This window comes from Apostichopus japonicus, chromosome 6 (assembly GCF_037975245.1).
Source record: "Apostichopus japonicus isolate 1M-3 chromosome 6, ASM3797524v1, whole genome shotgun sequence".
Lineage (NCBI taxonomy): Eukaryota > Metazoa > Echinodermata > Holothuroidea > Aspidochirotida > Stichopodidae > Apostichopus > Apostichopus japonicus.
The window spans coordinates 3,238,606-3,471,264 of record NC_092566.1 but is presented as its reverse complement, the minus strand read 5'-3'; the positions used below and the strand labels follow the sequence as shown (position 1 = coordinate 3,471,264).

Genomic DNA, 232,659 nt, shown 5'->3' with positions numbered 1-232,659 from the left:
AACCCCAGCGGTTTGATGACTTCATGAATATTCATTTACCATAATTGTAAGCGTTTCATCATACTTGATCTTACCCCCTGAAGTTGTTTTCTTTTCTCTTTCTCCCTTGTCAAGTTTGCAAAGAATAAGACAAGAACGTCTTCATAAGATACTCTTTCCACTGATTAAGATTACCGCGGCAGAAATACAATCTTCTAAAAAGTAAGGTCACTACTACGTGATAATTCACGGTAAACGTAACAATACGGTATACTCTACTGACTTAATTAGTGAATCTTACGAAATTATCTCATTTCTCGAGGGAAATATTACCTCTTTTTTCGCTCCGTCAACTTTAATACCTTTGTGGAGGTTGTTTTCATTGTGTATAATGCCGTGATTTGATCAAGGTTTGTTTTTGTCAATTTTATCTGCACAAAGACAAGCGCCAAATGTTGAATTAAAAGATTTTGGCAATACAAAGAATTAGTTATATCGTCCTGCGGTGTGTTGTCTGGAGCAGGGTTGCCAGTTGTTTTTCTGTAACGAACCCATTTGAATTAGCGGCCAAATCGTGTGAAAGAACGCCAAATACAAATTTGCTGTTTTTTCATGACGATTAAATCGATATTCGCTGCAATCGTCTCTTCGCCGATCATTAGAGAGGGGAATTGTTTGTTTCTCTCTTAAAATGGTAGGACTTGAAATAAACGAAAACAATCATTTTAATTTTCGTCCATTTCAAGCTTTTTTTTTTTTTTTTTTGTGTGTGTTTAAAACGCCATACTGACAACGTACCAGTATTGCATATATTGCGCATGCACAAGATGAGGTGATGTTCATAACCAAGTATTCGACAACTACTGGACGCCATTTTTGCAACATTTTTTGTACTCATTTATTTTTCTATAATATATAGCAAACATAATTCTAGCATTGGTCTAATTAAACGTCTGAAACTTGCAGGGGGAGATATAATCAAGGGAGAAAAGAAGGGGGAAAAACACAAAAAGGGGAAAACGGGGGGGGGGGGGGGTAATGATGGGACAGTAAAGTACACATTTAGTTCCTATGACTCAGCGCAAAAGTGTGACTCACGTCATTGTCAACGCAAGCAAATTTTTATGTATTTTTTAAATCCTATTCATGAAAATTTGCTATAGAAAATTAATATATGAAACAATTTTACACCAAACAATGGTTTCAATAGATAATGGGTGATAGATATGTATTTCCCCTAACTATCCTTCATTCAACATTTGTTAACGATATTTTCGCAGCTTTCAGAGGAATTTGTTTGGAGGGTGTTCAGCAGGGGTCTTTGTAACAATACTACGATACTTTCGTAGAAACCGTTTGCGGTGGTATTTTACACTTATTGCCCCACAGACTGTAAAGACTATTCGTGAAAGAAATGAAATGATTACGAAACAATTACTTGGTCCAATGATTTGCATTCCAAAATCGTCACTTTGCTAGACAGCATCCCTTCAAACAATGTTGGTACTTACCACCATGTTTTTTGTGATGTTCCGCTGTTTTGTTGGGGCAGGGGGAATGAGTTGTTTCTAAGGGTCGGGAGAGACAAGGGCAGTGGGAGGGTGAGGAGGACGGAGAAAGAAAAGGGAAACAGAAAGGAGTGGAGTGAGGGGGGGGGGGGGATAAAACAGATTAAGAGTGGTGTTGGTGTTCCAGCTTCTTTCAGTGGTTTTAGTTTTCCCAAAAGGGAGTTAACTCACTCTTACCGACTTTGCAAAATTGTCAGGGGGAACCACGGGTTGCAAAGTCGACAATGACTATAACGTGGATCGCATTACGAGTAGAATCCCTGTGACAGATCTGGCCGCGGTACAGGTAGGACCCCTGCAATGCCATCTACGAATTAATCAAAGTTCCTCAATACCGCAATCATTCCTGTCGGGAAACATTTTATACTGTACTTTTTAAATGATTATCGATGATCATCCGTTTGTCATAAGTTGTGTGAAATTCATTTAAAAAAAAGTTCAAGCAATAAAACACTACATTACGCGAGTTTAAACAAAACGAAGAAAGCCGGAATATTCTTAGCATTACCTATGTACTTGATAACCATCGTGGTTCTTGTCAATGTAGGTTTATAGTTATTTAACTCTTAACCCACGTAATTATGTGTTTTACTAAAGACCTATTCGTCACCATTTATGCACCCACCTTCACACAGTTATATATTGAGTTGTTTTTCAAGGCTACCGTTTTGCTCTGTTTTGGGAATTTCCAAATTCTAATTCGCGCACGAATGAACTCATACCAGAACCGGAACTTTTTATTCATTCAACTGTCATAACTTTGAATACGATGCCAAAAGGTTGACTTCCGTTAGCTGCATTTTTTAATACAAATACCCTATGGGGGGAGGGGCGGGGAGGGGCGGGGGAGGGGCGGGATCGCTTTTCGACCTTTTGGCTAAGATCAGGTGTAGCATTATGTTCCACTTGTACGATAGTTCCCATTGTATGGTTTTTCCGTGTCCAGATGTTTTCTTGGGGGACTATTCTTTAAAAAGTACCGTATGGAGGGCGGGGGGTCACAGGGTTGAGACGTATAGAGGGGGGGTGGGACAATGTGGCCTTGAAGGTTTTATACCGGCAAAGAGGTGCAATGATAATTGAAGGGCCGGATAAAAGTAGGTTCACAAATCTTACTTGTGTGTGTGTGTAGGGGGAGGGGGAGTGGGGAGGTGGAAGGGCAGGGAGAGAAAGTCATGGCGAGGGGAAAGAGCCATAATTATATACCACCGAGATAAAATGTCCATCTTATCACCATTCCAACCTTCATTACAGCAAAATCTAAAATATATGATGAAAAAAAAGAAGCAGCCTACAACTTTTTGTTCAGATTGACTGGCAAATTTACATTTATTTTGCACAATATCCCAACATAGGCTCTCACACAAGGAGACTATAGGGTACAGCAAGATTTTATTATTTACAATACTTGACCATAAATCTTAATTCCAATTGCTAACTTTCTTTTATTCACAAAGAGTTACCATGACGATACCACTATCAATGCATGCTTGCTACACAATAGACTCGGGATAATAATTCTATCATTCCCAAAACATACATAAAAGGAAAAAAGTATTATTCCATAAAAGCGTAATCATTCATTATTTCTATTAATTCATAAGTTTTAATGTTAAATGTATAATTTGTGTATTGTTTTTACAGAAATGTTAAAGAATGTCTTTATTTTCAACACCCTGATAACAGAATTTGGCATGTAAACGAACTGCTACTTTTAAAACTTTTAAAACAATAATACACAGTTATTAAACGTCATGTCATGTCATGCATATTCATTTGTCTTTCATGAATCAATTTCTACAAACACAAATTCTCAAGACTTCTCAATTTTAATTGGAGGAGGTCTTAAATATCGTCTTGAATATTCAACAAGAGTATCTTGAATATTCAACATGTAATGATAAAACATATGCACACAGAAATGTTTATCCAGATTTACATAAAGATGCAAATATCATATTCAGTTGTGGGAGAGTTCCCATAGTCTCTTAATATTCAACATGTAATGATAGCGCAAAATGCACAAAGAAATGTTTATTCAGATAACATGAATATGCAAATAGACACCAGAACACATTATTTGAAAAAAGGGGATATAGTTTCTTGCATATATTAAATGCCACACAAAATTGTATTATTACAACAACCCATATCATAATGAAATCCTTCTTTTCCCTTATCCATACTTTCCCCAAAAATATGTCAATCTTTTCATAAACTTTAAAATAGTGTATCTTTATGTTCACCACAAGATATATAAATGTTTCATTCAACACGTCCAGGCCTGTAGACAGCAATTGGAGGCGCAACAATACTCACAGTGTCCTGTAACTTGGTGATGCCAGGTACTTAGCATGGGGGGGCACCTGTGCTCTGGCTACAGGCCCAAACACATCTCCTAATCAATTCAGCCATTCCCTATTCATAATATTCTCGTAGCACTGCTCACACCTTAACTTGATCCCAATCATGTGCCAAATGAATAAAACCATCTATACTCCCTCCACTTAAAATAAGACATTCAATAGACGGAACATAATCAATATTTTAACTTGTAATCGTTATGGAATGATGAATCTTAATAATCAACTACACAAGTACTAAACCGTTCTTTTGTTTAAGCACAGCAGTCCTAAATTAATCGATGTGTGTTTCGCATTTTGTCATCTTTGAAGAGCATTTCTGCCGTTTTCAAGACGAATAAATGTCATACTTATTTTGTCCAATGTTAAGGTATCTTTTGAAGAACTGTCACAACATTGATACCACCTGGTGGTATCAGAAATCCCTTCGAAAGGGAATGGAAAGAGAAGAAAAACAGCACATGATTGGCCACATAAACACTCCATATATATCAACACACACTTTATATATTGATATATATATATATATATAGACACTATATGTATTTATATATATATAGTGTCTATATATATAGACACTATATAGAGTGTCTGTATAGATAGTGTCTGTATAGATAGTGTCTGTATAGATAGTGTCTGTATAGATAGTGTCTGTATAGATAGTGTCTGTATAGATAGTGTCTGTATAGATAGTGTCTGTATAGATAGTGTCTGTATAGATAGTGTCTGTATAGATAGTGTCTGTATAGATAGTGTCTGTATAGATAGTGTCTGTATAGATAGTGTCTGTATAGATAGTGTCTGTATAGATAGTGTCTGTATAGATAGTGTCTGTATAGATAGTGTCTGTATAGATAGTGTCTGTATAGATAGTGTCTGTATAGATAGTGTCTGTATAGATAGTGTCTGTATAGATAGTGTCTGTATAGATAGTGTCTGTATAGATAGTGTCTGTATAGATAGTGTCTGTATAGATAGTGTCTGTATAGATAGTGTCTGTATAGATAGTGTCTGTATAGATAGTGTCTGTATAGATAGTGTCTGTATAGATAGTGTCTGTATAGATAGTGTCTGTATAGATAGTGTCTGTATAGATAGTGTCTGTATAGATAGTGTCTATAGATAGTGTATATATATATATATATATATATAGTGTCTAACAAAAATAAGTTCCTCGTAATCCATGATAGAAGTGAGGAGAGACTTGTATGTGAAAAGACCAGGAAAATCTACTACTAAAATTGAAGAAATCAAAATAAGAAAATATAGAGAAATTACCCAAGAACTTTTCCTTCCGCAGGTATAAGCAATGAAAGCTTAGTAGTAAATATTACAAAAATGAAATATATCTATATCATAAAAACAAGAAAAATTGCACTATGCCACAAAAAGTCCTCTGCCTTCGGCCTTGCATTGTTTACATAGTAGTCTCCTCTCATATGTAAACCTTCCTCCCCACGGCTAGATTAGCATCTTGAGGAGATGATAAGATAAACACAAACCAGAGGCTTACTTTCAATCACAGTTACTAAGAAGTGACTAAGAAAAACTACAAATAGATGGCGCTATTTGCAAATAGACAATTTTCATACGCTATGGGTGTTTACCAAAATAACGAGGAAATCCTAGAAGACTGTGCAGGCAGGGATTTAGCGTATCACTACGGTAGCCCCATGATGCCATCATTGTAAACTGCACACATTTGTGTGTTATCATGGAGGTGACAAGTAGCAACAGGTATGGCTTGACTGACTACCATGTGTACATTTGTATGTTAGGCTTAATTACATATAAATATCTATAAACAGAAAATCCTTGCATAGCTTTTCAGATGGCATACTAAGTAACAAGCTCCCTCCTCTTAAATGTAACTAATGAAATGTTTTCAAATTCATCTGCTCAGCCTGATTATTCACATTCACATTGAGTTGCCCATCGTACATAAATTAACATAATGACTGATTCCGATGATGCAAGACGGTAACGCAAGAAAGACTAACCCTCTTATTCCAAATACTGATTTTTAAATCTTCAAAGTTGATTCTTTTCACAAAATGAGCAATAACCATTAATTCTGCATATAACTAATTCATTGTTTTTTTGGCTCACTGTTTACGGATAAATTTTATTCCTATATTTTATCATTTACCTTCCTTTTCATAAGCCAACGCCCCTAACTTCTTTAAGTACTGCATACTGATCACCCTTACGGCACGTTAAGTTTGGATGTTCTCTTGAAAAGCCACGAGACTGCCAATGTTTTTACGATTTTTACCATTTATCACAATCGACTCAAATAGCACGTTGCAACAAACATGGATATAATCATAACTGTACAATAAGTAAGCTTTTTATTGCCATAGCACTGCGTCCTCATAATCGTCGTAGTCTACTCGGCCGGCGTTGTTAAATCCTGGGGCCCACAATAAGGCAGGTGCAGCTCAACGTCTTAACTTCATACGGCCGCCGGGAGACTGTTCAACGAGATGAAACAGCTCTGGCAGACTCGGCTCGGTTTATTGGACTTGTACCTTGGAACTTCGGCTTCAAAGTTGCTGCATCTGTTTGTGAAAGAATTAGAACATGTTTATCATTCTTTCTAAGGGCAGTTAAGGTCTGCAATGATCTCTGGAGGTGGGGAGGGGAATGGTTTTCAATGTCAAGGGGTCACCTTCGTTAAAACAGTGGAGGAAGGAACGACTTGGAGCACATAGTCAAATAGCGAAAAAAACAAAAAAAACAACAGACATTTAGACCGTCAGTGCCTATTGTGTGAAAATATGGAGGGGGATGAATTATGTCCTGTGCAGCCTCGCAGCAGGAGCCCACTTCAACTTTCTAACTTACATCATGGCTTTTGGGTACTACCCCAGACCATAAAACGACCAAAATGAGAACAATAAACGCATTAAAAATGACAGGATAAAACATGGACAGGGAAAATGATCCCCTATCAGGTTTTGGTAGCTGCCACATTGGTTTTAATCCCTTCTTACTCTGCCACATTGTTTAAATCCCTCCTTACTTGGCCACATTGTTTTAATCCCTCCTTACTTGGCCACATTGTTTTAATCCCTTCTAACTTGGCCACATTGTTTTTTAATCCCTTCTTACTTGGCCACATTGTTTTTAATCCCTTCTTGCCACATTGTTTTAATCCCTTCTTGCCACCTTGTTTTAATCCCTTCTTACTTGGCACAGAAGAGCTTTCCGCAGCTCCTACAGTGGTGTCTCCTCTCGGTCATGGTAAACTTGGTCTTGCAGGCGGTACAGTTCTCTCCGCTCTCGTCTCTCACCCAGATATCGCTCCTACCTGGCTGGTAGCTGACTGACCAGCTGAAGATGCGCCCTCTGTCGTCACCCACATACACCCTCATGTGATCCCTGAGATGCGGGGGAAGAAGTTTCAAACACAGTGTGGGTTCAAGGTAAATTTAAAAAAGAAACATTAAAAAAAATATATATAAATATATTATTTCTTTTTTTTTAATTATAGAATTAAAAAAAAAACACACATTTAGATCACTGGAATGAATCTAAATTTAAAAAATTTAGAATATAACTTTTTTTTTTTTTAAAAAGTAAAAAAAAAGCTGATATGGAGAAAAGATGTATTGTTTGATAGAAACTTTCAACAAATGACATATCTTATTAATAATAATTCTGGCATAGGGCTGCCTTACTTTGAGATTGCCAGTGCTGTAACTGCAGAAGGGTTGGGGTTGTCCTTCCTCTCATATGCCGTGTGCATAGTCAGTTTGCTACGGAAAACCAACTGCCTCTGCCACTTGAATCCTGAAATAGTAGACAAACGTTGAAAATTAGGAATTTCTCGCTTGTTTTGTGATGCAAGTCGCCGTATACAATGTGGCGGAAGGGGGGGGGGTGGAGGGGGGTCAAGTTTGTTTAAGCTTTTGAGCTTACACTTTGACAATGGTGATTTTTGAACGATGACAACGATACAATCGACATATATATATTTGGAAATATGATGACAATTTTTGTTATAAAATGGAACCATTTTTGCTGACCTGGCTTGAGTTTATTCCTGTGCGCTGCTGATCTAGTTTCCTGATTCACCTGCTCTTCGTCGTAAGCCTTTAGGTCTTTGTCCGAGATGATGATGTAATCGTCGCTCTTCACTGATCCCTTGGATGATCTCAATCCGAGGGCCTCCGGCGAGAACTCTGATGCGGATTCCGAAGTGTTACTGTCGCCATTGCTGTGGGCAAAGACTGGACTCTGTTGCGCTTTGCCTAAATCTGGTTGGCTGATGCTGTGGCCGCTGATAGAGGGCGGTACATTATTCCTCCACTGCCTATCCTCTTCATCCAGTCGGGATTGCAACGCCGAGTCGGACTTGACGCTGCTCCGTCTCTCGTCCGAGACACCTTCGTCTCCGTCTCCTCCTCCTCTTCCTTGACTATTGCACTTGACCCCCAGCTCAGAGAGGCTGGAGTTTATCGGCAGGGAGGTGGGAGGGCTTATCTTCTCCTCCCGTCTGACCGGTATATCAAGCCCTTCTGAAGAATCGCCGATTTGGGTTCTCGATCGGCCTTCCGAGATGGAACTGTCTTCGATGGATTCCTTGCTTTTCTTCAAGTCCTCTGAAACAGTCTCTGAGAAGCTGCTCCTCTCGGACTGCTCTTTCTTTGGTGTCAACATCCCTGCACTGCCTAAGCTATTGGTATCTTCCTCTGAAGGGGTGCCCTCTGATTGGTTGGTTTTGTACTGAGACTGGTTGACTCTGCTCAGTAGGGGGGATGGTTCTGCACTTGGGTTATTTGATGTGCTTGGACTCTTGGCAAAAGCCTGTTCCTCATCAGGTACTTGTACATACTCAACACTCCACATCTGCATAAATAAATCATAAATTTAAGAGACAGTGAAACAAAACTCCAAAGTCTTTATGTCTGTATGTCTGAAGAGTCAAGTTCTTCTCACAGGAATGACATACTAAAACAAATGTTCTTCCACAGAGAGCCTATCTACAGTTAGGGCTGGAAACCTAGAATTTCAAACACAAAGATATGTCTCACCATTTTCAATGATAAGAAACATTTGTTTAGGTTTGTTAGCTAAGGATTCTACTCACCACAGATGGAAAAACGAGTTACACCTTTGGTGAGTAAAATAACATGGATTGATTTTAGTAAACAATATCAGTCTAAAACTTACCCTTACAACACCATCAGTTGACCCAGTCAGAACAACATTCTGGAGGTCCCACTCCACCAGCTAGGGAAAAAAGGATGCAACATTATATTATTATATTATCAAAGGAATAAAACATTAAGACACACCCTTTCAATTTATTTCATATTTCAAGAAACCAAAGAAGAAAATCCTCTGCTAGGTAGGGTTAGTTTATACAGCTGCAGGGTCTAAAATGCAAGGCAGTGACAATGGTATGAAACAACCTTTTAGAAAGTGAGGCTTAAAGGGTGTGAGGACTCGCGCAAAAAGAAACATTTAATACCGGTTATTTGACCTAGTTTCAAATGAGGTGTAACAGAAGTGCAAAACACCACCATCGATCCCAGAAAATACACACACAGCTTGCTACCGTCAGTAATTAGACACTATAGTGTACAGTCAGTACATACAGCTGCGGTCAATACCCACGGCACAGTATAAAAAACGATACAGCGATGGGCATCTCAGGTCCAGCTAAAGATAACAATTAAGGTATCACGTTTCATTACTGTCTGCATTTTGTAGCGACACAAACAAAACGTCACTTGCAAGCAACAGAAAGTTAACTTTTTCAGATGGCAGCACGCGGTTTGGGGCAAGTCTTCAATGCCTTTTAAGAACACTTGAGTTTTCTTGGTTGCTGCAAAGTTTTGACAAGTTTCTGAGTCATGTACTCCTCACAAAATACTACCACTTCCAAGCTTGTTCAAGGTTTAGAAATTGTTGTCGATAAATGGTTACCTCAGACATGGCGCAACATAGTATCTGTTGATCCCTTCCTGTTGACGTGTTGACGTTGGCTATCCTATCCCCGTTGATGCTCCACAGATGCAGGTGTACTCCAGCGCAGGTTGCAATGTCTCCCTGTTCATGAAGATGAAAATTTTCAGTAGTTTTTTGTTGTTGTAAAGGTGAAAGTAAAGTTTTTTAGGGAGATGGGGATAGGGGTACTGATGGGTGCTTCTACTGTTTCTGAGGGGGGTGGGGATGGGGGTACTGCTCGGTGCTTCTACTGTGTCTGAGGGGGATAAGGGATAGGGGTACTGATGGGTGCTTCTACTGTTTCTGAGGGGGATGGGGATAGGGGTACTGATGGGTGCTTCTACTGTTTCTGAGGGGGATACAGGTACTGATCAGTGCTTCTACTGTTTCTGAGGGGAATGGGGTAATGATCGGTGCTTCTACTGTTTCTGAGGGGGATACAGGTACTGATCAGTGCTTCTACTGTTTCTGAGGGGAATGGGGTAATGATCGGTGCTTCTACTGTTTCTGAGGGGGATTCGGGTACTGATCGGTGCTTCTACTGTTTCTGAGGGGGAATGGGGTACTGATCGGTGCTTCTACTGTTTCTGAGGGGGATGGGAATAGGGGTCTGATCGGTGCTTCTACTGTTTCTGAGGGGGATACAGGTACTGATCGGTGCTTCTACTGTTTCTGAGGGGGAATGGGGTAATGATCGGTGCTTCTACTGTTTCTGAGGGGGATTCGGGTACTGATCGGTGCTTCTACTGTTTCTGAGGGGGAATGGGGTAATGATCGGTGCTTCTACTGTTTCTGAGGGGGGTGGGGATGGGGGTACTGCTCGGTGCTTCTACTGTGTCTGAGGGGGATAAGGGATAGGGGTACTGATCGGTGCTTCTACTGTTTCTGAGGGGGATAAGAGATAGGGGTACTGATCGGTGCTCCTACTGTTTCTAAGGGGGATAGGGGTACTGATCGGTGCTTCTACTGTTTCTGGAGGGGATAGGAATAGGGGTACTGATCGGTGCTTCTACTGTTTCTGAGGGGGGTGGGGATAAGGGTATTGATCGGTGCTTCTACTGTTTCTGAGGGGGGGTGGGGATGGGGGTACTGATCGGTGCTTCTACTGTTTCTGAGGGGGATGGGGATAGGGGTCTGATCGGTGCTTCTACTGTTTCTGAGGGGGAATGGGGTAATGATCGGTGCTTCTACTGTTTCTGAGGGGGATTCGGGTACTGATCGGTGCTTCTACTGTTTCTGAGGGGGAATGGGGTAATGATCGGTGCTTCTACTGTTTCTGAGGGGGGTGGGGATGGGGGTACTGCTCGGTGCTTCTACTGTGTCTGAGGGGGATAAGGGATAGGGGTACTGATCGGTGCTTCTACTGTTTCTGAGGGGGATAAGGGATAGGGGTACTGATCGGTGCTCCTACTGTTTCTAAGGGGGATAGGGGTACTGATCGGTGCTTCTACTGTTTCTGGAGGGGATAGGAATAGGGGTACTGATCGGTGCTTCTACTGTTTCTGAGGGGGGTGGGGATAAGGGTATTGATCGGTGCTTCTACTGTTTCTGAGGGGGGTGGGGATGGGGGTACTGATCGGTGCTTCTACTGTGTCTGAGGGGGAGGGGGTGGGGGAGGCATTGCATGACTTACAGTAAGGTCATTTATGGCAATGGCAGTGACAGCGTCCTTTAGTCCTTTCAGCTGACGAATGAATACAAGTTGATTGAGGTCCCACACGATGCAGGTTTGGTCCTTGGAACCACTCACGATGAAGCTATACGTAGTGGAGATCGCCAAACAACCAACAGCTTTGGTGTGACCATAGAGTGACTGCAAAAAGTAGCCAGAGAATGAAGACACTTTCAGTAAAAAAAAAATGCTAGATTTTTACACGTATAGAGGAGAAAATGATTTTGGGAAGAGTAATGCTTTATGTAAACATGAAGAAAAGGAACCCAAAAAAGAACAAAATTAGAAGAAATCACGATATAGATGCTGAATTCACTCAATTTACCTAATTAAAAGAGCAATTTAATTTGTCCAGGCATAAACTAAGATTTTGATTGATAAAATCCTCTTGTATATAAACAATTTCTCAATATTGAGCATGAAAAATTCTTTGTGTGGAATAGTCACATAAATGCACTTTCAAGCCATGGACATTTAGTCACTGCCATAGCACACACTACTGTAATTCCAACAGGATAATATGCACAACACACTGAACTCTGAAGAGTAAACTGTTTCATTTCATGAGTAAACTAATAAGAAGATAGACAGACAGACACAAGCCTGGCTGGTTTAACTACAATCAAAACACTGACTGAGTCGGTTACAAAATATTATTATCATTTATTAAAAATTATTATTAAGTTTTAAAATTTTGTGTGTAACAAAAACAAGTGATTTTAGTATTGAAATGCTTTGAAAGTGCTGGATTATTCCTAGGTGTAAGGAAACGGTGACCTACAACTGTTGATAAATGAAGTGATTTTACTGAAATCTATTTTAGCCTCAAAACAACAACAACAAACAAGATAACAAAGGACACTAACCTGCTTTAGAGTTAGTTGTTTACAGCCATCTTTGCCAGATTCCAGATGCCAAACATGGACAACCTTTAAAGAAGATGAAAGATTAAAAGACTTTAAAAAATTAAGAGATTGGACATTAAAGATTAAAACTTGAACTGAAATTAAGAAAATTACACAATACTCATTTTGAATCACCCATGTTCAAACACTGCAGCAACTGCTATGCCCCTCAAATCAAGGCTGAATCAATATGAAACAATAAAAGTGATCTGAGCAGATCAGCAATACACATAAAAGTTGGCATCCTATGCAGCCTAGCTGCAGCCCCTCAGCCCTACTTTTGCCACAGTGCCTGAGGCACTCGAGATACAAAGCTGGAGTAGATGACAATAGAGATTACTAAAAACAGTTTCTATTCTGTGAAACTGCATACACATGTGATAACATCCTACGCAGCCTAGCTGCAGCCCCCTCAGCCCTACTTTTGCCACAGTGCCTGAGGCACTCGAGATACAAAGCTGGAGTATTTTTCAACAGAGATGACTAAATCGAAACCACTAGGAAGGTCGAGACTGTTACTTTAATTACACACTTCGAAGCATCTCCAATAGTCGTGTAATATGCATCATATGAAATATTATAAATTTTCCCACAATGCATTGCTGCTAATAACTTCCCACTGTGGATACACAAAAGACGGAGCAGTACTTACTGTACTGGTCCCACCAGTGATAATGGTCTTTGAGTTAGGACAGGCAGCGCAGAGAATCTCCCCGTAGGTCTTGCCCTCAAAGACGGTCACGGCCCTCTCGGTATCGCAGCTTCCGAGCCTTAGACTGCTGTCTGCGTATCCGAAAGCTAAGTATCGTTGGTACGACGGTGGGAAGAGGACCTTGTTCTTCTCCACGGCCATGATGGTGGACCTCTCCAGGGGATGGATCTGACCTACTCCTCCCTTGAGTTCTACAGATCAAAAAAAGAAAGAAAGTTTCTCCATCTCTCTGAAAACAGCATACTCATAAAATATGACATTTTTTTTTTTTCCATCATTTATTCACATGATTTGCATTTATAGTACAGTATGGTGGTAATGACCTCATGTCATATCGTAATATAATTATATCGTAATATAATGAAAGCATAACATTTTAAACAATTATAATCAATTAATGGTATGACAACATAGATTAGGCATACTCGGGGATAATTTAATGACCGAAGCCAACAAAAGACAGTGTATAACTTTAATTATCAGCCACTGGCATGCATAGAGTATGATAAACATGTTCTGAGTTTCCTATATCTTAGTTGTTTATTTCGTGAGCTGTTCCTTTTTGACGCAATGTAATATTTTCCAAAATAAAATATAATATGACGATAGACTTTACGACACACAAACCTTTGACCTTCCCCCCTCTCCTCCCCTCTCCTCCCCTTTCCCCTCCCCTCTCTCCTTTCGGATATCCAGGTCAAGATTTACCTCTTATCGGGGTTAAGGAGGGCTTCAAGGTTTCAAGGTTGTGGAAGAAGAGCTTGTTGATGGGTATCACATTCCCGTTACTGTCGCCTGTTCTGTTGCTCGATTTCCTTTGTGGATGTGGCCTCTTGAAAAGCTGCAAAGAAACAAATAAATCTGATTTATGAGCGGGATGAACACAAAAGAGAAAGATGTAAGAGGCTTGGTAGACAATCCATCTTTCTCTTTAGTGTTCACCCTGCTCATTAACCTGTCTGTATTCTGTGTGTATTTGTCCCTTCTGTTACTGTTACTTGTCATTCAGCCTCCGAAAAAGATCCTGCTAGGATCGAAACGTCAGGCCCTCTTACTTTTACACATTCTCTTACACAGGCTGTTTAGCGATTAAGCAGTTTAATAACAGTTTTGTTTTATTTTAATTTATAAGAGAAACAGACTTCAGAGCCGTTATTCAGAACTGCTACAAAGTTTAAACACTAAATTATTTCTCTGCATGAGACTTAACACCTATGATTGTAGTTGGCAGAACAAGGTGCAGACATCACGTAAATGGTTTACCTGGGATGGCGTTTGTCCGAAGTTATCGATAAAACCTATGATGGCGCTGAGTTTCAAGGGATCTTTGACGTTGTAGATGTCGACGTATCCCTCGTAGAAGTAGTGGTGGAATACGTTGTGTGACCTCTCGGCTTCTTTGCCCTGCTGTTTGTAGCCAAAGATGAGATCGATCCATTCGTGCAGATGACTGCTGACGTAGTCGCACTCTAGAGCCTGTTACGAAGACACACAAACAATAAACTGAGCTTCCATCTGGGATTTATAATTTTCATTCTGTAAATATCTACCATTATCATCTAGCAGAGGAGGTTAAGTAAGAATATAGCAACACATGTGGGAGGAACATAAAAATGTAAGAAAATAATAATGTTAAATATTACCAGGTAATATCGTAATACAATAACAATGACAAGTACAAACAAACGCTAGTTACTGATGAACTAATCCAATGCAGGGCACAGACAAAGACTACATTCAAATTAACCCGCCACCACACCCCCCCCCACTCATCCCCAACAATAACTACAATGTGCAGGGAATAATTTAACTGGTATATTTAATTTAATTTTTTTAATTATTATTCATTTATCTGGGGGGAATGCGCAAATATTTGTTTACTTTACCAGTGACCTACCTCTCTATGCATTCTGATGAATTCTTTGGGGTCGCCTTTAGCCCAGGGGGGTAAGACGCAGTCTCCGAGGGTCACACCGCTCTGCTTCACTCCCAGGTCAAAGTTATTCTGATTGAGCAGAATCTCTGGCAGGTAAAAGAACTCTGGAATGAGTTCCTTGACATCGGACATGTTCTGTTTGGACGCGGAGAGCCACGCGTCCTTGATACTGTGGAACATCCTGTCAGCGAGGTCAAAGCTTCCTCCCTGAGAGAGCAAAATACATGAATATTCATTAGTAAGGAGACCAATCACAACCAGTCTAATGGTAGTACCACTGTGTTTTGTCCTGTCATATTACACTCCAAAGCACTCACCCCGACGAATTCCAAACCTGTATCTGATAGAAACACAATATTCATACTGCTTCTTTGTGTCAGTATAGAGTGCTCTGAAGTAACCAAATACTACAATGTTATACTTATTCAAATCTATTCAAAAGTATGTTGTACCGGTGCTGTTGCCAGGTGGATAAAGACGGCGGCATTTGAAGCAATGAGGCTTAGCAATCGGGAGGTTCGGGTTGGATTCCCGGCCGGGTCATAGTAAGGTGGGTTTTCCATACAAGATCAATCTACAGTTTTCCCATCTGGAATGAATTTCTATATTGGAAAGATTCCAAATTTGAGTTAAATTTTATTGAATTGGAGGCCACCCGATGTGAAAGTTGTAATCCATATGGCCCTCCCGGGATTCTTCCACATTCGTGGTCGTAAACGTCGTTAAAATAACTGCCTGATGATTATTACAAGTAAGTACATAAATTTGAAGAGTAATTCTCATAACAACAAACTAAATGATATACAAGAAACAGTCTTACCTGTAATCTGAGGAAGTGATGTGTGAATGGTTCCATTCGGATGAGATACGAGACCACAATCATCGCTGAAGAGTAATGGGTGCTATAGTAGTACGGTGGGTGCTCTGCAATCGAGGACAAAATATTTTCTACAAAAGACTGTGCACAGAAACAAATTCTTATATATATTTTTTCTTAAATTCTTTAAATAGATTCGAAAAACCAAACTAAGTACAGGTGGTGACAAAAGTGGTAGCCACACTAGTCATGGGTTTTCAATGTTTAGAGAGATTGTTGTTGTTGGCTCAGAATATGGCTTCATTTTTCATTGATAACATTCTTCTTGCTACATTTTGTGTCCTATGTACCTCATTCGGAGAGAATCTTTTAAGCTGAATGGGAGCCCGAAGGCTTTTGACATCAAACCTTGCTATAGTAAGGGACAATTTGCATTTGTGTTTCCTAACGAGGCGAGAAATGTCAAATATATGAAAACTTACCAGCATCCTCCCACTCTTTGTATCTCTTGCAGAAGTCCAGGAGCCTCTTTTCAGTCTGGGCTCCCATTGGCTTAGAGAGATCTCTGAATGTGTTTGGATTGGTCAGATCAAGCTCCTGATAAATTCAATTGTGAATATTCATTCAGAGTTCATTTGTTCATATGAGATGATGACTTTTCCTCATATGGCATCCTTGACTGAATATAAAGAGTGCACATCAACATTTCTGCCACCCAACCTTCTCCCCTGTCTTAACCCACTCCCCTCCCCCCAACAAACCCCCCTCCCTTCACTCACCTTCTCACTTCATTTCATCATCACACAGCCCCCTGGTTTGGGCACGTGTCCGGGGGAAAGAGGTCAAATAGGGAACCGCATGAAATATGCGATGAAGAATTATGTATCTCCATTTCAAAATATGTGTATAAATAAGCATATTATTCAGGAGTAATGAAGACCTCAAAACTGGGGGCCTGGGTAACAAAAATTGTCCCGGGGCTCAGTTTGGCCCTTGACCCCTCTCGTCTTACCTCTGAGTCATAATCTGCTAGAATCCATGGAAAGACTGGGTACTGCATCAGGTCGTTGTAGGAGCGACCTGCGAGGCTATTCAATGACATCAGATACTGAAAGTTGCTGATCTCACGACGCTAGAGATGGACAGAGTAATAGCAAGGAGAATGTTAATGGGAATAAATAATAATAATAATATTTGCTTTTTATATAGCGCTTTATACCAGCGATAGGCCTCAAAGTGCTTTACACACGTTATATTACCCCTGGTCAATGATAACCTGTCCCAGAGACAATCCCTCCAGTCGGCAACAGTTATCTACTGCGCCCAGTGACAAGTTACCTCACAGGTACCCATTTAACCCCTGGGTGGTGAGAGGCAAGTGAGATAAAGCATCTTGCCCAAGGACACAACGTTATGAACTAGGCAGGAATCGAACCAGCAATTCTTGGATCACGAGTCCGACGCCTTAGCCAATTGGCCACCAGGCTCTTTAAAATAAATGACGAACAGCTGTAACAATTACGACAGACTTGATGGTTGAAATGGAACCATACCTTTCTATCTGGAATGCACACAATTCATTCTTAACATATTACCCAACTGTACATTTATACACCACTGCTTGTTTAAAGACCACTGAAAGAAAGCTTTGAATTGTAGCTGAGCACTAGGTCTGCTGTATGCATATGCTGTAGCCATCCCTTTGTTGTTGTAATCTTTTCCCCCCTAACGTATATGTCTATACATGATTGTTTTTGTGTTTGTGTAAGTACGAATACATGTTTATATTAACACGGGTGTATATATATGTATGTATATGCATATACTTATATATATATGTATATATGCATGTGTGTATTTGTATTTGTATTCAATTGTGTATGTATACATAAGTGTATATATATGTATTGTGGGTGGTGGGGTGGGGTGGGTGGGTTCTACGTATTTGGTTGGTGTGTGGGTGGATATAAGTGTTACTGTTTTCTTGTATTGTTCTCTCTATTTACTAATGGGAGCGATCTACTAGACAAGCCCTCTGGGTTTTTTGGAGTGCTTCCTTACACAAGTTTCCCTGTTGTCGATATGTTTCGTCACTTAGTTAACTTCTCTGTATTTATATTGTGAAGAAACAAATAAATGAAGTGAAATAAATGAAATATGTGGAATCAAACCTCATCAAACCTACCTCCCACCTCTGAGTGACAGATTTTTCTCCAATTAAGTTTCCCAGGAAGTTGGCTCTGAAAGAAGACAGAATTATTTTTACTAAACTTGTAAATCATTCATCTCATACAAATTAAACCATATCATATCTTAGATAAAAAAACCAAGCAATTTCACACAATAATGATGAAAAATAAGAATTGAATTGATAATACCAAACAAAAGACTTGTAATTAACTTAGAATAAATCTTTTGTGATGAAAACACTCACAAAACTAAGACAAAAGTACTCTCAAGCAAGGACATGATAGTTTGCATTTATTAGAATTAAGAACACATCTACAACCATGTTAGTCAATGCAACTCTCAACACTCAACTTATGATGCAACCAGAGTCCCAACCATAATTTTTTATTACATAATTTTTTATTGATTTGACTGCCGCAGCATAACATACAGTATGCATGATGTAAATCGATTGATCTGGTTTCAACTTCATCATATCCCCAAAAGGGTTAATATGATACCTGTGTTACAATACTTAAAACAACCCTGGTTCGACTGAAAACTACCCTGCAAGTCGGGTGGTGCCATAACATACTTTGAAGAGGTTTTAAGACCTGTCAGCTGAGACTGACTTCGGTCAGCTTGCGGCTTTGATAAGCCAATGATGGCTCCTTCGGGAGTTCCTGCTTGCAGGAGGATCTAAAATACATACATGTATACACACATACTTACATAAATACATACATACATGCATACATACATACACGCATACATACATACATACATACTTACCCTCCTTCAACCTGCATGTTTCTTCTGTGGCCCGTGACGGACTCACTCGCGCTGTCTGTCAACCTCGACGCTTCGGCTGTGAACCTGATGACGAAATGACACGAACATCAATTAAAACAGAGACCTTTAGACTGCTTCTGTTTCGTTTCTTCTAATGTTTTACTGGTCTTAATTTTGCACCCTGTCTTGACAATACATCAATGACTAAATGTGGCCATTATAACAATGGCTAAAACATTGTGGAGAGTATTTTATGGAAAATTAAACAATTTTAACAAAGTTGGGGGGCAAAGCTGATGGCCTTCATGTGGTATTTTGATGCGCTATCATCTGTGTGAAACACAACATGCACCGATTCTGATCAAAACATTTTCTTACTTGAAGACGTATGCTAAATTTACACTGTCACTTAAGAGATTAAGACCTACTGTAAACATAAACAAATACACTGGGGCATTTGATGTGGATATAGGACTTGCTAAAAATGATGAAAAAGACAGGAATAGCCGAAGATTGTACCTTCTGAAGACCTTGTTATGGACTTTCCTTGGGAATGCTAACAAGCAGTTTCTTCCATCAGCTGAAAATACCTCAATGGCTATGGGCTGTTGATGAATATGCATATTAGACAATTAATATGTGCATATTAAGTATGTATAGTAGCATTACTCCCATTCAATACACAGGGTACACAATGTTAGTACATACTACAGAACATATGAACATGCAAGAGCAGAAAAAAAAAATTCAAGTTCTAATTGAAACTAAAAATATCATAATTCAGTAAGATTGATAGGGTTTTTTCCAGGTTTGAATCAGGAGAAGGAAGAAAAAAAAAATCTGTTCTTAATGAAACTACAATATCATAATAAAGTAAGATTGATAGGGTTTTTCCAGGTTTGAATCAGGAGGAGAAGGGGAAAAAAAAAAAAAAAAAAAATTCCTAAATTCTATATGAAGAGACATGATAATGCATATCCAAATAAATGATGGATACACATAGAACAAGAAAAACAAGAAAAACAGATGAAAGGGTTTGTTTAAGATAAGGTATTAATTGTTGGTCAAATGGCCATATTGAGATCCTCACCTGTAGAAGGTAACGTCTCTTGAGGACCTCTCTGATGTCATCGTAGGCATACTTGGATGACATCCTCTTGAGACCAGATGAAGAGGAGGAAGAGGATGCCGAGCCTTGGCTGGATGTCCTCGGAATGATTGGATCTTGATGTCTACAGAGAGGAGAAAGGTTTTACTTTTTCATGTCATGTAAAACAAACAGACTTTTAAGCGAGATGGGTCACATCTTTAGGGCTGGGAAAAGCTTGATCTGTATTAGAAATGGTTTTAATCTTGTCATCCTTTTTAAAATTTTAATCCCGTTCTAGTTTTATGAGATAGATGAGTAGACGAATGTTTCAGAATAAACAAATCCACATGAAAGAAGACACCCATTTGTTAAAAATATAGAGACAATATTCACTTGAAGTGTTCAACGATTTCTATTTTATGTCACCAAAATATTCCATCTTTTCTATCGATGGCACTGGAGAGGTTATGGTCGATATCCCGCTAATATCGAGTGATGATTTACAGAGTAAAAACTCACTGTGCGGGAACGGAATCGATGTCACAAATCTCTCTCGAGCTGAGGAGTGTGAAACCATCCACGACATAGAAATGATCCTTGCAGAATAGTAGCAATCCTTCCACCGTGTCCAATCCCTGGATCCTCGTACAGCGGAATATGTGTCGAATCTGAAACGATACCCAAGCTTTGAAAACTAGTTTCGTTTCCACGAGGTGAGAGAGAGAGGGAGGGAGGGACGGAGGAGAGGGGATGGGGAGGTAGGGGTGTAGAATAGGCTAAGGAGGTGCCTGAGCAATGGTGGTGCTACAGTAGCCATGGTCCTGTAAAAAGTCATGCAAGAGAATATTGTCATGTCCTTTGGCGAGAAGAAATTTGAAGGTCTTTTACTGATAATGACAAACTTAATTTCTTGCTCCTCCTAAACATGAATACATGTTTTCCATAATCTTATAGCTCCCCTTCCGTGAATACCAAGTTATTAACTGCTCCAGTCTGTCTTTATCCTGCTGCTCCAGTCTGTCTCTCTATCTTAGCAGATGTCACTCACCTTCTCCCCTTCCTCCAGCAGCCTGAGGACCATCTGGTGGTCGGTCTTGGGTTCCAGGGGTCGGTCCACCTGGGTCTCATTATCCGGTGTTTCCATGTCGTCATCGTCATCGTTGTCAAGGTTACTCTGGCTATCTGTAAGAAGATAAGACACACATCTTGTATGTACTGAATCAGGGATCAATCATATCCTCTAAAAATGAATACAATCCCACCAGCCAACCCCCCCCCCCCTCTAGTATGTTATCCCCTTTGGAGGTGATAAAAACAGCCTATTAGATCAAATGAACATCTATAAAGAAAAGCAATATAATTATCTGTTGTATCCATATCCCCCCCCCCTCTCCCATCAAAAATATCCTGCTCCATAAGTCCCTAAATCCATAATAATCCTCTAGTAGCCTAAATTTCCTTATCCCATAAATTCCACAATTTCCCTGAATCCAACTATCCCCTAAGGCCACTCTAAATAATAATAATGATTTATTCATATATAGCGCTCTACATCAAAGAATGATCTCAGAGCACTTCACAAAATCGCATAAAATATTACAACTTAAAAATATTACAGCCTAAAATGAAAATTACAAAAATAAACAAAAATCCTAACAAAAGTTATTAAAGCAATAAAATTCAGAAATTCAAGACAAAAGCAATAAAATATGGCAGCATACTCTATCCACTAATTCCATTTGTCCCCTTAAGTTCAACCAAACCATTACGTCCTCTTACCTGCGTCCACCTCCTCGTCCTGTTGAGCATACACTCCGTCCACTTGTTGCTCGTCCACCAGTTCTGGAGACACCATGTCCACCTTCAGAGAATGTAGAAGTGATTTGGTTCTTGGGAACCGAGCGTATATCCTGCTGTCAAAGCTGGAGACTGGTTTGTGTTTGTTAGATTTCTGAAAATATTTGAGAAAAAAAAGTAAAATCGTTTTGTTGGTTTTGCTGGCTCCAAATATGAACCAGAAAAATAGATAGGTTAAAAGTTACCTTATCAAATGTTTGAAGTCTTTCATAATTTACAACAACATGTTTAAAAAAATATAGTAATCTGTGTTCTAACTCAAGCAATATCGTAATCTGGCAATCACCCCACCCCCCAGCCCCCCGTCCCCACTGCCAAAGAAGAGTTGTAAATCTTGATTACACTTTGACCTATATCTTTACACCATTAGACACTGTACCATTTAAGTCCCACCCATAAATATCTTCTGCTATCCTCTCCCCCCTAAACCTCCACCTCCCTCCTCCACATCCCCCTTCATCACCGTCTTCTTCAATTTATACAAATGAAATGAAAACATGTCCTAGTTTCACTCTCAACATGCTACGTGCCAAGGAGAGCTTCCTAAAACAGCTGCCAATAATGGCACGTTGTTGTTGTTGGTGCATTGGATAGGTCAAAGGTCATTTGTACTCACAGGAAACTCTGCTTTGTCCTCCTCTGCACAAACATAAGTTGAGTAGAACATGTCATTCTTGACCATCTTCTTCCTCATTCGGCTGGGCCCCTCCGTCATGTCCAGCATCCATTTGTCGAGAGTGGACCCCTCCTCGGGACCCCAAATGCCCCTCTCCCTCAATAGCTCATACTCCATATGTTCCCACTGTTCTGAGATGAATCGATGTAAGTACCTTTGGCTCTGTGGAAAGGAAGAATAAGTATTTGGACGGTCGAGCGTAAAGCGAGATCAGTTTCCAGCAAAGCTATACAGGAAGACATGACACCGTTATGGTCAAACATATCATGTTAATACAATACATTACAAATTGACCAAAAAAAAAAGGGCAAATGGTGTAGAATGATTGTCAGGGGGTGTAATTTATTTTCTCTTATTGTAGCGTACTGTGCATGTCGCACGGTATATGGTCGTTGAGGATAAGTTCTTATTATGAGTGGTCAAGGAGGCCACTCATTTAAGCCGGGGGTCAGCAACCACCGGCTTAAAGGGACTGTACATGGGCATGAAAGGTTAATAATATGAAAAGCGGTCTTTTAGCATTCCAAACACCAAACTTTGGGTGGATTTAGGGATTTGTGATTTTGGGCGGCAGTTGACCATCAGAACTCAGGCGGTATGGTTGTATACAATTTCCAAGGGCCGAGAATCTGGCTAGGATGATTTTACCTTGTCGAAGAGGAAAATTGTGGAAATGTTTCAATGATAAATTTAACTGGATAGTTAGTGTGCCAGGAAATGTGTCTTATTGACGACCATTATCTGTGAGTATTTAGGATCCTCTTTGGTTTGTAACAAGTTAACCAACATGTTTTGGTCGAGTTATCAGAATTGATAAAACAATAAATCAACATTTAACATTAAGACCTGCACCAAGTATCTAAAGTCATCGTTAATTTAGCCTTCAAGGAGCATACCAGAGATTTAGCATATATTAAAGGCAGATCATCTTGAAAATTAGCATAGCTATGGAAATATGCTAGCACTCAAATTATTTTTATTTTCTTGGGACTAAAACATAACAGAACTTAACTAAAATTCTGCCGAAAGTCTTTCTTTAATGATTCCATTTGATCCCAAACTCTTTCCTTTTTTCAGACACTTTTTGCCATGTTGCTACTTCTCCTTCTAATCATGTGCTGTCTAATGTCTATTAATATTTTCAATTTTTACGATTCTCCTTTTCATTACTTGAGACGACGAAGTAACTTAGCTTAGGAGGTTACGTGGGGACTTCATTCAGGTTTTCAAGATAGTCTTTGGTTTTGACAATTTATCCTTTACCGACTTTTTCATGTTTGCTAATAGTAGTTGTAAGAGATCATTGTCTTAAACTCCAAAAGTCACAAAGTAGGATTAATATTCGGCATAACTTTTTTCTAATAGGGTTGTGAATGAGTGGAACGGTTTGCCTGAGAAAGTTGTACTTGCAAGTAGTGTGAATGGGTTTAAGAATGTTTTGGACAAGCACTTTAAGCATTGTTATCGGGTCTGAGTGTTTGTGTCTTCAGTTTTTTTTTCTCTCTCCTATAGGGTCCTTGATGGGGACTTGAGTGTCCCTCCTGATCCTTGTTTACTACTAAACTAAACTAAACTAACTTGAGTACCTGTTTGTACTGATTATGCTGCAGCTCTACCAAGTCCCTGACGATGAAGATGTGGGTGTTGGTCCAGATGTTGACATCATTCAGGGAGCTCACCGATGCTTTAATGGAAGCACTCTCTCTTTTACTCTTACGAGAGGACAGCAGGTTGAAACCCGACGTCACTTTACTGGCAAGATGCTACGGAAAGAAACAACATGAGAATGAAATGGAACTGAAGATGCAAGTAGACATGGGGTGATAAAGGGGAGGGGGAGGGGGGATGGGGGAGGAGGGAAGAAGAGATTACTGAACCTGGGGCTTGATTTGAAACGAACGGTTCCCAACATGTCAATCACCTACATTAGCAAAGGGATATTGCGTGTTTGATATGAACATAGGTGTAGATATTTTCAGCACCTCTCGGGCTTCTACTTTGCTACAGATCAGTTACAGAGTGATGCAACTACAGAGTGATGCAACTACAGAGAACTGAACAGGTGAATAACAAATTTAATCTACAGGAGAAAGAAAGCAAGAAACTTACAGACTGTGTCTGTTTTGCTTGGTCCCTGGCAGAATTCTTCTTTTCACCGGTGATGTACACTTGCCAACTTCTCGCAGCACTCTCACCCAGAGCAGCCCTAAAAAATTCAAATGAACAATAAGCAACATTTTTAGATAACTGAGTGTAGCTCTATCAAAGAAAGCAACAGTACCAAAACTTTATGGGACAAAGAGAAGAAGATTCTTTAAAACTTTCCTCAAAATATCAGAAGATGGAGAGTTTCTTATATCATCATGTGAAGAAACTTAGTTAAAATATGTAAATGAATGATGGGAAGATCGAACTAAAATGGGGGGTGATTCATGCTGACACGGTATGCAAGGTACTGTGGTTTCTGACTGGCCCTCCCCCTCACCCCAACACCCCCCCCCAGGAAAGAAATGGCTATATAGAGATCTGCACCAACTAAGGGCTGCATAGTTCAAGTGGTAGAGTGCTGGGTTTGTAACCAGGTCAGAGGTCACTGGCATGAATCCCATTCTAGCCAGAAATGTCTTTGCTCTTTGCCAAGAATATTAGTTTTAATATTTTTTATATATTTATATTAATATATTTATATTATTTTATATTATTTATATAATATATATTTATATTAACATATATATATATTTAATATTAGAATATTAGTTTTAAAAGACAACTGAAAACTGAACAGGAAATTAACAACTGATTAGAAAAGAGCAAAGAATTGTGTGGCCTTAGGACTCAAAAATATTTGTGTTTAGTGGAATTTTTTCCTTCTCTCTTACACTTCATGGTTTGAAGATTTCCAGCAGTTGAAATCTTTGTTCTTAAGAGTTTTACAATTCTTCACTTGCCAAAGTCATAAAAATATTGCCATAAAACTGAGAAGAATAACCTACTTTGCAATTTTTAGATCAACCTTCACTGCGTTCCTCTGACCAGCAGAGCTGTAAAATGAGAAGTGAATGATAAAAATAATGACAATAGAGAAAAGATTTTATTTGTCTTAACAGGACTTTTCATAGACACATTTCTGTTATCACACTATGGAGATTTCCTAGCCAAATAGTCCACTACACAAAATAAAGAAATCTCTTATTTTAGTCCATAGTCAAGAATTGAAAAAAAAAAACCTTTTGTGCTTTTATATGCTGCCAAATTGTGATAAAACATTCAATTAATGTTATTGATTTCCACGCAAACAAATCAATTGAGATGAAATGAGGGGTACAAAGGTTGCTTGCCAAATGAGATCTTACGAAAAATACCACTTTTATTTGGGAGATTTTATCTTGCATGAAGCCTTAATAGATAGAGTTTTTTTAAATACAGGTGGAGTAATGGAGATATTTTTATTTTGAAAATCAAAAACATGCTACTCTTTTGTAGAAAATGTGGGTAACAAAAAATCTTGCTGGAACTTTTTTTTTCCTCTTCATACCAACATTCAAAGGAAACCTAAACAGGCTTCCAGTGCAACTAAATAAAAAAAAAATAAAAAAATAAAAAAAAATAATTTGTTATACATTCATGTCAAAATATTTTTAATCCTTGAAGTTACAAGTCATTTTATTTCTTGTTATCATTCACATCATTTGTGTATTGAACTTATTCCAGTTCAAATTTCTGGAAAAATTTATACAACGGCCAAAATTTAACGTGATAGATCATTAACTAAATTTGAATTAAAACATTCACACAAACTTTCAATTAGCAAAATCCATTGATTATGACACCTGTTAAACAAATCAATCCCCTTGGGGTTGACAGGCTTCCCGCCAATCATCAGTAACATGGTCACCACTGATTTAAAGGAACTCCTCGAAAGTGATAGAAGACTCACGCATTAGGCAAGGTAACCTTGAAGAGATCCTCGATTTGGTTTTTCTTGCTAGAGATGAGGTCGTCCCAGACCCTCCTGGCTGCATTTCGCACCATCAATTGACCCTCTGCTTTCTCCATGCTGCTGGTGTGCTCGCATTTCTCGGCACCCATGGTAGAGTCGACGTGCCACGTGGTGGTCCTGTTGAAGTCGATGGTCTGGCAGTTCAGACATGGCCCCATGGCCCTACATCGACAACACAAAAGGAAACAAATGAGTGAGTGAGAGTGGAAATAATGTCAACCACGGTGGTTGTAATGAAAATCAATTCCATCGAAGCAAAGAGTGCTTTCTAATGTTGATGAATTTACAAAAATTGTTAAATCGGTTGGATATACCTTGTTTCGATTGGACTCAATATGATATATCTGTGAATGGGACAACTATAAATATGACTGTTCCAGTACTTTTGATGGAGGTGAAATGAGGCAGCAAAATGTTTTAACAAATATTGTCCCCCCCCACCACCCCACCCCCTCTTTCTGACACATCTCTCTTTAAAAGAATAAAAAAATATTAAGGAGATGGAGAAATCAGATATGCAGAACTAGAATAGCAAAAACAAATATTAATTTCACCATTCATTGATAAAGAGAAATCCTAAATATATTTAAATTGTCAGATTAGTATTGCCCAAAAATATGTGAGATATATAAAAAAAAAATAAAGTAACACTTGGTCAAACTATCTTTAACATCATTATTCTTCACAGAAACAATTCATTGCCTCAGTTTACCCTCCTTAAAATGTCTGGAAATATACATCAGGACATCAACACTCTGTGAAAAGTACTTTTGGAAGAAAGCAACTAACAAAAGGTTGGGTGTGAGATTGATTTCAAGTATAAAGGGTGAAGGAATGAAAGCTGTCAAAAATGGTGGAAGAAGATTTTGCTGTCACCGAGATTTTGAGAATTATACAATTTCATCACATAAATAATAATAAAAAAAACAGTTCTTATATAGCGCAACTTACAATAAAGTCTCACCGCGCTGTACTTAACCCTTGTCATTGGTAACTTGTCACACCTACACACCAAAGTGTGCACAATTCAAATAATCTCTCCTGGGGCACCACAGTGCACCACAGCCACATGTCCTCTGGGGGACTTCCCATAGGGTGCAGCCACAAACCGGCACACGCAACTATATTTACAAGTCACCTCGCAAGTCCCCATTTATACACCTGGGTGGAGAGAGGCAATGGAGATAAAGTGCATTGCCCAAGGACACAACACAATGATCTGGCCAGGGCTCAAACCTGTAATCCTTAGATCATAAGTCCACTGCCTTAACCACTTGACCACAGACGTATGGAGACCTACAACATGTCTTCAAGTTTACACAAGATTGTATAGAGGACTGGTGAGACTTACGTAATGTCATCTGTGAGGCAGAACAAGCAATGACAGAGACATGAGACAAATTCCTGCTCGTAGTTGCCAGCTCCAAATATAAGCGACCTATACTCTGTGACATTTCTCAAGGTTGCTAACAATGTCATTTGATCTAAAAGAGGAAAGAAAACCAGATATTTACGATTTGACTGATGATGAGAAAACAAGTGAATCTCCCATTTATTTCCCAAATAGTGACAATGTATTGATTATACCGTCATAGTAAGATGTCGTGGGAAATGAGTCAGGAGTACACTTAAATTCCATCCGGTGTTAGAATTCACTCATGGGTACAATGTTGGGTGTTTTGTTTAGTCCAAAATTAGCATTCATCCATCTTCATGAAGGCTTTAGTTGTTATTGAACAAACAATTGGATGAACAAACATGTGGATGAACGACCAGAAACATACACTAAATAATGAATGAAAGAATGAACATGTCAATGAATAAACAGCTTGATAAATGAGTGAATGAATCAGTGAATGAATGAAAGAATGAAAATGTCAATGAATAAACAGCTTGATACATGGATGAATGAATGAATGAATGAATGTATGAATGAAAAATTGAACATGTCGATGAATAAACAGCTTGATACATGAATGAATGAACATGTCAATGAATAAACACCTTGATACATGAATGAATGGATGAAAGAATGAACATGTCAATGAATGAACAGCTTGATACATGGATGAATGAATGAATGAATGTATGAATGAAAAATTGAACATGTCGATGAATAAACAGCTTGATACATGAATGAATGAATGAAAGAATGAACATGTCAATGAATAAACAGCTTGATACATGGATGAATGAATGAATGAATGTATGAATGAAAAATTGAACATGTCGATGAATAAACAGCTTGATACATGAATGAATGAATGAACATGTCAATGAATAAACACCTTGATACATGAATGAATGAAAGAATGAACATGTCAATGAATGAACAGCTTGATACATGGATGAATGAATGAATGTATGAATGAAAAATTGAACATGTCGATGAATAAACAGCTTGATAAATGAGTGAATGAATGAGTGAATGAATGAAAGAAAGAACATGTCGATGAATAAACAGCTTGATACATGGATGAATGAATGAATGAATGAATGTATGAATGAAAAATTGAACATGTCGATGAATAAACAGCTTGATACATGAATGAATGAACATGTCAATGAATAAACACCTTGATACATGAATGAATGAAAGAATGAACATGTCAATGAATGAACAGCTTGATACATGGATGAATGAATGAATGTATGAATGAAAAATTGAACATGTCGATGAATAAACAGCTTGATAAATGAGTGAATGAATGAGTGAATGAATGAAAGAAAGAACATGTCGATGAATAAACAGCTTGATACATGGATGAATGAATGAATGAATGAATGTATGAATGAAAAATTGAACATGTCGATGAATAAACAGCTTGATACATGAATGAATGAACATGTCAATGAATAAACACCTTGATACATGAATGAATGAAAGAATGAACATGTCAATGAATGAACAGCTTGATACATGGATGAATGAATGAATGTATGAATGAAAAATTGAACATGTCGATGAATAAACAGCTTGATAAATGAGTGAATGAATGAGTGAATGAATGAGTGAATGAATGAAAGAAAGAACATGTCGATGAATAAACAGCTTGATACATGAATGAATGAGTGAATGAACGAATGAATGGACACTTCTAAATAAGCACAAAAACTCATGACAAAGTTTTTTTTCATGAAATAGCTTAGAAAATGAAAACTACCTACCAGCAAGAGAACAACAGGGTCTTGATAGCTGGTAAAGTACCGTCCTGTTCAAGCAATGGTAGATGTCATCTAACGTCATACCGTGAGCTGGAATAAGGAGAACAAATCAATTTATCATCAGAATACAATCAAACAATACTGACTATCACACATCTACAAGTGTGTCTTATACAGGGAAGAGCCTGGGGTAAAAATAAATCACGGAACTTTGCCAAAATTACGGTATAGGCTCCAGTTTGCATATGCTACAGTGTGTCAGGATAAGTTTTTGTCCCCCAGGTAGAAAAAAAAATCACGGATATTCCACGAATTTGCGGAAAAATCTCATGCCTGCTTATAACCACATGGGCGTCGTTGGTTTGTCCCTTAGACAAATGTCAGCTGAACGCAAAGATCGATGTGAAAGTGTGACCTTTGTGTCACTTATCGCCATGTAAATATACGTGTCACAGAGTCACAATGTGACACCGGCTGCCCGTTCATCTGGCAACATTAAACGATAATTTCTTTAACCATCAGATCAGATACCCCCAACTAAAAAGTTAATGTAGATAAAAATTACTTATGGTTAATTATGCAAAAAGGTGGTGATAATAGGACACAAAATCTGAAAGTCCTTCAATCACAAACCTTCAACTTCCTATCGTTTTCATATCAATATCATAATATTTGATTTTTATATAAGCGCTTTACACCAGCGATAGGTCTCGAAGCGCTTTACAGACGTTATATTACCCCTGGTCAATGATAACCTGTCCCAGAGACAATCCCATTTAACCCCTGGGTGGAGAGAGGCAAGTGAGATATAGCATCTTGCCCAAGGACACAACGCAATGAACTAGGCATGAATCGAACCAGCAATCCTTGGATCGCGAGTCCGACACCTCAGCCAATTGGCCATCACGCTCTCAAAGAAGCTATTCTTATACACCTGTGTACTTCACTTTGAGATCCCACATCCTGAATTTTGCCGGCACTCTTCCAGTGAAGTTTAATTAAAACGCTGTATCACGTTTTTCTATACTACATGGAAATTTTTTCTTTTTTCTTAACAGAGTGTACCATGGAGACATTTATCGAGCAACTTTTATTGAATAAAGCCATAAGGATGAATGATGATTTAAATTTTCAACTGAATTGACCAAAAAATCTTACATTTTCTCTTCGATTGTGCAATGAGAAGAGCAATGAATTCAAATACATCCTTTGGCTTCTTGTTGAAGACACCTGCGAATAGACGGAAATGGATCGGATTATAGAAAATCATGATTCATCCACAATAATTCTGACTTTTCTCCACAACGGTAATACGATTCAAAATATATCTATGCTCAGTTCATGCCTCTTTAAAGAACATATGATGGTAACGGCAATGGCAAGGGTAATAGCCATCGGGGGGGGGGGGGGGAAGGGGACAAATTAAGGGCAATATATCCTTGAACCAGGGGTGCTCAATTGTGTAAATAAACAAGTTAGTCAGACAATGGAAACTATGGAACTTATCTTTGTCTAACAAAGTACGATGGAAAGTAACATCAGATAAATACTATAACAGTAAAAGTAGTTGCTTTAATAATCGCAGACAAGATGAGCCTACGAACCTTGCCAGAGTTTATCCACCAATCGGGAACAGAAGTAAAACACGCTCTGGACTAGGTTGTTGTAGCTGCCTCCATCTGATATCGGGAGGGCACAGTCTTTACCCAACAGAGCATCTCCTCCGAGAATACGATTCATCACTAAGGTAAGTAACTCCGTCTGGAATTCATCGATTTGACCTTGCGATGCCCTCTCAGGACAAGCCTAGAAATTTGAAAAGATATTTCATGAGTCCATCGATCGATGGTATCATTTTTATTATTATTGGAGCAGACGAACTAAAATTTTCACTTGGAAAAAAAAAAATTCTGAATGAGGGACGTTAAAACAAGTGGGGGCATTTGACATCTCAAAAATTATTAGCAGCACCAGATCCAAGCCAGTTAACTTATAATCTGCCCATGACCTCTGATACAAGGCCAACATTCTCAACTAGTTTGTTGGGAGTAATAAGCCTTACCTCTAACAGCATGTCCAGGACACACGGTGCCCCTTTACTGGGCATGGGCAGAGAGAGACTGTCAATCACTATGATCCGGATCAGGTCCATGACATTAGTTTTGGCAGGGTGGGTCGTCAAATTAGCTGGGACATTCTTCTCTTGAAATCTGGCACCAATGATGGGAATATCCAATCCAGGTATCATCTAAAAAACAAGGAAATATAAGCGACATATTATGCTGATGTGTAAACAATTCTGATGAAAATCATTAAATACGAATTTTTCAGATCAATAATATTTTAACTTCCTCCTATAAAATTCTGGCTACAGGGTGTGGTAGGGGGAGGGGAGGGATGGGGGGAGAAACAAGGATTACATAGAATAGCTGGTTGATGTGGATTGAAGGGTATTTCCCAGCAGGACATATATCTAAGGGTTATGCCTGCTTGTCTCCTGGACAACCAGGCATAACATTTCAGTTGTCCGAATATCAAATTTGGTATTGGCAAAAATAAACTATGACCAATATCTACACTGTAGGAGAGATGTGTAGGTTTGGTTAATAGAACAGCAATATATACACTGTAGGAGAGATGTGTAGGTGTAGTGAATAGAATATCAATATGTACACTGTAGGAGAGATGTGTAGGTTTGGTGAATAGAACAACAATATGTACACTGTAGGAGAGATGTGTAGGTTTGGCGACTAGAACAAGAATATGTACACTGTAGGATATATGTGTAGGTTTGGTGACTAGAACAACAATATGTACACTGTATGAGAGATGTGTAAGTTTGGTGAATAGAACAGCAATATGTACACTGTAGGAGAGATGTGCAGGTTTGGTGAATAGAATATCAATATATACACTGTAGGATAGATGTGTAGGTTTGGTGACTAGAACAACAATATGTACACTGTAGGAGAGATGTGTAGGATTGGTGAATAGAACAGCAATATGTACGCTGTAGGAGAGATGTGTAGGTTCGGTGAATAGAATATCAATATATACACCGTAGGAGAGATGTGTAGGTTCGGTGAATAGCAAGGAAACTTGGTGGTGATACCAGTCAATCAATTTACCTATTTATTTACAATGCAATTTGAATTTGATGTAAACAACTGGCCGGACAACCTCCACAGAAGCTTTTGTTTGTCTAAACAGAAACCTGATCTTCTCTGTTGACCGGACTACCATTAAAAATTTGCCCCAACCCTGGCAAAATCTACAGGCGCAAAACTCCTGAAATAAAAATTGATCTTTTGGCTTGATATTCTTGCGAACGAATTTGTGAAATATTTGTAAAGGGAAGTGAAATCCATCAATTTATGTGTTATCAAAAAGTGTTTACACAAGGTTCACAAGAACCTCAGAGCTTTCATGGGGTGGAGGGGGGGTGAGGTGGGAGGGGAGGGGGCAATAAGATGAAGTGAGAAAGTGAGGCATTAGCAATATTTTTTTGACAAAAAGTTAAAGGAAGAATGCCAGATGTCACAATCTTCTCATTATCTAATAAAAGAATGAGGTCAATGAGACAAAAAAATGGTGAACCCTATAAAGCTATAAAAAAAGAAACTTCTCTGATTAATTTGAGTTCAACTGTCTTTCTCATTGCATATCTCCACAAGGATAAGGCAGCAATAAAAATAAAAAAGTAAAGTAAAAAGGGGCAAAATTGCAGTATCTATCAATCCATCTCATCATCCTCCTTTCTCTTAGTCATCATCCGCATCTGTTAATCTTACCTTGGCATGGTCTCCAGGAGACAACAGTTCGTTGCTTTCATCGGGCAGCTGCAAAATTAAGAGAGAGAGAGAGATAAAAAAGTCATTAACTTGCCGACTTTTAATTGTAATGATTACGACATGATAACATTTAAAGAACACAGGATAAACTGCTTCCAAACGATGTTAAAACAAAACATCATCGGTTCACATTACGTAAGTACGTTTCCTTCAACTGTCCTGACTGCATTAAATATTGTTAACTTTTTTCCGAATGAAATCCAGAGCCAAGAAATTCAAAACAATTTACAATAAATCTCCACAAAACCAAACTGAATAGGGGGGGGGGGGGAGGGGTGTGTGGGGAGGAATACAGAATCTCAGCTGGAAGGAAAAGTGCAGGTAGCAGATGGGGTAGGATTAGCTTTGAAGAATTAGGCTTTGACTAAAACGGCCACTATTATCTAATTGAGACATAAAATGAGGCTCATTGGACTACATATTAAACAGCCAGCAATATGGTGCAGAGAAATGCTATATGCACAGATAATTTATGGCCAATTACACATTGATGCATATTCATGAAGATCATCAGAGCTTAAATAATATTTAAGTCCAAAATAGGAAACAAATAAACTAACTTTATCAACACTACTTGTAGAGAAAAGACACACCAAACAATATATCAATCACCAGGCATGAGCCTTGGATAAAAAAAAAATCACGGAACTTTGCAAAAATTGCGGTATAGGCTCCAGTTTGCATATGCTACAGTGTGTTAGGATAATAGTTTTTGTCCCCGAGGTAGAAAAGAAATCACGGATATTCCACGAATTCGTGGAAAAAGCTCATGCCTGAATCACACAAGATAAAATCAATCAACTTGGAAAATTCAAATAGGAAAAAAGTCACATAATGTGACTGTCGTATGTTAACACTGTAAGAACTGAGTCTACCATTCATTAGATATTTTCATTTAATACATGTATTTGATAACATTTGTGGTGTTGCATGTGGTATTCATTTTTTAATTCCCCTTAATGTTGCTCAGTACCCAATGAGTATTCATGAAATGTATATTCATAAATATGTATATAGAAACACATGTATGCTATAATGTTGAATATGCATATATAAGTGAGTTGCTATCTACATTGCTAATAGTATGTAAGTCAGATATATATGGAGATTTTAGTACTTGTTCTGATATATGTTGAATATGCATATCAAGTGAGGGTTATTCTTTATGGTCTTCAGTGTTCTATATTTAAGTATGTATTCCAAGTTTTTTGGGGGATACTCAACTTTTTAAAGAGTATATATTAAATTGACCACTAAGCATTGCTTTGGTGGTATGAAGGTATATGATACATGTGTTATATTCCATACATAAAATCAATTTACTTTTTCCCACAGAAGAAAACCCAGATGATAAATAGCTATGGAGAGGAAGTAGCTGTTTTGAGGGAAAAAATTATGACTGAATGGATCAGATGGAAATTATCCAAAATGTAAAGCCAAAGCTACAAGATGAGAACCTATGTATGGGAATGGGATGACTGTTCAATAAAAAATGATGATAATAAATGTTGTGAAATGCAGAAATAGATCAGCTCTTCACTATCAATAAAGAATATAATTAATAACTAAGAACATTATACTGCTTTTAGTGGTTCAGTGTTACTGTTACATATATACTGTGTTATTATACGTTTAATACACGATTTATGTAGATTAGGTTAAGGTAACACACAGTTAGTAAGCTACCATTATGCGCCCATAAGCTTTAACATGGTTCCTCTTTGGGAGCATTGCAGTTTAAGCATTGTAGACATGCATACCACTTTTCTTTTTTTTTACACAAAAGGTTGAACTAAAGAGAGATGTTTTGGTTTATGTCTGTATAAAAGAAATTGATTCGTGAAGGAATACTGTCAATTCTGGCAAATATTTAATCGAGCGTGTAAATACTTTTGCGGAGTACAAATCGCGAGGGCAAAGAAGTAGATCTAACATAAAACTAGCTACAAACCACTGCACCTCCCCCGCCTCCCCACCACCCCCCCCCCAAAAAGAATCAAAGAAATAGAACTACAGTTAATTACGCAGCCCTTGAACATACCAAAATGACTTCATCTTCTGGGGAACTCTGTATGAAAGGAGTCATGCAATGAGAGACAAAGAGAGAATCAAGGATAACCAAAAAACAAAAAAATAATGAGAGGAGGATTGAAATAATAACAATAAAAAAAAGTAAATGATAAAGACAAAGGATGTTTGATATTGATTCACAGATAATGTGGAAGAAAAAAACGAATTAAAGAAACAGGAAAATGTATTATGAAATGATAGAAAGCAACTGATCAATGTAACTCACACATTCTTAAATTCTCTGTTTTCATTTTGAAGGGAAAGAGAGAAGGGTCTTGGGGGGGGGGGGGTGGGATTGTTTAAGCCATAAAAGGAGGGGCTTGGGAGGAGGATAGAGGAGGATGAGGGGAGTGGGGTGGGAGGAAATTTGCATCCAATTCTGCAATTGTAAATGTAAGTTTTCGATGTTACTAATTTTAACCATCAAAGCTTAGGGACAAACACTTAGCTATTAATAGACAGCAAATTATAAATTAACAGCTTGTTAATTTGGGACTTTTATATAGTTGTTTGTTAAATTCTCTAGTAATTTCGTTCACCCAAAAAAAACAAATAAAATGATAAGAGCAGACACAGTTAATTAACGATAGTTGGACACGTAGGACACTTGTTACAACACATCGATGGCAAACTAAGAAGACAAAACAAGGTTCGCAAAGTTAACTGACGTTTAACAATAATTATTCATGCAATTCTGTTATGATGAACAGAGAGGGTTAATGTCAAAACCGGACTTTACCTCAAACCGATCATAAGACATGAGAGAAATACCACATCTGATATCTTGTATGAATTTCCAACATGATTTCATTATGTCAAAAAAATAGCTGCATTTATGGAAGATGAAATAAACCTTTCTTCTTGCAGTATGAAAAAATATTCAAATGTCTACCTAACACTTGTGGCAGTTTTCAGCATCATCCTCATTTCAAATGTCAGGCTATCAGAAAATTTGATGAAAAAGGGGATATGTTTTTTATTTTATTTTTCAAATATTTTGATGATCTAAATCTGGCAAGATCTTATAGATAAATTGGTCAAGCTTAGCATAAACAAACACATTATGTTCATACTTTATGCAACTGTGAACATGAGATATGGACCAAGCTATTCAAAGTTGCACTATTCAATGCACTATTCAAAGTTTTCTGATTTTTCGTTGAAATTTACAAGAAATTTATAATCTCCGCCTTGAAATAATTGAGCAATTGATCAGCACTGATCAAACTCCTGAACTTTTCTTCTTAACAGAACCGTGTTTTAATTTTGACAAGGTCAAAGGTTAACGCATGACGATGCAATGGGAAAGGAAACTGACAAGATGACTCATATTCGGAGAAAGCTAATAAAACTGATGAGATACGGGAGGAGATTATCTCTTGACTCACCGGTTCGTTGAGCGGGATGTATGGAAAGAGGCTGGCAGCTAGGGCAGTGAGAAAGTTTGTGCTCATACAAACTGGTTTGAATACTTTCAAGTTGTGATAGAGGTACATCAAAAACTGTATAAGATTGAGGGGGTAAGAAGAGGACCAGTCCGGAGGGGGGTCATCGTAGGGCTAAGGGGGAGACAAAGAGAAAGCTTGTGAATATAAATACGTACAGAAACAAATATACACACTTATATCTATAAATATATATATATATATGTATTTCATCTCATTTATTTTTGTTTTCTTCGTAACATACAATAATGACAATATACAGAAATTATGTGTCAATCTTGAAAGTTAAAATCTTACTAAAGGAAGTGATCTAAAAATATATTGACACAGTAAATTCAGTTGACCAAATTAATTTAAGATTTCTAACACTATAATAAAATACATCATGAACACAATACCAGCCAAGATCTGCATATTCTATTAACGGGTTGCATCAAAGACGTTTTATATATTTAGCGAAGAATGCCAGGATTGTTGTCTTTTCCTCAATGAAAAGCTAACTAACTACCAGCTAATTAAAAAATAGAAAATTTCATCAATTTGACAAGGAAACACTGCTTAAGTCACCGGTGAAAAATTAAATATGGCCACAGAAGACAACGATCGGCTGTTAAATTTTCTAGAATTAGGGCGGGACATACCTGGTTTAGAATCTCCCTGATCAAAGCTAGGATTGTGATGGCTGCATCCGCCAGGAGATTGATTTTCAAATCATGTGGAGATGATCCTTCAAAGAGGAACTTCCAGAGAGAATCAAGATCCAACTAAACCAAAAAGGAAAAGATGCAACAACAGTGATGAGTGACATGGGTAGGGGAGGGAGAGGGGAGGGGAGGATGTGGCCAGGGATGAGCCTGGGGTATAAAAAATCATGACTCTTTGCAAAAATTGCGGTATAGGCTCCAGTTTACGTATGCTACAGTGTGTTAGGATAACAGTTTTTGTCCCCGAGGAAGAAAAGAATCACAGATATTCCGCGAATTCACAGAAAAAGCTCATGCCTGGATGAGGCTGATCGAGCTCCTGCAGATAAGCAAAATATTAAGCACACTAGAAAGTGAAAAATGTAGGTGTAAAGTAGATGAACAAGTCTTTGTCAGTTTGGAAGCATAAATCAAAATGAAAAAAACACAACCCAGAGCCAGCCAGAGGAAGGGGAAAGCTGACATTACTGAGGGAGTTGTCACAGCCCTGGCTAAACCACCCTCACAGGAGTATCTCCCCATAAACAATGAAGAGAAAATTCAAAATATAACAATGAAGTCATCTTTAAGTAGTAAAACAGACTACTCAGAATATTCTAGAAACCAAAGGTTACAACTTTTACGCCCTTGCTCAAGGGACATCCAAGCTAGACAAGTATACTCGCTAGCTGATGCAAGAAACAGTACAGCAAACCAAGGCCTGAGAAAACTTGCAAAACTTTATTACTGAGAGCCATTAAACCGAAGCAGATTGGTATAAGACCTAGTCTTCACAACTTGTTCCACTGCCGAGACATAATATTTCAAATCCAATCATTTCATTTCAGAAAGTACATTTTGTGGTATATCAATATTTTCATACATGAACAGAAGGTATGAAACCGCCTTTTTTTTTTTCACTGATGCAAGTAGGACATCTCAAGTACTGCAAAACACTCATTTTTTATCAAGTCACTTGACCAAAACTTACCAAAGGTAAAATAATACATTTTCTTGCAAACTCTCTGTTCACACAGCTTCTTTTTTTTAAAACCTTGGCAACCTTTAGCCAAATGAGAGTTTCTTACATTAAAATCAAGAGCATACCTCGAAGTTTGGTGGTATATCGTTGACAGATTTGCCTAGCGTTAAGGCTAGCATCATCAGGTAAACTTCTGGTACATCTGTATGTTGTCGTAGTAACCATTGCAACATGGTGAAACCTGGTAGACGGCTAGCCTCTACAATGATTTCTCGGTTTTGGTTGTGCTTGGATCCTTTCCCAACATTAAAACCTTTCAGAATGAAAATAAAATACCTTCCTTGTATTTTCTTTGCTGAGAGGGTGGGTGGGGGAAGGAAGGTGGGGGCCAGGGTATGTCTTGATCATGGGGTAGTTGTTACAGTAGGAAAGGTGTTCCCAACCTTGAATCAGATAAAGATCTTGATGCAAACTTTATGAATATCATAAGAAGGATGCACCTTCAAATCAAGTACATTTAAACTAAGGAATTCTGTTCTACACAAGTAACATCTTCAATCCATCTGTTAATTACAAAGATGAATAAAATACAATAGAAGAAATCATCAAAAACCAAAACAGGATGAAAACGTTATAATAAACCTAAAATCTGTGATCGTTTTCCACATGTCTAATGTAAATGTATTACAACGAATAAAAGTATTTTAGGGAGCAAGACAAAGCATGGACGGAGGAGCTGTGTGGAGGTTTATGGTTTCAATGTAGTCCGTACCGAGCACGACTCCCATCCGGTTGTGCAGCACAGGTTCTGTATTGTCCAACCAGCCCCCACCGATGGTGCCCTCTCTGAATTTGTTGACACAAGACGGATTCGAGATGAAGGTCTTGATCAGTATTTTAAGAGAGAGGATGACGGTGGTAGAGTGAATGTGACCTTGCAAGAAGAGCAGGAACCAATCAAAGCCAAGAATCCTTTGAATTTCTTCCGAAAAGCTGCAAGTGAAGAGAGAAACAGAAAATTTTCTGATTGATATTGTGCAGAAGGTATGAAAGTATAACCGTTAAATCACCGCAGGCTGCTAGCGATGAAGGTTTAACTGTTACATCGCTGCAGGCAGCTTGTGATGAAGGTATAAAGGTTATATTGCCAGGGGCTGCTAGCAATGAAGGTATAACCGTTAAATCCCCGCAGGCTGCTAGCGATGAAGGTATAACCGTTATATCACCGCAGGCTGAAAGCGATGAAGGTATAACCTTTAAATCGCTGCAGGCTGCTAGGGATGAAGGTATAACCATTAAATCGCCGCAGGCAGCTTGAGATGAAGGTATAAAGGTTATATTGCCGCAAGCTGCTAGCAATGAAGGTATAACCGTTAAATCGCCGCAGGCTGAAAGCGATGAAGATGTAACCGTTAAATTGCCGCAGGCAGCTAGCGATGAAGGTATAACCGTTAAATCGTTGCAGGTAGCTCCTGGTGAATGCAGTTGTTTTCAATGCCAATGAGAGAACAGGAAAAAAAGCCCATCTACAAATAGACAAAACTGCAAATAACTTCAAAATCTTTTCTGAAAAGGCTAGGAGGCTCATATTCTTGGCGAGTTTTTGTACATTGAACTTAGTGCATGCCGGAGAGAGAGCGAAACTTATGCATGACACCGTCACAGGGAGTGAGGAGGGGGAACAAGGGTGGGGTGAGGGGTGAGCAAGGGAAACAGGGGTGGGAGGAGGGGGAGGGGGAGTAGAGCAAAAGAAAGTAATCTCACCTGATGTTAAGTGCTGGGCTTCCTTTCTTCAACATGATCTTCAACAGTAGCTCAAGGAATGTGTTACGGATATAAATATGGTAAGGGGAGATGTTGTCATTGAAGTTATCCCAAATGTTTTGAGTATCTGCGAAAGAAATGTGATTGAAATGTAATATTTAACATGATTAAAATGTAACGCAATATATACAAAGCAGGGAACTCTCCACATACTATAACACCCTTCTTTCGATAATTAATTAATTTATAATTTATCAAATTCGATCATCTTTAATACCTTTGTATTAAACATTCTGTAACTTTGAAATTTTCTTTTAGCTTTGTTATTCCCTTTTATCAAAATATGTTTACGGTTAGCGAGTAAGATTATCTTGAGACTTCTTCCACAATAATCGGAACATTTTGACGAATAGGTTGAAGAGGAAGAACCTGAAGGGCAGTAATTGCAATCTCCGTCTTTGGGTGCAAATAAAAACAGAAGTTGAATGTATCACTGCCATACTTCCTGGGTTTATGGACCAGAAAATAAACTCAATCGATTACAACCAAACACCGAACAAAATACAGGAGATAAACAAACATTTATCAATATCAATATTGGAATAGTAAATAATTAATTCATTAATAGAGTAAATATAGTACCTGGTGTCTTGCCCTGATTGTCATTCTCTGAAGTCGCTGAAGCTATTTCTTCGCACGTAAACTTGGCTTCGCTTACAGTCCACAGGGGTAGAGTAGCTGCCAGAAATTGGCCAAAACTGATACAAAAACAGGTAATAAATGACATGGAAAAAACAGGTTTTAAAAAAAAAAAAACAGATGAAAGGGAGCAGAAGGAGGTGTGTCGACAGGGTGTAAGAAAACAACTTTTCAGAATAACTGCAACTGCAAGTACTTATTTGGAGCAAGTATGTTATGTTTCAACTCTCGCAATCGCTAACAGACCTTTAATCAGATGACAGAGGTTACAAGGGATGTCTAACATGAATTGGTACCTACCACAAGATGTCTCTCTGCCTGGGCTCATTCTGTAGGAGGACCAGAAGCAGATTGGTGATTGCGACTATGGTGGTTTGGTTCAGGGGCGACCCCCTGATCACGTGCAGTAACCGTTTGACCATCCCGAGCTGTAGCATCAGTCTCTGGTTTTTGTCCGCCTCCACCGAATCTGTCACCAGTTCCAGAAAGTGTTCGCAGAGCGACTTTAGCAGGTCGAAAGGAGCGTTATGCCATACCTGAAATGTCAAATCAAAATTGTTTTTTCAAAACTGAAAACGTCATAACTTAATTCAGTTGTCGCTTAAATATGCACGTGACAACTACCTTTGAGTACCTTGAGCATTAATGCAAGGATATGGCTCGATTGCATACGCAAGTGTTGTTTCACTCGACACGTATGAAGTCTAACATGTTGATCAAATTGAAAGAAAATGTGAAGCAGGAATCTGCAACTTCCACAGATTTTAAAATGAGAGATACAACATGCCCAATTGAGAGAAAGCTGGAGACAACTTCCTTTAATGAACACCATAACCTATATAGTACAGCATAGTACAATAAAACAAAAGGTCTGTGACAAAGTGATGACTCTCACACCTTGCCATGTGAATCAGAAAGTTTTGCACCAGTGACTTAAATTTAAAAAATTGTGATTTACATACTGTAAGAAATATGTAGCCTACCAAACTACATCACACAATACTTATAGCCTAGCTCAATTTTAAAGCCTAACTTCTTAATGTGTACTACAACTGAGAACTAATAGACCAGTGTTACAGAAACTTAATAAAGGCGACTTGATCCCTCATGATGTTCTAGTTATAGCTCAAACCATCACAAGTCCGGAGGGATTGTGTTACAAGCACCGTGGACTCATTATATCTACGCACATTTTCCAGGCTCTTTATACCGTTTTTAACTTTTTTTCTAAATTTTCACTTTCCTTACTCTGAAGATTAAATGAAACATTTTTGAATGTCTGGTCTTGATACCAGAATCATCATTTTAGTTTTCATCCTTTGTTCTGCAGACAAATATTTAATTTTAATTTTATTTAAATTTAATTAATATTTTAATTTACAGGGTCATTCACAGGGCTCTTACCTCGAGATCGCAGAGTAAATCTTCAAAGGCGATGGAATGAGGGATGATAGTGGATTCTCTATCACTGTCAATGGTACCGACCAAGGCATATGTCAAATGTAAGATGTTACTGTTTAGATGGTGTTTCTTCTTTCTAAATAAATATGCTAAAATCTGTGCACAAAAAAAACAAAAACAGAAACAAATTATCAAAAAATTAAAGCACCAAAACTACAGGCATTCAAGATAAATTTAAGAGGACATGAGAGAGATATTGTCAAAAACTACTCATGAACACGGAAGATGGTGATGAGATGGGGAAGGGATGAGAATGGGACAACCTTCACACCCATCAGTTCAAATTAATCCTCACGCTTTAATAGGAGAGGAAATTTCTGAGAATTATATTACATCACAATTTTTAGTTAGAGTGTTGTGTTAGAGCTGAACTTACATCTAGTGAAATCTATCATCAGAATAAAAACAGAAAACTGTAGCAAGAAACAGGGAGTAATATGCCTGCATTAAAATTTCAACCACAAATGTACCCTCCCCTTATTTTATCGGGGGGAGGGGGGGTGGGGTGGGGATGAAAAACATATAAATGCTAAACCTGGAATCCCCTTCGTCTTTGCATTTCGTCTATCATCGGTGCGTTGTTTTTGGTCACACAGACCAGGGCCTTGACTGCGGCGTAGAGACCTTCAAAATCGTTCGCCATGGCGATGAGACCCAGGAGGACCCCGCATCCTCCGACGTTACAGAGAGAGGCAGACACTGGTTTTGGGCAAAATGTTCTCACTCCTGTAAGACGATCAAGTTGGAGAATAGAAAAAAAAGGATTTGATAAATATCATCTGCATAACAGGTTAAATTAACACATGATGGATGATAGAATTTTTTGGGGTTCAATTTAATTTCTCTAAAATTTGGAATTGGTCTGAAATGTAAGATCTGTGAAAGATAAATATTTTCCTGCACCTATGAACTAAGACAAGCTTAAATTCTTGTTTTATTCTTTCAAATTGTAAACTGTGAATCTACAAGGACATTTTGACAAAGGTATTATCAAGCATATTCCAGCCAATATTGCATAACGGGGAATCTTCTTTTGCTGCTATTCTGAGAAGATTTTGCCGAAGTGACAGACTTATATGGTTATCAGAGAATTGAACCCTGCTTGGACACTTACCATTTCCACCAATGAGGATAGCACCAAACGATCTCGCCGGGCCAGCCAAGTGTGCGACTGAGTTGTGTATCAAACGTATAGGTGTGGTGTTGTCATGGTAACTCAAATTAAGCTACATGAAAAAAGACAGATAGGAGATAAATATAGTTGTTTAAACAGTTCTGAAAATGTCATAATTTTATAGACAAACATGAAGTATACGTAACTGGTAAAAGTTATATGAACACACATAACCGTTCTATCAGCAATGAACTGGACATAACTGTTTAAATATACATGATATATAGATGTAACTGGTAATACATATATACATATACAACTCATAACTGTTATGACATACATGAAATACATGTAATTGTCTAGTAATTTTATATGTCTAATTGTCTAGACATACATGAAATAAATGTAACTGATAAAACATGTATGAAATCAATTAACTGTTCTAACATGTGTGAAATATATATAATTGTTTATATATAAATAAAGTTAAAATAACTGGTAAATCAAATATGAACTCACATGTAACTGTTTTAACATATATGAAATACAAATAATTGTTTAGACAGAAATGAAGTTTAATATAACTGGTAAACTCACATATATAACTGTTTTAACATACATGAAATAAACACAATTTGTTTAAACATGCAACAGATAAATGCAACTTGTAAAACAAATATGAATTCATATAAATGTTTTACCATACATGAAAACAAATGTTAAAGGTAGAATACACATGAACCCCCTAATTATACTAAAATACCTATTTATACTAAAATATATTAAGAAAATGTAATTGTTTGGACATAAACAGAAATGCTTAAACACATAGGAATACACTTTTTCTAACAGATACAAAGAAGATTTAATTTTTTTAAATATAAAAAAATAAGCTGTTGTTTTAATTAAAATAAAGTGTCGCAGTAAAGATACTGACCAGCTTTGCGACCGCACGGCTGTCCACTTTATTGAAAACCTTCTTGATCCTGTGTACGGTCAGGACTGACTGAGCGTTGCTATGCAGTCCAAAAATGATCTTCTCCTCTTGCATTTGGACACTGCTGACATCAATCTGCTCTGGAGAACTAACATCTGTAAATAACAGGTAAAACAAGAATGAGATAAAGGGATAAAATAAAAGGGGAGGGTTGGGGGAGGGGTAGGCGGAGGGGAAATTTTTTAAGTTGAAAGCACTGTTTAACAATGTTGGCTATGTTTCATTCATACTAAACAAATAAATATCAAGTATTTGATGAATATTAATGAGCCTTGTAAAAAAGGGACAGAAATAAACCAAAATACTGCACAGCACAAGAAATTTAATATTATTTATTTATTAATGTCATTTATCAGTGGCGAAAAGCAACAACAACAACACAAGTTTGGAGGTCTGCATCTGTCACTAACGTGCACTTGCTAGTTATTATTTGCTTGTTGACAATCGTTTAGTTTCTGAACGAAATGTTTGGCTAACACTGACGGTTGCATGGTTTTAGCGAGCCTTCGTTTCGATGCTGGTCATCTGATAGAGGGAGCACCGTCTTTTTCCACAATACAAATGCTAATGCAGATCACCAAAGGGCAAGGCCAAATACTGATACCGTATTTTAAGTACCACAAATATGGGAAAGCACATCCATCCAAGCAGGGCATGGGCAATGAACAGAAATTGTTCATCTTATGTCCCCATTTTGCTTCTTTAAATTTTTTTTTTGTAATTCTTTTTTTGGTTGTTCTGTGCTTGTAGCCAGAAATCATGCATATCAGGTGAGATATCCTTTGCAGGTATCATTTTTACTGGAGGGTTGCTGAGAGGCCACCAACCATTTAGGAGAATGAAACAAAAGACACTCACCATCCTGTTTTGGAGCCAGGAAGCTACCGACGTAGCTCGGTCCAAGCTGGTAGATGGTCGCAATAGTACTGGAGGAGAGGGGATCTTCCATCAGGTGGGTAGGCCCAAGCCTCCACTTGAGCTGGGAGGGAGCATGTAGGGCTGGAGGGGTGCCAATGTAGGCATGGATGGATACGATGTGATTGTTGGAAGAGGCGTTATTCCCGCTGCTGTTAGGACTGCTGTTTATGTACGAAATCTGATCCAAAGACAAACCAAAAATAACAGCGGTAAACGTATCATACTTTCATACGATTACACAATTGTTCTGCAGAATAACTATGTCTGACATGACATATTCTTCATAGATTCTTACAGGTTCAAATCCCTTTTACTACAAATTGTTACTGTAAGGAGAAGACCAAAGAATATCATAAATTATAATAAAAACAACATTTTGCTTGGTGGGGAGGGGGGGGGGAGGGTTTAAACACTAGTTACATCAACTTTTAATCAGTTATTTCTTCCTAAGACATTTCCTTTGACCTTTTTTTATGAAAAGACTATAAGCCATTTTAAGTGGCTTTAAGCTACCCCACTGTTCACACTCAGACTATAGTAAGAAATAAAATCATATTAATTTAAACAAATCATCTGCTACCACTGAACAATCACGTTTACGTTTCTATATTAGCAGTCGTTAGAATTTGTTCCAAAATATTGATACAATTGACCTCGAGAAGGGTGAACAGACGGTTCCAAAAAGAGCACCATACCTTGTTGGTGTGAAGTAGCTGGCCGTCCACAAAGATCGCAGCTGTGGTGTTATTTTTAATCACCGTCTTGTTGAAGACTACGGCCAAGTGGTGCCATCGACCCTCTTGACCTAGATCCTGACGAAAGAACTTGAAAGTGGAGCTGTTCTCCGCCTTGTGGTTACTCTTTCTTTTAGGAGCTGAAACGACAACTAACACAAGTTATATCACGGCAGCAATTTACTTCCACTTGAAAGGACACCAAATGTTATACCATATTCGAAGAAAAGTCCATAGGTAAATTCATGTTTCATTTTGTCAAAGAGCAATTTATTCTAAGAATCACAAGGAAATTTTGTCTCTCTTCCTACATGCCTTTTTTTCCCCCAAGACTGATAAATAAATCTAAAATGTCACCACATTTTGTATCAAAATTGAACTTTGAGTATGATTTGATAAAAGAAGTTTCCTTTAAAGAAACCGTTCATCTATGAAATCAGACATATCAAAATCAAAAGTCTGGCATCAGGAAGATGGCATGTAGGTATAGAATGAAAATTGATCCACTTTGCTCGATTTATATAATATTCCTCTTTTAAAAAGTCAGCAATAAATTAATACCCTAAACTATTCTCTTTAATACAAGAAGGACAAATGTGCAAGTGATTGAAACTGATAAACAGTTCCTTTAACCCCAACCACTTTGTCCTGTCCCTCTCCCTCATACAGCAAGAAAACTGGATAAGTACCGAACATTATATTGAAGAATAAACATAAATGGAGCCTGGAGAAGAAAGAGAAAACATCTCACAAAAACACATGACCTTTTAAAAATATTCATATATATTTACCTGTTCTTCCAAGGGGCTCCTCTAAAGTGCTTAAAATCAATTTTCTTTCCTTTGAAGAGAGCATCAAGGAGAAACAAGATATCTCAGGTCCAGAGCTGGATGCTGTCCTGACTATCGTCAGGAGCCTCACGGCATGGTCCCTGTTTTCTGACATGGACCCAAATTGGTCGACACAGAACCAAACAGAGAATGAGATGCCCGACTGCGGAGGAAATGTCCTGTCACCTGCAGACCAGAAATATAAACCCCAGAAAAAATTACTAATGCAAATTTTTTTTTTTTAAAAGTAGGACTCTGACGAGAAAAAGGTGAAACAAAAACATAGTCAAATATCCTTAATCCAAAACCAGAAATTCTCAAAGGCATAGACTGAACCATCTCTTATAACAGCAGCAGCAGCTTGGTAAGTTTAGAGAATCTGGTTGTTGGGCTTGAAATGCATGATGGGAAAAATTTCTCTACAAGAACAGGTAGCTATTGAAAGATCCCAAAAGCAAAGAAAAGTATAATTCTTCTAAAATATTGAAGCAAAAGGACAAACCTGTTCCTATCCCTCCGTGCGTCTCTCCACTGTTACCGGTATTCATACCCACCGTTACCACCGCTTGAGAGGTGGTCGCCTGTGGGGCTATCGAGGGCAAGTAGAGGCATCCGTACCCTTCCACGTTCATGTCAAACTCTACGAATGCTGGCAAGCTTGTTGCATCCGTCAGTCTGGTATCTCTTGGCGTTGTCATGGAGACCACACATTTCACCCTTGTCAATGGCACCGTGGGGCATTCTTCCGATTCACTCAACGCAGCCGTGGAGTTTGACTTTTTCAGACCATCGTTTTCTTTAACGATGTTTGCAGAGTTCAAAAGGTCAACTTCCTCTGAGTTCTTAGATGGCAACGCCAAATAAAGAGAGTTACCTCTCGCAGGATCGCTTTGAACTATCGTGTCTTCAGCAGCCGATTCCTCGTGGTGTGAAATAGACTTGCAGTTAAGAGGATTTCCCAACCTCAGGAAATCCCTGTGTAGGAGGAAGCAAACAAAGTCAAGAGTTGAAAATAACCAAACGTCCACCAAGAGGATAACAAGGTACCATCGGTTATGTACATAGCTATACAAACTCTACATACATAATTTCATTCCCATTTCAGTTATTTTTGTTCTTTCACAGCAGTGTTACATATACACATACATTTGGATCATATGTTAGTGCAACATTGTCGAGATAGGAAAGTGTTCTAGCGAGTGTTCTAGGAAGCCTTCACGCTTAGTCCTCTATGCATGAAAGAAACGACAACAACATCCAAATTAAGACATCTGTTCATGTCGAAAATCATTTACCTCAAAATGCATTTGTCTTTTTACGTACAAAGATTACAAATATGAATTGAACACTATATATTCCCAATATGTTGCAAAATAGTCTAGCTAAAACAAAGTGTGCAATGATCACTTTGACACTACTGTTGAATCTCTTTGCAAAGAAAGTCCTTCAAACTACACATAACATTGCTTAAAGTAACCCCCTTTTCAAACCAAACATAAAAGATCACTTCCAGACATCACTGTAGCTACTACGATGTAAGACATACTTGCATGGTAGGGTGGACGTATCATTAATAGTTATGCCGATCCTGTTTGCTCGGTGCTCATCACCCCGCACACACCCACTAATTACCCTTTGCCTAACTTTTACAAACATACCGATTTCACATATCACTTTAAATGTTTTAATCGGTTTGCGTAACATGTACGTATCTGGCATGAACAAACCTTCCTCCTGCAATACGTGTTGGCATAATACTAACTAAATCCTAACGATGTCTTGGTTTGTACAGCTGAATCCACTAAACTCACATTAATGGAGCGGTAGCAAAGCCTCCCTCAAATATATCCAAAATATTCTCACAATTTTTGAGATTTCAGACTACTATACCCAATAAAAGACCATTAAAGACCATAAAGACACCATATATGCTTAATGTATGCTATTAAACAGGTGTACTTTAGGTTGGGTCTGAGAAAGATTGTGTCCAATTTGTTTGCTACCACTCAGGGACGAGCCTGGGTTAAAAAAAATTCACAAAACTTTGCAAAAATTGTGGTATAGGCTCCAGTTTACATATGCTACAGTGTGTTAGGATCATACTTTTTGTCCCTGAGGTAGAAAAGAAATCACGGATATTCCGCGAATTCGCGGAAAAAGCTCATGCCTGACCACTAGGTGATATTTACCTCAATTCTTTGGGTTCAAAGGCTTGGGACGCCAACTTCTCGAGCATGTGCTGCATGGTGACGTGTAGTGGATGTTCCTCGTTGGCCAGAGGCAGGGAACCAATCTCTAGGAGCTTCTGGGGTAATCCTGCCTCGCATAAAATTTGTTGGTTTCGTTCTGAGCTGAGCAGTTCGTGAATGACTTGGAAGATATGCATTCTCAGGGAGAGCGACTCCTAAGACATTGGAAAAAATATTTCCAGCAAATGGTTCATAAACTTAATCATATGCTACAAAATTTAGGGATGCGTTCTCATTTTAAACAGTTTAACCCTTTTTCCTGATTTCTCTTCATTTTCTAAAATTACCCTGTAACCATAGCAACCAAGCCCACGCTTATGCATCCTTTTTATTATGTTTAATGTGACATAAACAATCAGTGAAAGTGAAGAAAAACCAGAAAGACTAAATTTGAAGTCATCCAGAAATAATTCATGGAAATGTCTAGCAAAATCCCACACCTGTGGTACAACAATTATCAATTTGAGCAAGAAATGTAATTTACAAAACAGCTCATTTGACCGTGACTAAAATGTTGCCAGACGCAAAATTATACACCTGTGACATTTGTAAATTATTCATGATGTTACACTTTAATCTGGTCTCTGGCTTGGCTGGGACTCAGTGGCACCAGACTTGGTCTTGGTTCAAACACAAAGGGGTTCTGGCTCGAACTTTGACCTAGTGGACTCCGACTTGACTTGGAGTCACAATAAAATGGACTCAACCACAGCTCTGCAAGAAACTCACTGGTCTAACTAACAAAACTCTGACCTAACTTTTAAAAATAAATGGATGTAATCATTCTAAAGATGGCTACCTACCTTTTCAAAGCCTTTACACATGGGTATCCCTGGAAGGAGGTCTACCATTGTAAGTACTGCTCCGGGATGGACGATCATCGGTATGTCACTGAGGATGAGGGACCTGCTTGAGATGGGGGACCCTAACATGAGGGAACCCCTGGGCGATGCCAGGGAATGCCGGCTACTGGCAGCATGTTGAGGGGAAGATGAGCCGTTTCTGGCAGAGGATAAGCTAGGGTGCGATCTGGAAGTACCCAAGGTGCCCGACGGTGATGGCAAGGGCGAGGAAGAGGATGAAGACGACTTTGATTCTCTGTGAATATTAGGAGAGAAATGAATAAAAAAGAGTCAATAAAGCAAAATTTAAACAAAACCCCAACCCACACATAATGAAAAGTAAAACATAAATATAATGAGAGAACTATAAACTGGCAGTTTTTATCCTTGCATGTATTTTACAAACCCTGAATCTTTCTAGAAAGCTCACTTTGTGTTGGAAAACCTTAGTTTAACTTGGCCTCCTCCCTCCTTCTCCACCCCCTTTATTTTTGTTTTCTTATTTATATATTGAATGGAACTGGACATGATCCCCAGGTCAATCCATTAAACAAGATTCTGATTATCATCCTAAACAAATATTTCACACAGAGTAGCTGTAGGTCTCATCCATTATCACAAGATATTGCAGGAAAAACGATCCTTTCTCTACAAACTGTCAAAAATTGGGCTTATAAACTTGGGATTTTGAATTACTGATGATGGGCTTTTAAGCCCCTACCACTGCTGCAAGTTTCGCTGAATGGAATGAAGATCACAATTAGCTGATTATATTTTCCTAAGCAATTACAAAGTAAGGAAATATTTAGTTTGAAATACTCACTTGTAGTCATCAATGGACAACTTGCAAAGTAAATGGAGCAGTCGGCAGCAAAATTTCAGTTGACTGGGAATTTTCCCGTAGTCCCTTGAAAGTTAAAAAACGGAAAAACATCATTTAACAATCAAATTCTAAAATCATTTGGGAAGTTCAAACCCATACATCAGTTTTTAATTTGATACAACTTTTGATCAAATTTTCCTGTTATTATGTTAAAAGTGAAAAGAAGATTTTGTCACGGTTGAACCACCTTTAAAATGAAGACCAATTTTTCCATTTTTCTCCCAGGTGCAAACAGTTTGAAATATTGTTGTGGTCCGTCCACATACCTCTTTTATCATGAGAGAAAAGTCTGTAAGAAAAAAAAACCTTGAAACACTGGAACTATAATGTCTATATGGTGCAGTATCACATGAAGAGGGGGGGGGGGGGTTGTAGGGGGGAATAAGACAGAGACATGAATATCTAAGTACCAGGTTTTTTTTTGAGAGAGAGAAGTTTCACGTTAAGATATTCCAATAGTTCCATGAATTCAAAACTCCTATTTTAAAAGTTTCGGAGTCCCAATGATAGCTTGTGATGCCCGTTAGGGTTGGGCGATATATCGAAAATTATTATTATCGCGATAATTTTTTTTCAAGACGATATTTTTTGAGGATTGAACAAATGACACTAGTTTCTTGTTTCACATGTCAGACAACTGGGACTTCTTCCAGTGAGCATGTACTGAATCAGTACATGTATTTAAGAAAGTTGCTTTTGTTCCAGAGTCGGGAATGTCAATATTACAAATTTGTTGACGCAAATGATATAATAAATTCCCCCCCCCCCCAAAAAAAATTTCCATGGTTATTTATTTAGTTATTTTGAAGGGAACAGTTCATAACAAACTCAGATATTCTCTTTGAATGTCCCCTCCATATATCTCTCTTTCGCCGTCCACTCAAAGCTCGACATTTATGCTAATTCTGTTAGAGGAAAAATTATCGTAATTATCAAAATATTGCGATAATTTTTTAACTATTTATCGTGACGGTAAAAAGGATAAATGTTACTCTCAAACTCACTCATCGATCTCAAAGTTGTTGAAGAATGGAGCTGTGTCTACACCGGAAATATCATCAGATTTCTCCACTATCTCAATTGGCAATGTTTTTGGCATGATACACTCCTCTGTGAAACATCCTAGAAACTTGTAAGCTCTCATGATGTTTTCATACTTCACCTGAAAAGGCCAAAAAAAAAAAAGTTGAGAACTTTTGTTCATTCTGACAAGGAAGTGGGAGAGGGGGAAAGGGAAAGGGTACGGTGCCTTTTTTCTTTTCTGCTGGAAAACTAAACATCTAACTGGACTTCTTTATAACAAACATAATTTGTGTTTAGTTTCAATTTAAAAGTAGTCAAAATTTTAAATTTAATCATAACTAGCGTTAGAGTTTTTCCTTTATGAAAGTTTCAAACTTGCTAATTAAAAAAGTATAAAGACGGAGAAGAGGAGAGAGTGTTCCTCTTTCTTGAAACTTGCTTGGAGAGACGCTCAATTCAATTCTTGAGCTCTTTTTTTTTCTAAATTTAGATGCAAAGCTGTCTCACAAGGTTTATCAGGAAAGAAGGAACTAATAGAAATACAATAATCAAAAATAGAATTTGTTAAACTTTACCTCAGATGAGAAGAATTTTGAATTTGCTGGCTCTTTCCTCATCGAAACAGATAAGAGTTGATTGATGGACTCGAGTAAATGAAAAATCTGATCTCTTGTGACTGCAGAGAGACATAAATCAAAAAGAAGAAAATATCAAAATAATTCTGTTTTCAACAACCATGCCCTCTCCGACTACCATTATCCTTAATACTCCGAGATGGTTTGTACACCTTACTGCTCCATCTCTCAACCCCCCCCCCACCCTCCCATGGCCTCCTCCCTCTCTTCCCAATTTGTCACCTCCTATAATCAATACTCCAATACCATTATAGTTAGTTCCTACTTTTTGCACTGCCACCTAGTAAATCCTAAATACTCAAATATGATTATCAGAAACTCAAACATTTATCGATTACACAATTCAAATCAAAATGTAACTTATATTAAAACTGAAAAACTGTTGATACAAATGTTTGAGCAGCAGTTTGTAAGGTATCATCTCTCTCACTGAGTGATTCAACTATACGACCACCATAAATTCACTGTGGAGTCCACATATGTACTTAAAATTCACAGGAATAAACACAATCCAAACTTTGACACATTTCTCTATTGACCTAGACCTAAATGACTCTTAGTGTCCTAAAAAAGTACTTTATTGACCTAAAGTAACCCTTAATGACCTAAACTGACCCTTAGTGACCATTAGTGACCTAAGGTAATCCTTAATGACCTAAAGTAACCCTTAGTGACCTAAACTGACCCTTAGTGACCTACAGTTACCCTTAGTGACCTACAGTGACCTTTGGTAACCTTAATTGACCCCTAGTGACCTACAGTGACCATTAGGTAATCCTTAATGGCCTAAAGTAACCCTTAGTGACCTTAATTGACCCTTAAATAGTGAACTACAGGAACCCTTCAGTAAGTGACTTACAGTGACCTAAGGTAACCCTTTATGACCCTTAAGGACCTACAATCATGCTAACTAACCTACATTTACTCTTACAGACCTAAGGTGATGCTTAGTGACCTTCAGTGACCCTTAAACAAAAACAGTTGGGACGCTTACCATGCTTCCATTGCTCTTCCTCTGGGTCACAGAGAGAAGCCTCCAGTCCTATTAGCACTGAGAGAACAGATACGAATCCCTGGGCTTCTCTGAACACAGACCTTGATCGATGGTTGATGAGTAAAACGTGCTGCAGGGCCTGAACAAGAAGAAAAGTGGAAAACACTTCATCACTCAGCTTCCTTAAATATGGTAACATTAAATATGATTTATATTCTGTTGTGTTATTCATCACTGCGATGAATGACACATACAGCTGGTGCAAAGTAAAGGCTTTTGGGGTGAGGGTAGGGAGGGGTGGGTCTTTCAGGAATTCTACACAATGGGAATGTCTTCTTGAAAGAAATGTTGATACTGATATTCATTTCATTTTCAGTGAGGCAGTCCGAAGAAAAAAACTTCAATTAAAAGTTATTTTTACTATCCACTTGCATGTAGTTAATTTTCACTTATGGCACCATATTGATTTGACCGCTACCTGTAAGCCCCATTGTTGTTATTCACTGTAATGTGAAACATCTCTGGAAATCAGCGTTTCACTTTCACTAGACAAATATAAATATATATATATATATATATAAATTCAGTCATATGAATGTTTATATTTAGTTCTTAGTTTAGACTACAGGAAAAAGTTGAACAAACTTAACCACAGAAAATATAGTTGAGACAACTTTGTTTTGCTTTCACACAATGGTTTTAAAACAAATTGATTACGATTGAATTGAGTTGAACAGTTTGCCAAAGAGACACATGTTTAAAAGAAGTCAAGTGTTAAACAAACTTTACAAACCACCATTAAAGTACTTCAATTTTTAGTAATTGATTTCACACGGTCGCGTGCACAGTTGTGCATTTGTAGCTACAGTTTTGAGGACATGAGGACTGTTGTTAAAGAACCTACTGAATAGATGACTGATAATGGATTTAACAATGTGTAGGTAACAACACATGCAGAAACTAGTATATTCCACAGGAAGGATAAAATTAGGCAAAAGGCTTGAGAATGAAGCCCAAAACAAACAAACAAACAACAAAATTAAAAGCCATAATAACTCGGTAACTAGAAGTCTTTTCTACTAAGGATATCCAATTATGCTCGAATAATAATAACTGCATTGTCAGAATGACCAACGGTACAACTAGTGAGCCAGCAGTAAGAGTCACAGAGAGTGCATTGCTAAAATATCATCCAACTTTAATAGGTTACAGAGATATAAAAGTGCAAATATTGATTGAGACAAGTACATTTTGTTAGTTAACTATTACAAAATTAAAGAAAACAGTTTCTGGACCTGTTGATTTTTTGTGTGTACAAGTTTCACCAAAATTTACTGGTTTGTGTATATTAAAGAGCAACAATACTTACTGTCACCAAATTTTATTGGCTTATGATATCTAAACAATGTTTATAATAATTTGTTACATTCATCAGTTGTTAGGAATAAGGCTTTATCAAAATGGTGTGAGAAATTGAATATTATGATTTTTGATAAAGATTGGTCATTATATTGTCTCATTCCATTTAAATGTTCCAATGATGTTAATATAAGATGGTTTAAATATAGAAATATTCATCGGCTCATTCCTTGCAATTATTATTTGCGTATTATTAATGTAGTAGATTCTGATCAATGTGACTTTTGTCACAATACTGTTGGGACAATTAAACATTTATTTTTTTACTGTCCTTTTGTTCGTATACTGTGGGAGTTTCTCAATAATATTTTGACCAATGCTAGTATTGATTTAAGTATTAATAAGGTAGAAAGGGTATTACTTTGTTGTAATCATGACTGTTTGTTTAATTTGATTGTTATTCTAGTGAAATATTATATTTTAATTGCAAACAGAAAAAACAAATTCCATCTGTTTTTGGATTGCTTGACTTTTTGAAAGGTTACTTTAGCTTACAGAAATGCATTTTTAGATCTAATATGAAAAATGATTGGGACCGATATTGGGAGCCTTGGGTAAACTTATTGGGGATTAACATTGAACATTACTAAAAGATATACTTTCCCATTGCATGGGGTTATATGTATTTGAATTATTTTTGTGTTTAGAAGCAAGATGATACATGTTGATTGTCGTTTTTGTTTGTACTAAAATGAGAGTTGAATATAAAAAAATTTAAAAAAAATAAAAATGCTTACTGAGAGTAGGTTACTAGGTGCACAAAGGATGGGGGTGGGGGAGGGGGCGAGGTTGGGCAGAGATAAAATGTTATCAATGAAGTGCATTTCTTGATTGGAGACAGGTAAGAGAATAAGAAGCAAAGTAAATAAAACCAGTTTTTTTTAATATCTAATCAGTGATTATTACCTGAATGATATCAATCTTCAGCTGTAGGTCTTGGAATTCCGCAGACTGCATAATGATCACCAGCGTCTCCATGTCATCCCCACCGTCCTTGCTGTAGATTAGCTGCTGTACAATCTCAAGAGCCTGATGCCTGCACTGGAAGTAGGGCACCAAGTTATGGGCACAGCGGGCACCCCCGCACTCTCGGAATATTGCTGAAAAGGTGACAGGGAGAATAATTGACTAGCAACAACACTCTTTAACCGGTCGCATTTTTGTCTTGCCCAGCGATATAAGCTAAATCGCCGAAGGCGGTGAACACGAAACTTAAATGAAGTTAGTTCTACACGTACGTACAATATGAAAGTATGATACGTCTGTAAGATTAACGTTAATATCGCTTTTGGAGAGGGTACAGACTCGGGGGGGGAGGCGGGGGGGTACAAACACTCCACTGTGACCTCATGACATGTTTTAGATGACCTACATCATGCTTGTGTAGATCCTGATTAAAGGAATGACATTTCAAAAAGCAAAGGGCTGCTAAGAAGAAATCAACAAGCTTTAAAGCACAAATCACCAAAAGAGAAAGTAAGACCGATACCTTCTGGTGAAGTATAACATTTTCTTCATGGGGGGTGGGGGATATGGAGGGGGAAACTTACTGGCATTCTGCTCATTCTCTTTCAACAACTCTGTCAGTATGTCCATCACGCCAAAGGCTAAGTTCTGTTGTCTTTCTGGTACGTAAATTTCAGCTTCTACTCCGGTCACTGAGAGAGAATCAAAAATGACGAAAGAAAAAGGATATTATTACAGCAATAATCATTATCATTCTTTTATTGAATTAAGTGAGCAGCTTTCAGGATCTTTGAGTATCTCAGCTGGTGGTTATCATAGATGCATCTTCAAAGTAAGAAGCACTAGACGGAATTGTTCCACAGCCTTCAAGCATCCTCTTCATTTTTGAGGTGAATTCAGGTGTTTGAACCAAACTTATATGTGTACTTCGAAGATAAAAGCCATTCGTTGAGGGATAAACATATAACAACAGATAGAAGACTGGCAGATTGTAACTCACTTTTAAGCTGCATTTTCTGTTGAAGTTTTGTAACTCTTATGTCACTATGATCGAACCACGTGATATTTATAGATAATAGTTGGATATTCCTCCATCCAAAGCTACAATTTGTTTTGAAGACAGGTCACCATAACCTTTAGCAACCCTGCCTCACCTTACCTTCATCACCACATAATCCCAATAAGTGTCTAAACTTACCTCTGCCAGGAGTATTCTCTGACTGTTTGGTCTTCAGCATGGCTGCATACTGGTGAAGACAGCTCACCATAACCTCCAACAAGCCCACCCTCACCTTACCTTCTTCACCACATAATCCCAATAAGTGTCTAAACTTACCTCTGCCAGGAGTATTCTCTGACTGTTTGGTCTTCAGCATGGCTGCATACTGGTGTAGACAGCTCACCATAACCTCCAACAAGCCCACCTCTCGGAAGACATCACGGTAAATTGGGCTCCACTTGAGTATGTTCAAGAGACATTGCACTGCTAATATGTTGCACTCGATTGAGCTAACGAGGGGAGGGGGAAAAAAGAAGAAAAAAAAGTTGATCCTTCAAATTCTCACTCAAGACTAAATTATGTTCTTGGAGTTCCTGTTTTCAAAAGTGCCTAACATGTGTGGCTTGACTTTTTAACACTTCTCAACTCTATTCAATTTTTTCTTCTCTTTTCATTCTTTCATTAATTATTAAGGTTATTATGATTATATTTTTGCATTTGTATTATTTTGCTTTGTGCTTGCTAACTTTTTATCACCATATAATAAATAATTAGACCTTAAAGGTGCTGCAGCCAAAATGAAATACATGTTTTTTATTGATTAAACTATTGCAGGAAAGCTTGAAAATTCCACAATTTGCATTAATCTTTTGAAGCTTTGGTAAATACACAGAAATACTATACACCTTAACTTGACCCAGTATAGAGTGAGGTACATGCTGCTGTCGATGAAATTATTTTAATAAACCTTTTAGAAATTACATTCAGTTTCTGATAGATACTAATTTATTACAAAACTTAAAATAGCATTAAAATATCGATGAAAGAAAAAAAAACCCTCATAATTCATATTTTTGATGTGTAATTACAAATAATTTAAAATTGTGTTCTAGCATAGCTGATGGGTATAACATCATTCCATGATTCATACTTGCATGCTAACTTCAGAAATTGATTACAAAGTAGAAAATTTATATACTTGGAAGAATGGATAATTATAAGAAATGTTAAAACTATATGCAAAATGTAGCAAAAAATCCAAAAAACACCCAAAAGCCTGGTAGGATTTTTAAAGTTAGGTACAGTACTTCAAAATATGTGCTATAAGTTGCTATGAAATCTATCTCCGTGACAACAACGCATATGAAATTTTACTTACACATGCATGACCTTTTACCAGATGATGTTCTTTGAGAATGTTCATTCATTATCAAGATGGAAATATAATCTTACATTTAATAGAGACGTTTTGTGAAATTTGTGGCGAGTTAGCGAGGTACTCATCAATCCTCACTTCTTCTTGGGAAACTGGTAATTCTAATTACGATGTTGTGGTGCAGGGGTACATAAGTGCGACAAATTTCACAAAAAGTCTCTAAACTCTGTTCTGTTGGTATTCCAGATAGCAGGGGGAAGATAATATTGAGTCTGTTAAGAAAAATTACTGATGAATCAGACAAATATAAACATTCTTCGGAAAAGTCTGTAATAGCGGGAGTTGATCGTCCAATGACGTTAGTTAACGATTTTGAAGCTAACAAGTGCTTGAAGTTTAATCAAACAGGTTGTATCTCAGAGAGCCTCTGAAAATAGTTTGACATGGCTGCCCAACAAGACCCTACAAAATACCGGAACAAAATTAGTCTTGACAAATTGTGTCACCAACGGGTACTTCTCTGTAGTTTCACATAAACTGAATATGTTCACTTTAGACAAATGTGACTTCATTTAGCAACGACAAACACATCTGTCCTGTTATATACACATATACTGTATTAACTATTATTATTATTCAATAAATGCCACAACAAGGAGCTGTTTGGTTCCGAGACTAAAAGGATCTTGGTAAATAAAACTTTTTTTTACCAAACTGACTATGAAGAGTTGAAAATAAAATGTCATCTAACACCAGAGCAGAGACAGAGACAAAAACAAGTTTAATTTTATCAAATTAAAAGTAAGGAGTTGAACTGGAGTTTAGCGAAGGGAAGTGGGATGTGGGTAATGTGGGAGGGTTAATGAACAAGACAATGGGCGAGGTGGTAAGGATGGTAAAATATCCTGATTTAACAATAATTCTTCTATTTTAAGATGTGAAATTCGAAAGGTTGGTAAAATATCCTGATTTAACAATAATTCTTCTATTTTAAGATGTAAAATTCATTTGCATGGTCTTAAAGCATCCCAATAGTATGTTTTGATGAGGTAAACACAATTCCCAAAAAGGTTCATGTTAGTTGAAAAGTGGTAGGTCTCCCCCTTTCTAGCATCTACTTTAAGAAAAACATTTTTTTAATCCATAAAAACAGAGAAGAATATTTGGCTAAATGGTATATTAGCGGTAACAAGCAACTGTCATATTTTGCAGGTTGCTAGAGAAACAGCCAGTGTTTTTATTGCAATTAGGACAACCTTTAGCTTTCGAGTTTCCAAAGATATACTTTCACTTAACCATTACAAGGATACGACATTCGTGTGACTATATACATGCTGGAGCTTCAAAACAGATAGCTGTGATTGTAATGTTGTCTCCCACCTCCCAAATACTTCTGAAATTCCCTTTTTTTCCCCCTATTTTTGGGGGTTGCATTTAGTAACAACAGATGTTGACAACCATGTAAAAGCCTTTGTCACCTCCAACACAATTATTATCATTCAGATTCACCCTACAAAAAATTTCATCAGATACAAACCTTGATGTGAGCTAAATTGCATGGAAAATGTTGGGTGAAAGTCATTGGTGTTGTGACAAGCCTTACAAAAATTTTTTTTTTTAATAAAGATGACAAAAAATGTTTCAGAATATTTTATAGCATATCCGATTGGAGCCATTGATCATTACTAATACCACTTTCCTAAATCTTTGGGTAATCTCTAAAGCTCAAATAGTTACAAATAAGCAATAAAATATGAACATTTCAATTTAGAATGTTGAACATATTTCATAGTGTGACATGTTTACACATCTCCATTCAGCCCTTTTGCCGAACGAATTACCTTTTCAACTGTCACTGTGCAAAATTACTAACAGGAAGTAAAAAATTTCATCAATCATAATTTACCAGTTAAAAGCAAAGGCCCACTAAAAAGGGTAGGTGGGTAGGGAGGGGGAGTACTTCTTTGGCAAGATTGAGTCACTTTCATTAGTCATAAATATTGCTAGTTTTCATAAAGTAAGTGTACGAGCCTGCATGACCAGTGTTGTCAGCAGCTTGTAATGTGATAATCACCCCGACAAATAACATGTCGATATTTCAGTCACTCTACAATATTTTTGAACAAAATAAAACTGGCAAAATGCAGATTGGAAAAAAAAAAATTGAGAGATCAAACCAGCCAACTGAATCAAAGCTTGCAAAGGGTTAAATGTGAAAGCAAAATGACCAATTCTATCATTCATCATGCTATTCGTAATCAGGAGTACCCTTACACCAAGTGAATTCCTTTTTATGAGGAAAAAAAAACTTCCAATTTTTGCATGCTCTAATACTCAAAGAAACAGATTTCAGAGTAAAAGCACTGCCAATCGTAAGATAAGTAGGAGTGAAGTGGAAAATGACTTCCAAAAGCGGGCAAAAATGAACGAGAAGTAAAAAAAAGTTGACGTGATTTACGAGTGGAATTGTTCGACCGACAGAAAGTCATTTGGGTGAGTCAGTAGAAGAACAACACTGCGAGGGTCCTTTCGATAGTTTTCCCTGAACATAAACCTGTTGGGAAGGAGGATAGCCATGTTTGTTGATAAGAGGTTTTATGCAGAATCAAATCAATTTTTTGTTTGGTAAGGCTTTAGGGCTGAAAAGTCAAGGGTTTTTTATTTACAATTCTGAGCCGTGTTTGTAAAATCATTGCACCAACGACCATATTCAAACTTTCTCACAGGTATCTTCTTTTTATCCCTTTTTTTTTTTTGGACAAATTTAAAACGTAGATCTGATTCATCATTTGTAGCCAGATAGCAAATGTTATTTTTTTGTTTACTATTCTCAAAATGAAAAGATCGTTAAGCAACTAGTAGATAACAGTTCCATGAAATTCTGAACATGAAAATGACACGAAGGGCTATCAATTGGAAGAAAATATCTTATTTAAACAAGAAACTGGAATAGCTAGCAAAAGGTGTTCCTTCCATGGCACTAATGGAAAAGGGGAAGGGAATTGGGTGGGGAGGGGAGGTTAGGAGGGGATTGCAAAGTCAATGCAAAAGGCTACTTTGAACATCAAACTATAAGTGATTCCTGTTAACTGAGATCTTCAATTTATTTCAATGACCAATTTTAGAGTCCCAAATTTCCTTCAGATGTATTATACACTTTCATTAAATTCGTCCATGTGTTTGAGAAAGGAGTGTGATATAAAAATGACATCTATGTGTCAATACAGTGTTTTCTTTCAATTTTCACTTTTTTTCCACAAGAATTAATATCACTTCAGCATAAAATAACTATTTCTTGTCATTCCCAATCTTGTTTTTGTCTCTTATCCCTAAACAAATGGAATTGTCACAGATCTTCACTTTTCAACATGTCACTTTAAAGGAGTTGGGTTTTCCCCTTTACAGAGTTAAAAACAGCTTAAAGGGTCTCCATTGAAACAAGCCTCTTGTACTGCTTGCAAGGCTCAAAGTAAACTTCTTAGGAATGGTAAACTCTTCTGTCAAGTTATCAATAAATTAAAACATGTTCAAAGCAGACAACATTTAAATTTCTTGCGAAGAATTATCAAAACATTTCAACACAACCGTTGTAATTGTGGGGAATTCTTCTATGAGAAATAAGCTCAGCATAAAAGGGATAACATCACACCAAGAATAGTATAAACACTGAAGAGGAACACAAAGCTGAAAAATGAAAACTGTAGCTAAGCTGCATTTCAAAGAGAGGAGCATATCCAACAGTAGTACACGACACTGCATTACTGCCAAGGATGCCCGATTATGTCTTTTTACCCAGATACGTGGTTTAAAAAAAATGTAACACAGAGAAGAGTTCAACATGAAGACGAAAATAAATCGTAAATTATCTACCATGTTTGAAAAGGTTCTGTTCCCCCTTCGGCTATTTCTCACCACAAAAGTTACTGAAGCTTGTCAATGATTTAGATTGTGTCAGAGCGGGAAAGGTCCCAGTGAGATTCAACATTTCAAACGTATTTGTCAATTATGTGCTTGTTACTCTTCAAGTTTATGTTTACTTTTCGGACTCTTAATGTAATTATCTTTACTGGTTAAAGAACACATGGACACCAATTATGTCTTTTTTGTTACATATTTTGGGAGCATCTGTCATCTCTAATGTCTGTATATGTTTTAATGGCAGATAGCTCTTGGATTTTGTCAGAAAGGAAAACTTTTGAACATCTCAAGGGATGAGGAACAGAGGAGGAGCAAATCAGGAACAAGAAACAACAGTATTCATTCTTCTCATCTTTTCCATCAACACAAAATTACGTCGAGAAATTCTGCAGACTTAACGCTCGATGGTAATTAAGTTTTCTCTTAATCTTATTCTTTTCTGCTTTGTTGAGAAAACGAGACAATGCCTTACAACCACAACGGGATACATTGCTGAAGAACTTCTAAAGGCATTCCATGAGAAGTGTCTGAAAGAAGGACACCCAACATTTAGTGAATGCGTAACAGTGCACTTGCAGAACCAAACTCTATTAAATAGTGCTACAAATGCTTTCGCTGCATAAATGTAACTTTGGTATGTTTCATGTGTATTTCTAATTGTCTCTGGCATTTACATACTTGCACAACTGTCAAGTAGGTGGGTTTACATTAGTAACTCATTTATGCCAAGAAGACACTCAAACAGGCTGGCAGTTGTTAGTTTTACCAAGCAAAACATTACAGGAAAAGAGAAAAAACCATTTGCCAGAGCCATTGTACGATGACATCACAGAATCTAACTGGGGCCACTCCTGTAGGAATGTAGGATTTATCTGTTGAACAGGACTACCCTGGGAAAACTGGACTAATCTAGTCCCTTGACAGACAGATCTCAAAAAACTTACCAAGTTCTAAAACAACATCTCTTTGGAGCACTGCAATTAGATGAAATTTGCAAAACACCTGCGTAGAATATCTGAATATTTTCAGATTTTAACATTGTCTTCACAAGACCAACTCTACGATTTCAATCGAGACCATTATATTATTCTGGCCTCTGTTTTCTATTTTTATTACTTTTTTTGCATAAGAGCCATGGAAACATACCTCCCAGCTTTCAGCAGCAAGCTCAGGCTGATCAGTTCCTTGTAAGGTACAAAGTTTAGCCTCTCCACGACAAACTCCAATAATTCCAAGATCATCCTCTGTATGGGGGGTGGCTTCTCCGACATTTGGTCAATGAATTGTGAAATGGTGTGAAGGGGTTCCAAGACAAAATAGTTGGCGCTGTCTGAATTATAAATGTTGTTTATGACCTCCAGAATCACCTTGCAAAGTTGCTCTGTTCGAGCCTGTTTAAGAAAATGAATTGCAAATAAATCGTTCACTCATAACTACATTTTTTGTTCATATCTATCACACAATATGTATCACACAAAATATCTATCACACAATATCACACAAACTGTGGAGTGTTAGCTCAGTGGTTAACGCCGGTGCCTTCCAGTTCTAAGGTCCCCCGGTTCAAGTCACTCTAAGATTAATGTATGTTATCCAGTTACAGTGTTGTTAACAATTGAAAATCATGGACGTTAAATATGAATCTAAGAGACTGATTTCGGTCAGCTTGCAGCTTTGATAAGCCAATGAGGCTTCTCCGTGAGTTCCTGCTAGCAGGAGGATCTAAAATACATAAATACATACATACAATATAGGTTTTTACATACAGCATAAAAGCTGGAGGTTGGGTTGGGATTTGTACAGCCCAAGCTTTCAGTGGTTTGGAAATAAATTTACAAATGACTATACTTACCTGTCTCCATTCAACATGTGCACTCCAATGTACCTAGCCTAGTAACAAAAGTTGGTAACATTTTAGCACTGTGCCCCCCCCCCCTGCTGATTCACCTCAAGGTCAAAACCCACTTCCTCTTCTTTTCAAATTGCACAATTTTAAAGTTTTACCACTACAAATGCTTATGTGATTTTCATCTGCTGGAATCTGGTTTGTTTCTTAAGAGAAAGGCATATAGACAGTATAGCAGATGTGTATGGGATGCAGTCCTGTTCAGTCGCTTTAGGTTTTGAAACTTTTTTGGGACGAACCTTATAATTATAACGATGAAACTGGAAAAAAAACGTTAAAGGGGTAAGCAAAAATATAGACAGTAGTCAACTTTCAACAGTTGGAACCAGTAATCAACAAGCAATATAAGAAATGATACAAAGGAGGGGATCGCTTGACTTCAGTGGGGGTGGGGGGGTACCCCTAGTTGTATAGGAGACAAGGACAGATACTCTGTTTAAATGTTTAGGTAGGCAGAACACATAACAGTAGACTAGGTACACATATTGTTCTTAAAATGTTACATGTCTAAAGTATGCAAACACAAATTAAAGGATAATTGGAGATTAAGTGAGATTTAATTTCATAACTCACACCCTAATATTCATAACTCACACCCTTATATTCATTTATGAGCGTGGTCATTCCTTGAACAGTCAAAACTAATAACCAAAGTGTCAGACAAATTAAACCTCGGCATGAAAAAGATTGTAGAGACTTAAATGAAAGACCAGCTTCCGATGGACGTTTACACAAAACAAAAACAGATTTAAGTCATAGCACTATACCTTGAGGAAGACAGTCTGCAAAACTTGGAAAGCCTGAAGATTTCTAACACTCTGACCTACAAAAAAAAAAAAAAAAAGTGAAGTGTTAAATCAATGATATTGGTAAGCTCATTAAGAGGGTAATGAGCTCCTGAAATTGAAATGGACATCAAGGTGAGATAAGTTGGTCACAAAAAGATATAACACCTGTCACCTCAGTTTTATGATATACTCATAGGATCTTTCTGCTATCTCTCCACCCTCCTCTCCCCTCCACCCTCCCCTCTCCCCTCCCTCTCTCCCCTTCCCCTTCCCCCTCTCCCCTCACCCCAATGGTATGTTGATAACCCTGTAAAATTCTACACTGTTATAAAACAAACATCAAACCATCTTTATTATTTTAGCATAATATGAAGAAAACTTGTACAAAAATGAAACAATATTATACGATCTGTTTTATAAGATCTGTTTTTATGACATTTTCCAGATAATAACCTTATTTTTTGTAATCCTTTGGGAATTTGTCTATCATAGGTTATGTGTTAAATTAGATCCAAGTAATGCAAGTAATTAATTTAAGTTATTAATAATTTGCGTTCATCAGTGAGGCAGTTTGTTGTCTAGACGACTGAGTACTTGAGGAAAACAATTTTACGAGTTAACATTTTCCAACTCATCCCTAAAGCATAGTTTGATATTTAAACAGGGCAATTTTTTTTAAGTGCCCTAAGACAACCAAATTTTTCTGTCTGGACAACCAAAATCAGCTTTGGAGGTTGTCCCATGGGAAATTAGTTGTTAACATCAAATTCAAGATGAATTGTGAACTAAATATCCCAAAATAGGTTTACAAAGTAATAAATTGGTATCACCCACAAAGAAGTATTTCATTCACCAACCTACACATCTCTCCTAAAGTGTACATATAGGTGTTCTATTGACCAAACCTACACATCCCTCGTACAGTGTACATATTGGTCATTGTTAGTTTGCAGAGTTTCTCCACACAACTTGCTGTCCCGGCAACCAAGAAGCAAAAGATCCTAAAAAATTTGCCTTGCTTAAATGTAATCATAAATGATCTTTAAATCATAGTGCACCAACCAAGAAATTTGAATTGGACTGGGGAGGGGGGTGGTGTGGTTCTCGATATTTAAATGATTTGAAAAGAGCCAAGAAAATTTTGCTTAAAACATGATTCAAACCAGAATTTCAAGTCCAATGCTCTATCAACTGAGTAGTCCAACCATATATTGAGGGTTTCTTCGTAGAAATCTATTTCTCCGCAGGGGGTGGGGGTGGGGTCAGACACCAAAGTGACTTGCATACAGTGTTACCAGGAGTCATATGCCAATTGGAATATATATTTTTCTCTTGAAATCCATTCCCTTTTGCTTTCTGGGTTACATCCCAATGAAATGGGTTTTTTGGTGGGGGGGGGAGGGGGGTTCTTTTGGTCAGTTATTAACATCAACAATTGAGAACTAATGCGACATACCTTTACCAGATGGTACTGGGAATGTAAATCCCGGCAGTTGGAAGGGAGCCTCGAGAACAGCGGAGTTGGGCCTGAGTTCTCGGAATCCGCATGACGTCAATGATGCCATGAGAAACATTAAATGCCGCATGGAATGTTTCGATTCTTCTGTTGTCATTTCTTCCAATCTGGGAATATGGAAATATACTAAATATTAAAATCATCTCTTTTGCAGTGACCACTGTCAAATGGTCTGTGTGTTAAACTAGCAATCCAGTCACTTTTATTATTGAGCCTCCAAATGTCTGAAAGATGAATTCATGAGTGTTTAATATGGTAATGAAAAGACCGTGTAATTCTATGGTAGCAAAAGTTGTAGAGAAAGAAAGAAAAGGTGTAGAATGATACATTTGGACCAAACATTGGCACGTCAACAAAATGTACGTTGGAACCATTTTTTCATTTGAGGAATCTGGTGAATACTAAGCCACTAAAATTTGCCAGTGACTTTCTACTACAGTGTACAGTGCTACAAAGTAGAAGAGATACCCAGTTTAGTCTACTGTAGGTACGATAAGACAAGCCTGCTGAGGTTGTGAGAAGACAGGTAAGTGAGCTAAGCATGCTATGTGATCTTCAAATAAAGTCTCCTGAAGCAACAGGATAGCAAGTTTTTAATCATTGAATATCTTTACTCCTTTAGCTGTGCTAGATAATTCTGAAGAAAACTACTCAATGATTGGCATGAAGTATGGACATGTGTATAAAAATTCATTTAAACACATGTATACAGTAATTAATGCAACGTTGGTCAAATAAAATAGTTAAGTCCCTTCTATACCCACTTATTATACCTCGAGGCACTCTCTACTGACATTACGAAACAGTTCCTAACCTTAAGATGATACAAGCATGACATTGCTGAACCAGTCATTACAAGGGCTTTTCAAGTCAGATATGAAATTAATAAATAGAGAAAATTGTCTTGTCCAGGTGATCATCTTCAGTGGTCATTTTGGTTAGGATAACAGGAAGCAAACTAATACGGATCACCACTGACCCGCAAAGCTAAGCTGGCACAGCTAATTGACTTGTTAGCCTCAAGGTCATAGGCGTAGAAGGCGGGGGGATTGGGGGGGGGCTGCAGCCCCCAACCAAATATTTTTGAAAAAATTTGGGCAATATGCTGAGAATTGTTCGGGCACCTACTGAAAGAAATATAATTTGCAATGTGTTTTTCAATGGTAAAACTTATATTACTTTATCATTATTATTGTACCTCCAATAAATCTAATTATTGTACTGTATGTTATTGGCATGTGATGTAATAACTGATTCATGCCTATATGATGTGCACAAAATGTTGGATATATTTTTGGGGCAAGTCGTTACAGCCCCCCCCCCCCCTAATCAAATTGGTCTCCTACGCCGATGCTCAAGGTCATTGGTTCAAATTCAAATTTCTAGCTGTATCTTTGCTTTCTCAAGCATCATTATTCCGATATGTCAGTTTCATTGACAAATAAATTATTTGAAAAGAAAACCCTATCATAACACTACTATTCTGTCCCTTCAAAAATTCATGTAAACCTTAATTCCTCATTTTGGGTAAATTTTATTCACGTTTTCCTCTTTGCCATTGGGACACGATTTATCCATAAAGTGCACAAAGTTGCCCCCCATCTACAGTTGACAACACTGCAACAGCAATTTGCAGAAGATTAATTCAAATTGACGTTCTTAATTGCTACAGGGTCACTGTAATGAGATCAGGATTATGTTGGTGGCACTGTGATGGGCAAATGTTACATTGTCTTCTTTGCTTACACCCAGCTGTAAAATTAATAATGATTGATGTAAGTTTCTAGGAATTGAAACTTAATCACTAATTTCCTCCTCTACCTTTCAATTTCCAGGTCTGATAAACTATTTCATTTCTTTGCACAAAGATCTGGAGTAAAATTCAACAGAAACCTATACATCTATGAAATACCTAGTCAGCTAAAAAAAAAAAAAATTATTTGCAAATAACCAGTGTGGATAACAGAGTTTATACAATTTTTTTGGGAATATGAAGCACAAATTTAAATTTTTGGGTTTCCTTGCCTTGAAAGTTTATACTGTTATGGAATCACCTAATTGAAAGAGCAAACTGAGGAAATGGGTCCTGAAGTCAAGTACCAGAACATCAGACAAGAGTTCTAGATAACTTGATCATTGCAAAGGTAGTACCATTCTGAAAGTTGATGACAGATAACAGTCATTAGTGAAAGTGGAAAGTGAAAGTGGAAAACCATCTCAGCCACTTAAAAGAGAGGAAAGGTCAAATCCTGACACAGAAAAGTTATTCATCAGGAATGGTTGAGATTTCAAATGACAGTCCATCAGCTTCATATCTGGGCAAATATTTGGACAATATCTGTCACTAAATGTCCTTTTGGAATACCAAGCACTAGTAAGGGCAAATGTACTGGCTTACAGTCAAGTGTTCTGTTACATAAATCCCTGAGGTCTTAATATTGAGAATTCAGAGCTGTTTAAGATATTGTGCAGTAATTTCCGACTTAGATAGAAATGACATCTTAAACAACATCTTAAACCTGTTCCAATAAAGTATCAAGTTTGTACTTCCTGCAACTTCCACTTCTTGAGATATTGTGTGACCAATGTTTTCAAACTTTTTACCCATGCTGACCTCAAATGACAATTGGCCAATATCAACAACAAGTCCAAATCATTTCTACGTAAGGGGAGGTCTACATACCAAATATGAAATGTACCCCAGTTATCCTTGGTTACGAGGAAGTGTCAAATACACACACACACATGCATTCTCTCACACGACCGCACACACCATCACCATCACATAGTTCCCTTCAGCCTCCGGCAAGGAATCAAAAACCTCAAACCATAAATCACTTATAAGCTACAGAGAAAAATCTGTTGACACCAAAATAAACTAACATAAAAAATATAAAAAAATTAAAAATCAAAGAGTGTTAGGGTAAAAACCTTCAGAAAAACACTTCAGGTGTGAAATAAACTGATTGGATGAAAGAGAAACCAGCAAAGCAGTTTGTTTCGTTTTGTCAAGCATCCAGTTTAGGTGAGATTTTCCGTGTGTGTATGTATGTAACCTGTACAGCTTTACTATGTACATTATCGAACAATATTAACATATTCTATACATGCACAGTATGAGGACATCAGGAGAAAACAGAGAAATGAGGAAAATAGAAGCAGAGAAATGAGGAGGAAAGGGGGAAACAGGGAAATGAGGAGAAAAGGGGGAAGCAGAGAAATGAGAACAGAAGCAGAGAAATGAGGAGGAAAGGGGGGAAGCAGAGAAATGAGGAGAAAAGACCAAAGCAGAGAAATGAGGAGAAGAGGGGGGTACAGAGAAATGAGGAGAAAAGGGGAGAACAGGGAAATGGGGAGAATAGGAGAAAGCAAAGAAATGAGGAGAAAAGGGGGAAGCAGAGAAATGAGGAGAACAGAAACAGAGAAATGAGGAGGAAAGGGGGAAACAGGGAAATGAGGAGAAAAGGGGGAAGCAGAGAAATGAGAACAGAAACAGAGAAATGAGGAGAACAGGAGAAAGCAGAGAAATGAGGAGAATAGGTGACAGCAGAGAAATGAGGAGAAGAGGGGAAGCAGAGAGATGAGGAGTCAAGGAGAAAGCAGGGAAATTAGGAGAAAAGGGGAAAGAGAGAAATAAAGAGAACAGCAAAAAGCAGAAAAATGAGAACTGAAACAGAGAAATGAGGAGGAAAGGGGGGAACAGGGAAATGAGGAGAAAAGGGGGAAGCAGAGAAATGAGAACAGAAACAAAGAAATGAGGAGAACAGGAGAAAGCAGAGAAATGAGGAGAACAGGTGACAGCAGAGAAATGAGGAGTTTACATTTTTCTCCCATTTGTATTATAGAACTTTCCCAGCCATCAAGTGTATCTAAATTTGAACTACTTCCACTGCTAACAAACAAACATATAAGACAACCAAAATAAAACAAAAACAATTCTTCAAAAAAAAAAAAAATATGAACAAGCCAGGAGATAAACACTTTCCTTGCATTTTGGAACTTTATAACACTGCTGAGTTATGGGTATAAATACAATACATAAGACACTTAATGAACTGAGGCTCTGTATAGTGTGGGTTAGTATGCAACTAATTCACACTTACAAGGGTATAATTATATTGTAAAAATATTGAAAAGATTATTCTCCTGGTGATTAAATTATGATAGATTATTGACCAGACTTTATTACCTTTTGATGACCAAAATTGTGTTTTAACAATAGTGGATGTACCATTTCTTAATTGCATTTTGTGTCGTTTTATATTTCACTGTAAAGATATCGTTATAGATGAGTACAGAATTATTTATTCTCTTCCGCTGTTCAGTAAGCACGAAAATAATCAATGAAGGGTACTGTTTTAATTATATGTTCTATACAGTTCACCGATGGGCAGGGTAGCAAATATATATATATATATATATATATATATATACTGAGTGATAGCTGAAGTAGAAAATCAAAATTCTTTCCCATATTAATTGTTCTGTTACTTTTGTATTATGAAAAGGGGAGAATAAATGGCTTTGATTGTGACTTATGAATCTATATTACTGCTAATGGAGTAAACAATGAGGTCCCCATGGAATAATTTCTTGTTTTATAAATGTATCAAGTTAGTCGACTAGTAGAAAATCTTGCAAAATATCAGCTACAGTATCAGAAGAGAGGTGGAGAGAAAGAGATGGTTGTGTGACTAGCTGGTCTATTTTGATACATTCAAAATTGAGAATGCATAATAGGAGATTAGCAATGGGATTAATGTAATACAATGATATTTAACAATATGGTACTTGTGTGTGAGAATAGTTTGGTGCTTCCATAAGGTACTATTCCTGAAGTATTACTCCCAGTCAAACAATTCCTGCAATGGTAGAGTGAGTTTTGTTGATCAGACAGTTATTGAGTAGACTTAAAGTGGCTCTTTGCTTGTTTTTCATGGTCTAGCATAGTCACCTGTACTTGTACTGCCACTCTTGTACTCCCCCTCATACCCCTGTACTTGTGGCATATAGGAATCTAGTATTGATACTGGTAAAAGATTAAGAACCAGCACAAGATTAAGTACTCATACTTGGGTCTTCCAGCCTTGTACTCATAAATGTACTCATAACAGGGGAAATAGTAATTGTACTCATATCCATGAACTTGTACTTTTGGATTGTAGGGAAATTTAGTATTGATAATGGTAAAAGATTAAGTACCAGCACAAGATTAAGTACTCATACTTGGGTCTTCCAGCCTTGTACTCATAAATGTACTCATAACAGGGAGAATAATAACTGTACTCATACCCATGTACTTGTGGCATGTAGGAATCTAGTATTGATACTAGTACAAGATTAAGTACTCGTATTTGTGCTTCCAACATTGTACTCATACTAATACTCAGAACAGAGAGAATATAACTGTACTCAAACCAATGTGCTTGTACTTGTGGAATGTAGGAAATCTGATATTAATACTAGTACAAGATTAGGTACTCGTACTTGGGTCTTCCAGCCTTGTACTCATAAATGTACTCACAAGGGGGGGGGAGGGGATTATACTTGTACTCATGCTTTTGAAGTCGTACTACATATCTTGTTATGAGTATTGTATTATTTAGCATGATCAGGCTGTGATCATATCCATTCCAAAGTTGTGATCAAGAAGCCTCTGCTGTATTTATTGTTCTTTTATTTCTCTCTACTTGACCATGCGCTTTATTAACTTCTTGCACTTGGGATAAAAACTCTCTTCACATAGGCTAAAAAAAAACTTTTTGAACATTGGCTGAAACTCATCACTGCACATGAGCTCTTTGCAAATGGGCCGAAAATTTACTGTTCTAATGACAGTGGTCTTCCCTTTTGCTGTGACATGCAGCTTCAAATAAAGACACTAAATTATTATCTTTTCTGATATGAATTACATAACTCCTAACACCAAAATTCCCCGGTTTTAGAAATTTTTCTTTTTCTTTTTGAATTTGATTTTTTCTGACTTCTAGTCTTCAAGAGAGTCAGCTGTTCCTAACCTTTGACCTACCGACCATAATCTCTATACATTTACTCTTTCTGAATGGATCACTCTCTCTCTCATGTACTTACTTTAGTGCAAAGTCAGTCAGAAAGACGTAACCCTCGCTAGTTCTGAAGTCGTCCACTAAGATCGCTGTCTTGTCACTCGAGTCTTTGAGAAGACTGTAGACGGTGAAGCACATCTCCACTATTTCCATTATGGTGAGGCCTTGAACACGATGATTCATATTCCAGATACAAGCAGAAAGACAACCTTTACCTAAAAGAGTATTCCAAGAGACAAAAATTAATAATAGTTGAGAAAAAAGTACAAAATTTAAAAGATAAATCATACAGCGAAAGAGCTTGCCATATTTATTTCTGTTGATGATCCTTGGATACACGTTTCCTATTTGCAAATAGGTGACATCACTTACCGAATCCAGCCTTACGTAAAAAGAAACAAGTCAATTTCCGTAGGATCACTGAATACTGTTGTATTATAGTGATTTAAAACACAACTGTAATATAGCAATTTTGTCATGATTATTTGTAGGCTGTATCAAATCAGTAATAAAGGAAGATCAAACCTTGCAATGGAACATTCAACTTAATTTCCAACCTACCCTCATCTTGGCTACCCTCATCTTTAGCGCTGTGAATATGTACATTTCCCAGCCTAGAATTTCACAACTTTAGTCAGTTTTTGTTAAAATGTGAAAGTTTGTAAAAACTCAAGTGACTAAAGACAAATTCTTAGTGGTATCTACCAGAATTATGGCACATGTAATACTCGACAAGCTTATTGGAGCAGCCTAGTCATATTTGCTGATAATGAGTAGTATTACAGGGCTTAAATATGTTAGGTACACAATATCATGCCTATTGTTTCACTGTCGATTGTTAGCAGACTCTACCGGCAGAAAAATGAAAGTGCATTTTTTTCTACTGGCAAACAGCAAAATCCACTGGCATTTAGCCAGTAGATAGCCTTAATTTTGAGGCCTGATGACCTGATGTAAAACAACATGAGCAATCCTCTTTAGTAAAATTCCACATACGAGACAAGATTATTACTTTTATCCCGTTATGAATTAACCCCATATCTGAGACTATATTATATAGACCAATTAGGTACCACTCCAACAGTAGAACAGTGAGGGAACTGCACAGGGAATAATTTATCCCAGTATCGCATCGCAAAATGCTGCTATGCAAAATGGTCAATTTGCTATGCAAGTACAAAGATGTATAGCAGTGTCTTTACACAGGAACACATAGTATTTTATAAGGGACGAAATTCAAAGAAATGCTATGCAAAATGGTCAATTTGCTATACAAGTCCAAAATTCAGAGAAATACTATGCAAAATACACAAGTACAACGATGTATAGCAGTGTCTTTACACAGAAACACATAGTACTTTATGAGACAAATTCAGAGCCTTCAAACTGCTACACAGACTTTGAATGCTGAAGTATTCCCTGCTGCAGCATTACTTAGCCAGGCTGCATTGGATCCAATCTCTTGTGCTCCAGTTTTACACAATGAGCACTTCTGGTCTGGCAGAGAAAAATTCTTGTTTCTTTTATTAGTTCATCCTAGATGAGCAAGATTTTGCAGCTGCTGCCAATTTTTTTTGGGGTGGGGAGGGTAGGGGGGGAACATGGTGCCTATTTGATACAGCGGCACTTACGATGAACATATTGCACAACTTCCTCTGTGAGACCATGCCTGGATATAGTGGTCAATACATCAGCTGCTCCTTTTCTCCATTGAATATTGTGAGTCGGGCACCAACTGCTAATGGCACTAAACAACAAGTTCAGGTCATCCTCTTTGGCCAATTCTTCCGCCGAGGCTGGATATTGACACAATCTCTTCAGTAACTGAAACAAAATTAAAGAAAATTGAAAGGGAAAATCACAAAATAACATAGTTTTGCACACACAAATGACTGGAGAGTCTGGGAATGACACTGAGCTGACTGGTGGATTTGGGTGACATTGGCAAAGTTGTTCTTTTTGTATTTAACTTTACAAGGCTGTTCTTAATGTGGAACAGCAAGATGGCAATGGTTGTGTCGGGCAAGATTGTGTAAAGATGTATCCATCCTGATACCTACATCATAACCAGCGATCCTGAAGAAAAATACAAGTGACAAAGCGTGGAAACTTTTTGGGAAATCAGGGAAAATTCAAGAATACTTCTGCAGGATTCTTTGTGGATTAAAAAAAGACAATACAAACTGTCCTAGTGTCGAAAAACTTCCACAAAACTTTAAATACCGGGGGATTCAGACTGATGAAAATCCAATTAGGCTTAAAATGCATGAATTGTAGAACTTCTGAATGGTAGATTTGGGAGGAAGATGACCATAGAGAAAATCTTTGGGGGGGGGGGAGGTACAGTGCCAGAATATAAGCAGTTTCTAGGCTTGGCAGAAAGGGGTAAGCACACAGGATGTACAAGAGACAGGGTTAGAGAGAGGAATGAAGGAAATGCAGAGAATTAATAATTTAGACAACTATTCTTCAGAAGCGATCAAGTTTTTTGTCAAGCTTTGTACAAAACTAATTCCAAATTCTTGCCGCGCATTCAAGAACGGGTCTAAACCCCTAAAAGACGCAACCTTGTTAGAAAATATCCTCTCAGGAAATGTCCTTGTGTTTTGGTTTCATGGAACTGTACTTCCTATATGATATATCCTTACAATTAAGGCCTCAGAAGTAACGGATAATGACGGTGGATGGGTCCTTGACTTATGAATAAACATGAGATTCTTTTTTTTACCTGTATAATCACCCTGTGTAGTTCCTTCTGCTTGTTTTCTATTGCATCTTTGTTCGGGCTGTCTATCTCCGGTAGGTCAAAGAACAGGTAGAGACATTTCACAAGGGTAGAGGGGAGGGCTGCTATGGTCATCGGTTGGACGATACTCGGACCGCCGCTGGCAAGCAGATTCAACGTGGAGAGTAACATCCAGCCTTTACTGTTTTCCTCACTTGCTTGCACCTCTAAATACTTTATTATTGCACATGCTGCATCCTCTGTTGATGATGATGATGATAAAAAAGAAGAGAAAATATTAAAACAAATTTTTAACTTTGACACCTGTTTTTTGGACAGTTTGGTGATGATGATGATGATAAAAAAGAAGAGAAAATTTTAAAACAAATTTTTAACTTTGACACCTGTTTTTTGGACAGTTTGGATGCTTTTATAAAACACACGCCTTACTGTAGTCCCTGAAAATAGATGACATGCAATGAACTTAAAAGTGATCTCAAAGGGATACATACATAGCGATTAAAAAGAGCAAATGTAAAAAACCAACAATACAGTTTGTAAATTTTAAAAGAAACAAACTAACCCATACTCTGGGGACAGATGAGTGACCAGTGAAATTACATAATGACCTACTGTACTGAATTATCATGTTTATTAAAATCCGTCATAACCTCATAGAAACAAAGGATGATTTCACAAATTGTGGCTAAAGATTCCTCCATCGTACAAAACAGGGAATAATTTAGCATTTACAATATCCATAACAATTATTAAATTTAGTATTAATAAATACCAAAATAATATAATCTCTGTGAAGAAACAGGACACATTGTACCATTTGTTTTTCACTTGTGTAGTGATTAAAAGTCATTTGTACAAAATATTACTATGCTAGCCTGTACTGTATAAGTTATTTTCCTGCTTGTCAATGTTGCATTAGACATTTGTCTGCGCAGCTCCGATATACGGTATATTGAAACAACTACAACACTTTTACTCTTTAAATATCCCCAGCCAAGGTTGCTTACTACATATTCTCATGATACATTCATGCATCTTGATTGACAACACCTGGAGGATTTTGAGGGTATTAGCAACATTTGAGAAATTATTGTAGAGTTATTACGAATACGAGAGTAAGACGGGAGCGAAGAATATTTTTATGGATTACGGCGCCGCGTCAAACGACTAAGAATGAGCGAGGGAATAATTTACCTGGAGGTTATCGCTATTCATCTCTCATGTTATGCAATAAGTTACTACACAAGTTTATGTAAATCTATACATACAAGTTTTTGGGTAGGCAAAATGCTAATATTTGTTTTTAATTTCATGGTTAACTAAATGTGAAAATTTTAAGGCAAGAAACTAACAAGAAACCCATGGAAACACAGAGGCTCCAACAAACGCCTAAAACAAAAGGCACTTATCCAATCTCTGTTTGGTAAGGAACTTTGGATAGAAGAGATTGTGTGGATCCTTGGATAGAATCCAAAAGATTATTTCCAAGGTGTAAATTTGTGACTCAAAAACTATGTCATTCCAGAGCTTCTGACACTTTGGACGGGTAGAATACAAAGGAGGGCGGTAGACCAGAATGGGCCGGTCACTGGTAGAGGGCGGCGCTAAAAGGTTATCGGCGGCTCTTGACACGGTACAGCAAGAGTGTATTTGTTGTGGGGAGACAGGTAAGTGTGTAAGTGAAGTAAATTTTTAAACTGCTGTTGAAGCTATTATACTTGCTCATAAAACTTCTGTATTTCTCGCAAACTTTTGCAATTTAAATTTTTAAAGTGTATTTAACTGAATTTGGTAGTGACTAATCTTAAACAACACCTACAGAATACATCTACCTTCTAATAAAATGTCACAAGGTTAGTGAACATTTCAATGAGCTGTCTGTGCAGAACATGAGGATGACGTTAAAGTTCTGTGTAAGACTAAGTCTGAAGTAAGGACAGTTGTTTTGAAGGCCCAGGTGGTTAAAAGTACCCTCATCTCGCTAAACAATGATATGAACCGAACCACCTACACACGTTTGTGAGATATATAAAATATTTTATTACTGTGCACTATACCACACGCAAGTAGATACTACTGTAAGAAATTAGAAGTGAAATAAAAGATGTTTACATAGATTAATACCATATTGGCTGATAATTTATAGGTTTCTTTTATTGTTCTATAATTCCATTTATGTAAATAATGACATATATATATATAACCATATATGCAGGTATTAATATACATTGCATATATAATGATCTTCATTCATCCATTTGTAACACATTCCCATATGTAACAGTCCAAATTCAAATAAAAGGGTGGAAACAAGCAGGCATCCCCAACTTTAATACCAAAGAGCGTCCAAAAGTTCCGAAACAATTTTCTAGAAACCATTTTTGTCAGCATATTGGTGGCATCCAGCAATCAACCATTCTCTGATGCAGTCTTTTCCAAAGTAGAAATAAAACGAACCCAGTTAAAACACATGTATTTTTTTAATACTTCCTTAAAGTTTTTTTCAAAATAACAGCATAATATTGTACAGGTGTTTAAAAACATGACATCAGGGCATTGCCATAAAACGGTAACATACATTAATCAAGACATTTCTCTGGTGCTTCTAGAGGCTGACCCGAAGCTGTATGGGTTCAGCAGTTATGAGGACATAGGTACATGAGGAGCCATGTTGACCAGAGGTGACCAGTCACAGCCTGAGGTCGTGTCAAAGGTTGCCAGGTCACTGGCAATAGTAGAGCGAGTGTGCAGCAGAAGTGAGGAGACAGGTAGGTGAAGAGCAACTTTACAATAAGGTCACCATCGGCAACCAGTGTCAAAAGGTTACCAGATCAATCTAGACACAATAGAACAAGTGTGCAGTAGTTGTGAAAAGACAGGTAGGGGAAGAGCAAAGTTGACCTGAGGTGACCGATCACCATGGAAGGTCAGTGTCAAAAAGTTACCAGGTCACTCTAGACACAATAGAACAAGTGTGCAGTAGTTGTGAAAAGACAGGTAGGTGAAGAGCAAAGTTGACCTGAGGTGACCGATCACCATGGAAGGTCAGTGTCAAAAGGTTACCAGGTCACTCTAGACACAATAGATCAAGAGTGCAGCAGTTGTGAAGAGACCGGTAGGTGAAGAGCAAAGTTGACCTGAGGTGACCGATCACCATGGAAGGTCAGTGTCAAAAGGTTACCAGGTCACTCTAGACACAATAGATCAAGAGTGCAGTAGTTGTGAAAAGACAGGTAGGTGAAGAGCAAAGTTGACCTGAGGTGACCGATCACCATGGAAGGTCAGTGTCAAAAGGTTACCAGGTCAATCTAGACACAATAGAACAAGTGTGCAGTAGTTGTGAAAAGACAGGTAGGTGAAGAGCAAAGTTGACCTGAGGTGACCGATCACCATGGAAGGTCAGTGTCAAAAGTTACCAGGTCACTCTAGACACAATAGAACAAGTGTGCAGTAGTTGTGAAAAGACAGGTAGGTGAAGAGCAAAGTTGACCTGAGGTGACCGATCACCATGGAAGGTCAGTGTCAAAAGGTTACCAGGTCACTCTAGACACAATAGAACAAGTGTGCAGTAGTTGTGAAAAGACAGGTAGGTGAAGAGCAAAGTTGACCTGAGGTGACCGATCACCATGGAAGGTCAGTGTCAAAAGGTTACCAGGTCACTCTAGACACAATAGAACAAGTGTGCAGTAGTTGTGAAAAGACAGGTAGGTGAAGAGCAAAGTTGACCTGAGGTGACCGATCACCATGGAAGGTGTGTCAAAAGGTTACCAGGTCACTCTAGACACAATAGAGCAAGTTTGCAGCCGTTGTGAAAAGACAGGTAGGTGAAGAGCAAAGTTGACCTGAGGTGACCGATCACCATGGAAGGTCAGTGTCAAAAGGTTACCAGGTCACTCTAGACACAATAGAGCAAGTTTGCAGCAGTTGTGAAAAGACATGTAAGTAATTAAAAGAAGTCAGCACTGGAACGGACAATGAGAGAACTTTCAGGATCGTCTCCTGAAGTGTGTTTGTTGTTGTTACATCTGGATAGTGGTTAAAATCATTTATAAACTGTTCAAACTTTCATTTCTAAGTTATCGAGAAACCTTATGAAGAAAAATTAGGATATAAATCACTGTACTATAGGTCTGAATTATTATTCAAACTAGAGCACCAATGGTGCAGAAGCTCATACCTTTTTGAGCTCAAAAATGTAGGGCCCACAAAACTTTATGGCCCGCCAAATTTCAGGCCATTTTTCAGATTCCACCAATTTTGGGCCCATGAGGCCAAACATTTTAGGTTCAAAGACAAATTTATACCCCTAGCTCAAAACTGCAATAACCCCCCCCCCCCCCCTACTCCGTTAGCAGAATCCTGGCCACACCACTGGCTATAATTCCTATTTTCCCCCTTTAAATCCTGTTTTACCCACTCTCTCAAACAATACCACTGACCTACCCTATTAAACTTTCTCCCCTCTACCTGAGCAGACATAAGTTGTTCACAAGCACACCTTCCAAAACTTTTGGCTGGCTGCCTACATAGCTCAGGCTCAAAGACTTCTAAGAATCGGCAAGTGCTGATTGGCTATAGGGCTCTCATGCTTACAGTTCAACAGTTAATAACAACTCCCAATCCTGCTTTAATTCCACTAACAGCCTCTGCAGAGCTTAACCACAAATGTAAACAAACACTGCAGAGACTGGGAGACAAATTAAAGGAGCTTTGGCAAAAAGGTGAAGGCTCAGATTTTTTTAAACAATGGGGATTAATTGTAATTAATTAACTTTTGACCAAAAATTATTAGGCATCACCTTATTCATACACAATCCAACTATCATCAGTTCAACTTTGAATATGATCCATCAAAATCTTGAGGAGATTGAGATATTTGAAAATATTACAAAGAATGACCCCCGATGACCCCCTAAATGACATTTGACCTCAATTTTCCGAACACCCCTCGTAACCCTTATCCCGAGGAACGTTGTGACCAAGTTTCATTATAACTGGCCATACACTGTACGAACGGAAGCAATTTGAAAATAAAGGGCCGCGACCCGGGCCACAAAAGACCCCTTGTTGATCTCTGATCTCAAATTCATGAACACCCTGAAGGTAAAACTTCTATAGTACTATCGTGACAAACCCTCAACATTGTACCATGGAATCTGTAGGAGAAGAAGCATTTTGCGTATTTCCACAAAATGGCCCATTACGGCCCACAGGTGACCTTTGACCCCAAATTTCGGACCATCTCTGAATGCCCTGTACCCAATGGTCCTTGTGTCCAAGTTTCATGAAATTCCATTAAACACTATGCGAGTGGGAGCGGTTTTACCAATTGTTGACGGATAGAGTGATAGAGTGATAGAATGATAGAGTGATAGACGCCGCACTGTAACAATAGCTCACACCAGCATGCTGGTATGAGCTAACAAAAACTGTCAAAAAAGTGGCTGAGCTTATCAATTTGACAGAATTGACTTGAATAGTTTATTTCTAGTGGTAGTCATACTTGGATCCATACTTGGTGCCTTTGATAAAATTGATACAAACTTTGATAAAACCAAGTGCAAAATGTTACTACTTTACATATTAAAAATTAGTTTCCTGCCTAAATGTCATTCTCTAAAGTGGAAGGAACTTGTTCTTGTTTGTTTTTTAATATATTTTTTTTTACATTGCTTCAGGCATTAAAACAGATTGTCAATATCTTATGTAGAATGAAAAACACCAACGATGGCCTTCACTTGAGCCATTTATAATGGACTGACTTCAACCAAGGCTTAACAAAGTAAAAGTGCACGGCTACTGCAATTACTCAACTAGTGGTAAATTAATCTTTCAATCAAACCATGCGATATAACTTCAGGTAAGGTTACAAATAATTCACGCTGGCTTTTCCTCAGAAATAACGTTTCCTTGTACCAAAAAAAATGACTTGATTGAGACTCGTGTGAGTTAATTACACTTGCGGGCAGCCATACCATGCAATATCACTTCTACTCTCTAGGAGAGAATTGTAGATCGGGGAACGGTAGTACGGTACGATGCTATTCCCATGCCGATAGGTGTACCGTAAAGAAATACGGTACAATTTCCATGAGATAAAATTTCCGAGACATCTTCCAACTGAACCAGGTCAACCATTTTAGATACACAATCACACTTTCTTACTCTCTCTGTCTTTCATTCAATTTGATTAAAATTATTTTTAGCCTTCAATACTGTGTGCATGGCCTCTTATACATAAACATAGGAACCCACACAAGCCATTACACATAACAGTACATAGACTTTAGTTGTAGAGTAACCTATCTTGCTGTGTTAAAGGTAACAGTGTTGGTCAATATTTAAAATTACTTAATGTCTTACATTTTTCGTAAAATGCCAATCGTCAGTTGTCACCAGATTTGCTCAAGATACCTGAGCATTAATTCCACTTAAAACTCTTTGTTAATTCCCTCTCACTTTCAGAGACATGATCAGCCGTTTATTTATCCCAACAAACCAACCACTTTAGCCTTAATTGATATGTGTAGGGCAAAGTAGATTTAAAGGCTAATTATATCTCCTAACATGAACATATGGTAGGTTTAAGTTATGCATGGATGTTTTGTTTTGACAACCTGGAAGAGAATTTCCAGGAAGAGAATTTGTAAGTACCTGTTGCAACATTCCTGCAAATAGAGCAACAATTATACGGTAGTTTCTGTTTTGAACAAGCATATCTGACCATGAGGAGAGAAATATTGTAAACAAAGCTCTGCAAAATGCAAACAGCTGCATTAAAATAAAAGAACTGTACCTTTAAATCATTTGAAAAGGAAGTGAAAGTATTAAGTGTATTAAGTGTTGATCTTAATCAGCAAACATAACAATGGCTACAGCACTGACCCAAATAATCAAACCAGTTACAATGCACAAACCTATTAGTAAAGTCACCAAAGACAGACCCTAGACATCCACATGCACAGATAACCACAACTACTAAGAGCAGCAAAAACAGGAAGACTAACAAACTTCTTAAAGGCATTGAAGACTCGCCCCAAACCGTGTGCGGCCATCTGAAAATGTTAACTTTCCGTTGCTTGCAAGTGACGTTTTGTTCGTGTCGCTAGAAAATGCAGACAGTAATGAAACGTGATACCTTGTTATCTTTAGCTGGAACTTGAGATGTCCATCGCAGTATCGTTTGTATACTGTGCTGTGGGTATTGACCGCAGCTGTATGTACTGATTGTAGTGTCTAATTACTGACGGTAAGCAAGCTGTGTGTGAATTTTCTGGGATCGATGGTGGTGTTTAAAACTTCTGTTACCCCTCATTCGAAACTAGGTCTAAGTACCGGCATTAGACGTTTCTTTTTGCGCAACTCTTCACACCCTTTAAACTAGAAAAGTCCCAACAAGAATTTGAAAAAGTTTAATATTTGACAGTTAAACATACTGTATCTGGTTATTAGTAAGAGTATAAGAAACCCAAAGTGCTATAAATGTATTGTAAACTTCCCAACCTTAGAAAAAAAAAAAGTTTATTTTCTTGCACTTTTCTCTCAATTTTAATAAACCATGTGTCGAGGCATAAATCAAAGAAAGATACACAACTGACAATACTCCTTTTTATTTTCCTGGCAGGGGAAGTGATCTTTGAAACACAAATGAGCCATATTTAACATGTAAGGTTGTCCTGTACTTTTACCTGTACAAACCGAGGGTATCATACTGACATCACAATATAGTTGCAGACTGCGATATAAGGTGGTAATCACTTCCTATCCATACACTAATATTTGCAATTTTATTTACTTAGGTCAGTTGTTATGAGTGCACATGTTTTTTGAAAATATTCTGACCTTGGATGTAACTGATCCAAGGAGACTAACCATCAAACACTTATTTGAAGGTCGGTGGAGAAACATTTTACACGTACATGTAAGGCAACATTCTATTTTAATCACACCCTATCCATATTTAACTGTACCATTAACTTGTTATGCAAAACAATGATACTCATATCGATACCAAACAGTGTTGAATGACACTTGAACCGATCAGAACTAAAAATAACAGTCACAATATGAATTATTTGATTAACTTAAGTATCAACACATTTAAAAGAATTTTTTTTTCTTTCATGTCTTCCTTAAATGGGATTCTGTACTGTAATAAAACAATTTTTTTTTTAAACTGATGATTTTGCTTAAATAAACATAAGGATCTCGTAATAAAATAAAAATAATGACCATTTAATTACTCGGCATTTTTTAATTTTTTTTTATCACAATTCAACATTTTACTTTATCTTTTGTGGTACAAACCTTTCAAATTTCATTTTCTTTTTACATACAGTTACGCCTAATTGCTGCTACATGTAACATTAAACTTATTACCTCCCCCCTCCTCCTCCACCACCCCCATACATGCCTTGATGAATTGTCTTCCTATATTAATGCTGATTATTATCATTTTTTTTTTTAAATATTATTATCATGTATTTTTTCTCAGCACAGGTTCAGTAAACTGGACCATGACTCTTCTGGATAAAAATACCGTCCAGCGAAAGCAACTGAATTTATCTTCCTTAACGCTCTTCCTAGTTTCAAGCAATATTACAAATCATGACGAAGGTTATCGCCTGGTCATCAGATACCGTAAATGGTGACTCACCCCCCTGTGCCTATTTTAGTTTCTTGTCTCTTTCTGTTTCATGCATAGGATGTAATTTCCTATAGGTAATAAGGTAAGTAAATGTAACAAATGATCAATACTAGTTGCTGTACACATAAGTTAACACATTCTAACATATTTTCAGTATTGAGCCTCTTTCGAATTATCTGTGGTAAAAAATTTCGACACACTTTCGATACTGCAATTACATTCCAATATGGTGCATCAGTTTCGGTTATTCTCAAGTTGCATTTAATACAAATATTAACAAAAGGACAACACGAGAAATAGAAACAAATGCGTGACTTTAAAACATTTGAAAAATCTCTTCATTGCTGAGCGGTTTCTTTGAATTGATTTTGGAAACATTTTGGAGACTTGTTGAAACTGAAATCTCAATATGATCTACTAAAATATCATTCCACGAATCCACTACAATTCATTAGTTTGAACTGAGGATAGCCAAGTTTCATTCAAATGATAAAGAATAAGTCAGAAATAAGAACCTCCCCCCCAAAAAAAAAAAAAAAAAATTTTAATTTGCTTTTTAAATGAACATGCATGGCTGGCTGATAACATGTGAAAGTATCCACTAATTAGAATCTTCCATAGATATGAGGGAAATTCTGTATAAACTCACCACTTAACTTTCTCTTGATGAGCAAATGAATACAGGTGTGTTTAGCTTGATCTAAACGGGCAGTAATTTATCCAGTATCGCATCGCAAAATGCTACACAAAAATGGTCAAATTGCTACACAATCACAAGGATGTATAGCAGTTTTGTACCATAGGAACCATAGTATTTTATCAGAAACAAAACTCAGAACTGTCAAAACTGCTATGCACAAAAAAAAAAAAAATTTGAATGCTAAATTATTCCCCGTTTACTTCAAGAAATATGATAATATTCCTGAATTTCCTGTCGGGTTGATCAAGTTACCGGAATATTAATGACTAAATTTTATGCAATCATCTGCTTTTAATGCCTGATGCCTGTATGTGCAGCACAACACTGTATGTGACGAGCAAGAGAGCTATATGGGAGTACCCGACTTGCATTGGGTACCCATCCATACATGTACAGTATATTATGTACTGTACGTATGTGTTCCTGAACTTGTGTGTACCCAGTTTTGTGTTGTACCCGTAATTTTTGTGTACCCGTATGCAGCTTAATTTGTACCCGTGTGAATTTGTACCAACCTGTAATTACCAGTGTGAATTTGTATTCACCTGTTGTGTGAACTGCACCTGGGTTTACCTGTTTTTGTGTTGTACCCTTAATTTGTGTACACCCGTGTGTAGCCGAAGATGTACCTGTGTGAATTTGTACCTGCCTGTACTTGCCCTTGTGAATTTGTACCCACCTGTACTTGCCTGTGTGAATTTGTATTCACCTGTTGTGTGAACTGCACCTGGTTTACCCAAATCTGTGTGTACCCGTTTTGTGTTGTACCCTTAATTTTATGTACACCCGTGTGTAGCCGAAGATGTACCTGTGTGAATTTGTACCTGCCTGTACTTGCCCTTGTGAATTTGTACCCACCTGTACTTGCCTGTGTGAATTTGTATTCACCTGTTGTGTGAACTGCACCTGGTTTACCCAAATCTGTGTGTACCCGTTTTGTGTTGTACCCTTAATTTTATGTACACCTGTGTGTAACCGAAGTTGTACCTGTGTGAGTTTGTACCCACCTGTATTTGTCCTTGTGAATTTGTACCCACCTGTACTTGCCTGTGTGAATTTTTACTCACCTGTTGTGTGAACTGTACCTGGGTTTACCCGTTTTTGTGTTGTACCCTTAATTTGTATACACTGGTGTGTAGCCGAAGTTGTACCTGTGTGAATTTGTACCCACTTGTACTTGCCCATGTGAATTTGTACTCACACTTTGGGTGGTTTGTAATTCTAGTATATATAGACAGTATTGTACTGTAGGTTGCACTAGTCCAAGATATAGTACTTACCAGCATGATCCATGCTTAGTACATTGTGCTTGCTTGGTTAATGAGTGTGTACACAAATATCTTACGGACAGAGGAATGAGAAACCAAAGTAAATTGTCAATACAAAGGCTTGTTGACATTGGACCTCTTCAAGGAGTTGTACTTGTAATAAAGTGTTGAACATGTACTCGGGCCATGTGTTGGTAAATTCAAGTAATTCTAACACACAGAAATGACGAACGATGTAAAATTGTGAATAAAAGGCATGTTAACAACATTGGACAACTTCCAATGTGTTGTACTTTTAATCAAGTTGGTCATGTGTCATAAATAATAACATTACGTTATCATCTTCCACATCACATTTGAGCCATGACTGAGTATAATTTTCTATATATTTCACATGAAATGTTTAGTGGGTCCTTATTTTTAACCTTAAAGTGTAATCACTTGGTAATGCATTAATTAACAATTCCATTCAATAAGAATTGCTATGAATGTATTGTAGACATACTGTGCACAGTAGGCTAATATTATGGTATTTTTTGGGAATTTTTTTTTTCTACTTTTGTAACGACATTATTATAGCAGCAAATTAACATAATATTTTCTATCATGATGTATTTGTCAAGGGAGATGACATATTACCCTGCAACCTCAAGCAACTGATTAAAGTTGGTTGTGAGTTTGCATGCGCATTTAAACCAAAATGGCACAATCTATCAAGTAATAAATTCTTATTAAATTCACAGACTCCAGGTTTTGTGCCTCATTAAATAGAGAATAATTGATAACTGGATTCAGTTCTGAAAAATATATGGCCGATGCGGGGCGCAAAATTAATTTTTCACCAAGAAAACTGAGACGACCCTGGCTTCTCAAGACAGAAAAAAATCATAGAGTTTGATTGTTTTGAAATTGAGACTTGATTGATTATATATGTTGATAAAATGCATTTTCAAATTGACTTGTAAAACTACAACAATTTTGCTCTCAATATCCTGATTTTTGATGTACACATCTGGTAGAAGACAAAAATTTGGTTTTCAAGAATATATCTCTTCTTTTCGAAAGGAAGGTGGCCTTCACACCATTGACTGGACCTTGAAAGCAATGACAGAGTTACATTCACTAACTATACTGTACTGTGCAGATGGATCTTGTAAGTTGGAATGGATGGACGAATGACCTTGTCCTACGTAAATATTTAAACGACTATTAATAATTCATACGTATGATTTTTATTTAATGGTGAACAGTATTTTGCACATAACACAGTCTATCTTTCAAAGTTGAAGATGAGTTTACAACCACTTGTGCTCAAAGAGATTTCTCATCACTGATACAAAATCGTTCAAGCTTTTATACCGATTTGAGTATTTACAAGAGAAAATACCCTTTAGCATTGTGCAATATAGTGAGTCTTTTTACCAGGCAACCACATTAGAGTGAGAGTGTAATGGGTGTGAGGAGACAGGGATAATAAAGTAGACAAACTTAATCAATAACATCACACCATCAGCAAAGATATTAGCTATAAGTCACTTAGATTTGACACACCAGCTCACACAGGTTGTACATATTCTACATGTATATTGAATGCTAAACAAAGTTAATAAACTACCTTCATTAAGAGCGAGCAACCAAATGGATATTGGAACATAAAACACTAAAAGCAAGGAATAATTTAGTGACGTTCAAAACTTGTGTCGCATTTTCAATGGCTTTGAAATGTTTTCTCTTATCGAGTACTACAGTTCCTATCGTGGAGAAACCTGTTGTACATCTTTACACAGTTTGTATAGCAACCTTGACCATATCTGTATTAAGGGCACTGAAGGTTATCTGATTAAAATCTGTAACATGACTTAGTCAGAGATGTGCAAAAAAATACAAAACCAATACCAAGTACTCCCTCAACAAATGCCATTGCTCTAGGCCCAGTCAAGGTGCACTGCCCTTATACATTTTAACTAGTGTTTACACGGGTCCAAAAATCGGGAACCGGGTACCAGAGGGCCGTTACCCGTCGGGTATCCGGGTACCCGGAAAAAAATTTGTTTACCCTCGTGTATCACGATTTTCAAGAAATTACATATTGGATGCTGTAATAAATGCATTATATTCTCTACTGAGAATGTTTTCATGTTCTAATACGTAGGTGTAAGATAAGGTATAAAACCTCCCTCAATAGTTTTTATTTGCTTCTGTTTCTTTCATTAACTTGTTAATAAATTAATTATTTAATTATAATTAGCATTACTACTAACATCGCACTGCCGCCGCTGCTTATGCTAGCTCGTGCACGTCTATTGGATCAAACCATGTAAATATCCAATTTAGCTCTTAAGCAGTTTTTAATACTACTACTATCTATTATGCAGGCCTAGGGTTCGCATTAGCCGCGAGATTGCGCGATTCGCGCAATTTGATCGCATTTGGAATAAACGATTAGTAAAAAGCTACTTGCGATTACTATTTTTTAGTTATCCCGTCTATAATCCATTAACATCGCGTAAAATTCCTTATCAGCCTTCCTTCTTTGAAATAAACGAATGAATAAATAATAATTTCTTCCACATGGTAGCCTAACACCACACCAAGTCAATGAGAAATCTAGCTAAGCCTAACCATCTGTTTATTTGCTGGAGTTGTGACGCAGTTATAAGACATCCATGGAATACTTTCGTTATTGCTGTTACGTTCGACCACATGGTTGCCTAACACCACACTAAGTCAATGGGGGTAGTCTAGCCTAGCCATCTGTTTATTAGCTGGAGTTGTGACGCAGTTATAAGACATCTACAGTATGGAAAGCTTTCGTTTTTGCTGTTATCTTCGAACACATGGTAGCCTAACACCACACTAAGTCAATGGGAAATCTGCCTGAACGTCGGTTTGCCAATTTTTTTTTTTTTAATCACACTTTGCTTAGGATTCGGGTAATAAATTAGGAACCGGGTAGTATCGCGTCGGGCGGGTACCCGGGTACCCGGATAACCCGTGCAAACACTAATTTTAACCATTCTTTCTACACAATTTTTTTTTTATTTTTCCATAAGTTAAATTTGTAAATCTTCCAAATTAATTCCATGACCACAGTTGATATTTCATTGCTTGACTTTACCATTCAACACCCACAGTGTATGTGTTCTCTGATGTTGGCAACCTATCAACCTGTTCTACACATTGAATATATATAATGCTCAAAAATTTGTTCACCAATTACACAGTATGTACAGCTCACAGTGTTACAGGATACAGGATATATACTGTATCATTCAAACTCTATGTACAGAACATATTATGTGTACGGTAGCACAGCAGGCAAGGAAGTAGTGTACATATATATATGCTAAGCTTGACCAACTCTAGTAGAGTAATTTCATTGTAATATTGCCATCTTCCAATCAAGCCAAGATCTTAATCTTGCCTTCCAACCTTAACATATTACAGCACCAAGCAGATCATATGATTGAAATACGGCTCACAAAGGCTTTGCACTTCTATGAAGGTTTATGTAAAACAAATTTGGATGTTAAGAAGTTGTACAATAGTTGTCGTACTGTATATGTATAACAGTGAACAGGTTCTTTTAAAGGAGACGTATAAAACTGTATAAACTCCTGCAATATTGAGTAGATCTGGACATGAAAGAGAGGATCATAATAACACCAGCTGTAGACATCCTCTTTAACTTACTCAAGGAAGATGCTTAATTTAGCAAAGTACTCTGAGTTGGTTTGCTACTATATCACCAAACCCGCTGAGTTTTACTCAGAGTATTATGCAATAAAGTTATGATCAACCTATGACACCATCATAGAAGTTTTCATCGAATGAAGACTTCACAAGTATCAAGCAATTCCTCAGGACTTGATGGTCTGTTTATAAACAATGATTTTTACCTGTCACCGGTCTACTCATGCACTTTCCTCATCTACCTAATCCAGTGAATTCAAGCAATTAATGAATCCATTAAACCCAAAAAATATATCTTAAAGCTCAGACATTTTGGAACATTCCATGGATCATAATATGCATTAGTACTGTACACTAATTTACAATTTCTGTTTTTTTTTAGGTTGTTTAAGAAAATGGGCTTCAGAAAGAAGAGAGGAATGTCATTTTATTAATAAACCACAATTTTTTTTTCACTTTTTGACAAAGGAAATCAACAATTTCACAACCAGCACCAACAATGTGACACCAGTCACCGAGAGAGTACACTAAGGTGACCATATTTTCCTGACTGGAATCGTGGACATTTATTGTGTGACTGATATTGGGGAGGGGTCTAAGGGGAGGGGGTGTCCCCCTCCCCTTTGGAAAATTTTCAAGTGCCTAAGGTGCTCAGATGTAAAATGGTGATACTTAGAAGCACTATTTAAATCAATTTTATTTTCTAAAATGTAGCTTTTTTTAGATGAAATTTACTTACTTTACGTGGTTCTTTGAGAGCTTGTGAGTTGCTCATGCTCACACTATAAGTGTCGTTGTGTCACCGTAGTTGCCAATTATACAGTCGAAAGATTGCTAGGCTAGATCGATCTAGCATATTTTTAACAGTGTTTCCACTTTACACTGGCCCACCTGTTCCGTTCTGCGACTGCTCACTTGACTAAATTTTGTTTTTACAATTATTTTACTAATAATGTGGGATATTTTCGAAATTCCTGAACATTTTGACGAATCGGGGACATTTTCGGGAATATAGAAAGTGAACCTTCTGTACTATAAATAGGGATATCATGTTTAAGAAATAAACGCTGACAGCCTATAAAGTTCTGTCGATTCGGACAGAAGAAACAAGATTGATGTAACTACAAACTAATAATGATTTTTTATTTTTTTTTATCATGAAAGTTGCTAAAGATATTGAATCCAATGAAAGATGTAGTTTTACCGGCTAAATATAAAGGAATCTTCTCCTGGCAAGGTCCTGTCTCCTCAAATTGTTGCTGTAATGAACACAGATTTTACTGAATTGAACAGTAGCAAAGCTTTCACATTCCATAACAGTATACAATCTGATACTGAATGGCCAAAAAGGTATCCATTATCTGTATTGTAACCAACTTCATAACATGTGTGGTAACAGTTTATAAATTAAACATTTCCTATTCTGCAACCAATTTTTGCCATGGGTAGAGCTAAGGTAGGATGGGGGAGGGGATGGGAGAGGGGATGGTGTGCTTTGAAATCAAAACACAAGACTTTGTAAAGATATTATATACTGCTATATCTGTCCCAACATCACTACAACACATTAAACATAATACTTGTTATTTTTGGCAAGGCTTCTGTGGTCGAGAATACCATGTCATAGACACAGCCAACTACTAATGTTGTGCGTATATGCAGATCGGAGACCGGTTTAAAGAGAAGGGGGGCAAAGTTGAATAAATATCGACCAAATTCTTTTAATATACTGCTATAAAAGCATCTGTCAATTACTCCTTTAGCCAGTTCTTCTACATGAACCCATAATTATCAGCCTCCACGATACAGTTGATTCAATACAGATAAAGCAGGGAGCTGCTACTCTAACAGCTCCCTGGATAAAGTATGCAGTTGAAAAAGCTTCTCACAGTTACAATGATGATATCGATATCACACAACACCTTACTTCAAGTGCTTCTGCTCTCAATCCAAATCCCAAGAGAGGGTATACCCACAAATGGAGTGTTAAAAGGTGCCTGTATTTAAGGCCATCAGTGTGTGGCTGTCATTTGTGTTGTTTTCTTTCTTCATTTCTTGGAAATCATTTCAAATAAAACCTGTCACAACTGTCAACAATTGAAATGTTGTCATCTTTTTACTGCTGATAATATAATTGTTAGTTTTTCTAGCTCCAGTGGTCTTTAGGATGTAAAACTGCAAAACCTTTCATCAAAGGTTGCAATGTCCAACCAGGTTACTACTAACTACATGTGTCACACAGCCTAGTTAGTGCTCTGTTATGTTTGTGAAAAGGATAAGTATCAATAAATACTTGGAGAGTTTTAAATGTATGAACGTGATAAAACTGGCAAATGCAAAGTTCAAAGTGATATCCTTTCTTGAGAAAAAGGCTTGAGCAAAAAGAAGCACTTGTATAATATTTTGTGACTTCAATGAGGAGGAAATAATTTCATTAATGCCTTGTGCACTTTTTACCAAATAAATCAATTTTCTCCTACATTCTTCATGAGAAGAGGTCTTCCTAAGTACAGAAAATGGTTGTTTGGAGTGGCGAGTCATTTTGACAGAATGTAGAACTTACTTAGAATGTGTCATGCAACTTAAATCCAAAACATCAATACAGAGGTGGATTTTCTTTTTCATGTACATTTCAAAGTTTCATCACCAACAATGGTGGAAGTTTCCTTCCTGCCTTCCTGCCATTTTTGAGATTGTCTGTGGGACAACCAATTTATTTTTTACTGAACTTTTCAGAAAATCAGTCTCATTGGAGAGACCAGTCTTTGCAAACAGTAAAACAAAAATATTAGAAATTATCTCTGCCTTCACATTATTACTGTCAAATAACTAACTTCAAGTACTGATTTCTTATCCAAAGACCATACAATTAATTTTAAATCCAGGTACCACTCATTTACCTCCTCCCCCTCTCCTCCCCTCCAAAAGACTAAAAAAATAAATGCATCTGTCAGAAAGGGTTCAAATTTTCCTATAGATCTACACTAACTAACAAGTTGAAACAAGAATAGGACTTCTATCGAGTGTAACAAGTGCATATAACTTCATACACAAACAACGTTCAGTAGATGGCCAAAGTGCCTGTCGCTCAAAGAGCTTTGAATGACTTTCATTTATTACTTCAGACATTATATTAGTCATAATACTCATAAATGATGTATCGAGTGCATAAACTTCACTTTCCAATAATAAGCTACTGTACAATAAAGTCAGCTTGTTTTCATTTCCTGATTGTAATTATAAATGATCATGGGCAATTAAATGATTAAATGTTTAAGTTGTTCATTTGGGCAATGAGGTCACTGAAGTTTATGCAATTGTTTCATTCTTACAAGACATTTTCCTCCTACATTTTACACCCAATGTCGAAGCAAACTAGACCTCTTTAAAGTGGCCAAGAAAAAGGCAAATATGATGACAATGGAATGATAAACTTAAAACCATCTGATACGAGTATAATCTTAATAATAATTATCAGCAGTTATTTTTACGACGCTTAAGCGACCACAAATGTGGGAGAAGCCCGCAAGGCAAGACACGCTGACTTCAGCGGAATTTTATAACCAACCTGCACATTAGTTTGCTGTGTGATAACAGAACACCAATTAATTGTCCAACTTGAAGCTGTGCCTGGTAGCAATTTCATGGTTGACAATACAACACAATTTAAGTTGAAGTTCATGTCCTCAGATCACACACTGCAAATTTCACTTGTACAAAACCTGACCCACTTGGTGTTGCTAACGAGCCATATATAAGTCTGTTATTGTCATATAAGTAACACTAGGAGAAATATATCCCCTTCTAATCATGGAAATATGGACTTTTGTAAATAAACAAATAGAATGTTAGATGTTTTTTTGGGGCAGAATTTCAGGGCTAACATGACCATTCTAGTCCAAGAAAAGAGCGAACCCTGAGCACAGGTAATTGTCTCTTTGGGTGAGTGTGTGGGGTCAGGTGAGCGTGTGGGGGTCAGGTGATGTGTAGGGGTCGGGGTGATGTGTGGAGGTCGGGTGGGTGGTGTAGAGTGTGGGGATGGTGTGCCTTGGGTTTATAAAGATGATTCTGAAAACAATATGTAGAAGGAGCAAAATGTTGCAGTGTGCTGGACAGCTTGAAATAGTTTCATGTAGATTTCACCATGTTTTTACTAAAATTTTCATTTAAAAATTTATATTTTTAATTCGTTCATTTACATATTACTCACTGTATGAAACCTCTTTTCATGTGAAACCTACCCATCTGGAGCTCCTCTCTCTTAATCCTGCAGAAACGTGAATTAGAACTCAACTACATGTATGGTACACAACTAAAGGTAAGGAAAAATGACTAACTTGTGCTAGGCTTGTCCGTTGCGCGTCGTCTAATTTCTGTTACAAAGAGCCTTGACACCTGGGTAGCAAACTGAAGCACGTCACCAAATCTAAGGATCATCTCCGTTGCTGGGCTTCCCTCAAACACCTACAGAAAATTAACAGTACATTGATGCTCAGACAAAATGTTTCATCTTAATTCTAATAGTTGGGGATTTACACCTCAAAGGCAACAAGCACCATCTCTGTTTGACAGGGGGGGGGGGAGGAATGTGCATACATGTGCACAATTGAAGGGTACTGTACATCTGATAAATATGTTTCATTTAAGTCCATACCAACAGCCTCAAGTAGTTAACAAAGGCAAACCACACATTTCAAATTATCTTCTATAATTTACCCTCTTTTCATATCTTGCAGAACCTAAAAAGACATGTCTTTTGCCTCCACCTAGGTGAAATTTAACATGCATAAGTGGGACCAGGAGAGGGAGGGGGAGAGTGGGGTTGGGAGGGAGGTAGGGGTACCTAATACAGAGAAGTATGCTTATGTATGCCCCCCCCCCATTTATCGTTTTCCTGATGTAGATGAGGTCAACCTTTTATCCTGAGACTTGCAACCGTCACATCCCTCATCCCCTTCACCCCACCCCCCACCCCCTCTGGATTTCCTATCCTCAAAAGTCCACACAGTCAAAGAGAACGCATTAACTTGAAACAGTTGTAAAATTGGAATCAGGTTTGGGAGTGTACTGTTTACGTTGGTACAAGGAAGAGCTGATGTCCAGATCAACTTGCTTGGTAATGAAGTTAATACTTCGCCTTCTTCATTTAACAAGCATGGCTTAAATACAGCATAACTTGAATGTCTCACACTGTCGCAAAATCAAGGACTACATTTTGCGATTTGGAGTTTGTCGGTCCTCTCTCACCGCCTAAGAAAAATGCTACATTCCACAACTCCTGAGGTACTTTTAAAAGCTAATTAAGAATTATACCTTGCAGAAGAGGGGAAGCATCATGTACATCTTGTCTTCTTGCTCCTGCTGTGAGAGAGGTTGCGCTGTACAGCAAAGCTCCACATAGAGCTTTCTCAGGTGCATCAGCCCAAGTTCATTGTCTTGAGAGTGGGTTGGCCGTCTCGATGGACGGTTGATTAATTTCTTTAGTGGCTGCATTTTTCAGCCGTCCTTTATCAATACATTCTGAAACAAAAAAAAATAAAACAGCAAACGGTTTATAGTTAAGAGGATGAATACACAGTTTGGCTACCACGTAACTGTTCTTTCACTTTACTGTGTGCAAATGAATAGTGAAGAACTTTGTATACAGTGCACATAGTCTCAATTTCTGACAAAAATAGTGCAACAAGAAATCTAATTTGTAAAAGACGCTTTCTTACGCTATAGAAGAAGGCCTGACGGATAAACCGCAACTGTTGTGATGAAGTCAATTTAACTTGCAGGAAAATATTATTTTTCTGGAATTGGCAGAGTTAATTTATAAATAAATGAACAATGTGTTACACAAATGCAAAGATATACAACAGCTATGTCTTCTCAGAATGATATGATATAATGGTAGGTAACTTACTGTACGATAAAACACGCTAAGAAATTGTCAACATTGCTTTGCAAAATGCAAGTACTACTGATACTTAGTTACTCTGTGACACCTACACCATGTAGAGTGTAACTTTGACAAATCGCTTCCGACACTATCACTGTACAGGGCAGGTCCAAGCTATTGTATCCCTAGAAGCCAAATTTCAAACTTTACTGAAGCACCCTAAATGTGGTGTCATGTTAAAGCTGAATTATTGAAGTTTCAGATTTTTATAATTTTTTAAATTTTTTTTGCCTATTCGAACAATTACAGCCAGCTAATTTGCATAAATTCAAGTTGCAGTGTGACGTACGGGACATTTGGAATCCTATTTCGCTGCCAGCAATATGAACTTATTGAATATAAGTTATGTGGGACATGATACACCCTTCCTTCCAATAATTTTGACATGTTATGTTTGGGGGTTCATCAATTAAATATGCTAATTAGCTACTGTCCAAATACTGATGTCCCGTACGTCACAATTTTCAGCACTTTTTTTCAAGTTTTGATATGGACGAACAATTTTTTTTTGGTGATATTCTGTAAAGTTCTAATTAAGAACATTGTTCAACAAAATCCATCCCAAAAAAATTGAAAAAATATTCACAGCAAATCTAATTATCAAAATTAAAAATGTGACGTACGGGACAAAATGTGACATACGGGACATAGTGTGGGGGAAACCCTGTATTTATACATAATAAACATGCATGGGCTCCAATGGGGACCTCTACTGGAAACCTTCCAATGCTTACCAATTTAGTTTGTTGAAAGATGGTAGTTGCAACTTATAATCCCTGCATGCCTGAAGAGCACAACATGGCTTCAAATAAACCATTGACTGATGACCACCAACAGCCCAGGTGTTGTTAAATATACTATCGGGAAGTCAATTGTGTGTGTGTGTGGGATACAGAATCATCTACAATGCTATTCAACATTGACGTTGAATGAGGACGACTTCAAGAATCTTGAGTTTGCATTTCAACATTTCGTAGGCCTATTGTGAAGTGTGACTATCATGACTGTGCAACAATGTTCTTGTGTCCTGAACTTAGATAGTAGACATTGAGATTTTTAGTTACAAGTGTAGAGTTTTGCTCGCCCAATTTTTGCAGAGGACAATCACTCATGAGTTTGTTCAATGATCAGTATTAGGTCTATAGAGTTTTCTTTGTTGTACTAGTTTCATAGATGGACTTTACATTGACGTTACTGTGGACATTTTGATATGTTTTGAATGGGATGGATCATATTTCAACTTGAGGGTCAATAGTGGGGAGTATGATACAGTGTTGTACAGTAAATACCAAAACAGTTTTGCACCAAAACTTTGCATCTTGAATCATTTGTGGTCTAACAAAGCTAAAATTGATGTTATGACTATTTGGTCTGGTAACCAGTATTAGGTCTATAGAGTTTTCTTTGTTGTACTAGTTTCATAGATGGACATTATGTGGACGTTACTGTGGACATTTTGATATGTTTTGAATGGGATGGATCATATTTCAACTTGAGGGTCAATAGTGGGGAGTATGATACAGTGTTGTACAGTAAATACCAAAACAGTTTTGCACCAAAACTTTGCATCTTGAATCATTTGTGGTCTAACAAAGCTAGAATTGATGTTATGAGTATTTGGTCTGGTAACCAGTATTAGTTCTATAGTTTTCTTTGTTGTACTAGTTTCATAGATGGACATTACGTGGACGTTACCTCGGACATTTTGGTATGTTTTGAATGGGATATGGATCATATTTCAACTTCAGGGTCAATAGTGGGGAGTATGATACAGTGTTGTACAGTACAGTATATACTGGAAACAGTTTTGCACCAAAACTTGCATCTTGAATCATTTGTGGTCTAACAAAGCTAGAATTGATGTTATGATGAGTATATATTTGGTCTGGTAACCAGTATTAGGTCTATAGAGTTTTCTTTGTTGTACTAGTTTCATAGATGGACATTATGTGGATGTTACTGTGGACATTTTGGTATGTAATGAATATGATGGATCATATTTCAACTTCAGGGTCAATAGTGGGGAGTATGATACAGTGTTGTACAGTATATATACCGAAACAGTTTTGCATCAAAACTTTGCATCTTGAATCATTTGTGGTGTAACAAAGCTAGAATTGATGTTATGACTATTTGGTCTGGTAACCAGTATTAGGTCTATAGAGTTTTCTTTGTTGTACTAGTTTCATAGATGGACATTATGTGGATGTTACTGTGGACATTTTGGTATGTTTTGAATGGGATGGATCATATTTCAACTTGAGGGTCAATAGTGGGGAGTATGATACAGTGTTGTACAGTATATACCGAGACAGTTTTGCACCAAAACTTGCATCTTGGATCATTTGTGGTCTAACAAAGCTAAAATTGATGTTATGAGTATTTGATGAATGTGTAGAGTAGATTTATACTTTACGCATTCCATGTTTTATGTAGTGGAATGATCTCACAAGTACAGTCACTGCTCTTTTCGATCCCCGAAAGAAGGAAATATGGCATTAAATTACCAATGACATTGTTCTGGCATATCCAAATTAATGTTTTTATGTAGAAATCAGCTTGTTATGGTATATTCAGGAATAAAAATATGAGTTTTCATAGTCAATTTTTATTTGGACAAATTGTCCCGTACGTCACATGTCCCGTACGTCACAGGACAATTTTCATTTGTGTAATCACTGAACTGGAATGGCTTCATATTTTTTTCTAATATGTTACAGCTTAGCCCTTGGAAGGTTAGGCTATTCACTAGTTATAACAGCTTGATCACTACCCTCCTAATTTCAGAGGGATTTCAGCATTGCTCTTCAGCAGAAAAAACACAAAATTCTCTGGTCCCGTACGTCACACTGTACATTAATTAAGATGGGACCTAATTAAAGCAAGTGTAGGAAATCTTCATGAGTTTGTAATAAAGTAGCAGCAATAACAAATATGAAAACCTGAAAAAGTTTCTGGAAAATAGATTTTTTATAACTTTTAGACACATTTAAGTCTCTGAAATGTCCCGTACGTCACAGTGCAAATAGCTTGGACCTGCCCTACAGTATATGACCAATACACTTGTGAAATCAAAACACTTACTACTATATGTACGGTTACAAGTACAGTAGTTCAAATAACCAGGTCAAGTAATATTCAATACTTACTTATGTTTACATTACATAAATGTCATTAACGAAACACTTGAGGAAAGATGATTGTAGAGCATTGTGGTTAAGGCAGTGGACTTGTGACCTTTGGTATTGCAAGTTCGAGTCCTAGCCAGATCATTACTTGGTGTCCATGGGCAAGGCGCTAAATCTCCATTGCCTCTCTTCACCAGGTGTGTAAATGGGGACTTGTGAGATAACTTGTAAACATAGCTGTTGCGCACCGGTTTGTGGCAGCACCCTATCTACAGTCCCCAATGGGACACGTACTGTAGATGTGGTGCACTGTAGTGCCCCAGGAGGGACTGTTTGAATGGTGCATTTTGCTTTGTGGGTGTGACAAGTTACCAATGACTATGGGTTAATTTTGTTAAAAGTTGTGTGAGGGGGCCTTGGCCTTGAACAAGTCTATAAAACCTTCAACTTTAACTTAACTTTAAATCTAGCAAACTAGGTTAAAGAATTATTGTTCAATACCAACAACTGATCAATCGGTATACTGGTAAAGTACTAGATCTACGGCTTAATGGCTATTTGTTTGCCCTTCGGCTGTTCAGTAAATTCTTGCCGAGGCTCTACATCAATATGATAATTCACTTCCCTAGATTATTGATTGACAATGCACTAAACCAGAATTTCATGTAAAACAGAATTGAATTGAAAACTAGGAATCTTGCTAACAATGCACTCTTATTTCTAGCTTGGAAGCAGTGAATATTTTATTTGCTACTTTAAAATGCAAAATGCTATACAAAATGACCAAACTTTTGCTAAATAAATACAACCATATATGTACACATGTATCCAACATCTTTGAAGCTTTCAAGAGCTTCTTTCATGATTTTTACATGTGATCAACCCAGCTTCAATTTTCTGTAAACATACGAAGAAGTAAAAGCTTAAATATTCCCTACAGGATGAATGATTCAAATCTAAATTAAAAGAGTGTTTACTTGTATGAATATTACACACTTAACATTTGTGTACCTCCATTAAATCTAATCTTTGCGTGTAAAAAAGTTTTGGATGCTTGTTCTACAGTAAGGTGAATTTTCCAAAGGAAGGATTTGGCACAACATACTGACCAAACTACAGAATATTTTTGTCGCTGATAAAACAACGACAATTGCTCTGTAAATACGTACAATGATTGATCTCGAAAATTGATACAATATTAGCAAACAAATACTGAGACTTGTAAATTGAGGTCGTTTTATCAACCCTCAAAGACAATGTCACAATGAAACTGAAGGACAAGATGAACAAGAGTGAAAGACATTAGTTGACTAGAATCCTTGAAGATGTGAAACACATTCTTTCAATGACAAATCCAACTACACTTGAAAATGGTTACTCAAAATTAATTTTTTTTTTTTCACTGTTCGAGAAGGTCGTCTACGAAAAAGAGATTTTCAAAAACTGAGCTGCCATTTGCAGGTTTGACAAGGATTCCTGAACTTTGTCCTTTACCGATAAATATTTTTCCTTGCCCCTCTTTCTAATCAATTTTCCAAATACCAAATTGTAATGAACAAACTGCATGAAAAAAATGAACAATACTGCAGCTCAAAAAGATTAAATGCCATGACACCAAAGTTTCAAATAAATATGAAACAAATAAAAGGAAAAATTTCCAGGAAAATAGCTCCATTATGAAAAAACAGAGAATTTTACTGCATTTCAAAATATGTAAAAGTTTTAGAGAAAGGCAAAGTATTATTACTAAGTACTGCAGAGTCTGTTTCTTCACAGAAAATGTTTCTGTCTGTAACTATTACCAGTTAACAGCAGAGAGGATCTATAAAGAGACAGATATATGCAACTACAATTATGTAAATCCTGCTTCATCTGAAGCTCAACGACCAATACAGTCATGAAAGATGCGATTCAGCCCCCATCCCCCCCCCCCCCCCCTCCATATCAAAGATGGCAGGCCACTACAAGCCTTTTTGGAGCTCTATTGTAATTTGTAAATCCATATTTATCCTTATCTTCATACTGTGACTCCAAGGAGACACAGACCCAACTAAATCATCGGTCGACTATCTGATAGAGACTCTCCTGAACATCTGCCACAATTAGCTAAGAAATAGGTTACAAGTTCCATTTCGCAGATTTAACAGATTTACTGTCCCCTTTACAAACAAGGCAGAATACTTGATCAAGTTTAAAATATGACATCACCCAGCCACACATGCTCCAGTTTTCAATTTCTTCCAGATTTATTACAGTACAACAAATTATGTTTTATTTTGTGTGATGGAGATGGGGATTTGCAAATACTGAATCTAAAACATATTGAAGCTCTTCACATGACCAAGATAATGGCATTGTTTCTGTGTAAACACTGATAAGTTGTAATATTCTACTTTAAAAATATGATAACAAAAACATTTAACATAGAGAAAGTAGGTTTCAGGTCATGGTGGCCTGCGACTGTGTGATGTCACAAATCTCCAAACTGACAACCCACAGACCCTGAGGATATCTCTTTACACTTAGCAAGATTTTCTTAGCTGTTAGAGGGAGTCGTTCATCCCAAAGTTTTCTGCCATACAGTGTACGTTACGTTAAAGATGACAGTTGGCCTAAGTTCAATCACAGTTCATCTCTGGATTTTTAAGCCTTCTTTATTCAAGCACTCCTTGTTTGCTAAAGGAACCATAAAATCCCGCTCACAAGTAATGTTATTTACAGAGCATGGCTATTAGGAGGAGAAAATGGTCTGTTACTGTTGTTCCATCATCAATCTAATTCATCTTTAAACCTCCAAATTGTCTGTGCACAACAAACTTTCAATAACCTCTGCATCTTTTGAAGATGGCGAAAAGAACAAACAGACACCAACAAAAGCAAACTAAATTAGTGCATGACAAGGCGGAGGATGGACATAACTTCAAAACAAGAATGAAATTGAAAGTGGACTCACATAATTCTACAAGCACTAAAGTGGTGCACATGGGATGCTTCTATACATTTATATAGTGGATAAACACACTTCAATCTATGATTCCTAGGTAGGTGTATAGCAATAACTTAAATCACCAAGTTTATGTTTCAAGCAATCAATAACAAAAAGTAACGAATGATCAAAAATTAATCTGACTTTATTAAACTCTGAAGTAAATCAGGTGTGAGGTTTGCATGTGGCTAAGTGTGATAATCTACAATAAATTGCTGACCAAAATTCAGTTGTAACTTTCATGAAGAAACTAACCAGGACTGTTACTTGAGATTGCATCTATAGTTATTAATGACCAAGTCATTCAAATATCAATTAATCTGGTTCAAACAAACTTTCTGAAGTACTGTAACTTGGTTGAAAGGAAAACCTGTTTCAAAGAATTGTAAGATTTGGAACAGACTATTAAATAAAACTGAGAAGAGAATAGTTATTCAAAACTTAACATTTATATAAGCATTTAACATATTGACATTACCTACAGTACTGGAATTGTTAACCAGCAGTTTACTATGTACAGAGATCCTTACGCCATAGGTATACAAAATGACATTTTTTAAATATGAGTGAGTGTAGCACTGTGATGTCACTGGTATTCAGAAAATTCACCAAAACATAATATCCAACAAATATTGGTTACTCATATAGACTAAGTGATATTTATACACATCTGATTCATTTGGAAAGGCAGTACTTGTGTAACTCTGACGCAGTGAAAATAATTTGGTCATTTTTGGAGAAAAATGAAAAAAAACATAAACCCTAGTGGCATCTAGGCTGACGGAGAAACTCCATGTGAGAAAATAAATTGAAATCTGAAATCAAGGCAGTTAAGAATTGTTCTTGCATATATATATCCTCATCTTGAAAGCTGAATCTGACGAGTGTAATCATGGTAAGTTAACTTGAACCACACTTAAACTTGTCTTCATCCTGGTCTCTACAGGCAATTGCTTCAGTTTAACTAACTGGTGCTTAATCTGGATATTGGCATAATCATAACTTGGGATAATCATGGCATAATCATAACTTGGCTGTGTGTGACCTATATTTAAGATTAAACAATCCCCATAGTCACAGCTGACGAGTCTCTTGTCAATTACTGGTACAAAGTGAGTATGGGTAGTAGCAGCCATTATTGGCAAAGATACTGCTATGGAAATCGCTACAAAAGTTTGGCCGAAATATGTACAATGTAGTTGTGCATGTTGGTAACACATTGAAAAAGCTACAAAGCCAATGTAGAATTTAGTGAAATATATCCAACAATGAGTCAAATTTGCCTGTTCAAACTTGAATTCTTAAAGTACTACTTAAGGCCACCTTGCCCCTATATTCAGTACATTTGTTGTGTAATATTGTCATTCAAAATCTGTTGATATACAACACACTTGAAGTTTTGAAAAATATGGGAAACATTATATATGTGCAAACTATGACATGGAGTGCTGTGCTTATCAAAATGTCTTACTTTAGGTCTTAATAAGTTTACCCATAATTACAAGCCTGCATATATATTTGAATGATTCAAAGAAGACAATATAATATTTAAAACATTGCTTTTTGTCCACAATCCTGGGGTATATAAGTGTCATTGTAAAGAAGGTTATAAAAACAAAAACAAAGGGATAACATAACAGAAAATTAGGCAGTCAATCCCTTTACATCATCAATGTGCATATTTATTCATATATAACAAAGATTAAGAAAAGACTTGTAAAATGGTCAATCTTTGATGGATTGTGATCAGAGTTGCAGCTATTTTCAAGATTGTTAATGCCTATTAGAGTGATTAGGACATGTTGTTCATAGGTGTCCGTAGACCTTTAAGTATATATGATGGGATACAGTTAATTCACGATAGTAAGGGCATTAACACTCTTTTAAATGAGAGTGGCAAAGACGATTTCTCTGATTTTGGTTAAGTTCTATCCTCCAGCTATGTGATTTCAGATGGTTTGAACAGATTCCGCCAGAAAGGAAAAGAACTATACTTGTAAAGGTCAGGAGTCAAACTGCAGGAAGCAAAGACGAACTTCCCTAACTTCATGATGCCTTGAGGTTTACTGTACAATTCCACTGAATGGGCGGTATGATCTCAAAATACAATATTCATTTTTCCTTGTTACACTGTGGCAATTTCGGACGTTTCCATAAAGCATTTGTAGATCAAAATTGTGATTGAAAAGTGGTTACAATTTGACTTACAAACACAAAGTAACATGCAAAGTAACTGTACACCCCCATACGTCATAGCCAGACCCATACTCCATAGTAATTGAAAACTTGACTTTGAGCAGGATCGACTACCATTGACTTTCTAACATATTTGTGTGCATAGCTGATTACTTTCGTATAGTAAATTTTACTTTGTAGTACCAACTTAAGCTAGTCTAGGCCCACGTCAAATTCAGAAAATTGTACTTCTAGGCTAGGTTAGGCCTACTTGTCGCACAACATGCAAGTAAAATTAGGCTAGACCCAATGACTAAGTTACACTTACCAAGTCACACTGCCCTATAACTCACATTTACGAAATTGTGATTTGGTGTTTAACACCCAACATTGTCTACAGCTTTCTAATGAATATTGTGTCCTACAAGTTAGGATGTTTTCCGTGTCGTTGGTACACAGTAGAATTGGGCTGGGCAACTGAGTACTCAATTACTACGATAGTCACTAGATTAACTGAACATTGGTACTTTTAACAGTGGGCAGCATAGGCCTTACAGTACGTGAATGATATGTGGGGTGATGTTACACACCATAGTGTACACACCACAGTATTTAACAAATTTGTATATTTTGACCCCAGTCGGTGTCAATTTTGATATGGAAATGGACAATTTCAAATGTATACTTACGGTTTCGTAGAAACAAAATATTTACCTTATTTACAACACTCTTCGTTGGACAAGGTGTGTATTCCGTACAAAATTTGTGAAACTTCAGAGCAATATTTTACGGATAATTACCAGCAATACAGACTTGTGAAGGCTGCCATTTTTAACCTGCTTTTACGCATGCGCATCTTTAATTAAATCCATTCAGGCTGCTTCAGCTGCTGAGCAGCTGAGAGACAAAATTTAGTATGACGGTGGCGATATACGGAAGTCGATGCGCTAATGTTTATACAAATTTATCACACGTACCATTGAAAGTGAAAGTTGACTGCTTTTGCACTTTTTTAACATTAGCATTCGCAAGCTACATTGTGTTGATTTTAGAAATCAAGTTTCACCAGTAGTTATATTTAGTTCCATCGTAAACAAAATATATCCAGTTGACAAGCAATAACAAAACTTGACTAGAATTTGTATGGTACGTACGTATGGCAAGCCGTTTAAGTTTTTATTCAATATTTAATGATATCTTTAATTATTTCATGATATCATTAAATCAATTATTGATATCAAGAATTCAATTCATTTCTTGATATCACTAATTCATTTAATGATATCATTAAATGAATAAGTGATATCAAGAAATAATTTAAAGATATCTTTCAATGTATTTGTGATATGTACATATCACTATTTCGAATTAGTGATATCATCAAATATGACGTCATATTTACTGATATCACTAATTCGAATTAGTGATATGTACATATCATTAATTCGAATTACTGATATCTTCAAATAATAATTTTTGATATCATTAAAAAATTGTTGATATCAATAAATACTGAAAAAAATAAAATGGCTTGCCATACGTGCGGATGAATCAATCTCAACAAACAACTAACTTCTGCTTCAAATAACTACTTCAAATAGTCGTTTGATATTCGGCAGCAATGCATCGATCCATTCCATAATATCCATTTTAAATAATAATCTATTTTTTTTTAAATAATTCAAATGGGGCTAAGATAAAAATTTAGACACATGACATAATCCACGTCAGTGTTGATATTTCATTGCTCTCAAACAGAAACATGAATGCAAATCGTCTTTCTCTTTCTTTCTTGTTTTCTCGTTGTCTGTTGATGTACGTTTTTGGTAAACATGAGATTTACGGCCTCAAATAGAACCATTTGTTGATACTACAGCACAAATTTGTGAACTTGTGTTGCATCACCTCCAAAGGGACGTGTTGTTTATTTGAAATTAAGCTTAAAAGAACATGATCTATAGTTGAGTTTTTACTTTTTTTAGAATTTATAAACAGTGGATTAATTGTTTAGGCCTGCCTATGAGGTATCATAGGTGGCATCGAATGGCATCCTTCATCGAGCATTCCAGATATTTAGCAAATTTAAAGGTGAATATATTTATGGAAAACAGAATAGGCCTATGTTTAGAGATATTACTAGCACTCAAATACTACTTCAGTGCAGTGGCGTAGGAAGGTATTTTTGAGTGGGGGGGCTGAAGACTGATGGCCGGCCTGGGGGAGGGGTCTAAGGGGAGGGGGTGTCCCCCTCCCCTTTGGAATTTTTTGCATTTCCAGGTGGCTTCAGATACAATTTGGTGCAATATAGCACACTTCAACACCCACTCCATTTTGTAAACTTAATTTTGTATTTTCACCTGGCCTTAGATGCAATTTGGTGCTCCAAATGAGATTTTTGTTCTCATTTGGAAATGAAAAAGGGGTTTTCTGACTTGCGGAGCGGGGGGGCGGAATGATACTTCCGCCCCTCCACATTTTTCACTGGGGGGGCTGGCGCCCCCCCCCAGCCCCCCCCCCCCCGGTTCCTACGCCCTTGCTTCAGTGTTTTCTTTCGTTGGAACATCGACGTATCAAGACTTCGATCTGTCTTATGTAATTTAATCAATAACAATCTCATTATGGGTAAATCAAGCTTGCTACTTTTTCGAAAAGTTGCCCAAGATAGAGAGCATGGGCACGAAAACCAAACGACTAGAGACGCTATAATAGGTATAGGGTCTCTACAAACGACGTAACCGATCCACCCTCAACTCTAGTCTTACCATGGAGCTATAAATAGCTCCATGGTCTTACCCAACATTGTATTTTGTATTGGGACTGTGACGGCGTGATCGTGAGGATGTTACGTCATATGTGTATCACGAGTCCCTTGCGGAAAGGGACAACACATGATCTTAGCCAAAATACGTGATTGATCAATCTAGTTCGGATTTCTAATCAGCAGTTATTTTTACGACCACAAATGTGAGAGAAACAAGCAAGGGCTGTTGTATTATAACTAACACGTCGGGTGACTTCCAATTCAACATTTTGACTAAGATTTGTAGTCTTTTAAATTTAGAAAGTCATTTCAGATGGGAAAACCGTAGATTGCTGTTGGATGACAAAACCACCTTACTATTACCCGGCCGGGTATCGAACCCGGAACCTCCCCGATTGCTAAGCCTCCTTGCTTCAAATGCCACCACCTTTATCCACTCGGCCACATGGTTTACTTAGCCGTTTTGATCTATTAGTCCACATGACTGACATAGAAAACTCTTAAGCGCATGTAAACGTTGTTTATGTCAACTCTGATTAACCATAGCATTATCAAACCTTGGAAACAGCAACTTGTTTACTATTCGATGCCTTTTCATAAAATGAAGTTATATTCCATTTCTATTGACTCGCAGGTCAGAATATGCTAAAAGCACTGTCCTCACTTTGAAAATCACCTGGTTTCGTACAGTTCATCATTAATTCTACTTCTTCTAACTCATAAATTGAGCTATCTAAGTTAATATTTCGTGTTAATTTTAACGCTAGTTCTTTAACTAGTTCTGTGCATGTACCAGTTTAGCAAAATACAAAACAAAGATTAGGATAGAGCTAGACCAGTCCTATTTTTGCAGCAGACTGTGCTCGGAATGAAGTCTGTGCTAAGGCCAGAGAGAATCATCAAAGACAAGGAATAAACTATTATGAACTAAGCCTAGGTGTATTACCAATACCAGTGACCTTATTAATATTGTTTGAAGTCGTATTTACACAGGATCATAAGATATCATAGATTGGTAGCATTTATTTATGCTCAAACTATTGCAATGTTGTATAGGCCTAGAAGTAGGATCTATAGTAATTACTTCTATTCTCAGGAAATTATATGAAATTTGTATTTTCATTGTAAATCTAATTAGATGTAAAATCTTGATCCATCAACAGATTGTCCTAGACGAAGATCCACAGACGAGCCAAGTGAAACATAATTAGCAGTGCCATTAGCCATTTTTAATTTGGTTTCATCAAATTTAAAATGGATACAAGTAAAGGTATTGAGCGATTACCACTGGAGCATCCTCTCCCTGAAGAGATTCAAAAAATGGAGACAGATGACACAGTTTGTCAGTTCTGTGGAGTTAGTTATTTCATCCATAGAGAAGTGAAAATGTTAGAGGAGAAGGTATGATAGTATTAAATGGTATCACCCATTAGTATTTTCAATATTTCATCCACATTGCAAAAAGCAATTTTAAATTCTCATTAAAAATTCATATTACATTATAACTTCCATGATTTATTAATTGCAAGGTCATATTGGCCTTAAATGGAGAATGTCTGTTTTTTTGTAAGCTGAATTTTATGTTTGGTTCAAAGGTATGTCACACATCATTGCACACATTTTCAATCTAACTTGGATATATTGTTGTGCTTACTGTACAACCGCTTGGCTACTTTTTCTTTAGTGTTTAATAACTTCATTAAACAAAGATTTAAACAGGTTATGTTTTATTGGAAGGTTTTGTAATAGTTTCAGTTGCTAGTGTTGAAGATTATGGCTAATGTCATCTTTGGTTACGACTTTAGTAGACTAATTTAGAAATTTATTCTCTGTGGTACTTATCAGTCCTTCAAACTGAACGTGTTGACTTTGCATCTTAACAGGTGAAAGCAATTGAAGCTGAGCTGGAGCAGTATAAAGACTACAAGGACAAGTTTGAGAAATCTCAATCAGTAATTCAGGAGCAGAAACAAACAGAGAGCAGATTAAAAGAAGATATACAGAAAGGGAAGTCAAGGTAGAACCATTTCTCTTGAAAATCCCCCCCCCCCAACAAAAATAGGTCACTGTCCACAATTTTGTCCAATAAATATTAAAACATTTTAGTTAACCTGGTAGTAGCTAAATGTGTCCTGCTGGCATACTTAAATTAATATATTCAGTATGTAATAAATGTATTGAGTACAATGGCTTGGCTACAAATTTCACAAATTTACTATACTTGAGAGTGTGCCAGCTACAGTAGACTTTCAGACAGTTAGTCACTTTCATGGCCTTATATTTCTGTGCACTCTCTGTGCACTCTCAAAACCAAAGTAAAAATATTGTACAACAAGAGTTATTCTATGTCAGAATAAGTTCAACAAATTTGTAACCCTCACAAGTCTGTGCAACTGTTTTAGTTACAAATTTGATACTTTTACGAATTGTTTGATATTGGAATGTAGGAATACTTGATGTAAGTTTTTTAATTGAACTACTGATTGAAGTAAAGCCCATTAACAGCTTACAAATACCGATATCCTTTTCGATGATTTGTTAAAAAATAATATCAGTAGAGTATTGGTAACATTTATGTTTCAAATTAACATTAAGGTATTATATAAGAACCGTTAATTAATTAATTAAGGTATTTCACATCTTTACCTTCTACGTTCAACTAGACACGACACGAAGTAGATATTTTTGTTCAATGCATGTAAATTGCTGCTTTTTACTTTAATGACTTTGTGGTTTCAATCAATCACACAGAATAGAAGAATTAAACACAGTAGTTTCTGATACAAACGATGCAATGCAACAAAACAAGATAGACTTGGATGCTACTCAGAAACAACTTTCTGAATCTTCAAGACTAATGTCACAATTGAGGTAGGTCTACTTTACAACCTGTTTTACAACCAGCTGCCTGGGTTTAGCAGTTCTTTGGCAGTACAGTATTTTGACCATTGATACTACCAAAGTTATTGCATGCAGTGGTTGAAAAAAAAAATTCACCAGAGTAAATGTTAATTATGATTAAGTTTAATACTTAATTAAAGTGTTGCAAAATTTGTATTAGGATAATTTTAATACAATATTACTATTATTAAGTACTTTGATTATATTCCTCCAGAGGTTAACTATTGAAGTTTATCACATTTTGTGTTATAGTTCTTTTGAGTCATTTCAAATAAGAGGGTGAAATCATTTATGTATCATAGCCCTAAAGCTTCTAAAATATAGCTCTAAAACCATCATAGCTCTATAGGTCTACAACTGATCCACAAATTGGGCACACGCGATTGGGAATAAAGTATATTGATTCATCGTTACATTAATGATGCTCAAAAGCTTAACATTTCTGATGGGACTTTAAAAAAAGCACACATTAGTACTTCGTACAGTTTTATGTTATCCTTGTAACATGAAGAGTAAGTGCTGCATTATCCACACATGTAGGCCTGCATTAGAGGTTGTCATGATGAGAAAGTTATCAGGATTAAATGTTACCTATACTATAATGTAGTTTGGGAGTGTCATTTTCTATGCAGAATATAGTGTATTCTGTTATATGAAATATAGGTCAGTAACATGCCTCAAATCACAGCTATCGTGTTGGAAAACAAATGGCACAAAGGGTGCTGTTTTGTTTGTAATGACAACCGTGTTACATTTGATTGTTTGTTGTTCTTTCTTTTGTTTCTGCTTCTTTCTTTTCTAGGGAGAGGAACAAGCTCTTACAAGACAAGTTACCAACCTTACTGATGGCCATTCAAGAGCAGAAATCATCACTTCAAAACATCACAACATTTCATAGAGAGTTGGATACTGGCATGAACACCGTATTACAACGAGTGACAATTGCTGTACAACAAATAGCAGTACTTTCAGAGGAAGGTATGATTTTAAACTTAAATGGTATTCTGATGTGTGTTTCATGACGAGAAAAATCCAAACCATGATACTATCCAACATTTCAGTCACATATTTAATTTGACACATTGTGCATCCCATAGCCACAATAATACTTTCCACTTTATATTCATGAATATTCAATGCCTGCTTTGCATCTCAGTAACATGACTCACACATCTTTGAAAAGTCAAGCCTAACTGTATTGAGAATTAAGACTTGTTTTCTTAAGAAAGGGGGCCTGTTTTGTTTTGCATCATGTTTCAGAACTTTATCCCCCCCCCCCCCAAATTAAATAAATAGACTCCAATGATGACTTTTCAAGTAAAAGCTTAGTTAGTAATATAGTCAATAAAACATTTTGCAAAGAATTATTCAGTGTTAAATTTAGATGGTAAGCTTCAATGACGGGGCATAAATATAGAAACTTTGAATTTAACTCTTTTCCCCTTATTTTTTTACAATTATAAGTTAAGTATATTACTTTTGGAAAATGTTTCAAAATTTAGATTAATTTGAGTCCAAACTTTAGAAGAAATGAATAAGATAATTCTACAAGGGATAACCCACAGTCAGAGGAAAATGTTTGTATAGTCATGTCATAGTGAAATACTATACAACAATTTGTGTAAAGGTCATCCTTCTTCGTTTATTTCTGTTTTTAAGATATCCACACAGCTTTTCACTGCAAATTAAGCTGGCTTAACAAAAATCTGGTGGCTTGATACAGAGTGGTTAAAGGAAAAATAATTTCCCTTGGAAACGTTACATTTTACTTAAACTTAGTTCATCAACATTTTACCAACAATGATGAAATTTGACAAATCAGCTTTATCGTTCTTTTCTCATTGTTCATATTGATACTAAATTAATAAGGTCTAATTCCAACCCAGGCCAAAAGTGCAACCTTTGTGGGTAATTTTGGTTTTGGTATTTTTCCTTCTGTTTCAGAAATCGGTCGTTACAAGAGTAAAGTAGAGCAATTACTTGTTGATAAACAAAATCTTGAAAAACGAGTCGCAGAATCATCTCAGATCGCAAAGAATGTAGACAGTTACCTTACAAGTATTAATAAGCTGGAACAAGATCTACAGTCTCGGCGATTACAAGAGGAGCAAAATAACAGAAAACTTGCAGGTATTATGAGAAACTTTTTTCAAGACCTTGTAGCAGTGCCACAGCCCAGACCTCTGGCCCTATTCGTTAAAACCAGCTGACAAACCTAAAATATTGGGTCGTGACTCATTTGAATGGCATAGCAGCTGGCATTACCCCCATCCCCTACCCCCCCACCCCTCTCTCCTTCCCCTTACCCTCTCTCCCTTTGTAGAACAACTGCTAGGTTCCACAACATGGCAGTTGTCCCTATTGCATGGTTATAAAGATTAAATCCCTTTGTTTAAGTATTTCATTTTCTGAACAGAAGAATCTTAATATTTGGTGTTCTTCCATGATGATGAAATTCAATTATTTCTGTCTAGAATTGAATCATTTAAAGAATGGAAAGAATTTGAAGTTTTAACACCATCATATTAGCAATCATAAGTGAAAATTTACAAATTTTTCTTTCCTCTGTCATTTGTAAATGTAGCGCCAAATATATCAATTCAACCTGGATAATTCTTAAATTATGGAATGAAACAAAAGCAGCATTTGGTTTATCCACTTTATTAATATTTTTTATAATTTTAATATTTTAATTATTATCATTCTCTTATACTATTGTTCCAACAGAACTGACAGCTAATTTAGAGGTTGCCCAAGAAAAGGAACGATCTCTGCTGGCTGAAGCAGCACAATTTAATAGTCTTTTGCAGTGAGTGTTGATGTAACCGACTCATTCATTCATATGACATTTGAAATTTGAGTAGTGATGGAATTTTTCCAATCTACAATAGCTCTTGGAATATGGTGGGGATATTTCATATTTTTGTACCACATATAGAAAAGTTCTTTTATTTTACTCATTGAGGTAAGTGAATTTAAAGTTATATAGGCTGACTATGATACTGATTTGGTAAATTTGTGTTTGTTACAAATTTTAAGAGCTCACTCTCTAGGCTTTCTTATATCAGTAGAGCAGTGCTGTTGTTTTGGTGTCCCGTAAACTTTAGATGTGAGCATCTATGTTATGATATTTGCATAACCTTAAGTAACTAGCTTGGTGAGATTATGTCGACATAGATGGGTTGCAAAATTTGTAGGTTCAGCAAAGTTTGGTTTGACAAGAAGGTTAGACTAGACAGCAGGTTTTATACACTTTTTAAATTTTGTTTTAAATCATTTTAGAAGCAAAACTCACGAACTGGGAGAAGTTGCAGTTCAAAGCAAGAAACAAGAAGAAATATCGAAAGAACTGATTAAAAAACTTAGACGTGAACTTGAGCAGAAACGGGACGAGTTGGATCAAAAGTTTGAGGAATTAAATTCGATGAAGATAGCAGCTAGCGAGAGGCAGAGGCAGGAGAGTGAATTGAAGCAGAAGGCCCGGGTGTCGACAGATGAAATGGTAGAACTGAAGGAGATGATGGTGAGAGTTACAGGAGAGTGCAAGGCTTTGAAAGAAGAAAGGTTTGTTTAAATAAACTATGCAGTCAAGTTACTAGTAATAATCAGCAGTTATTTTTACCATGCTTAAGTGACCACAAATGTGAGAGAACCAGCAAGGGCTTATGGATTACAACTTACACATTTGGTGGCTTAGAATTCAACATTTTAACTCAAATTTGGAATCTTTTCAATTTAGAAAGTCACTTCAGATGGGAAAACCATAGATTGCTCTTGGATGAAAAACCCACATTACTACGACCCCGTATGGGTATAGAACCCCAAACCTCCCGATTGCTAAGCCTCATTGGTTCAAATGCCACCGCCTTTATCCACTCGGCCACAGCACCAGTATAAGTTTGGTGGATATGTAGGTAATGGCTCTATTAAAGATCAAACATTTGTAAACAAAACCTTAGTGGTTTTGCAGTGTTTTCTACCAAAAGTCAGAAAAAGGACACCAGAAAACTGACGAGCAGATTTCAAACAAAGTTGAAGAGAGCAAAGAAACTTTTTGACTAGAAGGATTTGAATCTGTGACCACAGGGTGACATGTACCCCCTGTTGCTTTGTTAACAGAGTGTGGTGATTGCTATATACTCTATCCCTTTGTCAAAAAAATATCAGAATTGTTATACTGCTGTTCACATTGCACACACTAAATAATTCCCATTGCCAAGTAGCTTACAGGGATTATGCATTTAATTTGTTCTTAATGAGTCATTGCAACACTTTTTTGTCACTCATTGTAAAATGCATTGCTCAGATAGGAATCATGCAAAACTTGATTAGAAGAAGGGACAAAACTTAATTCCCAATGATTTGGATGACTAAGATTTATTCAAATTTTCATGAAATGGATTTGGATACTTTTTGCTTTTCTTTTCATTCCTTAGACAGATGATGATCCACTCTCATCAAACGAGAATTGAACAACTCAAAGAGAGCTTCAAGATGAAGTTAGCAGAGGCAGACTCATGGCCGAGAAAGGTTTGTAAGATCCTGCTCAAAAACTGCAAGATTTTCTGTCACTTCATATACAATCCCGCCACTATAGTACTCTTTTAGGAATACAGAGGGAAAACAAATAAGCCAGTATGGTCACATTTAATTGGAAATGTATGATACTGTGTAAAAAATAATATATCCCTTTCTGTTCATCTATATGTTTATATATATATATTTATATATATATATGTAAATGTATTTATATATATCACTTGACTTACACTCAAGTTGTCTTATTGGTTATGTTAGAAAGGATCTCACACATTTATAAAGTTTAATAATCACGTTTTTATATTTACATTACTTACGTATGATGATAAACAGAGAATAACAATTCAGCTTCAATTTCCTCCTTCTTTAAAGCCAAGTTTTCTTAAATTGTTTTCTATTTTTCTCTTCTTTTCTTTTTGTTATTGCACAGATGGAGGAAGTTATTGAGAAGGAAAGATCTCGCCACGAAGATGCAATGGCAGGTTTAGAGAGGAAGTTAAGAGAGACTTTTCAAGTGGTGAGTAAATCTATCATTATCATCTTAAAGGAACCTACTGTACCGAATTAAGCTTGTACATTGTGAATATTTTTTTTATTCAACTCACACTTTGCCCTTACTTCTCACAGGTAGTCCCGTATAAAAGGGGCTATGAAGTGAAATAAAGTTTGTAACAGTAAAATGACCATCAAATGTTTAAAAAAGAAAATCCTACTGACTTTACAATAGGTTTCGACAGCTAGCTATATCGTACAACATTCATAATTTTGTGACATCTTTCTCGTGCACAAGTTTCCTTGGTGACTGATTGTTGTTGTGTACCATCTAGCAATGCTTCTTTTTTATTCAATTTATTTTTAAGGTTTTCTCTTCATCAATTGAATGCCATTATATATAATATTTGCTTCCAAATTTGATATAACTAGATATCATCTTAATTTATACTCAGACCTCCTGTGAAACGTATCGGAATAACTCCCCTCTATAACGAATTCCTGGGGATTACGCAAATTAATTAGCTCTCAAGATACATTCAATTTTTTAGTTTTTATTTTAACCTGTTTATTGTGCAGTTTTGATGTTTCAAAATTGACAATTTAGCTAGAAATTTTGATGAATTTATTCTTTGTTATTAACAATAAGAGAAGTAATTGCATCTTAAAATTGAGGTCATTATCTCTGCAAAACATAACTAGTCAAATATTATTCACACATGACATAGACTTTGAAGTCAAAAAAGAGAATTAAATTCCTTATAAATTGTTTGATACTGATTTTTGTTTCAGGAACTGGAAATAGAACAGCAAAAATGTGCTGAAATTTCCAGGAAAGAGAGACATTCCTTATCTCTTGCAGAAAGCAAGGTAAGAAGTCCAGTTTTCTCTGTTTGATCTGAAAGTAATTGAGAGAATCAGCCACAATGTATCCCAAGTCTGACTTTTGACACAACTTTAGTTTGCTAAAATCTACTAAATATTTTTGGAAGTACTTTCCTGGAAGTTCTGGTGCTCCAAAGTACTCTCAGATATAACAAAGGTTTACATTAGACATCTATATATCTCAGTGTCAGAAAATGTTTTTATAGGTAGTAGCAAACTTCTTTTGAAGTATGAATGTGAGAGACCATTTTTTTACCTAGCACATTTTACAGTTCCACTAATTACCTTTAAGTACATAGCAGAAAGTAAATGTTGTAGAGGTCATGGCAAAGTAACCATTTCATAACAATCCCAATAATCTAGAATTTACTTAAATTATTTATTTTGCTATTCCTGAGCAAATTTGGGCCTTTTATTTCTTCCTTTGAGGGGGGGGCAGAGGGTTGGCTGTGCTGGGGCCAGGGCAGGGGGGAGGAGACAAGAAGGATGGGTTGGTACTATGACAGCTTGCTATTACTGATTTTGATTGTTTCAATACTTCTTGGAGTATTTACTGTCGAAAAAAAATTGTTCAAGTTCCAAATCTTTATCAGAAGAGCCAAGAAAATGAAGCTGGCCCAAAAGACTGAAACTAATAAATTCTTCACATGATCATCACATAATCCTTTCTCTTTTTTCCTTTTTTTTTGGCCTTTCCATTCACCAAGATTAAAGCTGATTTCAAGAGCTTAATTGCCAAACAACAAGATGAAATTGAGAGGCTGAAGAAAAAACTGGAGACCGGGATTGAGAATTCAGCCACCGTTGAAAGAGCTCTTAGAGAGGAAGTTGAAAAACTGAAAGCTATTATTTCTGATCTCGAAGAAAGATTAGGTAAGCCTGTGAATATTGACCCCTGGGAGATGTGTGTTGATTTGTATATAACAGTTAGTATTGAATGTCGAGATGGAGCTACCTGTGTCATTTGTCATTAATGAAAGACAGACTAAACTAGACATAATTTCATTTTCCTGTTTGTCTTTTCAGGTATATTACATTCAAATCAAGAAGATGTTTCAAGAAATCTCAAAGCTGAAGTAAGAGAAGCAGAAGATGATCTTGAGAATTCCAGAAAAGAGATTCAAAGATTGAAGGAAATGTTAGAAAAGGGCAAAGAAGAGGTAAGCATATAATATAAAGCATGGAGGTGCTGACCTTGTTAAGTTTCACCCAGGAACCACTTATGGAGTCTCTGAGTAGCCACTCAAATATGTACCAGAGAGGAATGATAACTCTGAGGGTAACCATTATAAAATGTAGGGCATGAGTGACTATTCTTGATCAGTTTAAAGATACATAACATCACAATTAAGGAAAAGAGAAATAGTACATCAGTTTTCATGCCATGGCTCCCTTAACACCCATCAAACAGAAGAAAAAAAAACATTGCTTACTTCTTGGTTGATGTTTGGTGATAATGAACAATTTTGATTTTAATATTTATAGAGACTACATCTACCTACTTCATACATTGTGGGAATAAATCATTTCAAAGTGACTTTTATCCAGTATTTACTCAAAGAATTCATGTGTAAGTCATTGTGTGGGGGTTTGGGTTTTTGTTATTTTTGGGGGGGGGGGGGGAGGGGGAGAGGGATAAATTTGTGATAGTAAGTAACCCCCAATCTATTTTTTTAGAGGTACACTGGTATTGCACCAATACATTTAGCAGTTATTTACCGTCAGCTTTTCAATATTCTTATTACCATTCATAAAGGTCCTGGTTTTACAAGAGACGGTCCAACGAGAATGCGAAGAGAGGTTAGAACTAACAGATGCTCTCGGCCAAGCTAAGGAACAAATGTTGAACTTACAAAGAGAAAATTCCATCCTCAGCAAAGCCCCGCCACCAATGTCATCACGGTCTAAAAGTTTGAGTGATGATGGATTTTCAAAGCCTCCATACATGAGCTCAAGCCCTCAGCCTAGTCCACCTGACTCAAGGCAGAATAGGTCTAGTAGTATTGCTCTGCAGTCAGTATCCGATCAATCAGAGAGCGGTCTATCACAACATCAATTACAAAACTCCCTTAAATCGTCTTTCACAAACTCCAAGGAGCAGACACTATTTTCTAAGGATACTTGTGATAGTCTTCCAGAGTTTACTGTTCAAAGTTCTTCAAACAGAAAGGTGAAGGGTAGTGGTAAACTTAAAGGTAGCCGTAGGAGAGTTGTTCCAGCAAAGAAATGATATATTGACTGATACCAAATAATACAACTTGATGTTGAAATTCCTCTATCAGAACATCAAATAAGCTGGAAGCCTTTTAGTTTTAATAGGACAACTCCTGCTAAAACTTTATGGTAGACAGCATTTTATCCCAAATGTTTATCAAATTAGTAGTTTCCTTAATCTGCTTCCATTAATAAGAATGTTACACTGACCATTATGAATCAAACTATGAAGTGATTTTATTATACAGTCTGAGTTACTGACTAAATGGTAGATTGCCAGAACATCATTATCCAACACCTTGAAATATTTTACATTATGATTAATAAGAAAAATATTATTAGCACATTTTATTCATTGTTCAGAAAATATCATTAAGTTTTTGGGAATAATCTACTATGTAATGAACTTTTATTTATTTGTTTAATAGAGATCATATGATTTTAGTTACACAAGAAAATACTTTGATCAAACTCATGGTAGATGGTATAGATTTTAGGAAAAAAATTGTTATTTAATAATTTTCAGGTGCTGTATGTAAGTGGCCAGTCATGTTAGTAGTACTACTTATCTTTCTTGTATGATTTAGTTATGTCAAACATCATTAAGCAAGTTTTAAGCCGTCACAATTTCTTCCATAATCGGTTTACCGTCCATATTTGAATTTCCGTTAATTGTCTTTTAATACATGTGGTGACTACCGGCTAAACAGTATTCATTTTCGTTCATTTTCAAGGCATTATTTTATTTTCTTATTACTACCTGATATTATACCTGTTAAGGTGCTGAACAATGGATTAGATACTCAAAGGAGAGACTAGGGACATTTTGATAGGAAGTGCTTCTACTTTTATTAAGTTTTAATATCAAGAAAATTGCTTCCAGCTGCTTTAAAGACATGACAGACCACAGTCATTTATATCTAGAAGTATGAATCAATATAGTTTATTACAAATTCGATATAACTTCTGTATACCTCGGTAATTCATGGAAGTCACTCAGAATTTTGTGTGTGTTGTATCTTCTGGAATTTATCATTACATTAAGTAAATTATGATCATACGAACGGTATTTTGTCTACAGATATGGGTGCTTGAAGACTTACTTTTTGTCCTATATGTTGGATGCGGCATAATAAATGCTGAAAAATCCACACCATTTTGCAAGCAGACATTTTCTCAGGCTGAGATTCAACACAAGCTATTTCAGTATTTGAAACTACAGATAATCATTAATGTGATAGTTGAAAATAGAATCAGATTTCTCTCATTATCCCTTTCCACAAAAGATTCCTTAATATAAGCTTAATTGACTGATATTTTCCGCTGCTTTTTTGCAGGTTTAGTTGTAGAGTACATAATACCTTAAAGGGGCTCAGACAACAGGTGGGGAGGGAGCGAGGGGGGGGGGAGGTCATAGTGTATGTCAACAGTATTGAGTTTCACATGGGTATGGGGCTGCTACAGGAGGCAATATCATTACATCTTGAACATTGGTCTGACTCCTGGCCCCCTCTCCTAATGGGGGGTCCATGTGAGGCATACAAACTGAAAGATCACATCTCTCACGGAAAGGGTCAGAAAATTATTTTGAGCAGATTCCTTCAGTCATATCTTCTGGAAATGTTAAGAGAGATGAATGATTGATTGGAGATGTCACCAAACCAATGAAAATACATGTCAAGTCTCTGTAATCTATATAATGAGTTAAGTTAATTCTTTTTACTTTGTTGATATTTGTCATGTTCGACGTTTGGGGTGACCACTTTACCATTCTGTAAAGTTACACAATTGTGCCAGTGGGGAAGCTAACTGCTCTGCAGTTTACAGTAACCATTGGGTGACAATAAAACAAAGTTTCCTGTACAATTTTGTTTCTCTTGTGAGGAAGCCGATACAGATAGGGATAACCATGAGGTGTGGGCCAGAGGGATGGCTTACTTAAGAACGTTAGCCTCTGGGCAGTACAATCGACAACTTTTGGCGACTTGAAGTATGCTAAACATTGCGGCCAAGATTGATGTAGTTTAAATGACGAGTGAGACGAAATGACGAACGAGATGAAACCAAAGAACAATTGGGAGACAAGTGCAATACTTCTTATTAATGCCACAAACTTCACTTTAAAGTACAGTACCAAAGAATTCAGTAACATAGAAAAAAGGAAAAGTGTGTAAAGAGAATAAGATATTGTGATAAGAATTGCATTATTTAAAACATAATTTCTCTTTTCTCTCAAGCAGACAAGTACAAATTATGACATAGAATATTGTTGGTGCAAATCATAAGAAGCAAACCACATTTTAGTATATAACAGAATGCAGGGAACATGATGGCGACCATTATTAAAATATATTACAGCTAGCCTTCCCTGTTCAACTTGAAGGATTTAAAGTTAAACTGTAAAAACAAAACCGGTTTTAAACACGGACACATGATACAAAAGAAAATGTGAATCAAGCCGTCATTATATTATGACATTATCAATCATTACCATGGTAAAAATCTGGAATTTCTGGACACCTCACGACTGGATCTTTTCCAACATTAAACATAAATTATAGTTGCCTGTACTTTAGTGCTGTAGGTTAGTTATTGTTATATGAGTCACAAAGTACAACATGAAATATCCAGTAACATTCAGTGCTTTGTACGTTTCTCTACATTCGTGCAAATTTGCTCCGTTACAGACCGTGAATGACACTTGACAAAGTCAATTTAGATTAGTGATGGCACATGTCCATTATATTTTACAACAATGAATGGTTGGATATTACATCTAGATAATCCCAGGATTATCTAGAAAATTGAGATAGTCCAGGATTATCTGGATTACAAAGGTCTGGATTATCCAGGTTTCACTGTAATTGTAAAGTCCAATATTAACGTCATATTTCTCTATAATCTTTGGCCTGTGACATTGATCATTATTCGGTTAAGTATCTTACAAGAAGAAAACAAATATTTCTGAAAAGGTTTTTAATCCGTCCAAAAAATGTTCACAATCACAATTGTCATTATTTTTACATTTTTATGTATTTTTGCAGCATAGTGCAACATTTTGACAAGAGAGTATACAGACATCTTAAAGCAGGATTCAGGGTTGAATTTCCCAAATTTCTGACGAATAGTCACTGTGGTGCATTACACATTAGATTACAAATATCCAACAAAGACACAGGTTGCTTCAATAGTTACTTCATTCGAAAAGTAAAACAAGGAATTAAAATCCCACTTAATTGTAGTGGCCCAACAGAGGTAAACAGGTAAAAGTCACAAACTCGTAGCGTCTATGAAGAACTTACTATAAACAAATCACACATTTTACAAATCTTCCTGTAAGTAAAATATGGACTGTTTTTCTGTCTCAGTTGTGTTGCTGCTTAACTGTGATTTCTGAAAACTGAGTCAAAAGTGAGTCAGTTAGTTCCTGCTTTAAACTTAAATAATATGCCGGCAATTCAGTCTCAATTTTTCATCTAAATTCGATGAACCTCTGGCTGCCGCTCAACTCTCTCCTGTAATTTTGGGAAACACTTCAACATTACACTTCTCTCTCTACATTTTGTCGAACAACTATAGCCCATCCACAGACCTGTCAGAGACCCTGTTCAGAATTAACAGTATTTGCCTTTTTACAGTACAGTTTACAACAGACTGGACAATGCACAGGTTAGGCCCAGTAGGGTGCTTAAGCCTCACAGATCTGCATTATTTTAATTAAGTGCAAGATTAAAGGCGACCAGATTGAAATCTCTTGCTGGTTATAGAGCAGTACATGGTTCAGACACAAACATGTTTACATTAACATCAATTTATCAGTCATCGCCCATTTACATTGGAGTTAAACAACGAAATGACTCTTACTTTGTACAACATGACAATCATTTCCTGAAACTTCAACAATAAACTCACAAACGTAGCGGTTTTCGCATTCCGTTTTTGTAAGTGACTTCATATCGACCTCGGGATGACGTCGAACACTAGTTTTTCCAGAGAGGATGATGATGATAAGTTCATTTTATCTCCTGCTGATCCTTGCTCTCTGTCTCATCCTCGCTGATGCTGTTTTCTTTGGAGCACTGGATGTCCCCATGCTGAATTTTGACTGAGGCTTCGAGGGTGTGTCCTGTCCCTGGCCAAACTGAGGGGTACTCGTACCACTTCCTGAAATAAAAAACGAAATAAAAAAAAACGATAGTAACTGAAGTGTAGAAATATGGCACGACAAACATGGTTATTTGACTCAGTACCAATTTGCGCTGGATTCAAAAGTGCACCATGTCGATTTGACCCTTGGTGTTTAAAGAAGGTGTCGCACCTATTTTAGAGTTGCCAAAGTATTTCGAGCTGAGTTAAAACAAATTTCAATGAAAACATAAAATTGTGGATATTTGTGTCAAAAAAAAAGGAGAAAAATCTTAAACATAAATTTCTTCAAAAGTTTCAAACTTTAACATCCTCCTTGTAGACCCCTTCCCCAGGCCACAACATCCACCACTAAAAAAATTGCCAAGATGATGAATGTTTAAACTGAGGTCACCAAGCCAAATGCTGGAATACCTTTTGCATTCTAGTTCTAGTATTCTTAGTCTACGAGGGGCATTTCAAACTCAAAATTCAGACAAACAACTGTAAACTTCTTAACCTTTACATTGGGAGAGGATTTACTCACCGAAAGGAAACTTGGATGGATTTCCCGGAAAGTTTGAAGATGGCGTAGTCTGCTGCTGAGGTGCTCCACCGGTGGATCCTCCAAACTGGAAAAATGAGGAAGAGGCCGAAGGCGTCGCTTGGTTACCGGCACCAAAATTCAATGATGGCGCAGAGGTCGATGACTGGAAGAGGCCAGTAGGCTGGGATTGTTGATTACCGAAGGCAAAGCCTGCCTGTTGTTGTTGTTGTTGTCGTTGTGGAGGAGTAGCAGAGGCAGCAGGGAAGAGAGGTGCTGGAGCTGCACTCTGAGAACCAAACGAAAAACCCGAAGCTTGAGATGGTTGGCTCGATGAAAATAATGAACCCTGCGACGGCGGCTTACTCTGATTGGAACCAAAGCTGAATCCTGCAGATGCTGTAGGCTGGCTGCCAAAGTTGTAAGATGGTGGTGCAACTGCAGAGCTAGCAGCGGTTGAAGTAGAGAAACTTGCTGGTTTGGTCGTGGCACCGCCGAAGGTAAACGGCGATGACGTTCCAGTCGATGCAGAGGGTGCTGTAGCAGCAACCTGTGACGGGGTTTGCTGAAACATGGAAAGTGGGACCGTTGAAGACGAAGCCTTGGCACCAAATGTAAACTGACCTGCAGAAGGAGTAGTAGAACTCTGGGTTGAAGCTGCAGCTGTGACTCCTCCTCCTCCACCGAACGAAAAGGATGAGGATGGTCCTGGCTGTTGCACGGTGGTTGTAGCTCCAAAACTGAAGGTAGGGGCAGATGTTCCAAAGGAAACCTTATTTTGATTTGTGGCTTGATTAGAAGGTGCAGCACTGGTAGTACCAAAGCTAGGCATGTTGGACCCTGTTGTAGACTGTTTGGAGCCTGCTGGGTTCCCAAAGCTAAATGCGTTCGAAGAACTAACTGGTGCATTGGCAAGCGGTTGGGACGCACCAGAGACTTGAGTTTGAGCACCACTTATAAGAGGGTTACTTGATGCTGCACCAAATGAAAATGAGGGCTGAGCAGCCACTGGTTTTGGTGGGTCAGCGGGCGGCTTGAATGATACCTGGGAGGCACTGGATGATGTCAGCGATCCAAACTGAAAGGACGGTTGTGCTGGAGTGGAAAGTACCTGAGCACTGCTGGTTCCCGACAGACTGCTGCTACCAAAACTGAACGTTGGTTGAGCCACAGCGGCCGCGGCTGTCGTTTTAGTAGCACCGTTCGATGTGCCAGTCATGATGGCCGCATCCGTGGACGATGAGAAGGTGGTAGGTATCGCAGAGGGCAACAGTGAAGTAGTAACAGTATTTGCTTGGTTGCTTTGACCGATTTGGAAGCCTAGACCTCCTGAAGAAGACAAAGTCGTGACAGGTGGAGTCTGATCTGGTTGGGTTGTTGGTCTCATACCGGACAGAGCCTGGAGCAATGAGTTTGGTTTGGAAGGGGAAGAAGAGGAAGAAGGAGGAGGATTTGAGATGGATACTGATAAAGCAGAAGTTTTAGCTTTAGTAGTAGTCGTGGTAGCATTAAAGAAAGAAAGACCACTTGAAGTGTTTGATAATGAACTCTTTGGTGGAGTCAAATTCTTCTTGGCTTCTTCAGCTAGCTTCTTTGTGATTGGATCTTTCTTCAAGAGTTGATCCAGCAAACCTTTACTCTTGGTAGATTTAGAACTCCCATCCACATCGGTTTGATTCGGTGCAGTCATCGATGATGATACAGTTGGGAAAGCAGAAGTTGTTGATAGTAATCCAGATGAAAATGATGATGATGATGATGATGCTGTGGGAGGTGATTTAGCTACAGGGAGGAGTGGTTTGTCAGCATCCTTGGGAGTCTCCTTGGTCGGGGCTGTTTCATCTCGGAGTAGCTGTCTCATCAGACGTATCCTTTCACGAGCTCTCTGTCTGTCTTCGTTGAGATCTGCGGCCGTTATCTGGTTCGGTGATGGCGGTTTCTGTAAAATGGGCACAAATATATACATAAAACCAGTTATGATATTCAAAAAAGTAAGAAGGTATCAGGATGGTATTTAGAGGAGGCATATTGTTTTAGGAGACGTTCAAGATAGTAATTATTCATTGAAACATTAACAGAATATAAAAGTCTGGAACTTTTCCTGTCATCAGGATTAAAGTCATGAGGAAATGTAATATTTTTAATTTCATGGGGAATATTTGACAGACTTTACAGTATCTCAAAAAATATAATTGTCATTCCTACAGACATTTTTTTGACAATTTTGTCATGTTTTGGACTTTTTTTTTCATTCCTGCAGACAAGTTGTCAATTGTAGGTTCCTCAGGGAGATGCTGTATCCTGGTCTTGGGCTGATAAGGAGTTTAGGACATAACCTTTTGTGCTCTACCATTTCTACAATTGCACAGCTGGGTCTGCTAAGGCATTCCCTACTGTTTGATATCGATTCAGCTTTGTTGCAGGGGATTCTTGCAGCTGCTGCAGTTTCACTTTTTGACATGGTGCCTAAACCCTGTTAGTGATAAAGAGCCCCCAAAAAATCTAAATTGTCTACTAGAAGAAACTTAAAGACAGCCCACTAGAACTGCAGTTTTGTGTGTGCCAAACTAAAGGAAATAAGTTTTAGAAAAAGAGAGGGTCGCAAACAAAACTTAAAAATTATAACTTGTGGCATAGCGAAAGTTTTGTATTGGACTAAAACTGTTCCTCAGTCACTAATTAGGAAAATAAATCAAGCTTTTGTCACTCATACAAATCTCTTAGTTAGACTTAGGAGTATCAAATTATGTGCAAATATTCAATCTTTGTTCAGAATGATGTGAAGTCCAACCCAACAACACAATGCAACTTTAAAGTGCTTCAACTCACAGCTTGTTTGCCCCTGTGGATGGTTGTAAAGACTGCTCTTTTTCTTAGCCTCGGTGGTATACCAAGCTTGGTGTGGCCATTTTCTTCGAGTTTCTCTTCATTTGATGCCTCAACTTCTTCAACTGCCGTTTCTTTACTTTTCTCCAAATCTTTCCTTTTTCCATCAGAGATCAGACCTGACACATCCGTAGCTCTGCTCACTTTCTTAGGTGGTACCACAGAGACCGCCTCTCTTTCATCAGACTGTAGACTCCTTTTCAAGTTATTTTGCTGGAAAATCGAAATAAATTCTAGATATTCAACAAAATAATAAACATCTTATAGCAAACCTGTATTCACGAAGTGCATATGGGCCGAACAAAGGGTTCAAGGATACATTTAGTTACGACTTCCTTTGTCTGTAAGATACTCGATGGTCATTCAACTGTCTCGAACAGTTGCATGTTTTGTTTGAACAATCAGATTGACCTTCAGAAGGTCATCAAACAGAAAACTATTTCATTTGAGGTGAATCTTCTAATTTTTGAACCTTTTATGAATCCATGAAGGCTATCAATCTGAAAACACAATCCGAAACTTAAAACTAAACTTGTGTTAACTCCAAGTTGGTGTTTTATTTTGAATCTTATGTTTGCATTTTATTTTACTGCATTATATTATTTCGACATGTAACACTGTCAACTGGACAAGCTAAAAGAAGCTAGTTTGCCCCATGGCAAAGTCCTGGAATATAAACCCCTGCAAATTAAAGCCAGTGGTCAACAGTTTCACTATACTCACTTTCCACATTCTGCTAGAGCTCAGTGAACTCTCAATGGCATTCCTTCCACAAGACTTGGAAATCATGCTGCCGTACGAGGAGTCCAGAACTTCCGTGGAATCTGAAGCTGATCGTCCTGGTATATCTGAATCGGTCACAGCTGGACTAGAAGTGAGCCCTCTCTTACCAGATGCCCCAGATCGGCTGTGTTTACGAACAGGTCCTGCTGATGGTTCTGAGATATCTTCTGTGTTATTCAAACGTCTGCACGAATAATGAACAACGGGCAACACAATGATACAAATGTTGAACGATGACCAAATACTGACAGTTCACATAAAGTAATGTTGACAAATTATGTTACTTTAGATGGGAGTTAGGAACGAGTTTTACCCAGGTTGCTCAGAAAATACCGTGGTTTGGTGGCATAGAGCAGGTACAAACACAGCGTAGTTACAATGAACCAAGGTCTTGGTTTGATGTTCAGCTTTTTGAGTGATAATTAATAATTATAATTTGAGCTGTTCCTTCCTGGGGTCACAATCTATCTTTGTATGATTTCTGTCAGACATGAACAGGGATGTGGTTAGGATTTCCTGAGTGCCGGGTATACTGATCAGTATACTGATCCTGGGGGAGGGGTCTAAGGGGGAGGGGGTGATTTTTGAAGATGCTCTGATGCCAAATGCTGGCACTTGTCCAGCTTTTTAAGCACATAAACAAGTACTAGTTTTGCTAAAAATATACATTTTTAATTTTTTTTTTAGTGGAATATATTACGTACCTGGTAAAAGTGAATAGTTTGTTTCAAAGAGATTTTACAAGGGACCGATTGAGAGCAGTAAGTAATGTTTCTTGCATGCGTAACTGATGCATTATTAGTCTGTATGATTTTGGCATAGGCTAGGCCCAATTTATGTTGAATATATTGTTAGGAATGTCGGGATTTTAGATGAATATAGTGCTGGGCATGATTCACGATTTTTAAGACAGTGCTGGGCGGTAATTTTTAGTGCTTGGCGGGGCTACCCAGTGCCGCCCATCGTGGGCACATCCCTGCATGAACAGATATACAATATGAATAGAAATGACATATAAAATGAATCGTTCAGAAAGGGACAGAGAAGGAGAGATCTTACCGTTTCTTGATATGAGAACCAGTCTGTGTGTCTTCTAAAGATGAATGATCGTCACGATTCACGCTCTGATTCTCCACGGCTTTGCCTCTTTTCCTCTTCTCTCTCAGAGCAGATAGTATTACATCCTTTCTGAGAGATTCTGAGGTTTCCTCAGAGCCCAGTGGTGTCCTATATGACCTGGATCAATGATAAGTAAAGTATCAACATAATTTGTCACATTAATATATTCCTTCTTTTTTTTTGGAAACCCTTTTTAACTATTGAATCTTTTTACCATTTTGTACACTACTTCACCTGAGTTTGTTGTGATATCATATTATAATGTAAAGAATTTTTGCCCCCTTCCCCACAAATATTCCACATCTTTTAGGTTAGTGTTCATACTGTATGATGCATGGGTAGAGGATTCATGATGGTTATTGACAGACAAATGGAGACAGTTCTTTGTAAAGTGTAATAATCTTGAATCTGATTACCTTGACATGGACAAAGAAGCAGCAGGTCTGTCTGGATGAGCAATTCTAACAGTTACAGGACTTTGTAACTTTGGTCTTCCTCCAACTGTAACCGTAGTCTGCTTATGACTCCACTTCTGCCATTGGCTGGATACAACATTCAACGGTTGTGGATGCCTCTTAACGTCAACAGGATGACCAGTGGTGTGTCTAGGTACATGCTTTCGACTGAATCCCAACCCCTTTTCTGAAGATGGACTGCTAACAAGAACATTTTGCAATGAGCTATAAGGAAATGTGGAAAGAACACTGAACAATTACCACTATGCAGCAGTATAGTTAAATATGTCAATTCCATTGAACTTCAGTCTCAAGCTCTGGTTGTGCACAATCATTGTACGACCAATAACTATCAGTGAATGAAAATTATAAATATGGTTCTCAAGACTGATGAATAGTTATGCCACCATCTTCCTACCTTACTGTATCTCTCTTATTACGTTTGAAATTAATCAAAATGGTTGCAAGATATAACTACACTACATTTGAAATTAGTAAACTAGGTTGGGGAATTGATAAATACCCATCATAACTTAAAGATCTGCTTTATTGGCTCCAATTATGGCTAGGACAGTTTTGCGATTACATAATCAACCTGCCATGGTCCTAAATCCACCTCAGGCTCTAAGTTTAGCCTGCATATCTTCTTAACACCATGAGGCTCTTTGTGTAAACACTGTGTGGAAATATGTTCATGTCTACGGTGTAGTTTATCATACAGCGTTTACACACAGACCCTCGTACAAGAAAAAATATGTTGCAGATTAAGTGGTAAAAAGAGGTCATTTTATGACCAAGGCAGGTTGATTAATGTAATCTCAAGAAACTTTTCCATGATACTTGATAGCATGCTATAGTTGGGGTCGATACAGCAGACCTTTAATCATAAAATCAGGTTTCTTTACCAGACTTAAATGAAGCTTTCACAGATGAACTACTTGAAAACAAATTTTCCAAATTATTTTTTCTGGCAGTCTGATAAGTATCACTTTGGTGTTCATGGCTTCCCTTCTAGCTTTGTGACCACTTCAATTTGAACAAGGTGCCACAGACAAGCTAGGAAAGTCTTAAAGCAATTATTTCTTCTTTTCATTTCGGTCATGGTGAAGTCTCTTTTCACAAAGAAACATAATGCACAAACACCAACCAGCACAGTCAAAACTTACTTTTTTTCTCCAACAATACCAGGTGAATTGATTGGTGATATGAAGTTGGTTGGGCTTCCAGCAATAGCCGACAAACTCATCGTGTCCCATAATCCAACCTGTGATTTATCATGAAACGGTGAAGAAGTCTGCGGACCACTCGGAGAGATGTTTTGATCGGATCCATAACCACCTTTCAGTTTATGAAACATACTAGCCCTTGTAGGTTTAGCATTTCTCTTTTGTCCTGCAAAATGCATCGACTCACTAGTGAGTGGTGTATTGATTGCTGTAGGGTGTAAGGGCTGTCTAGATAAGCCCCAACGATTTACCCCAAAGAAATTTGGAGTTTTTGGTGATTTGGAATTTACACCGATGCTACTAAGTTCATTGGAGTTGGGTGGTTTCCTATACATCTCAAAACCCTTGGCTGTTCTTTCTCCATACATAGGCCTATCTTCAAAATCAAATTCCTTAGCTTTTTCTTGATGATATTTGCTGTCAAAGCCTACAAAAGCATTAGTAGGATTTTGACGAAAATATCTATCTGGTGTAGGCCTAACCTTTGATTCAATTCTTAGAGACGTGCCCAAATCAGTTTTGTGAGCAAATGCAGGTTTTCGTTGGACAACTTCATACTGAGCATCACTTCCACCAAAATAGCCTAACTTGCCTGGCTCATATGTAAAATCCTCTTCATCAGAATCATCTCCTATCAAATCTTGCTTTCTATCATGAACGTCACTCAACTCGAGTAATTTATTTCTACGAATCACGAAAAGAATTAATGTATGCAGCACTGTATAGAGAGCAGTTAACACTAGGCTTGAAAGTAAAGCTCGGGTTAACGTGAATGTCAATATAAAGAACACGACTGTAACTAATCCAACTTTAACCGGCACGTCTGGGTTTTTGTTAATGAATCCATTAAAAGCTTCCATTCTTTTCCTCGAAATTCCATTCGAATAGAGCACCAGACATAATAACTCAGGAACTATGTAGCTTTCATTGTAAAGTAATTCAAAAGGTGAAAGGCTCAACTAACAGCTTGACAATGACGATTAACGTGCATGTCCATAGAGTTCGATCATCGTACTAAGCTTTAGAAATGCCGCGGTTCACATATTATGCAGGCCTGATCGGAAGACCGGTGTAATACTAAAGTTAGTCTTCCAGGCCTGGTAAAAGTGTCCAGGCTTAGCTAGGAGAGTTCGAACAGACTTCCTCACATGTGACTACAACGGTTGAATGAAATTAACCCGTATTGAATTCTGATACACATATTACTTGAAAGAATACTGCTTTTTTGGTTGAAGATAGGTTTTTTATTCCGTGTAAGTCCCAGTGGCTCTCTACCACCTATTATCAAACAACATGCATAATATGTTTTGAATGAATGGCGGTCACGATTGGGCCCAGGGAGCAGGGGCGTAGCGAAGGGGTTTTTGTTGGGGGGGTGTGGAGAATTTGATTTGCCGACGGATCTGGAAGTGGTGACTGAAATGGGGGAGGGGTCTAAGGGGAGGGGGTGTCCCCCTCCCCTTTGGCAATTTTTTTAGTTTTGAAACGTCCTTAGATGCAATCTGGTGCATATTTTAAGTCAAATTTGATTTGCCGACGGATCTGGAAGTGGTGACTGAAATGGGGGAGGGGTCTAAGGGGAGGGGGTGTCCCCCTCCCCTTTGGCAATTTTTTAGTTTTGAAACGTCCTTAGATGCAATCTGGTGCATATTTTAAGTCAAATTTGATTTGCCGACGGATCTGGAAGTGGTGACTGAAATGAGGGAGGGGTCTAATTTTTAGTTTTGAAACGCCCTTAGATGCAATCTGATGTATATTTTAAGTCAAATTTGATTTGCCGACGGATCTGGAAGTGGTGACTGAAATGGGGGAGGGTCTAATTTTTAGTTTTGAAACGCCCTTAGATGCAATCTGATGTATATTTTAAGTCAAATTTGATTTGCCGACGGATTTGGAAGTGGTGACTGAAATGGGGGAGGGGTCTAAGGGGAGGGGGTGTCCCCCTCCCCTTTGGAAAAATTAGTTTGAACGTCCTTAGATGCAATCTGGTGCATATTTTAAATCAAATTTGGCACGGAAGAAGTTCCCGTTCTACTTTTAATATTCAGCTTTCCTTCTTTCTTCCCCTTCCGCTCTCTTCACCTTTTCTCCTTTTGCCGACAGACCCAAAATTTGCCGACAGCGACCAAATTATTGGGGGGGTGTGACACCCCCCACACCCCCCCCCCCGCTCGCTACGCCCCTGCCAGGGAGTCCCAAAGCCTACAGGTTAAAGGCATTGAAGACTCGCCCCAAACCGCGTGCGGCCATCTGAAAAAGTTAACTTTCTGTTGCTTGCAAGTGACGTTTTGTTCGTGTCGCTACAAAATACAGACAGTAACAGGCGCGTATCCAGGATTTTCTGACCCGGGGGCGCGAATTACTATCTAAGCGGAGCGCCACCATCGGTTGGCGCGGAGCGTACAAGAACATTTCTGGTTTTGATACCCCCCAGATCACCGGAAATGACACTTCTCGGGCTTGAAAATGACCAACCAGATGTACACTTTTGCCTGAGAACCAAGTATTTCCCAAAAGTTTTTTTTTCCATCCATAACCTTTTTGAAGATTGTCATCAGTCACACATCATGTTCGACCTCATTGCATGTCCTATGGATCATTGCTTTTGTAGGTGATATGTCACGGCCCACAATATCCGAAAGCCCCACTTTTCAAGGTTTTAAGCCCATTATTTGTTGAGAATTTGAAAATTCACATTTCTCGTGAATAAAAATCACTTCAAAACATACCCATAATTTTGCACAAAATTCTATCTATGGACAACCAATATAGAAAAACCTCCTTGAACCCCCAATAGACAGGTCAAAATTGCACGAGTAGAGGAAAGTATGATGAAGAATGTTGGTGAGGAAATTTTCTAAAATTCAGACACAGTTAATTTATTGGTGTAGAAATATTAAAACCTCTTATATAATGGCTATTATAAAACTTGGTTGAAGGAAATGACAAATACCAGATATTTCCGATATCAGGTATATCGAAACCGAACACTACACACATAGGCGTAGGTCCCGTAGGAGGCGGGGCTGCAGCCCCCCCTCCCCTTCCCGCAACCAAATTTTTCCCATTTTTTCGGGCACCTACTGAAAGAAAAATAAATAGCAATGAATAGCTTAAAAATTATCTCCTTGGTAATTAAAATAAAGTTCTAAGCTTGGCCGACATTACTACTGTAAAAGAGAGTTTTGACATAAATGGATCTGTATGCTTTTTTTCCATCTACATAAGACATTTGGTTGTTTACATTAGCATCCGGTGGTATACTGTGCAACTTTCACGGATCTTAAGGCACACGATGCCATGCAATGTAATGACCGATGCTTGCTTATATGATATTGGCATCGATATGTTGAACGCGCGCTCCCCGCGAGAAAAATTTTGGCTTTTTATTTCGGGCAAGTCGTTACAGCCCCAAATCCAATTTGGCTCCTACGCCTTTGACTTCACACATAGACAGTTTTTGAGGCTGTTCATCGTGGAACATGCATTTCAATGCTGACTGATATGATGTTATATCTGCTCTTTGCTTTACAAATTCGAACAGGCGTGTAGCGAGTAATTGCCAAGGGAGGGCGAAGCCTGTAGGCAAACTATCTAAGCGAAGCGCCACCATGAGTTGGCGCGAAGCGTACAAGAAAAATTTTGGCCGAAAATGCCTCCCAGATCGCTGGAAATGACACTTCCCAGGCCTTGTAAGTTGCATCTAAGCATTGCCTATTTTGAAATTACTAGCGATGTCGTAAAGAAAATTTGCTCGGGGGGGGGGCGGTCGCCCCCTTCCCGAAATGCGTCATGTTCGCCGACGACTCGGTCGAGTTCAAGACCAGCCACAGTTGGTTCCATATAGCACAATTGTACAATTGTTAAGGCGTCCATACACACGCACGCGTTATGATAGACCATATATAGTATTTATATAGATACATTAGTGGGAGAGTAAAAATGGAAACGTCAAAAATGGAGTTGTCGGTGTAAGGGGTAGGGTGAGGCGCACACCCCCTCCGTAATCCTTGATCTGTCACTGGCTACCCTGTGTATATAATTGGGATCAGCGCTTTAACTATGACTGTTCCTCTTTCTCTTCCCGAGGTCTTGGCTATCTTCTACTCCCTCCTCTTCTCCTTTTTCTCTCTTTTTTCTTTTTCTTTTTCCCTTCCTTTCTCTCCTCCTTTTCTTTTTCCCCCTCCTTTTCCCTTTCTTCTTCTCTTTTCTTCTCTCCTCTTTTCCTTACCCGGGGGGCGCGCGCCCCCAACGCCCCCCCTGGATACGCACCTGAGTAATGAAACGTGATACCTTGTTATCTTTAGCTCGACCTGAGATGTCCATCGCTGTATCGTTTATACGCTGTGCTGTGGGTATTGACCGCAGCTGTATGTACTGACTGTACACTAGTGTCTAATTACCGACGGTAGCACGCTGTGTTTGTATATTCTGGGATCGATGGTGGTGTCTAACACTTCTGTTACACCTCATTCGAAACTAGGTCAGATTACCGGCATTTTACGTTTCTCTTTGCGCGAGTCTTCAAACCCTTTAACTGTAGCTCGCCTTTATGAAAGGGCCTCGTGTTTGACTCTGACACAAGAGTAACGGCTAGTAATTGACGAGTCCATAACTAGTAAACCACTAAACCCAAATAGGTAAACAACATATAGGCCCATGGTAAACAATTTAAACTATATTGAGCAGTGATGTCACGTGAACTTGAAATTGTTTTCAAACTCTTGGCAGGTAACCTAGTTCAAGTATGCACATATAATGCACATGTTTTGCCAGGAATTGACAGTATGCAATATTTAAACTTTGCCATATGTATAACCAACTAAAAGTACTGTACTTCATAACTTGCTTTGAACCTGACAACAGTGACTGAACTGCTACTAAACTGCATGACGAGTGTACTATTGCCCCCCACCCCCGCCTTTCAACCGTACGCAACTTTCCGAAAAAGGCAGTCCTTAGCAAAACCGTGTGTTGTTGCATATTCATATTATATACATAACTTAAAGGTTAATTTTTTTTGGGGGGGGCTCACGGGAAGGGGATGTATGGCCCCCCACTATAGTCGCCTATATGGGATCAGCAACACCCATGCAGGCCACATTTGGCCTGGGTGAATTCCCTCTTTTGATCATACGTCCGTCCCTGATGTCGTAATGAAATTCCTATGGGTGTAATACTACTGGGGCACTTTTTTTTTCTAACGGGACAATATTTTTTGTAATACCGAGATTTTCACTGTGACAGGTCACAGCAATATTGTTCAAGTTAGTAGCAATTTCACTAAGAACTTTTTATACTTGAATTCCAGATTTAAAAGAACTATTTAGGCTATGGATCGCATAAAGTGCATAAAAGTAGAGGTGTGAATACGGGTGTAGAAATCCATGGATTTCTACATGTCGACATGCATGGGTGTCAATATCTTTTCATTAGAAGATTTTATCTTTCAAAATGAGGCGAAAGAATGTTATTGGGGCAAATAAACTGATCCTATAAGTGTAGTTTTTATGTCGTCTATATGCATCGAACGCTATGTATAGGATAAATTTGCCTTACACCTTGTGGAGAAGGATCGTGTCCTTTGCCAGCTCCAGGTAACGTCCATAGTGTGCAAGTTCGTAATAATGCTGAATTGCCTATGTATATACATTTTGTATTGCGCAGAAAGCCTCATTGTGCATTACTTGGATATTTTTGTACCCAAATGTAGGCTACTATATTTGTCAGTGTTGTTGTTTATTATTTTATTCACGAAAAGAGCCACAGTTGTATAACATATATTGCGTATACCTTTAAAGGTACGGTACTACCTACAGGAACTTTCCAAATGAATTTGGATAAGATGTCCCGGGAGATGCAGGGATCGGTCCCATTCTCCTTGAGACTGAAAATTTAAAATGTATAAATTTAGTTAGCTTTATATCAAAATTATGTTCAACTAACGAGCCAGATCATGAACAAACAAGACTAGATCTAACCGAGACGGTTTGTGGGCACCTGTAATTACCATTCCACCCCACCCCCCAACCCTCCTCGTTACCCACATCATCATTTGGATTCTTTCAAATCATGCTCTCTGTACAATAATGCTATACAGATAAATTCAAGAAAACTGAGAAATTAATGCGATATGAGACAAAACGTGATAGGAAGAATATTTTACTTTATTTACATTACTATAATTCTTTTATTTAATTTAAATAATTCATATTAATATCTTCATATTATTAAAAAGGCAAAGGCTATAGTATATTACAGTCCAATTTATGTTAGTTAATATTCAAGAATGTGTAAGACAAACAACAAATAAAGATTAGTCTGAAAACTGAAGGAGAGAACTGTTAAGGTACATATAGCGAGATAAAAATGCAAATTAGAAGGATATTCTATCGACTCAGCAACTCCTTGCGTACACAGCCAAGTTTATAGCTTCAGTCCAAAGGACGGGAAAATGTATGCAGATTGTTTCATAAACCAATATCTAATTATATTTGAACTTATTTAGCTGTGAGGACTTCCATCGTGATTAGCAAAGTTGAGAAACAGTAGGCCTAGCACGAGGACAAATAATGACAAATAGCTTTTGTTGAATATTAACCACTTATACTTAAAGTTATGATTGACGACTCTCCATGCATGCTTATGTTTATCTTTTAACAACCGATAGCCTATATAAACAGGAATATCAATGTATGTAAAGACGATCCACACACAAGTTATAATAGAAGACAAACATATACCTTGTGTACCGATATCATTAATAACATACGTTTCATTCAATGTAAGTCTGTTTTAAAATTAAGAGACAACCAACAGGTATTAAATTAACTCGAATAGAAAGAATATAAACAGTGAAAATAACTTGAAATAGAAAGTTGATGTTAAGTTAAGTACTACGTACGGTGCTTCGTTAATGGAAAATGCTATACTTTATCGAAAGTAGATGGAACTTGATAGTTGTGCGTAAAAGTTAACTTCAAGAACTTAAACGGCTGGAAGGAGGAGTCTAAGAATATATTAGACGAAAATAAGACATCTAAACACGATGCAGTCTCAATATATACTATATTCTATAAATATATGTTTAGGGGTCTATATGAAAAGCAACAAATCTTCCAGTATAGCAGAAGAAAAGATGGTACAAGGATTAATATGGTTGCCATGTACATATAAATACCATATTATATACGGTACTTAATACAAATATATATTGCTTAATATTTAGGAATATATGGAAGGTATTGACGTGGGTCATAATTAAACAAAATGAAACTTGAAAGATGCATTTGATCCACGTATACTTACGCGTAAACTGATACATCTTGATCTAACTTATAGGGAATGACGTCATTATTTCTGAGCATTCTTTTAATAACGTCTCTTAAAAAGTTGATATTTTTGAACGATTAAAATAATTAAAGTGGGACGTGGTTTTCATGTGTGCAACCTGAATGTTTTGAACATTAAATCTGAAGTCATTTTCAAAGGTATCTTCCAGAAGGTTCTGAAAGACCAAAGTTATCTTCGACATTGCAAAATATTAATTTCAAAAAGTATACATCTCATTGAAGGTTTAACTCTGCGAGTGTATATAATATCTATTGTACTTTATACGTGGGTGATCGTTATTTTGTATGGATGTATATAATATGTATATTAGATCCTCCTGCAAGCAGGAACTCGCAAAGAAGCCTCATTGGCTTATCAAAGCCGCAAGCTGACCGAAGTCAGTCTCTTAGATTCATATTTAAAGTCCATGATTATGAATTGTCAATTGTCAACAACTCTGTAACTGGACGATATACATTAATCTGGGAGTGACTCGAACCGGGGACCTTTTGATTGTTTTGAACCGGGGACCTTATGATATTTTAAGTTGAATATTGGGGTGAGGGGAGGGGGGGGGGGGGTCTGGCGGTGTGGATGGGTAGACCCATGATGACCTTTACTATAGTCTACCAGTATGACTTGACCTGTTGGATATCTGTTACGAGGGATCGACCCAAGCAGATGGTAACGCATTGGAAAAGAATCAATGCGCCTAGACAAATACCCAAAATGATGCCGTTTGTTATGAACCAGTCCCTCATAGCGTCAGCACAACCGTAAGTGAATATGATTTGTGCCATATCGTCGTCATTCATACTGAGCACGTCAAACCCGCATTGATAGTTGATAACGCCCTCTTGTTGCCGACAACATGAAAATGGAACACTGCAAGCCGATCGAGCGATGGAAGAACAGTTGAAATAACTGAGAAAGATAATTATATATAGCACACATATTAATAATAATATAAAAAACAAACAGATAACTGGGAATTATGGAAACTCTTCATGATATTCCAATGGACAGGTGAGAAGGGAGATAGGGGGGGGGGGGGAGTGGTACGGATGTTTGGTGTAGTATCCATATCGTCAGCCCAATGTCTGTATGGCTTAGCACAGCTTTCATATTGAGAACGGAGGGGCCGTGGCATAACAGGAGTGTGATTGAGTATACTAGTCTTGTTTCTACTTGCGACGACTATTATCTTAAGCACCACAACCGACACTAGACCTCCCCACCTCACCCACCCCCCCCCCTACCTCTCCTTCTTCATTCGGTCAAATCAAAATTTACTTATACCCTTTACTTGCATATGTTACAACTTTGCATATATATCGGGTATGGCATATCAAATTCCTTTCTTTGCCAATTTGAACTTAGATAATCATTGTAGCTTTGATAAATTGTTTCTTACACGTTATTTTCCCAGTCTCTGGGTTCTCTTGAGCCACAACACTCCAATCCTTCCTGCATGCCATCCATGATAAACTGTTTGTCTGGGTCGTCTGCAAGATATAGGAAGTCAATTTTATCGTAAAAAGTACAGCGTTGTAGTGCTGATTAGTCATGGAGCACGAAGTGGCCAAAGTGACAGTTTGCTCATATTTACAGCTATCATCACTCATTCATGCAATGGTTTATTGGTCTTTGCAATAATAACTTATAAGATAGAAAGTGTGGGTGATTTGGTGTCCATGTTGAACTCTGACTGAACATAAACTTTTTTAGTGTTATTTTGGCGCTTAAAATATTAAGAGGATTAAGAGGTGCAACAACATCACGCACGCAAATGTATATGTTGGTTTGTTCAAAAGCGACATACACGATGTTCACTGTCTCAATGAGGAAGCAACTTGCCCTGAAAATGCCAATCGAGGAAGTCTGAAATATTGGGTACATATGTTGACTATTTTTCTCTTTCAAGCAAGTTTTGGAGCCAATGTAGAAAATATTGAAATTGCAGGATTGATCTACAGTATTTTCATTGAAAGATTTAGTGCTAAAGCTTACGGCAACGTCGTGCAGGTGGGGCAGGGTGGGTGAGGTTATGTGAGGGGATGGACGTGGGTGCTTCTCTATAAATGAAGTCTTATTTAGTCCTTTCATTAATATATCAATAAAAATCTGAGTTCGTGAGTGCTGACCTTTGCCAGTCCTGCTCACCCCCCCCCCCCCCCACACACACATACTCCAGAAACAAAGAGTGACTGAGAAAATAAACACTTCTTTCTATTAGTTTTAGGTTTGGACTTTATATCGATTCAAAGAAGCTATATCGGCTTCCATAGTTTCCGGAACTTACTGATGGTGTTTGCTATTCTACTAATGAGATTTATCAGGCTCGCTTATACGTTCACGAAGAAAGGAGGATCGAATTAGGCTTTACCTGGACTTTAAACCCGAAATATCTCTAGTTTCTACGAACGAGTTCGACGCCTGTTTACAAATAGGTGAGCCATGTGTGATAAGTGTCCTTAGTAACAACTAGTATTTAATCAATGCAAGGGTTTTATCAAATGGACTACTAGGGGTTTTTATCTTCTGACACTCTGTCTGTCTAACTACCTGTCTGTCTGTCTGTGTGCGTCTGTCTGCATGGATAAAGAAATTGGAAGTATAACATGCTTCTATATGTTAATTGTTTGTATCTTGAAATCTATGGCCGATCTTGAAAGGAGGGGTGGGGGGGGGGGGACGCTTATCAACAGTAACATGTGTTGATGAATTCCTATCCATTATGTTCTCAGGTTTACTGTGTAATGTCTTTCAGAGACCAACAACCAATTGGGAGTTAGACCGGGGGTGGGGTGGAAGGGGTGTAGACTATGACTGTCTATCTGAAATGGTCAACCTATAGCAAAATCGCGAAGTTATATATGTGACCCTATTGTTACCCATTCGAGTAATGTGCGTAAGTACGGAAGTATACTGAGGAACAATGCAAAGACTTGTTTTGACGGGTTATAATACCTCCCCCCCACCCACCCATTGCCTTTAGAGTTAGACCAATTTTCCCGGCTCTCGGTCGGTACCGTTAATTAATTGAGACACCTTTTAGTTATTTGCTACCATTAGTCATAAGTTTGAGTATGATTTGAAAAAGGAAAGAAAGAAACTTACCGAGATATAAAACAATTGTCTTTTCGAACCAGCTATCGAGAACATTGAAAAGTTTATCTTGATAGAGGTAACCCAAAACGCCGAGCGTAACTTCAGCCAAAAATATTAACATGAGAAAATACGTAAAGAATCTGATCATACAGGTATTCTCTCGTAGAGCTCCAATACAACCAAAGAAACCAAGGATGAAGATAATGGATCCGGTGATGATGAAAGCGAACATTGGGTCGAGAAATATACCGAGATCTTCGGCTAAATCTGAGACATTGTTACCGTTCTTAGAGACCAGACCCCAAATACCGAACCCGAGCAGAAACGCACCGACGATCCAAAAGAAAACGTTGATAAAGAACAGGAAAAACTTGGTGCATTGGCTAACTTCGACTCCCCGGGGAGCACTCCTTGTCGGTCTTCTGTAGTTCGGTGGAGGGTAATCCAACTGGTATGATGTTCTGTCATCGTAAGGGGATGTCTTAGATTTACCCATCTATACGGATACCAAAATATAAACTGTTATACTCTGATATGTTTTTGTAAACAAGCTCTCAAATGGCCCTAACGGCATGCCATATGTATGATCATTGTACATCAAGTAAACGAAAATCCGAAAACTGACTGGGACAGTTAATGAATGTATCATCATAATAGAAATATTATAATTAGACTGAGACGCCTAAACATAGGCTATAGATAGGTAACCTATACAGCTCCCCCAACCCCACCCCATCACATCAACTTTAATATGGACTCGAAAATATGGGATACACAATATTGTATTATCATTTTCATAATATTACGACTGCGAAAATGGGCCTGTTGACATGATTGTCCCTGGCGGGAGCCCGACACGTGGGCTCTCGGCACCACTCGGTGTGACGTTATGTGGACTTGTTTCAAATATCAAATATTGTTTCAAATTTCCACACCTTTCTGTCTTTGTCCCTCTCCAGTTTATTCCCTACCCTGTTCCTTTAATCCTCTCTTTGTCCCTCCACTGTTTATCTCCTACCTCTCCTCTTTTCCTGTTGCTTTCTTCTCACCATCCATTGTCTACTTATAATCCCCTTTCATCTATATATCTCATTGTGTTCACCGTGCTCATTAACCTGTCTGTTTTCTGTGCGTGTTTTTGTCCCTTCTGTTACTGTACTTGTCATTTAGCCTCTGAAGAAGATCCTGCTAGGATCGTAACGTCAGGCCTACTTACTTTTACACATTGTTTCAAATATAGTGATTAAATGATCGAACACGGTTAATTTTCTCTGATTTGTCCTGTGTATGAGATGTATGTCATAAACACAATTGTCTGCGTAAAGAAATTGTCATAATCGCAAGGAACGAGTCTGTGAAAGTCAAGTTCTATTAGTATATATTTTCATTTGATTAAAAAATATATTTTAGATGTCTTCGTTTCAATGTAAACCTTAACATAGGATTGCTTTGAAAAAAATCATCAGAAAGTAGCGAAACAATGATGAGCGTATAATGGGTTACCATATATACTAATCTCATTCTCTGGGTGAAAGTATTTCTTTCTCTGGTTGAAAGTATTGCCCAATTTCGAATGTCGTTGGGTAACGTATATATATATCCATAATTTGGCTGTACATATCAAGTTTTACTGTTGATTCAGTATCAATCCCACGGTAATTATTATGTATTCATATGCATTCACAGTGTGAAGTTTATTTTGGAAATGTGTAAACCACTTACATAGGCTACGGCACGTACACAGTTACACACATTCGAAAATAAAAACGGAGATTTAGAAAGACTGATAGCGTGAAATCGTAACTATATTCAATGAAATCAGTGACTGAAAAATTATTAGAACGTATTCCGAGTTCCTGCTTACGGGAAGATCACATATACATACATACATACATTACAAGCGTATTATTAGCCAAGCTCGCCTTACCGTGTTTTCTCTCGCGCTCACCCTGTATGTATAACTGTGTACTAATCCAATGCCGTCCAGAGATTCTACAAGGGTATTCAAATAGTTACGTGTGTATAATAGGTGTAACTGCAATACTAATCCTGCCGTTTGTTTCCACCAAGTAAGCAATTAATTGTCATATACACATAAACTGAATAGTTTAATCCCGCCTTACTCTAATTTAACAATAGTGATATATACATAGCCTATATAAAACGGCAATAGTCTATTGGACTTTGCACACCATTTATTTAATGTTTAAAAGGATCCACCAATGACGGACCTTCGTTTAACAGATCAAAGTACACTCTTTTTATTCGGTTACTGCGGAAACGCTTATATGGAATATCTTCGAATCATGTTAGTACAACTTAATTCAAAGAACGATTTAACTGGGGTGGGGTGGGGATGGGACGGGGAAGGGAAGGGCACTGTAATATATTCTCTCTAACTTACCTTGAGTATCATCTACCACCCAGAGAGCCAAATCTCACAAGTTGGCCTACTTGAGCAATGTTCTGTACGTCTACATAAATAAAAATTTTCGTCGAGTGAATGGGACAATTAGACTCCAGCCCGTAGCAACCCTCCCCCTCTCCTCCTCCCAACCCCGGAAAACGCTTCCCCTGCGGCGAGGTAGTTTTGTGCCAGGCTATTCACGATCTTACACGTAAGACATTGGTCGTCCCTGGTTGCCTGTCTTATGTTACCAATTCTTATACATCAGGAGCAAATGGTCCTGAGAAGAGAACCAAGCTCTAGCGGCGTAACTATTTCTTCTTTGAAGGGGGGGGGGGGGCATGGACATCCCTCTTAAGGGGAGAGGCAGAACCTATTTTATAAAAATAAAAAAGTCGGCAAGGGGGGGGGTGAGGGGGAAAACTATATTTTGGGTCGGCGGATGCAACAACTGTACAGGGTGCAGTGTGCCTAGCAAAGTGCAGGAGTGGCCGGCAGGATGGGCCTGAAGAATCCACATACCGTATTAGATTGTGGGCCTTTTTTTTATTTATGATTATTATTACTTTGCAGGCCAGATCCGACTGAAACTGTATATCGCAGGCTGGATTTGTCTTCACAAGTGGTCTTGGCAAGATAACACTTTTTTCATATGCTTAAGTCATACTGGTCTAAATATTTTGTTTATGGACGAAGTGCACTACCTACAGAAGAACTGAAGGAAGCGTAGAATTCACCGGGCACTGCGACACTCTTTTAAAAGAGAGAGACAAATGTTTACAAAGAGACTATGGAAATGAAGAGAAAAACACAATTTTATTTGTTTTTGCCCCTTTTATCTTCAACTTTGCACAGTTATCACTTTACAAAATGAGTTTTACATTAGCATTCTAATGTGAGATGCAATACAATAGATACATAATTGAATTGGGGCTCGTGTAAGCTTCATCCAGGACACAATCGTGAGAGTAAACGAAACAACAACAAAAACGAGAAGAAAAAAAACAAAAAACAAAAACATTTTGCTCATTATTATCGTTTACATATAGAATAGCTTAATTATGGGGTTAGTTATGTAAACACGTAAAATCACAATATCGATGCAGTTAAAAAACGTTTCAATATTTCTTCCATTTTGGTGTCCCTTTTCACTTCCCCCTGTTTTCAGTCTCATCGCTGATTCTGATCGCTGAATGGTTGACACCTACATGGGAGAGTTCATTATTTAATAAACAGTTACGTATATATATATATATATATATATATATATAAATATATATATACGTGTATGTATGTGTATATATATATATACGTGTATGTATGTATAGATATATATATATATATATATATATATATATATTAATACCAGACCAACAGAGACAATGAAGGATCCCAACCTCGGAATCGAACAGGGTCACCCCAAGACCAAAGTGACAGAAGACCCTGTATATATAACTGAACTTAATGAGCGATAACTGTTATCGTTGTATTGTGCTTAGTCATGCGGATAAACAAGAGTTTTTTTAGTTTGATATAACTTTACAGATTTGGGAGTCTTCCCCCCTCTTCTGTCCACAACAGAATTATATTTACACGTTATTGTAAGACTTGACACAACTCATTCCAAGATACACATAGCATACTGATACTAACGGAAGCGAAAAGTACAGATATTAGTTATAAAATAAACCCACGGTCAAACTTTTCTTTATAATGAAGTTCGGACATTTTTATGTGTGTATCTGGCAAAAGCAGTGGGAACAGGGACATCTGCATCACAGGAAAACAAGAGTTTAAAATGTCTTTGTTTTCCTTGCTCTAAAGAAGAAGATTCTTCTAGAAATGTTGACTTTCGGATGCAGTTATACGTAAATACTGTAATCCAATATATATCACATTTCCAGAACTTAACAACAATAGCCTATTGTAAAGCTTTCATAATGACATCACAGTCAACCTATTGTGATTCATATCCTGGACGAATGAAGCATTCACCTGGTACAAATATATGAGATTTACATGAAAAAGCCTTATCTAAAGGTAGGAATTACATACTGAAACAAGGGGTTTGAACTTCCTGGTTTTCAAGTATTACACTATTCACCACATGTTATTATCAGTTTCTAGCGTTAGCTATGTCTACTAGATTCTACAGAAGCTTTTAGGGGCCATACTTGATGAAACAAGCAATGTCAATGTAACTACTACTCTTGCTGATTTCCAAACTAATGTTGAGAGTTGAAAAACAGCAAGTAGTTCTAGCTGTTTACTGTCTTAGTCAGAAATCTTCATAAATCATTTGCTTTGTCAACTTTTTGAAGTGAAACTTCCCTTTTTCAACTGAATGTACTGGCTTTGCACCAGCTGCCTCTACTTGAAACTTTGTTAAGATTCTGAGAGAACACAGGGATAACAAAATGATAATAATCCAGTAGAACAATGGTCCACACAACCCCCATCTCCCCCTCACCTAGCCCGCCATATCCCCTCCAATCACCCCCCCCCCCCCCTTGTTCCCTGTTACATGATATCAGCTTTGACTACCTGTCAAGTAATTTACAATTAAGAAAAAACTTACCCAAAAAATTACAAAATGAAGGAGTTTATTTTAATAATTTACAATGTATGGAATAAACTGAATGACAGTAAGACAAATTAACAGTCGTTAACTCTTGTAGAAACAATTGCAGTAATTACTCTCTCATCTCTATTCTAGACCCTGAAAGAGGTCATGGCTTTGGGGCCGAAGGAAACACATTTTTGCAGTGGCGGCTCTTAATACATCAACACACAAATAGTCTGTAATCGTTATTGTTAGTACAACATTGATTAATTACGTGCTGTTCTTGCAGTAGACATTAACAAGTAACATATATGTAAGTGAAAGTATATAACAAGCTTGCTTTCATTACTGATATTGTTTATTTCATTTTCCTCTTTCAAAAAGAAATGGCTCACAGGCCACAAAGTAATGGCCCCATGTCATCATTTTGAGCACCCCTGGTGCCATCTACATGCAGAATTTCCTACTGCTTAAAAAAACAAATTCTCAGAAAGAGTCATATGGCCTTGTTGCATTGGTTACCCATTTTTAATATACAGAGGGCCATTATTGTCTTGACAGCATTCTACATGGAAAGCTGCTAAAATAGCTCATAAATGGTGCTCATTAATGGTGTTCTAAATGTTTAATATCAACCAGAAATAGCACCACTTACGTTCCCTAGAATAACTTCAACTCCTGCCACGCAGTATTAAACTAAATAGCTCACAGTAACAGGGACGAAAGAAATCCAAAGTAGCAGAGCTTTACGTATTTCATAATCTTTTGAAACTTAAACATTTTCAAACGACAATGCTTGGTTTTTCTTCTATAAAAAAACATTTTTTGCTGTGTTGCATGAGGTGACTTGACATCGGCCTAACACGGTAACATGGGTCCACTTTCTCTGACCCTAACAGAGATCTCTTCAAAGCTCCATAAAATATTCACTCTGACATAAACCAAAAAAGATGGAATATGCAGGAAATTTAGCCTAGGTAATATGTCAACAATACTGGCAAAAACTCTCCCCTCCAAAGTTATGCATGCACATTTGGTAATGTTTTGAAAAAATAAACAAATCAAAGTGATTTTCTTTTTTCTGGATAAAAGATGTTATGTTTGAGAAGAATACAAGAAACTAAAAAGATATTTTTGTATATAAGTATATAAAAATTTTCTGTGAAGGGAAGCAAAGCAGGCTTCCTTTTGATACCATTTGTAATCTGTTTTACCCCATCCCAGAAAGATCATGCTCACAATACCTCATATCGAGGTATAAATTAATTCCAGTACACAAAAACTTTGAGCAAAGATTGCTTTATTTTATAACCCAGACAGTCTTCATATTAAAATTAACCCCATGCTATTAGTAGTTAGAAAATTAGAAAGAAAAAGAAAAAAAAACAATTTTTCTTCATCATTTGAAAGGCAATTTTTCTAGCCAAGCTACTGAACTACCTTCTAATAACCTTGTAAATTCCAAACAGCAGAGAATTTATCAAAAAGCTGTTTAAAAATATGCCTCATACATCTCTCACTCCTGAAACATCCCATTAATCTGGTTTGAAGTATGCTTTCTCATTTCTACTTTAGTTTGCAAATTAAATATTATGAAATTTTCTGTTGATCATAGCAATAAAGACTACCATGTAAAAATTTAGGGAGGAGGGGGGAAGAGAAATATTAATATCTGTCTTTAGAATTTGTCTCAGCAATTTCTGTCTGTTTGGCACCTCCAGGTGTCTTCAGAGGTTGTAGCTTAACCAAGTGGGATACATATCTGAGATTAATGAGCAAGATGTGGTTTTACTGGCAAAATGCATTAATCCTTTTCATCTCAAGGGATGGATTCAAATGGCTTCCTAAATTAACTTTTGAAAGAGAATTCACAGCATATACATTTTTTTTTTTTAGATTTTGTATCTAAATTTCCAGACGGGTGTTCTTTTGTTGATTTACTTTATAGATTAATTTCATCTTGGATGCTTTCTGAAAAACTTGGTTGTAACACTTTTTTTTTTTAACACAGATTTGTTGTGTGTGATGCATCGTGTCTCTATCAAATATACAGAAGTTTAAGGGAAATTACTACCCCCCACCCCCCCCTCACTGAACAGCTATACAACAACGCCTTGCTGTTGTAAAAAACTAAATTGAAAAGACTCTGGTGACGTTCCGAGAGTACCTGCTCTTGTTACAGTACACTGTACAACACTGCACTGTTATAGAAACACTGTACTGTATAATACATGATTTCCGTTGATTGCCAACATTTTGGGAGCAAATAACCTTTGTTCATACGCGATCTGTGAATATCAAGGCTTTTTTTACACCCTGTTTTGATTGTTTGTAACATCGAATGATAACAAGTCCTCTAGCAAAATGATGAAAAAGTCACAGATTCCTTTTAAATATTAACAGATGGTGATTGACATAATTATGTCATACAGCAGGTGGATGCATGTACTATGAGGTCTAGTGCATGTGACTTGTGTGTGTGTGTGCATATATATATATATATATATATATATATATATATATATATATATATATATATATATATATATATATATATATATATATATATATATATATATGTAGACTACATGCAAACTACATCAGTTCAGCTAGTAGGCGGCATTCTCCATTAAAATATCCGAGGTCACTCTCCAGGGTTCAATCCAACTGCATGAGGACAGATACCAGGTCAACTTGTCAACGCCAAACAGAGGCCGTAATTAAAGACATTTTTAAGGTTTAATTTTATTCCTTATTGCTCTCACATTTTTTATGTTACTTCCAAAATTACCCATCGTAGACCCCCAAAATATGATATATTAACTTAATATTAAGACCAACACATTTACAAATACATCAAAGTGGTGACTTTGCCAACAGATTCTAACAAACACACATCTCTGCGGCTTAAATACATAGCCACCCGTGACAAAAGTGTGATGGGGTTACTCAAATTTTCACATTGAATATATAAAGCAAACAAATTTAAACATTTTGCATCTAATTTGCATATACATGTATGTGTCACATCAAATGTGTTTGTGCAGTTGATGAAGTCAATAACCTGATAAACCCTGGATAAGTGCAAACTTGTTCACTGAGGATAAAGATACCCTTTCACAAATATATCCTCCTGATAGGAAGTCTAAAGCTCAGGGTGAACTTTTCAAAGGGTCATGTAAAGGTGACAGATTAAAAAGAGGTAGTAGCTAAAACAAAGAAATTAACCTACTTCTGTCAATTTTTGAGACAAACTCATTTCAGTTTGTGGGGGAGGCAGGGGGGGGGTGAAGGGGAATGGGAACAAGGGCAAACTTAATGGGAATGGACAGGTTCTTTTGAAAATGTAATTGCTCTAAATGACTTTATTAAATGTTATTATTTTTTATCCTATTTAGTGAAATTTAGTGAAATGGCCAAACATAACAAATCAAATCAAATCTGCCATGTGACAAAGCCAGACCACACCTCTGGGTTGCTGACATCTTCTGTAACTTAACATAAATAATAAGACATGCAAAAACAGGTGATAACAAAGGGCAGCTTAATGACTCTTTATTTATTATTAATTGGATGCCAGCAAGATGTATCGATGCTGAGACTAAGGCAGGCCGTTATTCCTTAAAAATAATACACACAATATCATCACACACCAGTTAGAAAGCAGCAAATTAGCAAAAGGGATGTTATTTTACCGATGTGTCTAAAAACTACGACCATGTCTCGTCTTTGTCCTGGTCCCACGTCCCTGTCACACAGTTTACATATGTGACGGGTCAATCACTACAGTTGAAACCCTCAGCAAGAGAAAGGGAGTCCTTTCTGCCGGGGTTCACACAAACTCGGTTAATAATAGATAAACTGAAAGTACAAATTAATCTCTTATTACCGCGGGAGAGGACTCGATGATTACTCTAGTATTCAGTTTCCACCGTCTCCCGCTGCATACTTCCTTGTCCATTCTAAGGCTAGTTTGTTATACCTCGCCCGATCGGTCTTGTAAATCCTGGCGATCTCTGGTACCAAGGGGTCATCTGGGTTCGGGTCAGTCAGTAATGAGCATATTGATAACAGAACTACAGAGAACAGAGAAAACAAAACTGGTGCCTTAGAGACTTGTAATCTCGGTACATGTACTCAAACTCATGCTGTTACATTTGTACATCAAGGCTGTGGAGCAACCCAACCCCACTGCCACCCCCCCCCCCCTTCTAAAAAATACCATTGATTAACAGCAGGGGTCAAATAGCAGCTTATGGACAGATGTTGTACATTTAATCGTCATACTTAAAAACCCTTGATAGAGTAGTTATTATACTATATTTACTGACGTCACACCCCAACAACCACTGACCTGAATGCAAAATGCATAGAAGTTTCGATTACTTCATTAAAATTGACTTCTGCTTGTTCACCAGAAATAGCTCTTATGATATAAATGTCCTGATTTCTACCATGAGATGTTTTTTTCAGAGTTTGACCGGTGAAGACCCAGATGACCTTTGGCATCCACCAAAGAAAAATGAGTTCTTCTATTCAATATAATGCCAAGCTTGAAAAGTATCCATGATTTCTATCTTGAGATATCATGTTTACAAGGTTTTCAGTATTTGATGTCTGGTGACCTCAGATGACCTTTGACCTCCACAATAGGATTCTTCCTCTCAATATGATGCATCAACATATGAAGAATGAAAAGTATCCATGGTTCCTATCTCGAGATACCAAGTTCAATCTGGGCGCCACACCCAAACACCATCATGACTACCATTGGTTATGCATGAAAATCATCCAAACCAATAAAATGAATTCAATTTCTAATGCTTAAGAAAAATTTATGTTCTTGATTGATCGAAAAGGTAACCTATTTGGTTGCTGTGAGTTTACTGATGATTGCACAATTAAAACTTGCAGCGTAAAGATTAATGCAATAACTTTTACTAGAAGACCACTCTTACCTTTAGAAATTGTTAGTGCAGGAGACCACTGAGCCCTCAGTATGTCCAGACATATACTGCCATTTGTGTTTATATTTGGGTGATATATTTTAGTTGTGAATGATACCTGAACGACAAAGCAAAAAGAGCATAGAAATTAAAAAGAATAGTTAGGCCAACATCTAATTTCTATTCTATGGGTTCAAAGAGGACTGACCTACGAGCATAATAAGGCACTGTCAGGCTGAGGGGATGATAGTGCTTTTGAATAAGTCACTCCGTATACATAAGCAGGGCTGCTGTTCCTTTTGTGATGTCAAAAAGTATGTTTTAATCTTTTGGGACCCATCTTTTGGGAACCAACTCTTGTCCAAGCTCTAAAGTTTGGCATTTGTATCACTGTATGTGTCACATTTTACTTTGTGTTCTCTAATAAACTTTTATCAATTCTGCCACCACCCAACCAAAACCCATCACAGCATTTGAAAGCTTCACAGAAGAACTGCAGTCTATGGCTACCAAATCAGATAACAACAAGGCACAATTCAAGAATGATTGCGCACTCAGTGTTAACACTGCTAAGCCAATTAAATTTCCTGTCCTTTCCATTTGCATTTGTTGATAGACATTTAAATAGAAAAACAACAAAAAACATGAGTTTTGAGATATATTCTTATTTCCTGTTGGTTGCAAAATATGCTTGTTTTATCTGAGGCACCAAATGTGCTATTTGGTTCAAGAGCTCGAGGTTGAATCACTGAGCCACCAGTACTTTGTGCCTCAGTCTCTCTCCCCTCCCTCCCCCCCTCCCCCCACCCCCTGGCTAGGTTCAAGTGTACAGTTTTCTTTGTAAACTGCCCCGAAAATGTTCACTGTTTTCTTACACCTTAATACAACCTTGCTGATGGCCATGAGAGAGAAGGTATTGAAAACTGTTGAACGGTTACGTAGGTGTTAATGCAACATATAATTATTATTTATTCAATCTACCAACATCCAGGGATGAAAGCTACATCAAGTCAGTTAAACCCCACATTAACAGCGCCAGCCAACCAACAACAGTCAGGAGCTGTCTAATTTCATATAGATTTGAAATAAATTCAACAAAAACAGTGGGCGGATAAAATATCATCCATGGTCCCTCAGGCAAAAGAATAACCTTCTATATATGTCCTACTAATCTGAAAAATTTCACTTACTTTTGGTGGTTTGAAAGGATAATCTGTGGGGAAATTAATATTAAGGGAAAAGACACCTCCTTGGTAAGGGCTGTCAGTCTGTTTAAAAGAACAGAAACAAAATCAAGGATTATTGTTTTATTACAATACTTATCAGTGAACAAAAGGACAAGAGCAAACAAGGTAAACTATAACTTCACTACGAAAGGAGGAGTAAAAAAGAAACCTTTAACCGACCTGTCAGCTGACAGAAAAAAAAAAGGTAAAAAAACATCCAACCCTTACAATTGATCCCCCCCCTTACCCTCCCCTGCCAAGTGATTCCTGAAATACAATTTAGGAACACAATACTGTACATGGCAAATGTACTACCAAATGAAATAATGATGTGAAATCATTAATTCAGATTATCAGATACCACCCTTGTCAATAATAAGGAGTTGCATATTTCATCCAGGTTAAGGAAGGTTAAGGGGGGGGGAATATTTGACCCCCCCCTACTCTCCCCTGCCAAGCCAAGCCAAGTGATTCCTGTACAGTTTAGGAACACAATACTGTACATGGCAAATGTACTACCAAATGAAATAATGATGTGAAATCATTAATTCAGATTATCAGATACCACCCTTGTCAATAATAAGGAGTTGCATATTTCATCCAGGTTAAGGAAGGTTAAGGGGGGGAGGAATATTTGACCCCCCCTACTCTCCCCTGCCAAGCCAAGTGATTCCTGTACAGTTTAGGAACACAATACTGTACATGGCAATGTACTACCAAATAAAATATACATGTGTAATCATTAAGTCACATACCACCCTTTTCAATAAAAAGGTGTTGCATATTTCATACGTCAGTAGGTGCTAACAAAGACATGCCCTTTTGAATTTTCGTTGGTGAGATTTTACAAAATACTGGTATCTGACAACAGTAGAATGATTGACATCACCACAGGAAATTAAGCTTCCAATCACTGTCTGTCTATAAATAGCTCATTATCCACACAGATATAAATAATATATTATAATAGATATAAATAGATATAAAATAGATAAATGTTACCACGCCTCTGGAATGAGCTGCCAGCTAACTCTGAACTGTTTCTAGTCTAACAACATTCAAGTCAAAGCTGAAAAACCTACCTATTTAGACAGCATTACTGCAATATATAAACTGTGCATTCAACTCTATTCATGTGCAGTACTCCAACAAACTCAAATGTAGCATGCTTTATATTCTTCATACTCATCTATATTGTATTTTATTCTGCAGTCTTACAACATATTATGTGTCATATATATTTTTTACTGTTACATAGCGTTTTAGAGCACTTTTGTGGATTTTACGCTTTATAAAATAAATTATTATTATTATGCAGGCAACTTTTAAGTTTTAAGAACACATTCCAGATCAACGACATTCCAAGGAGCAAAGGAATACGACCTTAGAAGGAAATTTTGAAGCATGTCGAGAAATATTTGCTTCCGTACATGTCTCTGCGATGACATCACAGATGTGTGTCCTAAATAATGGAAGGATCTAGTAACACAGGTATGAAATTATTTTGTGGGGCTTTGACTAAGAGAAAAACCTGATATTTGTCGACCATGACATACTGCTTTAAGACCTAAGATACACTTATAGAGATGCTGTGACTGTAACACTAACAAAGACACTAACCCAAAAAACAAACGATATATATTTTTATTTCCTTTGTGTGTTCATGTCACAGGATCATTTTAGAAAGTATCATAAAAATTGTGGATATTTGGTACTAGAATTTTTATGAAAATGAAAAATTATGCAGCAAAACTAGCCAGGTCAAACTGGTTTTAAAACTGGTCAGCTATGTGAAGGTTTTCCTTGAGTTACGTTAGTTACTCTTGAAGCGTATCGACATAATAGAAGAAGAAGATGACTTACGGGTCCTATGATCTGTGCTTGCCAATGAAAGTCTGTAACACAATAAAATATGAATGGATTAAATGGTTAGAAGCAGCAAAGTAATATTACATGGTTTAACATACTAACATGACGACAATAAATTGCTGTAGGATAATTATTTGTTTTGGAAGAGAAAAAAACAATAAGGTGCTCTCATAGTGCAAAACTTTATAGACTGGACAGTCGACCAAACTCTTTATGCAGTCTACTCATTTGTCCTAATTGATTGACAAAAACTTTCCTGAGAAGAATATAGATTTAATATTTAGGAAATCTAATAATAATAATTAGATATATATTTAGTCAACAACTGGATAGCTATGATGTACTTGAGGTTTGAAAATAATGACATCAATTCTTAGTCAGAGCGACAGTAAACTAATGGAAGACCCAATCCTACTGGTCATTGTAAATATTTAATTCTATCAAAGTGAAAGCTTTGATACACAGTTATAAAAATAATGCAAAGAAGGAGAAACTTGCTGATAGTTGAAACACTTGCCTTTTATTCTATCAATTTATCATCAATGGAAAATGATTCAGGGGACATGAACCAAACTATTATCATTAACTGATCATTTGTGAAGGACAACTTCTGAAAACAGCTAAGCTAAATCTTGTTCTGTATGAGATACACAAGTTTCTGATTACTCTCACATTTTCTAAATTTGTGATGTCATAGTGCCACTAGGACTGAAACCTTTTACTTTCTCTGTTATCTTTCTTTCCTTATTTCAAGGTAGAATGTTAAACTGTTGACACTGAAGCCAATGCTATAATTATCGTAGGTCATGTTAGGTCACTCAATAGTTTTAGAGGTAGCATTTGCAATAACACTTCTCCATGACAGTAAACAACAGCAATAATAAATAAATAAAAGCGTGGCTCGATGATGTCATATTAAGACTTTATCAAGTCCCCGACAAAATTGTGTGTCTCCTTTAATATACACTTTTATATATGTTCATCGATGATAATTGCAACCTAGTGAGTTTCAAATGAGCCACTACATGGCTTACAAACTCATCATTACACTTTCAATGATCATCAAAAAGTCACTTGAGGTTTCAAATGAATCAAACTAACTCTAGAAACAACTATTCCCTCCCACTAACCCCCCCCCCCTTCTCACCCAACCCAAAGTACACTAAGTAACAGCAGCACTGTCTTTGATCATTTTGGCAATGCATAAATAGTCATAACTGGGAACAGCCTTGAACTTGTCAAAAAGTCACTTGAGGTTTAAAATGAATCAAACTAACACTAGAGACAACTTTTACCTCCCACTTCCCCCACCCCCTCCCTCACCCAACCAAGAGTACACTGAGTAACAGCAGCAATGTTCTTGATTATTTTTGAAATACACGAATAGCAACAATGAGAGTAATCAGTGGATTTTGCTTTCAAAAAAGGGAATACAATTATTTTTTGTTATGAAGTATGGTCAAATCTTACTATCATCTGCAACAGGTCCTGCTGAACACTGGCCTGGTGGATCTCTCTTCAAGTCTTTCAATTCCTGGTAAAATAAGAAATAGCAACCACAACTATCATAGCCTAAGTCTAGAAAATAGGCTGCCCCTTCATTTATGCATCTTCTTAGTCATTCATAAGGATGGGTATTTCATTAGTTACTGGTGTATTGCCTGGCAGTTGTTTATTTATTTGAGATATGGAAAGACAGGCCAATCTAAGGCTGGCCTGCCAGTAACTTAGCACCTGGATAACAACAAATAGGATCTGAATATAAATTGATGCTGGTTACTATGTTTACCTGGTTAATACAACTCCATTGAAAGGGCTTTACATTGGAAGATACTATAGTGCTTTGGAAGGCATTTTCAACACCAAACTATTAGCAACATGCAGGCACACACTCCTAGAATGTCATTTAAAGTCACACTGGCATTGAAAAACATCTTTTAGGGCGATGAAATTTGGCTTAAATGGTCAATTCCCTTCATACTGTACATTACAAGGTTAAGATTTTTATTAAAGTTTTTGAGTGTCAAAGGTATGTTGAACTTTTTTCAAGGTCATCTTCATGGTTTTCTTCCTTCTGAAGGCACTGGGTACATGTTCTTATCACAAAACAAAATACTTGACATGGTGAACGAAACTGCCAGATAATACGCCAATCTGATTACTAGGCTAATGACAATGTTTAATATTAGTACCGAGGCATACATCCAACAGATTTCTTCAATATGAAAATGTTTCTCTGCAGTACACAATACTAGTATGTGTAACACATGGCCACAGCATAGCATATTTTACGATCACAGCATTTGGTTCTTATTTGACTGACAATAAAATGCTAAAGTTGACGAATTTGGGACCCTCTATAATCCATATTACAAAGGCCTTATTCATCATCATTGGTAATGGTTAGGCTATGAATAACTTGTTAGGCTTCCCTTATGACAACACCCGGTGTTTACATTGCCACAGTAATTCGTTAGCATTTTTGTCAATCACTCACAGAAAACCCCATTAATAGATCTATTCGTATGAAATATTACATCAGCGTACAACAAGATAGAAATGAAGGTAATGTTAACCTTTGAGATTCTTTTCAGTGCCATTCCGCCTTGCGGTATGTTACGTATTTCTCCACTCAACGTTTCCGACTCTCTGCTAGACGATAAATAGTGTACCGTGATAATGTACAATGCGACACTTACGCACCCTTACATACAGAAATAATGGTGAAAAAATAGAGAAATACAACAAGATGACGGCCAAAAGGTGGTGTGTAGAATTTGCTATAGGTGTGAAATATGCTAGATATGACAAAATGACAAAGGAGAGAGGGGTTGTTTGCGTCCGGGTGGGTCATCTTCGCTCAAGCTAATTTCTCAGCATAGAGAGACAAGTCAATTGGCCGGAGCAACTCTCAAATCAAGATACCGAAGAGCTGAATAAATGTCCGGCGAAAATCTATGCACACGCTATGTATATACTCTTGCGATATGATATGCATGGAGTGCGAGGAACACTATACCGATGACGGAGCATGAAAACTTAAAAACTGTAGATGTAGAAACCCGAGCTTAATTCTTTCACATTAAAATTAACAAGTTTACAAACTTCTCCGAGGTTTCAGGCCAACAATCTCGAATGCAGCAACCCAAGCTCAATGTAAACTCCCTGCAGGCAAACTCAACTTAATATGACTAAATACATCTCAAGTATTCGCCTTCGATTTTGAATTTATCCAACGAGAGATTAACATATTTTTCTGTTCTAAATAACCCTTAGCTGTACTAATCATTGCCTCAATTTAAATTTGAAAGATGTTATAAACACCAGTCGGTATATCCAGGCGCGGCGGAACGGAAAAATTATTGGGGGGGGGGGGCTAATGTGTGGAGACTATCTAAGCGGAGCGCCACCATCGGTTGGCGCGGAGCGTACAAGAAAATTTTGGGTTATTTCAAACCCCCAGATGGCCGGACACGGCACTTCCCGTGTGTTTTATGCTGCGAATACCTAGCCCTAAAATATGGGTCTCAAGTCTGCAATTTCTCAGATTGCACGTAAAAGTCTGTAAAAACATTGTGATTTGTATATTCGATGTGTTTTAAGAGAGTAGCTATTATACTCGTAGTGTACTCACAAAGACGTTTTTGAGTGTAGTAAGGACAGTGGCGGAGCTAGGGGTATTGGTCGGGGGGGGGGCAAGAATGGTCTGTAGGGGCGCTCTCGACACTATCTAAGCGGAGCGCCACCACAGGTTGGCGCGGAGCGTACAGAAAAATTTTGAGTAAAGATACTCCCTAGATTGCAGGAAATGACCCTTTCCGGGCCTTGCTAATTTGCAGATAAACGGAGAATAAATAGGTGTCGTCGCCATTTTGTCGGAAAATTACGCCAACAGAATATGACAAATGTCAATAGGTATATGAGAGCGCAATAACAAAGTCAATAATAGCGAATAAGTAAAAAGTATAGTGAAAAGCTGAAAAGGGCGCCGGCAGTCCATTTGAGTCTGTCAGGGGGGGGGGATCCCCCCCTGACTGTATATATGGACGCTCCGGCACTAAGTAAGGGGATGTTGGAGAACTGGCTGAAATGAGGCAAGTCATTGGCCTAAGACGAAGTTGTGTTACGCTTACTGGTACTCACACTCACTGCTTCCACTTTTCACGGGGCGTGAAAGACGCAGTTGGGGTGACAATGTGGTCTATAGCCAGGGGACGGGCCGAGGGTCCCCCAGCAATTACTAAAATTATTACACCTATATAGTGTGCATCGGACAGATCGACAAGTATGCATTGAAAAATGGGCAGATGCACGTTTCGGAGCCTTGTAAATATTGGGGGGGGGGGGGCTTATCATGCATTTGCCCCCTCAACTTTTTTATTGGGGGGCTGAGCCCCCCCCCCCCCAAGCACCCCCGGTTCCGCCGCCACTGGGTATATCGTTGAGTGAACACGGCTTATATAACGGCTATTGCTCTGGGTTTGAATCCAAAATTAGTGTACGAAGCCCATCAATGCCCAGCTGAGGTAACGAAGGCGGTGATTTTCTTAGTCGCGAAATGTGTTAGTGTCGTTCGAGATGACAGATGTACCTTTTGCTTCAAGTTCCCTGTGCCGCCAGTTGGAACATTGAGCGGTAACAATTTATGTCCCAGTCCGCCCTCTTCCTTTGAAAACATTCCTATCGAAGGTTATCTTTGGTGGTCATTAGGAAAAGTCACCCAAGGAAGTGGCTTGTCATTATAGTGGTACTTTATATAAGAACATTCACCCAGGTGGAGCATCGGAACGAAAACCAACACGACGATCCACTTTTGAACCCCACCCCCCCCCTCCCAATACATCGAGACTGAATGTTACCGTCTGATCATGACGTATGTTACATCGAGTGAGATACCACGAGTCCATGCGAAAGGAAAAAGACACTGTATAGGCATATATGATTAGGTTAAGGGTTAGTGGGCTATCTATTGTGTATAGTGTGCATCAGGTCTGAAAAGAACAGATACTATCACATGATCGTAGCCAAAAGGCCTAGAAAACGAGTCCTTAGTAGCACTTTTCTTAAGGAATGTCACCCAAGATAGCACCTGGGTACAACAACTTAGCATCTTGATCCACTCTCAGACCCGCATACACGGAGACCGTAGTGTAATGGCATGACGATGTAACGTCCAATAAGGTACCACGAATCCCTGGTTCCATTAGAAAATCAATTAGTGGTCTTCAACCCGTGTCATTTACTCCATTGAACAGGAGAGAAAAATAATAAAAATATAAGATAAATACGGTATACATGCAGAAAAATGCACAAATCATTGACATGTACACATACCGTAATACATATCAAAGAAATTGATCAAAGTAGAATTAAATATTCATCAATTCATCAAAAGGGGAAGTAATGATTTTGAGCACTTGTGGATGAGTCGCATGACGAGCCTAAAGTTTTGAACCATGGTGATTTCGATTGGCGATTTAGCTATAGGAGCTATTGGCTATATACATAATTAAGCTCATGAAAAACTGAAAAAAGAAAGAATTGATCTACGGCAGCCTACTTCGTCGTGGCGATTTAGCTATAGGAGTTATAGGCTATATACATATTCAAGAATTAAGCTCATGAAAACTGAAGAAAAAAAAAGATTTACGGCAGTCTACTACATCGGGCTAAGCAAGCAAGTGATATTTCTAATATCTCATTCTTTACAATCACCGGTAACAAAATACTATACGCTATAACATCTTTCATATACAGCGGTGTGAACATAGTGTGAATTGATAATGGCGATGGTCTTCCGGATCGAGTAACATGAAACTGCTGTTGAAATAGTTGAAGGTTTATTCAGACATACAGGTTGGTTCATATGCATTATTAAACACATAACTCAATATGGGTTCAAAGGTTTGGTTACAGGGAACGTTGTCTAGCCTCACTGTGAACGGATACATACTCACTGACACATACGGACATAAAACATTAAGCAATCTTCAACCTATAGTAAGTATGGCTATACAAACGTATGTTAATTGCTTGACTGGATTCATTGTTTAGCCCCTTTAAGCAGATGACGCATAGACCAATCTTTCTATAGTAGGTAAGGTTCATGTAAAGTTTATGACTACGAACTACAATGAGTTGTAGTTAATAGTCATAAAAAATTCAAGCTAATTCATTTAACAAGTTCTAGTTCCGTATATATGTTGACTACGGGAATTGTAATGTAACGGGTAGAAAAGCTTTACACTATAGCTATAACCAGCATTAAAAGCAATATACATTGAGTTGAACTTCCGTTTCACACCTAGATATATAACTGTCCTATAAGCTCGTGCCGATCATGAATATGATAAAAATCATTTAATTTAGAAAATTTACAAATGGCATGAGAGTGAAATAAAGTTTATAATATTTTCAGAATATATTCTGTATATATGTTGCTTTATATAAGCTAGGAAAGAAGTGAAGTCTTGTAGGGCAAAACTCACGAACCGAATCAACAATTTTAAATCTTTTGTTCCCTTTCAAGAGACTCAAATACTGAGATTATGTCAATAATCTGTTTAGTATCATATAATATGCTTTTTACCTGCTCACAATTACAAGCGGGGTATATCAGGAATTAACGGTATACATATATGTGCCATGTAGTGTTGTGGATTGATAATATCTTATTACAGTGTGGGACTCCATATATATATAAGAGCGGCTGGCAGAGGGGATGGTAAAATGTCATGGGCTGCGAAAAATAAATTCTAAATTTTCCCGTACTGATTTGAATGTTGGATGAGCCCATATACCTGTATGAAAGAGCATGGGCGTAGGAGGCGGGGGGGGGGGGGCAACCAAATATTTTTGTGAAAATTCGGGCAATATGCTGAGAATTTTTCGGGCACCTATACGTTGGTTATATTTTTCGGGCAAGTCGTTACAGCCACCCCCCCCCCACCTACCCCCAATCAAATTGGGCTCCTACGCCTATGTGGAAGAGCCAGATCTATAGCGCAAATGGAGGATTTTAATAAACGAGGGGTGTGACCCCGAGGTGACTGAAGCTGACTTCCAATTAGGAAAGAGAGAGAGAGATTGGAGGGGGGGGTGGGGATTTAATACATTTATTGGTGTGTTATTCAGATTGTATACATTAGGTGTATAACTAGCTCTAAACACAAGGTTGTGCTGACAAGTACTCATGATTTTATTTTTAATGTTTAAAGCAAATTCTTCTTGCTCTTCATAATGGAGTACTGGGGTCATTTCTTTCAGTTTGCTTGCTATCATAATGAATAGTTTATCGAAAAACCTAGCTGATCACCGGGCATCAGCGTAATTCAGTGGGAAAGAATCATGAAACCCTCAGACTTTCAAGCGTAGGTATCAGGGGCGAGCAGTATGTTCCTTGTACAAAGTGAAACGTTGGGATTGTTTAGAGTTGAAAAGGGGACGCGGGAAGTCAATTGTCTATAATTGTTACGATGAAATAGTTTTCAATATTTAGTTTTGACCACTTTTCTCCCTCATTCCTACCCAGCGTTTTAAGTGTCCCCCCAAAGAACGGAACAATGGCTTCGGCTTCATCCAAAGACCAACCAACCAGAATATTTCTCTGGATAATAGCCAGAACCAACAGCACAGTCTTTACAAAATGCATGACGTTTGTGGAAGGCGTACAGGTTTGGTATGAACCTTACCTCTCCTGTGCCTTAAATGAAACAATGTGGAACCCGGAATTCAAGAAAGGAGACCCAGTTGCGGACAAGTTTCGTCAAACTTTAAAGGAAAATGAAGCGAGTGACAAAATGAAAGAAATAAGAGCAGATATGAAACCCAAGGTGGAAAGCTCAAGTTTTATCAACTATCAAGAAAAGTTCAAGTAAGAATGAACTTATCAAGGGCGTAGCCTTTTCTTTAAAGGGGGCCTTATATATTATTAGTGGAGCATGCAGGCAGGGGGGGGGGGCAGGAGCAGACAAATATATATTTTGTTTGGGGGAGGGGGCTAGTCCCTTGTACTAATTACACATAGAAGGGTTTGAACTCAAAATTGGAATAGATCAAAATCCAATCCTTGGAAATATGCGGCACATCTTTATTTACAAATGAGATTTCACGGCACTGTGTGAAGGTTTTTATTATCCCCCCTTTTTTTACATTGTCTTTACAATGTGTTGGCATCGTTAATTGACCATTGACTGAAAGATTTGGTAGACCTTCCTGCTAACATAATCTGCTTCTCGTGGCTAACTAAATTGCACCTGCAGGAACAATTGAATTAGGCATAAATTTCAAAGATTTGCAAATAAACAAAATAAATAGATTGCATGGGACACGATATTATCTGTGATTAGTTCGATTCATGAACCACCCCCCCCCCCGTCCTTTTTTTTGGTCGGGACGATATTTACTTTTGGTGGGTGCAAATGTCAGTATACCAACCCCAGAAGTGAGACCGTTTTGAGTTACATGTGTTGTAAGTTTGACCAACTGTAATCATATAATGTTATAATATGTATATAGGTGTGACCTTATTCGAAAATACGGCACTTAAAACTTGTATTGTGGGACAATAGAGTCTTCATTGTATACAAATAACTGATGATGGTATACCATGCGTCAAACATCCATCATCAATGTTAACCAATAATTCTTTTGTTGATTCGTTCTTGCTTTCTTTTCTCTCCCGCGCATTGAGCGCCCTTCCGGGTGAATATGCGTGCGTTATAAATCACCGTTATTATTATTATTATGCCAATAAAAAAGTTGGATTTCGGAACCAGTAGACTCCTGCCACATGCATATATTATGGGTAAATAATGGGGAATCTGATATTTAGACACCTATATAAACTCTCAACATGTCCAACTTTTAATTAAGTATCGCTCCTGTTCATCTTTCATCTCCAGATATCCTTGGGTGAAGGAGCAGTTAGAGTTACCGGAGCCGAGTAAAGATTTTGTCTTTATTAAAGATCACTCATTCGCAATAGTCGATCACATGGAAGCGTTACCTGATGTCCCAACACGTCATACGTTTATTATACGTCATCCTCGTCAGGTGTATACGTCACTGAAAAACGTCATGGCGACCAGAATGCATTTTGATGGCATCGGTTGGGAGCAATGCCATTTAGGTCAAGAGGCAGTTTTTGCTCCTGCTAAAGATTTGTTCAAACTTCATCATCGTTTATGGAAGTACGTGAAGGAGAAATACGAAACTGACCCAATCGTAATCGATGGTCAAGATCTCCTCAGCCAACCAGAGGTAATCCTACCAAAGTACTTTCAACGGCTGGGAATTCCTTTCAAGGAATCGTACTTGTCGTGGGAGGCAAGCCCAGACAAACCGGCGAAATGTTGGAAAGGATCAGCGGATTTCGTTTTGCTGGAAGCGCAGACAGGTGTTACTTCGAGAGCCGTCCAGTCAACTCAATTTACCCCTCCTAAAGTCCCCCGAGGAACACCATCGAGACCCGAGTGGACGATAACGCCCGAACTGAAGGAATATACCGAGGACGCTATGCCGTTTTATGAGGAAATGTACAAACACCGGATCAAACCTTGATTGGTAAATCTAAGTTACTTATGGTAGCATACGTCTATTAAAAGCCCCATTGACTTACACACTAAAACTCACTAGCTAAACGCTAACCCATCACTGGATAGCTGACAAGTTGGCCTTTCATAGCACCATCAATATCATGGCCAAGAAGGATTCTGCTATGAGAGCCTGAAGTTTCGTCACTTGTAAACAAACCGCTTCACACAGTAGCAAACAATTTTCGTAAGCTACTCCTTGGAGGCCTAAAGGTGGGGTCTAAAATTGCCTCAATTTTCCCAATTTTTGAACCACATATACTTCCATTCATGCTCTTCAACATGCAAGCCACAAAAAAACAAAAAACAGATCCTGATTGATAACATATCAGAAAAGATGTTCCCTACTGTATTTTGGCACTTTTACCTGAGACAGGAGAACATTCATTGATATAGACTCTAATAGGAGTATGCCACTTTATAACTGCAATTTTGCGCTGAGTTTGACACTGAAGGGAATTCATTCCTCGATTGTTCAAGGATGTATTTTTGTAATTTGATATTGTGTATACCGTTCAAAAATGTTGCTATCAGTCCAAATTGTTTGTTTTTCTTTTCTGTAACATACTTTAATTTTGAAGAATTACGCTTTACACTGCCTAGGTTCAGCAGTGAAAGTGAAAAGGCTATATTGTCTCATACACAGCTCATTAACAATACTGTATGGCCTTAAAAATGACATGTTAACTTTGGTTACAAATTTTTCAACGATAAACGGTGTTGAATTTTATCTGAGGATGCTCTGATGTTGTTTATATGAAGTTAAAAGAACATGTTTGGATTGCATGATGGATTAACACTGACATTTTGGCCTGCACGGTGGAGCTGATGTCATCATAAATGAAGCCTTAAAGGAGCATTTCAGAGATTTGACATATTTCAATGGAAAAGATCTTGAAAACAGAAATAAATATATCGAAACATTACATCACCAGGGTTCTTGAACTGACCAAGCAGGATCTAAATACCAAGTATGAAGTTCATCAAAGCATGTCGACTAGCATGGGCTATGTCGACCTCAAATGCCCTTTGACCTCCACCAATTTTAATAGGGTACTTGTACAAGTTTTTCAGGGTATTTTTCAGACTCTGACCTCAAGTGACCTGCAATCTCTACCAATTGGATTCTTCCTCTCACAAGCGGGCCTACGTACCGAATATGAAGTTCAACAGAGCAGCAGTTTTTGAGTTATCATGTTTACAAAGGTTTTCAGACTTTTGACCTCAAATGACCTGCAATCTACATCAATAAGGTTCTTGTAATCACCAAGCAGGATCTATGTTCCGAATATGAGGTTCAATCCAAGATGTACTTTATGACTTATCCTATTTACAAGGTTTTCAGGCTTTGAGCTATGTCGACTTCAAATGACCACCAATTTTAACAAGGTACTTGTACTAATCAAGCCCAAACTGCATACCAACTATGAACTTCAACCAAGTTGTACGGCTTGAGTTATCGTGTTTATAAGGTTTATAAAGTTTGACTTCAAATGACTTACTGTTCTCTGCCAATAAGGTTCATGTACTAAGCAAGCCGGATGTACTAGTTGATGTATTGTTTACAAGCTGGTGTCAGATACACACACGCCATCATGATCGCATATATTCCATTTGCCTATAAATGAGGAAAGTTGTGGCCCTGAGGTCATTGACACAGACTACCAATTAAAAGGGACCTAATGAATTAAATTGTTAGAATTTTTGTTAGTGAACTATGCATTATGAGGCAAAGTTATGTTATAAATTAGGGCTATACGTACAGTTTCAATAATAATTACATTAATACACACACAGAACATTTCCATGCCACTCAGTACAGTTACATATGATTTGAGACAATAGATGATCAAGACACTCATGATTGATTCAGTATTGTATATTAATATGTATTTTACATTAGTAATACTCTCTATGTTATGGCTATCTTTTACAATTTATTTGGTATTATTCAGTACATTTTGGAAAAAAAATTCTTTGACTTTTGTGAAAGATCAAATTATCAAGGCTCAATGAATGTTAACCAAGTGGAAACAAATTCCACCAATACAGGAGAAGACATTCTAAGAAGACAACATAAAACACGTCGTACCACTCAATCAATAACCCACTTTCAGAACTATGCATTACAATTAACCAATTGAAAATGGTTTGTCTCACACCCTTTGGTTTGGACACCAACAGTTTTATTAAGGAAACACTTTATTGCATAGTTAAAGTTAAGAGTTTAAAGTTTCAAGGTTTACAGGCTTTTACAACAGTTGAACTGTTGGTCATTGGTAGCTTGACACACCCACACACCAAAGTGTGCATAACTCAAACAGTCCCTTCACTCCTGGGACACTACAGTGCCACACATCAACGTGTCCCCTGGGGGGGGGGCTTTCCATAAGGTGCAGCCACACACCAGCGCAGGCAAGTATTTACAAGTTACTTCGTAGGTCCCCACTTACAAAGAGAGGCAGTGGAGATAAAGTGCCTTGCCAAGTACATAACATAATGATCTGGCCAGGACTCGAACCTGCAGTCCTTAGATCTTAAGTCCATGAACTTAAGCCATTTGACCATGACGCCCTTTCTAGTTGCGAGATTTATATTGCTGATCTTCCTCGACTGCGGTGATTAATTATCTGCTTGATTGAATCAGCTGCCGTCAATTTATCTGCCGGAGTGATAAAGGTTCTTCCAAGTATTTATCCTGGGAAAGTATGCAAAATGCTGTAACCAACTATAGGATATCTTACCCATGACTGAAATTTGTTTCTCCAATTAATGAATACTAAGTTTATTGGTAAATCAAAACTTAAGATGTGAAATATTGCTTCACTTTTCATTTTGCAAGTCAATATAGTCCAAAAAAAGAAACTTCCTATTATTTGCTCCTGTCTCCAAGGTATCCCATAATACATCAGGTGTCATCCAGAGAAAGACCAAAGTGTGGGTGCCTGCCTCATCTACTAAACTAAATATCGTTTACTCTGTAAGGAAGTCCTGTATTTTTTGATGGGCATCCATATATTTACCCTGGGGCTGAGAAGATCCTCTGGGAATCAGAGCAAGAAGCACAGGTGTCACAGCTCCCTCGTCGATGGTTCTACGACCCCGGTGGTTGTTAAGATCAGTGGCAACAAATCCAGGGCAACACTGCCAAATCAGAAACAGGAGATATACCATCCATTAAGCTAGTATCTGTTGCTTTTTCAGCCCACAATGTGCCAAAGATGAAACAAAGAACATTATTAATTCCACACACTGCCTGAATTGAACTAATTGGTATCAATACATCATTGAGACATTTCAAAGGAGCACCATATCATGTCTACATTTGTTTGGGTGGGGGGAGGGAGGGGGAAGACCCCATACCCCCAACTTGTGAGTCAGTTTCAGCAATCTCAGGGGCACCCCCACTCTTTTTTTAAAATGCTTGGTCCAAACCTAGATTTTCTATTTTATTGTTTCTATAATAGACTTGACAAAGTAGGGGCACTTGTGTAACATGCAAACTGAAAAAACCCGCCACAGCCACAACAATGCTGGGGGAGGAGGGGGGGACATAACTGAACATAAACACATATCACAGATACATAACTCTATGCGGACTCACAGTATTAATTAGAATCCCATCCCTGGGACCATCTTTAAGGTTTTCAGCGAGTACTTTGGTCGCTGTGATGACACCAAGCTTGGATACACTGTAGGGAGGAAAAGTATCCTCTCCGCGCTGCCAGCCCATCTCTCCATGGTTGCCGGTTCTCACATCACTGAAAGTGAAAAGAATCAAGACAATCACAGTAGTGTCATAGTAGGTGTTAAACAACAGGTATGCACCCTTGAAAGGTCACGATGTCAAGCTACCTTTATGGATAAGGAAAATAGCAACTGAGACTGAAATATTCAATTGTTGTTGTCATGCTCTAGCAGTTGAATCCAGTGTATTCTGGTAAAACACTTCAGTGATGTGGATGCATCGCTTGTGTTTCACTTTTTATTTACCTGATGAACTTTTGCATCAACTTCTGAACATCATCTTCACTTTTAGCTTCTCGAAAACAGTTCTTAAGTTCTGAACTGATCTTCCTGTAGCATGTATGACCCAATCCACTGGCAAGGAATACAACTCTGTGTGATCAAAATGTTAAAAAAGGAAATGCATTGACTGCAAGTTATACCTGAGACTCAATAAAACATGTTTATAGAAACATGTCTAGATGATATTAAAAATATTGCAATTTGCAAAAACTATTGGTTCTTATCTTGTGTCAAAGTCTGACAGCTTCTGCAGCTGTTCAAAGAAGAATAGATGACAAATGAGAAGACAAGGCTCAATTAAATCATTAAAGGCATTGAAGACTCGCCCCAAACCGTGTGCCGCCCGGTGCCCTCTACATTTAACTTCCGTTCCCTTGCTTGCAAGTAAAGTTTTTGTCTTGTCGCTACAAAATGCAGACAGTAATGAAACGTGATACCTTGTTATTTTCAGCTGGACATGACATGTCCATCGCTGCTATGTACACTGTGTTGTGGGTATTAACCGTAGCTGCATGTATTGACTGTACACTAGTGTCTTATTACCGACGGTAGCAAGCTGTGTGTGTATTTTCTGGGATCGATGGTGGTGTCTAACACTTCTGTTACACCTCATTTGAAACTAGGTCAGATTACCGGCATGAGACATTTCTTTGTGCGCGAGTCTTCAATGCCTTTAAGTCATGTTTATTCGCAAGAAAACGTGGTATATATTCACAAAAAAGTCATATCTATTCACAATGTTCATATATATGTGTTACTATAAAATTGCAGTTCAAGTGCTAACAAAGCCATTTTAGACTAGTATCAGCCATGACCTGGCTCCAATATGAAACAGATTGCAGAAAAGGTGACAGTCAATAAATGAAATTTCTGATTGAATATTGAAGGGGCCAAACTGTAAAAGGTTCAAACATTTAGAGATCTGACAGTCTAAGCCTAGAGTACATTTGCATCAGACCAATAGGCCCACAAAGTTTAGATCTCTGTCCCAGCATTTGGCCCTCTTTATTTCAACATGTGTTGATATACCAAAGATAATAGATATATCATACCTCATTGTTGTGGTATATTTATTATTAACCCTTTTGAAATGTACAGGGAGAGATAACAATGTAATGAATATTAAACTCGGGAAAAGCTTACCTGCTGTTTGATCTTAGGATGGAGCTTAGGGTGTTATAAGTTTTCAAAGTGTCGAAGAAATTCGTTTTCAGCGTACGTTCCACTTTCTCCATGAAAGGTAGATCATTTTCCTGTCATATTGGCAAAGAAGAATAATATTACAAAAGTAGTACACAAATAATAGGATAACTCTCAGGAATCATTCCCTGAAGGTGATCATAGCCAACATTTGAACTTTGAAGTAACATTTTGAGTTTACATTTGTTACATAAGTTTTTGCAAACCTGCCACTCATTCTCTTGGATATTTAGTCTTGCAGTAGATCCCACTTGAAACTTTCCTATTCTTTTATTTTGCATCAAATGATGGTTACAATGAGCAAGTTATAAACAAATTCAAGCCATTTCTTGACATTTTCATCACCTTAACACTTTTCAAAATAGTATCAAAGACAGTTAAGAAGTTTGAAAATTTCATAGTATTACTTTTCTGGTTTGTGGTCAACTTTTGGCTATAATGATCATGATGACATATGGTATAAAGCAGCATACAAATTAATATCAAAACCTCAAAGGGCCTATTTATCTGCTTTCAATTGTCAGATTGTGCTTCTCAGTCATGATCAAGGACATCTTTGAATGCTGTTGCCTTGTTACTAACTATTACAAAATTCAGGCAACTCAAGTTATGCAGATTTATGTAACATACTTGAGTAGAATACAGTGTGAATTTACAAATTCATTGAAAGATGTGAAACATTTTCCTAGATATTGCTAAAATTTAAATTAATTACCCAGCTTGCTATTCCAACATTGTTTATGAGAATATCAATTCCACCGTGAGCTTTCTCTAAATCTTCTTTTAGTCTTATTACACTTTCTTCATCACCAATATCTAGTTGATGGTAGCAAGGGGACAGTCCTTCTTCTTTAAGCTTTTCAATGGCTCCAAGTCCACGAGATTCATCACGGGAGGTAAGGTATACCACATCAGACCTGTCAAGTTTCTGACAAAGAGATCTCACAATGGCAAATCCAATGCCTTTGTTTGCTCCAGTTACCTGCAAGAGAGACAATTGGTATTTTTACTTAATAAGTGCTTAGAATGTTATTCAGTTGTAAACTTTGCATAGTCTTACTTCTGATAGAAGAATTATCGGGTTTTGCAAACAGGTGGAGAAGTCGACAGTCAGCCCAATGCCATCCTAACAGTAACAAGTAACATCACATACAGTTTACTAATTTCGGCCTAACTTAGGCTAGGTAAGGTCTTAACTTAGTCAAACAAGAACGAGTAACAGAAACTTCCAAAGATCAATTCAGTCTAAGCACATATGACCGCCGTACATGGTGATCGACTTTTAAATTATTATGATATTACCACAGCGATATTTGGCATCGTTCTTCTATTGTACGATACTATGTATCTATGTATGGTGAATGAATTTGACAAACATGATTTTCGCGAAACTAAGTGCCCAAGCTTTCGAACGACGTTATAAAACTCACAAACGACGTTATAATTGAAACATAATGTACAAATTTCTGTGCGTTATAATGTAATGAAAATATATTCCGGTGGCTGAAGTTAATTTTAAACCATGTTTATCAAAAATCCGTGTTTAAAGGTAAACTAAATATGTTTTTCGCTTCATATACGTTGAAAACAAAGTTTATCAGATGAAAAATAGATTTCGTCGAAGAAAACACAGTTTATCAATATCAGTCGATAAACTGAGTTTTTCGAATTATAGCACATATGGCTTGCCACAGACAGTCTCGTGTGCTCTCTCGCGCGTTTCAACTCCCTGCTTGGGTTTATTTTGACCTTGAAATATTCTTTATGTAATTTTTCAATTGTGGAAAAACAATTTCGATACAGTCACTTGCACTTCGGAAATCACATGGTAGTCTGGTGTTTCCTGGCCTTCGGAATTCGTAAATACTTTGTAAGAAAGGTCACCCAGGAACATAGGCGTAGGAGTCTCATTTGATTTGGGGGGGGGGGGGGCAGGCGCGTAGCCAAGGGGGGGGGGGGGGCGAAGGGGGAGCCGCCCCCCTTGAGCATATTTTTTATATATTTTTTAATGTTTTTATGATATCGCTAGTAATTGCAAATGAGAAAATGCTAAGATGCAACTAACAAGGCCTCGGGAGTACGTGCCATTTCCAGCGATCTGGGAGGCATTTTCAGCCAAAATTTTCTTGTACGCTTTGCGCCAACCATGGTGGCGCTACGCTCAGATAGTTTGCAATGCCGAATCTACAGTTTCGCCCCTCCCTAGGCAAATTCCTGGCTACGCGCCTGGGGGAGGGGGGCTGTAACAAACGACTTGCCCGAAAAATATAACCAAAATTTTTCGCGCATTCATCGGTTTTTACATCACATGCCAATACCATAAAATCATTTTCCGTCTTATTACCCTTCCATATTGGTTATAATTATTGGGGAAGTAGTTACAGCAATAATGATAATAATAATGTAAGTGTAACCATTGAAAAACACATTGCAAATTCTTCTTCTTTCAGTAGGTGCCAGTGGCGGAGCTAGGGGTATTGGTCAGGGGGAGAGAATGGTCTGTAGGGGCGCTTTCGACACTACCTAGCGGAGCGCCACCACAGATTGGCGCGGAGCGTACAGAAATGTTTTGAGTAAAGATACTCCCTAGATCGCCAGAAATGACCCTTTCCAGGCCTTGCTAATTTACAGATAAACGAAGAATAAATAGGTGTCATCGCTATTTGTCAGAAAATTGCACCAACAAAATGTGACAAATGTCAATAGGTATTTGAGAGCGCAATAAAAAAGTCAATAATCGCGAATAAGTAAAAAGTGGTAAAAAGCTGAAAAGGGCGCTAGCAGTCCATTTGAGTCCGTCAGGGGGGCATCCGCCCCCTCTGACTGTATGGACGCTCCGCCACTGCATGGTAGGTGCCCGAAAAATTCTCAGCATTTTGCCCAAATTTTCACCAAAAAAAATTGAAAACACACTGCAAATTATTATTCTTTCAGTAGATGCCCGAAGAAATTCTCAGCATATTGCCCGAATTTTCACAAAAAAATTGAAAAACACAGTTGCAAATTATTATTCTTTCAGTAGATGCCCGAAAAATTCTCAGCATATTGCCGAATTTTCACCCCCCCCCAAAAAAAAAAAATGAAAAACACACTGCAAGTTATTCTTCTTCCAGTAGACGCCCGAAAAATTCTCAGCATATTGCCCGAATTTTCACAAAAAAATTGGTTGGGGGGCTGCAGCACCCCACCCCCACCCCCGCCTCCTACGCCTATGCCCAGGAAAGAACCTGGACACGAAAACCAAACTACCGAACGACTTATCCGATCTCAACCCCAGTCCCCTTGCATCGGGACCGTCACTGTGTGATAATCGTCGGGTGTGTATCACCCTTCCCCTCGAAAGGGAACAGATACTACACGTGATCTCAGCCAATATGTCGAATTCTTACATTTGTGTTTCGAACATCCTTAGAGATTTTGTAAAATGATAAAACATAGTTATCCCGTGCCAAATTGGTGGGGGAATATAAAACGGAAGCAACAACAATATAGACTCGTGCATTATCATGTGCAGCCTCAAGTATACATTTCTATGTTATCGACAGACACAGTATTGTTCCATATCAACTCCCAGGTTCAAGTCACCAGGTCTGTTTATCAAGGTGTTTGGAGTCATATGAATTCTAGATTGGAGATCACGAAGCTGACGAGCGTGAACAAAGATGTCGACGGTTGCGGTGGTAAATTTCAAATATTGTTACGCATATTTCTTAGTTTTTCGGATGTGTTTAAAACACACGTTCGGGCACGCAGACTGAATCACCTATCATACCGCACAATGGGGTGTGACTAAAACGAATGACAATTGCGTTACACATAACGAATGACAATATGTTGTACACACTAAAAAATTGCGTTGACTAAAACCAATGACAGTGAATGACAGTACAGACATTTGCTTCAACCGGTTCAGACTTCGTGGGTTTAAAGCCACGCAAACCGAGTGGACGCGAAGTGCGTGGCTTACACACCTAGTAAAGTTCGGACAAGATACAAACACACCTTATAGTCAGCCAAATTGTAAGTATGACTTTAAAAAGTAAATTTAAAGGCATTGTAGACTCGACCCGGACCGCGTGCGGCCATCTGAAAAGTTAACTTTCCGTTTTTGCAAGTGACGTTTTGTTTATGTCGCTACAAAATGCAGACAGTACAGTAATGAAACGTGATACCTTGTTATCTTTAGCTGGACCTGAGATGTCCATCGCTGTAAGTTGTTTGTACACAGTGCTGTGGGTATTGACCGCAGCTGTACGTACTGACTATACAAAAGTGTCTAATTACCGATGGTAGTTTCATTTCATTATTTATTTATTTGATCCATGACATAAAAATAAAAAAATACAAACATTACAAAAGACAAATAGGATCTGGATGAACAGAAGGAAATGAAATTCCTATAGCCCAAAGGCCTGTGCACCCAAACACAAAAAATTAACAATACAAATTATAAATTAAGAACTATGAGAAAGATAAAAAGTGAATCTTAATGCCATTCTTGAATGACTGGAGGGAGCCAAAGAGGAGCAACTCTCTTATATTAAGCGGCAGAGTGGACCACACTCTGGGGAAAGTATTAATAAAATTTGTTCTCAGAAGATTGGTCCTGGCATGTAAATGATTGAACAGAAGAACTTCACTATGACAAGTGTTAATAGATATAGAGTTAGAAATAGCAGAACATACAAAATTGCCATATAAACATTTGGCAACAAACATAACTAGTAGGAGATTACACCTATTAGAAAAGGAAAACCAATTTATATTTTGTAACCGAATAATATAGTTCATCTCACGCCTTTTCTGGCCCAAAATAAATCACAGTTAGCTGTGTGTGTATTTTCTACGATCGATGGTGGTGTCTAACAGTTCTGTTACACCTCATTTGAAACTAGGTCAGATTACCGGCATTAGACATTTCTTTTTGCGCGAAATCTTCACACCCGTTAACGTCATTTTCCGATATTAATTGTTAGAAACTATAACAATCTTGAAACGACTAAAAATTTCAGGAAGAGTCCTTATATTGGACATTTCTATGTAAAAAATGATTTTTTGAACTGCAGCTAAACGTTCCTAGAAAATGTTTGAGAAAACAGTCCATGCTACTACAATTTTTATACTATAATAGTATCTTATATCATAGCATTTTCCACCCAAATTAATCGTGGATATATCAGTTTCAAACATACCAATTAGCCAGCACCTAACAATTACTTCAGTTACCTTTCTATATAAATCTACAGAGGTAAATGTCCAAAGCACAGCACTCAAGCGCATTATCACACAAAATCTATCCCTGTGGTTTCAATCCGTAAATTACACCAAAACCCTGCAACCACGTAACATGCGATTTTCCTCAAATCATTTTTGCGCAGAAAACCAATAACCGAATTTACTCCACTCCGTTAATCATTCTATCTCTTCTCACCACCGCCCTTCGTTGTCATTCGCTGTCATTCGTTTTAGTTTGTCCTCGCATAATGTCTCTACGAAAAGTTAAAATCATTGCATTGCTTCCATTACTGCGACATCCCTTGCAGACATGCCAACCCGCAATGACTTCAAATGTCATTGTATTTTACACACATCCTCAGTTAGGCCTAAAAGCTAGGTTACAAGCAAATAAAACGTCATTGAACACAACTCCATTTTAATAAGATTTTAGGCAATTCTTTGTTAGCCTATAACAGGTGAGACTTGGAGATCCCACACTGCCACAGTGAGACAATGAGAGTTGGGGAAAGTGCTTATGTAGTTGGCCCAATTTCTGCCAAGTTTCCATTTGATAAATTACCAATACCATTTATCAGGTCTTTTGTCATGGCATTTAGGGTTTGATTTGATATATTTCACACCAAAAGACAATACAAGACACTGGGTTTAGAAATAACACAGAAGATCATCTGTCCAGCAGACCTTTCCATAAGTTGTTCTTAGGAATATGACTATAGCTAGGACAAAGGCATATCTTAGCTGTTAGTTACTGTTATTGCTGTTTCTATTATTAGTTCTGCTCAAGGGCGTAGGAACCGGGGGCTGGGGGGCGCCAGCCCCCCAGTGAAAAAATATGGGGGGGGGGGCGGAAGTCAGAAAACCCCTTTTTCATTTCCAAATGAGAAAAAAAATCTCATTTGGAGCACCAAATTGCATCTAAGGCCAGGTGAAAATGCTAAATTATTTACAAAATGGAGTGGGTGTTGAAGTGTGCTATATTGCACCAAAGCATCTGAGGCCACCTGGAAATGCAAAAAAAATTCCAAAGGGGAGGGGTACACCCCCTCCTCTTGGACCCCTCCCCGGGCCGGCCATCAGTCTTCAGCCCCCCCACTCAAAAACACCTTCCTAAGCCACTGGTTCTGCTTATACTTCATGTTCTTTACAAATATGAGAAAACTGATTCATTAATGAAGTGGCATTTTAACAATTTTGCTGCAGGTAACTGGAGCAAACAAAGGCATTGGGTTTGCCATTGTGAGATCTCTTTGTAAGAAACTTGACAAATCTGATGTGGTATACCTTACCTCCCGCAATGAATCTCTCGGACTTGATGCTGTCGAGAAACTTAAGAAAGAAGGACTCTCCCCATGCTACCATCAATTGGATATTGGTGATGAAGGAAGTGCAAAAAAACTGAAAGAACATCTAGAAAAAACTCATGGTGGGGTTGACATTCTCATAAATAATGCTGGAGTTCTCTTGCGGGTAAGTACGAAGAGAGTACTACAATACCAGTAAATGAATTCATGTGTGCTGTATGTTTAAATTAAAGTACATGTAAATTGGAAACCAATTGCAATTGAAACTAAGACTGCATGGACTTGTTGAAAATGATTTTAAACTGCATACATGTATAGTATTTGACAACCTCCATCAATCCTTATAGTTATACCCAATTAAATTCAATATAATGATGTCCAAATCTTCATCTATATTGCTCAATATCTTACTATTGTTTCAAGAACACTGCTAAAAGCAGGAGCATTATAATTGGTATGGGACGATCATCAGGAGAGGCAGGTTGGGGTGGGGGGGATGGGAGGGCCTGTTGTGAGTGCCTTGATTCTAGCTATGAACAATACTGAATGCTTGCCAAGTTGCAGTCATTTTGTGGGACTCTGGTCATTTTTGACATGACCAGCTGAGCAGCAGTGAATTGCAGTTACTGACTTACTTAGCCTCCAATATAGATCTTCTTAGTGAAGGTGATTAATAGACATGATCTCACTCCAATGTTTACCATCAGGGGTTGAATGGGGGGGGGGAAGTGGGGAGGAAGATGGAGTTGGGAGCTAATATCTGTAAAAATTTAAAGTTCATCAATACATAGATGATGCTTCAGGAATGATATTGTTGAACTATTTTGCAAAATGGTAGCTTGACATATTATATTTGTGAATTGCTGCAATCCGCAACCCTCTATACCCAGCTGCCCTCTCCGACTTCTTTACACCACATACTGCAACTTGCAATGCTGCCTCTGTCAATGTGTATACTCATTTTCAATCCTCACAGTTAACTTCCATGTTCTGTTTACTATTGTTTCGATCTGTTAACCAGTTTACTATTTTGTTTCTCATTTCATTCAAGGAAGAGGAAATCCCTTTCATAGAGAAGGCAGAACGTACGATGAAGACTAATTTCTTTGACACTCTGAAAGCGTATAACATCCTTAGCCCTGCGATTAGATCAAATGGTCGGTAAGTTAACTGTTTAATTACAGTACACCCTCCAGTAGCTGTACTTGTGCAATTCATCTACTGGGTTAGAATAGAACTTTCAAGTTGACAGTATTTAGTTTTGCATTTCTCATGTGGGATAGGTTCTTGCTGTATTCTTATAACAGACTAAGCACTTCAACATGGTACTCTGTGATATGCTGATCGAATGTGGGTTGAGATGGCATCTAACAATATAGCTTGAAAAAAGAATTGCATGATGGTTTGTGAAAAGACTGCCTTTTTATTCATACAGCTAATTGTGTCTACATTTCACATAGGAAGACTGCTCTTTCTGGATATTTAAACATTTTGGTATAAAACTTCTATACTGTAAAATCCTTACCTCAGACCGAAATCGTTGATGCCCACAAATGGAGTGCTAAAAATAACAGCTGGAAATCTCAAATTTTTCTGGTTCTCACTAAATTCTTGGACAAGTTTAACTCACTTGCCCTTCATTAGCCAGATAGTTATATTGAATTTTGAGCAAGACAATTCACATGTATGGCATCCTACACTACGAATATTTCTGGGCATCAGAACCACTAAATGTTTTTTTTTCTGGTTTTCCTTCCTGGTGATACAGGGTTGTCTTTGTTTCCAGTGGATTAGGCCAGAAGGCCTACAATGACTGCAGTGACGAGCTTAAGAAATCATTTTGCGATGCTAAAACTGAAGAGGATGTGCAGAAGTTGATGAAAAAATTTGTCAGGTGAAAATGAATCAGTTGTTAAATGTTTTCTTTTTATAATTATTAATGGCATCAAACCTCCCCAACAGACTGGTATTCAGATAAATGGGGCTCAAAATTGACTAACATAAATGATATATATATATACTATGTACGGTATATATTTAATTCCATTTAATTATTGTCTACATCCTTGGTTTTCAACCTTTTTTCGATCACGAGCCCAATTCGTCTTCCGAGCCGTCCTCGCGAGCCCATACCCTACCCTGCAAAGTTATCAACTTCATAAAATCAATTTCACAGCGTTTATTAGTGTATTCTTGATACAAGTGACCCGGGGACTCAATCAGAGCTATGTATGTTCCTCCGTGATCAGATGACAGGTACTGCCCAATTAGAGCCTATCTCAAAGATTTCTTGCAACCCTCAATGGTACAAGGCAATGGTACAAAGCAAGGCTTCCACACATCATAACCTTGGTAAATACGTACTGTGCAGTGGTTGGTGAGAGTCACCGAATTCTCTTATACTAGTCTTATAGGGTTAGGGTTGAGTAAATTTTACCCGTTGTACAAGGTTTCATCGAAGAGGCTTCCTAAGAAACATCATCATGTGCCTTCGCCACCAGCCCCCAAAAATGCCACAATTTTTAATCATTACTGGGGCAATGCTCGCGAGCCCACAAAATCGGCTTCGCGGGCCCAAATGGGCCCGCGAGCCCAAATGGGCCCGCGAGCCCAAATGGGCCCGCGAGCCCAAATGGGCCCGCGAGCCCAAGGTTGAAAACCACGGGTCTACATAGACATCTCATTGCTGTTGACCACGTCCACATATGCTAAAACAATTACAGGCAGGGGTTTAACTTTGGCCACAAAACCCTGACCAGGATTTTATTTGTCAGTTAACGTGTCTGAAGTGGATACTTAAATTTCCAATCCTCAAGTGCATTGTAAACACATCCTTCATGTGTTTGCTGTTCTTTTGTCCATTTTGATTGTGGTTGCATGTTTGGCTGTGGATGCCATTTTGTTTTGTCAATATAATCATATTTCTTTTCATTAAAAATTATGCTGTTTATCTAGAACATAGACCAATTTTATATTTTCTTTTATCTTATCATTTGTTCCTTTATTTATGTGATGGATCATGTAAATTATTTCCATTGTTTTACGAAAGCTTTGACTTTCACCTTTCTTGAATATTCATGATTTCATAGCTTGTTACCACGCAAGTATTGTCTTGGGAAAGAAAGAAAATGAAATAACTTTCTTGCGTAACTTTCTTGCCCTTTACCACAAATCCACGCCACTTGCTATAGAATCTGCAGACAGGAAGGGTCTATTCCAACATCCTCGCTGTTTTTATCATTATTTTAACCAAGGTTTAACCAAGGTTCTATCCATCGATATGTGAGTGAACACCGTTTCACATGGTTGCTGTTTGCTCCACCGCCCTTTATTTTTTATTCTTATGCTTATACTGATTTCTTTGAAAGCATTAATCACTGGCCATTAAACCCACAGATATTCTGGAACCACAATAGAGAGACGACAGATTAATTTTGCTTGTTTATTTCATTTTGTTCGAGTCTCCACATTTAGAAGAAGACTTGTTGTGACTGTTTGTGTTTGTTTCTCTCTCTCTCTCTCTGGTAGTGATGTGAAAGCAGGCAATCACGTGGAGTTGGGTTGGCCAGCTGGAAGTGATGGGTATCCTTCTTATAATGTATCCAAGCTCGGTATCATCGCGGTCACCAAGGTGTTTGCTGAAAACCTTAAACAAGATCCCAGGCAGGGAATTCTCATCAACTCTGTAAGTTTTTTGTAATGAAATAGATTGATCTTTCTTTTTAACATAATTTTTTGTGCCAAGAGATGAATGCAAATAAAAATGGAAACAAAAAAACAATAAGTTTTTGACTGACAAATTCGTGAATGATTCTACAATTGTAAATCAAGTAAAGTCATCCTGTGAATGGGTTCATAATTACCAAGTTGTAAACCTTTTAATTAGTTTGGCTTGTTTTATCATAGTAGGTTTATATATTTCCAGTATAGAGTGTTTTATTTTAAAGGCACTGAAGCCTTGCCCCAAACCGCATGCCGCGCTCTGAGGAAGTTAACTTTCCGTTGCTTGCAAGTGAAGTTTTCTGCTTGTCGCTACAAAACGCAGACAGAAATGAAACGTGATACCTTGTTATTTTTAGCTGGACCTGAGATGTCCATCGCTGTATTGTTTGTACACTGTGCTGTGGGTATTGACCGCAGCTGTATGTACTGACTGTACACAAGTGTCTAATTACCAAAGGCAACAAGCTGTGTGCGTATTTTCTGGGATCGATGGTGGTGTCTAACACTTCTGTTACACCTCATTCGAAACTAGGTCAGATTACCGGCATTAGACGTTTCTTTTTGCGTGAGTCTTCACACCCTTTAAGTATATTAAATTTTTTCTCCCCGGATACAGTGCTCACCTGGATATGTCGCTACTGACCTGACCAGAAACCAGGGTCATAGAACTATAGATGAGGGCGCTGTGACATCGGTGGTTCTCGCTCTCCTCGCAAGGGATTCATCTCATCCCCAGGGTCAATATATGGATGCCAATCAGGAAATACAGGATTTTCTTGGCTAATAGATGATATGAGTTTTGGAGGAGGATAACATATGACCTTTCCCTGTGTGCCTGCTACAACTTCCTATTTATACGATACAGAAGTATACTATATCTGTATTTGTTTCAGGACTGATTGCAAAGACTTGAAAATTAATTCAGTGCATGAAACAAAATTATTAGACATTTTAACAAAGAGGTGACAAAATTTCGCACAAAGTTCTCAAACCTTTCTGGTGTGGTTCTCAAGAGAAATTGAACTTGAAATATATCTTAAAGAGAGGCGGCCATCTGCAGAAGTTTGATAAATTGTAACATCAGTCTTGGTTGAGAATATTCAGGAATAAATTCAATCAATAACAAAATATACATGTATACAAACTCATTGAAAGCTACATATTTGTGTGATTTTTACCATAAATTGAAATTGTCTAGGTAGCTCCTTTACCCATTATCCAACATTTGATTAGCATATATATTGACTTTAATTACTCTGAGGCATTGTTACACTTTGCAAGCATTATTGAAGAAATAAGTACAGCAATCTATAGGTTTTGCGGTACAATACACTTGAGGACAAATGTTTATATTGTTACTACTATATGTAAGCATGTATTAGCATGAATCCACTATCCTGCATGACATAGGCCTCTACATAGAGCATAGCCAAATTTCCTGTCATAAATCAGTATGCAATATTTGTTTTTTAATATATTTATATATAGTTGCCAATTATCATGTAATTAATATGCATTTGTATGGATCATCGCATTAGTTATCTTTACTGGGATCTGAGGAGAATAGGTGATTTCCTGTAACTTATCTGTCCTCTTTTCCTTTTATTATTGTATTTTGATCATACTTGGATTTACGAAATTTAAAAGAAAAATTGTCTTATATCTACTTCAGACAAATTGTAATATGCACAGTGGGAAACTTTCTGAATGGTGATTTGGTCTCTAGCTACTCCAATTTGAGCACAGGAATGCAAATTATTCAACTGTGCTGCTGGTTTTTTTAAAAGCTTTTGAATCTTCAAATGTTTATATCTGACAAGGGGAACCCAATACCGTTAAACCTCTCCCCCAGGGTGCACTTCATTTCATCAGATAAACTTTTCTCATATCTTTTCTTCTCAGATAAAATATTGTATAAACACTAGGTAAAAGTTATCACGTTGTAGATACAACACACTCATTCAATTGCATAAAATGTTAGGCAGTGGAAGTTTTTAAACAAACTGCAAGAAATATATCAATGTTAATGAAGTATTTCTTTTGATGAAAAGAATGGTATTTTATAACAAACTTATCAGTTTGAGAAGATTTAGGACTGCAATAATTCATCACAAATATATATATTGTATGTAGAGATCAAGAGATACTGTTGGCCTAAGTGGTGAACCTATCATGGTGGCAACATATCAACAGTTTACATTACTGTCATGGTCCCCCTGAGCTGCATGGTTAAGCCACTGGTGTACTGAACGACATACTGTAAGTTCACAATTTTCAACAATATAAACAGCATGATACATTCAAACGTTTGGGACATTACTTTTTTCTGCATTAGACTAGCTGGCCTTTGTATGAGTAATAACTAGCATTTGGAGGTGTCTTTAGTAATAGTTACATAAGTATCAGTAGAAAGTGTCCAATCATGTATGAATATTACATGGCTTAGTTGTAAATATTAGAATGCCACAAATGTATTACAAAAAAAAAACACTTAAAATTAACAGGAGTCTGACTTTATAGTCTTTTAATGTGGATGAAAGGAAAGACTCCCACCAATAATCATTAAAACATGGTATATTCAGGACTGATGGAGGTGGTGGGATGTGGGTAACAGGATGGACTAATTTAACTGTCTGTCCATCTGTGTCCCTTAATGTGTTGTTAGTATGTTCTCATTTCAGTTAGTCTCTGAAACTCCTACTAGGATCGAAATGTCAGACCCCATAACTTTTAGATATGTTACATAATTATATGGAGGGGGGGGGTTGGGGACAGGATGGACCAATTGAACTGCCTGTACATCTGTGTCCCTTAATGTGATAGTATGTTTTCGTTCAATAAGTCTCTGAAACTCCTGCTAGGATCAAAATGTCAGACCCCATAACTTTTAGATATGTTACATAATTATAGCTAAAAAAATAAAATGTAGCCTGGCTCTCTATGCCACTGGGTATATGTTTATCTTTGGAGGGGGGGGGGGGGTAGTTGTGTGGGGACTGGAGTGAAGGAATGGGAATGAAAAGAGGGTTGAGCTGTTATTGCAGAGTGCTTAGGAGCAAAGTCCCAGCTCTTCACTGCTAAGGTTTTTACATTTGCCAATCGCCCTTAGAAAAGCTGTTAAGACAAGTTTTACAGAAACTGGACTGGAGATGGTTATAGAGTAAAAGGTCATTAATTCCACTGGACTAAACCGAGCATTGGACTAGTAAGGAAGACACAAAACATTGAACTGGATGATGGCAAAAAATAATGAGGGGGAGGGTCCAGATATGAAATAAACAAAAACTTCATAAAAAGGAGAATAACTATGGGCAAATCTTTCTTTTGTGAAATTGTTTTTTATTCAGTCAATGATATAAGCCCCTAAATAGTCACAGAAAATATTGCAATATTTACTTCATTACTGAATAGGTTGGTTTGAATTCCCCCTCTTTGTAATATTATTATTATTATAATTAATATTATTTAACAAAAACCACGCACAGTTATAAATCAAAAGAGAGTGGAACATCAAAACACAGACACTTCTTACTTTCAAATATTTGGAACTAAATGAAGAAAAAATGAAGGAGAAAAAAAAAGTGGACTTAAACAGAGGCGATGCCATCCCCTGCCCCGATTTAATTTAGCAAGGTTACCCAAGTTGAGTGACAAAGTCAAATTGAATTATTGTTCTCTCTAATGCTGATTGTACCAACGGATAAGTGCAATTCCACTTCACAGGACGAGGTATTGTCTGTAATAACTTAGCTCAAAAGTGAAATACTTAGGTCAAAAGTGATATACGTAGGTCAAAAGTAATATACTGAGTTTAAGAATATAGGAGCAACATCAGAAATATTGATGGATTCAATCCATAATTGACCGTTCCTCCTCCCACCCCTAACAGAAGGCAAACAGTTGTTATAAATCCAGCAGAAAGTTTCACATTAAGTTGATTCTCAGTGGTATAAATTTATTATTATAAATTATTTTAATATGGTAGGTTAATAAGAGATGTAAGAAGGGAGATGTTCAAACAGGACAACAACAACAACAACGAAAAAAAGAAAATGAATATGGATATGTATTTGAACAAAAGTAATCGAAGCATTAGGGTCAAAAATGTGACATGCCGGCCAATATTTAAATACAAGGAAAAAATTGCCAGTTATGCTGCATTGCTCATCTGCATAAGTTTTAGTTAATTTCAGATTAGTGGTATGTTGCAATTACTTTGTGAAAAGATTTTTTTTTTTCTTAATATTTTATGCACCTATTCATAACTTAACATTGTACCATTTAATTAATCACTCTTTTCCAAAATTGTTGCTCAAATGAAAAAAAATTGTAATTTTGACAGATTCTCAAAATAATTTTCAGAAATAAATCTGATGACCAAAAAAAGAAGAAAAAATAAATAAAAACAAAACCAAAACAGAATCAACGAGATGATTCATAACAGTAGTGTGGTTCTACTGTCAGCTGTTAATGTACGGAATTAATGAAAAAAAACCCCATCATTTCAAGGATTTAGCTTTGATTAATAGTTTAGGCTTATGGGATAGCCTGTTCTCTTTAAAGAGAATATCCAAACTTCATTGAAATTTATACCACTGTGGAAAGTGCAAACATTAACATAAATTCATCAAAATAAAGATAACTTCTTGTACAGTTCGATAGTAGTAAATGCTTTTACATGTAATCAACATTATATGTTTATCAGTACAGAAACCTTACTCGGATACTTTCTACTTCTTGATATGACAGATCTTTCTACCTAAGTTATGAAATACTTCCTTAGAGAGCCATCAGAAACAGACAAGGTAATAACACAAAAGTCACCGTAATGGAATTACAATTTATTCGTTGCTAACTTATGAAATTTCGGAGACTTATAATGCTTCGAAAGTCATAACGACAAATAACCAAATCAAATCATCGATCAATACTTTGTCTGAATCTCTAGAACTCAGTTGCAGATAATTTAAAAGGTTTCATTCGGTAATATTTGCAAAGATTATCGTAGTCCCATGCAGCAGTCAGATTAACTTGGCGACTGGATTAGCATAATCCATGCATATAAAAGATTATTTAACAACTCCTTTTTATCTCATTGAGCCAAACGTGGACTTGGATTAAGAAGAGAAATCTATCGATGAGCAAATTAAATTGTTCATAAGAAAACAGGATATTGTGTCCTTCAACTGATGAAAATATGGTAAGTTTATATCGAGTATAATAATGCCACGGTCTCACACTTATAATTCTACAATAGCAAATACAAGAACAAAACTGGTGCCTGGGGAAAACAGAGACTATAGGACCTCATAAAAAGTTTAAACAATCTTGGCTTGCCAAGCAAAGAAGAATGGTTAATAATGATGGAGATGTAATTTCTACTATTTCTCCCTCCACCCCCCAACCCAACCCTGCATGTCCTTCCCACTCATACCCCCACCCCCCCCCCCCCCATACCCTTCTTATCAATTCATCAACATCATCATATCTCAGTGAAAGAATCTATTGACATGTAGAATTTCATTTAAAACTAATTAGTTCCAGTTGAAACATATTTTTTTATACAGATCTCAATTACATCTTGACCAACTTGTATAGTTAACGAGCAGGTAATAGCAAAGTAAATAAAAACAAAACAAAATTCCCACTAGTCGTTGCACTTGGAATAAACTTTCAACAAAATTTTGATTACGGTACAGATTTGATTAATTTATCTTCGTTTCTTGCACCCCTGTGATGTTTAAGATATTTAATATATTTACAGGCAGCAACAAAGTTCTGCACGTCCTGCTGACACTGGCTGTGTGTACTGTTTATTATTATTATTATTTTTACATATGTCTGATCAAAGATCTTAGCTAAAAGCATTTCTTTCGAGTGGCCTGAAGGCAGCTAGAATCAGAGAACAGCTTGGCTTTAACTCCCATGTTCAATGGAAGTGCAGTGCATACATAACGAACGTGCAAGACTGGATACCCTACCACAACACTTTTCAAAATGGTGATGTAAGTTTGTTCGTAGCCAGACACTATCACAGAAATGATTTCTAAGTTCCTTCGTGCCTACCAATTTTGCCACGATGCTCTAATTAACGCAACCGGCTGTAAAATTTTGTTGTAGAGCCTTTCAAGTTTGGTGTGCTTTAGACTCCAGCCTTATTTACTACTGACTTCATAAATGGTCATTTCTGCTGTGACTACTTCAAACTTAATTCTGAAGTTATCTCGGTAAGAAAATTTGTTTGAATCGAGATCAGCTGCCCACATAAAAACCTGGCGGTTATCCTTCTAAAGCCTACCGAAGTCTGGTTAACTTTATCACCTCTTACTCCATTCTAGTTTCTTGCCACACTCAGAAGGCAACCTAGGCTTCTCAGTCAGTGCAATGCTGCTACCTGAACCAAAGTCATCCTTATCAATAACTGATAATTCACATTTCTTTTCTCACACAAAGAAAAAAAAAAGTCATGCCAATAACCCGTAGATTAGTGACACCGTAAGATGGTGGCACCTTCAGGCAATGGCACCTTCAGATGGTGGCACCCACAAACGATGGCAAGCTTTATTCAGACAGCTTAGTTTCGAGAGAAATTGAGATGACAACGACGGAGGTCTTCTCTTAAACAGTTCTTTGGATGATTTGAAGAGAGGCGAGATAGAGAGGAGAATTATAATCTACAGTCTATGAATATTCATTTCACCTCTTTCTGAAGGTGCTGAAGAAATTCGTAGTAAGACATGGAAGACTCCGAGCGGTCCTGGATCAGGTTCTGAATGAAGAGGTACCTATCCTTGCTGTCGTCTCTGCAGATAGGAGTCAGAAAATCAAGTGATAGATTTTTACCTTCGGTATAATTAATTATTCTGACCGTTATGGGAAATGGGAAGATGTTGCTGACACAACATGTTAAAAGCAAATGCAGAGAGTTGTCAAGCTGATCGTCAAAGAAATTCAGATTTCGACAATTTAAAATTTTGAAAAATTATTATTGTATTATTCACTTCTCATAAAAATTTCCGACTAAAACAATTCTCCACAAAGTGTTCCTTTAATCGGTTCACTCGGGACTCGGCAATTTTGACATTTCTTAGAAAACTGATCGCTTGTTATAAAAACTTCATCAATTTCACACTTTGTCTCATAGTGATGAATTACTCGAGGCATAAAAAAACATAAATTAACATTCTTTTCTTGCAACTGTCACACTAATCAATCCATATGTGATCTCTTCAACTGTTTTTTTTTATAGAAAATTCAGGCAATGTTGTGACATAGTTTTCAAATAATTGTTTTGAAAATGGTGGGGAAGGGTGGGTAGGAAGTATAAACCTATTTCACTCACCTTATGATCCTAAGAGGGGCATGGAAAGGTCTGTTGTCCAGCAACCATTCAATGAAGGATCGAATCTTGTCGGACAGATCATCCTCCAGCTCTGGTAATTGTATCTGTATAACAGGGAACAGAAAGTGCAAGGATGGAATGAGGCTTTGATGAGTAAAATTAGCCAAAATCTGTTTAGAAATCTGTTATCTGAAGGTTCCCTTATGATGATGACATGTCCCTCTCTTCCTCTTGTTAAAGAGAGAAGACTGTCACTAGGGGTAGAGACTGGAAGACTTAATACATTTGCAATATAATGAAACAAGAGCGCCTCCTATCAACGAGCGCATCATCCGAAAAGAGAACTCATTATGCAGTTAAAGCAGTCATACACTTACCATGCCCTCTGGGATACTAGCAAAGTCTGGCACATCCAGAACACTGGAGCAGAACTCTGGAGATACATCTCGACAGATGAAGAGGTACATGACGTCCCCCCTGTCCATCAGATAGACACCATCCCTGTTGACGTACTCTGATGACAGGCCTACCAGAGGAGGCTGTGGTACTTCATTATCCTTATACAATATCACCTCCTGAAAAGAGTAGTAGAACCAGTCACTATCTAATAAGATTTAACTAGTGCTTACCCCTCCCCCCCCCCCCCCCACAGATACACCAAAGAGAAGGCACTTGTAAACACCATGCCTGTTGACATACTCTGATGACAGGACTACTTGAGGAGGCTGTGGTACCTCATTATCCTTACACAATATCACCTCCTGAAAAGAGTAGTAGAACCAGTCACTATCTTATAAGATTTTACTAATGATTACCCCTCCCCCACAGGTAACCCGAGGGGAGGAGGCACTTGTAGACACCATCCCTGTTGATGTACTCTGATGACAGGCCTACTAGAGGAGGCTGTGGTACCTCATTATCCTTACACAATATCACCTCCAGCCACTATTTAATAAGGTTTAACTTATGCTTACCCCCTCCCCCTCCCACAGGTACACCAAAGAGAAGAAAAGACACTTGTAGGAGTAACTAAACAGACGTTTGATCATAAATAATTTGGAGAATAATATCACATATACTCTTTATATGCATTCTTCATCTGAAGCTCCTTGCTTAGAGAAGTTTTAAAATCTCACAGATAAGATAGAAGAAAATGTGCTGATGATCTGGGCGGGGGGGGGGGAGGGGAAGACGACCAGATACTAACGTTGTCTGCAATCGTGTGTAGAGCGTAGAGGTCTGGATGGACTCTCAGCATGATGTAAAAGAGCGGCTCACATTTATACATCTCCATCGAAAAGACTCGTTCATCAAGTTTAGTGCTTGAACCTAATCTAAAGGCAACCTGTGAAAAAAAAAATGAAACTAAAATAAAGAGAAGGTTGTAGTCGAGTGGTTAAGGCAATCTCACTAGCGATAAGGTTCACAGTTTTAAATGCTTACCCCCTCCCCATCCCCCTCCCACAGGTACCCCAAACCTCTTTGTGTTCACCATGCTCATTAACCTGTCTGTATTCTGTGCATGTTTTTGTCCCTTCTGTTACTGTTACTTGTCATTCAGCCTTTGAAGAAGATCCTGCTAGGATCAAAACGTCAGGCCAACTTAAATGGCCAGGTTTAAATGCTGGCATAATCATCATGCTATATTCTTGGGCAAGGCATTTAACCTCATATGCTTCACTTCACTCAAAGTGAGTAACCTGGGAACCTGCAAGTAACTTGTTAAATATGATTTGTGTGCATTGGAATGTAGAGCATCCTATTGGATGTCTGTCACGTGACATGTAGATGTGGGGCTCACTGTAGTACCCCCCCCCCCTCGAAAGAGTGACTGACTGATTTCTACACACTTATCAGGGATTAACTGTTGAAAGACATCTTGAGAAGGCTTTGGCTTTGAGAAAAGATTACAAAACCTTGAACTTGGAACTTTATACAATTTGGAAGATATATTCTCAAAAGTGTGCCAAAGGAATGGGAAAATGTTATTGTTGAAAACAGATGAAAGTCAAGTTGAGACATCCTTCTTTTACAGCAAAACATTCTTTGCTTTCCTTTATATTACGTGATATGACTTACATTTTTCAAGAGGGCTAAACAATATAATGGTAGTAACTTTAGGGAGGTCGGAGCCATGAGAGCACCGACTGTCGAACCCTCTGGTAGGGATCCCTTGAACGACTTGAGGACATCAATGCAAACATTGACCAACGCATCACGGGCATCTTCCACCGATGATGTCACAGATCTGTCAACAGCTGTAAACGAAAAAGAAGATGTTGAAATATGAAATAATCACAATGAGGATACCTCTGACCACTATATCAGTTTAAAGGACATGTACCTTAAGTATATCATTACACAACAATACTCACTCATTCTCATCAGCGCTCCTCAGTAGCCCAACACTTGTCAATATAGTATTCATATCATACACCAAAATACACACCGTTTTCACGTTTTGTCATTCATACGACACATGTTAGTGTAGTATGCATATCATACACCACAATACTTATCATTTGTCACCTTGTCTCATTTACCTACCACATGTTAGTGTAGTATGCATATAATACACCACAATACTTCTTTTTTAACCTTGTCTCCATAACCCACAACATGTTAGCATAGTATGCATATCATACACCACAATACTTATCATTTGTCACCTTGTCTCATTTACTTACCACATGTTAGTGTAGTATGCATATCATACACCACAATACTTATCTTTTTTAACTTGGTCTCATTAACGCACCACATGTTAGCATAGTATGCATATCATACACCACAATACTTATCATTTGTCACCTTGTCTCATTAACCAACCACATGTTAGCATAGTATACATATCATACACCACAATACTTATCATTTGTCACCTTGTCTCATTAACGCACCACATGTTAGCATAGTATACATATCATACACCACAATACTTATCATTTGTCACCTTGTCTCATTTACTTACCACATGTTAGTGTAGTATGCATATCATACACCACAATACTTATCTTTTTTAACTTGGTCTCATTAACGCACCACATGTTAGCATAGTATGCATATCATACACCACAATACTTATCATTTGTCACCTTGTCTCATTAACCAACCACATGTTAGCATAGTATACATATCATACACCACAATACTTATCATTTGTCACCTTGTCTCATTAACGCACCACATGTTAGCATAGTATACATATCATACACCACAATACTTATCATTTGTCACCTTGTCTCATTAACGCACCACATGTTAGCATAGTATACATATCATACACCACAATACTTATCATTTGTCACCTTGTCTCATTTACTTACCACATGTTAGCATAGTATGCATATCATACACCACAATACTTATCATTTGTCACCTTGTCTCATTAACCAACCACATGTTAGCATAGTATACATATCATACACCACAATACTTATCATTTGTCACCTTGTCTCATTAACCAACCACATGTTAGCATAGTATACATATCATACACCACAATACTTATCATTTGTCACCTTGTCTCATTAACCAACCACATGTTAGCATAGTATGCATATCATACACCACAATACTTATCTTTTTTAACTTGGTCTCATTAACGCACCACATGTTAGCATAGTATACATATCATACACCACAATACTTATCATTTGTCACCTTGTCTCATTAACGCACCACATGTTAGCATAGTATACATATCATACACCACAATACTTATCATTTGTCACCTTGTCTCATTAACCAACCACATGTTAGCATAGTATACATATCATACACCACAATACTTATCATTTGTCACCTTGTCTCATTAACGCACCACATGTTAGCATAGTATACATATCATACACCACAATACTTATCATTTGTCACCTTGTCTCATTAACCAACCACATGTTAGCATAGTATGCATATCATACACCACAATACTTATCTTTTTTAACTTGGTCTCATTAACGCACCACATGTTAGCATAGTATACATATCATACACCACAATACTTATCATATTTAACTTTGTCTCATTAACGCACCACATGTTAGCATAGTATACATATCATACACCACAATACTTATCATATTTAACTTTGTCTCATTAACCCACCACATCTTAGCATGGTATGCATATCATACACCACAATACTTATTTTTTTAACCTTGTCTCAATAACCCACTTCATGGTAGCATAGTATGCATATCATACACCACAATACTTATCATTTTTAACCTTGTCTCAATAACCCACCACATGTTACTTTAGTACTCGTATCCTGCAAAGCCATACTCACCCATTCGACTCAGCAAACCGACAATAGCTTGTTGATCAGCACCAGCCATGACTTCAGAGAGCTGGTTAGTGACAGGTAGGCACATAGTGTGGACCCGGATTCGCCTCTCACCTAGAAGAAATAATCACAGAGTAAAACATCCCCTCGGTTAGTATGAACTGCAAATTTCATGAAATCAGTTTATTATATAGTTTCTCTGAAATTTAAGTCATACATAGTCATAGGAGATTTAAAATTGGTTATTACAGACTGTTTCCTTAAAGCAAATTATGAATGTCATCTGTTCTTCTGCTCAGACCTTACTGCTAGGGTTAACCCATTGTGCTATAAAGTCAAAAAAAATCTGTCAAACTGAGGTTCTTTCAGCTTCATATGCACAAAAGTGCACCCGAATAAAGATACCACTCAACTCTGTTCTTGACAAACTGTTAATAAAGTATAAAAGTTGTAAATGTAGTGAAAATGTAGTAAAAGTTTGTACAATTTTGAGACCATAAAGAATCTGTTATGTTTTGTAACTGTTTGTTCAGCTGCATTAACCGACTGTATGTTAGCAGGGATGTGCCCACGCTGGGCGGCACTGGGCGACCCCGCCCAGCACTAAAAATTACCGCCCAGCACTGTCTTAAAAATCGTGAATCCCGCCCAGCACTATTTTCATCTAAAATCCTGACATTCCTAACAATATTTTTCACAAAAAAAATGTAAATTAGTAGCAAAACTAGTGTATGTGCTTAAAAAGCTACACAAGTGCCAGCATTTGGCATGTGAGCACCTTCAAAAAACGAAAAATTTCTCAAAGCGTACGGGGACACCTCCTCCCCGTTAGACCCCTCCCCCAGGACGGCGATCAGTATACCCGGCACTCAGGAAATCCTGTGCACATCCCTGTGTTAGACTAAGTAATCGATGGAGCAAGTTCTTGTTTACCTTTACTGCTGGTGTAAAGCAGGGCAGCTTGAAAGCAGGCCACCGTTGACTCGTGCAGAGGATCCTCGATAGAGACCTGCATGGCAAAGCCTGCATCAGGGCTGACGTTCGGTAAAGATAGGAGGTCTGTAGACCTCACAAAGAAGTTGCCATGGAAGGTGTGCATGCTCAATCCTGTGGAGAAACAAAATAACCTTGAATAATGCAGAGAAGAACACAAAAAAACAATCAATCAAAATGCAATCAATATGGACTGGGGCTCTCAATAGATGGCCCAATGGCCAGAGTCCCGGCCATCAAAACATTTCGATCCAGCTCACAAAAAAGGAAAAAGATAATCAGCCCACATACTGGCGCACATACTCATACCAAGGGGAACTCTATCTTAACCATTCTTGTACCCTCACCTAAAGCCTTGTACTCATACTAAGGGGAATTCTACCTTAACCGTTCTTGTACCCTCACCAAAGCCTTGTACTCATACCAAGGACACTCTACCTTAACCATTCTTGTACCCTCACCTAAAGCCTTGTACTCTTACCAAGGGGAATTCTACCTCAGTCATTTCTTTTCCTCATATTTACCTTTTGTGCAACGTATCCTCATGACAGCCTCGAAGCCAATCTTTCTCGACAGATACCTCCGTAGGTCCACTTCCAGTCTCTCTACCTGCTGTGGATTCTGAATCGTGTGGAATCCTGGGTAATAATGTACGCCACCACCTGAAAACTTTGATACTCCCGCTGCGAATGTAAAAAGCAAAACGTTACGTTAGTCATCATCGCTCCGTAAAACTTGTTCTACAGTTTTATTGGTCTTGTAGTTGCGTAAAGCCAGGGAGAGGAGAACTATTTGAACACTATGGTAATCTCACATGTCAATTTTGGAATAATTTAAGGGGATTGACAGTTCAGGCCTTAGGTAAGCTGCCAATCCATAAACACTTCATTACATTATTTATTCCTTGATAGTTTTCAGGACGGACAGGATTGTTCTGAAAAGGAAACCTGGTATGTCGTTGCCGACCATCAACTGAATTGATCCCACAGACTTCCAAATCTCAGACATCATAGCTTAAATAGACCACCACTTCTGTCAATTTGTCAACAAAGCAGTGTCCTAAAATTCACTCTTTGTTTAGAGTCAAGAATTACCAACAGCTAAGGCCAAAAACAATAAATAGGGACTAGAAATTAATCTCACCGAGGGTGGCAATGTCTGCATACTGCGAGCTAATGATAAAAGTATCAACCGCCACCTGCTGGCCAGAGAAGTCAAGAGCCATTTTCTTGTAGAAATCAGTCGCAGGGCCCAAGTTGGCAATGTTCTGTGAGGACAAAATGCAATAAAATTTCTTTATTAATCATGAGTATGGTGATAATTTGGTTGAAGATTCCACTGTGTGTAACACCAACAGCTATTTTACTTGTGAGATGAAGAAATGATAAATATGAAAAACACAAGTAGATTCCAAATCCCCTTTATGCATGGTCTGTAGACAAAATAAATAAAGTATACCAAACACCAAAGGTGCTTTAGGATAGAATAAAATATTGATGTGGAGAAAGTCAAAACGGGCTAAACTGTTGAGAGGGGGAGGGAAGAGAGGGAGAAGAAGGAAATAAAATTGAGAAATTGTTTGATATAACAAACTAAGGAAACTATATGTGCAAATCCTAAACATCATTTGACATAGCTTTACCTCACTCTCTAAGAGTGGGGAGGGGGGAGAGGGGAGGGGCATAATTCATGACAGCAATGATACAGCACATAGACACTGTTTCTCATATTTCTTTGATGAGACAACAAAAGGCTTGAACATGCTACAACAATAAGTTTTTGTGACTTCACTGGTTGCAAAATATACACTTCAGCAAAGTTATGAAAGTATGTTTCTGAAATTTCATAACATTCCTTTCGTTGAAGACTGTTCCGCTGCTTACCTTGGTTGAGGACCTCTGACTGGGATCTTCTCTAGCCTTTAATGCCCCGACACCACAAGATGGCAAACTACTCTGAAATACTGTTACTCTGCCTCCTGTCGGACCCTGTGATACAAAGATAGAACAACCTGAAGATTAATGCCATATTTTATGACAGAGGGGTGGTTTATATCATTTAACAATTTTAATTCTTCTAGCATGTTTGACATGGTCTGCATCATACAGGCCTTATAAAGGATGACAATGGTGATGATAATTGTGAGACGACATGAATGACTGTCTGCATGAACAACTCAAACGGTAGAAAATATATCAAAATCAAAAACACTGAGAGCAGCAAAATTAGCAGCAAATTAAACTTGACCAATACTTGACACAATTCTTTCTGGAAGATTTACAAGATCATATACACAGTGGGACAGCAAATTTGAAGCTTAAGCCTTACGATGGGGGTGGAAGGATTGGGGGGAGGGGGTGAGTGACCTTTGGAGATATCTTGAATCAATGAATTTCTCGAGAGAATATGGAAAGATAGTCTATCCCCCCTCATCCACCCCTGCCCCTTGCTACCTTGCCACTACCAACAAAGTTAAAACACCACCAGCTTGAGCTTGAGATAGGGTAGCTTCAGGCAATGGATCTCCCCCCCCCCCCCCGCCACTTTTCCACCTCTTGTTACCATGCCACTACCAATAAAATTGACTTACCAACGAATCGAAGGGGTGGACCCCCCCCCATTCCACCTCTTGTTAACATGCCACAACCAACAACGTTGACCTACCGCCGTATTGAAGGGGTGCACTTCCCCCCCCCCATTCCACCTCTTATTACCATGCCACTAATAACAAAGTTCACTTACCACCAGCTTGAGGGCAGCCTGAAGGGCTGGACCAAGAGCTGTCTGATTATTTTTGTTCCCAAGGAAAAGATTGGGCAGTTCTGTCAGAAGTTCGGTGATTAGCTGGAATAAAGATAAAAGTTCTCGTAAATTAAATAAAAATAAAAATACAATAAAACTGTTAGCAAACTGCTTATCCACTTGAAAGCCTGTGTAGGAGAATGTTTAAAAGTAATTTGGCCTGGCGTTTCGATCCTAGCAGGATCTTCTTCAGAGGCTCAATGACAAGTAACAGTAACAGAAGGGACAAAAACATGCACAGAATACAGACAGGTTCATGCAATGAGGCGAATGAGGAACATGTTTTACTTTTTACGATGATAATATATATTCCTGCACAACCAGAGTATAACGTGACCATGGTTTCCTCAGACACGCCTTAATGTTTTACTCTAGCGTTGCTATGCCGACGATGGTCAGGAACTTAAACTACTTGATAGACATAAATACGATGAACATGAACCTGGCACCAACTTACATCTTTACATTCTTGTATATTGACCAACAAATCGTTAGCACACGGTAGAAACACATCTGAAAGAGATAAAAATAGAAGGTAAGATATTTCTTCTACTAAATCTCAGTATTTATTGCATGTTAAATTGTAAGACAGATATCTTCCTTGTTAGCATTTAATAGAAAACATTTTGTCACAATAGATGTTTATTATCTAGTAGGATAGGGGTAATTTAAGGTAAGTATAACAATATCTATTTCCATCTCATATCCAAAGTAGACATTTTCAGTGGTAGAATGAGGTGGGAGCCGGCCCGACGTGAGGCGTCTAACGAGAGGGGGAATTGCAAAAGGTTACTTGGCACTTTAGATACTGTAACAATGCGGTCATTGTGAGGAAACTGTAAGTGAGGGGGTACTATAAATAATTAACCTACTTAACGTAATAATTCATGTAATAATTAACATAATCATTAATTTAACATAGTACACAGCAAATTTACTTCAACTTGGTGTTCTTTATAAAAACAAATGGGGGTTCACGACCACCATTGCTATTCATTACCAGGAGCATACATCTCTCTAACTGGCTAGAAACATTTTTACTGTCACAGAAAGAGGGGGAGGGGGAATACAGTTGTCTCCTGGGTGAATTTGCTGGTACTTGTAAAAACTACCATCGTTGTTTTGATAAAGAAATGAAACCAGCTGATAAAAGTTTCAAATGAAGAATCTTTAGCTTACCCTCTATGTCAGAGCAGATCAGCATCTGAGGTCGAGATGCTCCTTCCTGTAGGTTGTAAAAGTGAAGGGCGCTGTCAAAGGTCAGAAAGCCTATCAGAGTACGAGCATCTCCAGGCATTTTATCCAGAGTGTCCAGCAATGTCTGACAAACCACCGAGAGATAGCCAGACTCCACCGCTCCAAAGGAAACGTCCAGAAGGAATAAATACACGGCTGGCTGTGGAGGTCTAAGCTGTGATGTAGGAGAAGAAACAGACAGAAAGAAAGAATAACGTCTGAGATAAAACGATCGCAAGTAAAACTAAGCTTACATCTGAGACTTAATTATATCAGTAACAAACATAACTTAATAACATTACTTCTGGGATAAACAAGCACAAATTATAAACTGCATTCGAAACAAACAAATACAAATAAGAATCTGCAAATTCTCTGTCCTCTTTGAACACAGAATGAAGACGAATATATGAATCACAAGATAGGATGACAGCCGAAAGAAATCCTGCTGTCTCTTTCTTAATATTATTCATTTACTGATGGAAAGTTCAAGTTTTATAGGTGGTCACTTTTGAGGCCTGAAACAGATATTCATTGAACCATAATCTAAAATACCAAATGGAGATTTATGAACTGGTCTGCCAGATAAAGGAGTAAACATTCAAGAATAGGATCAATGAGGATCATCAGTGAGGATCATCAATGAGGATCGTCAGTGAGGATCGTCAGTGAGGATCATCAGTGAGGATCATCAGTGAGGATCATCAATGAGGATCATCAAAGTGGATCATCAATGATGATCATCAATGAGGATCATCAATGAGGATAAGCACAGAGGACGCTGTCATATTACTCCTAACAGGGCCGTAGATAAAGCTCTGGGTCGTAATGCGTGTGATAATACTGGTTACAGATCTCCAAAGATTTTTTGAAGCGCTGTAAACGAAACTTAATCTATGCACTATTTGTGAAATATATTTGGAAAAGATCTTAGACTTTGATAACTATGAGAAGAATCGCAGGTAATATGTCCAGTTTATGTCATTTTGGAGACTTGGATACAATTTTATTGACACTCAAATCTTAAACTCAGTTTCAGCAGACGTGATTGAAAATACTTCAAAGAAGCTTTCCGATTGGTCAATGACCAGACATGTGTAAAGTTGCCGAACCAAAAATGGGCAACATTTCGTGGCTAAAATGAGCTAGATATGAGTGGTACAAACCGTATCTTAGTTTGAATATGTAACACAATGTGTAAATAAGGGAACGTGCAGGGTACTTTGCCCAGAAGTGTCCATCAGAGATTCACCAAAGGAATTCTCAGTGATTTCAGAGATTGCAGCTTGTCAAGTTTTGCGGAACTAGAAATGACCGGCAGGAGATCCCCATAGCTTACCATGTACTCAGACGGTGCGATGAATTCAATGGTTGCAGATTTAATCTCCGGCCTTCTCTGTGGTTCGCCGTAGGTTTTAGTAACGGGATCAAAATTAAATTCTTCCGGTACTGCAAAGATCAAACACATAAAGTCATGACTCACTTAAAACCGCTCCTTGTGTTGGTTTTGTAATGTACCATTCTGACATAGTCATGTCATTACTGCAGACATGTCAGTACTCTTTAACCAAGAGAGAAGTTATTTGGTTACAACTATTTTGCTGCTCCTTGTTTAGATAGATAGATGGTTTACATCCCATCCAGAAAAAGTTTGTGTCCCACAAATTTAAATGGAATGCTTTATCATTTTCTTTGCAAAGCTTTGAAGTTTGTGACTTTCTTGATTCTTCCTGGTGCAACTTTGGTAGAAAAAAGCAATAGATGTTTTCAGGTATGTTAAATTCATTAACAGTTCAGTATGTGATGACATCATTCTTTGGAGAATTCAAAGCAAATGGAGCTTTTAAACCCAATATTACTTATAGTTACTACACTTTCAGAGATATGAGATTGGGAATGTCGCATTTATGTAGCCTCCATACAAAACACTAGACTTCTGTGAGTGAAACTGCTGAACCACATACACACATGCCATCACCACAAGTATATTTTAAAAGAAAACTGATTCCCGCCATCTTGAACTTACAGTCGTTCGTTCGATGACAGAGATTACACTTCCACCTCCTTTGGTCTGGGATAGTTACAAATGGATTAATGTAAGTCCTACAAGACCGGCATCGGACGATGACACTGGACTGAATAACTGGCAAATGCTGCAAAAATCAGAACAAAATGACAAATGAAAGACATCTCGAAATTATCAAACTTTAGAAACGTAGACAAGTCCATGTATTTTGACAGCGGATGCAATGCTACCAATTTTGTTGAAAAGTTTGCAGTCCTTCTGGTGAACTGATATCTTTGTTTCCTATCTAAAGGTGAAGATTAACTACTAGTTACTTAGTAGAATAACATATTTCTTCTTTTGGGAAGAAATACTTTTATTTATTAGTTATTTAGAAGATTTTTTGGGGGAAAAATGGGGCAAGACACCTGTAAATTTGCAGTAAGCTTTCATGTAACAAAACTCTTTAAAGGTTCACATGAAAAACTGATATCTTAACAATTGAGATTTCCTAAGGTCTGACAACATTAACAATATCAAAAACCCACAAATTATATCCTTCGTTCCCCTCCCCCCCTCCTCCAATCGGAAACCCTTTCACATAACAAAGCACCTGATATGATCAATGGTTTCTCAAAGAAAGTTTTATAACATTGACACTTTGATTGTTTCCTATGTTCAGATAATATTTATAATTTTAGACAGCCAGAAAGTACTCTTCCCTCCAGAGTCCCCCCTCCCCACCACCCACCCCAAGGAGGGTACCAATTAATTATTTAACACAGTACTCTTGAATATGACAGGAATTGTTACTTACTGATAAATCTCTAAATGGATGAATAACTAAACCTAATGGTAACCTTGCTTTCTGAAGGAGAGACTGAGTTTGTGGAATGGCAGACAAAGTGCTTCGAAAAACACTGTAAAGAGAAAAGAGAAACTTGTCAACAGCAGATGGAAAAGAACGTCAAGCTTTTAAATTGGGGGGGGTGGGGAGGGGGGGGTCGTTGGATATTGTCAGAGTTGGGTTAGCACAAAATCATACTTGCATTATGTGTGCTGCAGTATAGTCTGATAAGTCATAACTTCTACATACTCCTGTCTTTTTAAAATTATACATAACAACTAATTCTATACTATTGTTTCTGTAAACATAGGTGTATTGGCTGGAGCAACCACAGTTGAAGTTTGTAATATAATTGTAACAATAAGGCCCAAACTGTGGCTAGAGCAGTAATATATAAATAAACATTTACCAAGGAATGAAATAAACACTAACAATCAATAAACATTACCACTGACATCATCATCATTAATTCTGTGAGTTACTCACCAATTAAACATGCACACTTGGTTAAAAACGTTCCAGTTTTTATTAACTAGAGTCGTAATTTTAATTTTTACTCGCCAGTTTTGGTTAAACTTGCAAGAAGTTGAAGACCAAATAAATAAGGAAAGGGGAAAAAGAAAAAAGTGACTTACTCTGGGTTCACCTGCATCTTCTGATAATCTAGGCTGATCTTAGCTTTGGGAGGTACTACTTTTGTCTTGGGTAAAATGTGTCTCTCTGTGAGGAGGTTGATGGCTCTGACGTCCCCTTGTTGTAGATGTATGTTCCCCATCCCCGAACTGATGTTGTTTACTCCTCCTTGGTTTTGCTGGAAGGAGAAACAGGATACAACAAACTAAAGGTCAATGGATGATAACTACAGTATTACGACCCTCATACTACCATCACTAGACCTCCCCCTCGCACCCCTCATTACCTCTCCACACTTCCCTCCCCCTCCCTCTCTCTCTCTCCTGCTACTTTTCTGCTTTCCTCTTTTCCTTGGCACCATAATGTAATCCTCTGTTATTTTACCTGCATCATACCCTGTTGGCGACCTCCTGCTGTAGAATTAGGCAGTGGAGGTTGAGAAGGCATTCCTCCGCCAGCGCTTGGCGGAGCCTGTTGTCCAGGTGGAGGGGCATAATAAGGCTGTTGCTGAGGGTACTGCCTCTTGCCTATATGAAAAGGAAAATGAAAAGAAAAAATCTTTCCATACATTAAGGAATACGCCCCATTTCTGGCCCGCTTACAAAAGTTGTGGCATATTTTCGAAACCTACTTTTCTGGATGCTTGAGCTCTCAAATTTCAATTTTAGGAGATTGTAGATGGTCACACCTTGGACCAATGAATGATTCAGGTCATGCATTCTGAGAAAGGCAGTAAAAACAACAGTTTGCCAAAAGGCGATCATCTTTTTTTGTTCCCTACGACATATCTGGAGGGAATACTGACTGCATGACGTTTTCCTTACCCTAGCCTTGATACAGTGTACTGAACGGTATTTATATTTTTTATATTTATATTAATATTTATATTTATATTAATATCATTAGGTGAAGCAGAACAGATCATTCAATGTTAATTAGTTAACTCTTAATTCGGCGGCAATACTGGTGACCCGCACTAAACCGTTTGAACATGTTACCCGAATCCTACGCAATCTCAGTTCTCTTCTGCTATCCTCTGGAATGGCCTTCCGATCAGAATTAAAGAAGCTCAGTCTGTAACCAGGTTCAAAACGCTTTTGTAGTTTTCCGGCCTTTCAGCTAATAGACTTTAGTGTATATTTGCACCTTATAAGAACTGTGTATTATTATTATTATTAAGTATGGAAGTTTGGAGGCCGATAAGAGCTTGCGCAGAGTAATGACAGGTCACTTGAGGAGCACATTTTTGGAGTTACTATGTACAAGAAAGAAAAAAGGAAAATTCCAAGAGTTGACAAAATATTACTTTCTACTGTACGTTACAAGATATAGTAAAAAAATAAGATTGTATTTATTAACAAGCATAACAACTTGTTTTTCTGGGCTTACCATATATACCAGTAGCTGACACGCCTAGTCCAGTTGGTGGTCCAGTTGGTGGTCCAGTGGGTGGACCAGTGGGTGGACCAGTGGGTGGACCAGATGGGGGTCTACCAAGAGGACCACCTGATGGACCCATGGGCCTTGTGGGGGGTGCTCCAAATTGATTAGGCTGCTGTCCAGGGTATGATGGTGCAGAACTGACCGGTGGGGGGCCATAATAACCTTGCTGAGGGCCTGTGAAAATGTAAGAGGTAAGGAACAGCCCAATGTTAGTAAAATGGAAGGAATCATGTTTTTCTCAGTAGGATCACCGAAATGGCAATAATTAAGTACTGTTAGCGCACATCCATCTGTTGACCTTGTTATAAATCTCTATTATAAAACAACATCATTCATCAACTTATCATTTCATATATATATATACCTGATGGTCTAATGGGTGGACCATGGGTGCCAGGAGGGCCCATGGGTGCACTGTAGGGCGTTCCACCTTCCAAGGCATCATAATGTTGAGATGGTATAGGAGAGGCTGTAGCAGACGATCTTTCTGACGGAGGACCTAATATGAAAACGATGAACAGGATCATTATTCACACAGAAAACAAAGCAAAGTAAACCAAAATATTCCATGATCTGCAGAATGGTCCTTAATTTTAGAAAATTTAAAACTGGCACTGTAAGCATACTGTATATACATGACTTTATAACCAGAGTCTAAAAATTGTAAACTGAGCGACATTGGGGAGGCAAGTAGTGCAGTGAAAAGAAGTGTTTCAAAAATGACATTACTGTCTCTAAATAAAAGTGATAGGGAAAGTAAGAGAAGCATCTGACAAATATGGGAGTATTGTAAATTAATTAATGAGCATTGATTCCAACGACCAAAACTACCGGTTGTATCTGGTCATCAGTGTTACGACGAGTCATGACTCAAATCATCCATTGTCCGAAACCATGAGAAGACTTGACGAGACTTAAATGACATAATTTTCCCCAAAATAACCGTACGGAGACTTAAGTCGTTTCCACTCGCGTCAAGGAAATTTAGTGACTTGACTTCAAATTAAAAGAACTCAATGAAAATGCTGATAGTCCCAAAGTTAGTGATGTTCTTTGAGACAGAACCAGTTTATTTAGAGCTAAAACAGTCAAATCTGCTGTAAAATCCAGTCAGAATAGTCAAATTAGCAATTTGTAGAGTAACAAAACTGCACACAGTTTTAAAAATGACGACTTGGTATTGTAATCTCTTATCTCAAATTCGCATCGGACTTTTAAGACGAGACTATATTAATTTGTGGACCAAAAAAACAAGAATAAAATCCTGAGGGTCTGCTGGATAGACTGACACACCTCAAAATAAAAATCAGTTTTCTTAAGAAAACAAAAACAGAAAACAATTGCAGAGGACAGTGAAAAGAAGTCTTCAGCTAAGTGAAAAGGTGTAGTGGAAAAAGGGAAGATAAATCTACAAAGAGCAAAAAATCAAGAATTTGTGAAAGATTTGATTATGTTGTGTGCCTTTCTCATCCTCTTTAAAGACTAATTGATGTTTGTTTGGTCGGTACTGCTGCTAAAGGGTACATAGTAACCGTTCTGTCGTACAATCAATCTCTGTTTACACAATGAACTTCATACAATGAAAACCACATCTCGTTATTAATTTAGAACTCTTGATTACATTTCGTGGACACATTTACCAGTATTTGTAATTTCTATAATGCTGATATGATTCTTGGAAAAGTGGAAAGATACTGAGCAGGAAGCCATATTAAATTTGTCCACAATGATATTTAGTTAGAAATCACATCCTTAAACATTCAAGAGAGATGTGATATTGTGATGTTCTTAATATCATTAGTATGAAACAATAACGGCTTGTTCATAAAATCCATGTAGACATGTGCACAGGGATACATATCAAAAATCAAGCGAATATTGTCAAGAATGATATTCACTATAGGACAGAGAAACAATATCCCCGAAGATGTCTGTGAAAGGTCACAGCCCACTATACTACTTTGTACAACAACAATCGTGGTGACTAATACGGCAATATCCCATCTTTCCTCCTATGACAATGTGATAGACACAGTACTTGCTCTGCTTGAAAAGTCAAATTGTAATAACTTCATTGAAATAATCATTTATTACACAATCTCTTCAATAGCATGGATGAATATGGCTAACCTTGATATAGTCATTTACGAAGGAAACATCAACCTTGTCTTTTTATATATATACAGCACTTTCATGAATTACTTCACCGATTTAGCAGAATTATACCGTAAAGTTGAACCCGATGCACAAAGGGTATTGGGGAAAATGTTTCCTTTTTCCAAGTGTTTTGACTCCAACCTTCACAAGTACTGAACATGTATATTAAAAACAATTTCATTTTGGAGAAATCTGAAGTGACTATTTTGAAATCACAAAGCTGAAAGATAGAACTAAACTTCAGAGCAAAATCGAAGAAAACTTCACCATTACCATTATTTTCTAAGAGAACATTAATGCCCTGAGCATTGCAAAGTTACCGTAGACCATCCCATAATAATTCTGGCTTTATTTAGAAATCTAGAGAACAAGACCTGTGATCTTGTTTATGTTATCTGATATCTATCACTGTTTCTGGGATCACAGAGGATATTTGGTTGCTTTCATTAACTATTGATTAAAACAGTGACCCTTTCAGCTAGAGCTAGAGTACAGTTGTTGTTAGCAGATAGGGAAGTGAGGAGTAGCTTCATTCAGCAAAATGGTCAAATTGCTATAAAAGCATAAACATGTCTTACACAATATTAACCAACTAGTAGCAATTCATGCTACCAAAAATTTAAACACTAAACTATTCCCTAGAGTATCAGGCAAGTTTTGAAAACTAAATGAAGTTGTTAACATAAAGAAAAAACTTTTTTCCAATCCTTTTTTAAGTATCTTTCCTTTACAGTGCAATGAGTTTTAGATAATTTGCGATGTCAGTGTGTGCTTATGTTGTGTTCTAGAAGTACTACAATCGTAAAGTTGCTTCACAGTTGATTTGTACATATTGCTGGTAAGCAGATTTAACAGAAATTAAAACTGCACCTACTGTAAAAGGGAAAAAAAGTGCTGGTTGTATCTTACTGTTACAAATGATTTCATAGTTATACTGTGCGAAAGAGCATTTACAAGACAATTCATTTGGCTGAGAATTGTATTAAGGGATATCAACTACAGTATTTCCTCTCTATGTAACTTTAATGTGCAAATAGGGATGAGAGACATTGTAGTAAGTTGCTTGTTACAGCCTGGTAGGGCTGGATAATGATAATACCATAACAACAGTTGCCATGGAAATGCATGGTGTGGAAAATAAACATTCAATAGGGCTGTAATGGTTACCATAACAGCAGTTGCCATGGACATGCATGGAAAATTGACAGGTACTAGGTCCATCACAGTGATATAGGATAGGTGGTGCGGGTTCAATTTTGGGTCAGATGATATACAGTAACATATCCATTTACATGAAGGTGTGAGTGCTTAAAACCTATATATCGCAAACTGTTGGTAAACCGTGAGGCAGATGAACTTGGTCGTGGGATAACGGTGGGACGGGAGGGGGGGGGAGGGGGATAATGATTGATGTGCCTCCAGAGTGATGACATCATGGTGATCATAACTAATATAGATGAGATCTGCAACTCCATGGATTGTCTCCATATTTTTTTTTTTCTCTTAAAAGTATTTCTTTTTGGAACATTATATAAATAACAGGAATCACAGGATCCACTGCAATTTGATATAAATTCTAAACAATAATTTGCCTTAATTGTGTGTAGGGCTGGTGATTTTATATGGAGTTGTAGATTCTTCGTTTTTTACTCTCTTTTTTTTTTCATTTCTCCTCATTTCTCCTCATAAGTATAGTTTATATTTCTAGATGATTTTTATCTCTAAATGTTTCTCAACACATATGAAATTTTTAGATTAAAATTCTTAATTATTAGTCACTCTCTATTAATTGACCCTACAGGATCATTAACATTTAATGCCAACTGATAGAATTCAACAATTTGCAATATGATAACCTTTATTAAATAGTGATAAACTTAAGTGCTGAACAAAACACAATGAAATATTGAAGGAAAGGCAATAAATAAGAGTGACACTAATCAATAAGTAAGGCACAGTACTACAAATCCATCACAGATGGAGTGCTGTAAATAGTAACACTGTAATGATGGCTCAGGGCTGATTTGAATTTAAGAGTTGTCCGTCCTAGTTTGGTCCCTCACAAGCATCTTTAAAGTAGAAACATTGAGATTGTCTTACTTTACATTTGAAAATCAATATGCTGTATGGGAAACCATTTACAGAAAAATCTGGATTATCAGGGCAGAAGTTGGAAGGGAGGGGGGGTCCGGGGGGGGGGTTGATAACCGTCACATCTTCTTCAAAATCAGCTCTGAATGCACAACGAAGAGAGTCATGGAAACTAAAGCATTGTCCTCTTGAAACCATAATTATGTATGCAGTAGTAGCTAGTATAAAAAGGTCAGAATTTACAGGACCTATTCTTGGATATTGGGAAGGGTTAAATTACATTGCACAAATAAAACCCCACAGTGAGGGGAAATGGTGAACAATTAGTGAGACCTAAAAACAAAATGACCCAGTCAAAATCTACATTATCCAGACCTCTTATATACAGTACAAAATCCCAGGACTATCTAGATAAAAAATCTAACCATTCCTCTGCTTATAGGTACTGCATAGTAATAGGCATGTTGCTTTTCTACGATTTTGTACTTCAATTCCACTCTTATACAGTAATTGCAGAGTAATGTGCATGTTGCTTTTCTACGATGTTGTACTTCAAATTCCACGTCTATAACTGCATAGTAATAGGCATGCTGCTTTTCTACAATGCTGTACTTCAAATTCCACGCTTATAACTGCATAGTACTTAATGGGCATGTTGCTTCATGTTGCTTTCCTACAGAACCTTGACTACAGAAGCTAATTTGTACTTTATGCAAAGTAGCCTTATTAAAATGCAGGCAAAGCAAGTACCTTTTCACCAATCTCTTGCTAAACATGCATCCAATAGATAACATAGCTTACAGTGTTTTAGTCATGCATAGTTTCGAAGCATGCAATATGTTCAAGATGTTTAAAGCAAGATTTAGTGGCATGATTCCCAGTTTCAGATGATATGATAAATTCTCTGCCTAGCCTGTTAAGGTTAAATGTAACTACTTACTAAATGGTGGCTCAGTTTATTCCAAAGGCCTTCACTTTTGTTGAAAAAAATTTGGAATTACTCCAGATAATTTTTTTAAGTTTTTGCTGGTACAGCAAACACTAACAAAACCACTAACAAAACCACTAACAAAAAGTAATATATTACATTGCATTGAAATTTCCTTCTTTTTTTCCCCCCTTTTCTGTTGCATCATATTTTTGAACGGAAAGTGCAAATAGCTTATTATTGAATCCAATACTGTGAATAAATTATCAGGTATCGCAACGCAAAATGCTACTCAGAATGGGCAAGTTGCTTTGCATGTGCAAAGATGCATAGCAGTTTTTGTACACAGGAACCTGGAGTATATTCATACAATACAAAGCTCAGTCTTCAAAACTGTTATGCAAGATTGAAGACTAAATTATTCTCTGGAATATGCAATTGTATATATATGCTATTGTTCAATACTGCCATCACAGTGTTGACCTCTTGAAGCTTCAGTCTATTATGTTCTCAAACCACATTTCAGTCGAATGCACGACACATACCTTATAATGGATACTGCCGGCGCTGCATACAGTATGACTAATAATGTAGTCTAACTGTGGATTTTGATAGTAAAATTCTTTGCTTTTAAGTAAAAGATTAATAAGCAAACTACCGTCGATCTGACATGAATAACTGAACAGCAACATTATTATTATTACTATTTGTTAGTTTGTTTTATTTTTTTTTGTCATTTTGCAGACTCAACAGTTTTGCACTTAGACGCTCACAATTAGACTAGAGACAAATTATGCCACGTTGCAGAGGAGTGAAACAGATGGACCAAGAAATTGACAGCAAAGTGAAGTCAGCTTTAAGAAATTAAGAGGAAGCTAGATGCAGACGATAATTATAGACACAGAGAGAGAGGTGGAGAGAGAGAGAGATGCAAGCAAATCATCATTAGTGAAATGTGCAGAGCTTTGAACAAAATGAACAAAAGAGTACAGTGGATGGGAGAAGGAAGGTAACTTTGTATACCTGAAAAGCTGGCTAATGGGTCAGGCATTTCAGTAATCGGGGAGGGTGTTTGTGGGTAATCCAGATGAGGCATTGGGAGGTGCCCCAGGGAGCCAGTTGAGGGGGATTTTATCAGACCAACTCCTTGGGGAATGTCCAGGAAGGGCCGAGCAGAAGCTTTCTTTTCTGTAGTGAATAAGCAAATCCAAAGCACAAAAGTTAACATTTTCCACATCCTGTCAACAAACTCTACCCTTTTCTAAAACTACAACCCCAAAAAAACTTTCAGATCTCTAATTTTTAAATTTTTTTTTTTGAAATCTTGTGCATGAGCTTTTCAAAACAGAAGCAATAGATATATGTTAATAGGGAATAAGGGGCGAGGCTACAAGCAATATGTTAGATACATTTCGTTGCTGTTGTCATTTCAGTCGCCTTCTCCAGTTTATTTATAGTTAAGAGTTTAGTAGATCTTTGCATCACTGCATGCATAATAAACTTCATAGGACACAGTAGGTAAGTAATACCAAATTAATAATGCCATTCTATATATCAAGCATAAGCTACTGCACTACTGTATAATGTACCATCTGAAATGGACAGTAGCAGTAGAACTACTGGTCACTCAAAATGCTAGAATTTTGTACTGTTCTATTTCCCTATACTGTATATATATCTCCTTTCAACAATTGCTAATTCAAAATTAAGTAACATTAATTAATTCATGCAAAAACCAAAAACAGATAAAAATGCACAATTTAGTCACAATTAATTTAAAAAAGAGCAATAACAAAATGCAGAAGTGCCACATCCATTGCCAGCCACGTTTTGCTCGCAGTCCTCAGCTTTGGGTAAACATGGAAACAGGTGTGATAACTCTTGGCAAACAGAGTTGAAAAGCAAACCATGCATATCCATAGCCAACAACTCAAGAGCACTGCTTTTTAAAAATAAACTGCATTTAAAAAATGGATGCATTTTGGCTTGCTGATGAAGTACAGGGTTTTCGAACTGAGATATTCCACGTAGTAGTTCTTGTGTAAAAACAAAAACTTTCGTCACAGTTCAGCGATTGCCAAAAAATAAAAATTTGACTGTACAATGCGACTTTAAAACATCCACGATGATAATTGTTTTTTTTCCACAATGCTCATTTGTTCACATTTTGCTCTGATATTCATGTACTGTAATACCACAGGTCTGTATCAAATTGGTGTCTTTTTTCTTATAATTTTACCCAAAAATTTATTTTCTATGACAGAAAGTGCTGTATAGAGATCTATTTTGTTAACATAGCAATGCTGTATGGGAAATGTTTTGAGCTAGCAAAATATTCAGTCACCCAAACTGGGAACTTGGGAAAGAAACATGGAATCTTCAAAAGGAACCTGTTGCTCTTGGAAAACCCTACCATGGAGAATGCAACATTTAAATTCTATTACATTCCAAATACATTTATAGTATGTGCATTATAACTGCTATGGAAAGTTTGAACAATTGTCCAGAAATATATATATACACATAAACATCCTACGAAAAACTTCCCTGTTGACTTAAAAATCTTGAAAACAATAAACTACGCTGCTCTTGCTGTTGTAGTCTGGCAAATTGCCTCATTGAGATGAACAATTACCATTTTAAACCAAGATGTACAGGAAATCAAGACATTGAACAAAAATATTCAAAAAATAACAGCAACGAAATTCTGTAAAATCTAGTCTGATTTGATTGAATTACATATATATACCAGATTAGATATACTGTACGTGTATTTAGATAAAACCTGCAAGTACTCAGACTGAAAAGTCAATAATATGCCGTTGGTTTTGCTTTCATGCAGTTGTATCGTCATGGCAGGTAATTAAGCTTTGGTCACAGGTTTAACCATATCAACTGATAATTACGCAATTTAATGGGGGGGGGGGGGGGGGAAGGAGGGAGGTGCAGTGGTCGCAATTTTGGATAGGATACGGTATACTGGAACGCATAGTTGTTTGAAGACAGGTAAGGGAGGAGTGATGTAAATTAAAGGATAACTTTAGGCAGAATTTTAGTAGTCTACTTGTATGTTATAGTCCAAGGAAAAAGACAAATTTGATTGCTAGTAGAGTTTTCTCAGCTTGTCTGGTTTAAAAGATATTCAGTTTTAATATATGCTAAATCTCTGGACTGCTCCTTTAAGGCTAAACAAACAATGATGCCTGCTCCTCTGTGCAGGCCTAAAGGTTAATTTTAATCCATTGTTTTATCAATTCTAAAAACAAAACATCTTCTTTCAACTTCATAAAAACAACAAAGTACCACTGGATGACATTCAACACAATACGTCATTGACAACTTTGTAATGGATAATAAAATCATGTCATTTTGGTGCCAAAAAAGTCTCTTATTTTCACATTGAGGTTTGCTCGTGTTGCATCTGAGGAAATGACCTGATGGTCTGTGTGTTAAACTAAGTAGTCTACCATCTTTAATTGACAGGCCTAGATTTCTATCAGGAAATTATTTCTCAAAAATTAAAGGAGGTATAGGAATACAACCTGGTTTGACAGCTGCAAAATACAGTATCAAATAAAGTGTTGTGCCTGAAGTCATCCTTCAATTTGTACGGTATTCTGTAAGACACTTTGATGGGTTCCTTAATATTACCAAATCAGAATCGTTTTAGCATTTCACATCCTGGACTCAGCCCACTTTCACAGAATTTTACCATCCACAAAGTCAACCTATGTTTTCCCAGAGATGTGTATACAGATGTATGTGCCAACTAGGTTTTCTAGTATGGTGAATGTTGGATCAAGAGACAGATCTCTGAACCCATTTACCTTTTTTCATCAAATTTGACCCTAAGTTTGTTGTTCAGACACATTTTCTGTCTAGTACAAGTCACATTGGGGGTGGGGGGGGCATTGAATTTTTCAAAAAATTGCAAATATTCCTCATTATTTGAAATGAAATTTGATCTTTTCAAGCTTGACTTAAAAAAAGAGAAAACAAAAGTTTTTTATAAAGATAATCAATCAAAATGCCCCATTGCTTGATATAATGATATGAGACAAAATTTATTGTAGCTTGAAATAGAGACCTTTCCCTAACCTCCCTCATCCCCTTAAAAGAAAATGATTAAAACTGCAAGTTGATAAATACTCTCATCTCAGGCATACCAAAAAATCCCAGAAACCAAGAAATATATTAGGTTTCACAAGTTAGAAGCATTTCAAACAATGACATCTTTTGAAAGTTTGCACCTTTTCTCTGATCCAACATGAAGCCTATGAAACTGATACAATATGAAGCAACCTGATGCACATGGATATTTGGCCTATACATAAATTAAATAAAAGTCATGGTTTCATAATTATTTCCACACGACTTGAATATTTCTGTCATGTAATGTCACCAGCTGTTGATGTCTTCCATTTCACCTCAAGATTAGCAGTCTTACTGGTCTACCCTGATAAAAGAATTCACTAAAATCTTTGTTGCTAAAACAAATTAGTGACTTAAAATCTGTTACTTAATAATAGACACCAAAGCGAGCACTGCCCGTTCAAATAAGGAAAATCGTTGAGACGATATTTTGTTTTCTTTACTCCTTCTGAAGATGCTGCCGACTTCTGACACATTAAGGAAAAGTGAACATTTTTGTTACGTTCTATCAAACTTGTTGTCAATATGGAAAATCGTTTTAAATAATTTGGGAGTTCCCATAATGGTCATGAAAAAATGACCAAACAGCAAGTATCTGTCTTGGGTCAAGCTGTAAGACTGACCACACTCTAGCAGTTTGTGACAGGACCAATTGCCCTCCTTTCACTAAAGAAGTGACAGAATATCATTTTTTTACAAAAAGACAATTGACAAGACAAACGACAAAAGGAAACAGCATTAATTTCTCACTGAAACAGGCAGGTTCCATCACATGGTATATTACCATATATGGAGTATCCCTTTTATCTAGCTATCTTTCATCATCAGTGTGAAAATGGGGCTGAAGAGGTGATAAAAACAGAAAATTACCTGATGATCCTGCATGAAAATCTCCGCCACCTTGCCCCATGTGTGAGGCAGAAGTTGGAGGGGGCTGAACACCAACTGGTGGGGGTAACCGTCCTCCTGGTAAAGAACCTGATGTTAAGGTTATTGCAGGACCTGGCGGTGGTGGTCCTGATAATCGTTGTTGTCCCCCAGGGGATGAAACCACTAGATTGCTATTCACCCCTGCAGGAGGAGGAGGCCCCACAGGCCCTTGATTTGAGAGTCCATAAGGACCACCTGGTGGTCTCATTGAAAGAGGTGGTTGTGAATTTCTCCCTCCTTGATGTAAACTTGGAGAAGAGTTTGAAGGAGGTGGCCCACCAAAGTTTTGATTGATCTGACTAACTGGAACAGGCCCTCTTGGGTGAGGCCCACTGCGTGGTACATTCATTTGGTGAGCGTTTGTTGCTCTGGGTGGAAACTGGGCAGGGCCAGGCATTTGTTGGCCGACATTGGGATGGGAATTTTGCGGTCCAGGTCCACTGAAATAGGGTCTCTGTGGTGAAATGCCTGCACCATAATTTGGAGGCGCTGCTTTGCCATTTGTTGGTGGAGCCATAGAGGATGGACCATTTGCCCCAGGAGGTGCGTACATAGGCTGCACAAAGCCACCCGTTTTCATGAGACCACCGGGAGGAGGTGGATGACCATGTCTCATGTTCCCGACTGAACTATTTGTAGTCGGGTTGTGGCTGTTATTGGTTGGTGGTGGTGGACCTTGGTATGACATAGTTTCTTTGTCCTCTGCAACCAAAGGACAAAATCAGAGTGAGTTTTATATCACAGAACTTTAAGGGGTACATTCATGGACTAAGTTGCTGTAACTTCACTGTTACTTCTTCTTTGTAAACTACAGATCACTTTACTTGAACGAGAACACCAAAAGGCGTAGTGATTATTTGCCCACTTCTATAAAGTGTATCTACATACCAAGTGTGAAGTGCACAAAGTTTTACTCTTGGATTGGATCTACGGTGATTACAACTGTTTCAAAAATTTGACCTCTGATGACTTTAGGTGACACGCGAAGTACTTCCGCAAATACAGTACAGAGGGTTCATATTCTCAATAAGGTGGGTACACTCTATGTTTAAAGTAAAATCTGATTGAAAACAATATATGTAACTGTAGGTACACCCAGCAGTCTTTTCTTTACAAATCTATATGGTAGCAAGGGTTTTTCCCTCCCTTAATTCAAGTTGCTACATTTTTTTGAACACGTTTGAAATCTTAAATTAAACCTGACATTTTATAAGTACTAGTACATTTCTAAAACCACTTTTTCTGTAGTATCTGGGCCAGATCCAAGGGCACATATGAGTGGATCCAAGAACATGCATAATAATACAGCTGCCTACCATTCTTTATACAGGTTATTTTGGTCATTCAGGTTTGGTGTTTCTGTAACTTTGTGTGATTCAGCCAGATATATTGTGTCAATAGAATGTGGTTCAGTACTCAATGTCAAATATTTAAAGGCAAATTATCATAATTTCTTTGGGCAGTCTAGCCATCACAGTTTGCTGTTCTTGGCAGACAGGAAAATGGTTACACATGGTTTGACCACAAAATGTAGTCAAGGCCTAGTAAGGCTAGGCAGTTTCTAGGTCTACAACTGACAATGTGACATTGGATACTTTGGAAATTGTTTCAGTTTTAGAAATGTTCCTATCAGCAACTTGTATGTATGACTACATGGATGCTCAAATAATTTAGGCTAGGCAATTGACCTAACAATTTAGTTTCCTTTTGTAACCAACGTTTTTGTTTCCCTCACAGGGATAGGCCTATGGATGGGATCTGGTGCCATTCCGCTATAGGTACATATCCCCATAACTTCCTGCCATAGGTTTCGTTCTGTTCCACCTTGGGCGGAAAGGCTCGAAACCTATGACGAAAAGGTAAATTTTAAGAATGGATTTTACCGTGGTGTACAGGAATGTATCTGTGAAACTTTCTTTGAATCGTGTGGAAAGATAGGTACTCCGTCTTCAAATGTGACGGTTCCCCAGATATAATGAACTGTAGTTAAGATAAGATTGGGAAACTGATACCCAGTCTTTAATGTACAGGTTGATTGAATAGTTTTAATTGTAAGTTCGTAAGAGTCGATACACTGTCTTCTAATTACTAAAAATTCACATTCTGATTGACGATTTAAATGACCGATTTTGTGGGCCTAGGTAGAGTGAAGCGAAGCAATAAACAGTGCATAAACAATGCACCCACAATAGTGTGCTCTTTCTGCTATACGAAAAGTGCTTAATACTGACATTTTCTATGGCGGAAAGTACCGATGGCAGAATGACATTGCCCCCCTAGGCTATAGCCTGGAATAGGTCAAGGCGGATACAGATATTCTCCTTATTTCTTCTTTCTTCTTAGCGAGTGACGGTCCTGCCTAACGTAGTAAGTCTGTAACTTTACGGGCTACATTGACTAGGCACGGCTAGTAGAAGTAAGAATTAATCTTTTAATTTACCCTAGGCCTTAATGTAACTTGTAAATCTTAGAGTTCCAAACCCTCCAAAATGATAATAAATAGTTGTAAACCTTAACATCTGGCTAAATCTGACTTAAGCTTTATTAAGCCTACAAGTACAACATTTCTTCAGATAGGCTAGGCAGCCTATTCCTTTTATTAGCCGAGATGCATTTGCCGTGATAGCAAATGCTTGTCGGCAATCAGTTCGACTCACTAATTATACATGTCTCACCGAATAATTTTACGATAGATAAAACGATTGCCTCATCAAATGCAATTTAACCAATAAAGGAGTTGACAAAGATCTTCTTCAGCAATCATCGTTGAAAAATATGGACCGTAAGTTCAGAAAATTCCGGCTTCTCCCATGTTCTTTAGAGTCAATATGAACCACTGTATCATCGGCTAAAGTTTAGCCTAACGTATATAGTGTACATGACCTTAAGTGTTACACTGCAGAAAGTTAGTGCATTGGAAATATTGCATTAACATGAAACTGTGATTGACGGCATAGCCTAGCCTTTTGGTTCATGTTCTATGTAGTCAATATTGTAAACGTGTAGCTAGCTATTTTCCGGCCATAAAATACTCCAAACTGGTCACTCTTGTGAACTGAATTTGTCACGCGCACACATGTACATAACGGTACAGTTCAACTACAACGTATTATGCAAATATAGACCAGTTTACAAAGTGCTTCCGGGAAGGCAGAACGGGTATACGACGCATGCGTAAAGCATATTCAATTTCAACGTGGCACGGGTAAGCGGGAGACAAATTTCATCCTGACACTGGGTTGTAAAGGAATGATTTGCAAACAAGATAAAGTAATAATTGCCAAAATAGCTTCAAAAAATCCATGATAAAGTATTGTTTATATTCTATTTATGTGTTCATATTAACATTTTACAACGGTTTTAATCTGTTCACAGATCATAAGTTGCCCTCACAATTACCGCTATACGAAAAAAAGTTACAAAAGTTGTAGGTACCTTTCGTTGGTTATTTACACATACAATTGTGCCCAAAATTCATAATTTTGACACGTTTTGATGAAAAAAAGTTAAATAAGACGGAGGTTGTTAATATATTCATTAATGTAGAATTAACTATATCCGATCTTTCATCAATCTGAATACAATTTGACGAAATTATCTTTGAAAGAATTTTCTGATACTGAGATACGTTTCTCTTTCAATATTTTCGACCAATCAGATATTATGTAAAATAAGCCTTTGATAAATGATGACGTCAGGTTAAAAAAGAACTTCTGAGAACTATTTGCTGCTACGGCAAGACTACCGGCAGACTGACGTCGACTCCGAAACAAGATCCATGAACGATTTTCTCACGCTTTGGATTAAGCACTAAAAAGTACATAAAGTCTCATTATATAGACGCAATGTATGCCAATAAGGGAAATATCCTCACTATGGCACCATACATGATTTTTCTTCGTGTTCTGCAGAGTTACTGTAGGACTAGGCCTAATATATTACAGTAGTGAACAATAACACTAGGCTGTTTACTACGACAAGTCCTTAGTAAGTGCTAGCTTTACGCTAGGCTACGCCTATAGGCTAGTTACAATTGTAATCTTCAAACAGACATGAGCTACTATGGTTATCTCTGGCAACTGTTTGTACATTTTTACCATAGTTCAAACATATAAAATAGATAGCATCCTTTGATATAAAATGGTGCCTTTGAGTTCCGGCCTAGGCCTACGCCAGTGTAGGCCTAGGCTAGGCCTAAAGGCTAAAGTAGGCTACACTGAGTGATAGTTGTAGATGCTACCGTTGTAAATTCACGACTTAACTAGTACTTGATGGATCCTTTAACAGACCTAAAATCACTCTGAGGTGCCTCAGATTTATGCATATGCAATGTCAGTTTTTCTATTAAAATATGAGCATATTTTGTTTGTTTGCAAGACATTCACTGTGCAAAAGTTTTTGGTTGACTTAAAAAGCCATGTAAATAGTGTGTGATGCTAAGAGTAAGACATAAAGGACAAATGTTTTTGTTAAAAGGCATAGCCTCATAGGTAAGGTGATCTCATTGATATTGCTCTGTGGCTTAGTTTTTTTACTTCAACTGAGTGAGAGAGTTCACTAAACTTTGATCAGATTCTGCCAGAATTTTTCTTGTCAAAGCCACATGTCCAAAAGTCAAAACAAGGAAATTCACACTATGTTAGTGACTATCAGTGTGACAGTTCATGTGAGTACATATCCTTTGTTATTAACAGAGCTCTATCCTAGCTTTTGTGTAGGCCTGTGTAATGATTTTGTTTAAAATTCAGGCCTAGCCACACCTAAGCATCCTACAATATTATATGATCTGCAATATTTTAAATCCAGTCCTCATGATACTAAATTTCATACATGTATCTCAAAACTGTTGAAATAATTTTTTCTTTATCTAGTATTAATTAGTATGATTGATGTAATCTGTGCAGCATTTTCATAATTGTACAGCCCTTGGCATGGTTGAGCAGTTCTTAAAAAAAAAAATAAAGTCAAAAAGGCTTTTGCGCTACTAGTATAGGCCTCCTGCACCATTCATTAATTCATTACTGTTCTATGAACAGAGCTTGTATGCTCCCAAGTCATTTGTGTCATTGTATTTATTGGTACAATTAAGGCTTCACTCTAGGTTGCATTGCCTAGGTTGGCGAGTACACTCTGCAAAATGTTAGGTGATCAAGTCTTATATACTTTTATTACATTTTAAGTTCATATAATCGCTTTCTTCAAAGCAAAATTTAGTAAGTAGGCTAGGAAGGTATGTTATTAAAATATGATAAAGGTTATTAAAGCTGTATTTTGCATTGTATCTTTATGTTAGGTAATCAGTCTGTGATATTACACAATATTACATACCCTTCAGTCTAACAATTGTATGTGGCTGCAACAGTTTGGCTATTCATGTTGTTGACCATGTAATCCAACACGTCTTTTGTTCACACAAATGTAATGTGTTGCAATGTTGTTTCATTGGGGCAGGATATGAAACATGGTTTGAAGTACTCTCACCTTTTTTGATGAGGGTATTGTTTATAAGGACATTTTATAAGCCTCATGACTATATCTTACTCATGTCTCTACACTAGATTAAGCCCTGTTAGGCTCTTGTTAGGAAGTGAAAGTCACTTTGACGAATAGATTAAAGATAATAAAGAAAGAAAAATTATTTTCGTGATAATAATTTGTAATAATTTTGCCGTTTCACATCAAATCCATATACTGTATATCCAGTAAGTCTCATATTGATATTTAGCATTTATGTTTAATCGATTGGACTATACTTCATTGTTTGAGTACATGTATAATATTTCTTCATGCAAATGGCAAACAATAGGAAGGTTTCACATACCTTCATGGTGACACAGTTTATGTGATCAGGGTTATTCTTATGCTGGGTGGCAGCGGGCGGCTGGCTCGGCAGTTCTGAATGCCTCCCAGCACGAACAGTAATTTAAACAGTTCCGCCAGGCACTTTGTTCGATGAATAATTTAACAAATTTAACCATTACCAAAACATATGTGACTTGGCACAGAAGATAGCGCCAGAAATAGGACAAAGATAGCACCATTTACCATCTAAGCATACTTCATTTGCAAATATTTTCCAAGTGGGACCCGCACCCCTGAGACCCCTCCCCAGGACGTGGATCACACTACCGCACAAATCTGCCTGGAACTCAAATATTCCTTAGCACATCACTGAATTATGAGGATGGATAGTTTTTCCAAGGAATCCATATATATTCATGAATCTAATGTGCATCACCTTGTTAACTTTCATATGATTATTTTTTTTATTTTGTTTTCTGTGCCACAGGGAGGTTCCAAATCATAGAAAGATACAACTACCGCTTCCAACATGTGGGAATACTTTGTGGATTTTTTTACAAATATATTAGGATTTTTAGGTAAGTGTTTCTGATTCATACTTTGTATGTTATAAATCGAGCTACTGTAACTTATTTTTGGGAATTCGCTACACAGCAAGACGAGATGGAAACAAACCAAAATAATTTTTAAGGAACAAATCTTAATATGTTTCAAGTTAGTATTTTCCTCTTAGTTTTATTCATATATTTAGTCCAATTCTGAGTTAGAAAGTGAAATGAATCTGAGAATTATTAAATGGGCACGGTAAATATCAACAATTTATTAAGCAACTTAAACGCAAATATGACCATATTTTTCTGTCCTCTTGAAGTCACTGGAACAGTTGTGGGAGTAGTCCAAAATGGAACAAACATTGGCATATAGTGCTTAATCTCATTGTGCATAATTTGCAAATTTCAGCTGAACTAGGTGAACAATCAAATTTGAAGAAATGTAATGTCCTTCTCATTTGCATGCATGTAACACTGCTGGAAGTTAGTTCTGCAACAACATTCCCATCATAATGTGTACATTTCATGTTTGCCCATTTCTTAATTACCAAGTCATGTGTCTTAACGATCTACTTTTTTCCTTTACAGGTTTATATAAAAAATCAGGAAAGCTAGTTTTCTTAGGTTTAGACAATGCTGGCAAAACAACACTATTATCAATGCTGAAAGATGACAGAATGGCTCAGCATGTGCCTACTTTACATCCAAGTAAGCTCATTGCTCATAACTTGTTTTTTGTTTGCCCTCTTTTTTTCTCTTTTTATTTCCAAACAAACTGTATAGGCTGTCTCAATGCATTGATCTTTAATTTCAATTATTGGTTCTTTGGCTAATGTTCAAAATGTTCTCACATCTGCTGAAATAATTTTGCATTGTGTCGATGTTATTGTAATCTGCCTTAGTTAGTATTGAAAGGGACGTACTAGGCTGCCGGGGATGAGTATTGGAGAGCTTATGCTTACATATGAAGTCATGAGTGATCAGATTGTAAGAACTGTATTCTGTTATTGTGTTGGACATGACCCTTGTCACACTGTACAAGACGTGTAATTTCACACAGTAATGGATATCCCTCAGTGTGACCGACACAAGTATGTGGTAGCAATCCTATAGAAAGTATCTGTTTAATACAGCACAGAAACTGCTACATGCAATGAACTCTGATGTATTGTATTTCTTTCATGGGCTAACCTAATGTCTCATTGTTCATTCCTGATGCCTCTTTGTTGAACTAGAGTAACAGAATATGTTTTCCACTAAATAGTCTATTCCTAGGTATTCATGTATGTTCCACCATATTGTAAAATTAACACAAGAAAAGCAAGCATTGAAGTAACAGGGTAAAAATTGAAGTATCTTTGTCATTGCCCTTTTCACTTGACCACTAATGGATGAAGTATTTTGATACCCTTGATATACATGTATCGTATTGTATATATGCACAAGACAGTACTCTGTGACGAGTATAACAGCCACTATAAAGTTTTGAAGCACAATGATGGCAGAACAACGTCTCAAGTAACTGCACCATTACTAAGTAAGGCCTTGCAGTCAGATTGATGATGTCAATTATGGTTCAATTGAACTTACTTGTTTCCAGGCTCAGACAAGAAGGAAAAATTATGCTGGTATGCTTCAGTATTTGAGAATACCTGCCAATATGCAATACGCATAGGGTGCAACAAGGACAGGATGGCACATATCGCAACAAAAGTGGTACCAATTTGGAATCATTTAATTTTGTATACTGGGCAAATGGTAACCTCTATAAAATACGCCATCCATTGACATTGTATTTCAGGGTCACACTATGATTCTCTACCAATCAAATTAAAGATCTTGTATTTAATGATTCTGAGCACTTAACCTTGAATTTACCTTTGCATTGACCATACACTGATTTGTGTGTTGTGTTTCACAGCGTCAGAGGAGTTACAGATAGGTGGCATGTCCTTCACAACATTCGACCTCGGTGGTCACGAACAAGCCAGACGAGTTTGGAAAGATTATCTCCCAGCCGTGGAAGGAATTGTATTTCTAATTGATGCTGCTGACAGACCCAGATTTGCAGAAGCGAAAGCAGAATTAGATGTAAGAATAAACAAAATAAGGTTCCAGTAATTCCCTGAGTTTTGAGGCTGCAACTCTCATTATTGAAGAACCGATTCTTTCAAAAACTTTGGGTTTTCTGCAGATGTTGTCGTGATTATGGAAGTACTGGTTTTATCAATACTGATGGTAGTTTCTGATAGTGGGTATTATGTATTAAGCTTTACTTGGAGAGTTAACTACTTCAGTAAATTAACGTGAACTGTTTTTGTGGTTAAAAACTGCCCTTTAGTCATTTTAGATATGTTGCAAACTGTTAAAAAGTACACTGATTGCCTTTCAGGTTGTAATTTTGTACCTCTCTTAAAGGTTTGAGAAATGATGCTTTTAAACAATTGAGGCTCATCAAGTAAAGTGATTGGATGGAATATGTAGTGGAGCAAAGAGACCGTTTTGGCCAGTTCCTCTGATGACAAAACAAAACCTCAATGAGAAAACATAGTTAAAGTGACTGGATGGAATATATGTAGTCAAGCATAGAGACCATTAGGTCAGTTCCTCAGAGGAAACACACAACTGAATGAGAAAACATGAGATTGTTATGGCCTCAAATAACATATAGTGCATTACAACAAGGTTAGGATAAAGGTGTCTGATTTTATTGGGGGTATATTTATATGTCTATAGATTGACATTAACATTTAGGGTTGTAATGAGGAATCAAATGATGTCATCAATGAATTCTTCAACGAGCAGTCCATATTTTTAGCATATTTAATTGCTGAATACGACACAAACAGGTATTGAAACATTAGTAGCCCTCAAATTTGTTCTTTTTTCTTGGACAATGACATATCAGTACTAACCTTCTGCCTAAAGTGTGAGAGCGTGGTGGCCAATTGGCTAAGGTGTGGGACTCGTGATCCAAGGATTGCTGGTTCGATTTCTGCCTAATTCATTACGTTGTGTCCTTGGGCAAGATGCTTTATCTCACTTGCCTCTCTACCCAGGGGTTAAATAGGGTACCTGTGAGGTAACTTGTCATTGGGCGCAGTATATAACTGCTGCTGTCTGGAGGGATTGTCTCTGGGACAGGTTATCATTGACCAGGGGTAAAATAACGTCTGTAAAGCGCTTGGAGACCTATCGCTGGTATATAACGCTGCTATATAATAAGCAAATATTATTATTATTATTAAGTCACCCTTTGAAGTTTCTCATAGCATCTTGGCTGATTTCTGTGAGTTCCCCTGCCATCATTTATTTTTCACCTCTATCCAGGGTTCTTACATCTTTTCACTCTGTAACTTCTTCCATTGTTTTTCAGAGTCTCATGACAGATGAAATGGTTGCTAATGCCCCTATACTGATTTTGGGAAACAAGATCGACTTGCCATCAGCAGCAGGGGAAGAAGAACTAAGGGGACATTTTGGCGTTCATGGACTTACCACTGGAAAGGTAAGAAGGCGAGAACGACAAGCTGGTGAAGGAGACAGAACAACATTTTGAAAATGACTCTCACTAGTGAAATGTATTCATAGAAAAACCTTGTGGTGTTATGTAAGAAAGGAGTGGTGTTATCTAAGAAAATGCATGACCCTGGGCCTTTTGATCCATTAACACCTGTATAATACTGCCACCTTACATTTACCGCTTGCTGCCTTGCTTTCATTGGAACGTAAGCCGCAAATCAGAGAGCTCATTGTCTGATGAATAAACTCAAGTGTCTTTGAGGCACGTGGAAGAGTTTAATAGTTCTGGTCCACAGTATAGATATTAGGAAATTTGAATTGCAATTAGAACTGTGCCTGGATCCTGGTGAATATCAACAAATTTGTTGTCTTCTGGGAACAAAAATGTCAGGATTATCTAAAAGCAGCGGTCCGCAGACTTTAAGGACCGGGATATTTGATGAGGACTGAACCACGACCCACCAGACCCGCACTCAAGAATGGGTGATCAATATGCATGAGAGCTAGTTTTGACTATGAAACAGTACCTTAATCAATGTCCGTCAGCACGTAACAAAGACTGAAGATAAATTCACACACCGTAGGTTAAATATAATATGACTCATTTTTGTGTTGTTGCCAAGGCACTGACTTTAAAGTGACTCTGCTCAAATAACTGTGATACTGGAATGTCACCATGCTCTGAAAGTAAATTTTCTTTCCTCATGTCATGTATGGAATTAAAATTTTAATAGCAGAATAAAGTCTAAATCGCAAACTCATCGCTCGCTTATCCTTTAATGCATTTGTGATCTCTCTCTCTTTATAGGGACAAGTACCTCTTAAAGATCTCCAAGGCAGACCTTTGGAACTCTTCATGTGCAGTGTGTTGAAGAAACAAGGGTATGGCGAAGGTTTCAGGTGGCTGTCACAGTACCTCTAGGAATTACCATATTGCATATTCATCAGAGCCACTTGTCTATCAACTTGGACTGTTGCCTTGACAACAGACAGTTTGAAAGAAAACCTGTGTTACAATCAAAAAGCTTTTCACCTTTGTTAAGATGATAGAAGATACACGCCATGTACCATCCTAGCTAAATTTTTCAACAAAGGGTTGTGATCTTCGAATAAGCAGTTCTAGGCTTACCAATTAGTTTGGTGCATATGTGATATGAAGAATATTAACTGATAATTCATAATTTCTTCATCTCACTGTAATTGTTTTTTTTCTTCTGTTTTTTTGTTTTCTTGACTGGATCCAAAAATAGTCTCTGTGTGAGCTGTTGACCGTAGCTATCTGGACCTACGGTTCTATTTGCTTAAATTCATATCGTCTACAATTTATTAACCAAAGCAATGTACTCCACCATTTTTATTTGAACTGATAGATGAAGTTACTAATATGATGTTCATCAATTTCCCTTGTCACACCTCCATAGTGTTTACTTAGCTTCTAAGGACTGTTTTTCTTGTAATATGATATATATTACACTATCTACCAGAATTAAGTGTCAGTTCCTAGAAAACTATTTGGTTCCTGACTGCTCCAAACAACCACGGGATGAAACCAATAATAACGAGAAACTGACCATCTGTATTAGAGATTGTTAAACCCTACAGTTAACCTATTTATTATGTAGATTATTTTGGAATCATTTCATGCGTAGGCTAAATCTTATCCTGTCTATTTTTAGTACATCGTTCATGAATTACGATGCTTTTCGTGTTCTTTTTTTCTATAACTTAAATTTTCTTGTATCCATGATAAGTAAAGTCAACGTTGTCTTCTTATAGAGAATTGCTTGGTAAATTCTGCACAACTTGATAAGTATCGAAGAAAGGGAAATCGCGGTGAATGGTAATCGCTAAAAGTAGTCAAAAGAGCACATTAATTTAAGGATTTGATTGGTCACTGATGGTCAACCAGATGCTGTTGATATGGTTAAGACTCTCTCTTGTTAGCGTCAATTTAACTCATTATATTCTAACAGTCAGTTTTAACATATTTAACTGTGCCTTCTGTCGCCGAAAAAAATGGTTTTCATCAACGTTACGTTGATTATGTATCGGAGGACAAAAAACATGCAAACACTGTTTTGCAGTCTTTTTCTGTATGTTGAATATTGCAGTATTAACTCACAAAGAATAGGGAGAGGCAAAAACCTTGAACATGAGGGTTTGAGAAATGTTTTACCCGAGGATGTCTGCCTGCTGCGTAGGGTACGGAATGATTTTATAGGTTATGTTGATCACAAGCAAGGTTTGTTTCGTATCAGTAGATATACGTGGATAGCTACTACCATGAGAAACTGTTGCGGCAAAAAAAAAAACTTGAGGATGGTTGTAGGTAATGTTGAATCAGAATGCATGCCTGTATGATTGTCATTAAACTGAGTTATGTTACTGGTGTATCTCGCTAGCTTCCATATACTAGCGACTTAGGTTTAGGGTACCGTTTACATTGGTCACGTTAATTATTCAATCCATGCTAAGATTTGGCCCTTTTGTGAGATCCTACCCACTGACTGAATGGCCCAATCTCTTTGACTTTGGGTAGAAATGGATAAGTGCGGAATGCTTCCTTGTAAGGTAAAGCAATATTAGATTGATGATGTTAGTTGCATAAAGTAATATATTATATATCCTTCAAATCAATATAACATCATGAATTATTACATCAAAAAATCTGTCAAATATCCCTGATGAAGTCCAATTTGACAGTGGAAATTGTTTTCTACTTTTTTGGAGTTTGAAAGGTATGATGTATCTGTCTACCGATCATCATACCGTCTGGGGATATTTTCAAATCTTATCTTTTTTTCCCCCTTATAAAAGGGGTTTAAGGTTTACTAAGCTTCTATAATTGTAAAATTAATCACCACAACTGTACCTTGAGGGTTACCCTTATTATGAGTGTAGCATTTATCGGGTGTATAAGTTCTTGCAAAACAAGCTGCATGCTAAAACAAGATATAGAAGTACCTGTAAAAATATTTTGCAGAATATACCGTCTCGACAGAAGGCAAGTTACGATTAATGACACTAAGCATTAAATGGGTGTGCACACTGTTCCAGGAGCAGAGGATGTTAGATCTGCTTCTTCTATTTTTCCTCCTTTTCGTTTATTCCTTGCCTGGAACATGCTAACGGTGACAGTACTTCTCCATGTCGTGTGGGGGATTGCTATTCTTTCTTTGGAGTTCTTTTGTGACATGAGTTTTTTTGTACCATATTCTGTTTATTGGTGAGAATATGATATCAGCTAAGGTAACCATATGTTACTACAGCAAATCTGAATAAATTGCTCATAGCCAGAAAAAATAACATACCGACCTTTTTGTGTGAATACTTTGCTCATTTATGGTTTTGCAGTAAACATGGTTAAAAAGGACACAAGACACAACGTAGCAGTTGCATACATTAATGGGGTACCTGGAATTGTAAAGAAATAATAATTTTATAATAAAAAAGTATTAAAATGTTCATCAGCATGGAAGACCTGAAAAAAAATATATATAGTTTGGAGAATTGGGAGAAATCCAACCAAAACAATATATATGACATTTTGGGGGAGTATACATGTGACCTCCACAATTACATCGGCTATGTAAAAGTAATTGTTACTTGACTGAACAGTAGCATTTTCCACAATTATTTCCTGGGTTCCAGGGAAAGGATTTCATAAACTGGCATACAAACTTGTTAGACCCCTCTTAATAGCCCCAAATTTGAGTGTGCTTAAATTTTTAAATGGTTTCCGTAGTACTGATCTCATCTAAGTTATTCCAAGGCATTTGGAAGTGACACAAGTCTCAGAGAGGGAAAAAGATAAAGTAGGAGTGTCACAGTAAACTAATTTTACAAGTTTAAACGTAAGTGACCGTTCTTTTGATCTTGCAAATAGAAACATCCAACGACAAACTTCACTACTTTGGTAATATTGAAACAGTTTCTTGAATTTTATTTGATTAACATCAAGAGTCTAAATAAACCTGAGACTTGGTGCTGGTAATATTTGCCAAAATTTGTTATATTTCATCGTCATCATAATAAAATGAATACAAAAATACATGTCTCATAAATCTGGACAACTCTTGATTCTTTAGGCATTTGTTCATACTTTACCAAAAATGATCATTTTCCAAAAGATAAGAACTTTCAGGAAACAACACTAGCTTGAAGAATTTGAGGAAAATTTTTTACACAGCAGTAGTTGTTTCAATTCTGAGAACATGTCGTCAATCGTGAATGAATATGGTAAGAAGAGCGTCCATTGCAACAAATAACAAAACAAGTATCTTACAAAAGACCTATTCTATAAACATATGATCAAACAAGAAAGATGAAAATATTCACAAAAATGTTCATTCTTGTAATGTTTTATATTATTGTAACCTTGATTATCTTCACCCCTGAAATTGGAACACGATAATCCCCCCTGACAAAAACATTGCATTTTGTGTCCATTGTCTGTTTAGCAAACATTTCAACTTTTGTCACCATTGAGGGACTAAATGCTTAAGGATAATTCTTCAACCATAAAATAAAACAAGAATTTTTGGCAAGAAGTATGGGACATCATAGGTCACACACAGAGCAACTATTCCTTGAGGAGGGTATTTTGCGGGGAAGAGCTTAAGTTCCCATCGAACGACTAAATTTATTGAGGAAGGAACAAGATGAGGTGGGAATTCAAACTTCCATTGTGGAAGATTTTGTCACATTTCTGCAGCAGGATAACTAAAATTGTCAAAATATAAGAAGTTTCATTGAAATATATAAATTGTGAATAATCTTTAAGTCTTGATTGCACATTGATAAATTTATTAGTTGTAAGGCATTTTAATACTGTTCATGTAAGTTTCAAGTTTAATTTTGTCTTTCTCAAATCTAATATCATAAAAGTATAGCTGTTTTAAATGACCTTGTAACATGCTGAAAATAAGATATTTTTCATAGAAAACATTAAGATAGCCAAATACAAACATGAAAAATTGGAAAACTGCCTTGAAAAGCAGGAATATGTTTCCTTGTGGAAATTTAAATATTTCTTTTTTTTTAGTGTGGGAATGAGTTACAATTTGAAATTTGTTACTCTCATGTTTGCATAAAATTTTGGTAACCTTCTCCAAATCCCCAAACCCATCTTTAAAATGTTATAACTTTTTGCATATTTCCAATGGATAAAAAAATTTAAAAAATTTGGGCATATTTCTAATGGTTAAAAAAAAAGGTCATTTAATAAGTAGCAACATCTGCATTTTTGTGTGATGTCTATTACTGCAAACTTTCCCAATGAAATACTTTGACTATTTTCCATTTATTTCTCTAATTCTTTGGCCGTTTTAATCTAATGATACTCGATAATCAATTAATTTTTCTGTTCATAAAGTTAGGAATGATCAAATCTGTAACCCATGATGGTGTATATGACAATGGCACCCAAATGAGGCGAGCATCCCACCCTACGGCGTACCTCTTCTTTGGGTATCGAGATATTAGGGCGTGCTCATAGGCGTCTGTAACAAGATGGATCCGTGATGAGAGCAAGATATCCAACGTCTTATCATTTTCATCTGCCACTAGAACGAAAAAAGCGAAAGAAAGAAATTCATATTTAGAAAAAATAAACAAAATTGGAGTTCAACAGATGGTACCGTTACACCAAATAGTCAACTATTTATTACCAGAAGGAAATCATTAAATAACAACAACAGATTTTATACATCTGCCACTAGAACAAAAAAGGAAATTCACAGTTGAAACAAACTTTTAGAGTTTATACATTTGACCGACTCTTATTAAATGTTCCTGTTTTGAAGCAAGTTTAAAGAAATTGATCTGATCAATCTTCTCTACTATGTGAACAAACTAACATTCACAATGTCAAATAAGAATCTTGCTATTCGTTTCTGAGTGTTACATCTCTTTAAACTAGAATTGGCCAAAGTTAGGACCAAATTTTGTTACATAAAATGTTTACATACCAGGCTTTTCTTAAGAATAAATCAAAATTAACGACACAATTTATCTCAAACATAACTCTTGAGGGAAAATAGAAATTTATTAACCACAACCTCTGGATCTAACCAAGCATGCTCCTTCCAGCTAAACAGTTCTAGTTATACCACAAGGAGTTAGTAACCATTTGGACATTAAACAACAAAACAAATCATGGGGTTCTCCAGCTATGCGCCCTAAATCAAAAGGGGGCGCTGCCATATTGGTCCTCGCGTTCTGTGAAACTTGACAAGCTCAGTCTCTGAAATCACTCAGAATTCCTTTGATGAATCTCTGATGGAGACTTTTGAGCAAACTACCTGCACATTCCCTAAGTCGCATAATGTGACACGTTCTGGCTAACATATATGGCTTTTATCATCACCCACTCAAAACTAGCACTTCATAGCAACGAAATGTTGCCAACCATTTGTTTTGCACCATTACACACTTCTGGTCGCCGACCAATCCGACGGGTATTTTCTATAAGGTCCGCTTAAGCTTGTTTAAGCTTGGTGCGCCAGCAAAAATTGTATCCAAGTCTCCAAAATTGAGTATATACTGGACTTAGCTACCTGCGATTCTTCTTGTAATTACTGAAGACGAGATCTTTTTAAACATATTGAACAACTACCACATAGATTGAGATATGATATGTCAGCGCTTTATAAAACTGGAGATCTGTCGACAGTACAGATCACGTGCATTAGGACCCAGAGCAGTATCTATGGCTGTGTTAGGACCGCGACATGATAGCGCCCTCTTCATAAACGCTGAAGATGCCCATTGTAGGGAATGGAGGTAAATGCAAAGTTCACAATGTTATCATTTCAAATTCAGCAATTATTTGAAGATCAGTTTCAATCAAATTTGAACCTACTTCTCTCGATGTAAGCTTTGGCATCTGATGGATAAAGGGATTTTATTTCCGGTCTTAGTTTGGAATACCTCCCATAAAGGCTTTTACGGAAAGCAGTTTGATCAGTCACTGGCGTCCTGAAATGTCCTGGCTCCAGAACGCTTGTGTAACATGGTGACCCAATACTTTTGAAGTGCATCCTAAAACCAAATTAAGAAACGTTAGTGCAACTTCAAGTGCAAGAAAACATGATTAGATAGTGTACCAATGTGAATATACTAGCAGTCACAGTAAGAAACTTGCTATCAATAAAAGAAGGATGGTTTACCTTCAAATTGTTCCATCCAAAAGACTACGATTTATACCCAGGGGCAGGCTGAGGCATAAATTGTTCAAACTGGTATTGCTTGGGTATGGAAACAAGTGACACATTTGGGGCCTCAGACAAAACTAGTACCTTTCACTACCAAGAGGAAATTAGGGATTACCACCAAGTTCACCACTGACCTCAGAGCCATTGGTGCAGCAGTCCGAGTTCTTATAAGACTAGGGCAGATCAGAGTACGTATGTATAGGAGACAGGTAAGTGAGGAGTGATGTAAATCCAAGCCTGTAGCTTACATGTGATGAAAACCAACTAGTTCTACTTCTATTGTACAATGTGGACCAGTTTATGATTAAATTATAACATTAAATTATAACATTAAATATGATTAAACTATAACATCTCATGCCCCACTTTACAAGCATGAGCTCGTCCTCTGCACTGTTTGGTGATGTGATTCCCCTTGTTTTTGATTTCCACTGAAAAAAATATTCCTAAGTATATATGGGATCTATGTATATTTGAACTGAATAAATACATAAAACATAATATCACAAAGAAGGTTCAGAGGGTTATGCTCTTCATAAACATAAATGTTTTCTCAAAATGTCCACGGGGGGAAGGTTATTTAAAATGCATGATTGTTAGTGTGTATACATGTTTTGGAGCAAAACATGGGGTTGGAAATTCAAATTTTATTCCATTTACACTATTTTGATGTTCCACTTGAATCACATTTTCATCCAAAAAGGACTTTGCTTTTATGTAACTTTTTGCATCCCTTGCCTAAGGCCCTTTAACTACATTAAACTCAGATGCAACTTGCATAAATCTAGTAGTGAAACTTCCTCTTGACAATACACAGCTTTATCTACCACTGTCTCAAGCCCACCCCCATCCCAACCCAAATCCAGCTTCTTTCTATTCCACTCCTCCCTTAGTAACCAGAGCAAAACAACACATGCAAAGACTTTACCTCAGGCCATCAGTAAAAGATTCAACACCAAATTTGGCTTCACTATATCCACCAGATATCATAGGAAACCTCCCATATGAGCTAGATATGTTGACAACTCTACCACTGGCCTTGTAGATAAGAGGCAGGAATGTCAGAGTCATGTCCACAACACCCAACAAATTGACTCTCACAATTTTGGAGTAAGAATCCAGATCGCACCAGTCCATAGGCCCTACAAATCCAGTCACTCCAGCATTGTTCACTAATCCCCAAAGTCCTGAGAAAGATTAAAGGTGTTAACTAATAAACAGTTAGCAATGCAGGCTTGTTTTATAAACTTATAAATTATTCAGCCTCTGTAGAAGATCCTGCTAGGATCGAAACGTCAGGCCCTCTTACTTTTACACATTCTCTTACACAGGCTTGTTAGTGGATAAGCAGTTTGCTAACAGTTTTGCTTTATTTTAACTTATAAATTAAACATAGTCTGTTTTATAGTTTTTGTCAGGCTCTTTCTGTCTAATTTGATTTCTTTGTTTGAATCCTGTCAATTCTGTCTCACACACCCGTTTTTACTACATCATACTATGAAATGTTTACAAGTTAATTAAAGGGTGTGAAGACTCGTGCAAAAAGAAACGTCTAATGCCGGTAATCTGACCTAGTTTCGAATGAGGTGTAACAGAAGTGTTAGACACCACCATTAATCCCAGAAAATACGCACACAGCTTGCTACCATCGGTAATTAGACACTAGTGTACAGTCAGTACATACAGCTGCGGTCAATACCCACAGCACAGTGTACAAACAACACAGTGATGGACATCTCAGGTCCAGCTAAAGATAACAAGGTATCACGTTTCATTACTGTACTGTCTGCATTTTGTAGTGACACAAACAAAACGTCACTTGCAAGCAACGGAAAGTTAACTTTTTCAGATGGCCGCACGTGGTTTGGGGCGTGTCTTCAATGCCTTTAACTAAGCATTGTAACTTGTACATCAAGCAGTCACAATCAAAAGAAGTGCAATATAGTTGGTATGGAGATCAAAAAAATACCATCATTTGTACTGGACAGAAATTACATTAACATTTGTTCACATACCTGCTTCAACAGGTAGAATCTTCTTCACAGATTCGTAGCATTCTAATACACTATCATGGCTGCTGACATCAAGGCCAAGGGTAGTAAGCTTCTTGGAGGTGGTACTCTCCAAACTTTTCTTCCCATCTGATGTAAAGCAACAAGCTATGACATGAATCCCTTTCTTGTCTAATTGCTTGGCTAGTAAGTTACCAAAGCCAGAGTCGCAACCAGTTATTAATACATACTTCTCTGTTAGCAAAGGTACGGTCAGCTTCCTAATCAACCATTCTAGTGTCTTGCCAATGAGCAAAGCGACAATTGCTAAGACGGCAATCGTAACAGCAGTCATTGTAATATCTGTCAATAAAAGCAGTGAGTGGTTCTAAATGAAAATTGGGGGGCATTTCAAGATTTCAGTCCAACACAAGCACCAAGCAAACATTTTATATACACCCTACATGTTCTATAATTTCTCTCTTTCAACTGCATATATGCCTAGGGAGGGCATCTGACATATAACTTTCATGATGACAGCATAGCCAATGTCCATGTTTGAATTTGTCATGCAACACTTTTCCATACTGTGACCATTCAGGTTGAATGCACACCAGGTAAACAATTTTACAAGTAGGCCTAATCAATGGAAACGAATACCACAGTAACTTACGACCTAGGTGAATGTACTGTACATGGTTATTATCATTCGCTAACAATGTCAAATTATTTTTCTTTCTTTTTTTAATTACCTGTCATAGACTTTCTAACCCTTCAAAATTTTCCTGTTGTCAATCAATGAGTGATAAATTAGTCAATGAATCGTTTCACTTTGGCAAAAGGCTTTGAAGTTGAAAGTTGAACTCTGAACATTGGTTTCCGTCAGAAGAAGACTTCAAGAAGTTCTCTAGCTCTAGTCTGTCATGCCTAAGTGACTTTCTGTAAGAACCGTACTGAGTGCTCTACTGTAATTTTAACGTTAGTTTAGGCCTTGGTTGAATGCAACTTCGGGGTTCCTGCCACTCATGGATTGTGTCTATGGTACGAGAAACTAACATAAATGAGGCCAAGATAACAATAACATAAATTTTCGTAAGTACCTGGGTATTCGATTATCAGCTACTTCAATAAAAACTCCGGTTTCTGAAGGCGGACAACTACACCTTGAAACATTCAAATGTACTGTAATCAACAGGATGGATAATACGTTAGTCGCACCTGGAGCACGCAATGGTTGGTATCTTTCCCTACTCTTTTGTACTGTGCAGTGAGACCAGATTACAAGTGGACCAGATTACAAGTGGACCAGATTACAAGTGGACCAGATTACAAGTGGACCAGATTACAAGTGGACCAGATTACAAGTGGACCAGATTACAAGTGGACCAGATTACAAGTGGACCAGATTACAAGTGGACCAGATTACAAGTGGACCAGATTACACGTGGACCAGATTACAAGTGGACCAGATTACAAGTGGACCAGATTACAAGTGGACCAGATTACAAGAAGACCCGATTACAAGTGGACCAGCTGACGAGTGGACCAGATTACAAGTGGACCAGCTTACAAGTGGACCAGATTACAAGTGGACCAGCTTACAAGTGGACCAGATTACATGTGGACCAGATTACAAGTGGACCAGATTACAAGTGGACCAGATTACAAGTGGACCAGATTACAAGTGGACCAGCTTACAAGTAGACCAGATTACAAGTACACAAGTGAACCAGTGCACAAGGGCACAGGTGGTCCCCAGTGTTGCTTCAGTACACTGCTGTGTACCTTAGCAACCTGGGCACAGGTGGTCCCCCGTGTTGCTTCAGTACACTGCTGTGTACCTTAGCACCCTGGGCACAGGTGGTCCCCCGTGTTGCTTCAGTACACTGCTGTGTACCTAAGCACCCTGGGCACAGGTGGTCCCCCGTGTTGCTTCAGTACACTGCTGTGTACCTAAGCACCCTGGGCACAGGTGGTCCCCCGTGTTGCTTCAGTACACTGCTGTGTACCTAAGCACGTACCGTCAGGAGCAAAATAGTAATACATTATTTTGATATGTATTACAATGATTTTACCATAGATTTTGAAAACTTGCAAAAATATGACATCTGACATATAAAACGATAAAATAATTGAGTAATGATGTGTGTCATAGCTCCTACCCTCTCTGTTGTAGCTGCTCGAAGTCTCTCTTGAATATTTGCGTCTGATCTACGTCATATCCTCTATATGTAGTTTCTATATGTATTTTTTTTTCTTTCTTTTTTGGGAGTCCTTTACCTTGTTAAGCCTGAATTGGCTTTTTAGAGGACTTCCCTCCACATGTATATATTTATTATCTGTGGAAAATCAAATAAATCAAATCAAATCAAATATCCACATCCGGGGAATTAATTATCTGACGTATCATCGCATCCAAAACCAAATATGGTAATAGTATAGCAAACATGTATAGCGTCATCCTTACACATACACCACTGAATTCTTAGACATAATTCAGATCCTTAGAATCTGCTACACATAATCGAAACATTATATTAGTCGCTAGATACCGCCATCATGAAAGTTATTATTGACTTGCACGGAGTTTCTCTTTAATATTCACATTGTACTTGCATCCTTTCTTGCGTCGTTTTACTATCACAGTTTGGCATAAATTTAAAGTTTATAGCCCAAGGATGGAAAATTGGGTTTGGGTTCTGTCTGATATATAGAATCTCTCTTAATTATTCATACTATAACCTAAATTTTGGTCATATCCCATCTTTCATAAATTCATATTCTGACAGAATTAGGTTGTTTTTCTCATTATTAGAATTTACTTATATATTTTGGTAGTTTTCTTTCAGTTTATACAATATAGGCTGTTGGGTTATCGACCGGGGATGAATATATCCTAACTGAAGCTCTGAATTTCACTTCTATATATACAGTACCCATATAGTATACCTATATGTTTCCCCACTCAATTTAATTTAAATAAATAGCAGTTGTTCATATTCCCTTTTGCCATGTTTTATTTAAATTCAGCGAGAACCCCCACCCCCGTCCCCGCCCCCCCCCCCAGCTCCTGACTTTGGACACATCCATCAACGTCTTACCCCCTTAATTATCAAGTGAAGGCCAACCTCTATAAAAGACGAAATAATTTATTTTGACTAAATCACATGTTGATGTTCAATTCTATTGATTGTCGCAAATCTCCTGTAGATGTTTAAGAAAGTTGGATGTCTCCTCGGGGCTTCCATACACGTTTGACTTAGTTAAAAAAAAGTGCATTAACAATATTTCTGACAAACTTCAGACAACTTTTTATCCATATTTGTTTGTTGGTGGTAAATTACAGTACAAAGGTGATGATGATGAGAAATATATCAGTTGTGCATTGCCTTGCCATTAGTGAAGGCCAACAATGATGTTTGAAACCTGTAGTTCCGAAATTTCATACATCTTTGGCTTGGCTAATGTGTAGCTGACTGACATCGATCGATATTAACATTTCATCTGGATTCTTTAGAAACACGAGTGATGATACTATTTTGATATTGACAATATATAATTATATATCTCTTAAGTGATAATAGTGATGTAAGTTCGTGCCTGGTCGTGTATTTAATATTCATAAACGACTCTCTAAAAAATGATCGCCTGTGCTTGAAATACAGTATTGTGATTCATTCGTAGTTTAGCTTAGTTTAGTAGAAAAATCAGAAATGGCAAAATCACCATCGAAGACCTTATAAAAAAAAAACGAAAACAGTAACCTCAAATCCAGTTCCAATTCTTGAAAAAACGTTCAAAGTATTCTTAAAACCGTCAAAACATTTAGAAAGAACAACCGCCGGTGAGACAAATGATTCTATCCGTTCACAACCATCTAAGAGAATGAGTTCATAAGAACAGTTACTATACAAATTTTCGGCAACATATAAGACAATGTCATCCTCATTTCAAGGTTACTACCTTCATATAAAAAGGGGGATGGGGTGGGGAGGAGTGGGGGTTGGCTGATGATTGATGTTTGATTTTCGTGTGTAAGCTCATTCTTGAATGGCTGTACTTAAAGTCGGAACATATTGTACTCTCTTTTAACTACTAGCTATTCTAATGATGAAATAGCCATATCATCACAGTATAGAGAGAGAATGCGGAAGAGGATTACGTCTGTGAGGGGCGGGTAAAAGGGTGTGT

At 37.5% G+C, this 232,659-nt stretch overlaps 11 protein-coding genes across 26 annotated transcripts; 4 read left to right on the top strand and 7 right to left on the bottom strand.

Annotated features, from left to right (window-relative positions):
- Positions 1-5,512: 5,512 nt before the first annotated feature.
- On the bottom strand, positions 5,513-104,944 carry LOC139968690 (WD repeat and FYVE domain-containing protein 3-like). 7 transcript variants are annotated; one of them, XM_071972979.1, is made up of 68 exons: positions 104,788-104,944; positions 95,154-95,360; positions 94,178-94,304; positions 75,515-75,771; positions 74,418-74,610; positions 72,812-73,001; positions 66,662-66,828; positions 65,185-65,240; positions 63,658-63,902; positions 61,052-61,147; positions 57,555-57,727; positions 56,803-56,910; positions 56,159-56,352; positions 53,834-53,972; positions 52,780-52,880; positions 52,186-52,343; positions 51,122-51,205; positions 50,260-50,554; positions 49,397-49,611; positions 47,710-48,182; positions 47,169-47,393; positions 46,339-46,529; positions 45,584-45,821; positions 44,666-44,820; positions 43,729-43,840; positions 43,150-43,340; positions 42,558-42,710; positions 41,454-41,689; positions 41,097-41,212; positions 40,455-40,581; positions 39,463-39,683; positions 38,816-39,003; positions 37,667-37,789; positions 36,969-37,139; positions 35,552-35,578; positions 33,451-33,498; positions 31,722-31,907; positions 31,264-31,465; positions 30,818-30,889; positions 29,663-29,749; positions 27,846-27,978; positions 26,432-26,656; positions 25,488-25,535; positions 24,604-24,700; positions 24,081-24,257; positions 22,435-22,656; positions 21,741-21,912; positions 21,010-21,143; positions 20,481-20,629; positions 19,962-20,103; positions 19,391-19,476; positions 18,872-18,955; positions 18,096-18,150; positions 16,923-17,042; positions 16,393-16,507; positions 15,914-16,017; positions 15,055-15,300; positions 14,421-14,633; positions 13,866-13,998; positions 13,098-13,348; positions 12,407-12,469; positions 11,502-11,681; positions 9,848-9,970; positions 9,089-9,148; positions 7,942-8,764; positions 7,594-7,705; positions 7,103-7,294; positions 5,513-6,471 (listed from the first exon to the last, which is right to left on the bottom strand). In XM_071972979.1, the coding sequence occupies exons 2-68, from the start codon at positions 95,331-95,333 to the stop codon at positions 6,366-6,368; spliced, it is 11,085 nt and encodes a 3,694-aa protein (XP_071829080.1). In that variant the 5' UTR covers positions 95,334-95,360; positions 104,788-104,944; the 3' UTR covers positions 5,513-6,365. The 7 variants fall into 7 exon arrangements, with proteins under 7 accessions (XP_071829080.1, XP_071829083.1, XP_071829081.1 ...); XM_071972982.1 differs by having other exon boundaries at positions 46,339-46,517; XM_071972980.1 differs by lacking the exon at positions 104,788-104,944 and adding an exon at positions 104,402-104,728.
- A 2,068-nt stretch (positions 104,945-107,012) lies between these two features.
- LOC139968689 (uncharacterized) lies at positions 107,013-121,432 on the top strand. 5 transcript variants are annotated; one of them, XM_071972977.1, is made up of 14 exons: positions 107,013-107,037; positions 107,998-108,235; positions 108,718-108,851; positions 109,586-109,705; positions 110,538-110,713; positions 111,680-111,865; positions 112,463-112,544; positions 113,018-113,299; positions 114,172-114,265; positions 114,705-114,791; positions 115,559-115,636; positions 116,359-116,524; positions 116,678-116,811; positions 117,408-121,432. In XM_071972977.1, the coding sequence occupies exons 2-14, from the start codon at positions 108,089-108,091 to the stop codon at positions 117,879-117,881; spliced, it is 2,160 nt and encodes a 719-aa protein (XP_071829078.1). In that variant the 5' UTR covers positions 107,013-107,037; positions 107,998-108,088; the 3' UTR covers positions 117,882-121,432. The 5 variants fall into 5 exon arrangements, with proteins under 5 accessions (XP_071829078.1, XP_071829075.1, XP_071829076.1 ...); XM_071972974.1 differs by lacking the exon at positions 107,013-107,037 and adding an exon at positions 107,055-107,078; XM_071972975.1 differs by lacking the exon at positions 107,013-107,037 and adding an exon at positions 107,324-107,344.
- Positions 119,946-130,047, bottom strand: LOC139968688 (uncharacterized). The gene is made up of 7 exons (XM_071972970.1): positions 128,944-130,047; positions 127,739-128,002; positions 127,263-127,439; positions 126,144-126,387; positions 125,364-125,633; positions 122,538-124,473; positions 119,946-122,029 (listed from the first exon to the last, which is right to left on the bottom strand). The coding sequence occupies exons 1-7, from the start codon at positions 129,861-129,863 to the stop codon at positions 121,884-121,886; spliced, it is 3,957 nt and encodes a 1,318-aa protein (XP_071829071.1). The 5' UTR covers positions 129,864-130,047; the 3' UTR covers positions 119,946-121,883.
- A 5,923-nt stretch (positions 130,048-135,970) lies between these two features.
- On the bottom strand, positions 135,971-141,597 carry LOC139968687 (tetraspanin-5-like). 2 transcript variants are annotated; one of them, XM_071972969.1, is made up of 4 exons: positions 141,369-141,597; positions 139,456-139,942; positions 137,750-137,840; positions 135,971-137,259 (listed from the first exon to the last, which is right to left on the bottom strand). In XM_071972969.1, exons 2-4 carry the CDS (start codon positions 139,940-139,942, stop codon positions 136,962-136,964), a joined length of 876 nt encoding a protein of 291 aa, XP_071829070.1. In that variant the 5' UTR covers positions 141,369-141,597; the 3' UTR covers positions 135,971-136,961. The 2 variants fall into 2 exon arrangements, with proteins under 2 accessions (XP_071829070.1, XP_071829069.1); XM_071972968.1 differs by having other exon boundaries at positions 141,374-141,597.
- A 1,070-nt stretch (positions 141,598-142,667) lies between these two features.
- On the bottom strand, positions 142,668-155,192 carry LOC139968686 (ubiquitin-conjugating enzyme E2-17 kDa-like). 2 transcript variants are annotated; one of them, XM_071972966.1, is made up of 7 exons: positions 155,034-155,192; positions 153,928-153,991; positions 152,452-152,483; positions 150,553-150,630; positions 149,375-149,480; positions 148,306-148,492; positions 142,668-143,057 (listed from the first exon to the last, which is right to left on the bottom strand). In XM_071972966.1, the coding sequence occupies exons 1-6, from the start codon at positions 155,055-155,057 to the stop codon at positions 148,338-148,340; spliced, it is 459 nt and encodes a 152-aa protein (XP_071829067.1). In that variant the 5' UTR covers positions 155,058-155,192; the 3' UTR covers positions 142,668-143,057; positions 148,306-148,337. The 2 variants fall into 2 exon arrangements, with proteins under 2 accessions (XP_071829067.1, XP_071829066.1); XM_071972965.1 differs by lacking the exon at positions 142,668-143,057 and having other exon boundaries at positions 146,314-148,492; positions 155,034-155,191.
- Positions 155,193-157,975: 2,783 nt separating this feature from the next.
- LOC139968682 (uncharacterized) lies at positions 157,976-162,976 on the top strand. 3 transcript variants are annotated; one of them, XM_071972961.1, is made up of 3 exons: positions 157,976-158,313; positions 159,989-160,330; positions 161,361-162,976. In XM_071972961.1, exons 2-3 carry the CDS (start codon positions 160,020-160,022, stop codon positions 162,016-162,018), a joined length of 969 nt encoding a protein of 322 aa, XP_071829062.1. In that variant the 5' UTR covers positions 157,976-158,313; positions 159,989-160,019; the 3' UTR covers positions 162,019-162,976. The 3 variants fall into 3 exon arrangements, with proteins under 3 accessions (XP_071829062.1, XP_071829061.1, XP_071829060.1); XM_071972960.1 differs by lacking the exon at positions 157,976-158,313 and adding an exon at positions 158,366-158,457; XM_071972959.1 differs by lacking the exon at positions 157,976-158,313 and adding an exon at positions 158,372-158,554.
- Positions 162,977-164,052: 1,076 nt separating this feature from the next.
- On the bottom strand, positions 164,053-168,949 carry LOC139968683 (carbonyl reductase [NADPH] 3-like). The gene is made up of 6 exons (XM_071972962.1): positions 168,582-168,949; positions 167,995-168,261; positions 167,223-167,332; positions 166,044-166,169; positions 165,655-165,811; positions 164,053-165,194 (listed from the first exon to the last, which is right to left on the bottom strand). The coding sequence occupies exons 1-6, from the start codon at positions 168,597-168,599 to the stop codon at positions 165,024-165,026; spliced, it is 849 nt and encodes a 282-aa protein (XP_071829063.1). The 5' UTR covers positions 168,600-168,949; the 3' UTR covers positions 164,053-165,023.
- Positions 168,950-170,799: 1,850 nt separating this feature from the next.
- LOC139968684 (carbonyl reductase [NADPH] 3-like) lies at positions 170,800-179,846 on the top strand. The gene is made up of 6 exons (XM_071972963.1): positions 170,800-170,959; positions 173,718-173,984; positions 174,870-174,979; positions 175,587-175,712; positions 177,347-177,503; positions 178,158-179,846. The coding sequence occupies exons 1-6, from the start codon at positions 170,942-170,944 to the stop codon at positions 178,323-178,325; spliced, it is 846 nt and encodes a 281-aa protein (XP_071829064.1). The 5' UTR covers positions 170,800-170,941; the 3' UTR covers positions 178,326-179,846.
- A 2,523-nt stretch (positions 179,847-182,369) lies between these two features.
- On the bottom strand, positions 182,370-211,290 carry LOC139968678 (protein transport protein Sec24A-like). The gene is made up of 23 exons (XM_071972953.1): positions 211,272-211,290; positions 209,329-210,090; positions 205,330-205,494; positions 199,495-199,629; positions 199,077-199,304; positions 198,072-198,214; positions 197,690-197,865; positions 197,025-197,127; positions 196,229-196,355; positions 195,542-195,651; positions 194,146-194,377; positions 193,424-193,479; positions 192,907-193,008; positions 192,048-192,152; positions 191,308-191,431; positions 190,689-190,847; positions 190,105-190,278; positions 189,175-189,285; positions 186,963-187,141; positions 186,091-186,228; positions 185,261-185,458; positions 184,884-184,987; positions 182,370-184,344 (listed from the first exon to the last, which is right to left on the bottom strand). Exons 2-23 carry the CDS (start codon positions 210,074-210,076, stop codon positions 184,233-184,235), a joined length of 3,729 nt encoding a protein of 1,242 aa, XP_071829054.1. The 5' UTR covers positions 210,077-210,090; positions 211,272-211,290; the 3' UTR covers positions 182,370-184,232.
- Positions 211,291-213,046: 1,756 nt separating this feature from the next.
- LOC139968685 (small COPII coat GTPase SAR1A-like) lies at positions 213,047-222,569 on the top strand. The gene is made up of 6 exons (XM_071972964.1): positions 213,047-213,205; positions 215,678-215,768; positions 216,330-216,449; positions 217,663-217,832; positions 219,118-219,249; positions 220,072-222,569. The coding sequence occupies exons 2-6, from the start codon at positions 215,720-215,722 to the stop codon at positions 220,183-220,185; spliced, it is 585 nt and encodes a 194-aa protein (XP_071829065.1). The 5' UTR covers positions 213,047-213,205; positions 215,678-215,719; the 3' UTR covers positions 220,186-222,569.
- A 685-nt stretch (positions 222,570-223,254) lies between these two features.
- On the bottom strand, positions 223,255-229,714 carry LOC139968681 (retinol dehydrogenase 7-like). Of its 2 annotated transcripts, none has more exons than XM_071972957.1 (5): positions 229,569-229,714; positions 228,493-228,831; positions 227,406-227,664; positions 226,126-226,304; positions 223,255-224,827 (listed from the first exon to the last, which is right to left on the bottom strand). In XM_071972957.1, the coding sequence occupies exons 2-5, from the start codon at positions 228,821-228,823 to the stop codon at positions 224,613-224,615; spliced, it is 984 nt and encodes a 327-aa protein (XP_071829058.1). In that variant the 5' UTR covers positions 228,824-228,831; positions 229,569-229,714; the 3' UTR covers positions 223,255-224,612. The 2 variants fall into 2 exon arrangements, with proteins under 2 accessions (XP_071829058.1, XP_071829057.1); XM_071972956.1 differs by lacking the exon at positions 229,569-229,714 and adding an exon at positions 229,221-229,527.
- Positions 229,715-232,659: the final 2,945 nt, after the last annotated feature.

What these genes read in the sequence shown, in the direction of transcription:
- LOC139968690 (XM_071972979.1), bottom strand. Translation starts at nt 95,333, where the DNA reads ATGCAGCCACTAAAGAAATTAATCAACCGTCCATCGAGACGGCCAACC. An exon ending in TCAGGGAGATTCTAAACCAG is followed by an intron (nt 37,140 to 37,666) that starts GTATGTCCCGCC and finishes TCTCCCCCTTAG; the next exon opens with CCCTACGATGACCCCCCTCC. An exon ending in ACAGCACTGGCAATCTCAAA is followed by an intron (nt 7,295 to 7,593) that starts GTAAGGCAGCCC and finishes CCCGCATCTCAG; the next exon opens with GGATCACATGAGGGTGTATG.
- LOC139968681 (XM_071972956.1), bottom strand. An exon ending in GATTCTACCTGTTGAAGCAG is followed by an intron (nt 227,665 to 228,492) that starts GTATGTGAACAA and finishes AATCTTTCTCAG; the next exon opens with GACTTTGGGGATTAGTGAAC. An exon ending in CAAAGCTTACATCGAGAGAA is followed by an intron (nt 224,828 to 226,125) that starts GTAGGTTCAAAT and finishes TTTTCGTTCTAG; the next exon opens with TGGCAGATGAAAATGATAAG.
- LOC139968686 (XM_071972966.1), bottom strand. Translation starts at nt 155,057, where the DNA reads ATGGCACTGAAAAGAATCTCAAAG. An exon ending in CACTGAAAAGAATCTCAAAG is followed by an intron (nt 153,992 to 155,033) that starts GTTAACATTACC and finishes TTATTTTACCAG; the next exon opens with GAATTGAAAGACTTGAAGAG. An exon ending in TGCACTAACAATTTCTAAAG is followed by an intron (nt 148,493 to 149,374) that starts GTAAGAGTGGTC and finishes TGTTCTCTGTAG; the next exon opens with TTCTGTTATCAATATGCTCA.
- LOC139968678 (XM_071972953.1), bottom strand. Translation starts at nt 210,076, where the DNA reads ATGTCATACCAAGGTCCACCACCACCAACCAATAACAGCCACAACCCG. An exon ending in TCCACCCATTAGACCATCAG is followed by an intron (nt 199,305 to 199,494) that starts GTATATATATAT and finishes ACATTTTCACAG; the next exon opens with GCCCTCAGCAAGGTTATTAT. An exon ending in TCGCACCGTCTGAGTACATG is followed by an intron (nt 194,378 to 195,541) that starts GTAAGCTATGGG and finishes CCTACATCACAG; the next exon opens with CTTAGACCTCCACAGCCAGC.
- LOC139968689 (XM_071972977.1), top strand. Translation starts at nt 108,089, where the DNA reads ATGGATACAAGTAAAGGTATTGAGCGATTACCACTGGAGCATCCTCTC. An exon ending in AGACTAATGTCACAATTGAG is followed by an intron (nt 109,706 to 110,537) that starts GTAGGTCTACTT and finishes TTTCTTTTCTAG; the next exon opens with GGAGAGGAACAAGCTCTTAC. An exon ending in TGATCTCGAAGAAAGATTAG is followed by an intron (nt 116,525 to 116,677) that starts GTAAGCCTGTGA and finishes TTGTCTTTTCAG; the next exon opens with GTATATTACATTCAAATCAA.
- LOC139968685 (XM_071972964.1), top strand. Translation starts at nt 215,720, where the DNA reads ATGTGGGAATACTTTGTGGATTTTTTTACAAATATATTAGGATTTTTA. An exon ending in AAGCGAAAGCAGAATTAGAT is followed by an intron (nt 217,833 to 219,117) that starts GTAAGAATAAAC and finishes ATTGTTTTTCAG; the next exon opens with AGTCTCATGACAGATGAAAT. An exon ending in ATGGACTTACCACTGGAAAG is followed by an intron (nt 219,250 to 220,071) that starts GTAAGAAGGCGA and finishes CTCTCTTTATAG; the next exon opens with GGACAAGTACCTCTTAAAGA.
- LOC139968683 (XM_071972962.1), bottom strand. An exon ending in ATGTTGGAATAGCAAGCTGG is followed by an intron (nt 167,333 to 167,994) that starts GTAATTAATTTA and finishes CCAATATGACAG; the next exon opens with GAAAATGATCTACCTTTCAT. An exon ending in ATGGGATTCTAATTAATACT is followed by an intron (nt 165,195 to 165,654) that starts GTGAGTCCGCAT and finishes CTGATTTGGCAG; the next exon opens with TGTTGCCCTGGATTTGTTGC.
- LOC139968687 (XM_071972969.1), bottom strand. Translation starts at nt 139,942, where the DNA reads ATGGGTAAATCTAAGACATCCCCTTACGATGACAGAACATCATACCAG. An exon ending in GACAATTGTTTTATATCTCG is followed by an intron (nt 137,841 to 139,455) that starts GTAAGTTTCTTT and finishes TATATCTTGCAG; the next exon opens with ACGACCCAGACAAACAGTTT. An exon ending in AGAGACTGGGAAAATAACGT is followed by an intron (nt 137,260 to 137,749) that starts GTAAGAAACAAT and finishes TATCTTTCTCAG; the next exon opens with TTATTTCAACTGTTCTTCCA.
- LOC139968682 (XM_071972961.1), top strand. Translation starts at nt 160,020, where the DNA reads ATGGCTTCGGCTTCATCCAAAGACCAACCAACCAGAATATTTCTCTGG. An exon ending in AACTATCAAGAAAAGTTCAA is followed by an intron (nt 160,331 to 161,360) that starts GTAAGAATGAAC and finishes TTTCATCTCCAG; the next exon opens with ATATCCTTGGGTGAAGGAGC.
- LOC139968688 (XM_071972970.1), bottom strand. Translation starts at nt 129,863, where the DNA reads ATGGAAGCTTTTAATGGATTCATTAACAAAAACCCAGACGTGCCGGTT. An exon ending in GGTATTGTTGGAGAAAAAAA is followed by an intron (nt 128,003 to 128,943) that starts GTAAGTTTTGAC and finishes ATTTCCTTATAG; the next exon opens with CTCATTGCAAAATGTTCTTG. An exon ending in TCCACAGGGGCAAACAAGCT is followed by an intron (nt 124,474 to 125,363) that starts GTGAGTTGAAGC and finishes CCCATTTTACAG; the next exon opens with AAACCGCCATCACCGAACCA.
- LOC139968684 (XM_071972963.1), top strand. An exon ending in TTGATGAAAAAATTTGTCAG is followed by an intron (nt 175,713 to 177,346) that starts GTGAAAATGAAT and finishes TCTCTCTGGTAG; the next exon opens with TGATGTGAAAGCAGGCAATC. An exon ending in AGGGAATTCTCATCAACTCT is followed by an intron (nt 177,504 to 178,157) that starts GTAAGTTTTTTG and finishes CCCCGGATACAG; the next exon opens with TGCTCACCTGGATATGTCGC.